The sequence below is a fragment of the Rhineura floridana genome, chromosome 12 (genome assembly GCF_030035675.1).
Source record: "Rhineura floridana isolate rRhiFlo1 chromosome 12, rRhiFlo1.hap2, whole genome shotgun sequence".
Classification (NCBI taxonomy): domain Eukaryota; kingdom Metazoa; phylum Chordata; class Lepidosauria; order Squamata; family Rhineuridae; genus Rhineura; species Rhineura floridana.
Genome location: NC_084491.1, coordinates 35,768,148 through 36,011,940, shown reverse-complemented (window position 1 = coordinate 36,011,940; position 243,793 = coordinate 35,768,148). Strand labels below are relative to the sequence as shown.

The 243,793-nt window shown below is 44.9% G+C and overlaps 1 protein-coding gene and 1 non-coding gene across 2 annotated transcripts; both read left to right on the top strand.

The window, feature by feature from the left end:
* The first annotated feature begins 5,909 nt into the window (after window positions 1-5,909).
* IGSF9B (immunoglobulin superfamily member 9B) lies at window positions 5,910-143,891 on the top strand. The gene is made up of 20 exons (XM_061592582.1): window positions 5,910-6,053; window positions 48,289-48,486; window positions 50,874-51,020; window positions 64,420-64,571; window positions 67,243-67,360; window positions 78,422-78,563; window positions 80,780-80,925; window positions 90,582-90,724; window positions 97,829-97,969; window positions 99,504-99,620; window positions 104,140-104,290; window positions 107,321-107,432; window positions 114,033-114,208; window positions 114,931-115,157; window positions 118,039-118,123; window positions 119,653-119,814; window positions 121,307-121,352; window positions 122,185-123,819; window positions 142,627-142,748; window positions 143,668-143,891. Exons 1-20 carry the CDS (start codon window positions 5,987-5,989, stop codon window positions 143,889-143,891), a joined length of 4,311 nt encoding a protein of 1,436 aa, XP_061448566.1. The 5' UTR covers window positions 5,910-5,986.
* A 28,429-nt stretch (window positions 143,892-172,320) lies between these two features.
* On the top strand, window positions 172,321-172,394 carry TRNAS-UGA (transfer RNA serine (anticodon UGA)). The gene has a single exon. It is a non-coding gene; the product is annotated as a tRNA-Ser (tRNA).
* The last annotated feature ends 71,399 nt before the right edge of the window (window positions 172,395-243,793 follow it).

The window sequence follows — 243,793 nt, the reverse complement described above, 5'->3', positions numbered from 1 at the left end:
AGTTGCTAAGGGTTTGGGACCCTAATCCTAGGAACTTTGTCGACAAGGTCTTGGCTGGCCTCAGGGTCCTTGCTGCAATGATTCATAAGAACATAAGAATTGCTGAATTAGACCACAGGACTATCAAGAGCCCCTCCAGACTGGTTTTTATTTATTTATTTATGTATTGTGGGTGTATTCTGCAACATGTCATTGATAGGGATGGGGAGACATTTGATTCAGGTTGCACTGAAAGGCAAAATGACCTAATTCACAGTTTCTGAAACAATATGCAAACTGAAACACAGAACATCCTTTGAAAATTGCATGTCTCTGACTTTTGCAGTGCAGTTTTCCAACTAAGTAATGTGTACAAAAATGCTAGGATGAAGTGTGGGCAAGAATGCAAATATTAGTGAAAACAGCATGCAAAAATGCATCTCATTAGGGAAAACTGCTTTGCAAAAATGATTATATTAGGCAAAATTGCATAGAAAAATATGTATATTAGAAGACATTCACACTAAAATGTTGATGAATTTTCATGAGGACTGAGAGAAACCAACATTGACAGAGTTGCCCCTTCCTGGTCCTTGACACAATAAGAGTGCATTGGTGATGGTTATATAGTGGACTCTTCAGACATCATTCTGCTTTATTAGTTGTTCTGTGATGCGTCCCCAGTGTTATTGCATTGTTGTCATCTGAAGGGGCACACTTGCCCTTTGTGGTACAATGAAAGCAGGACAAAAAAAACAACCCTGGAAGATTTGCGATATAAAAAGTTACAGGATTTCTGCAGGCAGTTACAGGACATGCACTGATTGGAAACGAAACAGTATGTCCACCCCAAAACTTTTGCAGGTGCAAACAGTATTGAAAGTGGATTGCTCATAACTGTCCCAATATCATCATGAGCACAAAATAATCATGCAGACACAATAAAATGGACATCTGGAGGCGCTCCTAGTCTTGCATTCTGTTTCCCACTGTGGCCAATCGGATGTCCAATGCCTGCAACGTTGGCTGTCTCTTACTGAACAGTTATTCAGAGGCATGGGGTCTCTGACCCTGGACGATGTATATAGCCATCAGGGCTAGTAGCCCTTAGTAGCCTGACCCTCGATCAAGTTGTCTAATCCTCTTACTGTCTCTTACTGAACAGTTATTCAGAGGCATGGGGTCTCTGACCCTGGACGATGTATATAGCCATCAGGGCTAGTAGCCCTTAGTAGCCTGACCCTCGATCAAGTTGTCTAATCCTCTTACTGTCTCTTACTGAACAGTTATTCAGAGGCATGGGGTCTCTGACCCTGGATGATGTATATAGCCATCAGGGCTAGTAGCCCTTAGTAGCCTGACCCTCGATCAAGTTGTCTAATCCTCTTACTGTCTCTTACTGAACAGTTATTCAGAGGCATGGGGTCTCTGACCCTGGACGATGTATATAGCCATCAGGGCTAGTAGCCCTTAGTAGCCTGACCCTCGATCAAGTTGTCTAATCCTCTTACTGTCTCTTACTGAACAGTTATTCAGAGGCATGGGGTCTCTGACCCTGGACGATGTATATAGCCATCAGGGCTAGTAGCCCTTAGTAGCCTGACCCTCGATCAAGTTGTCTAATCCTCTTACTGTCTCTTACTGAACAGTTATTCAGAGGCATGGGGTCTCTGACCCTGGACGATGTATATAGCCATCAGGGCTAGTAGCCCTTAGTAGCCTGACCCTCGATCAAGTTGTCTAATCCTCTTTTAAAGCCACCCAGGTTGGTGGCTGTCACTACCTATTTTCATTATGCGCTGTGTAAAGAAGTACTTCCTGCTATCTGTCCATTCAGCTTCATTGGGTATCCACAAGTTCTAGCATTATGAAAGAGAAAGAAAAACTTCTCTCTATCCCCTTTCTCCACACCATGCATAATTGTATAACTTTATCATGTCTCCCTTTACTCACCTTTTTTTTCTAAACTAAAAGAACTCCGAGCACTGCAACTTTTCCTTGATCATTGTAGTTGCCCTTTTCTTCATCTTTTGGCACAGTGAGAAACATGTAGAATTCTGATACTTTTGAACATGAGTCAAGCTCAACTCCTATCTGCAATGGCTGCCCACCATTTATGTAATTCCTCAGCCCATGTAGTGCTCTGGGTAGTGACAGTGGAGGCTGGGGGCTCCAGTGTCAGTGGGGCAGTGAACACTCCAGGTTTGAGGTTGGACATTCAAGGAGCTGTCCAAGGTGCTCTGATTTTCCCAGTCCTACCTGGAGATGACAGGGACTGAACCTGGGATCGTGTGCATGGAAGGCAGATGCTTTATCACATAGCTACAGTCCTTCTCCACCAATTTTAGCCCTGGGAGTCACATGCCAGTGGTGGGCAGAACCAGAACGGATGGTGGGTGGAGCCAGATAGAAAAGCATGCTGGATTAATTAATCCAGAATAAAGACTGACCTGCTTCAATTTTCATAAAGGTTACCTAAGTTTGGAATTCCCAGGCCTAATGAGGTCTACTTAGAAGTAAGCCCCACTAAGTTTGATGGGGCTGCTTTAATGTTTTTTTTAATTTGAACACACATATATATATTTAGTACAACAGACCTATACAGGTACAATTCTGTAAAGCAAGTTATTCCTTCCTTACTTTTGTGTCTCAGAGACAGAGCAGGAGTACCAATTTGTTCTTCATCAACTGGGGGAGAAACTTATTTTTCTCAAGCCCTACAAAAAGGGTGGGGAACCTCCCCCCACAGGGCAAACTTGGCATACCAGGGGGTAAAAAAAAGGGCTCTCAGGGCCATTTCTCAAAAAACATGGTCACCTGCTGATGAGCTGATGTCACTCTGATGAGGGGATGATGTCAGCTGATGGGTGGGGGGGTCAAGGTTTGATTCTACATTGAGTGTGCACCAGTTCCTCTGCTGGGAACAGGTGCACATAGCAAAAGCACAGCAGAGGGCTATTTCAAAGTCCATTCGCAAGCAGCCCTGAGCTGCTCTTTGAAACTCCAGTTCTGGGGCATGTAAAGAGCAGCTCCTAGCTGCTTGCAAAAGGGCTTTCGAACAGCCCATGCCTGACATCATAGTGATGTCAGGTGACTGACACGTGGGCAGCTCTGCCCACCTGTCAAATTTAGCCTGCTGGCATGGGGAGATAATCTTTTGGCTCACCGGCCAGAAAAGGTTCCCCACCCTGCCTTACAACAAGGAAAAAAGCATTTTTATTAAAAACCTTCAAATAAAATGCCACCTCTTCCAGTTGGTTATCAAACTACACAGAAAGAGAGAAAATAGTTTTAAAAGCCTGGAAAAACAACAATGAGCCAAACAGGAAGGAAGGAACCCAGGGGCCATATAAAATGAGGCATGTGGCCCCTGGACAACAGGTTTCCCACCTACGTTGACCCTAATATTATCTACTTTGGCTGGCAGAAGCTCTCTGGGACCTCATGCAGAGGTCTTTCCCACAGCCTGCTATCATTTAATGCCAGGGACTGAACCTGGAACCTCTTGTAAGTGTCGGGATGCAACTCAACTTTCATGGGTTTGCATGGTGATAAAGTGGATGGAGAAATGGATAGACTATCTTTCTAACCTAGCCTGTGTTGATCTTCCTTTTACGCGCAAACATGTGCTCTTCCACTGAGTTATGATCTCACTCCTGGCCCTTCTGTTGAGTCACTATGAAAGAGTCAGACTGCTTTCTAGGGCTACTCATGAATGTTTTTTCCCCCATGTTGCAAGTATTTGCATATAGGACATAGCATGAAGCCCACACATAGTTTGTGTGTGATGATTGCACACACGATCACATTTGACAGTGGTGAGTTTGTGTGTGTGGAGTAGCACATTTATGTTTAAGGCTGCAATCCTGTACATTTAGATTACAGAGTCCCATTTACAGAGTCCCATTTTACTGATTAGTACTTATTTCTGAGAAAATACAGTAGGCTAGGAATCATACTGCACAGCTGGTTTTTGTTGTTGCATGAACAGGATGTATAATAGCTCTGGTACCTCAATGAGACACTGAAAAGCTGGAATGTCTACAATGCTGCAGCCTCATTTGAAGGTGGAAATACCTTTCCAGCCCTAATATCTTCTCTCAATTGCAATTCCATTTCTTTGCCTATAAAAGCTGGCTGGAGAGGAATGTCATTGGCCATGTACAGAGTGCCATTAACTTGTCAGGTTCCATTCATCTTGACACTCCTTGAGTGGGGGGAGAGAAAAATATTGCACAAGTTTGCACCTTTCCTTTTAAAAATGAAGACCTATTAGGGTGTTCTCCATGGGTGATAAAAGATTATCCTGCAAAATTCTCTCTTCTCTGTTAACAGAGATGCTATGCTAGGTTTTTGTTTTTGTTTAAATGCACAGATAAATAAATACATATACAACAGACTGAGGATACTACTGCTGCATGGAATCTTCTGTATGCAAAACACATGCTGTTCCACAAGGCTACAGCCCTTCCCCTTCCTGGCACTGGTGCTAACCGGTGCAGCTAGTGGCTCATGTCAGCGGGGCAGTGGAATCAGGGTTTCTGTCTGAACTTTCAAAAAGCTGTTCAAGGTGCCCTTGGACAGCTCCTTGAAAGTTCAGACTGTCGGACAGCTCCTTGAAAGTTCAGACTGTCGGACAGCTCCTTGAAAGTTCAGATTAAAACCCAAAGCGGAGTCCACTGCCCCACTGACATGGAGCCACCAGCCCCATGAGAAGGCATGGTGGGAGGGTGTCTATGAGCGAGTACCACGCAAGGCTGCACCACACCCCCTACAAAGACTTTACCAGGTCTAAGACTCCATGGGCATTTTGCTCGGGGGGTGATGATCATCGCAGAGTCCGAAATCTCAGTGGAAAAGAGAACCCCATAAGATCAGCCCCTACAGCTTCACGATGCTGTCCTCCCCGCTCAAGTTAAAATATTATGGGATTCCAGCATGCATCGCAAGGGCTCTCTCCCCCTCCCCTCCGCCCAGTCTTGGTCGTTGGTGGCAAGAGAAGGAGGGAGACCAGCAGGAGCAGTTGTGGCGGAGGGGGGGGAGCAGAAAGAGGAGCTTCATCTGGAGCAGCAAAGCTCACTAAGCAGGGAGAGTGGGTGAAAGGCTGACCGTTCCGCCATCCCACTCGGCCGGGACCAGAGTCATCAGGAGGAGTGTGGGAAGCTCTGGCGAAGTCGAGGGAGAAAAGCGCTCTGGGAGCTTAGGAAAGGGGGCATCTCTCGCCCTCTCCCTCTCCCTGCCCTTCTCCTCTACACCAGCTGCATTGGGGGCTCTGCAGAGGTCTCCCTTCTGGCCAGCGCTCTGCAGCCAGCCAGCCCTCCTTCCCTCCCTCCCTTCACCCTGGTCCAGGAGCACCCTCCTCTTGGGGAACTGGCCATGCAGTGTGAGCAGAAAGGGAGGGAGAGGGGAAGAGGCAAAGGCGATGGGAGGTGGGAAAGGGGGGGAAATCAACGCCTTCTCCCTGGCATTGCGCATGATTCTGCGGCTCTGTGCATTGCACGCTCCAACCCACCTTGGCAGGCGGGAGGAGGAGGAGGAGGAGGGGGCCGCCTGCCCCCTCCCCCTCCTTCCCCTAACGCTGTCAGCGCCTGCAGCCAATCGGGACCGGCCTCCCTTCCCCGCCGTCCAATAGGTGGCCGGCGGGGGCGTCTCCGAGGAGGCTCAAATGGCCCAGGCTAGGCTGCGCGCCGGGAGAGGAGTTGGGCTGAGCTCTCTCTTTTCCGGCGGTGCTTTTCGCCAGTCGCGCAGGTGCCTGGCCAGGCTGCCGCTGCTGGCGCTGCTGCCTGTCTGGGAGAGGCGGAGGGAGGATGGCGCGAGCGGCGGGGAGGCAGGCCGAAGGAGGGTGGAGGAGGGCATGAGAAGGAAGCGGAGGCGAGGGGAGGCAGCGCACCTTGTGCACTCACCCCGGGCTGGGCTGGGCTGGCTGGGCTGGGCTGTCGAGAATGTCTCCGGCAGGAAGGGCGCTTCGCAGCTAGGATGATGCTCCTGGTCGTCGGTCGATAGTACTATGATTTGGTATGTGGCCACTTTGATAGCAAGTGTGATCAGCGCCAGAGGACTGGCGGCCGCTCAAGGTGAGTTGAAGTGCAACCGGGCGCCCTCCCCGCCCCCCGTCCCTTCGCTTCTCCCTCTCCTTTGCGCTCTTGGCGTGCCGCTTTAGGCACCGGGAGTCGCTTCCCTCTTTGGACGCTCTGTCTCGCTTATGGCCCTTCCATTTGGGAAAGGATGCCAGGCTTTGCCTCGTCCGTGCCATCTCTCCGGCGCCAAGGGGTTTCCCTTTCATGTAGCGAGGAAGCGCGTCCAGGGGAGATGGCAAAAACTTGCCCGTGGTTTTAAAAATACAGCCTACGCCCCTCGTCCCTGCCCTCCGGATCGGGGTTGGTTGGAGAAACGATTTGGGGCAAGCGATGTGGTCTGAACAGTAGTGAAACCATTCTTAAAAAAAAAAAAACAGCGAAGAATACGGAGAGCAAGAGCAGGACTCGAATAAGTCTCGCAGAGTTTCTAACACTCTTACGGTGGAGCACAGTTCGCTCTTGGCTTGGCTTTCTGTTATTTTGCCCGCCCGGTTTTCTGTAGCGGTTTCAGAGACATCTTTTGCAGCAAGTGTGCCCCTACACTTTGTAAAGAGATGCGTGAGATTGACCAATGCGTTTTGATGGTCCAGGCAAAGTGTGGGTCCGCATCGAGCAAGATTCCAATGCTGTGGTTGATGTTGAAGTTGCTTTACAAAGCAGTGCTGTTAGGGCTGCAATCCTATCGACGCTTCCCGATTGTGTAAAGTCCTACTGGACTCTGTAAGGCTGTGTAGGATGTGGTTGACTTCATGCCTAAGCTACTTCCAGCCTCTCTGTTCTGAAGACTAGGGGGAAAGGAAGAGGCAGTAGTGAAGTGATGTGTGTGCGTGTGACATCTGCTACTAGCTAGCGATCCACTGTATTTTTCTCGGGGAACAGAGGTGACTTTTGCAAGTAAGACTTCTAGCTTCCAAGGTTAATCAGAAACAAATCTCACAGGGCTTGTTTAAATCTGAGCCTAGCTCAGTCACAGATACCAAGTCACAGAGAGTGGGTTTGCTCGTTTTTCCTGTGGGCATGTATACGGCTGGTGAGCAAATGGCAGGTGCCAACTTTACTGAAGAAGTGCAAAACTGGATTTCCTGAGTGTCTCCGGAGGGGTGGGTGGGACGTTTGATAAAAGGCCACTCTTACTGCGTTGCGGTGCAGTCTCTGATCTGAAGATTGCCTCTTTCTATTGCAGTGCCAGAGGGCGGGGTGTCCCATTTGCCCATGAGGCTTCAAGGAAGGGCTGTAGCTCACTGGCAGGACATCTGCTGTGCCTGCAGAAGGACCCAGGTTCAATACTTGGCATCTCCAAGTAGGGCTGGGAGAGACTCCCCATCTGAACCCCAGAGAGCTGCTGCCAGTCAGTGTAGGCAATACTGAGCTAGATGGAGAAGTGGTCTGACTCGGTACAAGGTAGTTTCCTATGTTTCATGAATTCATGGCATACACATGTGTCTTCTGTCTTGCCCAGCACATCTGCAATGGCCATGTATGATAGTTAAGTGCTTAATTCTGAACAGCATCTGGCAGAGCAAGATATTTTCTTCTACAAAAAAAAATTGTTGTAAGGAATATACAGGGCAGGGAAAGCTACAACAGCCCTGAGCATTTTATGAAAATGCTATTTTTTTTTAAAAAAATATATCTCTTAGAAGACATTCAACTAAGATGCATGATGTTTATGAGATATTGGTATATATGTGGCAACTGTGTGCACTGTGATCTTGGAACTGCAGACACTTGAATGGTCCTGGCAATGCTTGTGTGTGTAGACTCTTCTTTCGAGAACTTAACCAGAGAGATCTGCTGCCAGGGAGCCCAGAGATTCTTGACTGGAGTTGGCAATACTGGGAAGAAAGCAGGGTTGTCTCACCACTTTCCTGAAGTCTGGCTGAGAACTGGCTGGGATGATATGTTCTCCTTATGGATTTTCTCTTGGTGAGAATCGGTGCTCAGTTTTGCAAACTGGCCCACATGTTACTAGTCCACACAAACTTGCCTGCACATGCATATCAACTGTGTGACCTATCCGTACCCTGCAACAAGGACACACAGCTTCTCCCAGTTTACAGAAGTTGTGCCGCCTGGTCACTTGGAAGTGATGTCCCTCACCACAGGTGGCCAGGTGTGTTCACCCGTCGAATATAACCTTGTGTTGCTTTGGGTGAAGGGCCTCCTGGCAGCTCGCCCTCCCTTTTTGGAAAAGACTTTCTGAAAATAATTTTAGGGAAGTTTGCCTGTTCTTAAGTGATGGTGCCAAGCGTAGATATCCAAGAATAGTATATATGGCTCTCTAAATAAATTTCCTGCAACGGTGTTCATAATCCATTAGTTTAATTGCATTTCACCAGTGTCATATTTTCTGGTTGCTAAGCACCTTATATTAGTGTATTTAGTGGGAATCTTCCATCAAAGGCTAGTGTCACTACATTACCTCTGCATTACGAGGTGTGGTCTACATGTGCAGCAGAATGAGTCAGGAACAAGGGGCTCCAGACTGCAGGAGAGTTCTTCTAGGAGGAAAAAACCCTGCAAGCAGAATGCTAGCACAATAGGGAGTGTGGGCTGGACTTTGTCCCTGAAGTGCTAGCACTAGCTTTTTTACTTGTACAATATACACATATGGGGACATTTTTTTTAAAAAAAAATGTCGTGGCAGAGACTCAACTCCCCACAATGTCATCTTATTTTGCCTGGGAGTGGGATTTTATTTTACACGAGTAGGCGCGAGGCTGGGGTGCTAATGCCTGCTAAATCTGAAGATGCTTTTCCTAAACAGTCGAGGATTTGCAGCCTGTATCCACATGGGTGACTGAAACCAGAGAATGGGGACATAGCTCAAATGGTGGAGCAAGTACTTTGGTTTGGTTCAATCCATGGGATGACCAGTTAAAAGGGTCAGGTGGATGGGAAAGACCTCTGCTGGAGAGCTGCTGCCAATCAAGCATAGTCAAGAGAGGCCTAGAGCAGCATTTCCTAGTCTGGTGCCTTCGGATGGGTTGGACTATAACTCCTATCATCCCTGGCCACTGGCCATGCCTGCTGAGGCCGATGGGAGCTGGAGGCCAAAACATCTGAAGGGGCACCAGATTGGGGAAGACCGGGCTAGAGAGATAAATAGTGCAGAGTCAGGCAAGGCAGGACCAAGTCAAGCATCCATTCTGAGCTGCTCAGTGCCTTGGATGTGTAGGATCCTGCCTTACACCAGCTCAGGCTGTTGGTTCACCTAGCCTGGCACTGTCTGCTCACACTGGTGGAGCAGTGGAGACTGGTGGCTCTGATGTCAGTGGGGCTGTGAATTTGCTCTGTCCAAGGAGCTGTCCAAGGAGCTGTCCAAGGTGCTGAATGTATTTTGGGAATATGTTTTGGCACCTTGGACAGCTCCGTGAAAGTTCAAATGAAAACCCAGTGCAGATTCACTGCCCCACTGACATCAGAGCCACCAGTCTCCATTGTCTCCAAGGTTAGGGGCTCAGGCATGGGTTTTTCCCCGACAGCTGATCCTTCTCAGTGGAGGTACCAGAGATTGCATTGGGGACATTTTTGCATGCAAAGCCCATGCTCTCTCCCTAATGAAGAGCTGATTAGCAATTTATGCTCTGGATTCTGTCATGTCTCAGTCCCATTACAGACCTATAGGACCATCTAGCAAAGGCTTTTAAAAGAGCCATACTGCCTTGTTCTTTTGTGATCAGTAAGAATCTGCTTGTAGGGACCAGACAGGGAAAAGTATATAAATGTTGTTCTCTTATTTTTTTACCTCTTAGGCTGCTGACAAACCATAAATACAAGTGTATGTGCGCTAGTATCAACATTTTATAGACCAGTAAATCATTTTATTGGCTTACTTACACAGCTGGTGCAGCACAGCCACTTGTAACCACATGTAAGTGGAAATATTTCTTTTCCCAGTGGATCAACCCACATTGTCCAGAGCAGGGCATTTCATCAACAACTGGTAGTCATGACAGTTCACTGCAGCCTTTGTCAGCCTAGTGCTCTCCCAATGTTGCTGGACTCCAACTCCCATCAGCCACAGTTAGCATGGCCAATGGCCAGGGATGATGGGATTTGTAGGCCAACAACAACAGGAGGGCCACAGATTCTCTACCTCTGGCTTAGAACATTGTCTATAGCAGGGATGGAGAACATGTGGTGTTCCAAGACGTTGTTAGCCTACAGTTCCCATAATCCATGGTGTCTGGGGCTTATGGGATTTGGAGTCCAGCAACATCAGGAGGGCCACAGGTTCACCATCCCTTCCTTAGGGGAAAGGTCATAGCTTGGTGGTGGAGGACACAGCATGCATGCAAAAATTCCCAGGTTCAATCTGTAGCATTTGCAGGTAGAGCTGGGAGAGATCCATGTCTGGAATCCTGGAGAGCTGCTGCTAGTTAGTGCAGGCAATATTGAGCTTGGTGACCCAAGGTCTGACTCCGTCCATATAGGGCAGCTTCCTATGTGTTTTTAGGGGAGCCTTCCCCAACATGGTGCCTTCCAGATGTTACTGGACTTCAACTCTCATCAGCCCCTGCCAGCATGACCAACGCTCAGGGATGAGGGGAGCTGCAGTCCAAAGCACCTGGAGGGCATCAAGGTGGGGAAGGCTCCTCTAGATTGCAAGCTCCTCAGGGCTGGGACTTAATATTGCACTGTCAACACTGTGGATGTTGATGGTGGTATGCAAAGATATGAAATTAAGGAGTTTATACTACGGCAGAGCAGATTTCGTAGTACAACAAGCCTTGAAAATCCACAGCTCATCTTTTTTTATTAGCCTACCTGCCTCTGTACACCTGTGTTAGTCACTTCATGCTGCACCGGCAGCTTGACAGATGGAGGGGAGGAGGTGGGATAGTATAGCCCTGATTTTTCAAGGGTTTTTTTGCTGTGTAACTTGGTTTTTGTTGTATGCGTGTGTGTTTCCCCCCTTTACTCTCCCTTTCCCCTACATCTCCCCTGACCCCAGGACCAAAATTCTCTGTCCTATATACAATTCTGTCATAGGATGGAAATGTGAAAGGTAGAAGGATGAAGGCGTATAACGAGAATTGACTGTGTGTGTGCATTCATACTAGGGGTAGTGCTGAGTTAATAGAGGCTGGGCAGAAATTCTCTCCACCAATGCAGCCACCTGGAGGAAGAGGCAGATGCTGTGATCAGCCAGGCGTTGAACCAGAAGCTTCCTCCTCGCAGCCATTGCCCTTGGAGGTGACACGCTTCACAAGAGGTGGGATCATAACTCATTCAGCACATGCTTTGCATGCAGAAGTCCCATGGTTAGCAAGAGACGGGAAAGATCTTTCTGCCAGAGACCATGGAGGGTTGCTGCCAGTCAGAGTAGACAACACGGAGCTAGGTGGGCAAAGGGTCCAATGATCTGGCAAAAAGCACCTTCCTATGTTCCTGTCACTACTGCTGCTGCTTTTGTGCCACTTCTTAATTTGAAGTGGCTTCTTCTCTGCCAGTCGGATGTGCAGAGTCGTGAACATGATGATGTCACAGTGCCATGCAGCCAATTGGGTTTGGCAACATGATGGTGTTGTGGAGGGAAAAGGAATCCCTCTGCTTTCTTTCGCTCTGAACGGGGGAGGGGGAGAAGCCATTGCTCAGGCAGCCGGGCTGATATTCCCTGCCTTACTGTGCTGGTGATTTCCCTGTCTAGTAGTTTTGCGTGGCGAGGCCTCTGCTCTGGCCCAGCAGCTAGCTGAAGGAGTAGCCAGTGCAGAATGTGGATGGGGGAATCCCCTTAGGGACACGCTTGAGTGTGCATTCTGTTGAAAGCAATGTGGTTGCGGAGAGATGACCTCCTCACCGGGGTGCCCCTTCTTCTCCATGTTTTAGTCAGCTGCCTGTGACTTGATTGGGATGAGGGAGGCTCAGTCTGGTTGCCTCAGCAATGGGGAGGTGACCCCTCTTCCCCCAGTGCCCATTTTCTTGTGAACATTTTTGCACAGGGGTGCAAATGTACCCCAAAGAGTTAGCAATGGTATGCTTTTTGGATGTGGTTAAAATGCTTGTGAAATGCACGCCTGTGCATTGGCTTGCTTGGCACTAAACCCACCACCCACCCTTTCCCACTCTGCAAAAGGTTCTCTGATAGTCGCCTTGAGGCAATTCGTATTTGCCACAGGTAACCCAGTGAATGGTTGTTCATGTGTCTGGATTAAGCTGCTTCTGCTTTGCATATGTGTACATGCACACCACTTCAGAGATTGCCATGAAAAGTAGACAACGCTCGCTGGGGATGATTTAAGCACACCTGTGTATGTTATTTTGCAATTCTGTCCCATTGCAGAAAAGCTGCTGCATCTGAAAGTGGCCTCAAAAACTTGGTATTATTAGTATGCTATTATGACCTGGGAGACCCAGGTTCGAATCCCCACACAGCCATGAAGCTCACTGGGCGACCTTGGGCCAGTCACTGCCTCTCAGCCTCAGAGGAAGACAATGGCAAACCCCCTCTGAATACCGCTTACCATGAAAACCCTATTCATAGGGTCGCCGTAAGTCGGGATCGACTTGAAGGCAGCCCATTGGTTCACAGGGCACTTTATAGCAGGGGTAATGGGGGCACATTCTCTTTTGGGCAACATTCCAGGGGTCATATGCCAGTGTTGGATGTGGCCAGAGGCAAAAGTGGGTGGAGGAAGGAATACAGATGTTGCCTTTGAACAGTAGCTTAATTTCTGCACATGCGATCACTATCTAGTCTCCATCTTGGCATTACCAAAGTTCAAGAACAAACTCCAGCCAGGTGCAAACACTCAAGGAGAATAAACGGCAGGGTCAGTGGGAGGTGTGGCCTGGGGCAGAGTCCTGAGGGCCAGATAGAGAGACCAAGAGGGGTGCCTCAGCCCCTGAGTTTGAGGTTCCTCACCCCTGCTTTATATTTATTATGTTATTTTGATTATACAGCCACAAGAGTAGCTGTATACTATAGCCAGCATGGCTTTTTCGCATTCTGCAATGTTCAATTGAAAATACTCCCCATGCCATTCTGATGTTTCCCATAAGCTCATCTTAAAATAAACCTTACAAAACTTATAGTCCTGAACTCAGAAATGATTGCTTAACAACCCTCTAAATTTTCATGGCTATACACAAAACAGTCAGAGAGAATTGAGAGTTCAGAGTGTAAAAAGAGGGGGAAAAAAATCCAGACCCCTTTTGGACTTTTTTCTGTCAGAGTTCTCATAATTTGTTGAAATTAATTAAAAATCAACCATGTTCATAGGGTACATGTAATCCTATTACTGATCTTGCCCCATACTCTGACCTTCATCTTCTGCAATTTAAAAGTTTAAAAAATGCCTGGCCAATTTTTAATTAAATTAAGAAACTGAAGTCAATGATAAGCCCGGGCATGCTCAGTAAGAACCAACGGTCAGTGTTCTAAAAGCCAGACTCACAGCTGCTTGGCTTGGCTAATCAGGGGGCCACACTCATGCCAGACCAGTCCTGGCTTCCCTGAAAGAATCCTGAGAAGTATAGTTTGTGAAGGAGTTTCACCTGTCCTAAGCATGATTGCACAGGAGTAAATCCCACTGAACTCAAAAAGCATGCAAATGATCAAACCAGCCCTCCCCTCCTCCTGTTCCCTCCCTCTTTCCCCTTCCTCTCCCTCCCCATCTCTTTCCAATCCCCTCCTCCCCCTCTCCTCTCCCCTCCCCATGTTCAGTTTTACCTATCTTAAGCATGATTGAAATGGAAATGGACTGGTTTCAAGTTGATTGCTACTTATGGCAACCCTATGAATACGGTTTTCATGGTAAGTGATATTCAGAAGTGGTTTACCATTGCCTTCCTCTGAAGCTGAGAAGGAGTGACTGGTCCAAGGTCACCCAGTGAGCTTCATGGCTGTGTGGGAATTTGAACCCTGGTCTCCCAGGTTGTAGGCCAACACTCGAACCACTACGCCACACTGGCTCACTGGCATGATTGCACGAGAGTAAATCCTGTTGAACTCAGTTAACATGAAAATGTTCAGACCTGGCTTTCCTCTCCTTCCTCTTTGCTCTCCCTTCCTCCTCCCCTCCCTTCTTCTTTCTCCTCTGCCCACTCTAGCCCTCCCTCTTCCTCCTCCTCCTCCTCCTCCCCCCATGGTTATTTTCACCTATCCTAAGGATGATTGCGGGGGAGTAAATCCCACTGAATAAGCATGCAATCAATAAGCATGCAAATGATCAATCCATTCTCAGCAAACTTGAACAGGATCCCTTTTCTTACCTCCTGGATTGAAAAGCAGAAAAAAACGGTAATCGGCAAAAAACCTTGCAGTTTAAGAATGTACCTATAGCCAACGGATATTTCTATCAAACTTTAAAAAGCGGGGAAATTGGACAGCGATAGTGAATGCACCAGGGGAGCAGGAGACCTGACCTCCTGTCTGAGATATTGCACTGCCCTACAAATCTGTCAAAATGCAAACACAATTTGGGTTGGTTTTTCACAGTCCACTTCCTGTGTAGCTGGAAGAATTTGGTAACATTTCTCCTCCATTCGTACTTTTAAGGCTTTAGAAAAGGAGTCGTTGCTCTCTGCTGTGTTACACCCCTTTTCTGTCATGCACATCTCCTCCTCCTCTTCCTTCACCAGACTTCTCCAGGCTAAACATCCCTCATTGTTTCCATTCTTCTTCATAGGATTTGTTTTCCAGGCTCCTGACCATTTTTGGTACCCTCCTTTGACCCCAATTTGTGTATTGCTCAGAACCAGACCTTGCATTGCTTAACATGTAAATGTACTGCCTTCAAGTCGATTCTGACTTATGGCGACCCTATGAGGCTGAGAGGCAGTGACTGGCCCAAGGTCACCCAGTGAGCTTCATGGCTATGTGGGGATTCAAACCCTGGTCTCCCAGGTCGTAGTCCAACACCTTAACACTACACCACACTGGCTCTGGTTATCTTTTAATATTATTGTATTTGCTTTGGTATGATAGTAGCCACTTTGGCGTCCATTTGGAGAAAAAGTGGGTATTGCAATTTTTATACATAAAAAGCCCTCATGTAAATGCTTCAGCATTTTAAGTGCTCACTTCTCTTCCTGATATGCACATTTTTGTATGCAGCTTTGCATAATTAGACACCTTTGCAAGTGGTTTTCTAAGATAGAACATTTTTGCATGTTTCCACTCACAGATATGCATTTTTATGCACATTCCCTCTGAACATAAGGATTTTGCACACACGATTTGGTTAGAAAACTGTATTGCAAAATACATTGGGGAAAAGAAAGCCCTAGCAAACTTCAAAATGATAGCTGTCCGTGGTTTCTAGAAGTGCAGATTAGATGGGTATGCATTAAACTGTGAACCAAACGGAATTTCTTCCATATCCCTCATGCTACACTGACTCCCTAAAAGAGCCGCTCTAGCCTTTTCTGTCCTTGGAGTACTTGGTGTGATGTGAAAGCATCATTTACAGGCCTCCCTGGTCCTGAAAGACCCACTGTAATGTGGAGGGCTATGGAAGGATAAGTTCGGAAGGGCTTCCTGCCTCCTTTTTCAGCCAAAAAGGGTTGCTTTAAGGGTGGGGTCAGTCCGTTAATGCTGGAGAAAGGAGAAGAGCTCCCCGCCCCATAAGTGTAATCCCAGCACTGATACAGTGTGAGAGAAATAAACTGGGTTTAAAAAGGGAAATGGTAGCTTGTCTGAGCGTAAAGGAAGGAGAGGAGGTGGGCGCTGAGTTATAAGATGAGTGTGTCTGCCTAGAGTGGTGTGTGCGAAGTGTAAACACTCATGCTCCACAAGTGTATGCATGAGGTGAAGAGTGATGGCTGTGTTCTCTGGGTGGTGCGTGGGTGTGGGTTGAGAGGACTCCATGAACATAGCAAAGAGTACTGTGAGCAGCACGCACAGAGTCGGTGACACTGCGCATGAGCATGCACCAGAAGGTTTGTGCAGGTGGGTGTGCCCTTGGGTAGCAGATCCTGTAACCGTAGGCGGAATGTGTAGCATGCTGAACACCAGCTGTCATGTGCAACATTTGCCATGCATCCCAGCATGCGTCTGTCTCTGTGCACGCTCAGTAAGTGCAGCGTGAGAGGTTCAGGAGGCAAAGTGCGGGGCGTTCTGGAAAGCTTTTCTTGCAGATCTGGGATGGGTCAGGCAAATTCATTTGCTGCCTGCAATGACAGAATTGAGATCTGCTTCATGGAAGGACATTGAAAACACTGGCATATGTACAACAGCAAACCAAATGAAGAGAGCCTCTACTTCAATATCTTGTTGCTGACAGGGACCTGCAAAGATGCTTCTGTGAAACCTTTGTGCAGGGCATGAAAACAATTCTGTGTGAGTAGTGTGATTCCAAATCTTCCATGCGTTGGCTTAATCCGGGGCTAGGAAACCTTTATCAGGTTAAGGTGTTGGACTACGACCTGGGAGACCAGGGCCACATTGCCTCATGGACAATGTCAGTGGTGGGTGGGGCCAGAGTCAAAGGTGGGCAGAGCAACAGCTGTGACTCTCACCTTTGTACAGTAAGCTGCATTCCCATCAGTGGCAAATTCATGATAATCATAGGCATGCTCCCTTTTTTGTTGCTGGGTTGGGAATGAGATCCTTGTTAATGCCTTCTCCCACAACAACAGTTTCCCTAGGAGCCAATCAGCATGAAAGGTATGTGTGTTAGCTACTGAGAAGAGTCTCCACAGTGACTGAATTGCAGTCAGAACTCTTCAGCTGTGGAACAGACTGCCTTGAGAGGTGGTGGGCTCTCCTTCACTTCTAAGCCAAGGCTGGGTGGCCATTGGTCAGGGATGCAGTGGCTGCACCCTTTAATTGGGCAGGAGAGGGAATTCTAAAGGGTCAGTGCCACAAGACTAAAGGTGACTAAAAGCCACAAGGGTCTCTTGAAGCAGGATGTTCTGAGGGTGAATTGTGGCTCTGTGTGCTTTTCCGTCTTATCCCTTTTAATCTTGGCTGAGTATTGGGGAACTTTCCCTGCCTTTCCTTGGTACTGTGAGGACCTACAGACCTAAGGCTCTTGGGAGGAGAGGGAGCTGCTGGAATCTTCTGGTCTCACTGGGTGGGCAACAATTACTCTGATGCCTTGGGATTGCTTTTCAGGCTCAGTCACAGGAGGTGGTGGTGGTGGTGGGGAAGAGTAATCACCCAGGGTTGTTGGCAAGGTTGCTGCATCACAGTGGCATTGCTGGCAATTGGTATGAGTCGATGCTTTCAACTGAAATCCAGGGTGGTGTAGTGGCAGTGACATCAGCTGACCCATTCCCTTTCCTGCAGACTTTTGAGATCCAACCATGCTGGCAAAAGGCACAGCTAGTGCTGGCAATCAGCTGACTGATGGTGCCTGCAAACCCTACTTTTGGCCAAGCCATGTCTTTACCTGTCCCACACATGGCATCATCAGGTGATCGACAGGTGGTTGGCCCTGCCCATCTATTAAACTTGGCCTTTGGGGTTGAGGGAGGCAAGGATATGGCCCACCAGCTGTATCTAGTTTGTGACTGATGCTCTGGATTCTTATTCATGGGGCACAGTCTGCTGGTCTGGTGAGGTGTATGGCATTTGTAGCCCCCCAGAGGGCTGGACAGAGCCCTTGAGGACCACATTAGTCCCTAAACCTGAGATTACTCACTCCTCTTCCAGTAGATATGGCTTCTGACAGCACAACAGGAATAATAATAACAATAATAGCAACAATAATTCCTCCCAGAAGGAGCCCAGGGAGGCAAACAAGCAACAAAACATCAGAAGCACTTTAAAACATCTTAAAAACAAAAATCTTAAAAACACTTTTAAAGCATTTAAAAAAAACAATTCCAACACTAATGCAGACTGGCATGAAGTCTCTACTTAAAAGGCTTGTTGAAAGAGGAAGGTCTTCAGTCGGCACTGAAAAGAAAACAGGAACGGCGCCTGTCTAATATTTGAGGATACAATGGGAAGGGGGCTGGTGAGCTTGTGGATGCAACTGGTCTTCTTTTGACAGCAATGTGTGTTTTGAAACTTCAGGAGGCCATTCTTTATTGAGCAGGCCCTAACATTGGGGGTTAGTAGGTTTGTGCCTTTGCCTACTGAGGGCTATCTTATTTCGTAGGCCTGAGACATTCCTATTCATGTTGATTGGCAACTTTCCGAACCGAATGAGGGCATTCTCTTCTTCCTGTCTCTGCTTTCAAAGTACTGTGAGTGTCCTAGTTACTAGATTTGGGACTGTATTTTTCTTTTCTTTTTCAAAAGCAAGGTTCTGAGCTGTTATAAATGAGCTGGCTTCATGTTTACCATTCTACAGGCTATGACAGGACTGTATCCAGTTACGGGCTTCCACCATAAGGCAGCTGGGCTTTTCTGGAGTGGTGATACATTTAATCACACTCTGTTTACCCTGCCAATGTCTACTTTGCAAGCTTGCTTTGCTCTCTCAAGGGTGTTGGGGGATCCTTGAGGAGCCCCCAGCATCCTGAGGGACCTAGTGGGGAGAACCTTTTTACTGAGCCTTGAGTTTTTGGGGTGACTTAAATTGACCCTTTGTCCTATGTGTGTTCCATTTGACTTTCTACCCTACAGCTGCCCACTGGTTAGTTAGGACTTGATGTGGGTAGAGAGTCTCTAAGGTTGCAAGCCTGTCCCTGCTTACCTGGGAGCAAATCCCCTTCAATTCAGTGGGACTTCCTTGTGCACAGACATGTATGCTGTGCGGGGGCTGGCTAGCTAAGAGTGGTGGCTTTGCCTGCCTTACTGAAAGAAAGAACTCCTCTCTGAGCCTTTTGGCTGAGGGGTGTTGGGTTCATCTGAACGGGATGATGCCTGAATCATTTTAAATTGCCTTTCCCGTCTGCTCTGTTCCCTGTTTTGTGGCTTCTTCCTCATTTTTCCTTGTGGTCTGCGTGACCTCGAGGCAAGCTGCTGGACCTAGATGTGCCTCAGTTATTCCACCTGGAAAATCTGGTTTAAAAAGCAGGAAATGTAGCTCCAAAGACCTGACTTAACCCTCTTCTTCAGAAGCTGCTCCATCATGGACACAGAGAAGCAAAATGAGAAGAACAGGTAATTGATCACAGGCTTGCAAAAAGATGGTGGTCGTAGGTGAAGGCTGTTGCCTGAGGTGGTCAAGGAGGTAAATTATCTGTGGTGTGAGGTGGATACACCCCCTTCCTTCAGCCATTTTACAGTCTGCTGTGTGTTTTGCAGTGGGGGGTAGGGGGAAAGGCTGGAATCAGAGCAGCTTTCTCAGAAGTTTCTTAGATGACTGAGCAGCTAATTGCAGCATTCTGTCATATGCAATTTGTAACTGGCTGAGCAGCCCACCCCCAAGCTCACGCGAGGGATGCTGGATCCAGTTGGGTTAGACTAGGGATGTGATGTGTGGCCCCGGAGAGTAGGAAGCCTCCAATTCACCAGCCCATTTCTGCTTCACCTTGGCAGTTCTCCCTTCCCTCCCTAAATGATGATAGAAAATATTTCACAACAAATTTGATTCACCCATGGAATTTGCTGCCATGGGATGTGGTGATGGGCGCTAGCTTTGATGGCTGTTTTGTTTCCTGAAAGCAGCAATCAGATTGTGTAGTTCTTTTCTGCTTTTTTGTGGTACAGTCTTGGTTCAAAAACATTTATTTTTATGGGAAAAACACATATTTTAAGGGGATATATAGAAAAGCATGCAAATACATATATTGTGGAGATAATGCATACAAATGTGTATTTTAGGGGGAATGTGTACAATTTAAATGCAACTTTTTCATGCAGCCTTTTTAAAAAACTACTGAAAATAGGTCTGAATGGACGTGGTTGAATGCAGGCAAACCTGACACAGAACAGACAAAGGCTGAATCATTTGTCTTTTGAGAGTTAATTGGAGCCTCCAGGTTCCAAGGGAGTCTACCAGTCTCTAGCTGACCACCATGGTTGGAAACTGTATGCTGCATTAGTTGGACCCTTGGCCTGTTTTTGCAAGGCAGCTCTGCACTTTCTGAGATGTGATGCAATCTGAAATATATTTGAAGTTCATCCGACTTGCATGCTGCCATTTTCTTTTTTCTCTTCCCTCGAGGATCAATGGAAGACCGCTGCCTAATTCTTCCTGCTCTTCTTAAGAGCTTTATAAGGGGCTCATTCATCCTATCACTTTGATAGATTTGTGTGTGTGCGCTACAGAGAGGCTCAGTGCATCATACTTGGTCACTGCGAGCTGTACATTCTTCTCCCTCTGGTTGCTAATAATTTGCACTGTGGTTTGGGGGGGGGACATCTGTGCCACCAATGGAGCCACATGGCAAAGGCAGTCAGGGATGGGAGGATGTGATTGGTGGGGATATGCAGCATTCCCAATAGCTCAACCCCTGATTAGTTCAGGATGTATATCTCCCAGGCCTGCTAGGAGTTCCAGATGGGTGCCTAAAGTGGCAGAGTGGTCCACTGAGCCCTTTAATTACCTGTTGATGGCAGAAAGCCCAGTGCTTCAGATAACACTGCTTGTAGTGAAATGGTTTTTAACATCCTCTAAGCTTTTTTTTCCACCCTGCGGCCTTGAGTGAACCCTCCAGATTACACAGAGAAGCACGGTTGCTTCTGCTTGAGAGGTGCTCCAGAGAAGCTGTTCCCTACATACCAGGGCAATGGAAAGGCAGGCTTGGATGCTGCTGCTAGTTCCAGCAGAACGGACTGATGCAGCCAACATCTCAGAGGGAAATCTTGGGGGGAGAACAGGCACCCCAAAGAGCAAATGGAGAAACAGCTTTCTTCTTGCATCCAAAGGCTGCATGAAATGGGTCGCACTCCTTTCCCCATTTTCCCCATGGGCCCTACTTACGTCTTGCATCTTCTGCCCTTCTCCTTAAATCCACTTCTGTTGCCATTCTCAGAGTTTTCAGATAAAACCCAGTTCTTGTTTTTAAGCAACCTTTGCCAACCCAGTGCCTTTCAGCTGTTTTGGACTACAACTCCCATCAGGCCCAGCCAACATGAAAAATGAATGAATGGACCCTCTTATTGAGCATAGCAAATTAAAGCCTGTATTATTAATTTCTCTGTAAAACAGAAAACCACGGGGGGAAATATTTGACTTCTGGGTCAAGCATTTTAAATGATATAATAGGTCACGTATTGCATTTTGTTGTAGTGGATTGTGAATATTTATGAGTCTTGTTGGCTGAACAGCATAGACATTTACTTTCTATCACATGGAGAAATTCAGCATTGGCCAGTAACTGTTAGCCTTGCTTCTTGAAAGTTTGGGGCATATAGCTCAAGGTTCAGTACACCTAACATTCTTTTTATTGGATTGTGGGGCTTGGAATTATTATCATAATTAAATAACTTTTCAACAAAGGTGATGTACATAATAAAAAATACAATTAAGACATTGTCAGGTACAGAACCATTTGAAACTATGTCAAATATAAAATTAAGCATTTTACAATAAAAAAACAAAAATATTACCCTCAACTTCCAAATGCTTGATGGAATATCTTAACCAGTTTGCCTAAACGGGGCATAGAAATAGACAGATGAATTCCCCCCATAGCTGTGGGGCCATAACAGTGAAGGCCCTGCTTTTAGTAGATAACCACAAGAGGTTGGGGCCCTGGAGTGGGCTCCTTTGGCAATTGAAAAGCTCTGGAGGGATCATTCTAGGAAAGACATTTCTTGATATTATCTTTGCCCAGACCATTTAGGGTTGTAGAAGGTAAATCTAGGACCTTGAATTTGACCTAGAAACTGTATTAGAACACTCGTGCTTTCACCAGCTCTCTGTCAATAGATGAGTGGCACCATCTTGTACCTGGTGCAATGCGCCAGTTAAAGTTTCTGAACCAACTTTGAGGATAACTTACATAGAGCACAGTGTAGTAATTTAACAGCGAAGTCATCAAGGCATGAATGACAATAACAAGGAAGTGATCCTACTCAGTGTCCTTGTATGTGTACAAAAATCCATGTACTCCAGAAATATCTACTTACGGAAAAGGAAAATCACAGTTATGTATGGAAAAGGTAGGTGGGGTGTGTAAGCAGTTGTTTTCAAGTGTGCTAATCCTAGGCATATTTAAAAGAAATATCTAGTGAACATAGTGAGACAGTTCTGAGTAAACATGCATAGGATTGCACTGTAGGTGATATGTAAAGAATTTGATTTGTTTTTGGGTTTTTTTTGAAAATCTGTAGGTTTAAATGCGTGAAACGATTCATGAAAGTTTTTTAAAAAATTCTGATGATGGATAAAAAAATGGACCTGTTAGGTCAAAATTGCGCAAGGCAGGCAAAAAGAAGGCAACTTTGTCACATGAAGCCCATTACCAAATTTACAATGAAACTGGAACAGCGTTACTACAATGGGCCAAGAAAACTGGTACAATTTTCACCTATTATTAACAGGTATTTGCTATTATGTCTCCCTTTCTTGCAGTGAAGAATAGGTTCAAAGTAATGCTGTTGGTAGCTGTTTCTACGTCTTTCTTATTAGATGAAAATAATAACCCACCTGTCTTTAGTCTCAGGAAGACGGAAACTTCTTATGATGGCTTCTATGAATTTGCCACATCAGAAGCTTCCTGAAAGACTTTTAACCCTAGAGATCTAGTGCGGTGGCTCCTTTTCTTTCCATGTCTAGTGTTTTCTTCCTCTTCGTTGGGACTGTGTCTATAAAAACTTGTGACAACGTAACAAAAACAAGAGACAGTGAGAGAGATACCAGCTTTAATCTCTTATCTCCTCTGAGTCAGGCTTTTCTATCCAATATATGGTTGAGAGAGTGGAAGTAAGAAAGGTAGCAGGATTAAGGAGTATAATGAGAATGGTGAGTGTGTCCGCTGGGAGAGTGATGGGTTGTTGGAGGACAGCAGGAAATTTCTGTACTAGTGCAGCCACTTGAAGGAGGATGTGGATGTCAGGGCTAGCTGGGCTTCAAACCAGAAGCTTCGTCTTTTCTGCCAGTGCCCCTTGTGGCGAGACATTGCGCAAGGGGAGGGAACCAGAACTCCTTGATCCAGTGTGTGTGTTTTGCTTGCAGAATCTCCCAGGTTCAGAGCCTTCTCTTGGCATTTCTAGTGAAAAAGTATCTTGGATTAGGTGATGGGAGATGCCATCTGGCTGAGACCTGGGAAAGCAGGTGGGAGGAACTTTTGGCCCTTCAGATGTTGCTGACTGCAATTTCCATCAACCCTAGCAAGAATGGTGAATGGCCGGGGATGATTGGAGTTGGAGGGCCAAAGGTATTCCCCATACCTGTGGGAGACCTACTGCTGATTGGAACAGACAATTCCTGGGCTAGATGGGGAAAGTTGACCTGGCATAAGACAATTTCCTCCATTGCTAGGACACTCATGGATGCAAAGGGGAGGGAGAAGGAACAGTATCAATCTCCCAGGCCCTTGCATGGATGGATCTCTCTCTCTCTCACTCACTCTCAGGACGGGCCGTTGGCTCTTCTTGGACAACTATAAATGCTTCCAGGTTAGCCTTGGTTTCCCAAGTTTCCTCCAGGTATCTCTGTGCAAGTGTTCATCTTATTCTTCCTCCTAGTTGTTTCCCTCCCGCCCTCCTAGCTTGCCAACTCCCTGTGCGTCTGCTACGGGTAGGGAAAAAAATTCACATCACATTTTAATGTGGAGCTCCCCAAGTCACACTTTCTGAAACAATGCGTGAACAGAAACACAGCTAACCTTTGAAATTCTCACTTTTCCACATTTTGTGATAGTTCTCCGATCCAATGATGTGTACAAAAATGTGGGTATTATGGGAAGATGGGCAAGAAAATGCATATGTTAGTGAAAACAACATGCAAAAATGTATTGTATTAGGGAAATTTGAAGAGCCTGGCTTCTGGATCAGGCCAGTGGCCCATCTAGTCCAGCCTCCTCTTTTCACAGTGGCCAACCAGATGCCTATGGGAAGCCTGCAACTAGAACCTGAGCGCAACAGCACTCGACATACTTGTGGTTCCCAGCAAGTAGTATTCGGAAGCATACTGTCTCTGACAGTGGAGGTAGAACATAGCCATCATGGCTAAAAGCCATTGAGAGCCTTACCAAGCATGAATTTGTCTACTCTTCCTTTAAAGCCACCCAAGTTGTTGGCCACAACTGCCTTTGTTGGACTGAATTCCATAGTTTAACTATGTGCCATGAGAAGAAGTATCTCCTTTTGTCTCTCCTGAATCTTTCAACATTCAGCTTCAGTTTGCACTAAGATTGTGATGAATTTTCTTGAGTGCTTCTAAAAGAAACGTGCAAAGGGATGCGGAATTGTGGGCGATCGAACTTAACACTGAAAAAAATAAAGAAGCTAACATGGTCACATTTGTCCATTCCTAACTATCTCTGAGCACAGATCATTGCTTTTAGAGCCTTTTCTTGATGACCACCTTGGCTCACACTCTGGACTTGCTCCTCACTTCTGCTTCTGCAGATTGATAAGGCTTCTGTGGATTGATCCCCGGTGACTCTGGTCCCAATCCTGCTAGGGCTTGGTGTTTTCAGCTCCCTGCTTCCTGAGCTGCCCAGTGCTGGGAGAGAAATCTATGTGGTGGCAGGTGGGAAGCTTCTGGCCCTACATAAAGTATGCTGGCATCCCCCTAAGAAATTGTCCTGGAGGTGACCTCTTCCACTCCCCATCTTTTCTGTAACTCATTTCCTTGCAAGGCATGCGTTCTGCACCTGGGGGAGTCTAGAGGGTGTCTTGCTAGGAATGAGAGTGGCGGGGAGGGCTGGGGGAGAAAAAGCAAAGGCAAAATCTATTTCTCTCTCTCTCTCTCTGGCATTACGTGACATGCATGTGCTCCGGTTGTGGCCTGTGCTTCCACCGATGAGCTTGCAGGATGCAAATAGATCAAGGGAAGGCCATCCCATCCTCTCTCTTTTTAATCCAATAGGCATGCGGCATGCAAATAAAGGGAGTGAGAGAAGGTGACTTCATATCTTTGCAAAGGAAAGCCATGAGCTATGATGAGGCTGACACGATAGGCAGGCAGCAAAGCAGGTTGAGGAGGAGAGGGCTTGCCTCCATTGCCTTGCCAGTGCTTAGGAGTCCCCTTACAGGGCTTCACTTCAAGCATTGCTACTGTGCTATGGCACAATCCAGACATTTAATTTCTAAGCAGAGGGGCTGGGGCTTCATGAATCCATGCAGTCTGCCCCCCTGCCCCCAGCCTTGCTCCTTCAGTTGGAAGTCTGCAGCACAGGCCCTTGCTGCTCAGTAAGTGAGAGATGTGCACTCATCTTTGTTATTACCTCTATTCTGGGACTTGGCCTGGTATTAAAAATAGCTTCCATGGATGAACCCTGCACAAATTAAGCCCTATGCTGCATCTATTCTCTCTCTACTCCCCCCATTTTAAACTAGATGCTGAGTACCATATGCAATCAGCCTTGCTTAGAAGGCTGTCTCATTTGTGTGAATGACCTCTGGGGGAAGCATCGCAAACATTGGTAGGGGGTTATAAATTGCAGTAAACAGGGGTGATGTCATGCATGCAGTGACAGACATCTGCCTAAATGGGAGGATTGCAGCAAAGGGTAAAACATCTGGGAGTTTTTAGCATCAAATCTACTCTGTGTGTGGCTCTCCACATTACAGAGGTTTTATAAAATGATGCACAGTGCAGAGAGAGTAGAGACTTTCCCCCCTCCCTTCACATGCCTGATCTAAGAATTCGGAATTAGTCATTCAGACTGATAGACGTTCCTTTCAGGACAGACAAAAGAAAGTGCTTCTTTGCACAGTGGGCACCGAATTTATGGAATGTGCTGTCGCAAAGTTGTGGCGAAGGTTACCAGCTTACCCCATATGAAAAAGGGGTTAGACAAATTGTGGGAAGGTTGGCCTCATCCATCAAAGGCTCATTGCCATGAGAGGGAATGTGGAAGGAAGGTGGGGAAAAGGATAGAGCATTTGGCACACAGAGAAATCTGCAGCTGCAAGGCATCTTGGAGATCATTTAGCCCAGACCCCCAGTATAATGCGGGATCTGCAGTGTAAGAGGCAACTATAGCAGCCCTGGAAAATTTGCATCAAGGCTATGCTTAAATACCTGTAGAAAAGGAGAAGTCCCTGTTGAACAGCTCTTGCCATTTGGACATTTCTCCTAAAGTGTCACTGAAATCCGCTTCCCTGCTATTTCCCCCTATTTAGTTCTAGTTCTGCTCCCTGGAACAACAGAGAATAAGCCATCTCCACCATCTGCATGACAGCGTCCCAGATACTTGCAGATCACTTTCATGTCTCCCCTTCCCCTCTCAACCATTCCTCATAAGACATAATTTCCAGACCCTTCACCATTTTGGTTCCTGTGCTCTGGAAGTGCTCCAGTTTGTTAGCGTTCTTCTTAAAATGTTGCTGTCATTGGTATTCTACTGTTCCTCCAAGAACCTCTGGATGTTGTCCTTACCTCCCTCCTATTATCCTCACAACAACCCTGGAAGGTAGGTTAGTCTGAGAGACAGTGAGTGGCCCAGGATTGCACAGTGAGGTTTATGGCTGAATGGGGATTTGAACCTGGGTCTCCCCAGTCATAGTCTGACACTCTAACCACTGCAGCCCACTGGCTTTTATGTTTGCTTTGGCAAGGATGGCACAAGCCATTTGGGGTTGGATACAGTGTGGCACTAAGCTGAAGTCACTTAGTGGCATGCTTGTTCCACTGGCAAAATGTTTTGCAGCAGTGGAACATTGTTGCATGAGGGAATGCATAAGCAGTTGCTTTGTTGCGCAGCTGTTGCGCTGGATCCCTCTGTCGCACAACATTATTTATTTCTTATATTTCTAATGCACCTTTTCCTTCCAGGAGCTCAAGGTGGTATGCATGGTTCCCCCTCCCCATTTATCCTCACAACGACCCTGTGAGGTAGGTTAGGCTGAGAGGCAGTGACTGGCCCAGTCATTGCCTCTCAGCCTAACCTATCTCACAGGTAACCATTACACCACGCTGGCTCTTCCCATCCACTAGCACAACAGCCCTTGCGCTAGCAGACAGAGGATATTGGCTGCAACTCTTTCTTACCTGAGGTGAAAGTAAATGTGGTGCCTCTCCAATTTCATGCGGAGAAACCAGTCAGACTTGCTGTTGAATCTTAGTTGACACTGGTCATGGGACAGTGTCCTCCAATGCATCCAAGGGCAGCAGGCCAGCCCTGGGCTTTGACGTGTGGCTCTTGCCCTGCGTTCATACTTCAGGAAAGTTTGTAAGCAACTGCTGGTATGGCCAGTGTGTTGGTGATGCAGAGTCAGCCCTCCTTAAGAACTGTAGAGTCTGCTATCTTGTTCCATGTGGTTCTTGGTTTTGAAGATTCTCAGTTCACCTTATAATGCCACTTGACATCCGTACACCTGTCTGAAAGCAAAAGCACTTCCAGAGTGTTGCTATTTTCAGGGGAGGTTTAATCACATAACTGTGAATTCAGGCTGTGCAATTACAGTTGATTGGGAGGTCTTCTGTAACAAACCCATTGCCACCAAAGATCAGACTTTTTTGCAATAAGGAAAATGAAAGCAAAATGTACTGCAAAGTGTGGGATAGCACTCGCTTTGACGCAACATCATTTCACCTCTCCACAAACAATCTGGAATGAGCGCTCATTAAATACCCAGCATTGTCTAATCTCCCTGCAAACAAATAAGGATGAATGCTCAATAAACAAGATGTCTGGAAACACCCAAATGCTTACGTATGTACCTTGCTCAGTAATTGCAGCCAATATCCTCTTGAGCAAGAAATGGAATAAGAGGAATTTAGGATCACTCTTAACACTAGCATGGATTCTTACCTGTGACTCTTCAGGAAGGAAACTGCTAGGCATATTCCCCTGCGACTACCTTGCCTAGCTGTCAAGCTTTATTGCCCATTTCCATGCAGACACGGAGCTGCTGTGGTTATGCTTTTTGTTTGTTTGTGCTGAGAAACCATTAAAGGATCATGCTGAGATTGAATTACCGGCTTCCTTCCTGTCAGCGAGGCTCATGAGGAAGGGTCTCGAAATACAATGTAGTCAAGAGCCATTTCTAAAAAAATTGCTAGTAGCGTTGAGGGATCTGGAAGCCGGCTCAGGAGAACTGAGGCAAGAGATCAATCAGGCATCTGAAATGCGGTTTCTGGTGTAATCTCCAGGTTTCTTCCTAGCATGGATCGAATTTGGGGAAGGGGCCTCCAGCACCTCCCCATCCTCTGTTCTTTTACCTTCAGTCTGCAGTTGTGCTGGGCTAGAGGGTGAACAGAAATTACCCCTTGTCAAATGGTAGCTTACCATGGTTTTATTTTTTAATTCATCCAAATATATTTATTCTACCTTCTTTTTAGCTGGAAAAGCTCCCAGAGCAAAAATCAATAACAGTAACACAGTCCCTGGCTCCAGGCTTACAGTCTAAGGGCACAGACACACTTACTGTTGTGCTGGTTCCAGTGCATCGCCACCTCCCTTTTCCAAAAGCTGGGCACATGACGGTAGTCAAACTTTGGCCCCATTACTCTAAAACCTGGCTGAATCAGCTCCAGTGCATTTCCTCCCCCCCAAAATCAACTTCAGACAGGTCCTGCAACTGATTGGTAGATCAACCTGTTGCCCCTCCATGTGTGGCCAATGGAAATGCTTTGCTGTAGGTTCAGACAGAGACAGTGATTGGCCCAATGCTTTGCTGTGGGCGGTTCGGAAGTCAGCAGTGGGACAGGGAGGTGTGTCCAGCTGAGGGCAGAGTTGCTTCAAAATGCAGCCATAAAAACCATTCTTGCTGCTTTTGAAGCAACCAGTGTGCCCACAGCCTAGAATGACATGACACAAAAGAAGGAAGGGATGAGGAGGGAAGAGGACAACAAGCACACCCAGACAAGCAACTTCTTCATGTGACTGCTTGGTAAATGCAGACCTGTATGTGTTGTACATCTCATCACAATTTGTGCTTGAGGAATGCCTTAAATCCAGCCTTACTCTGATGTAGTAAGGCCATCTATCTGGGCTTTCTGCATAGACCTGACAAATGGTGAGGAAGTGGCTGTGGGATCCCCTCAGCTTCAAGCGGGGCAATTCTTGGTCTACAAGAGTGTCTTTGGTGTTTTGGTCCATTCTCTGGATTGTGCAAATGAGCCACACAATGTGCAGAAAAGTGTATTTGAGGCAGAGAGAGCCCTGTTTGTGTGGAAGTCTGACTTTTATGGAGTTGCAGAGGTTTTGTATAGGATTGCCCCATCCATTTGACTGCCCGTTGCATATGGTCTCCTGTTGGGGTGGAGGAGAAATTCAGTTTTGTTTGCTTTTTAATGAGAAACGACCTAATTTGCACTTCTCAAACCAATGTGCAAACTGAATCACAGCCATCCTTTGAAATATGCACTTCTCTGGATTTCGCAATGAAGTTCTCAAACCAATGTGTACATAAATGCATATATTGAGGGGAAAGTGTGCATAAAATGCATACATCAGTGAAAATGATGTAAAATGCATTATATTAGGGAAAATCGCTTGCAAAAATGTATATATTGGAGGAGAAGTTCACATTAAAATGCTGGCCAATTTTCATGAGGGTTTTTTTTTTAAAAAAAATCACAAATTGCTGCAGAACTGAATTTAAGATTGGAAAAATGAGGAACATAGAGAAATAAAAATGGCCAGATTTGGTCATCCCTAGTCTCCTATCCTCATGTGTAGGGACAGTCTGGTGCCGAGGGTAGCCATACTTGAAATCTAGATCTGCAGGGAGTATCTTTTAGGTTTGCCAGCCTATGGCTGATGCCTGGACCTGGGAACTGAGTTGGCAAAGCTGAACTCTGAAGTGTATCTAGCAACGCCCTTGGCTGACCTGATCAGGCAAGGGTCAGGCCCATAGTATTTCTCTCATGCTTGGCTAAACCAGAGGCTTCATATTGACTAGCAAGTCACAGGGGCCCTAAAGCGGAATGTGAGCACCCCCCCCCACTGGGAGTGAGGTTCCAGGCTTGGCTTAGCTTTCAAATCAAGAGTTAGATGCAGTCTTCAAATATCTTGAAAAGCTGTTGTGCAGAAGACAGAACAGGGTTGTTCTCTGTTGCTCCAGAAGCCACAACTGGAACCAGTCAGTGGAAACTGCAAGGACATCAGCTGATCGGTGGATAGTGTTCGATTCTGCATTGGTTGCGGGCTCCTGTTCCCAGCAGGATTTAACCCCCACTTGTCAGCTGATGAGTGGGGGTTAAATTCTACTCAGGGAGCCGGGCTGCATAGCCAAAGAAAGCTTATTTCTTTGTTGCTCACCCACCTTGCTGCCTCTGCTGCCACTTTGAGAAACCCAAGAAAGAAGCCTGCATTTTACAGGGATTTTGACAGGTGGGTGGGAAAACCCACCTGTCAGTGTGTCATCATAATGACATCATGTGATTGACAGGTGCACAGGCCATCTGCCTGTTAAAGTTAGCCCACAAGGTTGACCCTCATAAGGATCTGGTTCGTGGGTCTAAAAAGTTCCCCACCCCTGCCATAATGGGTCTAGCATTACAGATCCTGCATTGAGGAGGGGTTTGACTAGATTATCTCCAAAATCCCTTCCATCCCCCAACTTTAGGTCTCTATGCCTCTTCTGCTACTTGTTGGTTGTTACCTTCTCTCATTGCTTTGTACTACTGTCAGCCTTGCCAGCTGAATTGAAACTGGGAAGCCCTACAGGTGAATGGGTTGCCGTGGAGCTGACCGGCAGATAAGAGAACTGGGGACTGTGCCAAGGAGCATCAAGTCCTCTGTGTCCTGGCTGGCCTCCAGCTGCGTGTTTGGGAGACTCTGCAGTTGCTTTGTACCACAGACTGCTTCCGCACTGCATAAAACAACTGGGCAGGGAGGGTAAAGGCATGCAGGGAGCTTGCTTTGTGAAGTGTCGCAAACGCAGCCTGGGGCACTGCTGTCCTTCCAAGCATGCAACTGACATCCTGTCCCTAAAATTGCAGTTGATGGAAGTTTCAGCAAGAGCTCCTCTGCTAGGCCCTAAAAGAGGAGGCTGGAAAGGGGCTATAGGAATGTAGGAAGCTGGCTTATACTGAGTCAGACCATTGGTCCATCTAAGTCAGCACCGGCAGCAGCTCCCTGGGGTTTCAGACAGGAGACATTGCTGGACTGAACCTGGGACCTTCTGCATGCCAGGCAGATGCTCTCCCACTGAGCTGTAGCCCTTCCCATATAATGCAGCAAATTTCTCTTTATTGCCTTGTCCTGGGTGCACCTTCCTCTGAGGAATTCATAACAAGGTATTTGGAATTTTATCTGTTATATTTTTAACTCTGCTGTTCCCTTTTTGAGGGGAAGTTCAGAGCTGTGTATGTGGAACTTCCCTACAGTTGCTCATCTGGGCAGATGATACTGGCTTAACTTTATTCATGTCAAGAAGCTTGATGAATATAATATAATCCCTGACTAATTACCAAATACAGGTGAATCTGCGGATTGTATTTTGGAATAGTTTTTAATCCCTGCATATATGTTTGGGAAATATACTGTGTCCAATTAGATCTTGAATTCATGTGTTCATCTGTATCTTAACTTTATTAATGTACCAGCAACTGGACTGAAGGCATTTCTCTCTCAGAGCACACCAAGGATAGGGTTTGCTGCCTAGTTCCGATCCACTTGTATTCTGATAGTCCGTTGTTAGATCCCGATTGTTCCTTTTTTTGCTTTAGCACTTGCCGATTCGATTTAACGTAAATGTCTATGTAAATGATTGCGGTGTTCCACGTGGTTTATTTTTTCATATTCATCACACCTACACACTGTTACGAATGCATCAACTTAGAGGAAATTACGAAGACAATTATGTAAAATTGGGCGGAAAAAGAAAGAAATACGTGCTGATTACAACTGTAGCCCGCTGCAAGAAATCAGTGCCGGCCCGAAAGTATAACAGACTGTCAAATTCAGTCCGATTTAGCAGATATTCTCCCCCATCCCTAAAGCGCACTTCAGTTTTAGCCTTGCACTTGTCTCTGTAGAGTGAGCTGGCCACGGGAGAAGCGACTTGTTCAAAGCCACATGTGCTGCATTGCTTTTAGTGATAGTACCCATCTAGGGGAGTCTTCCCTAGAGAGATTTGCCTGACACTGGTTTTGTTACTGCTTTGGCCCCAGGCCTTCTAGATGCCACTGTCGATATGTTTCTGTCCCACTGGCATTTGGTTTTAAATGGTGTTCAACACCTGCTGTTAAAGTTCTGTTGCTTGAATTGTTTCCATGTGCCGAACTCTTGTTTTTAATTTGATTTTAGTAGCCCCTCTGGAAACTCTTTTAAGTTTGAAGAGCGGGATATAAATCTGAAATGAAATGAAATGTACCTTAAGGGAACTCTTTTCACATTGACTTGTCTGCAAAGGCTAGTCCTCAGTCTTTTCAGACCTGGGACCTACCTTTAGTCCCAATTGAAATACGAGATCCAATTTTAACATTTAATGTATTTTTCTCTCTGCCTTTCTCAGAGTGTATCTATGCTGCAGGCATACTAATTTAACCCAGATCTTTGGGTGTAAAATTACACCACAGTAACAAGATAAGAAGAGCCTTGCTGGATCAGGCCAATGGTCCACCTAGTCCAACATCCTGTTCTCACAGTGGCCATCCAGATACCTTTGGGAAGCCCGCAAACAGAACACGAGTGCAGCCAGCTTTCTCCCCATCTGTGATTCCCAGCAACTGGCATTCAGAGCCATAACTGCCTCTAACAGTTGGTAGACTATAGCTAGCAGTTTACTTTCTTTATGGCAGAATTTGCACAGATGTAGACCTATAATGTACTCCTTCTAGGACATTGTCATCTACACAGTAGTAAACAGTCTCCTCAAATTTCAGCCATTTACAGTTTTCTTTCTGTTCATAAGAACCAATCAACAAACAAAAAAACTAAGAGGACCAGTTGCTTTTTCATCCTAGCCGATTTAACATGTTGGAATAACGGCTTTCCAAGAAAAAACTGATGCAGGTTTTAAGTGCTCAGACAGAGTTTTCTTTTGGGAAATGAAAGAGAACCTGGGACAAAAAACCGAAACCCAAGAAATTGTTGATTTTTGCCATTGGCTACTTTTTTTTGTCCCAGTCTCATGTTGTTTACCACTACAAGAAAATCACCCCAACGACCATTTTGGCTGAGTTTTTAATAGGTCTGTGTTAATGCTAACAAACGTGGAGGAAGGTGGCTTTATCTGACAGAGAACTCCCATCTCCCACACCAAACTACAGTTCCAAGGATTGCGTTGTGAATATAGCTTCATATGCTTGGATTTATATTTTATGTACTTAGCTCCGAGATGGCTAACCTGTGACTTCCCAGTGGTTGCTGAACTCCAACCCCCATCAGTCCCAGCCAGCATGGCCAATGGTCTGGGTTCATGTGCACTGAAATCCAGCAAAAGCTGGGGAGCCACAGCTTTCCTATCCCTGTTGTAGAGGATTTGGGGGCATATTCTGGGGTGTACAGTCAGTTCATACAGAGTGCTGGCCAGGTCTCTTGCTGTTGTCTCGAGTAAGCTGAAAGCACTCTAAAGCATATACAGTGGAGGCTAGTCCATTAGGCCAAATGGGGTGGCCTTCACTTGCCCTTCATTGTTACTTATATCCAGTCCATGGGGTGATCATGGCTGTCAGCTTCCTCTTCCTTAGTTTCAGTGTTGCTACTGGAGAACTCAGTAGGGAGGAGGATGGGAGCAAACTAGAAGCAGTTGGCTCTGCCTGCCATTGGCTCTGGCTCCACCTACTGTTGGCCTCTCTCCCTTCCACCCTGCCATTCCCAATGAGCACCAGCCACCACTGGTACCCAACATGTTCCTTGACGTACATGGCACAAGGGAGGGTGAGTAGTTGCTGGTAGGCTGTCATTCAGGGATGTTTGTGTGCCATTGCTAATGTTCTAATTGAGGAACTCCTTCCAATGAACTACATACAACACAATTTGAAAACCAGTGGTCTGCACCACAGTAGTGTTTTTGTGGTTCTCCTCTTTTCAGAGGTGAGGAACCTGTGGCTCTCCAAATGTTGCTGGATTACAACAACCATAAATCCTGACCTGTGACCAGTGGAGACTGGTAGCTCCAATGTCAGCGAGGCGGTGAATCCACTGTGGGTTTTAGTCTGAGTTTTCAAGGAGCTGTCCATGGTGTAAAAGCGGACTAAAATCCAGGATGGATTTACTGCCCTGCTGACATCAGGACCATGAGTCTTCACTGCCTTTGACCATGCTGGTTGGGGCTGATGGGAGCTGGTGTCCAACAAAATCTGGAGGGCCACAGGTTCCTCATCTCTGCCTAATGTCCTTCTGGGGTGTGCAGTTTTCTCATGTAGGTAATCTATTTGCATTTATATTGCATTTATATTGTGTCTTGCAGCAGAATACATGTCTATATGTCTGACAGCCGGTGTGGTGTAATGGTTAGAGTGTTGGACTACAACCTGGGAGACCACACAGCCATACATGTATGTCAGTATACATAGGATTTTCAGGCTGTTTCCCATCCAGGCACTGACCAGGCACTGACCAGCATAGCTTCAGCAAAGTTGTTGCATTATATTCCTTAGGGCCTGTACCCTTTGTATGTGCATGGTGCTTTTAAACATTCAGTGTACTTAATCCCTGCAGTCCTAACAGCCACCCTGAAAGGCAACAAAAACAACAAAGAGACTTCTAGCACCTTAAAGGCTTACAAATTTATTATGACATAAGCTTTCATCAGATTCATGAAGTGTTATCCTGAACAAATGGTATATATATTACACACACAAACACACACACACACACGGGGAGAGAGAGGGAGAGAAACTGTAAACAGTGAAGTCAGAAGGAAACAAAATGCAGAAAAATCTAGGCAAGGATAAGTATGTAATTGTTAATAGTGGTAAGTCACAAAACAGGTGTTGATAACACAGATATCATGACATTGGTAAGCCGATTAGTACAGACCTACCTATACGTTGGACAGGGGGCAGAGAAAACAGCAGCTTGCTACTTACTGAGTCCACAGATGGAGCAAGATATAAGCCATCAACCTCCCATCTTACCCATAAGCCTTGCTTTACATGAACTTTTGTGAATTCCAAATGTGTAAAAAGAATAATGTGAAGCTGGATTCTAAAGTCAGAAGTTTAAAAACATTTTGTGAAAATATCTCTGCTGTGCTCATGTCCCCCCTCCCCGCAACAGGGAGAGCTAGAATATTCCAACCCGTATTCCACCTAGGATGGTCCCTCCAGTTTTAAGCTTCCATAGTAGATGTTGCAGCTGCTTTAGTGGGGTGGACAAGTATTCTAAACCCTCCTTGTGCCCAGTTCAATCATATATATTCTTCAGCTGGGTAAATAAACGAGTTGGCAGCTGAAAAACCAACATCTGAAAGTGTTGTCTAGATGTCCTTTTTTACTGGGGATTCATGATTATCTGTGCTCATGGTAGTGTTGGGGTGATTACACACATTCCTGCTTTCAGTAATGCTCGTGCTTGCAAAGGTTTTGGGGTAGATATGCTGCTTTACAATAAGTGATGGGTGTTCCTGCTGAAATCCTGTAACTGTTTGTACCACAAATGTTCCCTGTGTGTGTGTGCCCTACTACTACTACGACTACTGCAACTACTACTACTACTACTACAACTACAATAATAATAATAATAGTAATAGTAATTGTAATAGTGATTATTATTATATATCCTGCCCTTCCTCCCAAACGGAGGCCAGGGTGACAAACAACAAAGCACTAATAGCACATTTAAAACAAAATATCTTAAAAAGACAATTCCAGTACAGATGCAGACTGGGACAAGTCTATAGTGCAAGAGTGCCCCTCTAGTTGACAACAATGTGGTAACGTTGGGGAACCATTGCAGAAAAGCTGATAAAGAGGAATGATGTGTGGACAGCCCTCTGTGAATCCACCACTAATGCACTATGACTGCGCCAGCGACACGTTGCAGAACGCATCTGCAACAACAAACAGATAGACAGCAGCCTGGAGGGGCTCACTGTACAAGGACTGGAAAAAAGCAGCAGGGCAAGTGCCAAGCTTTCACAAAACCTTTGGTGGAAGTCTGAAGAGAGTCGCTCTCTTTGCAGAGGTGTCACTGCCACGGGGCTTCAAATGTCTTGTCAAGTTCTGCAGTGGTGATGGGGAACTTGTGGCCTTCCAGATGTTGCCGGACTACACCTACCATCAGTCTTGACAGTTGGCCCCACTGCAGTGGAGACTGGTGGCTCTGACGTCAGTGGGGCAGTGACAAGTCAAGGACACATGCTAGCCAGGCTAAAATAGTTGAGGTCTGAACCAGGGCTAGCAGGGATTGTGGTCTGGGGAATGTTCTGAGGCCAGGTAGAAAGACCTGGAGGGCCGTATTTGGCCCCTGTGCCTGAGGTCCCCCCCCATCTATTGACTTGAATTCTTAAGCACACAATCTGCAATGAAGAACTGCAACTACAGGGGCTGCTAAGCTCCAGCTGGTTTCTGCACAAGGTTTACAGTTGCACTCCCCCCGCCCACTGAAAAGGAGAACTTGCTCCTTTAGGAAGCAAACCCCGGGCCTGCCCATTCCAGAGCTCCTTGCATGGTCCTTTGCAATATCAGGCATGCTGTGGGCAATACAAGTTCCGCCCTCCTCTCCTTCCTCAGCTCCCACCCCTCCCTTGGCTATCCGTGTGGGAAGTGGCAGGTTCCTGATCCAGCCGCTTTTACACATCCTGAAGGGTTCTTTAGATGGGAGAGGGGAAGGAGCAGAAGCCCTCTGCTCTGCCGACAGCTTGCGAAAGCCTCAGTCACATTTGAAATGCAGCGATAATGAGGCTCATCAAGGTGTGAACAAAGTGTGTGCAATTGGTGTGTGTATGCTTCTGCGTGGGCATGCGGGGGTGGTGGTCAGGCCTTGCATGGAGGGCCGGAGGGGAGATTGCAGCAGAGATTGCTTTCTGGAAGCTTTTGGGCATGGAGGGGCAGCACTGAGAGCTGTCAATCTCTGGTATTGACAGGGTGCTCTCCCTCCCTCCCTCTCTCTCTCTCTCTCTCTCACACACACACACACACTCTATTTTTAAGCATGGTGCTGTCTTAAAAAAAGGGGGACAGTCAATAGGTGAGTGATGCCACCACCTGCTGTGCAGCTTCATAGACCAGGGATTGGCAAGGAGGTATTTTGGTATTTTGGAGCGATTGGCACATTTAGGTGACTGTCCATAGATCAGCAAAGCTTTCTTGACTCCCACTTGTTTGACCATAGAAACAAATAAGGCTATACCCGTATACCCGCTTTACTTGGGAGTAAGTCCTGTTGGACTTGATGGGGCTTCCTTCTGAGTAGACGTGTATAGGATTGGATTGAGAAAAAAAAAAGTTCCCCCTCCTTTTTACAATAGGCTGCTGAAACAAAACTAGCTTGGGTGGGTGATGGGAACCAGGGGTTGTAGTCAACGAAACCCTACTCAGAATAGACCCACTGAAATGATCAAACCTAAGTGAGTCATGACTATAGACTCCAGTGGGTCAACTCTGAGTAGCAGTAGCATTTGAAAATCACCTCCGGAGTGGATTTGCAGGGGTGAAAAGACTGTTGGCTCCATTCTGGTACTAGGAACAAATTTCTGGGTTCAGTAGGGCACCCTCAAGTCTAAGGGTATGGCCACTGCTCTGGAGCTACTGTTTTGCACCTGGCTGTGGGTGGCTGACCTTGGGGGTTCTGGCAAAAAGCCCAGCGCACACAAGCCTAGAGCCTGCCAGCTCCTGCTGTCGACTCAGTTGCATGCAGTGCAATCTGCATATAAATGCAATGCAGATTGCTGTCTCTCTCTCCCCCCTTGCATCCTTGTTCCCTCCTGATACCATCCATATTTGCGTATCTCCATTATCTTCCCTAGCAGAGTATGTGCGTGAGAGAGAGTAGTGCTGTAGCTATCGCTTCTTGCCTGGGCATTTCCGCCTCGTCAGCTCCTGCAACCTGCAGCACCAAGGCCACCTGTCCCACCTCTGTCCCAGAGGGACTTTCACTGTCAGCCCATCTTGGGCCCCGCTGGGGCCACTTGCTGCTTAACGCCTCTGTCTCCTGGGTGCCAAAAATAGACCTGCCAGCGTACTAGATTCCTGTTGTGGAAAAAACAGTTATGTCATCCTGGGCCAATCAGCAACAGCCCTGCAGAGCAGAGCGCAGGAGCTGGCAGGAGGGAAAGCTTTTCTCTCTCTCTCTCTCCCTCCCCCCCAAGATGCTTCGCTAGAGGGGGCAGTGATCCCGGGCTGCTTGTGTGCTGCAAGAAAGGGGGCAAGGCAAGGCTGGGTTTATTTTGTGCTGAGGTTCAGCCCCGGACATTTCAATCTTCTATGTAGATAAAAGCCAGCTCCACACATTCAGGCATATCCCGCCTTGTGTGTGTGTGTGTGTGTGTGTGTGTGTGTGTGAGAGAGAGAGAGAGAGAGAGAGAGAGAGAGAGAGAGGACATGATGCTGGCTATGCAGAAAGACTCTGGCTTGATTTCTTTCAAAGCTGGGTCCACTGGGAGGGGCAGGTTGAGCACCCCACCATCACTGTAGTGCACCCCTTTAATTTAGAAATGAAAGGCTGTTGTTCATGCACGTGGGGCAGGGTGGAAAGGGGTTTTGGTTATACTGGTGGGATGGGGAGAAAGCCTGCCCCATCACCCTATCTTCACTGATAGGGACACCATCTCTCTGTCTCTGTCTGTGAAACATCGGGAATGAACGTTGAAATGAACAAACCTAAGCGAGTCATAACTATCGACACCAGGGGGGTCTGTATGGTGGAAGGGGCCATTATTATTATTATTATTATTATTATTATTATTATTATTGGCCAAAAGGCCCTCAAGGTGGCTTACAAAAAAACACCAATATAAAAATACATCAATAAAACAATACAATTTACAATTTATAATAGGCAATACATAAATAAATAAATGTGGGTGAGAAGAAGGATGGGGACAGGAGAACTACTTGTCTCATTCTCTTCTTCCCACCTGAATCCCATATGACTTCTGTGTTTAGCATGGAGGAAGCTTCTCATACGGCGTCAACTTGCCTTTCCATCTCCCTTATCTGGCCACCTTATAGGTAATTAAGAGCGTAACTGGACTTTCAAGCCAGAGGAGTGTAATGCCCTGGTACCTCTCTCTGTAGATATTAATCCCTGGACTGAGACCCCCTCTTCCTTCCTCTTTGCAGACAGTCAAGCTTCATTTGACAGTGCTGATGAGAAATGACATCACCAGCCTGCACCAGCTGCTCTCTAGGGTTCTCCTGTCCTCTGCGGGAAGCCAGGACTCGATTTAGTAACTCTCCCTCTCCTATCCTAAGTTGCCAAATAGCTGGTGGCTGGGGGGTGGGGGATAAAAAGAAGCTCAGATGGCCTTTATTTTAACAAAATACTCCCTCCCCGCAAAAGCATCTCATTGTCACAATACTCCTTACTTCTAATTGCTAAGGCTTTTTCTAATAGTTGCTGCAGTCGCTTGCCCTGTATCAGTGAATCTAGTGAATGAAAGCAAATCCACATTTTATTTTAAATCCAGGTGCAATGATGGAAGGACCACAGCTCAGAGGCAGAGCGCATGGTTTGCATGCAAAAGGTCCTTGGTTCGATTCCCTGGGAAAAGACTCTGAGAGAGAGCCCCTGCCAATTAATGAAGTAAATACTGAGCTAGATGGCCTCACTCTGCACAAGACACCTTACTATGATCCTTAAAAATAGAAAGAGTCCTTCTGGATCAGACCAGAAGTCCTTGTACATCAGTATGCTGCTTTTCACAGTGGCCAATTGGATGATTCTGGGAACCACCAAGGCATTTTAAAGTAATAGTTGTGTGTCCAAAAGGCCACCCAGTCCTCGCTTTTGGACACACAAATGGACACATAAAATTGAATCAATGAACCAAGAACACAAATTTAGATTGGAAGCCGCTGGAACACTGGTTAGAGGTGGAACAATAGGGGCACATTACACAATAATGTTTAGGGTTATTACAAGCCTCCTTTCCGAAAAGTTTATTAACAAAATCTCTCTCCTTGCTCATTGTGATGTCTGATTCTCTGTATCTTTGTTCTTTTTTTCTTTTTGATAAAGAATTCTGCCACAACAGGGTGTGGATCATAAGTAGCAGTTTTTAATTTTAATTTGCTTTTTAATTCATGTATTTACTGGTGGGTGGGCTGGCTAGTAAGATTTTTGGTTGGTTAGTAACTTGTATAAATGCATTTGCAAGGCTGTATTCACTCTCTGGTTTTTTTTTAAATTTTGATTTTGTTTGAACCACTTTTGCTCCAATACAAATGTCGGGGTTTGTGCATGGTAGAGAGGCTTCCATGTGTAAGCCATTTGAATGAAAAAAATGGACATCTGGTAACAATTCTGTAAAAAATGCCCTGGGAAGCACAGAAGCACGGCATGAAGGCAATACTTTTTCCTACTATCTGGGCCTCCCTCTGCCTCCAGTTGACATGTAGAGGTTATGAACCTGATCTATTTTACCACTGTGGATAATAGCTGACAATAGACATATCACCCATGAAAATGGAAATGGACTGCCTTCAAGTCAATTCTGACTTATGGCAACCCTACAAATAGGGTTTTCATGGTAAGTGGTATTCAGAGGAGGTTTACCATTACCTCCCTCTGAGGCTGAGAGGCAGTGACTGGCCCAAGGTCACCCAGTGAGCTTCAGGGCTGTGTGGGGATTCGAATCCTGGTCTCTCAGGTCACAGTCCAACACCTTAACCACTATGCCACACTGGCTCTCATATCACCCATATATCCATCTAATCTTTTTTTTTTTTTTTAGCCAGCAAGCAAAGGCACATAGGAACAGGAATACAGGAAGCTGCCTTAAGCACAGTCAGAGCTCAGTATTGCCTACACTGATTGGCAGTTACTCTCCATGGTTTTGGCCAGGAGTCTTTCCTTGTCTTATCTGGAGATGCTGGGGATTGCATCTTGGATCTTCTGCAAGCAAAGCAGTTGCTCTCTCACTGAGCTACAGCTGTGTGGTCCCTCTTTCCCTGGAGGTGGGGTTAGGCTGGGAATTGAAGCAAGGGCACGCAGATTGATAGTGCATGCTTGGTTGATTGATTGATTCAGACCCTGGAGGCCCGTAATATTGGGGAGATATAGTAGATTTCAAGGTTAGTACAGACTTGAGCAGGGTAGACTGTCCCTCCTGCCCATCTGCGTGCTGTGCTTTGAGGAAAAGCATGGAATTGTGGGTCCCCCCTCCAGAGAGTGCTGGCACTGCTGCAATGGCAGCAGATAACTCCTTTTATTTATTTATTATTTATTTATTTATTTATTTATTTCATTTTTAAACCGCCCATAGCGAATAGCTCTCTGGGCGGTGAACAAAACAAGATTAAAATACAATATTACAATAAAATTACAATAAAATCAGCAACAAGTTAAACGAAAAAAAAAAATTAAATGAAACACATTGAACATTAAAATGCCTGGGAGTATAGCCAGGTCTTAACCTGGCGCCTAAAAGAAAGTACCGAAGGCGCCAGGCGTATCTCCACAGGTAGGCTGTTCCACAGTTCGGGGGCCACCACAGAAAAGGCCCTGGATCTAATAACAATCCTCCGGGCAACCTGATGAGTTGGTCCCCGGAGGAGGGCCTTGGATATTGAACGAAGTGAACGGGTAGGTTCATAGCGGGAGAGGCGTTCCACAAGGTATTGTGGTCCCACACCGTGTAAGGCTTTATAGGTCAAAACCAGCACCTTGAATCTGGCTCGGAAACAAATAGGCAGCCAGTGCAGGCGGGCCAGGACAGGTGTTATATGCGCAGACCAGCGGGTCCTCGTTAACAACCTGGCTGCCGCATTTTGCACTAGCTGAAGTTTCCGAACGGTCTTCAAGGGCAGCCCTACGTAGAGCGCATTACAGTAGTCCAGTCTAGAGGTTACCAGAGCGTGAACAACTGAGGCGAGATCGTCACTGTCCAGATAGGGGCGTAGTTGGGCTACTAAGCGAAGATGGTAAAATGCATTCCGTGCCACCGAGGCCACTTGAGCCTCAAGCGACAAGGAAGGGTCAAAAAGGACCCCCAAGCTACGAACCTGTTCCTTCAAGGGGAGTGTAACCCCATCTAGAACAGGATGAACATCCACCATCTGGGCAGGTAAAGAGGTCACCAACAGTGTCTCAGTCTTGTCTGGATTAAGTTTCAGTTTATTAGCTCTCATCCAGTCCATTATCGCGGTCAGGAAACGGTTCAGCACATCAACAGCCTCACCTGAAGAAGGTGAAAAGGAGAAGTAGAGTTGCGTGCCATCAGCGTACTGATGGCAACGCACTCCAAAACTCCTGATGACCGCACCCAGAGGCTGCATGTAGATGTTAAAGAGCATGGGGGACAAGACCGACCCCTGAGGGACTCCACAATGGAGAGTCCAGGGTGTCGAGCAATGTTCCCCAAGCACTACCTTCTGGCGACGATCCGCTAAGTAGGAGCAGAGCCACTGCCAAGCAGTGCCCCCAACTCCCAACTCTGCGAGCCTCCCCAGAAGGATACCATGGTCGATGGTATCAAACGCCGCTGAGAGATCAAGGAGAATCAACAGGGTCACACTCCCCCTGTCCCTCTCCCGACAAAGGTCATCATACAGGGCGACCAAGGCTGTTTCAGTGCCAAAACCAGGCCTAAAACCGGATTGAAACGGATCCAGATAATCGGTTTCATCCAAGAGTGCCTGGAGCTGGCCGGCGACCACCCGCTCCAGGACCTTGCCCAAAAAAGGGACATTCGCCACCGGTCTATAGTTGTTCAAAATATCTGGGTCCAAAGAAGGTTTCTTTAGAAGAGGTCTCACTACTGCCTCCTTGAGACTACCAGGGACTACTCCCTCTCTCAAGGAGGCGTTTATCACCTCTTTGGCCCAGCCGGTGGTTACAGCACTGCTGGCCTTCACCAGCCAAGATGGGCAAGGATCAAGGGCAGACATGGTCGCCCGCACCATTCCAAGCACCTTGTCCACTTCCTCGAGCTGCACCAACTGAAACTCATCCAACAATGAAGGACAAGACCGTGCTCTGGACACTTCAATGGAGTCATCTGTCATAACATCAGAGTCTAAGTCCCGACGGATGCAAGCAATCTTATCCTGGAAGTGCTCCACAAATTCGTTGCAGCAAGCTTCCGATGTTTCCTTAGTATCAGGAGGGCCAGAATGTAAAAGCCCTCGTACCACCCTAAAAAGCTCCGCTGGGCGGCAAAGAGATGATCTAATGGTGGCAGCAAAATATGACTTTTTTGCCGCCCTAACCGCTTTTACATACAACTTAGTGGAAGCACTCACCAAAGAATGACTACATCCGTCAGGAGTTCGCCTCCACCTGCACTCTAGCCTCCTCTCTTGCTTCATCACTCTCAGCTCCGGGGTATACCACGGTGCTGTTTGAGTTCTGCACCGAAGGGGGCGCGTGGGAGCGATCATGTCAATGGCCCGGGTCATCTCCGCATTCCACAGATCGACCATGGCCTCGACAGGAGTGCCAGTGCTATCAGCCGGAAAAACTCCCAGAGCGCTCTGGAAAGCAACAGGATCCATAAGCCTCCGGGAGCGGACCAACTTAATAGGTCCCCCACCTCTGCAGAGGGAAAGGGTTGCCGTGAGTCTAAAGCTCAGCAAGCGGTGATCTGTCCATGACAATGGAGTAGATGAAAAATACCCCACCCTCAGATCACCATCTCCATGACCAGTGGCGAAGATCAAATCAAGAGTATGTCCTGATACATGCGTCGGGCCAGTAGCAACTTGAGACAGCCCCATGGTTGTCATGGAGGCCATGAAGTCCTGAGCTGCCCCGAACAAGACAGCCTCGGCATGAATGTTGACATCCCCCAGTACCACAAGTCTGGGGGATCTCAACAATACCTCCGAGACTATCTCCGTCAGCTCAGCTAGGGAAGCCATTGGGCAGCAAGGTGGGCGGTACACCAATAGTATTCCCAATCTGTCTCCTTGGCCCAGCACAAGATGAAGACACTCCAAACCAGTCGCCGTCTGGACAGGGTGCTTAGTGAGAGAGAAAGAACTCCGATAGACCACAGCAACCCCGCCTCCCCGGCCCTCAGATCTACCACAGTGCTGCACCGAATACCCAGGTGGGCAAAGCTGGGAAAGAGCAACTCTTCCCTGCTCACCCACCCAGGTTTCGGTAATACACACAAGGTCGGCACCCTTCTCCACAATCAAATCGTGGATAAGGGGGGTTTTATTAACGACCGACCTAGCATTTAAAAGCAGCACCTGGAGATCCGAGAGCTGGCTGACAGTACAACCAACAGTCCTGTGGATAGGAGGAGAACCGGAACAAGACACAGACACAACTTGTCTGGGACGAGTTCCCCTTACCTGGCACGTTCTCCTCCCAACGCCATACCTCCCATTACCCGTCACAACGTTAATTGGGGCCCCCGAAAATCTCCCTGCGAGGCCCAAGGCATGTTCTCCCAGGCACATCTTAAAATAAATCTAATACAGCAAAACACTTAAACAACATAAACACAAACACACATTCACACAATCTCATTCACACAACAACAGACAGACAAACAAACAAACAAATTAAAATACAGCCAAACTTATTGCAAGTTATAAAACGGAGGGGAGGCGTTCCTGATCCCAAAAATAACGCTAAAAGGTGATTAAAAGGTGTTAAAAGAAACATATGGTGGCGGAGCTCCAGCCGTAGCGAGCTCTTACGCCGCCATCTTCATTATGCCCAGCAGCAGATCTTCCCAGTACAAGCAGTTCAATGAGAAGCGCAGCAATGATGACAATCAAAAGAAGACAGGAGCAAACAGCAATAATAGCTCTCACTCCCTGGGCAGCTGGAACAAATGCTGTATGTAAGAACCAAAGTAGCAGCCACAGCTGCTCTCTTTCTCTAAGCAACAACAATGTTCCTCTTCCTGTAGGCAAAAAGGTCTCCACACGTCCCTCAGTCCGCAGTCAACATATCCCTCCAAAGGGTAGATGGAAAAAATAAACCACGGCTGGCTAAGGTTCCTGGGACCCAATCCTGCAGGATATAATGCAAATCAAACAACAGCAATCCAACAGGATTTTAAACTAACTTTTAAAGTGACATGTCAGGTCTTTTTTGCTGGCAGGTAGAAGTGAGGACCAACCAGCTGGGCGTGGGTGGTTGCCCAGTTGTATCCATGGCAGCTGCCAGTGGTGGTAGGTGGGCCAGCCCTGCAGGTGGTGGGTGGTGGTGGTACATATGATCCATCACCCCTTCCATTGTGCTTCCTGAGCCACATGGCTCTGCGCGGCTCATGATAGGTAGAACTGTGATTTTCCCATGGTGTGGAGTGCTCTGTTGTGTGAGGCACCGCCTTCCTATGCTTGTCGGGGGTCAGCACCCCCTTACCAAGAGGCCACCTTTAGGGGTCCATGTGGGGAACTGGTTGTTGGTCTAAAGCACGTGTGGGGAACCTTTGGCCTTCTGCATGCGGCTGAACTACAACTCCCATCAGCCCCAGCAAGCATGACCAATGGCCAGGGATGATGGGGATTGTAGTTCAGCAACATCTGGAGGGCCAAAGGTGCCCCACACTTGGCTTAAAGGGCCAAAAATGAGTTTTGCAGTCGCAGGTGGGCACAGGTTGAGTTCCAGAGGCAGCAATCCAGATATGTATTTGATTATGGCTGAGTCTTTAGTCAGATCATGGGAAGCTGCCTTATAGCTGGTCAGCCCATTGGCCCAGTATTGCCCACAGTCACTGGCAGCAGCCCTCTGGGATTTTAGACAGCAGTGTAGACTCCCAATGAATCTACTGTTTGCTGTTTAGGTGGCTGTCTCTCTGCGTTCACACACTTTGGGTGCCATGGACTTAGAATTTGGGTCTGTAAGGTGTGTGTATATGTGTGCATTTGGCTGTGGCTTTCATGTTGGATGGAGGTGAGATTCTCAGGCTCCAGTTAGGTGTGCATGGGGGAGGCACCAGGTGTGTGTGCCTGTAATGGATACCGGTCTCTCTCTCTCTCTCTCTCTCTCTCTCTCTCTCTCTCTCTCTCTCCCTGGGTGTAGCAGCAACTGTAATTTATTGTGTTACTATTTTAACAATGCTGTCACTGCAGCCCAGGCTGCGTCAGCGGTTTCCCCATCAAAGGCCTGTTCCAGGGATTTTTTGGAGCGCTTTGCTGGTGATTGGCTGGAAAAGCAAATTGGTTTATGAATGGATGCTCTCCTTGCTACAGGGAGGGGAGAGACGTTCCCTGCAGGTATTACTAGGCGATGCAGAGATGCTAAAAAAATAAAAATAGCCATATGGTTCTTCCCAGTTTACTCTTCCTCTTTCCATTCTCCAGAATCAGAGGTGGAGAGATTGGGGGTGGTAAGGGGCCCCTCCAGGAAGGTCACCTTGGAGTGATGCTGAGAGGCTGACTCTGCAGCTTCTTGACTCTTTCTTTGTAGACCTGGGCCAAATCCCTTTCTGGCAGGGGACCATTTGAGGATGCCTGCTCACGTGCCTTGAGGGAGTAGTCCAGAGCAGAATCCCTCATCTTGCTACCTTTATAAACTAGCCTTTTGCACAAGAAGGTGCATTTTCCTGTGAACACCCAAGTGTTTTGCTATTCTCATTTTCTCTCTCTCTCTTCTGTTCCTCAGCAGTGGGCTTCACCTTGGAGCCTTTTGCAGAGATGCCCAGTGTTTTTATTCCAAACCTTTGCTAGGCCCCTTTCCATATGCTTTGCTTGACCCACCCTTTCACCCTGGGAGCTTTGTCCTCTTTGCTGGGCTGCCCAGAGCAAAGTGGACTGTTTGAGATGATGCAGGAGACACGGAGCATTCTGCGTGCAAGTCTGGCACTGAATATGACGGTATTTCTCAAGTTTCTCTTTGCAACCAGTTGTGCACATGAGGGGATGATCCCCTCCCCGCCCCAGAGAGGCACTGGGGGAAGGACCATTGTTCCATGACAGTCGCAGAGCGCATGCTTGGCATGCAAAAGGTGTTAGGTTCAAGCTCTGGTGTCTGCAGGTAGGGCTGGGAATAACTCTGGCCTGAAACCCTGCTGCCAGTCAGTGTAGACAATATTGAGCTAGATGGATCAATGAGTTGACTTGCTACATAAGACAACCTCCCATCTTCTAACTAAAGGCTTGGCCATAATTCAGTGTTAAGTGCAACATTGGCTTTGCAACACAAAAGCTGTGAAGGGGAGAGACATGTCTGTACTTTTTACTGGTGTGAGGTGCTCTGTGTTATGTGAGAATTTTGGTTTTCTCACTTTTTCATTTTTCCAATCTTAAATTCCATTCTCTACATTTCTGCAGCAATTTGCAATTTTTTAAAAAAGACGTCGTTATGAAAATCCTCCAGCATTTTAGTGCAAGTTTCTTCTAATAAACACATTTTTGTAGACAGTTTTGACTAATGTACACATTTTTGCAAGCCATTTCTCATCATATAATGCTATTTTTGCATGTTATTTTCACTCATATATTCATTTTCACACACACTTTCCCCTAATATGGGCATTTTTGTAAACATTGGTTGGTGAACTGCATTGCAAAATTCAAATAAGTGCGATTTTTGAAGGATAGCTGTGTTTTGCATCTCACATTGTTTCAGAAAGTGGGAATTTGATAGATTTGGCTTGAAATGTGAACTAAATTTAAATTCCCACCCATCCCAACTTCTTATACTTGCCAGGAGTGAACACCCCATACGAGGCCACAGAAGTGGATCCTTTTTTAATGTCCGGGAGCCACTTCCCATTGTGGGGAATCTTCCAGGAGTTGCATATCCATGGTGGGCAGCATGATGGATGTGAGTTCTACAGTAGGCTAGATTTGAAAATTCATTCATGCAGAAGCCAGAGACTCCTGCAGATCCACCAATGTACATGCATAACTCTCCATCCAGGCAAACAAGAGTCATTATCACAGTTCAAGAACAACATTACTTGAGAAGGGTGTGGAGCTGGGCTGGTGAGGGGTTTGGCCTGGAAAGAAGGGATGTGGCCTCAGGAGATGAGGTAGTCTATGGAGAGTTCTGAGAGTTCTAATCCAGCATCCTGTTCTCTCAAGGGCCAAACAGATGCCTATGGGAATAAGCCCACAAGCAGGTCCTGAGTGCAACAGAAATCTCCTCACTTGTGATTCCTAGCAATGCTGTCTCTGCTGTTCCCACAATTCATTTCCCAATTCCCTGTCTATATGCATCTTGGTTATATGAAAGGTCTTTCCATCTTAACATGAAACCAACTGCAAGCATGTGTGGAACACAGTTCTCTATGTCCCCCCCCCCATGGTTTTCTTTGGTAAACTGAACCATTGATTTCTCCCCTACTCCTTTTTTCCAGGTGCCCACGGCTTAAGGGAGGAACCCGAGTTTGTGACAGCTCGTGCTGGTGAGAGTGTGATCCTGGGATGCGACGTAATCCACCCATTGACCGGCCAGCCCCCTCCATATGTGGTGGAATGGTTCAAGTTTGGAGTGCCTATCCCCATCTTCATCAAGTTTGGGTTCTACCCTCCCCATGTGGACCCAGAATATGCCGGTGAGTTTGTAGTGCTGTAGTGCAAGAGTGCCCTTCCAAATGGCAATAATGTGTAACATTGGGGAACCATTGCAGAACAACTGATAAAGTGGACTGATGTGTGGATGGTCCAGTATAAATCCACAACTAATACACTATTGTTGCATCAATGACATGTTCCAGTATACACCCACGAAAAACCACCAGTCTGGAGGAGCCCTTATAAAGACATCACAATTGCTAGCCAATTGGTGCTCATCCACTTGACTTCCCCCGTTCCCTAAGTTTCTAATGTTTAGGGCAGTGGTTCCCAATCTTTTCCTCCCATGGACCCCTTAAAATTGTTGATGGTCTTGGCAAACCACTTAATGGTTTTTCTGCTTATTCTAATGTGCTGTGCTAGATGCTATATGATTTTTAAAATTGTATTTTATTGCTTCTTTTATTTCTTATGTTGGATTTTATAGTATAACCATTTGCATTCCATAGAATTCAAACTGAAATACGATAAGAGAAATAAAAGAAGTAATAAATATACAATTAGAAATCAATAAAAATATTTAATGGCAACATGCCGTGGACCACCTGAATAAACCTCATGGACGACTGATAGGTCCACGGACCAGAGTCTGGGAATCCCTGCTGTAGGGTCTATAGATTAGAAACTTGCTGAACAGTTGCTAGTACCTTCCCCACCCAGAACCTGTTCTTGCACAGAAAAATGCATAACTCGATTTCAGGACCATGAAGGTTAGATGTTTTTCAAAATGACCACTGCCACAAACAGTCACATCTGTCTCTAGTCCAATTTGGACAGGTTGGTTGATACACAGATCAGGCCAACCTCGTTGTCCCTCCATCTCCCCTTCCTTTTCAGGAAGCTTGCAGTCTCTTTCCATCTCTTTCCTTTTTTTTTAATTCCATCCTTTCATCCTGGTTGGTTTTCATTAAGCAGTAGCAGAGAGAAGCCAGCTGGGCCAAGAGAAGCTGAGGCGGTGAACTGGAGGGCATCTGATGCTGCTTGCTCCTGTGCCTGTTGCCATTGCTTGTCAATAGCATCAGAAAGCCCTGAGCGATGCTTCTGGGGGGCCGCATGTTGGAAACCTTAATATGACATTCTGAGAAAGGGAAGCTGCTGTGACTCACGCGCACTCTTGTGTGCTAAACCTCTTTGGACAGATGTGTTGGGAGGGAACTTTGGGGAGAATGAAATGAGAGTTGACATGGTGGAGGACTGTGACCCACCCTGCCATGTCCTTGTCCCAAGTCCTCATGTTGGCCCAGAGTGCTTGAACCCAGAGCCATCTCCAAATAGATCCAAAGACCAGACTGTCTGGTAAATGCTGGGGGCCTCCTGTGCCTATTGGGCTGTCCCTTGAATTTCTGAGAGCTTGTGTCTTCTTGGAAGCTTTGGAAAGAGGATGTGGAAGAAGACAGACTAAGGAGTTGGAAGAGAGTGGCTTGGACGGTGTGGTCTGATGGAGATGTCAAGTAGCAATGTGACCTTCCAGTGTGTTTGTATTTTTAACTGTCCTTTCATAAGCTTGATCAGGCCTGAAGGCTGACCTACCTTACCATTTGTTCCGTGGTGAAATGGACTCGAAACAAATATTGGGGAAAAAATAGGATGGGGCTTTGGATTTGCAAAGATAAGAACATAAGGTGAGCCCTGCTGGATCAGGCCAAAGGTGCATCTAGTCCAGCATCCTGTTCTCACAGTGGCCAACCAGATGCCCATGGGAAGCCTGCAACCAGGACCTGAGCACAGCAGCCCTTTTCTCACTTATGATTCCTAGCAACTGGTATTCAGAGGCCTCTAGCAGTGAAGGAAGAACATAGCCATCGTGGCTAGTGGCCATTGTTAGGCTTATCCTCCATGAAGTTGTCTAATTCTCTTTTAAAGCAATCCAAGTTAGTGGCTGGAGAGTGGGACCAATGGTTTGACTCAGTATGAAGCAGCTTTCTGTATTCCAGCAACGTTTCCAGTCCTACCTGGAGATGCCAGGGATTGAACTTGGAAACTTCTGCATGCAAAGCAGATGCTCCACCACTGAGTTATGGCCCTTTTCTGCCCTCAGGCAAGTAAATAAATAAAACAAATAAAATAATAAATGGAGACACTTGGAGCTGATGTATGAGTCTATATTTTTGAATTGCCATTTTGAACATCTTGTCTGGACCCATTTTTAGATTCCTGTTGGAAAAAAAAAGTATTCAGTGCTCTACTCAGCCCCTGCAACCAATTCCATGTGTGAGCACCTGGGATTACTTCGGCTATAAATGTCCCACCCACTCTTCCCTGCTGGCAAAATGTGGAACTGCAGTCACTGTGAACATCCTGGGCCGCCCATGTTCTGTCGGGTTCAGTTGGCAATGTTGGCTGACCTCACCTTGGTGCTCTCTTCCAGGCCGTGCCAGCCTTCATGACAAGGCATCTCTGCGCATTGAGCAGGTTCGCTCCGAGGACCAGGGCTGGTACGAGTGCAAAGTCCTTATGCTGGATCAGCAGTACGACACGTTCCACAACGGCAGCTGGGTGCACCTTACTGTCAATGGTAAGCATGGTGACTCCTTTGCCTGGGCCAGCCCTGTATCATCATCCTCTCTTGCCAAACACACATCCATACACCACACTCTGGCCTGTAACCAGAGCTTGGAAAAGTTACTTTTTTGAACTACAACTCCCATCAGCCCCAGCCAGCATGGCCACTGGATTGGGCTGTTGGGAGTTGTAGTTCAAAAAAGTAACTTTTCCAAGCTCTGCTGTAACACATTCATTATCATGGTGTTCTGGCAGGTGCATTCTGGGCTTCTCCCTGTTCTTCAAAGCATCTGCTGTTGCCTATTCCTGAAACAGGCCCAACCATGTAACCAGCTTGGGTCAGCTGCTCTGTGACTTCTCAATCTTGGGTTTCATCCAATGCTAGTCTTACTCAGAACAAAACCATTCAAGTTAAGAGACATGGCTAACCCACCTTTATCACGTAGCATCTGTTTAACTCCTTCATTCTCAACTCTGCTTTCTCACACGCATTCCACCTTTGCAACCTCTCCTGCTCTCCTCCACTGCCAGGATTGAAAAATTGTAAGGTCCTTGCATTCAGAGACCTGCAAATCCACACTCATTGGGTGCCCCTTCCCCAAATTCAAAGGGTTATATTCATCGTAGACCTACTTATAGTAGACCCATTGAAATGAATGAGCCTAAGTAGGACTAACATTGAATGCCACCCTTCACTCCATTCATTTCTATGTGTCTATGAGTAGAAGTTAACTGGAACTTATTATTACTATTTCAATTTATTACCCACACTGTATCCTTTGTCTTGCTTTTTAAGAAAGTTATTAGAGGAAGGTATTTCATGAGATCTCTAGGATTACTCAACAGATGATAAAAACCAGACCTGAGTTTGGCATTACTGAATATATTCTCTGGGCAACGGAGGGTTTTGAAATCTAAAAATTTGATATCTTATTTGTTGTGTGCAGCTAGGACAGTAATAGTTCAACAGTGGAAGTGGGCAGACTTGATCCTGACTTGATCTTATTACCCCAATTCTTAAAAAAAAAATCCCAGGGAGATCTGATGTATTTTATATAGAATATTTACTTTTGGATTGGAACCCACAGGTCACACATTGTGTGGCAAGATACTGTGCATCAGCTGTTATTTGTAGGAGAGTGATGATGGAAAAGTAAAAATAACAGCTAATCTTTTGGGGGCTTTTGTGCTCACTGAGGTATTTACTTAACACAATTAGAGTCCTATTATTTTATGTTGCAGTTGTATGTTTTCCTCTCTGTATAATGTTGATATGTTTTTATAGTTTTAATATTTCATAGTGCTGGTCTTTGACCATAATAAATGATTGACTGATTGATTGATTGAGACTTAATCTTATGCTACTAAAGGGTTTGAAAGATTGGAAAAACGGTCAAAGTTAAAATAATGAGAGGACAGACAAAAAGGGATAGTTTTTCAAACAACATGGAGAGGAAGTTTATTGAATATGTTGAAGATCCACAAACAGAGTGGTTGCTCCTGCAGGGATATGCCTCAGTATGCGGTAACTGACATCTGCAAAAGAGGATTAGAATGTACATGTTACTGAAACTAATGAGATTTTTCCTGTATGGACTTGATAAATGAAATAGGTAATTTTGTATTCTCCTGAACCTATGGATGATTAATTTAAAAGTCTGTTTGTAATGATTGAGAATGTAGAAATTAATGAAAATATATTTATTAAGAATGTTATCACCTTAAAAGACAATCTTGATTCTAGTTCACAAACTCAGTAACTCCTTTGCACAAGTTGTACTTAGTTGCTAGGGGATTCCTTGATCTCTTCCCATACCCCCTGGTTACACACCCCAGAAACATCTGTTGAAAACATTGCCCAAGCCTCTCCCTGCCCTGTCTGTTTCTTTCTCAGAGACTCACATGGAGCAAACAACCAAAACTCATAGGGACCCAGGAATGGTCTAAATTACAGTCTTGTTGAAGTGGCAAGTGGGTGGGGAATAGCGGAATGAAGGGAGATGACAACAGAAGAAGGGGAATGGCATTTAGAAGAGCCAACTAAGTTGACACTGACTCTAGGAAGATGGTAGAGCACCAAAACCATAGAGTTGTACACACGGCTGGGGTTTTTGTGCTTCACCCTCCCCTTGTGGTGAAATGTTTGTTTGGTAACACTACATGGCTCCCTAAACACTGAATCAAGTTGACATTTATAAAGCATGGAAGGCTGTAATTTTCCCTGTAATCCTAGCTACTAAACCCCTGCTCTGTTGCTCAAGTGACCACAGCTGTGTGCACAAATGCAGTTATTCAGCATTTCCTTCCATGTAGCAACATGCTTTCCATGCACACATTTTGTCTTCTGTGTCCCATCCCATTGACTTTTTATTTTTTTCCTATGAGATCATTCTAGGACATAACCCCAGGTGGCTCTTCTCATGCATAGATGTTTAACACCAGTCTGAGCCTTGGATTGTTTCCAGTCAGTTAGCAGAGACTGTGACAGCAACCAAAGCATGTGGGCAACTTAGAAGCTAGAGCAGGTGTGGGGAACCTTTGGCACTCCAGATGTTACTGAACCATGACTCTTGTTAGCCCCAGCAGGGATGGCTAATGGCTAGGGATGATGGGAGCTGCGCCCACACCTGGGCTAGAGGTACAGAATGAGGGGTAGCAAGTTAGGACTGAAATCAGTATCTCCAGGACCATGGACAGCTCATCATCAGCAGACAAGTTTGTTCTGATGAAGGCCAGCCCTGCTTCTTGAGAGAAGTTGCAATGAAAAGGGGAGGAGGGTTTGCTATTAAGTGACATCCAATGGCTTTTGTTGCCTCCGATGAAGACTTTTGGATGAGCAAACTACCTGGGTATATGGTACGTTCATTGTGACTAGAAGGGCTGTGCATACCCCCCTTGATCTGATTTGCGGCCTAATCTGGCACGTTGGAGTGGCCTAATGCAATCCAAGATGATCCCTGGCTGACGCAGCATGATTCTGAGCGCTATACTGAATCAGGGCCCCTATGGTGTTTAAACTGATTAAAGCAATAGGGGCAGTTGGTGCTGCCTGTGTCTTCCCCCCCTTGTTGCCCGACTGCTCCCCATTTTGGCAGTCCCAGATTGTTCTGGGTAGATCTGATGTGACTTGGGACAGTCTGGGGCTCCCTCAACCCACTGTGGCTGAATCCCAGGTTGACCCAATTTGGTTTGGGGTTTGGGTGGAGCCACTGCACAGCTCTAGAGACAAGCCAGCCCTGAGTTCAGGGGCCTGGCAATGTATCCTCCTTGTCCCCCTCTTTGTCAGAAAGGTGTTCCTCCTCACACTCTGTGTGCCAGTAAATTCGGAGGCTGATGGCCCTTCATAGCAGCTATTTCTGATTCAAAGCCACTGCTGGAGTGGCCTGAGGTCTGGGTCAACTGCGGGCCAAGGTATCACAGCAGGGACAGATGGAAGGAACTTCAGCTTCCCCAAGCTGCCGGTTCCTGCTTCCAAGGAGGAAGAGTGTGTTAAGGAAGTGCAGATGGCCTGATGGTCTACAAAGACGAGGAATCCTACAGGAATATAGTGGGGAGCAAGAAGTCTTGGAGTTGGAAGCCGTGATGACTCTGGGTGGGTGAGTAGATGTAGAGCTGAAATGGGTCTGGCGAAAAAGCATTTGGCGTGGGAAGCTTCAGATAGTTTTTAGTTTAGTTTTAGTTTATAGTTTATTTATATCCCACTTTCTGGCCAAAAGACCCCCAAAGTGGTGAACAACATATTAAAAGATAGGTGGCAAGGACCTGTAAGATTCTGGGCCTCTGTGATCCAGTGAGAGGGAGAGGCATTCTAATGCTTTTATCTATCTATCTATCTATCTATCTATCTATCTATCTATCTATCTATCTATCTATCTATCTATCTATCTATCTATCTATCTATCTATCTATCTATCTATCTATCTATCTATCTATCTATCTATCTATCTATCATCTATCATCTATCATCTATCATCATCATCCTACGTTGACCTTGTCATATGTGGAGGTGAAACAACTCCCATGGGGCGCTTAGTACTGGGACAGAAGTGACGACCATCTGTGCTGCAGTGGCTTACAGCAGAAAAGGTGAGGGGAGTCTCCAGCCCATGGGCCAAATGCGGCCCTCCAGGCTGCTTTATCTGGTCCCCAGGACTCTCCTCAGTCCATGCCCCCTCTGTCTAGGCCATGCCCCCTCCCTGAGTGCTCTTGCCTGGCTGGAATGTATCCTTGAACTATGGTAATGCCTCTTGCTTGCCAGGATGATGGTGCATATGTGCACGCATATGTGTAGGTATGCAAGCTTCTGGCTTTTGCCTGGCTGAAATATAGCCTATTGAATAAAAGTAAGAGGCCCATCTGTTGCTCTGTGTACTTTTGCCACTGACCTCACCCACTATTGACATGTGGCCCCCGGAAGGTTGCCTAAGAGCAGTTGCGGCCCTTGGGCTGAAACAGGTTCCTTACCCCTGCAGTAGCAGAAAGTCATGGAATGACAGCAGCGGCATGGAATAACTCTTGATCATGGAATGATGAGGATAATGGAGTTAATTTTAGGGCTGTGTGTGCGCCCCTAGATCCAATTTGGGGACTGATAAAGCACTTCCCGTACTGATTTGGGAGCTTTGCACAGTTATGTTTAATCACTGCATGTTTAAATGGGCCTGGGGGGGAGAGAAGAAGGAGATACATGTAGGATGCCTGCACATCTACTTCTTCCCTTCTCTCCTCGCCACCAGATCCCCCCTCTTTGCCAGCCCTGGATCACTTGGCTGGACCCTGTCTAACCCAGGGTGATCCAAGGCTGTCTTACCCCAAGCTGGCTGAAACTCAGGTTGACCTGGACTGGCGCAATTGAGTTCTGGATCCAGGATACAGCCAGATCTGGTACACATCCCTAGTTAATATAGAGTAGAGATGAGGAAGCCACTGTTCCTGGACCTAATCCAACTCTCTGAGGAATGTTGTCCTCAAAATGGCCCTCTAGGACAGTGAGTTGTTGACCATGGAGGAAACAATTTGTGGATCTTGCTCTTGTTACATCTCCCTGCTATTTAGATCAGACTAATTTTTTAATACCTTTTCCAGACATTGGTTTCATCGTTTGGGATTCATCAGCTGGGACTTTAATAAGCTGTGCAAATGTTTGGGGTGACCAGCGATGCTACAAAAAAGGGAGGGGGAAAGTGTTATTTGAAGAGCAGAGAGGGTAAAGTGAATGACCTCGTTAAATGGCTCTACTCTGTGTCTCACTTAAAAGACACTGCCTGGGAGATGGGAGGAACAGACCTTCAGGAAAATGAGCAACTTGGCCTCGTTAACTTTTAATAAGAGCTTTGCAGTCAACTGAACATCCTTTGAATGCGCATTTCTTGAAGTGTGAGGCATGCTCACTGAGGCAGACTCTGGTCCTCATTCCAGCTGTACAATCTTTCAGCGGTGGCAAAGTTCAGGAGCACTATGCGGGTGAAACAGAGGGCTGGGATTTGCTTTAAAGTTTGACTCTCAAGGATATCAGAGGCTTCATTTTTTATTTTATTTTATTGCTCTGATTACCTGAACCTTGCAGTCTTGCAAACTGTAGCAGATTGTCGCATCTCAGTTCAGAAAAAAAAAAATGAAACAGGAGCTGTTTTTGTGAAAATGATGTCCCACCCCTTTTGGGTGCCTTTCTCCTCATGGTCAGGAAACTTCTTCACATTTTTAGCTGGCATCAAAAATATGGAAGCCACCTCTGGGGAAAAAAATAGGCCTCCAGGCTTTGTGGAAGATCTCCTAGTGAATCAGTGCTTGGAAAAAGATTTTCTCTGAATTTTCATTTTGACCACTGAACCATTTTATATCTCTTGTGCGTGTCTATAGACACCATTTTCCCAGTGAGTACGTCATTGCTATACTGTTCAAAGACTACGGTTTTTAGAATTCTTGTAGTTCACCAGAATTTGATTAGGCACTGATTTTCCTGAGTGTTTTCTTTCCCATTTTCCTTGATTGTGAACAGCTGTTCAGTACCCCTTAGAAAATCAAGCAAAGATACTTTGGGACAAAGGGACACTGTAGTTGCATCCTGGCTGGCTCAAAGGAGAGGGATTTTCTGACATCAAATCATCAACAGTGGCTCTGAAGTCCTAAAGTGCTTTAGGAAGGGCCTGGCCAGTGCTGAATTTTCCTATCAGTATTTAGGATGCTTTTTAAAAATTGGACATGAACAAATTTGTTAAGAGCTAAAGCATGTCCACTGTTAATGAGTAGCTTGCTGCCTTAGCCTGATTGCTTTCCCTGGTTTGTGATTCATATCTCTTCCCCCTATATCAAGAGTGAGATGTGGTCTCTATCTTTTTTTTTTTAAAAATGTGAAATTATTGAAAGTGTGAGTCACTGCTCTTGAATGGAATTTAATTGGGAGGCTAGCAAATTACTAATTCCCTGAATCCCAAGAGGAAATGATGAAGTATCATTTGCTAGTTAAGTGTTGCACTCAGCTGCTGCTTGTGGGCTTCCCATAGACATTTGGTTGGCCACAGTGATAACAGGATGCTGGACTAGGTGTGTCTTTGGCCTGATCCGGCAGGGCTGTTCTAAGGAGAGGCCTGCAAGGCATTCCCTGGCTCCACCAGCAAGCCAGTTGTGGTTACCCTCCCCCATTGCAAGGGTATGCTTGCTTCAAGGGGGTTGTGAGAACTGGCAGGAAAGCTTGGTCAACCCTATTATAATCCAGGCTGGAAGATGGAGGAGACTGGATCATTTAATGAATGAATGAATGAATGACATTTGTATGCCACCTTTCTTCCAAGGAGCTCAGAGTAGTGTACATGGCTCTCCCCCTCTCCATCTCATCCTCAGAATGACCCCGTGAGGTAGGTTAGGCTGAGAGGCAGTGACTGACCCAAGGTCATGCAGTAAGCTTCATGGCTGAGTGGGGATTTGAACTTTGGTCCCACAGGTCCTAGTCCAACATCCTAACCACTATACCACACTGCCTCTTAAAGGGATATGAATTTTTCAGCTGTGGCTGTTTGTAACTCTCCCAGTCCTGAATTTTCCTGTGTCCCCAGTTCTCTCTGGGAGCGCACTCATGGGGCTAGTTCCCATGCTGTCCTGTTGCAGGGGTGGTGAGGGCATATATATTTGTGGGGGAAAGATATATCTTAGTGGAGATTTCCTTCCTACCATCTCTGGTTGAACGAAGCTGCGTTGCAAGAAAATGCCATATCTGAATCCTTGGGGAGTCAGAAGAAGGGTAGATGAACTATTGGTCTGACTCAGTATAAGACAGATTTTTGTGTTTTATATGTCATAAATATGGCCTAGAAAGGAGCGCAGCAGCACAGTGTAAAACCAGCCCATAGCAGCTCAGACTGTGCCAAAATGCATTATATCCTTCATTATATCCAAGGGGTAAAATGGGTAATTGGACGTCTTTTTCGCATGTGGGGCTCATAGAGTGAAGGTGGTGAGGCTAGACTTGTGGTCCCTACGCAGGATGAATTATGAAGGGCCAGGGTCCATAGAAGGGCCTTTTGAGTGGTGGCTCCATATCTGTGGCACGCTCTTCCAACTGAGATGCGTCTAGCCACAATACTGTTTTCTTTTTTGGAAATGGGTGAAGCCACACCTCCACCAGCAGGCTTTTGGATGAGGGTCTCAGTGATGGAAATAACTGATGAATAATTTGATGCTGCTGCTTATTATGAATTGTACCTATAAAACTTTTGATTTTTTTTTTTTTGCATTTTATGGATATGCATGTATATTGTGTTGTTGGCTGTATTGTTATGTTGCACACTGCCCTGTGGCTTTTTGACGAAGGGCTGTATGTACATTTCTTAAATAAATAAATCTTACAGAACGTAACAGCACTCTCCTTCTCTCCCTCCTCGCCCCAAGCCTCAGAATGACACTTTGTCTCGACGGAACCTATTTCCAAAGGGGCTCCCTATTCCCCTCACAGAGCTACAATTTCCAAAGTGGTTTAACAGGCCAGTCTCTCTTTCCAAGGAACTCTGGGAATTGTAAATATAAATGAAATAGAATAGCTCTGTGAGGAGGGTGGGGCTTCTCCTAACAACTCTCAGCACCCTTCACAGACTACATTTCCCAGAATTTTGGGGGGCAGCCATGACTCTTTAAAGTGTTATAAAAGTGGAATAAAGGTATGGTGTGAATGTGGGTCTATTTCTGCTCCCTTTTGGGCCCCCAAAGAAAACCTTTAGCTCAGCCTTAATTGGAATATCATCGTTATTGTTCTTAGGGCTCTTTCTGTCTTCATTTCTTTCTGTTCACTGCTGTTAGCGGTGTGCAGAACTTGTATAAGAGCCAATCTTTCCGTCCATAAGCCATGACCTTGAGACATTCTCATCACTGCTTCCCCCCTCTCCCTTTGTGTGTGTGTTCAGAGAATGAAATGTTCAAACCATTTTCAGTGCAACCGGGATTTCAGTTTTGTTTAACTCTTCCTGGGCTGTGTAGTTGGCAGCTCACAACACTGCGACATTGTGGGCTGGAGAGAATGAAACCCACCAGTCTAGCTCCATTGTGGGAAGGTAAGGAAATGCAACCCTCCCCCCAAAAAAACCCAAGCTCACTTGTGTCCGCTTCAGTTGCCCAAAGGGATGGGGAGGCTGGAATTCTGTAGCCTTGTACTTAAGGACTAATGAGGTTTTTAATGGTTGCCTACAGTCCAAATGGAGGCTTTTGCCCCCACCCTTCCTTTTTTTTTTTTTTTTAAATTGCATTCAGATTAAAAAGCAGAGGCTCACATCTGAGGGTGGTTCTCGCCCATGAAGCTGTGTAATAGAAAACCTACAATTGCCAGAATGTTCATTGGCATTACAAATGCTTTCCCCCTGTTTGTTTGTTTTCTCCAGCATTGAATTGCTTTCAGACAGTTAACGTAAATTTTGCAAGAAAAGGCTGTGTGCCTCGGGTATGTAAAACACTTTAGGATGTTCATGTGGTAAAGTTACCTGCCTCTGATTCCAGTGTAGTGTTGCTGCAACTTCTATGTAACAATGTGCCGTTCAGGCTTGTAATACTGAATAGGTAGTACTTCCATGTGGAATGGGCAGATCTACTTGATTCCACTCTGTAATGCTTTGGACTTATTTTGCGGTGCCAAACTTGAGTGGACTGAAGAAACTGGAACAGATTCTTCACTCTGTGCAACCTCTGAGAGGTCTAGTGCGATTAGATCTCTTTGCGCATACTTGAAAGCTTAGGACAAAGAGGGCAGAATCTCCACTGCCTCCTCACCTCATCAGAGGCCTTAGAGCAGGGATGGGGAACCTTTTCCACTCAAGGGCCCCGCTCCCTACAGGGCAGTCTTCTGGGGCCCACATGCCAGTGGTGGGTGGAAGCAAGAGCCAAAAAAAGTGGATGCAGCAATGGATGCGACTCTCACCTTTGCACAGTTTGCTACATTCCAACAGCGCAAAAGGCAAACGCTTCTACACCCCCCTCCATCCATGCACCTCTGCAGCCTTCATCCAGGCAAACACAAAGCATTACCACAGTCCAAGGACAGTTTCCAGCCATGCAAAATCACTTAAGGACGGTGCAGGATCAGGGTCAATGGAGGATGGGACCTGGGAAGAGGCGGTACGACATGAGGAGGAAGAGTCCTGAGGGCCAGACAAAGGTGTCTGGAGGGCCGGATTCGGCTCCTGGGACTGACATTTCCCACTCCTGCCTCAGAGTGCCTGAGCCAAGGATTTAGGTTGGCTCTGGGCCACAGCAGATCTCCATCTTGCATGTTTTGCCATGGCAGAACGAGTGGCAAAATGTGCACAGGTCATTGCCTTGTAGTATCTGAGGCTGCTCTCAGGATGGCCCCACAGCACATTACCCCCCAATTTAGTGGGATCTCCTTCCATTCAGAAAATGCTTCCAGTCCAGCCAATACTGAAGGTTTTGCCCCCAGTGGCCACCTAAGGTAGAATTTGGCAGCATCCCTAATTCACATTGGAAACTGCAAATTGGACATGTATTGACAGCATCCTTGCATCACTGAGATAGCTCTGGTTCCATGGAATCTGCTGTTCCCTTACATATGACGATGAACTTTTTTTGTTTACACTGGCTTTTAAATAACCTTATTACAAGCGTAATCCTCTAGGTTCAACAGTGCAATCTATGCAGAATTTGCATTCCTAAGAATTCATAATTCATGTATTATGATCTCTGCTCCCTCGTCTCTCTCCGCCTCCCCCTCAAACACATTAGCCTACTTAATTTTTTCTTTTCAGGAAATAAATAATATTTTCTGAGGGCGGTTACCCAAAAATCAGTTCTTTTCAGAGTCAATTGAAATAGCTGAAATGTCTTTCTGGAAAATTGGACTTAACGGCTATTTATGATTAGACCTATATTATAATTCTCTAAGAGCCTATATTATAATTCTCTAAGAGCCTGTTAATCGAAAGGCAGATCAGTATCTACACTGCAGAGTGCATCTGTGCATTTTGATAGCTTTCCTGTAATGGTGGGGTGAATGTGGATGGGAGCAATGTCTGGAGATTTTCCTGTTTTTGGTGGGGAAGGAGTTTTCTTTACATCTTAAGTCAAATTAGCAAAAAAATTTCATGTTTTTCAAAACTGTTTTACCTTATTTTTCTTCACTGATGATGGCAATGACATCATCATTCTTCAACAAACATCTTCAAAGGGAGGCTCCATCATGAAACTGCTGCCCTAGAATTTAACAGAAAGTTTGATTCTATGCCTAAAGGAGTCAATCAAGAGCAAGCATTTGTCTCCCACTCTAGTTGTTAATATAGTATAGGAGAGCTAGGAGAAATGTATTCATGCAAATGGTCATTGTGTTTGCTTGGATAGATACATATGAGTTTTGCATAGAAATGTCACACACTGTACTTCCTGCATTTCATAGCCTCTCATTCTCTCTGTGTATATAAATATATATGCATATACAAATAATATATCTGCTAACTGAATATAACACTCCATGCATTTGAAGTGGCCTTAGATCCACAAAAGCTTATGGCATCTGCTAGTTTGGTGCCAGCAGGATCTTTTGTCTGTTTGTCTGTTTTGGGCAAATAGGTTTATGCTGCCCTGTTCCATGTAGCCTGCTAGCTTCTTGTATAGGGAACCCACATAGAGAGGACTGACCTTGAGTGAGTGGAGTCTAGCAGCAAGAAGCCGATGTCCAAGTTCCAGGTAGCTGAGATGGGCTCTTCAGGACCTCAGATACCTCCCTGTTAAGGGTTTGAGCTCAGCTGGATACCTAAAAATGGTAGAGTAGGGCTGCTGGTTGCCCAAGGCTTGTGTTTTATCTGAGAGCTAGTAGGTATTTTAAAGAAGGAGGAACGTGGCTTGGAATCATGCACTCCAGTCTCTTCAGGTGGTCTCTCTCTGTCTCCTCTGGCACAGGGGGGGAGGAAGGGAGAGGTCTTAGGCAGTTGGTGAAATGGTGTGGCTCCTGATTCTGGCTTCTTGTTTGAGGCGTATCTTCCCTAAAACTTGTCCTTAGCTGTCAAGGCTAGTTGCAGGGTTGGGGGGCCCCACCTTGCCAACTTCCCCCCAATCTACAGCTCAACATGTTTACTTGGTGGCAGGCAATGGAAGCAGTCTGCAGGGATCAATGTCTGGTGGCCGGGTCAGGGAGCCAGATGCCATTTTAACTTCCCACAATATCCTGGAACTACACTGCATTGAGGACTTTGTGGGAGGGTGACTGGTCAGAGCACTGAATGGTTGGAAGGGGTCCCTGGGCAGGTGCCAGTGGCGGGCTCTGCTGGGGGCCTGGAATCCAAGCAGGTACCTAAAGATGTCACATGCCCAGTTTGAGGTCTCTGGGGTCCTCAGGCAAATTCCTGCTGACCTATTTCTGTAGTTGCCCACATCGGAGTCACTGTTGGAAACTGGGCCATGAACTCGTATGGTTCAATGCACCTGACTGGATGCTGCAGAGGAAACAGGGTGCTGTGCAAAAAGTGATGCAGCTGTGATGTCATGGTATACATTATTGTATACTAGAGCCTGGGTCTAGTATTACTGTGTTTTTTTTTTAACAGGATAGTTTTATTGCATATTTTAATTATGGACATTTGCATTTAATGGGATTGCTTTATTGTGTATTTTAATTATGGATATTTAAATTTTAGGGCTTGTGTAATTACAAGTTTTATATGTGCAAACGGCTTAGAAGTCTATTTTGACATTAAGCACTTTGTAAATTAAAAAAATGTGTACACTAGGAGTGGTGCTATCGCTGAGCATGGATATGCTTGAGCTCATTCAAGATTTTGCTTTATATATAGATAGATAACTAGATAGCTAGACAGATATACACATACATACATACATACAGAAAGCGCTTTGAAAAGAGTCATTGTGGTGTAGTGGTTAGAGTGCTGGACTGGGGCTTGGGAGACCAGGGTTCAACTCCCCACTCGGCCATGAAGCTCACTGGGTAACTATGGGCCAGTCACTGTCTCTCAGCCTAACCTACTTCACAGGGTTGTTGTGAGGATAAATTTGGGAGGGAGAGAAGAACCATGAACTGCACAATAAATGTAATAATTAAATAAAATGCACTTTCCAGTAGTTCAGTCTTTAGCCATTTACTAGACAATTATGCCTTTCCTTTACAGAAGCCTGTGTAGGTAAGGAGGAAATCCATTTTTGGAGTTTTTGAGGAAGTCCAATTTTTGGGAAATCCTATACAAACTGACCTGATCCACACCTCCTAGATTAATGTGAAGATTAGAGTACAGGTGTCCTTTGGATTTCACACATTTTGGAAGTTCTTTGCTCAAAAGACGTAGCAGAATGCACTGAGCTTTTTGTGAGAAAACTTGTTCAAAAACACATATTTAAATGTGACTTTTCTTGCGGATTTTCCCGCCCCACCCCAAATTCTCAGATTCAAATGGAGACAGGGCAAACGTATGAAAGCCACATGAAGTGAAAATAGACTGATCCATCCATGCCTGTGTGTGGGTGAAGAGAACAATGTTCCACAGGAAAACAGTTTGCAGTCTAGCAGTGGTGAAGTTCAAGCAGATTCTAGCTGAACACATGCCTGTATCCAGTGGTGGTTGGTGCCCATTGGGACCAGAAGGGTGACCAAGAGTAGGTGGAGCCAGATCCAATGACTGGCAGAACTAATTCTGGATTTGTCCCCATCCTCCTCTTTCTCCTCCTCCCTGTTGAGTTCTTCAAGGGGCAATGAAGAAAGAGGAATCTGAGAGCTGGTCCTACCTTGTGGACTGGTTGTAAATAAGAAGGTAGATAGGTAGGGGCTGGTTGAGGGCAGACTGAGATTGGCAGGGCAACGCCCCATTCACTCTAATAGACCAGCCTTCCCCACCTATATTCTTTCACCATGTGCCATAGGACTGGCGTACCTGCCCCTTCTCATCTTGTCCTCTTTTTTTCCTTCTCTGGGGCAGCTCCCCCCACCTTCACAGAAACTCCCCCCCAATACGTAGAGGCGAAAGAAGGGGGCAGCATTACCCTCACCTGCATGGCTTTTGGGAACCCTAAACCCACCGTCACCTGGCTAAAAGAGGGGGACCTCTTAGGTGCCAACAACAAATACCAGGTAAGGTTGTGGTCCTATAGGTCCTACAGCTCAAGGGCAGGCACATGATTTGCACACATAGCGTAGCATGCTCAGTCCCCAGCATTCCATGGATTGTGGTAGGAAGGCAGGGAAAGAACTCAGCCAGAGACCTTGGAGAACTGCTAGTGATGACAACATGCCATTCTGGGCTAACATAAGAACATAAGAGGAGTCCCACTGGTTCAGGCCAAAGGCCCATCCAGTCCACCACCATCGTAGCCAACCAGATGCATTATAGGAAGCCTGCAAACATGATTTAAGTACAAAAGTGATCCGACAGTAGAGGTAGAATATAGCCATCATGGCTAGTAGCCACTGATAGCCTTTATTCTCCATGAATTTGTCCAGCTCTCTTTTAATTCCATCCAAGCTGGTGTCCGTTGCTACATTTTCTGGGAGCAAACTCCCATCATTTAACAATGTGCTGGATGAAGAAGTTCTTTCTTTGGTCTGTCCTGAATCTTCCAACATTTTTGCTTTGTTGGATGGCCCTGAATTCTACTATTGTGTGTGTGAGAGAAAAAACGTTCTCCCTGTCCACTTTCTAGACAGATGATTGGGATGAATGTATTGGACAGCTTCAAATTTTCTAAGTCAGGGGCTGCCAGGTGGTGCCACATGAGCCAGATTAAAGCCCACAAAGCATTTTATCTGGCTTCTAACAACTCTTCCAAATTATAATCAAGAAAAATGAGACCTGATCCAAAATGTTGCATGGTACCTCACCTCCTAACTGGAGTGCTCCTATTCAGAGTTCCAGGTAGCCTGGAGCTGGAACCTTGTAGACGTGTTTTGGGACTCTCAGGAAACACTTTTCTTTTCTACCCTGCTAAAACCTCCTCCTACTGTGTTAATGGGCTCAGGATTGAGGCTGGCTGATAGCTCTCAATTTGGTACCTTTATTTGTTATCTAGCTGGGCTGGGCTGGCTGGGAAATATAGCTGAGAGAGGAGCTTTTTTTAACAACCTTATGGCACATGCCTCTCTGATACTTTTTTACAGGCATGGGGAACCTTTGGCCCTCCAAATGTTGCTGAACTACCATCATCCTTGGCCATTGACTGCTTTCTGGGGCTGATGGGAGTTGTAGTTCAGCAACATCTGGAGGGCCAAAAGTTCCCCACCTCTGCCCCAATACCTATCTCTTGGGTTCTGTATACTATTAGAAGCTCAAACTTCTTTTTGTCCTCCTCCTTCTTTAAATGAACACCTTCAACATTCCATGGCTCAGCTGCTATCATCCACAGACTTAATTGCTAGACTCACACAGCCTGCTAAACTGCTAGTTCCTTTACACCCCCTCGGCACTCATAAATCCAGGATTTTAGTGTGCTTTCCCTTCAACGAAAGGTAACTGGAAAAAAAAAAGGTTCCTGCTTTCTGGCATACTGTGTGAACCTGAAAGTTCACTCTCTGGATAATGAGATGAGTTACTCTCTATGTTTTTACATCTTTATGCCCTAAACATGCCAAAGGTCCTGTAAGTTATCAGAACCTGAGATCTCAGAGGGCTTTTTAATTTTTTTTGGTTTATTTATTGACTTACAGACTCACACTCTTGATTAGCTAGAGTCCCCTGAGTATGTAGAACCCGCTACCATTGTTTTTGGGTGCTCCTGTTTTGCTTCCAGATCAGTAGGGACAGAACCATTGAAGCCCAATCTATTAGAGGAAATTGTAAGAGAGAGGGTTTGCTGACAGTTTCACTTGTAGGCAAATAAAGTTGCTAGCCCTATAGAGAAGTGTTCAGCAATCATCCTGCTCTTGTGATTCTAAGCATTGATCTCCTGGTGGACCACCATCTCTAGCTTTTGGGGTTGCAAGTATTGAGTTATAGTAGCTGGCAGTACATCCACATGGTAGGGAGCACTATCTTCAACATTGGGTTCCCAGATGTTGTTGGACTACAACTCCTGACTTCCCTGACCATTGGTTAAGCTGTCTGGGGATGATAGGATCTGTAGTCCAGCAGCAGCTGGGGGCCCAACGTTGAAGAACACTGGTAGAGAGGATATTAAATGCATTTAAGAATTTCACACATCAGTTAACAATGCCCTCAACCACTGAACACCCCACTTGGGAGTCATGTCACCGATTGATTTTTTTTTTGAAAATCCTACATTCTATATACGTACTTGGTCTACTGCCTTTAGCTGTGAAATTCACCCCATGCTGACACGCCCTCACCAAACACCTCATAGCTGCAACCACCCTGTTTGGCTGTTAAGCTCAAAAGCTCTTGCTCTCCGCCCCAGAGAAGCCTCTGCCTTCACTCAGCCAGGAATTCCATCCGTATGAACTGTAATTGGCAAATCAGGCATTGGAATTGGCACTGGTGCCAATGAGAATAATTAGGAGTCATTTGTTAATGAACTGAAATGGAAGGACAAAGTGCAATGAGCATTAATTTATTGGCAGCAGGGTGGGGTGGTGGTGAGAGAGGATGAATCAAGGGGGGGGAAGGATTCACTAATCATGTATATTATAACCCCATCCTGCTGCTGCCGCCTCTTGGGCAAAACATGCAGTTAATATCACATCTAAGTTAGATGGACTCAGTGTGTGTGTGTGTGCGTGTGAGTGTGCGTGTGCACATATGTTTGTAGCTGCAGTGATTGAACTTTCCTTCTCTTTTTCGCCTCCCGCTCAGGTTAGTGATGGGAGTCTGACTGTTGTGTCCATCAGTCGGGATGACCGAGGCGCTTACACCTGCCGGGCTTACAGTATCCAGGGAGAGGCTGTGCACACCACCCGCTTGCTTGTCCAAGGTAACCGGAGAGTCCTTGCGGATTCCCTAGAACAGGGGTGTCGAACCTGGGGCCTCCAGATATTGTTGAATTGCAGCTTCCATCAGCCCCAGCCAGCTTGGTGAAAAGTCAGGGATGGTGAGAGATGGAATCCAGCCCCATCCGGAGGGCCACACGTTCCCTATCTCTGCCCTAGAAACACAACTTCAGCAGTGTTTTCTTTTGAGTCAAAGGCATCACCTGCTAACTGGACAAAAAGCAGAGCATCCACCTGGTGTGGTGACTGATGACTGCTTCAGCGACACATTTTGTAATGTAATGGCTGTGTCTTGTATTTTTAGGAAGCAATTGAAAAGGGAGTTGTTCTGGAGTTGTTGACTACAAGATGATTGAAATGTGTTAGTTGCTGTGGATGGAGACTGTTCTGGGTTTGGTAAACATTCCAGTCTGGCTTTTCCATTTCACGACGTTGAGTGGCTACTTCTTCCTTTGCACTGATTCTCTTTAAGATTCAATATATGGTAGCAGCAGATGGCATGGTGGTGCGGCAGTGCTCATGTGACCTCCCAACAGTTGAGTTGTTGCTGCTTACTGGGAGAGATGGGGGGAGGGGCAGGCTGATGGAGAGATCAGCATGGTGGAAATGCACCAACAGGAGCCAATATAGTGCTCCTGCCAATGTGTTTGCACTGTGCCGACCCCCCTGCCACCTTGGCTCTCCTCCTCTCCTTCCCAGTAATCAGCAGTGACTGTTGTCGGAAGGTTAAGTGAGTGCTGCCACCCCACCATGAGGTTTGTTACTGATATGTGTGTTACATATAATATGAGAAATGAGGGAGGTGCAGAGTCGCACACAAAAATCTTCTTCCTCTGAAGTACAATAGCCTGAAAAACAAGTTCAGATTCTCCAAAAGGGTGTTTGTTTCGTTTATTATTTGATTTATATCCCGCCCTTCCAGTAGGAGCCCAGGGCGGCAAACAAAAGCACTAAAAACACTTTAAAACATCATAAAAAGAGACTTTAAAATATATTAAAACAAACAGCTTTAAAAACAGCTTTAAAAAAGATTTTAAAACATCTGTTGTTGTTTTTAAAAAAGGTTTAAAAACATATTAAAAAGCAATTCCAACACAGATGCAGACTGGGATAAAGTCTCTACTTAAAAGGCTTGAAGAAAGAGGAAGGGCTTCAGTAGGCGCCGAAAAGATAACAGAGATGGCGCCTGTCTAATATTTAAGGGGAGGGAATTCCAAAGGGTAGGTGCCACTACGCTAAAGGTCCATTTCCTATGTTGTACAGAATGGACCTCCTGATAAGATGGTATCTGCAGGAAACCCTCGCCTGCAGGGCGCAGTGATCGACGGGGTATAGAAAGGATAAGACGGTCTTTCAGATATCCTGGTCCCAAGCTGTACACCAAAACTAGAACCTTGAACTTAGCCCAGTGTTACATAGGAAAAACCTCCTGGATCAGCAGAGTGGTCATTCTAGTCCAGCATCCTGTTTTCACAGTGGCCAACCATATACCTATGGAAAGCCCGCAAGCAGGACCCGTGTGCAAGAGCAGTCTCCCCTCCTGTGATTTCCAGCAACTGGTATTCAGAAGAATACTACCTCTAACTGTGGGAGCCAAGCATAGCCACTGGTCCTAGTAGCCACTGATAGCCTTGGTAGACTTTGATAACTGATGGACCACCATTTTTTTTTAAAAAAAACCCTCATTCTGTAATTCTTTTGAATCTGTTTATCAAAATCCAGTAGCCAATTGTTCTCTCACACACTAGCACGACTGAGGAATAGAATCCAGGGTGGAGTTGTGTACATGAAGAGGCAGGGTCAAACAGGTCTCCAGTGGCAGAGACCAGGCAGAAATCCTCACCTCACTTGTATTTCCATGTCCATTCTTTTAATAATATAAGTGGGTGGATGTTATTTACTCCTGTCTAGGAAAGCACTGGTTTGGGATTGGGGTTAGGGTTGCAGTTGTTGGAAGTGTGGGCAAGAGCAACTCCTGTTTGGGTTCTTTGTTTGTATTCCAGAAGGAAGGTAGGATCCTCCAGCTGGCTAGGCTTGCCTACCTTCACCTGTGAGGTTCTCTACCTAACTTCCTTCCGTTGTAAACTGATATGCTCAGGGAAGATGACCTGCCCCTCCTTCCTTTGTCTTCTTCTTCGACTGTCCGAGGAGAGAGGAGACATCTTTGTCTTTGCTCTCTCTCCTGAGCCATGAGGGCAATACCCAAGTCTGGGCGTTGTGCCTCCAACTTAGTTCGTTAGTTAGAACTAGGAATGCCTTTCCTATCTACTATGTATTTCTATAAATAAAGTAGCTTTTCTTATTTTACTAAGTCTTAAGGATTCCGTTAATCACCTAAAAATATATGCACATAATTGTGATTAATAAAACAGAGGTTTTTATTGTAATGCCAAAACATTTTGGCTTCCGCCTTCAGCAGCTGCTAACATACAAATGCTGTTACCAAGGTGGCAGTTATAGAGCTTTGAGGATGGAATGCTCAGAGGGGCTTCATTTGCAGAAGCTAAGTGATGCTGGTACTGTCCTCCAGGTTCAGGCCATGTGGTGTCAATGTGTCCAGAGAGTATATCCAAAAGTTCTCCCTCTCAGTCAGTGCTGCTGGATCTGTTGGCATCTCTATAGCTGTGATAGAAAAGTCCAACAGGCTGTGACCCTCAATATATACATATATATCCATAACAGCAAGGGAATCTGCCTTTCACCCCTGGTTCTCTGTAGTCCTGGTGCTCTCAGACAGGGATCATAAGTGTGTGTGTGTTTGTGCAATGTGTGATTTTATATTTAGAGAGCATAGAAAGGCATGTTACATCCTCAAGGATCTTGGCAACAAACTCTTTTGCTAGCAGATTAACTCCGTCCGCCCTGAATTCCCATAGGTTTTATGGCAGGGCTGGGAAACCTGTGACCCTCCAACGTGTTGCTAGACTACAACTCCAATCATTCCCGACCATTGGCCATGCTGGCTAGGGGGTGATGGGAGTTGGAGTCCAACAACAACTGGAGGGCCACAGGTTCCCAACTTACATTTTATGAGGTTTACTTAGCTCCTCGTACTGAAATAATAGTTAATAGTGTGCATCTGTTGAAGGTGACCCTGAGCAAGTGACCATATAACCTTTAGCCCGTGAGAAGAGCTTCTTTCCAATGCTCCGTTAAATAAAAAAGAGACCTCCTCCACAATGCTATTGATAAATAAACAAGAGTATTAAGTGCAAAACTCAGAGTTTTGAATAGGGCTGAAGGCTGCTAGCTCAGCTGAACAGTCCAAGAAATGTAGGAAGACAGAAGGGAGGGGATTGAATGCGGAGAGGACCCTTTCCCCATGCTGGAGATGAAAGGTTTTGCAGAAGGAAAGCCGAGGAAAAACTGGGACAGTCCTGGCCTTGCCTTGAGGGGGGAGACATTTCGTATTGATCGGCAGTGTCTGAGTCCATATTATTTACTCCCCTTCCCTCTCCCTCCTGTCTGCTTAGCAGGTGTTCTGTGAGCTGGATTTATTTGCGTATTGATTTTTATAGTTGTGTCCCTCCTAATCCTTCAGAGTTGGGGCAATTCAAATTTGCAGTGTCACCATTTTTTAAAAAAGGAACTAAGAAAGGAAAGAAATAAAGAATGGAGAAAAAATCCACACTCAGGCTGAGCAACACGGAAAACAGATAGCAGTTCTGACGGGAGTTCCCCTGGGGAAGGGAGATGGCATATAAGTTCATCTCAGGGCAGCCACAGCCTTTGTTCTGCCTTTGCTGAAGGTGTCTGTCCTGGGAAGGGCCCAGGTTGCTTATGGTTTGCTGGCCAGCGGATGGGGCGGGACTGTCTTGTGACACATCCTGGCTAATGGTGACTAGCAGCAATTCTCCATCAATAGCCATTCCCAGCCAGAGACCCCAACCAGATGTGGGGAACTTTTGGCTCTCCAGATCTTGCTGAACTGCATTGTCTTTGCTCATTGGCTATGCTTTCTGAGACTGATGGGAGTTATAGTTCAGCAACACCTGGAAGGCCAACAGTTCCCCATACCTGCTTTAAAGGCTTAACCTTTCTGAATGCAAATCACTCACTGAACCACTGAGCGGTGGCCTTTTCCGTTATGTTGCCCCATTAGGAGGGTAACATTTGGAGCAGTATTAATACTTTGCATAATGCTCAAAGATCTGCATTATGCTGCTTACAAATAGGACCTGCAACCAAATGTGGTTGTGTGTCCTCATCTAGGAATATAGGAAACCGTCTTATGTGGAGTCAGACCGTGGCAGAGGCTTTCCAGAGTTTCACACAAGGGGCATTCCCTGTAATCCTTGGAGACGCCGGGGATTGAACCTGGCACCTTCTGCAAGCAGATGCTCTACCACTGAACCACAGCCCTTTTGTTACAGCCCTTCAGGAGTGCTCTTGATCAGGGTTCCTCCCAGCCACTTGTGCCCTCTCTTGCAGATACTAAGGAGCTCAAGCTGGGTAGATTTCTGGGCCATGAAGGGCATTCCAACTAACATTTAACGTTCTGTGGCTATTGAGCATGCTCATTCCTCACTGGACTGGTTTTTTTGGGGGGTTAACCCCCTAGATTTTTAAAAAAGATTCTTTTGAACCTCTGGAAAACCTTGGGGTCCCCCCAAATATGCTAGGTAGTTCCCCCCCCCTTGACACTACATCTGGACCATACAATTAAACCACTATTATACCAATATGAACAGTCAAGGCCACATCCAGGGTTATTAGGAGACAGAACTCCAGCGGTCAGGGTGGTTTAACAGTCAACCTCTCTTCCCAGAGAATTCTGGGAATTGGAGCTCTGTGAGGGGAATAACGGTCTCCTAACAACTCTCTGCCCTTCACAAACTACACTTCCCAGGGGGAAGCCATGACTGTTTAAAGTGTAATAAATGTCTGGTGTGGTGGGAACTCGGTCTGTGCACCAGATTTGGCCAAGGGCCGAGCCAAATAGGGCGCATTCGAACTTCCTTGGGGCTTGGCTGATTAGGGTTCTGACAGCCACAGATGGCTCTGGGTTGGACTGGATGACAGGGAGGGAGAAGAGGCAGCCATGGCTCTCCTTATTGCCTGAGTGCCACTGCTGCCCAACAGGATCTCTTCAAGCACTTGTTTGTCAAGATTTCCTGCAGGAAAGCGCCTTCCAAACCTGCATCACACAGGCTTGCTCCCTTGGCTCATCGGCTGTTGAGCCTGGGCAGTGATCCTGGGGGTACTGATGTGCCAGGTGCTTTCCCTAAGAAAGCATTTGCAGAGCATAACCCCCCCCCCCGAATCACCCCCTCTGCTGATCAGCTGTTCAGTGGAAGGGTCGATTCTGCAGGGTGCTGCAGTGCCTCCCCACCCAATCAATGTCTCCGCTAGTCCATTATTGGGGGGGGGGAAGGCATCACAGCACCCTGCAGAATTAACCACTGTGTTGGTTGTGGGTGGGGGTGGAGGAGATACAAGGTCTCCTTCTCCTATCCCTTTCCCAGCTATATGTTTGATTAGGGTTTTAAAACCCTAATTAAACATTAGCCCCACCCTGAAATTATTTGGGACCGGATGTGGGGAGGAGTGGGTTGGGTGGGTAAGTGGGTGGTCCCCAGGTCAACTTGCCCTGATGCTCCCCCTGGATTGGAGCCATGGGGTGGATAGGAGGGGCTGTGCACAGTCCTACTGGGAACTGTAGGTTGTTCAGGGTGCTAAGAGCTGTTAGGAGACATCTATTACTCTCACAGAGCTACAATTCCCAGAGTAGTTTAACAATCAACCCCTCTCAGGGAACTCGAGGAACTGTAGCTCTGTAAGGGGAATATGGGGTCTCCTAACAGCTCTCAGCACTCTGAACAAACTTAACCAGGCCCTCACCAGGGGTGGGGAAGGTGTTGACCCCTCACTATGTGACTCTCACTCCAAGGCTCTTTGGCAAAGTGAATAATGCGGGACACACAGCAAACCCCTCTCTCCCCCCCCTTTTTTTTGGAAGCGATGGGATTTGTTCCTCTAACAGAGACTATCCAATTTATGTCATGCAAAACGACATTTGCAAAAATGCCCTCTTCTGCACAGCTATTCAAACTACCGGGGCTCTGACCTCTTTTTCACCTGGGCACCTTAGAAGGACTCCCAGGCCCTCTCAGATGCTGTAAATGCATAAGCGGTAGATCTCTGTCACAAAGGCAGTTAATGGCATTGTGTCCCATTAGTACTAAAGGCAAATCCATTTAATTGGAACACTCTTGTAGATGGGCCTGTCATCCTGACTAAGCAGCCATCCTAGTTTAAAGGCAGGCTGTTTTGTTTTTTAATTGCATCCTCCCTCCAAAGTCTGGAGAGACTTAAAACGAAAAATAAAAGAAATGCTTTGTGGAGAGAAAATAGCCGGTTCTTTAACATTTTTTATAATGATGCACTTTCTTCATAAACAAAGCAAAACATATTTTTTTTGTCCATGTTTACTCCTGGAGTGGGGAACTTAGAATCCCTAAGAATGGAGATGCTGTTCCATGAAAATCACGTCCAGTTCTTTTCCCACAGTGTTTGCAATCTCTTAGGGCAGCCTTTGCCAACCTGGTATCCTCTAGATGTTTGGACAACACCCCCCATCATTCCTGACCATTGGCTATGCTGGCTGGGGCTGTTGGGAGTTGGAGGGCACCAGTTTGGTCAAGGTTGCCAACATTTCTTTCTTTCTGCTAGCCCAGGGATGAGGAACTGCAGGGGGAAGGGTCAAATGTGGCCCTCCGAGGCCTCTCTGCCTGGCCCTCAGGAGTTTCCCTAGGCCATGCTCTCCATCAGCCCTTCTTTGCACCCTCCTTGAGTGATTTGTGCCTGACTAAATTTTATTTTTATTTTATTTATTATTTGATTTATATTCCGCCCTTCCTCCCAGTAGGAGCCCAGGGCGACAAACAAAAGCACTAAAAACACTTTAAAACATCATAAAAACAGACTTTAAAATATATTAAAACATCTTTAAAAACATTTTAAAAAAAGCTTTAAAAACATCTTTTTTTAAAAAAAAAAGTTTAAAAACATATTAAAAAGCAATTCCGGCAGACGCAGACTGAAATGTGCTCTTGAACTCTGATAATGTTTCTTGGTTACCTGAATAGAGGATGGGGAGGGACGTTTTGAGTGTGTGTAGAAATAAGCCTACCATACAAAGATGAAGAAATAATATTTCTTGCTCTGCGCACTTTTGCTTCTGGCTCTACCCGCCACTGGTATGTGGCCTCCAGCAGGTTGCCTTGAAGGGAATGTGGCCCTCAGTCTGGAAAAAGTTCCCCACTCCTGTGCTAACCCTTCTGTGCCTTTAGCAGCTGTGCTAGAGAAGGAAGTTCCACTGGTGGTGTTTTCTTCTCAGCTGAAGGGTGTGAGGAAGCTCATCAGCTGCTGAATGGCTGGTCACACAGCTATTCAACAGTATTTGTTTATAAGCTTCTATACCATTCCCCACCCCACCCAAATATTGCTCAAAGCCGTGAGCATGCAAAAGACCAATTAAATCACAGCAAGGCAAAGTAAAAGTAGTGAAACAGTATTTTGGGGGGGGGGGAAACCCCAATGCAGTAGGAGGAGAGACTGTTAAAAAGGCACAGGAGCCCAGCCAGTTGGCAACCATTTTCTTTAAAAAAGGCCTGCACAAATGGTGACTTACCAAACTAAACGCAGCCCATTGTGACATGAACTGTGGCCTGCCAGATGCCTGGTGCTTTGCCCCTGCTAGTTTTGTAGTTCTGGGCAGGCAGCAAAAACAGGAGGTTTATTAAAACAACCAAGAGCCACTATACATGGCTGGTGGGCTCCGTTCAGATTGGTGGGTGGACCTGTGTGTGTGTGTAGGGGAGGTGGGAGGGAAGGAAGTCTGGGTCAGAAAGCTCTGATTTGTATATGTCAGCAACATCACTTAAATAGTGCAGACTAGAGAAAAGTCCTGATAACACTAGACTGAGTAAATGGAATAAAAGCAGGGCAGGCAGACATTCAACCAAAACATGCAGAGGTAAAACTTCTTCAGAACTACACAGCCAATCAGAGCATGTGCCACCTCAGCAAAGATCATGATACTCTGCCTGGTTGCTAAGCAACACCTCCCCTCCCTCTCTTGGTTAGTTGACTTTAACATTAACAGAATTTGCCCTTAAGTTATAAAACTGAATGATTCCTATTTCACTTCCAAAAGTATGTACATACTAGGGGCTGGGCCCCTGCTCACAATGCTTGCCAACTCTGCCTACAACCCCCCCACCAAGCCCCCCTCACCAATCCTTCTACCCTTAGACCTCACCAACTCCTCCACTATCTCATTAAACCAGGGGTGGGCAACTATTTTGGCTCCCACCCTGTGAGTCAACTTTGACAGGTGAGCAGGGCAACCCACATGTCAAGGGCATGACATAATTGTGATGTCACTTGATTGACAGGAGTGTTGCCCCACCCACCTGTTGAAGGTGGGAGCAAAAAAAGGCTGCCCACCACTGATCTAATGAACTAGTGTTGGGGGCTTTAGGCCTGGCTAAGCCTCCCTCCCTTCCACCCCTTTGACCTGGCTGAGCCTCCCTCCCTTTAGACCTGGCTGAGCCTCCCTCCCTTTAGACCTAGCTGAGCCTCCCTCCCTTCTCCCCTTTAGACCTAGTCCCCACCACTAGACAGGATTGCCCTCACCCCTCATGGGCTTAGCACTGAATTTGGGTGTTCATTCTGTCACATACATGAACCCATTGCTAAGCAGGGTTAACCCTTCTCCCACGAGGAAGAGGGAAGCAGGGGAAGGAGATGGAAGGAGAGGGTCCAGACAAATCATAAGGAAAACTCAGGACAGGCTGGGCCAGCTACTAGCAACCGTCCTGCCTGCTGCCTGCAGGTTCCCTCCTCATCCTCCACCACTGAGCATGTGAGGCAGGTGAGGCAGGCATCGGTGGAGCAGCAGAGCATGACACTTGCTGCAGAGTTGCCCTGGCCGTTCATGACTCTGCCTCTGCAGCTTGCCTGTGCTGCCCCCCCACCGCTGCTGCCTCCCTCCTCTGCTGCTGCAATGAGCTGAGGAAGGTTCCCTGGTGTGTGTCTGTGGGGAGGCGGACCTTTCATGAACTTGCCTGCTTGAGCCCAGTGCTGCTGTATCCTTGATCTCCACTCACCCTGCTTTATCCATTGCTGCTCCCTAATTGGCATGGGAGGCCATGGAGGCCCCCCACAGGGGGAGGCAGCTTCTCCTCACCCTGCCTTATTGTACTCAGAGGCCTTCCCCACCCTGCACAAGCCACATCATGGCTCCTTATGGTTGTCACACTGTAGTGCACAACACCACCTGTCTGTGGCCAAGCAAACTGCAGCATGCCACATACACATGACATATACATAGCCATCTTATTTGAATCCCCACAGAATTCAAGTTCTTAGATGCCGTTGGTAGGTGGATGACCACTTTTTAGCCAGCTAAAACATGCACTATTACAAATAGGAGAGGAAAATGGGACTTGATGCTTTGGGTTAAGAACTGACTGCCATGCAAACCCCCAGAGCCCTTTGCAGCTATTGCCTGTATCTGTCTCCACAGCCACAAGGACTAGAAACCTCATTGGCACGAGACTAGACTTTTTCTTTTTTCTTTTCTTTTAAAAGGAAAGTAGGAATTGAGCCTTTCAAGAATCCACAACGGAACTGCAACAGCCTTGCAGATAAATCCTGAATCTTAATATACACTGCGAGGTGACTAATAAATGTGATCAAAAGTTACACACATTCATTTCCTGATCTAGATCTGAGGGCAAAACCTGGCCATTATTTATTTATTTATTATTTGATTTATATCCTGCCCTTTCTCCCAGCAGATCCTCCCAGATTATCAGCATCCTAGTAATAATTCTTTTAAATTTCAAAACTGCCCTTTGCTGAATGCTGAGATTGGGCTGTAAATAATAACAGTAATAAGCATTTACATAGCACTTCGGGAAATTCAAAGCACTTTGCATGTAACATCTCTGTAATCATGAACACCAGCCTCTGTAGCAAGTCAGCAGGACCTGTGCGTTGTAGGTTTGGGGTTAGGAAGCTGCCTTATCCTGAGTCAGACCCATTGGTCCATTTGGCACAGTGTTGCTTCCATGCTGACTGGCAGAAGCTCGCCAGGGTTTCCCAGCCCTACCTGGAGATGCCAGGGACTGAACCTGGGACATTCTGCATGCCAAGCAGGTGCTCTGCCACTGAGCTACAGCCCTGCTTGTAGCCCACTGAGTGCAGCAGCACTCTCCCCACCTGCAGTTTCCAGCAACTGGGATTCAAGGGCATACTGTCTTCTGGGGGTAGAGCTAAAATAACCGTGTGAGGGAGGCCAGGTTAGAAGATGGTGACCGGCCCATGGACAGGTCACTCAGTGACAGTAGTATAGTTGTAAATTCAGAAGTGCAGGGTCCCTTCATGTTAGTCACAGCCATGCCCCCCCTTATTTTGCTGCTGGGTTGACAATGAGATCCTTGTTAACGACTTCTCCCACAACAACAGATATCCCTAAGAGCCAATAAGCATGAAAGGGGAGAGCATTAGCTGCTGAGAAGAGTCTTTTCAATGGCTGGCCCACCTCCTTTCACTGAGCTATGGTTTCTGGGGGTACAGATGAGCCTAGTGGTAGGGGTTGAACTCTGCTTATGGGCTTTCCATGGGCATCTGGTTGTCCACTGTGAGAACAGAGTGCTGGACTAGAAGGGCCTTTGTCCTGATCCAGCAGGGCTTTTCTTATATCCTTAGGAGGGAAGGAGGGAAGGCTCTTGCCTTCATGCCCTGCCTGTGGGCTTTCTGGAGGGATCTGATTGGCCACTGTGAGAACAGGATGTTGGATTAGATGGGCCTGTGGCTTAATCCAGCCGGATTCTTCTTACACTTGAAGGAGGAATTATGAGTGTGGTTGAACTGGGCTACGTGACCTGGGCAAAATGCCAAGAGCTTGTGTATGTTAGGCACAACAGCTCAGCTCATCCCTGTTCCCTTCACCATTGCCCAGACGCTCTTAGCAATGAGCTCATCTTCCCCTTTTCAGCTGCTGAGGTAACTGTTTGTCTCCCGCTCTCCCACAGGACCCCCTTTCATCGTTTCCCCTCCAGAGAACACCACAGTTAACATCTCCCAGGATGCAATGTTCACCTGTCAGGCCGAGGCATATCCAGGCAACCTGACCTACACTTGGTACTGGGAGGAGGAGAATGTCTACTTTAAGAAGTGAGTTCAGATCCAGTTCCCAGTTTCTGTCATGGAGGCCCCATCAGCACTAAACATTTAAAGCAATATCATACCACTTTAAACTGTCATGGCTTCCCTCAAACAATCTTGGGAACTGTACTGTATTAAGAGTGCTGAGAGTTGTTAGAAGACCCCTAGTCCCTTCACAGAGTTACGATTCCCAGAGTTCCCTGGGAAGACGTATTGACTGTTGAACCACCCTGGGAAGTGTAGCTCTGTGGGGGGCATAAAAGTCTTCTCTCAACACCCTTAACAAACTACAGTTCCCAGGATTCTTTGGGGGAAGCCATGACTGGTTAAAATGGCATGATACTGTTTAAAATGTCTAGTACAGGTGGGGCATTACTATAATGTCTATCTTATATCTCTATTTGTGTATATATATGCCTACCAATTTAGCAACACCAGTTAATGCATTTGGCAAAGTGAGATTATGTTACAGTAATAAAGTTGCTAATAGTTGAGACACCTCAGGATTCTTGTTCTTGCTACAGCAAAGTAACATGGCTACCCCTCTGGAGTAAAGTTTTTGATGTCCAGGGTATATTCTGCCTTTTCATTCTGGCTAGGATTATCAGCATTGTTTTTGATTTCCCCCAGCTGGGAGCATGAGCGCTGCTTCTCTGTCTTGTGATTAGGGAACAGGGCATTATCATAGGATGAGCAATGGGGACTAGTCAGGAAGCCCCCATCAGGAAACATCAGGATGAGCATGCTTTTCAAATTGGGGAAAACTCAAATAATTAAAGCACAGTGAGAGCCCCAATGCAGCTGAGCTCTCTACTGTTTGGAGTGCTTAGCATACTAGTTAATCTGGCCCCTTTGGGAGGACCTCTTTACCTGAAAAGACCCATAGTATTCCTGTTATAAAAAATCAGGCAGAAAAGTGGTGCTGTTCCCCCTGGAACTTCCATTTCAGTCCGGTTAAGACGTAACATTCTCCCTCCCATGGAAATACCCATGCAGGAACATGAATGAGAACTTAAGATATATTGCAAAATCCATACGTACTTTGCAGGAAAAGAAACGTGATCCACACCATGGACTTTTTTTTTTTTTAAAAAAAAGACATTTGTTCATGTGTATTTCTCCATGGGCGTTCTTCATTGGAATAAGAACTCTGATGTGATGTGAAATAGCTATGCTTCTGTAAATGGCCTTCTTTTTTGACGCAGGAAGCAGTAAATAAATCACTCTTTAAGACCGTAAGAAGAGCCCTGCTGGATTAGACCCAAGTCCATTAAGTCCAGAATCCTGCTTTCTACAGTGGCCAATCAGATGCCACCAGGAAGCTCACAAGCAGGGCTTGAATACAACAGCTCTCCCTATTTGTTGATTCCTAGCAACTGGTATTCAGTGAACCTGAATATCAGAGGTATCCAGCCACTGAATATGGAGGTTCTGTATGACCATCATGCCTAATAACTGTTAGGAACATAGGGAGCTGCCTTATACTGAGTCCAGGCCTGGAGCCATTGGATAGCCAGGTTGGGCACTGGCTTAGAGCCCCTGCTGCTGACGGAGTCCCTGCTGCCGGGGCTGGGGGGATGTAGGTCCTGCTCTGTGATCTGTGTTGGGATTGGGTCGTGGAGTGTGTGCCCTGTGACCCGATGCTGGTGCAGATCGTGGAACTGGAGGTACCCTCCCAGGGAACATCCCCTCTGCCGCTGGTATGGGCTGGCTGCACCGCTTCCTGCATTGCCACATTGCCTCATCAGAGTGCTGTGTGTGCATGGCTGCCATCACCCGAGATGGTGTTGGGAGTTTCAACATCCCCTCTGCACCATCTTGGGTGATGGCAGGCATGTGTGTGCAGCACCCTGATGGTGACAATGTGGCTGAACCTGTTTAAGCCCCCCCCCGGTGGCGCCGGCGGTGGTAAGGCCGCTGCGTCTCTACCGCTGCCTTTGAGGGCCCTCTGCAGTCTGGTGCCAGTCTTGACTGAGTCAGACCAATGGCTGTCGTAGCCCAATATTATCTCCACTGACTACCAGCAGCTTTCCAGGGTTTCAGGCAGGGGATCTCTCCCAGTCCCACCTGGAGATGGCGGGGATTGAAACTGGGAGCTTCTGCATGCAAAACAGGTGCTCTGCTGCTAAGCTATGACCCTTCCCCACACACTGGATACATACCTCCCTTCTCGCTGAACTCCTCTTTGCCCACTTGTCCTCTGCTTTGCTTCTTTTCTGTTGCAGCGACCTAAAACTGAGGGTTCGGATCCTGATCGACGGGACACTGATTATCTTCCGAGTCAAGCCTGATGACACTGGGAAATACACTTGCATTCCAAGCAACAGCCTTGGGCGCTCACCATCAGCCTTTGCCTTCCTGACTGTGCAATGTGAGTGCATTTGTCTAGGGTGAACGGAGACTGCTTAGCTGATGAGCTAACAAAAAGAGGATGATGGTTGACGGTAGATCTTATTGGCACCAAAAATGTATCCAGCGACATCCCTGCTCAGCCTCCCTGTCACTTTTTACAGGCATTGCGATAACTGGGTCGGCATAGCAGCAGCACAGAGAATGGAGAATAAATCATTCCTAAATTCCTGGGACTGATGAGATGTAGGCTGATTGGTACAGTTACAGGGTTAATTGTTTTGTTTAATGCAATGCTACCTAGCCCTGCCATATTGAATCAAGTGGCAGATGCTTCAGAGCTGGAGTATCATATGAGTATTAGATGTCTCTGGGGAGGGTTAATCTGCTACTCCTTGCCTAGGCAGGATGCACACCAATCAGCTTTTATTTTATTCTTTGTTTTTAAGCCAGTGCTTGCAATTTGCTAGGTGAACACTGCTTCGCACAGCCCCCAATGTGGCATGGTTTGACCTGTATCTTTTTTATGCAGAAGCCTTGCAAAAGCTGAACCAAGGACAAGAAACCCCATAAATGCTTGCAAATCAGCCAGTGCATCAGACTGGCTTTATATCTCTATCACTCCTTATTTCCTGTTTTAGTTCAAGGTGGCTAGTGGGAGCTATTCTGAGGGCTCCATGGTGCAGCCATACTAGCTGGATGTTATCCACAGGGCTGAGCTGGAAGGGACATAGTGGCTCTGGGTGTGCAGATGACCTGCTGACACACCTGCTATGGACATTGCTTCTGCAAGAAGGTAGACTGGCATGTTGGGGGTGAAGGGTGGACTGTTGGCTCCAAGGTGAAAGCCAAGACATATGGTAGTGGCTGGCAGTAGCCAGCAGGCCTAGAGGATGTAATCTCTGACCAGTGAATAGATATCAACGAATTAACTGAGTCAAGATCTAAATACACATAATATATTTCTATCACACGGGTATATAAAAATGTGAAAAAGCTCTTAAAAAATAGATCTTTGACGGATAGCCAACAAAATATGCAATATTGGCCAAATAATCTTTTGTGGCTTTACAACATAAGCAATGAAGCAGTGTGTGTAATATAGCCTTTCCCAACTAGTGGGCCACCAGATGTTGTTGGACCACAATTCCCATCTTTCCTGACCATTGGCAATGCTGGCTGAGGCTGATGGGAGTTGTGGTCCAACAACATCTGGTGGCCCACTAGTTGGGAAAGTCTGGTGTAATATGTTCTGAAATATCTGGCTGTGCTGCCTAAAAATGTCTTACAAATATTGGTTGCACCACAGCAAAAGAATCCAAAGAAGTGATGGTCCAAAATCTTGAAAACCAGAATATGGTTACAAGTAATCTGCAAAACGTTTTGACTTTAAAAAAGTTTTCATCGGTGGCGTCTGGGTGAAGGACATCTTGTGTGTGGGCTCAGATTGTGAATCCCTCATCTTGTATTATGCTGTTCCAGATTCAAAGTATTATTATTATTAATAATAATAATCTGAAGCTCTTCTGCAACACAGCAATATGCAAGTCCCAACAACTCCCAATCTTCAGTTTTGTCAAATATGTACACTCTGTGCTGATCACATAACATAGAGCAATGAAAATGAATTATTTAATTTATACCCCGCCTTTCTTTCACCCTGGAACCCAAGGCGGCATACATGTGGTTCCCTGGTAGTCTCCCATCCAGGCACTGACCAGACCCAGAGTTAATAGCTAAAGCAAGATGGTGGCCTCATGTGCCTTCAGATCATAGCCTGGGACCTTGGCTGTTGTTGGAGTTGCACAGCAGTGGAGCCAATCCAACACTCCTAGGGCTGTATTCCCCACTGCCTTGCCTCTCCCCCTCGTGGTAACCGGCAGCGATGTGCAGCGTTGGGAAGCGAGGTCAGCAATGCTGCCCTACCTTTGCTGTACTGCCGGCTGCTACTGACTCCAACAACATCTGTAGGGCACTAGGTTAGGGAGGACTGCCCCCCAACCCTAGGTGTACCTTGACTCAGCCACCTTAACTTATCTGTTACTGAGAGAACATAGAACAGGGCCTTGCAAGATGATCACAATAGTCAAATGTTTGTAGTTTAGATAAGCAAAGGTCCTCACATGTCACAAGGGTATGTCAAACATGGCTCTTAGATTTTTTTGGGGGGGGGGAAGATGTGTGAGTATGGGAGGAAATTCACTTTGGGCATTTCTACATGGACAAATTTGACTTTTTTTTCTATCACAAAACAAACATAGCAAATGTGTTTTTCATTCTATATCATTATGGCCCAGTGCAGATGTAATGGGACTGATCCTTTAACTGTGATTAGGTGATCAGGGGCATGGTGCAAGTTCATTCCTTTCTCTTCAGCATATATTTTCCCCTTCCCTTTCATGGTTTACTTTAACCATTGTTTAGTGTTGCATCTGCACTGAAGTTAGCGCTAGCCAGTTTCCTTGAAACCAGGTTTTAAAGCTAGCCACGGTCCATATTAACCTCAGTGCAAAACTAAACCGTGATTTAAAAATTTATTTATTTATTTATTATTTCAATTTATATACCGCCCTTAGCAGAATAGCTCTCAGGGCGGTGAACAAACAAGATAAAATACAATATATCATAGTAAAAAATCACAAAAACATGTACAAACAAACAACAGAAAGCACAACAAAAATGAAATACAACACAAATTAAGAAGGATACATGTTAAAAGTAGAAAGATTAAGAAAATTAAAAGATTAAAATGCCTGGGAGCATAAAAAGGTCTTTACCTGGCGCTGGAAAGATAGAAGTGTAGGCGCCAGGCGTACCTCTTCGGGGAGGCTGTTCCACAACTCAGGGGCCACCACAGAAAAGGCCCTAGATCTAGTAACCACCCTCCGGGCTTCCCGATGAGCTGGTACCCGGAGGAGGGCCTTAGATTCTGAACGAAGTGAACGGGTAGGTTCATAGCGAGAGAGGCGTTCCACAAGGTATTGAGGTCCCACGCCGTGTAAGGCTTTATAGGTCAAAACCAGCACCTTGAATCTCGCCCGGAAGCAAATAGGGAGCCAGTGCAGATGCGCCAGAATAGGTGTTATATGCGAAGACCGACTGGTCCTCGTCAATAGTCTGGCAGCCGCGTTCTGCACCAGCTGAAGCTTCCGAACTGTCTTCAAGGGCAGCCCTACGTAGAGCGCATTACAGTAATCCAATCTTGAAGTTACCAGAGCATGAACAACGGAGGCGAGGTCGTCCCTGTCCAGATAGGGGCGTAGTTGGCCTACCAGACGAAGATGGTAAAATGCATTCCGTGCCACCGAGGCCACTTGGGCCTCGAGAGACAAGGAAGAATCGAAAAGAACCCCCAAACTACGTACCTGTTCTTTCAGGGGGAGTGTAACCCCATCCAGAACAGGGTGAACATCCACCATCTGAGCAGGGAAGGCGTTCACCAGCAGTGTCTCGGTCTTGTCTGCATTGAGTCTCAGTTTATTAGCTCTCATCCAGTCCATTATCGCGGTCAGGCAACGGTTCAGCACATCAACAGACTCACCTGAGGAAGATGAAAAGGAGAAATAGAGCTGCGTGTCATCAGCATATTGATGACAACGCACTCCAAAACTCCTGATGACTGCACCCAGCGGCTGCATGTAGATGTTGAAAAGCATGGGGGACAAGACCGACCCCTGAGAGACTCCACAATGGAGAGTCCATGGTGTCGAGTGATGTTCCCCAAGCACTACCGATTTAAAAAGTAAACCATGGAAGAGAGGGGGATTCATGCCAGAGAGGTGAGGAGGAGGAGGAAGGGGAGGGCGCCTGCTCCTGTTACGAGATGAGGGATCTGCATCTTTGCCCAGAATTAGAACTCTGGGCTTGCCATGACTCTACATGCACCTCTGACTTGCGCTGTGAACCGAGGAGGAAAGGAGCATTATTTTTTGAGTTTTGTGGCTGCTTTTTCTCCAGCCCTATCTGGATAGAAAGCCATCTCATTCACCATTGCCCAAGTAGTTGTCAGATGGTGATGGCTTTTGGCCATCATTAATCAACTAAGTTGGATGCCATCCAGTGACCTAGAAGTGAAAAAGCTCAGTGTCCTGTTACCAATCCCCAGAGCACATGTTGATTACATTTCCTAAGACGCGGTACTAAACTACATTTATACAAATCAAGTTTCTTATTATGCCCTGGGTACGAATGTGGATTATGATGCTACTGTTGGCATCGGATAACCTTGATAAACATTTGGTCCTTGGTAGTTGTCAGCTGTTTGCAAAGTGTGATGGGCTGGTGGGGTGGGTGTGCGCGCACTGTGCAGTCAGGAAAAAACTGCAATTGAAAAAAAAATCCCTCTCCTTCTGCAGTATCCAACCATTATTTGCGTTCAGAATCCATGTGCAGAATGCCACTGGAACTCTGTTGTGTGGGAATATGCAAGGCTCTTTTATGTATGTTAATCATTCTATTTTTAATCTCTCTCTGTAGTATTGGTCTTTCTTTTAAAAAATTTTGTCCTTGGCAGGCCATCAAATTTGGAAACTGAAACAAAATGTAATACAAAACCCTCTAAAGGCAGAATAATAAGGATTAACACCCCCCTCCTTCTTTTGACTTGTTCACGTCAATCACAGAACACAGGGATCCAAAATCCCTGACAATGGTGGCATCATTTAGTCACTCTTGGTTTGACTCTAGGAATTACTGATGACTTTTTGCTCTCCACTCTGCCCCATAACCCCAGGGAAGGGAGGAGAGAAATGAAAGCAAATGAATCTGGGATTCCAAAATAGCCAGTGGACTAGAGAGGGGGAGATGTAGGGGAAGGTAATAGTCTCTGTTCTGTAATACTGCTAATTTGACAAGGCTTTGGCATTGCTAGGTAGCGCAAGCGGACAGATGGAGTGGTGGTGTAAAGGTTCCAATTTGTAGGGACTCTGATGTAGAATCTGAGTAGGATGTGTCCATCAGTTTGAACTGAGCACCCCCCTGGCCTAGTGCACTGAGGCCCCTTGTAAGGAACCCAGTCGATGCTGAGGAAAAAAGAGCATTATTGTACTCCTGGGCCTTGGTGTAGCTCCACCCCAGGCAGCCCATTGGTTCCTCCTGACCTGGTCTAGCTATAAATCCTTTCAAGTGAGGCTGTGGGTTTGCTTAGGTACCAGTCAGGCCCTGGCCTTTCTTGTGTGCCCTCCAGCCTTATTGTAAGTATTTCCATCAATCACTTTTCTCTTTCCTGGTCTCAGTGACTGCTGTCCAAGGTGCTGAAGCTCCTTGAAAGTCCACACTAAAACCTCTTTCCTGGTCTCAGTGACTGCTGTCCAAGGTGCTGAAGCTCCTTGAAAGTCCACACTAAAACCCAGGGTGGATTCCAGTGCCCCGCTGACATGGAGCCAGCAGCTGCCAGTGCCTGGTCTTGTATTCTCTGCCAATCTCTTTCCTTATTGACCTAGCCCTGTGCTAGACAGGTTTCTTGACTCAGATCCTGGCTTGGAATTGCCTCCATACTGACTTTGCCATGAGTTTGTCTCTGCTGTCCACCTCTGGTCCCCAGTGGTTTAGTGGAGCATGATCTCAGATGGATGGAAAACAGTGCTCCAGGACTTTTTCTTTCCAGAGCAGGAGTAATAACATCATGTGCCAGGGTAATATCCTGCTCTGGCAAGGAAATGAGGTGATATTGAGGATTTCAAGTATTGCTATTATTTGTGACAGATTAGCATACAGGAATGAGGAAAATAACACAGCAGAGGCTGGATGCTCCCCTTTTCTTTGGTGGGGTTCCTACTTCATGGTAACAGTTTACATGGTTAACATTTCTTTGCAAGATTGCTGGCATTCCCAATGGGTTGCATTTCAGCTGGCTGAAGATCTTTTGTTGATGCTCTCGTGTGTTTTAAAAGCTGAACTTACCAAGTCAGAAGTGAGCACCACTGAATCGAATGGAGCGTGCTCCCAGGATTACAGTCATGCCACGTGGGCTGATCAGAGAAGGTGAATCCAGCTCTCCCAAGCCAAATTCCAACCTACTAATCCCCTTTTCCACCCTGTGCCTGCTCACTATTCTGTCAGCTGATCCTGAGTTTTATGCTATGCATGAGGATGGTCCCAGGTTCCATCCCTGGTATCTCCCCATAAAACTGGGTAAGGCTAGAGAGCCACTGCCAGCCAGTGGAAACAGTTTTACACTTGATGGAATCAGCGGTCTGACTCCTGATAAGCCAGCTCCCCAAGTTCCTGACTATTTATCAGGTGTTTCCCCTCTTTTTTCCTTTATGTTTCCCCGACCACACCCCTAATTTGTCTTAAGGTAGCCTTCTTTGCATAGTGATCTGGCTAAAGAGGGAGGAATTCCATTATGTCCTCATTATCATTGCCACTATGCGTCCCCTGCCACTTCTCAAAGTGTCTTTGCCAGAGCAGAGAACTCTCTGCATCTTGTTTTAGGTTGGTTGCCACACTGCCTTTCTTTCCTTTATTATTTTAGAAGGAATGTCTAGTTAGCATAATCTATTTCCTTCCCTGTTGACTCACGGCGTATCCTGTCTATTGCAAGCAACTCCTTTCTCCTGAGCAACAGTGAGACCCCTCTGGGTTAACAGCAGCTGTAACTAAAAAGTAAATGTTTTTAAGTAATGTGGCTGAAAATGGATTCCTCTTTTTTTTATTGCGTTCACTTAGGAGTTCTCTCATTGTGATAGTCTTCATGTAGCTGAATATATTTTCTTCCTAAGTTGCTGAGATTCAGCCCCCCCCCCGGTAGATAAGCTGAGAAATCGTTCCCCTTTATCCATATAAGGGTTTTCTCCTCTGCATGTTTATGCTACAAATGCACATTCATTCGATAGCATTTTGACAGTCAGAGCATCATCAAGAATTCCTGGGAACTGTAGCCTGGTGATGGTCCTAGAGGGTCCTACTTCGCCCCACCTTTTATAGAATTACAATACCTAGAGTTCCCTGGGGAGAGGGAACAATGGCATTTAAGCAGTTTAAGGCTGTGTTGCAAATATGGTACCTTTTTAATAACTGAGGAAAAATAAGGCAACATCCAATGTCATGTGAAAGGAAGTCTCCTTGCACAATGGGGCTTCTCCTCCCCCTTGGCATCCCTCCACATGTCCTCCCCCCCCAAAAAAAATCTGTTCTGGGAGATTCCCCAACTGTCTTAAGCAGATTTGGGAGGTTTGTGGGGAGATGCAGAGGGAAGGAGAGGCAAGTCTCATGCTGCTCACTGAAATCTGTAGGCAGATCCAACCAGGGATATCACCCGTAGAGTTGGATTACAATCTTATACCCACTTACCTGGAAGTAGACCCCATGCAACTCAGTAGGACATACTGTGGAGTAGATGTATATAGAATTGTGCCATTGAGTAAGTGCTTAGTGAAACTCTTGTTGCTTCACTCAAACTTGGTGGGCTGTTCAACACTGGAGGCATTCGAGAGGCAGCTGGACAGCCACCTGTCGGGTATAATTTAAATTGCGATTCCTGCATTGAGCAGGGGGTTGGACTCAATGGCCTTGTAGGCCCCTTCCAACTCTACAATTCTATGATTCTATAATTCTATGAAATTCGTTTGGATGCTCCTGAGTTGGAGCCTCCAATTCCCTTGATATTTTTTTCATTTGAAGAGCAGCTTCATGGCAGTTTAATGATGTACAACCTATCTTCCTAACCTGAAGAACTTGCTAACTCAGTCAAAATCCTCCTTCTTTCTTTAATGTTTTCTCTGACCTGGAGCCTTCAGATTCACTCTAGGTAACTCCTAATAGAGTGTACCAAAAAGGATATCCTTTGCCCTAGTGTTAACTACATTCAACATTAGGGGGGGGATCACACCAATGGCTTTTGGGTGCATTTTCTACCCCAGTGAGATTTCCAATAATGGCAGGCCGATATCTTGGCCCCAGATAACATTTATATCTGTGTGTCAGAAGTGTGCTTGACTGTAGTCAAACACCCAGAGCCAGAAAACATATTCAGAGGAGGTAGACCGTTTGTATGCATTTGACTGGAGTGCTCTTAATTGACCTGTTCCTGACTATTCTTCTATGAAAAAAGATGGGGTGTTTTTACTACCCCAATCTGCTAACATTTGGTGGTGTAGTAAATACACCCCAATGCATTTCTGGGATATTTAATGCCGCAGGCATTTTTTGTTTGTTTCCAGAAGTTAAATGGTAGTGGTAACTGGCTGAAATTTGGGGATGTAGTATAGGTGACAATTTGTGACAATGTCCTAGAAAGGCTACCCTATAGGTCTGCTTATGTGTAAATTGCACAAGGAAAACTCTGCCAGGGATAAGTTCTTGCCCCACAAAATTGGATGCTTATGCTTCTATCCCTCAAGCTTTATGCAGAAGAGTTTGGAAAAGGTGTGGCTTGTACCTGCTAAATGTTGAATGGGAAGGATTTATTTTACTTTTAAAGTGAGATGTCAAATAATTTTAATGCTGATTAGAGGAGAAAAGATAGAGATGTTTGTGTATGTGCGCCTGTGTTTCCTTGACAGTTTCCTCCGCACTCTGCTGAAATATACTTCCATGTTCCTAGAGCTTAGCGTGGATAGATTGAGATAAAACAATTTTGGTGACGTAAAGCTCCATGTAAATGCTAAGTATCATTTTAATGGAACTGGTGGAGATAAAGGCACCAGGATAAAAGTCTTTGGAGGCCAGTGTTTTATGAATGTTACTGAATTAGCTTGTGGATTTTGGACTCCACTATTAAAAACGTTACAGCTGGTATAGCACAGTGGGGAGGAGAGCCTGGCTGGGAGTCCAGAGTCTGTGAGTTCGAATCCCCGCTTGTGTCTCCTGGGTGTCAAGGACCAGCTAAAGATCACCCCCACAGGGAGTGGCTCAGGGGTTACATGCCCTGCCACCTGTGCAGCTGTAGGCAAGCTGCATAGTCCTAAGGAGCCCACTTGCCCCCCAGCTGGCAGTTGCGGACAAGGAAGGGGCTGGCTTGTGCAGCTGTGGCAAGCCGAGCAGGCCCTGGCCAGCTGGGGAGGACTAGCCTCAGAGGGAGGCAATGGTAAACCCCCTCTGAATACCACTTACCATGAAATCCCTATTCATAGGGTTGCCATAAGTCGGGATCGACTTGAATGCAGTCCATTTCCATTTCCATTACAAACGTTATTGACCTCTGTTCAAATAGGTCACAATAGGCAGGCATTTGCTTAATGCTTAGCTGGAGATAAGGATGAGGAAAACATTTAATTCAGTTCACATTTCAAGCTGAATCTACCTAATTTGCACTTTCCAAAATAAAATGAGAACTGAAACATAGCCATCCTTCAAAAATCACACTTCTCTGAATTTTGCAATGCAATTGTCCAGCCAGGCACTTTGTTCAAAAATGCATATAGTGGGGTAAAGTGTATAAAAATGCATATATTAATGCAAATATACAAAAATGTGAATATTCAGAGAAATCGCATACAAACATGTATATTGGGAGAAATTTGCTGTAAAATCCTGACGAATTTTCATGAGGATATTTTTTAAAAAAAAAAAAATCTTCTCAAAGTGATAAGGAAATGTAGAGAACTGAATTTAAGATTGGAAAGTTGAGAAATGGAGAGAAACCAAAATGGACCGATTCACCCGTCCCTGGCTGGAGGCTATGACAAGTGTTCAGATTTTAAAACTCCTAATCTCTTCTGACTGCTCTCACCCCAGATCCCGCCCGTGTGGTGAACATGCCTCCCATCATATATGTTCCTGTGGGGATACATGGATACATCCGCTGCCCGGTTGAGGCAGAACCTCCAGTTACCCTGGTCAAGTGGAGCAAAGATGGGCGCCCTCTGCACATTGAAAAGGTAAACAGAGTTCTTAGTTGTGTGTGTATGCGGGGGTTGTCTGTTTGTTTTAGGACTTCATATGTCTACTTCTTGCATTTTTATTTGGCCCTTTCTTCAAGGAGCTCAGGTGGCCTACAAAACTTTTCCCTCCCCATTTTATCCTCACAAGAACCCTGTGAGGTAGGTTAGACTGAAAGATTGTTTTTTTTTTTACAATAATTTTTATTCAAATTTTCATAAAACAAACAAAACAAAGTCATAAAACATTCTAAGACAAAAAACAAAACAAAACAAAAATGATTAAACAAAAAAATAAAATGTTGACTTCCCATTTGTCGCAGATCAGTTATAGGTCTACAATATATAACAATCCTGTCTCTTAAATTATATTATAAAATCACTTTCCTCCAGTAGTTATCTTAATTAATCATCAAATCTCATAAACATTACTTTATTCTTTCCACAAAAAGTCAAAGAGAGGTTTCAATTCTTTAAGAAATATATCTATCAATTTTTCTCCAAATAAACATGTCGATTAATCCATCTCGTTAATAATAATAACAATCTTGTTGTCATAACCATAGTCCAAATAAACGTATTGATTAACCCATCTCATCAAATCTGTTAGGTCCAATAATTTCAATAGCCATTGTTCCATTATCAATATTAATTCCATCTTCCATCTTCAATAGTCCTGTTAAGTCCAGTAATTTCAGTGCCCAATCTTCCATTATCAGTATTCCATAATAATCTTGCTGTCATTGCCATAGTCATATAATAAGAGTCTGATGGGAATTTCCTCTATCCCAAATATTTTCTTGCCATCGATTCTGAATAAGTTGCTGAAATATTGTTGTAGAGTCATATCTGTGTTCTTCTTTTTTACAAAATGCACTGGCTCATCTCTTGAGAGTTTTTCCATTGTCACATGGCTGCAGTTAATTCCATAGATTTTCTCTATATCAAGCTCCATCACGTCATTCCAGTCCAGAAAATTATCCAAGCCATTGATAACTTTGTCTCTAATATCTTCATTAATTTCTTCAGAGACAACGTTAAATTCCAAACAGTAGATTTTATTTCTAATATCCATAAACTCCAGATCCTTTTCCAATTCCACATTTGTTCCAATCTCCAGGGCTTGTATCTTCCCTTTATTTTTTCTTTTCTCATCTCTGATCTCATTCTCCTCTCTCACAGGATCCCCTATTTCTTTAAGCTCCTGCGTCATTTTGCTCAGTTCAATTTTCAACTCCTTACTGCCCTGTCGCAGGGTTTGTTTCGTTATCTCAATCTCATCCATTATTTTCTGAAACATAATTACTTCCAGATTCTCAGCCACTTTCTTGATTGCCATTCTTAAAACCACGAAAACAAAACAAAACAAAAATAAAGAAGAACCACTTCTTATTTCAGCAACAATTGGGTTAATATTCCAGGCTTGATGACATCACAGTATAAACAGAGCAGCCTGCCTTATCTCTCTATGTTCAAGAATACAAAACAAATTTAGTTCCCAGCATCAAAACAGTTAGTGGCATCGTGAAGAAGCAGATTCGTCAAAATAAAATAGACCAAAAAGAGAATAGTCCCAGACAATATAATGTTCCAAAGTTCATATTTTTTATTTTTTTCTCCTCGGAATAGAAATCCCTCTTCTGTTTATATCTTTAGAATGCACTTCCAGGACAGCTTTTTGCAATAGAAACAGAGATAAGCTATTAATTTCGTGAATAACAGAGAAGAGTTATAGCTCACCCAGAAGTTCTTTAAAGCTGATTCATTTGACAAATCTCTTTTTGCTGCAACAATTTAAACCAAGTAAAAAAAAAATAGAAAGAAGGGTGCAGTACTAACAGGCAGTTAGTACGTTTTCTCTTTGAAGAAAAGATAAACGTGTCGCATTATCAGATAGAGCTTGTTCGGAAGTCCGTCCGGCATTGCTGGCTGAACCTTCTCTCATAAATTAATGAAATCCAGTCCTCCCAACAAAAACAGGCTTTTGAGGTTGATCTCTACGTTTCTCCCTGCCCGGGAGAAATTTTATCAGTCAAAAAGAATGTTCTGACTGATTTATATCTGAATAAGCTTCTTGTGAGGCGGGAGCCCGTCTCAAAAGCAGGCACAAGCGAAGTCACCCTTCCCGGAAGTCGCAAGAAAGCCTAGACTGAAAGATTGTGACTGGTCTTTGGTAAGCTTCATGGCTGAGCTGAGGGGAGATTTGAGCTTGAACCTCCCCAGGTCTAGCCTGAACTTTCAGCACACTATACCACATTGGTTTAATTATGATGGTTGAGGCTGCAACATTTAGGTTGGAATCCTATACTAATTTACCTGGGAATAAGCCCTGCTGGAACTCAATGGCACTTACTTCTGACTAGATACATATAGAATTGTGCTGTTAGTGGATTAATCAGTTAGATTCACTGATTAAAACTTATGGATAGACAAAAAAGAGCCCTCAATAAATTGGTTATCACATTTTAAAAAAAACAATACAAATATAAGGTGTGTGTGTGAAACTTTTATAGCCTGAGGACCATATCCCCTTCTAAGCAACCTTTTGAGAGGCACTTCACATGGTGGGTGCATCCAGAGGCAAAAATGGATGGAGCAACAAATGTAAATTTTACTTTTGTACAATAGGCTAGTTTCTACGCACCCCTCTCTGTCTTCCATCTAGACAAGCAAGAGGCATTATCAGAATTAAAGGGTGCATTCCATTGAGGCTGGGTGCAAGGCAGAGCCAGTAAGGGGTGAGGACCTGGGAGAGGGGATGTAGCCTGGGGAGAATTCAAAGGGCCCGACAGAGAGGCCTGGAAGGCCTGTGGATCCCCACCCCTGACCTATAAAAGCTCCTCTGTGTATGAGAGGGGAGAATCTTACTTCTAAGATGATACCTGTCCTGCCTTTCTGAAACTAAGGGTGGGATATTATTATTATTATTATTAGTATTAGTATTAGTAGTAGTAGTAGTAGTAGTAGTAGTAGTAACAACAACAACATAATGCTTTTCCTTCCTTCCATTTTTATCCTCACAACAACCCTGTGTGGTAGGGTTAGCCTGAGAGAAAGTGACTGGCTCAAGGTCACCCAGTGGGCTTCATACTCGAGTGGGGATTTGAACCCTGGCCTCCCACATCGTAGACCAACACTCTAACCACTACACCACAGTGTGGCCCTCACAGTGTGTGAAAAAATGTTCCCTACCCCGATGTACAGGATTGCCCTTTTAAGGTGTCTTTTGGCAATAACGCAATTAATGACACCTTGCCTCCTCCTTCCAAATGGCCTCTGCCAAGTTAGGCTGGGACACCCTTATTGCAGGCCACCCCCATACCCAGCCAGTCTCACCATGTGGAAGCCTCTTGGCTTTTGGAAGAGAAGAAAAATGTGTCCTATAATTTGGACTCTTCAATCTCATCAACAACAGTGTCTCCATCTAGGGTCTCAAAAGGAGTATATTCCTCCAGTCACTGGGCAAGACGAGCATCATTAATCTAATGCTAGTGGGACTATACAGGGTCATCCTGCAGATATTGCTATATATGGGAAATTGGTGTTTAAAAGATCCTCTTTAACAAGACTCCATCCTGCTTATTACCTTGGTTTAAAAATCCTATCAAGGACTTCATTATTTTAAATATTTAAGCAAAATACTCAATATTTAAAGTTTCCTTTAAATATTAACAGCGTAAAGATTATGTTCTGACTTTTTCAAATGGGGGAAGTCGTCTGCTAATGTGACTTTCGACTGCTGCGGCAGTGTTGCTGATCAGGGAAGGGCACAATCCAGCCAAAGATGAGCACTCTGAGGCCCCACCGTGGAGATCTTTGCCCATGCCTAGCTCACTCATGGAAATCAGTGAGAGTTTATGGTGCCTAACCAGGGCCAGCACCAGGCATGACTTGGCTCTTTGGCGCCAGCCTGCTCCAGGCCCCCTGGTCTCAGCCCCTCCCAGATTATGCGGGATTGCTCCACCTACCTCTTCTCTATTTCTGTGAATGCCCTGCGCTCTGGGCTGCCAGGTCAGTTCCATCAACCATGATGGTGGTGGAGGCTTCTTTAAGGGGCTGATACCCCCGCCGCAAGCTTTGTTGATGGCACGCATGCATGCTACGCTGCGTGTGTTCACATGCATGCCATCAATCAATATGGCAGTAGGGCAGCAGCGCCTTATAGAAGCCTCTGCTGCCATCTTCATTCACGGGGAAGGAGAGGTAGTTGGAGCAGGTGGGCGCCACAGGCCCACATGGTCTATGGGGGAGGGCCTCAGAGCTCCATCTCTGCAATCTGCGGCAGGGTCAGGAGTCAACCCTGCTGAGGATCACAGAAGGGGAGCGCTACCCCCACACCCTAAGGAGGGCCCTTCAGGGCCCCCTCTGAGCTACAGGGGCTCTCGGCCAGGGCCCGACCTGGCCACCCTTTGGTGCCGGCCCTGTGCCTAACGTTTAGCAAGATCGTGTCATCCTTTCACCCCTGTAAGGGTGCTGACATCAGCAGAATTATTTTCTGTTATGATACATCTAGGATTGTAATTTCTGTAATGAGAAATCTAGATGTACTTTCCAACCAACACGCTTGTAGCAATCCTGCCATGGATTCTTTCTACCAAGTCGTCTTTGGTAGCGAGGGATGCAGATTCATGAAGGAGAGGTCAGTTAATGGCTGTTATCATTAGGTGCCAGGGATGATGTCTCCCAGTAGAAGGGCTGTAGCTGAGTGGTACTGCATGCAGAAGGTCCCAGATGCAATCCCCAAAGCCATCTCCATGAAGGGCTGGAAGAGAACCCAGTCTGAAAGCATGGAGAGCCTCTGCCATCATACTGAGCTAGATGGACCAATGGCCTGACTTTGTTATGTTATGGTTTATTTCAAGGCCGCCTTTTGGCCAAAAAGGCCCCCAAGGCGGCTTACACACAAATAGAAAAACACAAATACAAAATGCGAACAAAAACAATGCAATTGACACAAATTCAAGCAAGCAAAATCCTAGCATTTCTACAAAGCAACAACAGCTAAAAACCAAAAGCACTCATCTTCCTGGTAAAGGACAGTCCCCAGAAAAATGGCATGGTGAGGGGGCAAAGCAGGTGGAAAAGCTTGCCCCTCAGTGGTCCCAGCGCAGTCTCACCCCTGCAACAGTACCTCCCAGTCTGCAGCTCCTCCTGATAAGGTCCAGGTAGAGGGGTGGGGCAAGGCAGGTGGAAAAGCTTGCACCTTGATAGTCCCAGCGCAGTCTCACCCCTGCAGACTTTGTATCGGGCCTCTTCCTCTGATCCTAACATGGCTTCAGCACCTTACCTCTCTGCTTCTGAGGGGGCTGTCTAGGCTTCAGTGCCAGCCTGTTGGAACACACCATCGGCTCATCCCCTCCAAAGCCAATCCCCCTTTACCCACCATTTTAATTTGCCCCGAGGAAAGTCTGTATGGACTGTACACTGATGCACATTTGTCTTGTGAGCCTGTACCCAAAGTCCTTTAAATGCCTAGTGATGCCCCCGCTGTGATCTGATCCAGCACAGATGGCTTCCCTGACGTGTGGTTGAATGTGGACCTTTGCTGGCTGGCTTGTGGAGGAGAGAGCATGTGTCCATGGCAGGTTACTCTGGAATAAGTTGCTGTATGTAGGAATTGGGGCTGATAGTTTGGGTTAGTGTAGGATGATTCTGCATCCTAGCCGTAACGATGATGGGAATACTTGTTGATCCTAGGGCATTTCCCCCTCCCCCAACATAAGCCCACAAGCAGCCATTAGATAGCTGTGGTTGTTGAGAGCTACTGACCTGAGCTATATTCAAGCTGATGCCAAGAGGAGAAATTGTCCACATCTCATTAGCGGGGCTCCGTGTCAACATGTTTCTCTGCAGTGATACATCTGTGCCATCCAAGTAGGTCAATTATGATACCTGACCATCTCCCAGCAGACAGAAATGAAAGGATTACAAATGCACTTCAAAATGTTGACAGGGGATTTTAGTTTAGGAATTCCGTCCCCCGCCCCCCTCATATCCAAGGCATTGCCATTCTGTTTGTACTTCTCTTCACTAAGTGTGATGCTTGATTTTTGTGGCTGTAACTTTGCATCTCCCTCCCCCTAAAAAAACCCCCAAAAGTTGAGAGCAGGGCTGATGAGTTTCTTAATCCACATGCGGGGCCAGTAATTCAGTCTCTCTGGCGTAGCACACTATGCAGTTCTTGGAATGAACTAGTTCATTTTAACAAAGTTCACTGAATTAGCTAAAAAATCTCTGGTCTACATCTGAAAGTGGTTCCCATAATTGCTAGGTGTACTGAGCATGAATTAAGTTCATTTTGGGATAGAACTCTGAACGATTTCTAGTTCATCTTCAAGTTCTTTCTCTTGTATGCATTTTTTTTTTTTACAATTTAGACTTTTTGGACCTTTAATTGTTGGGAAACATAAATCAAACAGTTCACATGCCACTGTGTATATTTTGATGCTTTTCTTAGTCTTAAGTGTATTTTATACTTCAGCACAGCAGCTTGAAACACTGTGAATGCAGTTCCCTCCTTTGGTCAGATCCGGGTCATGGCACGCTGCCTGGGTCTTCAGTTGAAATTCCCTTAGGTACCCATATATTTTGGCTTGCAGGGGTAAAAACCATTGTGTCTGCAGGGGTGGGGGTGGGGAGAACTTGCAGCAGAAAAATTGCACAAAGGGACAGGGTTAAGAATCTCCATTCCTCCACCCAGGACATTGGTCTTCCTCCTCAAATTGCAGCTTCAGCAATTCCATTATATTTAAGAAAAATGTATTTTAAAAAGAATCCTAGAGCAACGCGTAATCTAAGTTGAGTGTAGTTCTACCCTCAATCACTAGGGGGTGCAAACAGCACTATAGCGACATCTACTGACAAATGTAAAGCATTACATCAAAGCATATATTTAAAAGTCAGCTGAAGGGGAGGGGCCATTGCCTTCCAGTCTAGACAACATTCACATTTAAAGTGAACTGCACCTTCAACCAAGTAATTTAGCTGGAACGTGAACAACAGCCGCATATATATTGATCATACGAAATTCAAAATTTGCATACATATTAAACACATGAAACTCAAAATCTGCAACATATTTAATCTCCTCTCTTGCCTGTGCAGTATTCTGGCTGGAGTATGATGGATGATGGCTCAATTCGAATAGAAGAGGCAACGGAAGAAGCTCTCGGCACATACACCTGCGTGCCTTATAATGCCCTGGGTACAATGGGCCAGTCCCCCCCTGCCCGACTCGTACTGAAGGTATTTATTTATTAAGCATTTGTATCCTTTTCTTTAACTGACAAGGCTCCCAGAGCAGGTTACAAAAGAAGAAGAAGAAGAAGTAGCGAGACAGTCCCTGCCTTCAGGCTAATGATCTAAAAGGCATGGCACACAAGGAAAAAGGATCTGGGAGGGAGAAGGAAAAAAGCAAGCTCAGGTGCCAGTTCTTAAAGTTCTTATAACAACAAGCTGGGATGGGCATGTCCCATACAGCCTGCTGGAATGGCTTCTGCCAGTTGAGGGAAGGCCAAAGGTAGCTGGTCTTTCAGTGGAATAGGCAATAGAATAGCTCTGCTTCTCTCCCTCAGCTCAGCAGCCTGATGGAGTGCCTGCCTCTAAGGAACAGTTGAAAAAAGCCAGAGGCAGCTGGTATCTTGCCTCTTGATAAACTGCTGTTCTGAAAAGGATGTGAAGTATGTATATTATAACACATGCTATCGGAATGCCAGTTGTGATGGTAAGGCTTGTATGTTGCAAAGTTCTCCTGGCCAGGCATGGGTGGCTGAGTGCAGAGCATCTCTGTGCAGCCAAACTCAGTTCAACTCAACGAATGTGAAGAAACCAGAGACTGATTAAATGAGTTGTGGTTCCAACTGATGGAAACGTGACTGCCTTAACCATTAGGTCTGCTGCTAACATGATTGAGTACGGGTCCCCAACCTTTTTGGGCCCAGCGGCCTATTTGGAAATCTAAGAACTGTCATGGGCACCTCAACTATCAATTGCACAGAAAAAATAACCCCACCTGACAATGCTCAGAACTTTCCTCGAAAACAAGCAACATATCTTCACTCCCCCCCACAAAAGATACAACAAAAAAGCAGACAGTAACCCCCAAAAAGATACTATCCAACCTAACAAATACACACACACACACATGAACTAATTAAAAAATTTAAATGGGGAGGGGCAGAGGGTCTTAGCAGGCACCATGGCAGGGATCTGAGGGCACCATTGTGCCTACAGGCACCACGTTGGGAACCCTAGTGATAGGGAGGGCTTCTAACATTCCAGCTTCTCAGAAATACAGAAAGTCAGCACACAAATAAGTATTTGTATAGGGAGATGGTGCTGTCAGCTGGGGAGGCATTCAGCAGAGAAGACAATTTGCCACTCTGCCACACAGCAGATGTGTGAACGTGAGAGTGTGCATGCACGAGAGCAATGTGCAAATCAAGGCGAGTGAGCAGCACGCTCACACGAGTGTTACAAGAAGCTAAATGTGAGTGAGAGAGAGAGCGAAGGGAGGATGAACACCGGGAAGGTATTGCGCCTGCCTCATCCGTGAATTTACATGGGTCAGTGCTTGTATGAATGTCAGTGTCATCTCTTTAACCATCTTGCTTTGGGCAGATTCATTAATTGGCTAAAGGTTTTGTAATTGGTTGGCAGATTTTTTTTTTTTGGTGCACATTTTGGCTGTGTGCTCAATGAGAGTTGTTCAGTCTTATTTCTTCTCCCTTTCTATTTGCCCCTTCACCCCAAATCCCCTGCCTTCTGTTCCTGGCTACAGGACCCACCCTATTTTACGGTGCTACCAGGCTGGGAGTACAGACAAGAGGCAGGGAGGGAGCTGCTGATACCCTGTGCTGCTGCAGGAGACCCTTTTCCTGCCGTCGCCTGGAGAAAGGTACCCGGCCTGCCAGAAAAATCTGCAGTGCCTTTGGCTTTTGATGAATATTGCAGACAGAGAAGCCACACTCTGTCCCGGTAAGAGCAAAACTGCAGGTTCAGCTGCTTCGCTTTGGGCTGTACTACTGCTGCCCGGTCCCGCCGGTGGGTGGGGGAAAGCCAGCTCCTTGCAAGAAAGCGTTAGAAGCTGCAGAAACCGTAGCCACGACCAGCAGCAGCATCTGCAAAATGAGCCGCTCGATCCTCACCCCCTTTACTCGCTCCTCTGTACTGGTATCTACTGTAGGTCGTACTCCCCACTCAGGATCCAGTTCCCCAGTTGCTGTTATGCAGCATTTGCAGGACTGACTAGCCTCATACTGCCCTGAGATTTTGCTATCTGCTGCCATGTCCCAGGGTATGGTCTGAAGGCCCAGGAGGCCACCGCCTTGCTGAAGCTATGCAGGTCTGGGTCTGGTCAGTTCCTGGATGGGAGACAACCTGGGAACCACATTCGCCACACTTTGGGTTTCATGATGTAAAAAGGTGGGATATAATGCAAGAAAATAAATAAATAAATGTCAGACCCTGATGTGTTAGAGCAAGGGGTGGCCGCACCTGTCAGTTTCGGTTCTCTCTGTTTCTCATTTTCCCAGTCTTAATTCATTCTCCACATTTCTGCAGCTATTTGCATTTTTTTAAAAAAAATCCTCCTGAAAATTCGTCAGCATTTTAGTACAATTTTCTCCAAATTAATGTTTGTATGGTTTTGACTAATATACATGTTTTTACAAGCAGTTTCCCCTAATATAATGCATTTTTGTATGTTATCTTCACTAATACCTGCAGTTAATGGACATTTTTCCTTAAATATAATGCATTGTGGACACCTTGTTTGCTTGGACAACTGCATCACAAAATTCAGGGACGTGTGAATTTTGAAGGATAGCTACGTTTAGCTTCATGCATTGGTTTGAGCAGTGTGAATTAGGTAGTTTCCTCATTACAATGCAAACAAAATCAAATTTCTCCCCCATCTCTAGCTGGCACATAACCAGGTGGCCACTATTAACCACAGAGGGAAGTACATATTAGAAGTGTTACAATTTTAATGTTAGAAGGAACCTCAGAGGTCATCCAGTCTCACCCTCTGCTTGATGTTAGAATCTTGCATCCCTAGGAGGTAGTCATCCAGCCTTTGCTGAAATGCCTCTAGTGAAAGGGATTCTCTTCCAAGAAATGTAACAGCCCTGAACCAAACTTTTTCACTGCGCTCCAAAGCAACTAGTTCAGCTGCTGCCATTGCCATTCACCATTTAGATGTACACTAGCTGTGTATCTTTTGTTTTATTTGTAAATGTCCCGCTTTTCTTCCAAGGAGCTCAGGTTCTCTGCCTCACCACCATTTTATACAAACAACAACCCTGTGAAGTAGGTTAGGCAGAGAGAAAGAGAAACAGAGTGTGACAGGCCCAGCGTCACTCACTGAGCTTCATGGCTCAGTGGGGATATGAACCTGGATCTGTCCAGTCCTAGTCCAGTGCTCTAATCAATTCACCATACTGCTTCTCATGCCTTAGGCTGTGGATCTTATCAGCAGTGCACTATATATTTGTGTCTTGCTGTCCCTCTAAGGAGTTCAGGTGACATGCATAGGGTTTTCTCCGTTTTAACTCTGCCATGAGAGACATCCAGCTGAGAGACAGGCCCCACCAGACCAGAGTCACCAGATGAGCTTGATGGCTGAGCAGAGATTTGAACTCGAGGCTTCTGGGTGACATTAGCTTTCCTGTCCTTCTGCAGTCCTCAGTTTGCATTCTCCCCATTCTGCTTCTCCACGAAACCTCTCTCAGGCTACTACTGCTCGTTCCACATCTAGTCCTGGGCCTACTGAGCTTCAGGCGAGGGGCGCAGCTCAGTGGCAAAGCATCTGCTTTGCATAAAGAAGGTCCCTGGTTCAATTCCCTGGTATCTCCAGGCAGCGTGGTCTGAAAACCCGGAGAGCCGCTGCCACCAAGTATAGACAATACTGAGTTGGATGGACCCAACAATTTGACCTTGTATAAGGCAGTTTGCCATGGACTCCTCCTCATCAGCTCACATCCTACAGGTGCCCTTAGTTGCTGCTTTGCTTGTCCCTGTCTCCCTTTTGTTGCTGAGATGCAGTGGGAAGGGGGAAATCTGTTCTGCCCGCTGCAGCAAGCTGATTGTTGCCCATGGTCAAGGGCAGCCCTAGACATTACCCCAGGGCTGTCTTCTAGTGGGAAGAGCACTGCCTGAAACCCACGAGAAGCAGTATGATTGCCTCATCTTGCAATTGGAAGGATATTAGGATGGTGAACATGGGTGAAATGAACAGTATCGTAGCTCCTTCTAGCGGCCTCAAGCTTTAAACTAAACAACAGTTTCATGCAAAGGAATAACTACCAACAACCAGATCGGCTATCGTTGTCTTTTGCCCACTCCGCAAAGAATCCTGGTAACTGTAGTTTTGTGGGCTGGAGGAGAATTCTTTTTTAGAGACCATTCAAGAACAATTCCCAGGATTCCTTGGGTTGGAGGCCATGGAAATGAAACCAGTCTAGAACTGGTTTAAACTGACAGTGCAGATAAGCCTCTAATAATGTGTGCATTGGGTATTTCATGACCTCGAATCCATCCGCCCAAATATTATGGTACTTATATAAGTACATGCATTATGCTTTCATGTAGGTACCTATTTCTGTTCACATGTGTGCCCTTTACTCATCTTACTCATGTTGAGTCACCTTCGGTTGTTGAAGAAGTATGCAGGCATTCAGGTCACACAGAACACTTCACCTTACTGTTGCCTGGTGAGGGGTTAATTGGCATTTTGAGGGCTTATGCAACAGAATAAACTGGTTCAATAAAAGATCTTGCTGCATCTCTCTCTCCTCTCCTCTTGGGTTGAAACAGCAAGCGATGTTTATATCCACTTCTTTCCCCCCCCGTCGCATTTACTTGAAAACTCCCTAAAACCTGCTCTCCTAAAGATTGTTCTTAAAACTGTGTGTGCATGTTTGAGAGTCTAGCACCCTATGGCTCATGTGATGAGGAGAGAGTAGGGACGTCTTTACTCGCCCCTCATCACATGAAAGAACTTTGGACAGCTCCTTGAAAGTTTGGACTAAATCTGGAGCGGATTCACTGCCCCACTGACATCAGAGCCACCAGTCTCCACTACCTTGATCTATTCAGCAAGGTAATACTTCCGACATTCAGCTCTAGTGCGTATTTAAAATCACGAGAACACTGAATAGTTTTGCCATAACTCAGAGACCGGGAACCTGTGGCTCTCCAGATGTTGCTGGACTCTTATTCTCATCAGCTGTAGCCAGAACAGCTAATGGCCAGGGATGATGGGAAGTGCAGCCCATCAGCAGCTGGAGAGACACAGTTTCCCCACCCCGTCCTTAACTGTTAGGAGATCCTGAGTTGAACTCTTGTTTTATGTCTTAAATAAATTTACAGTGGTGGGTCCAATGGATTCTAATTTTTAATAATGACAATGATAGCAATGACAAGAACAGCCCATGCAAGGCTGGATACCAGGGAGTGGGAAGCCTGTGACCCTTCAGATGTTGTTGGACTCCAACTCCCATCACCCCCAGACAGCTTGGCCAATGGGCAAGGATGATTGGAGCTGGAGTCCATCAACATCCAGAGGGCCACAAGTTCCCCACCCCAGCTGAAGACAAGTCAGCTCACCACTCCCATCAACCTCTTTCAGCCTAGTAGAGTAATGGGCGCTTTGTTTTGTTCCTCCCTGCTAGGGTGGCCAATCACACATCGACAAAAAAGAAGAAGAAATGCATTGACCCCCCTCTCAGAAAGCAATGGGGATGCAGATTTGCCTATGCTAATTTATAGCTATACAAATGTAGAAATAGTTAAAATAGAAATCTGCTGTAACTCGCCCTAGCGGGGGAAACTTTGGCTAGGTGAGATGTGTGCCTGCCTGCTCAACCTGCTGTCCAGGTGCTGCCAACTGTGGATGGGCAACTTCCGGGTCTTTCTGGCTATCCCTTCTTAAGGTCCTTTTTCTTGAAACTGTCCTCAAGCCAGGCAACCTTCAAACAGAGGACTATAACGCAAGGGGCAAAGCCACCCCAGTCCCTGCCCAAGGTACTCTTGATCTGTGTAGCAAATGCACCCTCATGCTCACTCCTTGCTCTGGCCTTCCCGGTTCCCTTGGCTCTGCTGGTGCTCCGGCTCCGGCTCCAGCTCTGCCAGGCTCCCTTTGTGCAACTCTTTCCACATACCTGCCTTACCTGCCCGGACTGCCTTCTGGGACCTGACCTTGCCCTGCCTCTCTGGCCAGCAATTTCACCTCGCCCTTTGGACAGACGGCTCTGAGTGTCTGCAGGAAGGGCTTTGGACCTCTCCTCTCTTCACCCCCTGGTGTGCTGGCACTGTTGGCATAACGTTGCCCCACTCCTTTGCCCTTGCAACATGCCTCTGAGTTGTGTTTTTCTTTCTCCTTCCTTCCCTGGTGCTTTCTCTCTTGTTTGACCAAGGTAGGGAAACCCAGTAGAAGCAAGCACAACACCCTTCCCAGTGGCACCCTCCAGTTCCGATCTCTCAGTAAAGACGACCACGGAGAGTGGGAATGCGTCGCTACCAACATAGTCACAAGCATCACTGCTAGCACTCATCTGACAGTCATCGGTAGGTACGGGGAAGTCTGAAAGCTTTGTTGGCATGACCAAGGCATTGAACAGTGGGGATGCCATGAATCTTTGTGGTTTTTTCCTCCTTTTGGAGTGAAAATCTTCAGCTTGCTTTTGCAAACAAGTGTTCTGAATGAGCAGCTGTTTGCAGATAGTTCTCACCAAGCTCTCTCTCTCTCTCTGTGAAATCAGCACAAGGTGTTGTGATATTAAACCTATTGTGCAAGAGTGATGACCTGTGAGAAGTATTTGGGTCACAATGTGTAATAATCTGGCTTATACTTTTTAAATAGTGCTCGAAATACCTTTCATAGCAGTCCCTGAAACTAGTTTTTACAAGGTTTATGGGGAGGAGTCAGGAAGGAGGGCTTATGGATTTTATTAAGTGCTCCCCCCTACCCTTTCTACATAACTGGAGCACTGTTTTAAATGACTGCTGTGCAATAGTTTTCTCTGTGCGTTTTGAATGTTGGAACTATAACAGTTTGGAAACTCCACAAAGCCAACGGTGAGTCTGAAAACAGCACATCTGCTTGTGTGGATAAGTCTCTTGAGCATGTGACGATGGTGTTCGGGAAGATGGAAATGTCAACAATAAGGAATGGAGTTCTCTCTTGACCATTGCAGTTGAAAAGGAAAGGAAGAGAAATGCAAAACAAAATCCTAAGGAGAGGTGGAAACCTAACAGGACAGGATGACTGAGGGCACATCCACACCATATATTTAAAGCATATTTAACACACAAGACTTCCTCCAAAGAATCCTGGGGACTGTAATTTGTTAAGGGTGGTGGGAATTGTAGCTCTGTGAGGGGTAAATTACAGTTCCCAAGATTCTTTGGGGGAGGGAGGAGCTTGTTATTGCCAAAAAGTGTCTTGAATTAGCAGCCATTTGCAGATAGTTCTCACTGAGCTGTCTGAGGTTGTATTCAAACAAGTTCTCCTCAGAGTAAACCCACTGAAATTAATGAACTTAAGCTCGCCATAGTCATTTACTTCAGTGGGTCTGCTCTGAGTAGAACTAGTATTGGATACAATCCATGGTGTGGATGTGACCTGAATATGGAGTTTGGTGGCAAAGTCAAAGAGGGTGAAAGGAGAATTCAGGCACTGATGAGGAATGCAGCTGATGGCATGTAAAGATTTGTATTATATGATAATGATGGATATATGAGAGAACGGAAGTGCCCGTGGGAATAGTGATGATGCCTATCTCCAAGAGCAGCGAATCTGGCCTCTGGATTTCTGGGTGTGTAGGGAAGATATCCAGTTTTGGACCCTTATTGAGGGCCAGGTGAAACCCCCAGACATTGATATTGCCTTGAAAACAGCCAAAAAGCAAAGGTCTGGTGGCACCCTCGGGTTCATAAAGACTCCTAAGTGATTCATAATTGATCCAGGGAGGTGTGTGTGTGTATACATAAACAGGAAAGAATGATGTAAATTTTGGGGTGCTTCCAGATGACAGTTTATTGTGGGATTGGTGCTCCTCATACATGCAGGTTTGGGCTTTTTTGGGGGGGGGCAGCATTCACAAAACATTTTTGCCATCCAAATGCCACAATCCCCACCTCCAATTCAATCCACATGTATCCTTTCCAGGAAACATCCAATAAGTTAGAAAACAGACAGAACTGTTGCCGACGACCTGTTTACAATTTCTCTGTGGCCCTTTTGCAAATTAGGCCTCTGTCTGGAAGCACCCTTTGCTGAAACTAATAACAGAGAGAAAAGAACATGCTGCATCCTCACTTTGGACGAACCTTTCCCCTCCTGCCCCAGTCCATCACCCTGCCTTTTGGGTGGATGACTGGAGTGCTGTTTCCCCAATTTCTCTTTGCCTCTGTTTTCAAAGTTTCCTTAAATTTCAACATCTGGGCTTTCCGACTGCTCCATTTGATTCCTCTCAGTGTCGAAATACTTGTGCCTATATCCGGTAGAAGTGGCTAAGGGATAATTGGAGGGAGGCAATGTGCTACTCTGTGTCAAGGGAAGCTCATATTTCTTGGATGTTCTCTGTGGCAAATGCTACATCTGAAAAAGCACAAGTCGTAGATGGTTTCCGGGAGGAGATGAACAATGTTTCCCTTTAATTTCATGCTCCAATGAACCTGCTGCTAAAATCTGTCCCCCCCCCTTTTTTTTGGTCACATCTCTAGACGGATTGAAGGAAAGTGGGGGCAGGAAGTGAGCTGCTTTTCTTCTAGGCTGGAGCAAGTTTCTCCCTTGCAAAGGATGCAACTAGAGAGATATTTGTCAGGGCCCAGTAGAATTCAGGCCCCCAGCTGGTCAGGTTTGGGGGAAGGCTTAGCTCAGTATTCGAGCATTGGCTTTGTAGAAGGTCTTAAGTTCAATTCCCAAATATCACAAAATAGTGCTGGGAAATTCTCCCTGTCTGATACCCCAGAGAGTCATCAGCAGGGTAGATGATACTGAGCTGGATGGATCTAATGGTCTGATTCTGTTTTAGGCAGCTTTCATCAGCTCACATCCTCTGTCTTACCTTGACTGCTGCTTGGCCTTCTTTGCAACTCTCCATAGCACCGACCATGTCTTCCTTTTCTTGCTCAAGCAAAGGGTGGAGGAAAAATGCCCTTCTCAACAGATTTTAGTCCAAACTTTCGAGGAGCTGTCCAAGATGCTCAGAACCTTGGACAGCTCCTTGCAAGTTTGGACTAAAACCAAACCCAAAGCAGATTCACTGGTCCACTGACATCGGAGCCACCAGTCTGCACTGAAGTAAAGGTGTCCTTAAACTCTTTCTTGCCTGGGTGGATGATGGGCAGCAGTGTTTGACTGAGCACACCCGTTTTTGCCACGCCCAGCAGTGGTATGCAGCCCCTGGAAGATTGCCCACAAGATAATGTGGCCCTTGAGATGAAAAAGGTTCCCCACGCCTGTTTTTTTTTTAAAAAAAACCCTTTATTGGTAGAAATGCAACACTTTTCCTCACCCTTTCCTCTCAATAGCTTAAGCAATTTAATGTTCATGTTAACAGTCATGCTCTTTCTTTCCTTCTCTGCTTTCAGGCACAAGCCCCCATGCTCCGGGCAATGTGCGTGTCGCCGTTTCCATGACCTCTGCCAATGTTTCCTGGGAGCCTGGCTATGATGGCGGATATGAACAGACATTCTCAGTTTGGTACGGCCCTCTGTGAGTCATCCCAGCATGCTTTGCTCTCAGCTTCTTTTCTTTCCCACTTGGCCAGAGCCTGGAGCTGGAACAGGCATTGCCGTTCTCAGGCTGGAGTTGCCCTGAATGGCTCACTGTAGTCTGATGCGCTTGAATGCCAGGCACTCTTGGCGAGCAAGGAGGGGATCAGGTGTACTCAAGATACCTCTTCCAGTGCAGACTTTGCACAGAATAGGGTGTTCTCCATCCATTCCTACAGTGCCTCTCTCTGTCACAGGGAAGCTAATCACTTGTTCGGCTTTCTACATTTATATCTTGCCCTTCTTTCCATGATAGAGCTCAAGGTGCTATGTGTGGGGTTTGACCAGATCTAGACCTGCTTCAGTCCAGACTAGAGGTGACATTAAGCATGTGGTTGGCCTTTGCGTGCTTGGTTTTTGTTTACTAAATAGCAGCCAATGGGAGTATGAGGGCAATCTGGAACAAAATTGCAGTGCTGGGGGAAGAGGAGATTTGATGCTTTGCCCCTACAGCTGCTCTTTGACAAATTGTAGCCACGGAATGAGGGGGCAGTAATGAATTGAGGCCACAGTGGAGGCAAAGGGTTGAATCCCCTTCCCCATGCCATGGTCCTCATCCAGAGCATCTCCCACAGCTGTTTCTTTTTAGTGAATAAAAACCAAGCACAACACTTGTGTCTCATGAAGCCGAATGCAGCTTGCCAGCCATATATTTATGGTCTGATCCAGAGCTTGGAAAAGTTACTTTTTTGAACTACAACTCCCATCAGCCCCAGCCAGCATGGCTGGCTGGGGCTGATGGGAGTTTTAGTTTAGAAAAGTAACTTTTCCAAGCTCTGGTCTGATCTATCTTATCTGTCTCATCTATCATCTATCTACCTACCCATCTTTTAGATGCTTACAATTATTATTATTATTTATTAAATTTATATCCCACCCTTCCTCTCAGAAGGAGCCCAGGGTGGCAAACGAAAACACTCTAAAACATCATAAAAATAGGCACTAAAATATATTAAAACAAAACATATTTAAAAACATATTTACATGCCATCCCTTACATGCTGTTATCTGTGGCATATGGATCAATATTGGAATCAATATCAAACAGGCCAATCTGTTCTAATGGACAACAGATTGTCCTGTTTGATATAGCTTCTAATGCAAAAAGAATGATGTCCAGCTTTGTTGGAATACTTCTGTTGAGTGGATCTTTACCATTTCCATAGTTTTTTATATATCTTATGCTCCTACTGGGAGGAAGGGTGGGATATGAATCTAATAAATAAAATAATAAAGAAATAATATTCATGATAATCGTATCCCTAATCTTCCTTTTCCATTGGCCAATTTGGTGAGCTGTCTGTTCTCCTTGCCTTTGCTATCAAAGTGAACACTGCTATCAACATAGGGTGTGACCAAGTCTGTCAGGGAATTGACAGTCTCCTTGTTTTTGCAGTCTCAAGCAACCAAATCCCAGTGGGCCTGCACTAGACCCACTAGACTAGGCTGCACTAGACATCTTTGCCCTGGAATCTACTCTAGAGCCTTTCAGCTTGCGTGCAGATTGTAGTGTGGATGTGGCTTTCCCTGCTGTGGAAGTGTGTAGACTATGGTGCATGCTCCTGATGTCATCAATTTATGCCAGCGCTTACATGGACCTCCTGCCATCTCTCCTCGCTTAATTTAGATATCTGCAAGGCTCCAGTAACTTGGGAAAGCCCCTGCCAGTCTGGAAGCCCTGGAAAGCCCCTGCCAGTCAGTGCTGGGTCAGTGGACAAATAGTCTGATCTGGTATAAGGCAGCTGCCTACCTTCCCATTTCAAGCCCTTGCATAGATTAGGCAGACCATGAAATGCTGCAGCAACACGCTTCTTGCCCTGTGAAGTGGACTGTGTGGCAGAAAGGGGAAGGGTTGTAGCTCAGTGGTAAAGCATCTGCCTTGCATGCAGAAGGTCCCAAGTTCAATCCCCAGCATCTCCAGGTAGGGCTGGGAGAGACTCCTGCCTGAAACCCTGGAGAGCCACTGCCAGTCAGGGTAGGCAATACTGAGCTAGATGGACTATTGATGTGACTCAGTATAAGGCAGCATCGTATGTTGCTAAAGGGCCTCCAAGCTGATTGACATTCTGTCCTTCTGTTGACTCTGATGGAAAAGTAGAGGTGACCTTGGCCTATGTGTCAGCTGTGTTTCTCATCTCAAATCCTTGGGGGTCTTCTTTTTCCTCCTTTCTCCTCTCCTTATCTCCCCCCCTCAATTCCCCTCGATGGTCCAAATTAACCAGATGGAGTCTACTGATAAAGTAAAGATTGGACATGTGCTTCTCTATCATCAAATCTGCTTGGCTGCTGGAAGAGGATAATGATGGAGCATGAGAAGGGGAGGGCTTTGTGATTGTGTAGAAAGGCAAAAAGATAGGCGGAAGGAAGGAAGGAAGGAAGGAAGGAGATGAGAGAGAGACAGAGAGGGGGGAAGGGAAGGGGATAAACTCAGACTGATCAAGGGAATAGGCCTAGAGTACAAAATTCATGCAGCTGCCTTTGTGCTTAAAATGTCCTTGAAAAAGGAATGATTAACTCAGCTTCCTTCCATAAGCTGCGCCTCACCTTGGAGGAGGAACAGCAGGCTGCTTCTCTTGCCTGCTGTCAGCTTTCATGACAGTTTTTACCCCCATCGCACTGTTGAGAAACAGGGATATTTTCAGATATTGGGTTTTGGGGTTTTTTTGGCATGGGCTTGCACAAGAAATTCCCAGAGGTTTGGCAAAGGAGCACAAGAATCTGTGGCAGCTCCTTCTGCCTTAAACAGGCTTTGTGGTTTATAAGATACTTCCTGTTTGGATGGTCCAAGGCAGAGTGGCTTTCCACAAGAGCCAGTCAGGTGTAGTGGTTAGTGTGTTGGACTAGGGCCTGGGAGTTCAGGGTTCTATACCCGGTCAGCCATGAAACTTGCTGGTGGTGACCTTGGGAGCCAGTCACTGGTTTGTATCCAACATTCTGTATCCATTAGCTGAAGGGCTCTTGTGCTAGTGGACCAGTGAGTTTTAATGCTGCACAACAGAGGGATCCAATGCAACGTAAAGTTGTTGTGCAAGAGATTGCACAATCTGTTGTGCAACAAAGTTACCAGCAGCCTGTTTATGCATTCTCTTGCACAACACCATTCCACTGGTACAAAACATTTCACCAGTGGACCAAATATACCACTAAATGACTTTAATTTAACACTACGTTGGATACAACCGACTGTCTCTTAGAGTAGCCTACCTCACAGGGTTCTTGGGAGGATAACATCGGGAGTAGGGGAGAGCCATGTACATCACCTTCAGCTCTTTGGAGGAAAGGTGGGACAAAAACGTAATAAATAAATAATAAACATTTCTGTTCCATCTCCAGGGAACCTATTCCATGCCGACTCATCTGGTGAGGAAGTCCTGCATTTCTGTTACAGGACTCCAGTGCTTTGCAAAGGATTCTGGGGCCTGCTCTATGCTGCATGTTTCTTTCACACAGAACACTGGCTGGGCCTGTTGAGCCCCACCATGGCCCTGAATGAACTAAACACAACCTAGAACACTCCCAATGCTCTTACAAGATTGGGCATAGCATTGTAGGGGAACATTGGTAGTGCTAGACAAGCTGTCTTTAAGGGAAGCTGCTCCACCACTGTTGACTTTCTTATAGAGGAGTCACTAACTGAGCTTTGGGGAAGCCCAGTGTACACCAGGTCTTGGTTTCAAAGCCACTGCCCTAAGGGATTGTGTGCTTTGCTCCTTTGGCAAAGCGCTACATCTTGTTGCCTGTTGGTCCTGCTTATTGGTGCCACATTAAATTCTCCCTCCGCTTGTAATCAACATCCTGGGATTCTCTTGCCTGCTGAACTCTTATTTATTCATTTCCCCCAAGTGAATTACAGTTGGGCATTTTTATTTTCCAAGGTGTGTGATTGCATGCACAACTTGAATGTCCAGGGGCTGGCTCTTTTCTCTGTCTAGGGTTGTATTCCCACAGCAGTAATTTATCAGAGGGAGCCTGCCGACTGTGGACAGGGCTGAAGCCAGCAGTTGGAGGGGGGCTGAAAGCAAAAAGGAGATGGGCCAACCCCTTTTCTCTCTCCCCCCCTTCCCCCTTGCCCAGTAGGCTGCCAGAGCACAGACTGATCACTTTTGACAGACGTCTGAATTGCTTGCTTGCAGAGGACTTTTTTGAAATTAGGTTGGCAGCCACAGGTGGCCCGGAGAGCCACAGGTGGCCCGCCTGTGCAGTAGGGCCTTATCCGCCTCCACAGGCATTCTTGAAGGTTTCTCTTTCCAGCTGTTGTCAATGGGTTTTATCAATTCACTTAGCGGTATACATGTTCTGCTGGCGAAATGTTTTGCATCAGCAGAATGTTGTTGCCCAACAGAATGGATAATCTGGTTGATGGTAACTTTGTTCCACCATAGCCAGGACAATCTGTTGTGCAACAAGTTTCTGCTAGCCCAACTGTTGCGTTGGATTTTCCTATGTTGTGCAATGTTAAAACTCACCCAATGAGCTAGAGTCCTTGCACAAGTGAGCAGAGAACACTGGAATCAGCCCAATATATCCGGTGCCTTTGTATGCTGGAAGCATTCTAGGGCATCTAACCAAAGGGCAAGGCAAAGTCACTGGCCAGAGAGGCAGGCTGAGGTCAGTTTGCAGAAGGCAGACCAGAGGAGAGGAGCAGAGCAGGTATCAGGGTTGGCCGGAGAAGGTAGGCAAGGTAAGCAGTGGGGGCTGGTGGCTCCATGTCATTGGGACAGTGGATCTGCTCCAGGTTTTAGTCCAAACCTTTCAAGAAGCTGTCCAAGGTGCTTCAGCTCCCACTGAGGGTGAGGATCAGAGTTTGTGCATGCCATAGATGCTTTGGTCCATAGGCTGAGTTTGCCAACAGGAAGAGACGTTATACAGGAACAAGAAAGTTCAGGAAGCAAAAACGGTAAAGAGGGACGGAGCAAGACACACAAACCAGAAAGCTACTTGGGCCTAAAAGTGGACCCCATGGATTCCCAAATTGTGTTTTTTGAAGGGCTCCGATTCAAGTCCAGCTGTGGCTAAGGGACCTTGAAGGGGGTTGGTACCTTTGCCCTATATGCTGCTGCCAAAATTGCCCCATCCCTCCGGCTTCTGTTGTATCGCCTGGATACTCCGCTGGCTTCTTCTTAAGCACATGCACCTAGTGCTGCCAGCAGATGTTTTTGATTGAAGTATTATATAGGGTTAGTGGCTCAAAGGAGTGCTTTCAGGTAAACAGGCAGTCCCAGGGCTGGCCCAAGACATTTTGTTGCCTGAGACAAAGGACAAGATGATGCTCAGTTTCATGGACAAACGCCAGTCAGTTGGCAGCTGAATCTTATTTCAATATTGGCTACAGTACAGCATCCCCTACTGCTGCTAAGGGCAGCAGGCTGGCTTAGGGGGCCACAGATGAGGCTGTGTGGCACACACAGCTCCGTCCACGCCCCATCCCTCAGCATCAGCTCCCTGAGGTGGCTGCCTCACTGTGCCTTATGATAGGGCTGACAATCCTCCATTGCATTGTTTTGATACACTGCTTTCAGTTGCATTGGCATCAGTAGGGCCTGGAATGTGCCCAGAGCCAATGGAATCCTAATTTGGGCATAATCTTTGCTGGGTCTGCTGTGCAGGTGAGCCTAGCTGAAGGCAACATTTGGCTCTGTGGTTAGTTTGGCACTGATGATCTGTGAGTCAGCCTAGACTTCCACCTGCATGTCTGTTAGCAGAGACGGCACTATGCCATGGGGAGGGCCATCAGTAATAAATGTTCAGATTGCCATGACAAATAATGAGAGGCTGAGGCAGCGAAATACCCACAAGTGCAGGATGGCTTCTTGAAAACATATCATTTCTGATTATTGTTGTACTGTTGGGGGCTGTCATAATTTCATTAGTCATGTCTGTGTGAATGGAAACCCAGGTTTAGAGTGGCAAGCCGGAATTGTAACAGAACAAGCCTTTAGAATCTTGCACACAGACTTGGTGGTACAAAATAGCAGAACTCTGTGTGTGTGTGTGTGTGTGAGTGTGTGAGTGAGTGAGTGAGAGAGAGAGAGAGAAGAAATGCAATATCTAGACTTAAATATTGCTTTCAGAATTCAGTTTCCATGTTTCTCATTATTTCTAGCCCATTTTATTGTGAAAATATGTATATGGGCAACACCTGTCAAAATTACAGGAGCTGGAGGAGTTTCTATATAAGATCTGTGGAAGCCAGAGGGTGTGGGGTTCAGAGCTGTCTGTGTAACTAACAGGAGCAGAATAAATTTTGCAAATTTAGAGTGCTAATGCAAATGCGCCTGGTTGATTTTGGTCACAGAATCCAGTGTTGCTTGTCATGAAATCTGGGTCACATTGGTGCAGACTTCGTTATTTAGTAGAGTCCTGGGTGCCATTGGACTTATCCCTCAAGTAGCTCCACTGTTCTTTAAGGGATTGTCTTTCCCTCCTCTTCCTGCATTCTTCTCTCTCTCTGTCTCTCTTGTTCTCCTTTTTCCTTTTGATTTCTTCCAAAGAGCTCGTCCCTTGGATTGTCTTTCTTCTGTCTTGCCAGGATGAAGCGGGCACAATTTGGACCTCATGACTGGCTCTCTCTTCCAGTACCGACTGGCCCCAGTTGGTTGCTCATGGATAATCTAGAACCGGAGACTGCCTACCAGTTCAGTGTCTTGGCTCAAAACAAGCTAGGAACGAGCTCCTTCAGTGAGGTGGTCACTGTGAATACTTTAGGTGAGCCCCAGCGAACTCTGATGATCCAAGGTTCCATAAACTAATATGACATCTTAATTCAAAATGGCATCCGGTTGTATCCAAACATAGATGAAAACCTGTTTCTTGATCTCAGGAACCACCATGCAAAATTTGGTTAAAATCAGTGCAGCTTTGGAAAGTTCGGTCTGCCATTTTTATTCAAAATGGCATCCAACTGTATCCAAACATAGATGAAAACCCACTCCTTCACCACAGAAACCAAAGTTTGGTTAAGATCTCTTAAGAGGTGTCCAAGTGCATAGAGAACAACCAAACACCTTTCAAACTATGTAGAAGATTATTTTTATATACAAAGCAGATGGCATGTTTCAGAATAACTTAAGGTCCCTGCCCTGAGGAATTTACAATGTGAATTTTGACAGTGCAGGAGAAAAGAGAAAAGCCAACATGGAAATGTAATGACATGCTTTGTTTCAGTGGGGCATGCAGTGAAAGGTTGAGCCAAAAGTGTCATGGAAGAGATGCCTTTTGAGGAAACATTTGAGGGAAAAGAGGGGAGGTGGCTCAAATCAGGTATTCGGAGAGGACATTCCAGGCATAAGGAGCAGTAAGATCCAATGTGTTATGGTTCAAATGTAAAACAAGAGACCCGGCTCCACCCTTAGAGACTTCTACCTATATCTGTTTTTTAAATGTTTACTTTTCCTGCCCCCTTCCCATTCCTTTTTTTTTATCCTCAGCATTCCCTGTCACAACTCCAGAACCCCTGGTGCTGGTTACTCCACCGAGGTGCCTAACAGCCAATCGGACACAGCAAGGAGTCTTATTGTCATGGCTCCCTCCAGCCAATCATAGCTTTCCGATTGACCGTTATATCATGGAGTTTCGGGTAGGAGAAAGATGGGAGATTTTAGATGATGCCATCTTGGGCAGTGACAGTGACTTTTTTGCCAAGGATTTGACTCAGGTAAGTTGAGGACAAATTAAACATGCAATGTGGTGTTTTTTCCAGGAAATGAGAGTGAGCTACTGTTTGAACTTAATAGGGATTCCTCAGTGAGAATGCCAGTAATAATGGTCAAGCTTCCCTGACAGACATCTTGTCTGCCTGACTGCTGATCTTTGCCTGCAATGTGCAACCATAGGGGAGTGTTGGGTGTGTTTCAGACTGCTCTCTGAGGAAAGCAAGTTCGTTCTAATAAGCCTGCCCAGCACTCCGTATGAGCTGACTGTACATTCTAGAACTGTACATACATCCTTGGGTCTCCAGGTGTTGTTGAACTGCAACTCCCATCATCCCCAGTGAACTTAACCAATTGTCAGGGATGATGGGAGTTGAAGTCCAACAACATATTGGATTCAAAGCTGGAGAACTCTGTCCTAGGACATAGCCCCAAATCTTCTGTAGAAGTTGTTCCACAGAAGACGTCAAGGTGTTCCTTGGTAAACAAGCTTTCAGACCACCAGAAATGTTCCCGTAATGCTGGGAGAGTATAACACACTGTCCGTACTTTTATCCCCCTCTCAGAATCATCATCAACATCATCATCATCCTGCCCTTCCTCCCAGGAGGAGCCTAGGGTGGCAAACAAAACACTAACACTCTAAAACATCTTAAAAACAGACTTTAAAATATATTAAAACAAAAACTAGGGATGCTTCTGAAATTTTTCTCATCAAATTTCTTCCTTTTTAAAAACTATAAATATCCATATTTCACTAACTACACTAAAAATAAATTCACTAATAGGCAAAAAAATCTCTTGCAGTTTAAGAGCATACTTATAGCCAACAGATATTTCTATCAAACTTTAAAAAGCAGGGAAATTGGGCAGCGATAGTGAATGCACCAGGGGAGCAGGAGACCTGACCTCTCTGAGATATTGTACTGCCCTACAAATTTGTAAAAATGCAAACACAATTTGGGTTAGTCTTTTGATTTGGAGTAAGGAGGGGAGGAAGGGCAGAGGGGAGGAGGGGGATGGGAGAAGGCAGGAGGAGGAAGGGAGGAGGAGGGCAGGTTCGATCATCTGCATGCTTATTGAGTTCAGTGGGATTTACTCCTGAGCAATCATGCTTAGCATACTTATTTATTTATTTTGTTTATTATTTGATTTATATCCCACCCTTCCTCCCAGCAGGAGCCCAGGGCGGCAAACAAAAGCACTAAAAACACTGTAAAACATAAACACAAACTTTAAAATAAAACTGACCATGGGGGGGGAGGAGAAGAGGGAAGAGGGAAGAAGGGAGGAGCAAGGGAGATGAGGTGAAGAAAGGCATAATTTGACACAGATTTCTAGGGTGAATAATGGGAGAAATATAATTTTCTAGGTTAGATTCTCTGTAGAAGCAGTAGTAACACAGGAAAGAAGAAAGTAAGAACACCAACAAACATACAAAAATGTAATTCTCCATCTTTGGAGATGGCAGGTGTAGCCACCACTCACTGTATGTTCAGAGGCACATGTTACCAAATTCTTCCAAGCTACTCAGGAAGTGGATTGGACTGTGAAAGAGCAACTCAAATTGTGTTTGCATTTTGACAAATTTGTAGGGCAGTACAACATCTCAGAGAGGAGGTCACGTCTCTTGTTCCCTGGTGCATTCTCTATAGCTGCCCAATTTCCCTGCTTTTTAAAGTTTGATAGAAATATCTGTTGGCTATAGGTATGTTCTTAAACTGCAAGGTTTTTTTCCCCTATTAGTGAATATGTATCATTGTATCAAGTCTTTTTGTGTGGTGCCCTACCAATGTGTCTCGGTAAGCCCCTTACAGAACGAATTGTGGTGCAGATCACATCAGGATTGTTTTTTTCTTCAGTGTGTTATCGGTATGGAAATGCATTTCAGTAACATATTGGGGGCAGATATTGATGAACTGAAAAAATGGCAAACTGCATGCTCTAGTTCTAGAATTCATTTTAAAAATTCTCTTATTTCACCTGGAATTCAGGAGAAGCAGAGCACAGGGTTTGACAAACCCATGGGAAAAATCAAAGCATGGCAAAAGGGAAATCTGCTAATCCCAGCACAGAACTCCAACATGATGTCACTGAATGTTTTGATGTGGTTCTGCCTTATCTTCATAGTGAATCTTTTTAAGTGGTGCCTTGTATTCAGGGAGGAATCCTGAAACTCTGTGTGATGCCAAGGTTAACATTTTGCCATCCCTTCAGTCTACCATTTGGCTACCACCCAACAAGACTCAGCTTCTCTTCCTTTACAGACAGTCATTACTGCTAGAAAATCCAGTCATTTCTGAGTGGAATCTTCAAGTGTGAAAGGGAAGGCTGATTCACACATAGATATATGTCACATAATGACCATGAAAGGGGTTACTTGCATGTGTGAATGAGCCATTCCAGATGCAAAAGAGCTTTTATAACCAATGCTTTTCAGTGGAGGTTCTTCATCCATTTGGCTTTGAGCCATCAAGTGATGGGCAAATATGACTAATTTGTTCTCATTTTTTCCTCCCTGTTGAGTGGATATATTTTCATGTTCCCTGTTCTCTTTTAACAAGACTTTTAAGTAGAGACCTTATCTCAGTCTGTATCTGTGTTGGAATTGTTTTTAGATTTTTTGAAAAGACACTTTAAATAGACTTTTTAAGGATGTTCTAAAGATTTGTTTTTACAGACATCTTAAAGATGTTTTCAGATATGTTTTTGTTTTTAAGGTGTTTTTGTTTGCTGTCCTGGACTCCTTCTGGGAGGAAGGGTGGGATATAAATTTTATAAATAAACAAACAAACCATGATTCATGGTGGCATTAGTGTTTTATTGAGAACATCAACATTGGTGACAGCTGATTGTGATTGATGACCGACATCTTTCACCCTGTAGGACACGTGGTATGAGTTTCGAGTTCTGGCTGTCATGCAAGACCTCATCAGTGAACCCAGCAACATCGCTGGTGTATCCAGCACAGGTAAGAAAGTGCTTTCCTCCACCTCCCTTGAAGCTTTTTCACCAGTCAACTCTAATTTTTGTAAAGTCAAGATAATTATGAGGAGCAGGGCCTTCTTGATTATGGCCTCAGAACTGGTTCTTGAATCTCGGCTGTACTGTACATGCTTTTCTGTTGGCTCAGGATTTCTAGTGTTGCAGGCCACTGTACGGAATAGTTTCCCCTCTGTTGTCATTTTTATTATATTTATTTTGAAGCACTATGTTTACTGTTAATATTTTTGAGCTTGCACTACACCTCTATAGGAAGGCAACTGCTACATTTTAAACTTAATTCATTAAGTGAGTAACTTTATGCAGACTGAAATGTTGAATTCTGGACTCCACCATCATGGTGTGTTTTTGTATGCTACAAATTTGTTGCACCTAGATTCTAGTATTCCTGCACACCAGGGAGAGGGCTGCTCTAAATTTTTCTGTCCGGTGTGCTTACTTACTACACACAGGACATTTTTTGCATGGGGAAGCGTTCAAATATATGACACCACTAATTGCAGCCTGAAGTTGTATAGTCCAAAATTCTACATCTCAGTCTGCATAATATGCATGGTAGCTCTTGTCCTATCCAGTGCTGGCCTCTAGTGGTACTTCTAGGTGTGTGTGTAGACTGCTTACTGTGTGAAGCAGTAAAGTTCTTGCTTCATCACTTTCCAGCTGTTTATCACATGATTATTAAACAGCTCTTGTGTATAGTCACTGTACTTCTTTTGCATACATTTAAGCTCTTATGTAAATTGTGGGGTTTTTTGCATTTCATTTCTCATCTGACTTTACTGTTTACACTTTCTCCTATATGTGCATGTGTGTGCACATATGTGTACATGCACATATACAACCCTGCTGGAGATCACATTTCATGAATCTCAGTGGAGGCTTGTGGCTCCAATGCCACTGGGGCGGTGAATCTGCTGCAGGTTTTAGTCTGAACTTTCAAGGAACTGTCCAAGGCTCTGGAGTCAGTGGGATAGTGAATCCAGCACCTTTGACAGCTCCTTGAAAGTTTAGAATAAAACCTGGAGTGGATTCATTGCCCCACTGACATCAGAGCCACCAGCCTCCACTGATGAATCTGACGTCGACTTTGGTCCATGAAAGTTTATTCCTGGCGTAAGGAACTGAGGTCAGGCCCTCCAGATGTTGCTGGACTACAATTCCCATCTTCCTTGATCATTGGCCATGCTTGCTGGGGCTGATGGGAGATCTGGAGGGCCACAGGTTTCCTGCCCCTAGCTTATGCCACAATAAAACTGCTGTCTTTGTGGTGCCACAAGTCTTGTTTTTTTCACAAGTGTTTGAGATGGTGAATATTGTCCCAAGGCACAGAAACCCCTTCAAGAGTAGTGCAGCATGGCAACACCAACAATTTTCACATGGAATCTTCTGAAGGTACCATGAAAGGAATTCCACTCATTTATTCTTATTCTCACTGTGAAAAGCCCAAGTGCCCAGAGCAGTGTCCTAAGAGGTGCTCCTATTTTCGGTCTCTCCCAGACATATTTCCACAGCCAGACTTGACAGATGAAGGCTTGGCCCGGCCTGTGCTGGCAGGAATAGTTGCTACCATTTGCTTCCTCGCTGCTGCCATACTATTCAGCACTCTAGCCGCCTGCTTTGTCAACAAGCAACGCAAGCGGAAACTCAAGCGCAAAAAAGGTGAGCCTATGCGTGATGCTTCCTGGCAAACCTGCACGATATCCATCTCAGTGTGAATGTTTTTCAGGGGAGAGAATATGTGTTCAAACTATCCATCCCCCCTGCTACCCTACTTCAAATGTCTGTCTACACTCCCACTTGCCTGCTTTGGGTTCTGTCTGTCTAAGTTTTACACAAAGTGGACCCATTGGCCCTGAGTTAGTCATGTCCATTCATTTTTATGTGTTTACTCTGAGTGTGACTAAGATGAAACCCTTTCTCTCAAAAAGCATTCAAAGCCACAAGACCTAAGCCATGTAAAACTGGCTGGAATGAGGCCTTGGGTGGTATCCAGTGTAGGGATGGGATCTGTTGGCCAGTGTGGCTTCAAAAGCATTCCATTGACAGGCAGTATCGATTTGAGTTTGGTCTTCATCCGCTATACACTGCTTTTACTAGTCTGATTTTTTTCCTTTCCCAAAACGTTGATACTAATATCAATATTTTCTTTCAAAATGTTGATATTTTGCAAGGAAATATCCATAAATGAAAGAAAATATCAAAAATATTGATAAAGGAAAGGAAAGCAGCATTGCTGCCATTTCCTCCTCTGCTGTGACTGAGATTGGTCAGTTTTCACTTTAGGAGAAACTGGCTGTTTTCCTTTTGGAAAGGAAAGGAGAAGAGAAGCTTTCAGTGCCCTCCCACTCCCACCTCCTCCTTGTCAAGCCCTGAGTCCTTAACACGGACAAGACTTGGCTTGCTTCCTTCTGCTTGGAACTTGGATTATTTGAATGGAGGAGGGCTGGGGGGGGAGGGAGGGAGGGAGGGAGGGAGGTACTGCTGTGCTATGCTGTGAGTAAAATCAATGAAAGAACAATATATTTGAGGGAATATTCAAGGGGAAAAAATCCGGTGTTGGGGAAAAGCCACAGAAGTTCAGAGCAAACAGGATTGCTCCACAAAGATGTAGTTCCACAAAGTTCAAATGAAGCTCCCTAGGTGATCTTGGATCAATCACTATCTCTCAGCCTAGCCCTACCTCATAGGGGGTTGTATTGAACTATGTCTTACTCAGAGGAGATACACTGGAATTAACGAACCTAGGGTAGTCATATCTGTTAACTTCATTGGGTCTACTCTGCATAGGTCTAGCATTGGATACCTACTCAGAGTTGTTGTGAGGATTAAATGGGAAAGGGAATAGCCATGCACACCACCTTGAGCTCTTTGGAGGAACGGTGGGATATATACGTAATAATGAAAAATGATAATAAATAAATAGTGGTAATAATACCACCTCCACAAAACAACTGATATTGGAGAAAAAGAATTTGGCCTTGCCTTCTCCCTGAAATGTCAATTTTATATGTGCAAAGAGACCTGTACATTTAATTTTAAGAACTCTTCTTCTCTGCAAGTCCTGTAGGGAAGAAAACCAGCTTCCATTGCCTGTAAAGGTCAGTTTCTTATTGTGTGATATCTTTTCCTTCCCCTTTTTATTCTTTTCCAGACCCTCCTCTCTCAATAACCCACTGTAGGAAGAGTTTGGAGTCTCCGTAAGTATTGTGTCGCAGTTGACCTCCAAGTTGTGATTCTACTAGGCGATCCTTATATGAAACAAAATTGAGCAAGCAAGAGACCAATGTTTGTTTATTGGTTTGTTTGTTTAAGGCATTTATATTCCACTTCTCAGGCAGACCTTGCAAAGCAGTTTACATAAAATAGTTAAAACAATAAACATGAATACAACAAAAACAAGGACAACTTTTTTTTAAAGGAAACTATTTCTCTTTCTTCCTGTCCTCAGGGTGAGACAGAAGCCCCTGTGGCCACAGCTGAGAGAGGGAGAGGCCACTGCTTTTAGCTGGCTGGCAGCCATGCTCTATATCCCTATCCCACTTTTGTACCTGAAGAAGGGCTCTGAGGCCAGAGCAAGTGCACCGTCCACGATATCTCTCTAGGATAAACTCCAGCCTCAGCCCACAAGGCTCTTGGTTAGAAATATACAGTACTTCCCATTCCTCCTATACGTTGCTTTCTAACACATCCAGTGTTTTAGGCCAACCTGGTGCCCTGTAGAAGTTTGGACTACAATTCCCATCAGCTCTAACCGGCACAGCTGGGGCTGCTGGGAGTTGTAGTTCAAAACATCTGGAGGGCATCAAGTTGGGGAAAGGCCACTTTAGGCTGATTTGGCTTTGTAAAGAAGAAGTAATATTACTAACACCCTTCGCTAACCTCTTACAAGCGTTCCTTATTCATTTTACAAGCAGTGAAGGCTTTCATGTTCTTTTTTCCCAGCTGTGGTGCCAAGCAAATCGCAGACCCTGGCCTTCCTTCTCTGTGACCCATCCACCTTCCTTCCTTTCTTTCTTTCCTCTGGCCCAGGTTGTCCTCTGGGAAAGTAAGCCCCGAGAGCATCCGGACACTTCGGCCTCCTTCCGAGTCCTCCGACGATCAGGGCCCACCTGGCAAGCGAATGCTGAGCCCCGGCAAGGAGAAGGAGCTCTCTCTTTATAAGAAGACCAAGCGGGCCATCAGCAGCAAGAAATACAGTGTTTCCAAGGCTGAAGCGGAAGCCGAGGCGACCACCCCCATCGAACTCATCAGCCGTGGGCCGGATGGCCGCTTTGTCATGGATCCTTCTGAGATGGAGCCCTCGCTCAAGACCCGCCGAATAGAGGGCTTCCCCTTTGTGGAGGAGACGGACATGTACCCAGAGTTCCGCCAGTCCGACGAAGAAAACGATGACCCTGTGATGCCTGCTTCTGTGGCGGCCCTCAAGGCCCAACTGACACCTCTCTCTTCCAGTCAGGAGTCTTACCTTCAGCCACCAGCATACACTCCCAGATTTCATCGGGGCCTGGAGGGGACGGGTGCCCTGGAGAGCCGCCTCCAAGCTACCGGACAGGCCAGGCCTCCAGCCCCCAGGCCCTTCCACCACGGCCCCTACTATGGTTACCTCAGCAGCAGCAGCCCTGGGGAGATGGACCCTCCGCCTTTCTACATGCCCGAGGTCAGCCCTCTCAGTTCTGTTGTGTCCTCCCCTCCTCTGCATCCTGAAGGGCCCTTTGGCCACCCCACCATCCCTGAGGAGAATGGAGAGAATGCTTCCAATAGCACGCTGCCCCTGACCCAGACTCCGACAGGGGGCCGGTCCCCTGAACCATGGGGCAGGGCTGAGTTCCCTTTCAGTGGCCTAGAGTCTTCGCCCATCATGTTTCCTCACCAGCTGCACCAGTGTGAAATGAGTGAGAGCATGCAGCCAAAGGCCAGTCTTCCTAGAGGGCCACCACCTTCCTCCCTCCAGGTCCCTGCATCTTACCCTGGCATTCTGGCCCTGGAGGCACCAAAGAGTTGGACGGGCAAGTCACCGAGCAGGAGCCAACCTTCTGTGCCCACTGCCGCCACCAAGTGGCAGGACAAACCTATGCAACCGATGGCGAGTCAAGGGCAGCTAAGACATACCAGTCAAGGCATGGGCATACCTGTGTTGCCTTACCACGGGCCGTCCGAGTCAGTCAGCCACAGCGGCACAAGCACATTTGGCCTGGACACCAGGTGGTACGACCCCCAACCTAGACCTCGGCCCAGCCCTCGGCAAGTCAGGAGGGCTGAGCCCAGTTTACATCAGGTGGTGCTACAACCTTCGAGGCTTTCCCCCCTGACCCAAAGCCCCCTCAGCTCCCGCACCAGCTCACCAGAGCTGACAGCACGTGCCAGACCACGGCCAGGTCTCATCCATCAGGCAGAGATGTCCGAGATCACCCTTCAGCCTCCGGCGGCAGTCAGCTTCTCCCGCAAGTCTACTCCGTCAACGGGATCTCCCGCCCAGAGCAGCCGGGGAGGGAGCCCCAGCTTCCGACCGGCCATGGCCTTCACCTCTTTGGGCACTGGCTATCCCCCTTCTCAGTGCCCCTCCCTGCCCATGGAGCCCATAGACGTCTTTGGACAGATCCCCTCTCCGAGGAGGGGAGGGGAGGAGATTCTTAGGCCGGAGCCAACACCGACAACCAGTTCAGGGTAAGTGTCCGTGTCTGGAACTTGCCTGTTTCCCTTTAACCCAGCCCTCCTTTCCCTTCCCACCTCACCTGCTCCCATTCCTTCCCGCAAGCTCTTCCCCTGCCGCCATCACCTGAATCCATGTCGAGGCACACTGCAGCATCCTTTTTGGAGATGTCTTCCAGTTGGAATTTCTAGGATTCCCCCCCCCAATCAAGCTTGCAGTGTTGGGCTACTGCCTGCGAACGTTAGATTCACTGAGTGCCTTGCCTTTGGAATGGTTTGCAGTTGCTTCTTGTCCGTTATCTCAAGAGTCCACCTTTCCCCCACCCCCCGCTGCCCCTCAGAAGGAATAAAAATCCAGGCTTGCTTTTTATTTGGGAGTTATGTGCTGGGATGAAATGAAGAGGGTCCAAATGTCTAAAAATTGTACGTTCAGGTGATGGGTGTTTTTTGTGCTGAGCAAGTCAGCCCCAGATGTTACCAGTATTTTCCTCTTCTAGTTCCTGGCTGTTTACTTTCCTGGGACTTTAAGGCCTTGGGGCCGCTCTTTGCCTTCTTCACATCCTTCTTTCCCCCCTGAGAGAGTTTGTCATCCATCATGAATGAAACGTGGCCACACAAGCCGCCTTTTTCCACACCATCTCCAAAAGGGGTGCTGCACCCCCCCCAAAAAGACTTGGGCAAGGCGAGAGAGCATTAGCCACACGAACAGCTTGTAAAGAGAAGACCAAAAAACAAACAAACACCAAAATCTACCCCAAACACACAGAAGTCCAATCAGGAAGCTGCCAGCATTGTTGGATCCTGTCCATGAAAGGGACTGCAGCTGGTTTTCCAGGTACCAGGGTTGCACCAGGCAAAGCGTCTCTTTCTGTCTGTTTCTTCCCTCTCCTCCCACACACCTCTGTCTTTTGCGGCACCTGCAGGCGCTCTCTCTTTCCATCCTTTTGCCTTTGTTGAAACAATTGTTTTGTCCTCCATGTCGTGGAGCTTGAGCCCCCCTCCCTCTCTCTCGATCCCCGACCTTGTGGAAATGAGTGGGGTATTTTTTAATGGCTTGATGTAAACACGGGTAGATCAATTTGGACCAGGAAGGGAGAGAGAATCCAACAGCATCTGAGAAAGGAAAAAAAGAAAGAAAGCTTGGGGCAGTTAGAATGTGCGGTCGACCTGGTATGTGAGCTAAGTGTTGGTTGCTTTAAGTTCACTGTGAGGAAAAAAACCCAGTGAGATTTTAGTGTAGTGTGGGAGGCTGGCTTTTCACCCTCTTGCGATGCCCCCTTGTATTTCACCTACACTCTCTGGTGCCTGGAAGCTCTTAAGCCTTCAGAAGCCCAATTAGCATGGTTATTGGTTGCTGCTTTAAGAGATTAGACCCGTAGGACAAGAGAGATGTAGTTGCACTAAAGGGACTGTGAAGGACTAACTAAATGAAAGCAGCCTCCACTACTTTAAACATATGTATGAATGTACATATAGATAGTCTCAAACTTAATGGATCCAAGGCATACACTCAAAAGCCAGGGATGGGGAAATCTCAGGAGACTCTAGCGCTAGCGTGGGAACCTTTGGCCCTCTAGATGTTGCTGAACCACAATTCCATCCATCCTTGGCCATTGGCCATGCTCTGCTAAGGCTGATGGGAGTTGAAGTTCAGCTACATCTGCAGGCCAGAGGTTCCCCACTTCTGCTCTAGAGGACATTATGAACTATGAACGTCGTACTGGTTTTCATATCACTTTAGCTGTCATGGCTTCCCCCATAGAATCCTGGAAATAGTAATGTGTGTTTTTTAAGTGCCGAACACCTATCAGAAATCCCTAGCCTCCAGACATTTTAGTGCTGAAAACCCAACTGTGTCCTCCCCCAAATCATTGCCAGGTTGCTCCCCATTAACAGCACCCCAAACCATTTGTTGCCCAACTTAATGATGAGGCTGGCCCCTCCCTCTTCATGCAACTGCAATTCCCAGGATTCCCTGGGAGGAGGAAACAGCCAATGAGCTTCTTTTTAAGCCTGTAGTGTAGATATGCCCTTGGTGTGTTAGCACCCTCTTGTCTGTGCTTTGGAGCCATGCCTTCTATACACTTCAGTCATCCTGTCTCTTCTTTCTGTTTCTTTCCCCCTTTGTTTTTCCAGCATTGTTTGTTTTTTGTGTTCTGGTTTCTTTCCCCGCACTCTTCCTTTTGGATTTATTTACTTATTTTTTTCCTTTTGACTTGCTGATGTCTTGTGGAGCTTGGCTCCTTGCGGGTGTTGATAACTGCTTTGTTTTTGATTAATCTCAGCTATCTGGGCAGTGTTGTCGAGACAAGCTACTCCTCAGCTCAATAGGTAAGGGCGATCAATGTCTGAAAGGATGGTGCTTGGGCTATGGGGCTTGGTTGGGGTGAGGGGCATGGGAGGGGATTCCAAAGGGGCTTTTTCCCAGTAACATATATTTTTTTCCTTTAAAGGGGAATAAGGAATTGGAAAATCCAGGACAAACCTTTGCACACTTAGTCTCTGTGGCTTTTGGGTTCCCTCAATCTGTGGTGCATCTCTGTCTTAGGTTCACATGCAGGATAAACCTATCAGTGGCAACTAGTCATGGCTCCTATCTGCCACCTCCAGGCTCAGAGGTGCAGCATGGCTCTGAATGCCAGTTGCTGGGAATCACAAGCGGGGAAAGTGCTATTCTGCTTGCACGCTTCCCACTGGCATCTGGTAGACTGCTGTGAGAACAGGATGCTGGACTAGATGGGCCTTTGTCCTGATCCAGCAGACTCTTCTTACATTCTTCTGTTCTTGGATGCTGTTAAACAGGTGCACAGCACACAAATGTGAAGATATATTTGGCCATCTCACACACATTTTCTCATACGCTTCCAAGTTTGTGAAGGCTCATAAATCCTAACCCCTCTTGCCAACTTCCCTTGCTAATCTGTTTCACTTGAGGATTCTGGATCAATCTTTCTCTTTCTGTCACAAAGTGAAATTGGGGGGGGGAAGCAGATGGGAGCAACCATGCTGCTGGCAATAATGTTAGTGTCAGGCGGGGGGGAAGGAGAGGCCTCTTTCCTCTCCAGAGGCTAGGCCGCAATATGGCTGTCTTGACTTTTGTCACACTCCACCCCTTCTCCTCTTAAGAGGTACTCAGGAGAGGAGAGCCTGAGAGCTGCCCATCTTTCTTCGCTGCACTGCCACTGTGGAGGTAGTGAAGAGCAAAGTAGGGCAGGAGTCAACTTAATCCTGATAACTGTGGTAAGGTTTTAAAAAAGGCAAATAACAGCAGAAGCATTCCTGGCAACACCTGCATTGCTGTCTGTGTTTTGGATATCAACAAGATTGTGTGTGTCTGTGTGTGTGTCAAAATTTAAGTACCCAAACCATTTGCATAATAGAATCATAATACAGTCATATTACAGATCTTAAAACATATACTCAAATGCATATTCTCTCAGTTGTTTACACGACTGGGTCTTATAAAAGCAGATAATCCACACCAACACCTGATACTTCTAACGTTCTTGTCACATAAATTGTTAACAGACTACATTTATTGCATTCCTTCTTGACAGTTGATTTCTGTTCTTTAACATTGTTGTTGATTTAATCAGGCTTAGCTATTCCCAAATACCTGCAAGTCCACTAAACAAGATGTTGTTAGAAAGATTTTGCACCAAGATAGTATTTGCGGGTTTTAGTTGCTGTTGGGTGACATTTTGTGGCTGTTGTAGTGATGCAGATTCCGGGCCAACTAATTCCCTCCTCTTCAGCCAGTTATTGCCCAGGGCAGGACGCTGGAGAAGAAAGGAACCCCTTTTGGCTAATGGTGGTTGGTAGCTCCACGTTCCGTGGGGCAGTGGAATCTGCTCTGGGTTTCAGTCTAAACTTTCAAGGATCTGTCCAAGGTTCTGAACCCATTTTGGAGAGCTTCTTGAAAGTTTGGACTGAAACCCAGAACAGATTCCACTGCCACACTGACATGGAGCCCCCAGCTGCCTCTGCGTTCACTCATTTGTTCCATCATAGATTGGTGGCTAAGAGAGAAGAAAGCTGCCTTGGTCTTAGCTTGTGCTTCACCTTTTCCCACCACAACAGAAGCAGGACTGTGGCCAGTTTGTTCCTTTATTTATTAGATTTGTTTGTTGTTTGTTTCCCAAAGGGCTCCAAGCAACTTACAGCACTGTTAAAAAAAAAATAAATATACCATAAAAACAAAACAATAAACCAACAGCAACCCCCCATAATAGCCACAGGAAGCTTTGGCAGTACACTAATAACAAACAGTATCATCTTAGTCTGTCAAAAGCATGGGGAAAAAGAGAAGCCTTTACTTGGCACCAAAAAGATGCAGCAAAGGTGCCAGGCGCACCTCACTGGGGAGTGCGTGCCCAGAAATGTATTTAATTTATACGAAAGGAGCCCAGGGCAGCAAACAATGAAAACATCTGTAAAACAATTGCAATACAGATGCAGATAAAGGCCTGATCCTAAAAGGTTTGTTGAAAGTGGAAGGTTTTTAGTTGATGCCTAAAAGACAACAGAGATGGCACCTGTCTTTAAGGGGAGGGAATTCCAAAGGATAGGTGCCACAACACTAAAGTCCTGATTGCTGTGTTGTGCAGAATGGACCTCCTGATGAAATGGTATCTTGAGGAGGCCTCTACTTGCAGAGCACAGTGATCGACTAGGCGTATGAGGTGCGAGACGATCTTTCAGGTCATCTTTAATGGTGGCTTGCTTTAAAGGGACATGGTGAAAACCATTTTGGCACTTGGGATGCACCTCAGGAACATGCCTTCCCCTAGCTGTGTGGGGAGTAGAGTCTGAAGGACAGCCTGTGCCCCAACATGGGGGCAAGTAGCCCCCTGGGAACTCCCCCTCACCAGCCCAGTTGACAGCCCCCAGGGTTCAACCAACTTTGATCCAGCAGTACTATGGTGCCCTATGGGCTTCCTGTCTGATCCACTGTAACTCTTCAATCTTGACCCTTCCCCTTTGCGAGGTTCACATGGGAGAAAGCATAAGAGATGCAAAGACGCAGGATCTGTATTGTGACGTGGGAATGCAAATGTCAGTGTGAGCAGCAGCAAGGGGCTTTGACAGAGCTCTCTCTATACTTCTCTCAACTTCCAACACTTGTGTATGAGGCAAGAACATGCGTCAATGGGGGTCAGCAACTGAGTCTCATCTGGCCCAACCCTCTGTTGTTGCTCATTCTGGGATTAAAGAGTCATTTCCCCATATCACAGTTCATGCACCAGTTGGAAGTATGCAATAGTGGCCCATGTGATGCTAACCCTTCAACCCTTGCTCACACCCCAATATTAGTGCTCAATCTCAGAAGGGGTGCATGTGTGTGTGAGAATTCTTAGCCATGAAAGAGGCATAGGGTACTTTAAGGTGCCAGAAAGGAGTCCAGGGAAGCAAAAAGAAACAAGGAAGACTCAGGGGACCACTCCACTGGTCCTCAGTTAATTGCATCTGGAGGTGCACACCACATAGTCACTAGCAGGGGTAAACAATGGGCTGATACTTTAGCTGGGAGAGGGAGGGGGAAAATATGTGAAAGGCCTAGTTGAGGTGATAGCACTGGCCCTGGAATCTTCAGATTCAGACTCCATGTGACTTGTTCAGTCATGTGACTTTATCTTTTTAACTTGGAAAATCCTTCAGCCTCCTTGCATAAAAAAACCAGGTATCAGGGAGTTCCAATAACAATTTAAACAACCTAGTAGGATAATAACTATTAATAATAAAGATTATGATGACTCAGCAGCATAGTCAAGGCACTATTATAAGATACAATATTAAATTGGTTCACATGAACGCCCAAGCTCATCGGAGCAGGTTTTTTTTTTTTACTAACAGGGAGGGAGCCAGGCAAGTCTATTAGCTCATAGGTCTACTTTTGTTTCTTTCCTTCTTTAAAAATATTTTTTCTTACACACACACGCACATCAAAGTGTTAACAGTAGTTTATAAAGCCCTGAAAGATAGGGACATCCTGAGCTCTGGAGCAAGGGCAGTGTATAGAAAATTCTGAAATAAAGCAATACATGCATTATCATTATAAATTCTGCACCATTCAGCAAAGTTCAAAAAGAAGCAAAACAAACAAACTAACAATGGGGGTTTTATCCAATGTTAATCCTACTGAGAGCAGACCTGTTGAAATTAATGGGCATAACTAACTTAGTTCCGTTAATTGCAATGGGCTTAGCTTGAGTACAACATAGTTAAATACAACCCAAACCCCATTAAGAAGATCAGACAGGTATCATTTACCCACTAGGCCAAAAGATGGAAATAATTGCATCTTGGTTTGGCATCTGAAGGCTGGCAGTGGTGGGAATCGTTGGGGTGCTCCATAATGAGGAATTCCTCCACAGTTTATGATACAAAGCTGCCTTATATTGAGTCAGATCGCTGGCCCATCTAGCTCAGGCTTGTCTACACTGACTGGCAGAAGCTCTCCAGAGTGTCAGGCAGGATTCTCTCCCATTCCCACCTGGAGATGTCGAGGATTGAACCTGGGACCTTCTTCATGCAAGGCAGATCCATTGAACTATGGCAGCAAGCCCTCATGAGGAGGCTTATTAGACAAATACATGGAGGAAAAAGTTATCAGTAGCTATTAGCAATGATGGCTTTGCTCTTCCTCCGCGGTTGGAGGCAGAGCTTGGAAAAGTTACTTTTTTGAACTACAACTCCCACCAGCCCAATCCAGTGGCCATGCTGACTGGGGCTGATGGGAGTTGTAGTTCAAAAAAGTAACTTTTCCAAGCTCTGGTTGGAGGCAGCATGTTTCTGAATACCAGTTACTGGAAACTACAGGAGGGGAGAGTGCTCTTGCGCTCATGTCCTGATTTCAGGCTTCCCATAAGCATCAGGTTGGCCACTCTGAAAACAGGTTGCTGGATTAGATGGGCCATTGGCCTGATCCACTAAGCTTTCTTATGTTCTTATGTTCTTTGGCTTACAATAAATGCTTATCAATTAATACAGTAATACAGTTAAAGCAGTGAGCCCAGCCTGTATCTGAGCTGCTATGGTCTGCACCGGTTGTTATTTATATTAATATCCCATCTTTCCTCCAAGGAGCTCAAGGTGGTATACATCATGTTCTTTCTCCTAGTTTTTCTTCCCAACAAACCTTGTGAGGTAGGTTAGATTGAGAGACAGTGGCCCAAGGTCACTCAGTGAGCTTCATGGCTGATTAGAGCTCTGAACCCAAGTCCTAGTCCAACACTCTAACCATTATACCATACCAATGGAACTTTCCAAACACCCTCTTCAGAGGCCTTTCAGTAGAGAATGCTGTGTATGAGATTACATCACCGATGTGTATCCTTTGCCCTGCCTTTAAACAGAGTGAGGCAACCACCTCAGGCAGCTGATTTTGGGTGTCCTGAAACAGCAGCAAGCTGTTATTTTTTTATATTATCATTTATAGTGGCAGGGACTGGGAGTGGGGCTTGCCTCAAATAACTTGGCTGGCCTTGAAAACTATACACCTTGACTTTCTGGAGCAAGAGAAACCATTTGTTTCTCTGCCTCGAGGCAGCAAAATGTCTTGGATTGGTCCTGTTAATGACTGCAGCATCCATTGGTGACTTGCGTGTTTGAATAAGCCATTGTTACAGAGAGAGCTTCATATCCCTTCAGAGGCAGCGCCATTGAATACAGTTGTCTGCTTCATACACTCGGCTGCAATTAATCCAGCGCCATACTAATGCCTGAACCAGTCCTAGTCAGATTTAGAGCAGCCTTTCCTAACCTTTGGGTCCCCAGATGTTGCTGGACTACAACTCCCATCAGCCCCAGCCAGCTGGGCCAATGGTCAAGAATTATGGGAACTGTAGTCCACCAACATCTGGGGACCCAAAGGCTGGGAAAGGCTGATTTAGAGCATTTTGAAATGCTGCAAGTGCAGGGAGTGGGACAGGCCAGGATGAACTGTGACCCACTGACTAAACCTCAAACCACCAGCCTTGTATGGTAGCATGCCAAATGCTTGATGCAAAGTCTTTGTTGTCGCAGTTCTTCTCAGCAGACAACCAGACCAGGGGCTTTAATTGAACCCCTCATGGGCTACTATAAATGCCTGGTTGGCCCAAAAGGGCAACATGTTGTGCAGGCCCTGATTTATGGCTTGTGACATTGATTTGCTGGGAGGGGTCTCCTTAAGTGAGAGGGGTTGGGTTAGTTCTGCCAAGTGTGAAAACCAGCAGATGATAAGCAACGGTATACTCTGTTGTTATTGTTTAAAAAAGAAAAGGGAGAAACTCCATAAAGGGCAGTGCCAAGTGGTTGCTTTATGATTTGGGGTTATAAAGTTGTCAGCGGGTGAAGGGTTGTGGTCGCTTTACGATCAGACCAGTATAAATCCACCCACCCACTCAAGCATACACACACACACATAACACCCCTGTTTTATAGAGCCATAAAAACTGAAGAGGGGCATGGTTTATGAGATTTGTGCAGCCCTAGATCAACTCTCTTCCACAGGGATGCAAACAAATTTGGACGGGCATCTGGAACATTGCCAGCAATGTTTCTGGATGACTCTCTTATGATGGAAAATTATTTCAGTAGGAGGTTACGCTGAGTGAGCAGCAAGTTGGTTATGCTTAAGATCCTGGATGATTTATGCCAGGACTCCCCAACTTAAAACCCAATATGCCCCATGGCTGCTTATCGGAGGCCCCAAACACAGAGGGTTCTGAAATGCCTGGCAGGCTGCCCCACCAGACTTGTTAGCTGGGTTTGCTTTAGTGCAAGGATGGGGACCTGTGGCCCTCCAGGTGGTGTTAGACTCCATTTCACATCAGCCACAACCAACATGGCCAATGGTCAGGGAGGATGGGTATTGTAGTCACAGGTTCCCCATTCTTTGCCCTAGACAGGACCCAAACTTTGGAAGCTGCTTTAGGTCAGGTCTGAGTGTTTGTTAATCTAGCTCAGTATTGTCCTGCTCTGAACGGCAGCTGCTTTTCAGGATGTTAGGCAGAGGCAGTGGCGGCTGATGGCTTCATGTCAGTGAGGCAGTGGAATCTGCTTCAGGTATTAACCCAAACGTTCAAGGAGCTGTCCAGGGTGCTTGAAAGTTCAGACGATAACCTGGAGCAGATTCCACTGCACCACTGACATGGAGCCACAAGCCCCCACTGGGCAGAGGTCTTTCACATCACTTGCTACCTGATCCACATAATGGAGCCAAGGACCTTCTGCATGCAGAGCAAATGCTCTACCACAGAGCCATGGTCTGGTTTGTGTTGTTATGACACATTAACCCTAATTACCACCACCACCTCTACGCATACTTAATTTTTTTTTTACTCAGGGCTGTATGTACAACATACGTACACACACACACTTCTGCACTTTTGACAATTCATATTTTGCATCAGTAAAAGACAGATACCATGCCCTGACCAAATTATGCATAATTTGCAATAATTCTCTTATTTCATATAATTTATTCTAGTTTTGCTGGTTAAGGGAGAGCAAAAAACTATACAGGGTGCTAAAATCCTGCCTCCAACTACTGGAAGTTTTACCCCACACACACACACACATACTCTGTCTGGTTTCTGGGATCACAGCAGGCATTGCCTGCATACTTTCAAAATGTATCTTTGTATTCATAAGGGCTAGAAGCTTGTATTTTTCATAAAACTGGAAGCTCCGATTTTCAGAAAGTGAAATCATGTGTGCTGTACCACATTGTGTGCTTTTTCAGTGTTCCCCACAGCATCTTAGGATGCTCAAAGTTGTGCTTGTCCTCAGTTTGCTGTGAACGTCTGCTAACCAAAACAGGTCAATCTCATCCTTTCCATTTAATCTCATCACTGTCGCGAGTGGGAAACCCAAAAACCACAAGGCAAGTTGGTGTCCTGTGTGCTCTTCCCTCAAGTGGGACAGGGCCTTCTGCTCATAGCCTTAGATGAGCCTAGGTTGGGGTGGCAAGGACTTGTATGTGCCCTGCACAGTTGTCACTCCGGTGTATTTCTTTGGAGTACGAGGACTCTTGTCTGTCTGTCTTTTTTGGAAGAAAAGAGTTTTCCCCTTTAAAGGCTGTCCATGTGCCAGTCCTCTGCATGCATTTCACACTTGTTCTGGCTTGGAGAAGTTGTAAAGTCCTCTTGTCTAAGTGCTTTTCTCTATTACTATTATTGTTATTATCATGATTATTATTATCATCTTAAGTTTTGCTTTCTGTTTTCTCACTCCATTGTTACTCTTTCCCTCTCCTCTTTCCTTCCCTCCTTTCTGCTGTCTTCTCTCCCCACCCGTCTCCTCACTTCCCAACCTGTGTTTTCTCTCCCTGACTACCACCACCCGTTTCTCCATCCCTCTCCTGTCAGCATGGTGAAAAGATGTTGTGTAGACAAGTTGCGCTGTCCCTGCAGACCTGGTGAAGGGATGCCTTTATCTGGTGTGCGCCCTGCTCTTTATCAGCTTCCCTCTTATCTCACTGCACTGCTGCTGCTGCTGCTGCTACTGCTGCTGGTGCTGGCAGGGCGGTAGCAAAATGCTTGGGGCTGGGAAGAGCATAGGGCCCTTGCTGTTCCTCTAGCATCTTTCATTGACTCGGCTTGCACATTGCTCTACAACAGTATCACTCAAGCATAGGTGTTTTTTCCTAGAGTTTTGAGATGGCTGTCAGTCCCCTAAAATGGAGGGGGTGGTGGCCTCTGTATTTTATAAAAGCTTCAGAGTATGAGAGCCTGTAATCCAGTGCATTGGGAGAGCCCTCTTATTGAGGAGAGGGATGGAAGGATCTGTTAATTTCAGTTCTCTCCGTTTCTCCTTTCTCCAATTTTAAATTCAGTTCTGCAGCAATTTGTGATTTTTTAAAAACAAAAATCCTCATGAAAATTCTTCAGCATTTTACTGTGAATTTCTCCCAGTAAACACGTTTGTGTATGCAGTTTTGACTAACGAACATTCCAACAAGCAATTTCTCCTAATATTATTTATTTTGTATGTTAATTTCACCAATATATTCATTTTTATACACACTTTCCCCTAATATATGCTCTTTTGTAAACATTGTTTGGAGAACTGAATCGCAAAATTTGGATGAAGTGCAAATATCGAAGGACGGCTGTGTTTCGGTTCTCATATTGTTTCGGGAAGTGCAAATTTGATGGATTTGGCTTTAAATGCAAACTGAATTGAAGTTCTCTCCCATTCCTAATTGAGGTAATGCCATGCTTTTTGCAACCTTCCAACATGGTGTCTCATCCTGGAGGAAAGAGCCTGCGTCTCTCCTTTACATTTCTTCCTTCTCTGTTTCAACCTACAGCCAGGAAGGAAGATGCAAAGAAAGAATAAACTCTGGTTTCTGCCATTGCTCACCAGTAGAACCACTTTTTCCAGTTGTCCTTTGTTGTTGGCATTCAAAGATGCTGCACCGGATGGGCAAATCATGCATCTCATCTAGGTGTTTTCTCCTTTGGGTGTTGGACACACTGGTAGGGAGCCTCAGGAGCTGTGCGGTGCCCCGTTAGTCTTCTCTTGCTATAGAGTAGTTATCACTTGTTCTGAATGATTGTGAGCTGGACAGTTCAGAAAAAAACTTGGCAATTTGAAGCTCGGAGCCCAAATTCTACAGAGTCTGGTTCATAATTTGATATGTGGCCAATACATCATGCCATTCCATGGCATCATGTGTTGTATTGTTTTTGCAAAAAAGACAAATTAATGGAGGATAACATGATCAGTGTTTAATAGGAAAGAGTATGGTTTTGCATTCAGAGCATCCCCCTGAACAGTAATTTCCTTACATGCCGTAAGATGAAATACCAGATGAGATGCACTCTGAGTCTAACTTTGGCCTTAATTTAAAAGTTGTACTCATTTTTTAAAAAAATGTGTATATGACATTTAGCATTTCCAGAGCAAAGCATTTTCTCTGTCTCTAAATGTGCAATCTAGGCTATTTCATCAGAAAAAAGCATCCAAAATACCCAGATTAGGAAGCAGGGAGAATGAAATATTGACTACACACTGAATCTGATAATGTTTATGCCATTAGGAATGTGTTAGCCTGTAAGGGGCTACAGGACTATCTGTCGAATTTGCTATCACAGACTAGGAGGACTACCCCTCTGAATGTTATTGTACTTGATGAATTGTAGTTTATAGGAACATAGGAAGCCACCTTATACTGAGTCAGACCCTTGGTCTACCTAGCACAGTACTGTCAACTGACTGGCTGCGGCTCTCCAGGGTTTCAGGTAGGGATGATCCCCATCCCTTCCTGGAGATGCCAGGGACTGAACCCGGTACCTTCTGCATGCAAAGCAGACACCCTACCACTGAGCCACAGCTTTTCCCCTAAGAAACATGACTTATGCTGTGGATGATACTGTTGATGAGTGGCTGACATTTGCTCCATCAATATTAAATTAGACAAGTTCATAGAAGATGTTTCTATCAGTAGCTAGAAGTCCCAAAACCTGAACATGGAGCCTCGACCGCAGAGGTAGTCTAAATACCAAATGCAGGGTGTATACAACACTAACTACCATCACTTTCAAGTTCTGCCTGTGACTTTCTGGTGGCATCTGATAGAAAACATTTGGAAATAGATTGCTGGTCTAGAAAGGCCCTTGTCTTAGCAAGAAAGGCACTTCTTTTGCTCTGAATCTTAATCTTGATTGTACCACAGTAGTACTATTATTTTTTCCCTTGAAAATCCTGTTTGATTTGATACATTATCTTCATCCTTACGGACAGGGATTTTTAAATGTTATCATTCCCCTTTTCCTTCCAGGATGAGCTTATGGCTCAAAACTAGGAGTGAAAGTATCACACACAAAGGCTTATGTGATTTTAAGTAAGGGTGCAACAAATACCCACAATAAAAATATCTAGAATGTCAACCTTGAAACCTTATTATGAAAAGTGCTGTTGATTAGTGTCCTGGCTTCCTTTGTCATCCAGAATTTTGCTGTTGTTGTTACAATGCCTTCAAGTCGATTACAACTTATGGCGACCCTATGCATTTTTTTTAACTTGGGGAAAAACCGAGCTGAGCTTCTGCTGTATTAGTTAAAGTAAACTACATTTGTAGTTGCAGATAAATATATAAAAGTTGTGGGGGGGTGGGGTAGAAAGGATGATACTTCACAAGTGGGCCATTTGCACTGAATGGTGTCCAATAGCTTGGAACCCTTGACAGTAGCAAGCCAGCTAGTTAGTGCAGAGGCAAGCATAGCACCTATTCGGATGGGAAAGAGTGATGAACCGGAGGCTGGGATGCTGTACAGTAGCAAGCCAGACAGGCAATTCTGCATTATGTAGGATCCAAACAAGCATGTGAAATAACCATTTGGAAAATCCTGCCACTGCAAGATTGGCTTGTCTATTTTGTACATAAGCGGCCTGTGAACATGGGATATCTCATTTCAGTGCGGTAAAAGTATTCACAGAAATAATCAGAGAGGTTTCACAGCCTGTTATCCTCTCAGGACATTTATTCCAATGCAATTAGTGTAACTTACTTCAATATGTCACTATATCCATATAACTATAAGGTTGGTTTCCAAAGAGACGAGTTCATGCATGCATTTCCTGAGTGTAATGGGCTGAGGAAATGTAGGACGATAGAAAACAGGCATTGTAAATGCCAAAGATGGCACAAAAAGTTCATGGTAACTCTTCTTGCTCCTTATTTATTTAGTCGTACAAAAGAAATGATTGATATCAGCTCTTGTTTGGCTTTATGTATGGGTTGTATCCAACTGTTCTACTGGGAGCAGACCCATTAAAATTAATGAGCCTATGGCGACCCTACGAATAGGGTTTTCATGGTAAACAGTATTCAGAGGGGGTTTACCATTGCCTTCCTCTGAGGCTGAGAGGCAGTGACTGGCCCAAGGTCACCCAGTGAGCTTCATGGCTGTGTGGAGATTCGAACCCTGGTCTCCCAGGTTGTAGTCCAACACTCTAACCACTACACCACACTGGGTCTCAATGAGCCTATTAGTCATGTCTATTCACTTCAGTAGGGTCTACTCTGAGTAGGATTAGCATTGAACACTCAATAAATCAAAATTAGTCCTATCCATTTTCAGTGAGTCTACTCTGAATAGGACTAGCACTGCATACAGCACACACACTTCAGTGAAAAGGTTCATCTTTGAAACTTTATTATGAACGTGCTTTTAACTAGTGGCCTCATAATTGGTGGCGGCTCGTGGCTCCATGTCAGTGGGGCAGTGGAATCCACTCTGGGTTTTAGTACAAACTTTCAAAGTTTGAAAATTCAGACTAAAGTCCAGAGCCACCCATCGCTGCTCATAATGTAACATTAACAAGGAGAAAGTTTAATCTTTTTGCTGAGCTGGGCAAATGCAATTTTCTTGATTTAGTGTTTCTCAATGAGAGAAGCAGCCTCCTAATTTTCAACATAATTCCAAATGTTCTGTAGGAAAGAGGGATACAAAGTTGGTTGGATCTCCTTTCTGCTGTCATCTTCTACACCACTGACTGGATCTTGATAACTTGTTTGCCATCTACCTACATCTTCTCTTGGAAAACATCAAATGGGGATTACTAATCTCTGTCTGTCTGTCTCTCTGTCTCTGTCTGTCTGTCTGTCTGTCTGTCTGCCTGTCTGTCTGTCTGTCTCTCTCTCTCTCTCATCATGTTTTTCATATTCCTGCTGTTCATGTCCCAACTTGTTAAAAACATTTTTTTTAATCTAATGATGTGTTTCCATAATTGTCCGGAATGGTATGACACTCAGGCTGGATATTCAGAACATATGTTAAAGGAAGTCTCTCATTTTTAAACAGACATGGTTCCCTCTGCCATCTGTTTTTTTCTGTTGCATCTCAAGTTTGAAAATGGGGAGTTAATGTATTATGGGAGGCAGTGAAGAACCTGTGATGTGGTTGAGTGTCATCTGAAAAATATGAAGTCAAGGAGCTCGAAAGATGTACTATGTTCCTTTATTTATTCATTTATTTGCTTGTTTAAAGCTGGCCTTTCTGAAAGGACCAACTATTTGTCGTCATCTTTGTTCCTGGATCTTTTAAAAAGTAGTGACAACACAAGAGTCATTTTCTCTGCAGTGTAGCAGTACAGAAGATGGAGGCAGATGGGAATTTGAATAACATTTCAAGACCCCAGGAGAAACTGGACAGACGGATAACATTTTCACTATTATCTGTCCTACATTAGCATTCATTCAGACTTCCATCCTATCTCCATACCAGAAGTGTTAGGTTCAATAAATATCTGTTCCTACTGTATAAACCTGTCTTTTGTCACATTTTTTTTTTTAAAATAGAAAGCCTGATCACCTGTTTTAGTCACTACACTTACCTAGGGTTTTGGGGATCACTGCATTATGAACTGTTAGCATTGGGTATTTTGTTCCTGTCACAAAACCCTTTGCATATTCTGGTGTTTGCTCAAATTATAGAAGATTAGATAGGACCCTGGCCCCCTTCGCTAATGTTTTGAGAAAGCTGGAGGGAGCATTATGCTAGTCTTATTCGGAGTGGATCCATTGAAGTTAGTGGACATGACTAACTTCGGTTCATTAATTTCAGTGGGTCTTCTCTAGGGGTGGAAGGATCTGTTAATTTCTGTTTTTTCTGTTTCTCATTTTTCCAATCTTAAATTTGGTTCTCCACATTTCTGCAACATTTTTTTAAAATCCTCACAAAAATTCTTCTTTTAGTGTGAATGTATCCTAATAAACATATCTTTGTATGCAGTTTTAACTATTGCAAGCAATTTCTCCTAATTTAATGCATTTCTGTATGTTATTTTGACTAATATATTCATTTTTATGCACACTTTCCCCTAATATATGCCCTTTTGTAAATATTTATTGGAGAACTGCACCACAAAATCCAGATAAATGTGAATTTCAAAGGATGGCTGTGTTTCGGTTCTCGTATTGTTACGGAAAAGTGTGAATTTGATAGATCTGGCTTTAAATGCAAACTGAATCGAATTTCTCCCCCATCCCTAAGCGCTATAGGACTAAAATGGGCGGGGAGTCAGAGATGGGACTTATGAGTTTAATTACAGCCACCCTACTTCCCCTCACTCCAGCCCAATAATCCAAGTACTGTTCTGGGTTATAGTTGCTAGTGAGGATTGAGGCACAGAGCCCAGGACTTTATTAGAGCAGCACGAAACTAGGCAATGGTTTATGAGAACTGTGTAAGGTAACCTTCGCCAACCTGGTGCCCTCCAGATGTTTTGGACTACAACTCCCATCAGCACAATCATGCTGGCTGGGGCTGATAGGAGTTGTAGTCCAAATTATCTAAAGGGCACCAGGTTGGCAAAGGCTAGTGTATGGTCTGGCCATCGGTGGTGTGTGTGTATTAGAAATTTGCTTTGGAATGTTCCTCCTCCCCTAAACTGCATGGTTTTGTAAGAGAAGAAACAGGATACTAAAGCAAGGATGGAAAAAAGTCATGAGAAACAGAAGCAGGAATGTCAACCAAGAAATGAAAATAGGACACCATGGTCACACTACTGTGAACAAGGTACAATTCTGCATAGGTGTAACCTACCACTCCTCTGAGGTGGTTGGGGCCCTGTGCATGAGGGCATTTATTTGCTTTATTCGTCATCACATTGTAGCTTAACAACAACCCAGAAAAGCAGGTGAGGCTCAGAGAGCATGTGTAAGGAATTGGTGCATGATAATCCAGTGAGCTTCAAGGCTTAGAATGGATTTAACTCCTTAACTTTAGTTCCTTGGCCCTAAACCCGTATACCACATTTCCATTTTGGAAACGGAAAAGGAGCATGGGGAAGTTTGAAAGAAGTCTCCCCAAGATTAAAAAAAGAAGAGCCTTGCTGAATCAGACCAAAGACCCATATAGTCTAGTCCAGCATTCAGATCACAGTGGCCAACCAGATGTGCATGGGAAGCCCTGTGATGTGGACTTTGCCTGCTGCAAAGGAGGCTTGCCCCTTCTATGGGTACCAGGGAAGATTGCTGCAGTGTGATGCATAAGGAAGGGGGCACAGACAAGAATGGCAGTTGTTGGCACTGTTTGTCCAGCTCCTGGAATTTGACAGGGGTCCCTAAGCCAAAGAGCATTGTGGCAGCTTTTTCCTGTCCCTTGATGTGGATGATTATGCTGCTGTTGGTGCCTCCGTGGTACCAGCCACCCATTCCCAGTGCACTCCTTCCTCTTCTGATTACCAAAGCAGTCAAGACTTGTATAGCTCAACCTACCTGGTCTAATGGGCCAATTACCTCACTATGTATAAGATGTACTGAGAAATCAAAGACTATAGGAAATTCACAGCATCTTGGCAATGCTTCTTGGCCAAAAGAGGCATGAATGCAGTGATTCGCTGTTGTGGGAGGAGGTCATCTGCCCTAGTCCTTCACCTCATTCTTTTTGGGGTATGGGGACAAGGGCCCCTGATAGAGGAAGCCTGCCTGTGGCTTTCTAGAACCTGTGTCAGGTGTCTGGCCATCCATCTTGAAATAAAGAGAATACCTTTCAGCTCCCTCCAAATGCAATATTCAGGGAGAAATTTAGATATGATAAACTAAGCCCAACTAGAACTAGGCCTAGTGAGCCTCCTGAAGAAGAACCTTCTAGAAATGTGATGTCATTAAGGAGAAGGTCCTAGTACCAAAAACACTGAATTTAACCTTCCAGATGTTGTAACCCTGATGGCCATGCTGGGGTGGGCATGTGGAAGAAATCTCAAATTAAGATCCATTAATGTTGATGGAGTGAGTATGTTTTGAGTTGTAACTGTGGTCTCTAGACAGCCAAACCACATGGTGTGGTCTATGGCAAAACTAATCAGCTGGACTCTGGGCTGTGGTTGTCCAAAATCAGTTTAAAGTATGGCAATATAATGGTCGAGATGCATCCTTGTCCTGTAGTTGAGAAAGTCACCGGTGGTCTAGGAGGTCTTCTACTTCCTCTTGTACCTTCCAAGACAATTTGCAAGGCTTCCCTCCCTTTGAGTTGGGTGTTATGTTGTGTGCATGTGTGGTGAACAGGCAGAAATAATAGCTCAGCCTTCAGAAACATATGAAGAATGGAAATGTGTGCTGGAAATGGTTCAAAATGGAAGGGGCTCCCCCATTGCATCTGCCACCCTGTTTATCGCCTGTCCTTTACTGTTTGTGCTGCAGAGTTGGGATGCATCTCTTGCAGCAAGAGTTTAGTAATCTGCCCCACCACTGTGAACACCCCTTATGTGCCTTCTTCTGTTTTGGTTATCCCTCCCTTTTAATTCCGAAAAGTGCCTTATTGGACATAAGAACTGACACTTTAATGATTCTTTTTAAGATTGCAGATATTGTTAAGCCAAGAGCCTTGGTGCCAATTTTATTTCATCCCCCCCCGCATGATTTCTCTAGAGATCCAGCCATGTGCAGGAGTTTAATTCTGTTCACAGGAATGGCCAGGGGCCGGAGTCCTCATGTCTTTTTCTGTAACCTTTGCCTGGTTCGACCCCAAACATCCTTTACCGTGGGAATTCAAAAGTAAAAATCCCCAGAAAAAGAGATGTCTGGGTTGGTTGGGGATGCCATGGGGAGCGGGGAGTGGGATGTGTGCGTGCGGAGAGCTAACATTTTCATTTATTGATGAAGAGAGGAGGAAAAAAAGGCTTCCCCTCCAGCACCAGTGTGGTGGTGTGGACCCTTATTCTACCATCCTAGGACCCTCCTCATATTTTTCCCCCTTTTTCCATGGCAGACCTGGCGGAGGTTGAATGCTCTCTTCCCAGCACAGAGAAAGAGAGAGAGAGAGACCTCCCTTGAGACAGAATATGGCAGGGGGCCACTGATGGCGCTTGTCTGCTTTGTCTTTCTAGAAAACGTCAATCTCCAACCCGGAACGCTGCTGCACCTGAGAGGCTCGAAGCTCTGAAATACCAGCGGATAAAGAAGCCCAAAAAGTCATCCAAGGGCTCCTCGAAATCCAAAAAACAAATCAGTGAGTGCGAGGAACACAAGACTCCCGCTTAATCTCTCCCTGCCTGTCCCTTCCCACTCTGAGCCTGGCACAATGCTCATTGAAGTCAGCGGCTTGTAATGGGAATTGATTCTGGGCCCAGAGCATGCTACTCTGTCCTGGTTTGGGGCCTGTGTCCTGTTCACTGGATGTTCAGAGGTGAAAGATCTACCTGCTAGGTCCCCAACCCTCACCCGCCCCATGATATTTGCCTCCATCCATTACATCAGGTGTGGGGAACCTTTGTCCCTCCAGATATTGCTGAACTACAACTCCAATCAGCCCTAGCAAGCATGGCCAATGGCATGGGATGATGGGAGTTGTAGTTTGGCAACATCTGGAGGGGCCAAAGCTCCCTGCCCCTGCCGTAGGCCAAAGGTAGTCTATAGCCCTTCTAATCTCCACTTTCTATAGACCCTGACCTGGTGTTGCCCAAGGTTTTCCAGCAGATTTCTGCCAAGCCTCTCTATTTGTCTTTAAGCTCCTGGGTCTTTCTCATTTCCTCTTTCCTTCTACCCCAGTTCCTCAAAAATCTCTCCTAACTCCTCCTCCTCTTATTTTCCTCTTGGTTGTTATCTTTATTGAAATGAAACCTTGCCTCAAGGCTGATCCATCCTCTTGGCAATCCCATGAGCTCCATTTTCCTCTGCCATGTTCTCCTCTCTGCATACAGCAAATCTTCCCACTCCCAAACATTGCTTTTCTTTTCTCTGCTCCTACAAATCACACAAATGCTAAGATAATGCCTGTGCCTTCACTATATACTGAACTTTTTCTTTCTTTCTGTTTGCTGTCGGCTTCAAAGGCCAAACTGAACTGTCGGTCGCCCATGCATCCTGCCACAATACCCGTACAAAATGATTAACCGTCCTCTTCTGTCATTTTTCACCCTCCTCTTCAGATGGTTCTGCCTCCCAGGTTCAGCAACATCCTAACTCTCAGGTACTGTGGCCTGACGAAGCTGTCTGTCTCCGGAAGAAGAAGAGGCACCCTCGCCAGGACCCCTTTGCCCGCCTCTCAGCACTGAAGGATGACCTCTGCCACCGTCAAGTTCCTGAGGACCAGACAGCCATTCTCAACAGTGTGGACCATGATGATTCCAGTGGGCATGCAACCTTACTTTAGAGTAGCACCAGCCAGAGAAGGGACAAGGGGGAAGTGGGGTGGGGGTGGAGAAAGGGTGCAAATATCTTGAGATTTGGCAGGGATCCACAGTGGAATGGAAGGCAGAGAAGAAGCTGAAGCACAGAGGAGTGTGTATGTGTGTGTGTTAAACATTTGGTTGTGTGGGCTTCAGTCTTGTGCTTGGGTACCAGCACGGAGGGAATATGCCTAACAAGCAATTAATATCTTCAGTACGGTGCGCAATACCCTTATGCGGTGTTTGATCAAAGTAAACCCAGCATCAAGTCTTTGACCACTGCAAGGGGTGAGATTTGCACCTCCCTGCAGCACTTTCAGTTGCAATGCAATCCAATTAGGATAGGCAATATCCTAATAGAGAGAGAGGGAAGGGTGAATCTCAGCTTAAATTAATTAGCTTTGCTTTGATCTCATGCAGCGGGTCAGGCAAAGGAAGAGCTAGGTGCATGGAATTCTAAGGGAGAGGGAGACAGAGCTCTAAAGCGACCACCTTTTGTAAAAAAGAAAAATCTGGTGAACCTCAAACCTTCTTCTCTGTGCTGTGGCTTTCGTTTTCGTTTTATGTGTCCTGGAAGGGAGAATGAGACTTCACAACCTGGTTTCTAAAATTATATAAAGAGTGTTTTTTTAAAAAAAGAAAAGAAAAGGGGGGGAAATATACATACAGGATACAATGTATATTTATACAGTGTGTGTTTTAATTTAGGTAGAAAACCCTGCAGGGAGAGAACAAGCTACTCTAATTCAGGGAGCAGGTTGGGATTGCATAGGATGTAGTTAAGAAACAAAGATTTCAAGCTGAGATTTATGACCGAATGGGTTTTATTAAAGTATTGCAAAAATCATAATCAAAACACACACACACACACACACACACACACCTTGTTTCAACTGTCACAACGTTTTGATGTCTGAATATTCTAAAATACAAATTTTCAGTTTACCTTCTTATCTGTCCTATGAAGACTAGGATTAGAGTGTGTATTGTGTTTTGCACAGTTGAAATCAATGTACACGAGAACCTTCTTAATTTCTACTAAAAAGGTTGGAAGATTTCTATTTTTTTCCAGACCTGAAAAGAAGGTGACAGTTTGTTGAAAATGCTAGGTGTCTGCATCCCCCGACTATAAATTCTGGCAAATTGTAGGTTTAGTCTGGCTAATTTTAAGATGCAAATTCTGATATGCTCTTATCTGTTCCGTAGTACATTATGAAAAACAAAAAACTAGTATTTGTACTACAAAACCTCACTGCATCAGTGCCTCCATTCACTTGATCTCTGCTGAAGTGAGAAGTTGTTTTAACTCTTTGTGCAAGTGTAACTAGGCGAGGTTCTGCTGTGATTTCTGGTGCTTCCAGTCCCTGCCCAGACAGTAAATCAGGTGTGGCATTCCAGTGCAGCAGAATGAGCTGGCAGAGTCCTGTAGCACTCAGACGACAATTTGTGGGTTCACTGCTAGGGATGTCAGACAAATCTGATGAAAATGAGAGTGGAAACTGCCAGTGTTTGCCTATTTGTCACATATCCAGAATGGAAACCCATCCAGCAAATACTATCAGTATTCACTGTTGTTGCTTTCAATCAGCAAATGACACATAATTGCTTCTGCTTCCCTCTCTCCCATTTGCATTGTGTTTCCTTCCTACTGAAATTAATGGGTTGGAATAATGTAATGACAATGTGATTTATGCAATTAATTGCATCAATTATGTAGGTGATGCAATTTCACCACAGAGGACAGTGAGACGAATAACACAGTTCTTGGCAGAACATTAACTGCAGTTGAACAGAAGCAGCGTTGCATGTGACAAAAAAAAAAGTTGGAATGGAAATCAATGCCTTCTCTGATCCCTATTTGCAACCTACAAAATTAACTGCAAGTACAAAATGAGCTCAGTGCTACTCCCCCCCCCCACAAACACTTCTTAAAAACAAATAAATGTGGGCTACCATCTCACTCTGCTGCAGGTGTAGGCCAGACCTCAGTGTCAAGACGTGGCAACAAACACACAGCATTAATTGTAGGAAGCCGTTTTGGAAGATCATTTCTTACCTTGTGTTGCTGAGTAAAGAACTTATTTCAAGAAGCAACTAGTGAAACCAAATGCCATATGCCTCTCTGGCATTGTTTGTTCATGTACATCTTGGCATCTGACTTCACTTAGGATGTAAGATCTCATTCTTTGTTTGATTCTTCAGGGGTGTATCCAGGCCAGCAGTCCTGTCGTATTTTTTTTGTTTAATTTCAGTTTTGTTTCTTAGCACTCTAGAATTAATAATTCCACCCACGCATACAGGCTTACATGCACTTTCTCCTCTGGAATAGTGGGTCTGAGTTTATTCATTTGCTTCTTCACCGTGCACTGAAACCCATACACTGGCCGAACCAAGATGAATCAGTTTTTCTGGGGAGATAAAGGTATGTTTGGGGGCATTGAGATGGTGTTGTGAAATAGTTGGGCTCTAGGACTGCGAAAGAGCCACACTTTGATTTTGTTAAACCAAGCTTGCACAGCTTGTGGCCTACCAATCCAAGCTCAGATCTCAAGCCATGTACAGTAACACACTGAGGACTACTGGCCTGGTATAGTTTATGGTGGTGGACTTGGATCAGGTAGACCCAAATTCAAATTGGGCAGGGTGGGTGGATGAATCTGTCTGTATCGCTTTTGCATGTTTTTATCCATTATTCTGTTCAATTTTTGTATTAACAACCATCAGAGATCTGGTGGATTGCAAAGCACTGATCCGCACATGAATCTGAGAGGTACGGATCAGGTCATTTCTCCACTCATATCTCCACTCATAACACTCACTGGGTGACTTTGAGCCCCAGTCACACACTCTTAACCTAGCCCACCTCACAGGATTGTTGTGAGGATAAGCATGGGTGGTGTTAGGGAGAACCATCTGTACCACCCTGAGCTCATTGGAGGAAATGTAATAAATAAACCGACCAGGGGCTTAGTTAACCTCATGTTCTCACTGCCTACCTGGGACTGCAGAACCAGGAGGCTAGTTGAGCACATGGCAGGCCCACAGTGAGTGGCTGGCAGGCTATGTTTGGCTTGGTGGGACACAAATGACTGTGCAGGCTTCTCTTAAACAAAATTAACAGATGATATGAACAAGGTGTCTAGGTGAATGGGTAAATGGTTGTGTGGCTACACTTTATTATGTGTGTGTCTGGCCAGGATGCAAAGAGCAGCTTTTGGCATGCAAAATACAGGCTTGCAAACACCTGGTAGGGTTTTCTACTTTCCTAGTCAAATTGGTTATGAAACACCTCTTCCTTTTACCCGAACAGTTTTCAGAGCTGTTTGCCAGAGACAAAAACCAAAGGTCACTGAGTGTGCAGAAGTTATTGAAGTCCTTTGAATCCTGGCCTGACTGATAGAAGAAAAGCATGACAACGGCCTGGAAGGTGTGCCAGCCATCCTTAGGGTGGATCTATACTACAGATTTGTTTCAGTGTCATGCTCTCTTCCCAGGGAACTGTAGTGGTGTGACGGAGGCTAGGAGGTCTCAAACACCCTCCCCAGACTACCATTCCTATATAGTCCATGACAATTAGATGACATCCAGCAGAGATTGGTGGCCCTGATGTCAGTGGGACAGTGGATTTCACACCTTGGACAGCTCCTGAAGTTTAAACTGGAGCAGATTCACTGCCCGACTGACATCGGAGCCACCAGTCTTCACTAATTGCCTCAAACCTATATAAGTCTGTAACATAGATATATCCTTTGTCTTTTGTCCAGGCCATTGACAGAAAAGGTTGTACCTCTCTAATGAGGGGCAGGATGGACAAGAAGTATGGCAGAAGCCTTGATGGATGCTACGTTTTGATGTAGATCAGACTTCACCAACCTGGTGCCAGCTGTGGTGGTGGCTGATGACTTTCGAGACTGGTGGGGTGGAATGGAGGCAGTCCAAACAGTAGGTGGGATAGAGCCAGTGACAGGCAGAGCCAACTAATTCTAGTTTTGCCCCTGTCCTCCTCCAAGGGCAACATGAGACTAAGGAGAGGAAGCCAACAACCAGGGCCGCCACCCCCTGCACTGGTTGCATGGAAGAAGGCAGATAGGTGGGAGCTGGGTGAGGGCACATTGAAGTTGGTGGGGCAATGCCCCAGTTGCTCTAATGGAACACCCTCCACTGTCCAGCTTAGGGGAGGGAGGAGGCTGATAGGAGTTGTAAACAGCTGGAGAGCACTAGGTTGGCGAAGGCTGATGTAGACGTGTGTGTCAATCTGAAGGCACCCTTAGAGTATATTTGATAGATGCTGTAGCTTTTAATCGACCACTGAAATCCTCTGAAGCACTGCATTTGTCCTCTGTTTGATGATAGCATCTTGTTTCCTTTGCAAGAGTCTGTTGTTTCCAGCTTTGTACGGTCAGATTCAAGATGCCTTTGGTGTAGGCCGCACAGACCCTGTGAGAAAGGCAACTGTGACCTAATGAAGTGGGTGCAGGTTTGGGTGAGCAGAGCTGGGACACAGGTTCGCTTTCCTGGTTTTCCTTCATCCCTGAGGACACACAACAGGGCGTGCAGCTCAGCCCGCCATATGCCTCAGAGTCCCCCCACGTGTAAAGTAGGGGCAATAGTTCTTTAAAGCACTTTGTAAAATCCTTTCAGTTCTAGTGACTGAAGTTGCAAATGTCCAGTATTACGAATAGTACGATATCTTTATATTTAAAAGGAACAACTTTTTCCTAAGTGACAAGAGCAAATACTCCCTTCCAGGTTCTTCCCCATCTGACGGGACCCTTGCTACCCAATCCTGTGCATGCTTTACTCAGAAGTACCGCTACCTTCAGTGGAACTTTCTTCCAAGACAGTGTGCTCAGGATTTGCACCCTGAGACCTCAATCTGCCAGGTTTTCTTTTATTAAGGTGGAACTTTGTTTTATGACAAATTCAGGAAGTAAGAACAAAGTAAGCCCTAGTACAGCCTTTGTCAACCTTTGTGCCACGATGGATGGAGCTGATGGGAGTTGGAGCCCAAAACATCTAGAGAACATCCGGTTGTCGAAGGCTGCCCTAGAAGGACTTTATGCACTTTTTTATACAGGAGCTCCTCCTGCTGTGTTTCCTGAGACTCATTTGATTGGGAAGCATCCAGTGCTACTCATCCTCAGAGTAGAACCATTGAAATTAACTTAGCTAACTTAGGTCCATGAATCTCAATGGACTTCAACTTCTACCCCTCTGAGTACAAGTTAGATGGATACAACCCATTCATTTGAAGCAAAGATGCCTAGTCATTTTTTGCCCGTGTTGTTAACCTTACAGATATTTTGAACATAAGACACTAGACTGTTGGTCTATCTAGTGCAGTATTATGACAGCAGCTCATCGTGGCCTTGGGTAGAGGCCTTTCCAAGTCCTGCCATGTGAGATCCTTTTATTTGGGACTGGGGACACTGCGAGATCTTAAGGTGTTTGTAGAAACCAAGAAAAACAGGGTGTTTTCACACATGATATTTCAGTTGTTCTGTTGAACATTTTGGTGCCATCTATGTGAACATGTGCTCCTTGTTAATCGGGAGAGTGGCACTTGCAAACAAAAATTCTGGTCAATGGGAGTTTTACATTCATTTAAGCAAAAAGGGGTGGGTGGGGAAATGCTTTAAGCTGAATGGATTGCATCCAATGTAGTGCTATGTTAAAATCATTTAGCAGTATACTTATTCCCTTGGCAAAATATTTTCCACCGGCAGAATGTTGTGCAAGAGAATGCTTAAGCAGGTTGCAGGGCACTTTGTTGCACAATAGCTTGCATAATCTGTTGTGCAATCAGTTTCTACTAGTGCAGCTGTGGCATTGGATTCCTCTGCTGCACATCATTAAAACTTGCCCGCCTGCTTGCTCAAGGGCTCTTGTGCTAGTGGGCAGAGAACATTGCATACAGTCTTATACATGAAACTGCTCAGATCTTAAGATTAATTTCCCATGTATCTTCCAGTTTGAAATATATTGAGAATATTTATTGTGGGCTTGGCTCTTTTGCCATGTTAACCTGGTATTCAGAAGCACGCTTCTATCTTTAAAAAAATAATCCTGGAACACTTTCATTCTTCATTTCTTAGGAGTAAGCACAGCTGTGAACCTCTCTTGAGAGCCTCCTCTGTAGTAAATTCCATGGAAATGTAATGATGCATCATGTGCTCAAATGGGCTTTCCCTTGGCTAGCCCATTATGCTAAGGAAAAAAATATATATTGCGGCTATTGTTTCCTATGGGTTGCATCCAGTGTAATGCTAAGCTAAAGTCATTTAGTGGTATACTTGTTAGCCTGGCAAAAATGTTTTGCACCTGCAGAACATGGTTGCGTGAGAGAATGCATAAGCAAGTTGCTGGTAACTTTGTTGCACAGGAGATTGCACAATGTGTTGCACAACATGCTTTTGCTAGCACAACTGTTGCCCCAGGTTCCTCTGTCACACAATATTCAAACTCACCTGTCTGCTAGCGGAAGAGCCCTTGTGCTAGTGGACAGGGAAGGTTGCATTCCCTGTAAGAGGGGTGTGGGCAAGGTCACAAATGAAAGGGACACTCTTTCAGACTTCTTTGAGGCCTGTCCACAGGCACATGATGCAGTCAGCTTGGGAAACTGAAGCAGTTTTAGGTTTCATCAGTGTCTGGATGGGAGGCCTGGGATACCCATGGATGCTGCCTTAACTTCTTTTGAATGGAGGTGGACAATAGCCATAGTAAATAACTAAACTGTTTTGGCCAGGATCTATGTTGAGGGGAGGATGTGGAATTTTGTTTCTCAGTCAGCAGTCTCCTGTGCCATTTTTGAAATGGATATTTCACAGAGGGGTAGTTGTTATGGGGTGGGAGGAAGTAAGATCCCACTAGGCACATGCAATTCCGGAGTTTCCATATTGTAGGTTGCATTCAGTTAAGTTATTCTCAGAGCAGACCCACTGAAATTAATGAACCTAAGTTAGTCATGCCTATAAACTTCAGTGGGTCTATTCTGAGTAGGACTAGCACTGAATACCACCATCTCTCTTTCATTGTGAGCGTTGCCTTTTGGGTCTCATAGCAGGAACAAGCATTTAATACCCCCTGAAGTGCTACAGGGTATTTTTTTCCAATTATAATAATTCCAGAGGTAAATCAGCTGCCACCACCACCACCACCAATGTTTTAGTGTGTTTTAGACAGTAAAGTTCTGGACTGATTTTAACTATAAAGGACATGGGAGAAAACCGAGACTGTTACTTCAGCTGACATTGGTGCTAACAACTTTTTAATCAATCAATCATTCAATAGGGGATGGCCCTTTACTTGCTTCCACCCCTAGACTCAACAGTGAGGGAAGAGAAGTTGATTTTCAAGAAACTTTCCCTCATGTTCGTAGGGGCACTGAAACATGGAGCATTTTGTTCAGCAGGAGGGTTTGTTGCTTCCTTTCCCGATCATTTGCAACTGACCTTTTAAAAATATAAATATGCCCATTTGCCTAAAGCTGGGTTATGCTTGAGCAGGCAAAACTGCCTGGCCTGAAGGCACGGAGAAGAAATCCCCATTGATCCCAACAGACCTTGCCCCCAAGGAAGCGTGTATAGGGCTGCAACTGGGGTGCAGAAGGGTGAGAAAGGTTGCTTTGTCACTGTCCAGATCACGATTCCAGGACACCTTCAGGGGTGTATGTGTGTTTATTTCTAGTAAAAATAAACCCACCTACTTGTATGTACTTGATTACAAATACTTCTCCCCATTTTGTGGTCTTCTTAGAATGACCTTTCACAAACCTCTACAGGGAAGTCTCCTTGGTATCTCTAAGATGCCAGGATATTTATTCCCCGAGTACTGCCAGGTATTTCTCCTTTTATTCCATTCCCCCCCCCAAAAAAAGCAGTTTTCATTGTCAAGATCACGGTTAGTTAGTTTTGTTTTAATTTTGTAGATCTATGCTTGATAAAAAAAAGAGTTGTTTTATTGCGAGGAACTCTCAGAGAGATATCACACTGTTACTCCCATTGTAACAACTGTTATGGTATTTGTTTTCAACGTTTCCTGGAAATCCCAGGGGGTATAGCAAAAATATGTTATGAAAAAATATGAAACACCGGCAGCGAGAATGTCTTTCACTGTGGTATGCAAAGGCTTCTGTGCCCCTCTGTTTTTTGGAGAATGTAAATGGAAACACACTGATGTTGTCATTTCCACCTTGTTAGGTATTTGTACCATTAATATGTTTTATACAACTTGAGACTCTTCAATCCAAATACAGTTCACCGGTTCATGGTGACTCGTGAGAGGCTCAATAAACTCCTGAATCTGTTTCTGCCTGCCTGCCTGGAAATGCAAATGCCTGGATATGTGTGTGTGTGTATGTGTGTGTCCACTGGATTGCATTGGTCTTGGCGAATTACAAATTGCACAGATCTGGAGCAGGAGATTTCATGTGGACAATTTCTTGAAGCAATTGTGTGAAGGCTTTCTTTGTGTGTTCTGAACTCTGCTAGACTTTGATAAGCTGCCCATTCCTAGTGCAACTATGACGGGATGTCCAAAGTGATCTCATCATTGGAGGGGTGGAATGGTATATCACTATATTTCACCACAGATATGTGCAAGTTATATATCCAGAGAGGAAAATTGCTGAGGAAGGGAAATCTTATTTATCAATTTAACATGTGGAACATAAGAATGAAGGACTAATGACATGGTTTTCAAACTTCTTGACCTCGTGTGTGTTGCTGAGGATTCTGGGGAATGTTCTTAGGCAGCCTTCCTCCACCTGGTGCTGTCCACATGTGTTGGGGGGGGAGTGGTGACTGGGGCTCATTGTGATTGGTAGGGTGGAAGATAGGGAACTCAAATGGTAGGTGGAGACAGATCCAATGACCAGCAGAGGTGACTAGTTTGTCCCTGTTCTCTTTCCTGCTGAGTTTTACAAGGGTAATGCTGAGAGAAAGGAGGAGGAAGCTGATAGGCAGGGCCACCCCTGGAATGGTGGTAAGTAGGAAAGAAAGTAGGTTGAGGCTGATTAGGGATGTTCTAGAATTCTGCCCAATTCATATTTGGTACCGAATTTTCCATTAATGCACTTATGCTCTATAGTTGCAGATCAGATTTTTATGTAGCAATTTTCTGCAGCTATTTTCAAAAATGGTTTTTTTTAAAAAAAAACCCACCTCTAAAATATTGATATTAAGAACAATAATGTTATTGATATTTCTTTTCATTCATCAATATTTCCTTTTGTTTATCAATATTTCCTTTAGAAATATCAATATTAACATTAAAAAAAAAGAATTGGTAGATGCAGCAGCCAGCAGACAAAGAACAAACTTGAATCGATACCAGAAGTAGGAATTGCAAAAAAGCTAAGAAAACACCTTTTTAAAAACCCTGTCCGGTATGTAAAGCATGCCTTTTGCTAGTGGTTCTGTGATCCCAGAACAAAAAAGATTGGTGGCGTAGTATCCTTTGGTGCTATGAATATTAATCATGAAAATGAGATGATGATGATTTCTTCTCACCATCTTCCCTTGAAGTCACCCAGAATAGTTGCACTGATCAAAGGTTGCCCGGTAGTGCCGATTGCCTGCTTCCCTCATCATCCTGGTCATGAAAATGTAATTACAAAGAGTTCTGCTGGATCAGACCAAAATCTACCTGTTCCTGTATCCTGTTTCCCACAGAGGCCAAATCTATACCCCAGAGAGTCTACATGTAGGGTATAAAAGGCAGTAGCCTGTCCCCGCAGTTTATCCCCAGCACCTGGTATTCAGCGGTACACTGCCTGTGAATTGGGAGGTTCTTCTCAGCTTGTCCTCCCGGAAATTATCTGATCCCTTTTTGGTAACGCCGACTAAAGCACTGGCCATCGCCCTTTCCCAGGGAGCAAACAGCTCTGTAGTAAAATTGTGAGGTGGCGTGCACTGTTAGATACTGTGCTTGGAACATCCCTCCAAGCACCCTGTTTAGTATGTTTAAATACCAGGCATGGGGCAATAGCATTTCCTTACAGCCTCTTCAGAGGTCCTTGAGCACTAGGCTCCAACCCAGAAGATGGCAGTGTTGAACCTATTTTGTTGGATTTCTTTAAAAAATTGAAGAAAAAGGAATGTATATGAGAACTCTATAGATATATACAGAGGAAATATAGGAGAAGCAGTTAAGATGTATTTGCCGGAAATATATTTGCATGTAAAACTAATGTTTGCAACTCATAGGGAGGATGTTAAGGCCTTGGTAGGGGGTGGGGTGGGGAGACAGCAATGTAGGGATGGGAAGTGAGGGGATGGGTGGATGGATATAAGCAAAAAGAGTCCAGGCTGGGGGGGGCGCGGTGTGGCAGTTTTTCTTTCGCTTCTCTGCATTACAAGGATGCAGTCTCCATCTTCATAGAGAATCTTGTAAAGCGGGGAGGAAATCCGACTTAATCATTGTATGCCGTTGACACTACTGAATTATGGGATGGCTTTTTTTTTTTAAAGAAAGCTAGCTTTCTGTTGCACATGCTCTTAAGCAACAGTGCTGAAAATACTTCAAATGGTTGTTATGTACTTGAAGTTCCTCATGATTCAGAGAGTAGTAGGAGCTGTATTCGGAGGGATAGGTCCTTTTTGAAAGGTCCTGAGTCCATCATACTAGTGGAGCAATGGAGGAGAAATTTGATTCAGTTCGCATTTAAAGGCAAACCTCCTTCTCAGTTTCTGAAACGATGCCCGAACGGAAACACGGAGATCCTTTGAAATTTGCACTTTTCTGAATTTTGCAGTGCGGTTCTCCTGCCACATAATGCGTGCAGAAATGCATATCCTAGGGGAAAGTGTGCGCTGAAATGAATATATTAGTGAACATAATATACAAACTGCATTATATTAGGGAACATTGCTTTGCAAAAATGTGTACGTTAGGTAAAATTACATACAAAAGTGTGTATATTGGAAATTAACTGATGAATTTTCAGGAGGAGTTTTTTTTAAAAAAAAATGCAAATGGCTGTGGAAATGTGGAAAACTAGACAAGATTGGGAAAATGAGAAACAGGGAGAGAAACCAAAACTCACCCATCCTTATATTAAGTTATGGGAGGATCAGGATGGGGGGAAAGGTTTTTCAGAGAATTGGAGTGATAGGAGAGACATCAAAACTTATAGTGGATGCACTTACTCTGTTATCTTCTCTATTCAAGTTTTTCCAGTTTTCTGGAAGACTTCAAATATCTGCAAAACCTGTCTATCTGGTGTGTCAAATGAGATCTGTGTCTTCACCACCACTTGAGAAGAATGCCTCCTGCCATAACAGCTGTTATGCAAAACACTCCTGAGTAATTTTGCAGGTCACACTGAATCTTTTTTGGATGGCATTTCTCACAATTCCTCCAATGTTTTGCTTCATGTCATGCCTCCAGGCAGCTTCTTCCTTTAAAAAACAAGCAAATCAAAACTATTATTTGTCACCAACCTTAGTCTGTCTCCAGGCAGGGATGAATTGGTTTTCTTGAGCCAGTTGGATTTGTTTGTTTTTATTGGATATGTTGGCTGGACCTCAGAATGCTCAATCTTCTGGAAGGAGTTCATTGACCCAAGTGAGGAGTGTATTGACCTCACTTAGTGTCTTTTGACTATTTTTTTAAAGATGGTAGAAGGTTGTAACTGATGACCATCAATGCAAACTTCATCAGAGAAAGCCAGTGAACATGTAGGAGTCCATTAAGTGATAGTAACAGAACAGAGTCCCAATTAACTCACATTTCTTGATTTATCTGACATGGGAGTTGGGAATCCTGAGCTGAGTGATCGCAGCATTATCTTAGACTTAACAACGTGCTTAGGAAGCTGCCTTAATATTGAGTCAAATCATTGGTCCATTTTCTTCAGTATTGTCCATGCTGACTGGCAGTGGCTCTCTAGGGTTACAGGCAGAGTATCTTTCCCAGCTCTACCTGGAGATTGAACCTGGAACCCTCTGTATGAAAAGCAGATGCTCTACCACTGAATTATGGCCCATCCCGAAAAGTTTAGCATATGATCAAGGCCTGTAAATACATACAAATTTGCTTTTCCCTGGGTCAGTTGGGCAGTACAGTAGGGCCCAGCACCAGGAGGGCGGCCAGCTGTAGTGCAGGGAGCTTCAGGGGCCAAGCGCTGTCAGCTGGAGCGCGTTGGCTGGAGCTCCCCATACTACAGCTGCTTGCTCGCTACAGCTGATTGTAGACTGTTAACAACCATTTTCTTCCTTGGCAATGCAAAACTAATTGTGTTTTTGTTGCTGTGGAACCAAAGTCGCCCTCCCCCCCTTTCACACACTTGCTGTGTTTATTGCGATTGTGTACTCTGTGTGGAATGTGGTTGCACAATTGTCATGGGACTTGCTTGGATAGTCCCTGTGGGTCAGCAGTCATAAGAAGAACAACTCTTCTTCCCCCTGACCATAACATTTGTGACCTATTATGAACTTTTTGAAAAAGAGACTAAACATTTTCTCTATTCCCTGCTGTATTCAACAAATGCAGAAGTTAGCCTAATGCAGCCCCCCCTTTTGTTTTTTAAAAAAGAAAAGTAGCAAATACCAGCTAACCCCCCAGTCAGTGGTGACTGGGCCCATTGGGACTGGTAGGGTGGAAGACAAGGAGACCAACAGTAGCTGGAGGTAGAGCCAATGACAGGGAGAGCCACCTCCTGATTAGTTGTAAGAAGGCAGGCAGATGGGAGCTGGCTGAGGACAGACTGAGGTTGGTGGGGCAGTGACCCATTTGTCCAAATAGACCAGCTTCTACTGCTTCGAGTTCATGATACATCTGGTTTTTAGAATTTAGCTCTTTGAAGGTTGAATGCACTCCCCCCCCCCCCCGCCGCCGCCTCCGGCACTCAAATTCTGGATCACACCTACTTCCTTTTTTAAAATTTGCAATATTTTTATACATAAAGAAGAACAAGGAAGAACAATAATAAACAGATAGATCGGTCTGAGAGTAGACAAACCTCCACCCCAAAATTAAATAAAGCATATAAACTTCATAAAGTTCCAAGTAAAATATATGGATCTACATAATCTTGAACCTTATTACACCAATAAATTATAAAAATGCTCAATTTTTCCACAAAGAAGTTATCTGGCTGGCTCCCCTCCGTAACTCTTGCTGCTTAATTGTAAGCTTGACCATACATATAATGTCCCAAGCTTTAATAATCTATTCTTCTTACTTACCTTTTTTTAAAGCTGGAAGAGAAGTGAAGCTATTCCCTCTCTGCACACACAGAGACCTACCCAGTCCCCTTGCATTGCTGTGGGATGGGTGATTATGTCCTAGATAAGGGATAGCATCTGTATATTGTAGCTCCGTGTGACCCCTAATTTGAAGGTGGATTAGAATGCTCCAGGGTCACTCTGCCCAGTTTCAGCAGGCTTAGATCTTGGCATGCCTTCTGGAAATGCTACTGAATATCACGTATGTCACCTGTGATTTTATGGCTCCCTATGGGTAGGAAAACAGACGTATGTCAAAGTGGTATGCAGTTAAGAAAGCAAACAGGAATTATTCTCCTTGCTTTTATAGTACCTAAATAATTATTTTCATGAATTGAATCCTCTGTTTAATTGGTAATAAGGACAGGATCATTTTGTTTAGAAAACCAGAAAGCCCATTTGTATCTATATTATCTGGTTTTGAGAAGATTATTGCAACAAACGCCCTGCAAAATAAAGATACAACTGAAAACTCAATGTATTAGCCACAAAAAGGGTTAATAGCATGTCAGTCCATAAAATAACATTCACTTACATTTCAAGTGAATGTTTATTTTATGGATTGACATTCTGTTAACACTTTAAGGTCTTAAATCCAAATTAAATCTATCATCAATAGAAAAGCCCCAACTATCACAAGTCTTTTGAAACCATAATCTTCAGACCAAGCGGCCCCATGTTCATCCAGAGTTAGAAATTGTCTCAGTCTTTTTCCTGTGGCTGAAGAAGATATGGATGACTCTTCAGGAATATATATAGAGAAGACGATGAATTGAAGACAGGAGTCAAACTGCAGTTGGCCATTTTAATTGGACTGGGCTGATTTCTGCAACTGGATGAACTTGGCACTGTTCAATGTGATACAGATTGCTTTTTTTAAAAAAAGTTAGATTTCAGACTTCTCTGTGGTAAGCTGATGGCATTTCTTGAGCAGATCATTTCATCAAGGGATTGAAGTGGAGGTCAGGAGAAAACAGCCTCCATAGAGATCATTCTGAATATTCACTGCTGTGTGCAGCAAGAGGAGACGACTGTAGCCAGCTGTTACCATTATGATTATTAATAGTAATCTATTACAGGGTTGTTATCATCCTGCCATTTATCCATTTTCGTCCCATGTTCCACCACATGCATCCAATGCAAGGATGTGCTGTAGATTATTTCAGGATGTATGCAGGTGAGGCAATCCTGATGCCCCAAATCCTGAGGACTCGGGTAGTTTTCATAATGTGCATGGTATAGGAGGAATGTAAGCAGTGAGAGGGGAGGGGGCGGGGAGAAAAAAAGAATGGGGAAAGGGCGTGGGTTTGGGTTTTGAGGGGTGGGTTAGGGGAATCAGGTGTTGCAAGCATGCCTTTTGGAAATACCAAGGAAGGATTTTTTTTTTTTTAAAAAGGGAATCAAAATGGGGAATTGGAAAGGGGGGTTGGTTCTGGAAACTCCCTGACCCTTCCCCAAATTGAAAGCTTGTCCATTGGCAACCAAAACTGTCAGTTTGTACATTTTTTAGGGCAGACTTTTAAAGCTACCACATGTTTGAGTCTTTTGTGCCCCCACCTTGTGGCTACCACGGAGAGCTCCAGTTTGGCCAGTCTGGGTGGAAAGACTTGCCTTGAAGCATCTGATGGGCTCCTGGGGGAGGTTCACTCTAGTGAGACTGTCAGCTCCTGGTGCAGCAAGTGAGCATGCTCTGTCTGGACAAAAGTAATAAAACTACTTTCCAGTTTCATGCCAAAATAAGTCGATTAAAAAAAATCCTTTGGCCTACTTTCAGTTCTGAGACAGAGCTGGGTTTGAGGAAAACTTGGCCTTTCATGGAAACATAAGAAGGTGCCCTATAGAAAGTCTGACCATTTAGCCCAGTTTCTACACTTAACTGGCAGTGGCTCTTCAGGATTTCAGTCAGGATTCTTTCCCAACTTCCCCTGGAGACTCCAGAGGTTGATCTTGGGACCTTTTACAAGCAAAGTAGGTATCCTGGCCTTGAGCTACAGCCTTTTTTTTTTTTTTTACCAATGAACCAGACTTGTGGGCCTCCATGAGTATAACTAAGTGTATATCTGCAGTACAGCTTCAAGCTGCTGTCGGAGTTGCTGGGAACTGGAGTTCTATGGGTGGGGTGGGAGTACTGGAGAATTCTCTGCATCCTCACTAAAACTACAGTTCCCAGCATTCTTTGCAGGAAGCTACGATCAATAGTGGTATAAAATGGATACAAGGTTGTAGAGCAGATTGAATTTAAGAGAGCTGTGTCTTGCTGTAGTGACACCTGCATGCTTCCAGGGGTCCAAAGGAGAGGGTCCCACCTTGCTTCATACAAAAGTATATCCCCTTGTGCATCAGGAATGATATCCCAGAGGAACCGGCAAAGGTAACATCCCAGTTTCTTTACAAACTTTTTGAATATGTGCTCTCTGTGTATTCCAGAACTGCATTGTATATAAAAGTATATAAATACAAATGTGATTTCTATTTTAAGGGGTGGGGGAAATGGGGATAAATAGAAGAAGAAAACTATTTAAAAATTGCAAGTAAATAAAGTGTCTGAAAGTTCAGCAAAGCTATTAGAGGCAGTTAAGAGCAGGAGCAGAATAAGTATTTTTTAAAACAAAAAAATGTGTTTTGGTGCTTAGCATTCTCTGCTTCATCACTTATCTGCATATCCTAAACCGTTTGGGTTGCTTTATTTATCTTTTTGTCCCAAGACTCATCCTATAGAATATGTCATCTTAGGATACTTTGTGGAGGCTTTGAGAGAAAGGCATCTTTCTTACAGTCTGGGGTAGAGCTAAACCACAAGGTTCATCCTTTAGGGATCAATGGGTCCTATGAAGGATTTATGGAGATTCTTTCCCTCTTCCCTGCAATGCCAGGATGGGCTGGCTGCCTTTCCACCTGTCCTCTGCGACATTTCAGCCCAGTCTTATGGCCTGAGCTGTGTGTGCTGCCATTCTACAGATGTGCAAAGAAATCACAGAATGTAGCATCTGAGCTTCCTAAGAATTGCAGATGTGCATTTTAAGACACACACAGGTTTCTAGCCCTTATGGTTGCAAAGATATGTTTGCAAATGTGTGAGCAATGCCTGGTGAAACCTCAGAAGCCAGAGGGAATCCTGAGCCAAAGATTTTCAGAGGTCAGAGGGTAGGTCACTAGTGTTCTCTGCAGGTCCTTGCCTCTTCCCCATGACCAACAGAATAAATTATGCAAAACAAGAGGAATCTTGCAATTGTGCTTTAGTTTGCATAACATAGGTTCCAGAATTCTGCTTTCCTTTTGCAAAATGTTGGTTAATGAAGATATTTGAAGGAATTTTGGAAGTACACCCAGCTCTGCCTATAGTGCAGCTTACCTTTTCTGTGATGTGCATTTTAAGTTGTTGCTTTTGATTATTCTTTTTGAAATGCAGTCATGCTAGTGTAGAAAAATGCTGGGGGAGAAGGGAGGGAATGGGAAATATTTCTGATGGGGTGGATGGTGGGAAGAAATTTTGGTATATATGATGCAAAGATTCGCCATGCTTCTCTTGCTTGGACAAAAGTGTGTAATCGTCAGTCAGTGTTATAATGTGTGATCCTAACTGCGTGGTGTGCTGGTGTGAAGGTTGCTTCTAACCAGCAGCTCCTGCTCTGCTAAAGGATGGAATCTGGTGCTGCTCGTGTGGCTGAGAAACGGCTGCAGTTTGAAAAACAAAATCCCAAACCAAACAGGTGAATATCATTTAGAATATAATATTTCCGTGCAATGAATTGGTGTGTGCAGAGGGAGAGATAATTGGGCAGTGGCTGTTGGTAAACTTTCCTCTCTCTAGGAGTAGGTTCCTCAACACTCCAATGGCAGTGTGGGTATTTAAAAGGGTGAGCTCAGAATGCCCACAGGAATCAGTAGTTGTTGAAAGCAATGTGATTCCCTGAAGAGCCATCTAAAGGTTTTTCTAGGTGGGAAAGTCTACTAACTGCTGGTTTCAAACTGCAGCCCTAAACCAGAAATATGTTGGATGGGATATGGAAGGTTTCATGAGAGACAGAGAAAGAGGCCAGTGAGCAAAAGGTTTTCCTCCACTGTGCCGCAGTCAAGCTGATCCAGCTAGGTAGTATCTGGTCCACCTGTTTGGAGGGTAGGAAGGACTAGCACAAAATGGACATAGTCCCCAACTTTTTTTTTCTCGCTCCTTTTGTGGCTATTTATGGGTGTCAGGAGTGCTTCCTTGGGAACCCAGAAAAGCTTCAGCCTAGAGCAGCCTTTCCCAACCAGTGTGCCTCCAGATGTTGTTGGACCACAACTCCCATCTTTCCTGACCATTGGCAATGCTGGCTGAGGCTGATGGGAGTTGTGGTCCAACAACATCCGGAGGCACACTGGTTGGGAAAGGGTGGCCTAGAGGCACCATAGCTGCTACTGATTGAGCAGGATCTCTTAAGGAAGCCCTTCCTTCACTATACTTACGATTTCCTAAGTTTTGCTGTACATCTGTCCTTAAGGAACATGTGCATAGGTGGGGTGGGTGTGAGAAACAAAAGCTGGTTTAGGAATTGAAAAATAAAGTGTGATGAGTAGCTGTCTTCAATAATTTCTCTTCATTATTTACTAGGGTTCTCCAGGGCACTTAATTTTTCATATTGCTGCAGGTGGAAGGAAAGTTAGCTGTTCTGGGGTGTGCCCAAAGAGTCGTCCTCCAAATTTCCTAAAAGACCTTGATGTGGAAGGTATAAGCTGCAACTCTCCATAGGAGAGGGGAAGGGGAACCACCTGCCTAAGCACTATATAGCCTCCATGTGAAGTGGATCTCAAAATGTGATGCCTCTGATGGTGCTTCTAGACACTGCCTCCTTATGTACTGTAACCGGGCTGTCCAGAAGCTGGCATTCTGACAAGTAGCTCATTCCCACCTTGAATTCTGCCAAATAAGATGAATGCCATTAGCTAACTTAGATTTCAAGGTTGCAATCAAAACAACAATTGAGAACCTGGAGTGGGCTGCACCAGAGTTACAGATGCAAGACTGTTACATTATTTCTGGGATTCAAAGCAATATTAGCAGAGGTTTCTTGAGGTTGCAACTCTTTAGATTTTGGTAGACACCCAGGAGCTCTCATTCTTAGTTTTCTGTTTACTTTGGAAGGCAGGGGAGCATAAATTCTGTGCATCAGCCTATCCCACCCATTAAGGATATGAACCTTATTTTAGAGTCAAAGTGTAGGCAAAGTAGTGTAGCTTTTTACAATGCTGAATGGTGGTTCTTAGACTGAACAGTTCAGGAAGGTTGTCTAGGTATCCTGGCAAGGCCTCCCACACTAGACAGGTGTTTTGAGCAAATCCTGTGGATTCTACCAGGTTCTTATTTTCTGCTAGAAATACTTGGCATCTGAGGGAAGGCAGTGTCTGTATTTAATTACTTGTGCTATTTTTGTGTGCACACAAAGGGATTTCTACTACCACCCCCAAAGACCAGGCAGATCATCTATGAAACATGGCTTTGTATGTGAGCACTTTTAGGCAACACTTTATAAGCTAAAGCAAGTGTGTACTATGTTTATGAATACAGATGGGGGGGTCAGTTCAGTTTACACTGTAACACGAAATTCCCTGATTTGCACTTCCTGAAACAATATGCAAACTGAAACACATCTATCTTTCAAAATTTACATTTTTCCAAATTCTGTGATGCAGTTCTCCAACAGAATATTTATAAACCCCTTTGTATTCCAGGGAAAGAAGCCTAAAAAATGAACCGCCCAGAGAGCTTCGGCTATGGGGCGGTATATAAATGTAATAAATAAATAAATAGATAAATATATTACTAAAAATGCATTAGCGATCCCCCCCCCGCAAAAAATGTGTATATCTAGAGAAATTCCCACTGAAGTGTTGATGCATTTTTATGAGAAGTTTTTTTTTTAATTGCAAACTTGCAGAATCGTGGAGAACTGGATTGGAAAAAACAGAAAAAAATGAAATTGAGGGGTTCATCCATCCCTGTTCATGAGACATAACAGTGCTGCGAGCTTCACGTCTGTAAACACACTAGTGGCCAGATTCAAGTGTTTCCATTAGCCACACCTGGAGGGGGAACAGGTTGATCTGCTGATCAGTTACAAAATCTCTTTGAAGCTGAATTAAAACACACACACACACTTTTACAGTAAAAGGGGTGGGGTTTAACTAATGTGTGCCCCCATTTTTAGAAAAAAGAGTGGGAGCTGCACCAGACCCAGCAGAACAGTAAGTGTGTTTCTGCCCTAACATGCCTCATCAGTGCAGTGATGGTTTTCTTTAGTTTTCTGTTTTGTTTCTCCACATGTGTGAATATTGAATGGCAAGTGTTTTCCACTTTTAGCCAGCTGAGGTTGTTGCAGTGATGAAAGCTGTGTATGCCTCTCTCTCTCTCTCTCTCTCTCCCCCTCCCCCTCTCCCCCTCCCCCTCCCCCTCTCCCCTTCCCCCCTCCCCCTCTCCCCTCTCCCCCTCCCCTCTCCCTCTCTCCCTCTCTCCCTCTCCCTCTCCCTCTCCCTCTCTCTCTCTCTCTCTCTCTCTCTCTCTCTCTCTCTCTCTGTGTATGGGGGGATATTTGTCTCTTTTTAGAGGCCTTTTGGCTTCATTGGTAAGCAGCAAGCAAGAAGAACGTGCAAAAAGAAAGGAACATTTCCCCAACCACCTCTTTGGCCCCATCTACTCTATGCATTTAAATCAGTATCATACCACTTTAATAAGTCATGGCTTCCCCCAAAGAATCCTGGGCAGGGTAGTTTGTGAAGGGTGCTGAGAATTGTTAGGAGACCCCATTCCTCTCAAAGAGGTATAATTCCCAGAGTGGTTTATCAGTCAATCCCTCTTCCCAGGGAACTCTGGACATTGGAATAGGGCTAACAACTCTTCGCACCCTTAATGAACTGCAGTTCCCAGGATTCTTTGGGAGAAGCCATGACTCTAAAGTGGTATGATGCTGCTTTAAATGTATAGTGCCTTTATTGGGATTTTATTGGGGGCATTCGAACGGTGTAGCAGAATTAGATCAGGATGTGTGTATGCTGACTTCCCAGCTTGTCTATAAAACACATCTACAAAGCACACTTTCAATAGTAATACTGTTACTCCTTTGTAATGCCAAATAAAAGCCAGCATTGCATTTCCCAACTGACCTGGTATAGTGTTTGGGGTACAAAGTTGGAGATGCCCGATTTTCTGACATCCAGAATCCTGTTTTCCATCTGTTGTAGGGTCCTTCATCTCCTCCTGACACGTTTTGATTGCAAATTCTTTGGGGTGAACCATTTGAAAGGTGTGGATTTGCATGAGATTAAATGACAAATATAAACAAACTTTATAGTGATTGAACAAGAGCCAAGTTATTAGAACAGAACACTTTTTAAAAAGAAACATGTGGAAAACATCCCTTTTCTCACACAGAGTGTATTCGTAACATATCTGGAGCTCAAGTCAGGTATATTTCTAGGTTTCCCAAAATGTTCTCTTCGTCATTTCTGACAACTCTTCTTGTGCTGCAATAAAGCCAATGTACATCTCAAGGGCCTCCCACTAATGATGGAGAAAGGTTGGTGAACCTGTGGGTACACTTTCCTTTCCCATGGTCTCAGTGAGACCGCAGATAATTCCTGAGCCCCGCCTATATGATCAATAAACATGGAGACTTGTGTTCAGGATCAAGCTTGTTTTGCAGGAAGATGTGTTCCATTAGAGATCTCCATTCCAACTACTGAAACTTGGACCTTTCTGCCTGATCACATGGACTTGACCTTGGAAAATCCTATAGAATTGGCTTAGTAGATGAGAGATTTTTCTGCAAGTAATTTGCAGAAAAGTTCCAGGAATGGAAGAGAAGGAAAAAAATGAAGGAAGATACAAACAAAATCTCTTATAGCTATCTTATATCACTCTGTGGAGACTTGGTCTCTACCAATCTCTAATACATTTTACAAAACGTCCTTGGTTTCCTCTCTGCCAGATCCATGGGACTTTTCCATAAGGTGCTATGCTTTTTCTCCTTTATTTTTTTTACAATGTTTGAGAATTTATTTAAATCATTGAAATGTTTCTTTTCTTTATAGTCTCGCCTACTGAATTAAACTGACTTTAACCCTTGAAGACCATTCAACCTCGATTCCATTTCTTGAATGTTGAGTATTACAATGTATAACTCATGTTAAGGTGCTTTTTGGTGCTGTTTTAAAGGTAACCAGTGGGGGGGGGGAGCAAAGGGGGGTGACTTAAAAATAAATAAATATATAAAACCAGTAAGAGGGTACTACTGCCCCCACTTGTTCGTTATTGTGTTTTTGTTCTTGGGTTTTTAAAATACTGATTAGTAGTGACCACTACTGAAACAAAGAAAAAATCTGTGATGTTGATTCCTGATTGGCACACATCAACCTATTTAGCTCTTAGCTATGGGACTAGTATGTAAACAGTGTAATGGTAGGTTGATTTAATATTAGGATTTTAAAAATTGCACAGGTGTATACAGCAAAAATATTATTCAGTACAAGCCAAGGTGGCATCTAGAGGGTTAATTTTGAACTTCAGATAACTCAGAGGGATACAATTTTAAAAAGTAGAAAAAAAAACTATTTTTCAGTACATCTTTCTTTTCCTGTAAACAGTTTCAATATAAAATCCGAGATACAATGGTGCTGTACCAAAGCCTTATACGAGACTTATTCTACGTGATATATAATCTCTCGGTATCTGCAATTGTTGCTTTCTGTCTCCATTTTGTAAAGGCCTCTAAAATACCAGCAGAAAGGAATGGACCGGGAGCTGGCCTTGGGACTTTTGCCAGCATTTCTGCCCTGCCTCTGGGGAGCAAGGAGCCATTTCAGATGTTCAAAAGGAAGCTTAGAGATGGGTAGTACAAGTAACTCACACGCCCCTTCCCCAGATTTCTGAGACTCATCAGAAGTGGGGAGATGGATTTGTTGCCCCCTGAGTTTGGAGGGCCCATATCTCCTCACCTCATCAGACAGTGCCAGAAATGCAGGTGAATGGAAGCTCACACCCACTTCCTCTCTCATCTCTTCTTTTGACCATCTGAAGAGGCTGTAAGGATGAAATGGGATGCAGTCTCAGCTTTGCGACGTTTCTTTTTGAGGAATCTAAGCAGCCTGAGTTTTGAGGCCAAGGACCAGTCAGCATGCATGCTTCAGCCTCACCTCCCCATCTCTCTCTCTCTCTGTCTCTGAGTTTATAGTGAAGGGCGCAAAGGGATTTCCCCCCACAACTGGGTGCTAATTAATGTTTGGGCAGAGCAGGAACAGATAACCTCACAAGTTTTGGGCGAAACTTCCACTTTGTTTTCTCTCTTCCCAAGATGACCGAGCAGAATTTAGTTGCAGGGGCCACTGCTGGAAGCCTTGACAGCTTGGTTTCAAACTGCTTTAAATGCATAGTATAGAGACTACAAAGTTCAAAGGCTTCTCCTTCTCCAGGAGCATGTGGATTAATAGGTCTAACCTAAAGGATTTATTATTATTCTGCAAGTGTCAAAACTCTATGAAGATTTCCTAAAAATCCAGCAACTTTGGTGGTTTGGTCTAAAATCTTCTGGCATGGATGGAATAATAGTGTACCTCATGCGGGCAAAGCAAATGTAGCCTTCTACTGAGACTCTGTTGGTACTCTCTGCTGTTATTGTCCTTCCTTCTATAAAGAGCTACCCTACTTGGCTTGTATTGAAGACAACTCCTGGCCACGTCTGGTTTGGGGACTCTAAGCAATAAACCCACCCTTGTCTGCCAATGAGGTTGGCCCCCTTAGGCATTTGGAATGTTGTCAGTTAATTGAAACTGTAGCCCCTGCCTTAAATGTGAATTGTGATGCCCTTAATCCTTTGACCTGCTGGTATTTTAAAAGTCTACTAAACCAATCACCTCCAGTAACTTTGCATGTTCATAGATTTACTTTCTACTCCCCTCCTTATTTTTATTTTTAAAAATGTACCCAGTAAAGGAAATTATGGCAGTGTTACAATATTACGTAAGACTAGCCATTCTGTAGGAGAATGATGGATTTTGGAATTGATTTAAAAAATAACATTTAATTGCTCCACATATAACATTACTCTGCTTCAGAAATGTTTTGTATTTTGATATAAATAAACATTTGCAAAAAATATCCTGCTGCGTGACATTTTGGTATTTCTTTGAGTGTGTGTGTGTTTGTGTTTATTATTTCATTTGTGAATTGTTTCCCATGAAACATCTTGGAGTTATTCACAATACCATAAAAGCACATATAAAACAATTTAATATATAAAACAATTGTGTATAAAAAATAGTTAAAACAACTGCATGTGTAAAAACAATTTCAAATCCAATACAGATACCAATTGGGATTAACGCCCTCAAAAGCCCTCTACTTAGGTTTGTTTGTTTGTAGTGGTTAAGGTGCTGGACTACGACCTGGGAGACCAGGGTTCGATTCCCAGACAGCCATGAAGCTCACTGGATGAGCTTGGGCCAGTCACTGCCTCTCAGCCTGAGAGGAAGGCAATTATAAACTACCTTTGAATCTGCTTACCATGAAAACCCTATTCATAGGGTCGCCATAAGTTGGAATCAACTTGAAGGCAGTACACACAACACACGCATGAAAGAGGAAAATCTTCATCAGAAGCTAAAAAGATAGTAGCGGAGACACCTGGCTGATACGTAATGGGAAGGAGTTCCAAAGGGTAGGGGCCACCACACTAAAGGCTCAGTTCTGACATCATGAGGAGTGGACATGTATCTGCCATTGCCTGCAGAGCATAGTGATCGATTAGGTATACAAGAGGTGAGATTTATGTATTTAGTTATTAAATTTATATCCCACCCTTCCTCCCAGAAGCCCAGGATAGCAAACAAGCAATAAATCACTAAAAACATCTTCAAAACAAAACATCTTCAAAAATCTCTTTAAAAACATCTTCAAAACAATTCCAACACAGATGCACGCTGGGATAAGGTCTCTACTTAAAAGACTTGTGGAAGGAGGAGATGGTGCCTGGCTAATGAAATCCAATGTCTAATGAATGAGTGAATTCCAAAGGGTCGGTGCCACAACACTACAGGTCTGCTTCCTATGTTGTGTGGAACAGACGTCCTGATGATATTACATCTGTAAGGGGTTCTTATCTGCAGATACCATCTTGCCAGCAGAACCAGTGAGCTAGGTCGATAGTTGGCTCTCCAACACTGGAAGATTCATGAGGCAGCTGGACAGCCACCTGTTGGGTATACTTTAACTTGGGTTTTTGTATTGAGCAGGGGGTTAGACTCTATGGTCTTACAGGCCTCTTCCAACTCAACTGTTCTATGATTCTATGACTGGGTTAATAAAGGGTAAGATGATCTTTCAGGTACCCTGGTCCCAAGCTGTGTGGGGCTTTTTATATCAGCATCAGCACCCAGTGTGGTGTAGTGGTTAAGGTGTTGGACTATGACCTGGGAGACCAGGGTTCGAATCCCCACACAGCCATGAAGCGCACTGGGTGACCTTGGGCCAGTCACTGCCTCTCAGCCTCAGAGGAAGGCAATAGTAAACCCCCTCTGAATACCACTTACCCTGAAAACCCTATTCATAGGGTCGCCATAAGTCAGAATCGACTTGAAGGCAGTCCATTTCCATTTTCATCAGCACCAGGTAATGGATGGCAGTGTGACATAGTGGTGAGCATGTTGGTTTTGAATTGGAGAGACGGGTTAAAATCTGCACTCAGGTGCTATCTACTACTCATCGCACACATGCAAGAGAGCCTAATGTTGGCTTTAAAAAGAAAAGATAAGAGGAGCCACTGCAGGGAAGAGGCATTTCAAGCACTGCAATGGCAGGGATATTTAACCCCTTCCCTGCCCATCATATTTTCTCTCCCCCTCCCTCTAGGGTTCCCATGACTTATTTAAGAACATAAGAACATAAGAAGAGCCTGCTGGATCAGGCCAGTGGCCCATCTAGTCCAGCATCCTGTTCTCACAGTGGCCAACCAGGTGCCTGGGGGAAGCAAACACTTGCAAATACTTGCAAACATGAGATTGCAGTCCTATGGGCAAAATGGCAGACAACACAAGGATAAAGAAGTGTTTCTTCCATTTGTGAATTCATAACTAATATAATAATGAACAGTAGTAGTTATAGTCATGGTAGTAATATCCTGCCCTTCCAATGGGAGCCCAGGGCAGCAAGCAAATGATAAAGCTGTAGAAACATCTTAAAAACAAAGCATCTTTAAAAGCATCTTAAAATACAATTCCCACACAAATGTAGACTGGGATAAGGTCTCTACTTAGCCACTCGTTGAAAGAGAAAGGTCTTCAGTAGACACTGAAAAGACGACAGAAACTGTACCTGTCTAATATTGAAGGGGAGTGGATTCCAAAGTAGGTGCCACAACACTAAAGGCCGAATTCCTGCATGAATATTCATATTAAAATATGTTGTTATGCATTTTATCTATTTATTTATTATTTTATTTATATCCTGCCCTTCCTCCCAGCAGGAGCCCAGGGCGGCATCTAGAGTTTCCAGGTCTCCAGTTTTCACCTGGGGATTCTGGGTTTTTTTGGGAGGGGATACTCTCCAGATCTCTGGGTGAGTCACCCCAATCTCCAGACTCTTTCATTTTTTTTAAAAAAAGCTCCTAGGTGGTCTGTTGCAACAGATATACACCAAAATGTCAGCTCCCCCAACGTCTGTTAAATGAGCTAATAGCTGGCTGCTTGAATCCCCATCCTTTCAGGTTTTTAGCCGATAAGTGAAGTCAGGATTGTGATTGATGAAGGATTTGTTAACCTCCAGACAATAGCTAGAACACAGTGCAAGTCCTGAAAGTAGCTTCCATTTCCTGCTTATCTGCACTTCAGCAGCTGAAGACTCAAATAGATCTAAAATAGCCAAATAGATCTAAAAAGGGAAGAGAGGCACTCACAATTGACCTGGTCCTGACAGGAGCCTCCATAGGAAGAGGTGTGAGCAGTTGGTATGGAAGACATCATCCCCCCCCCCAAATCCAGCTTTACTATATGTTTGATTGGGGCAGGAACCTGCACGATATGCCAACCTGCACTATTTCCAGACCAATCCATGTAATGCAACAACGATGTGGAAGCCACTGCTCCATCTCTGTGATAAGACCCAGTTGCCCCACTGGCTCTGCAGCATGGCTGTCACCAAGAAGCCATTTCATCATGGTTGGTTTTCATGTCACAATGGTGCATCTCGGAAGGGTCACCCAGATCACATCATTCCTTCCAACACCACAAGCTTGAATGGAGGAGGGGTGCTGATGGAGGACATAGCCATGCAATCTGGGTGTCCCAGTGTTGATGGGTGCATGCTTAGTTACCACTGCAATATGGAATCTGATAACAAGGAAAAGGGATTTTGCCGGCAGCTACGTTCCAAAGATAACAAGCAATAACCCTAGGTTGGTACACACACACATGGGTGTATGGGAGAGATACACAAAATCATAAATTTGGATGTGCACATGCAAATGAAGACTTCATGACAAAAAACTAAGGCAGATGCAGGTGAGAAAATGAACATCAGGGCATCTTTGGAGATCTGACCAGTCATTTCATGTAATACCCGCTTGGAACAGGCACAATCAGTCATTAACCAATGCAGAAACATTGGTTCTAAAACAGCACTCCATGGATGCTCCAACACACATTCAGAGCTCCAATTCTACCATTTGGAGACAAAATCTATCAAATTTGCACTTTCTGAAATAATATGAGAACTGAGCCTTTGAAATTTGCACTTATTTGAATTTTGCAATGCAGTTTGCCAACCACACAGTGTTTACAAAAATGCTTAGGTTAGAGGAAAGTGTGCATAAAAATGAATATATGAGTGAAAACAATATACAAAATTGCAAACGATGAGAAATTGCTGGCGGCAACGTGTAGATTAGTCAAAACTGTCTACAAAAATGTGTTTAGTAGGAGAAATTTGCACTAAAATGCTGGAGAACTTTCATGAGGATTTGTTTATTTAGAAAAACCTGAAATTGCTACAGAAATGAGGAAAACTGAATTTAAGATGGGAAAAATGAGAAATGGGGAGAACTAAGACAGACAGCGCTTTCAGTCTCTATTCTACTGGCCTTTCCCATTTGATCTGATAGAGGGAGCGGCAGCTCTATGGCAGCCTTCATTTGTCTACATGGATTTGTCGTCCGCTGGAGTTAAAGTTGATGCTGCAGGATCTTCATGTATGCAAAAGTGAATTTTCCACTATGCATTGTTTAAACTTTGTTTTCTACCTCTGGAAGGATATGGCAGGCTATACATCTTTTAAAGAAAACATATCTTTACATATTGCTTTTCTTAACATTTAACTGTTTCACAAATATACCCAAGCAAACTTTGGAATACTGTGTCATTCTGCTCCCACCCTCCACTGACGTTATCGCATAACTGACATCCATTATTCTAGAAATCAAAGGGTATTTTTATCAAACTTGCAGGCGGAACCAGTTTTGGAGATCTTTTACCTATGTATAAAATTAAGTGCATCCAGATATTGGCAATTGATTTTTAGCTCCTTGCTAGGCTTGCAGTGCTGCTGAATAAGCTTTTCATTCCGGCAAGTTGCCAGACCTTTAGCAATCCAGCCCTTAATGAAAAGTCCACTGTTTTCCAGCTTCAAAGAATATGCACTGCTTTCTTCCATAGTGAATCTGGCCAATAGGTATCCACCCTTCCCTCATTGTGACATCATGGTTACCTAGGCAATGTTTTGTGCTTAGTTCCTCAATAATGTCTCCCTGCCACACACACACACACACTGTGCCAGAATTCTCACTTGCAGAACCTGCAGGTTTTCTGTGGCAGATGAGAATTGTGGCTGAGCTAGGGGAGATCCAGCTCTCTGTAAGAGTACCTCAGAATGATCATTACTACCTGGGGAGCATACATCTTCTTCCGTAGAGCTTCCAGAAATCCTTTCCCAGCTGACAAGACTCCAGTAAGATGTTACTTGGCTCACTGAGCTGCTGTTTGGGCCCAGAAGGGGCTGTGAGGGGATGGGGATGGGTGGGTGTTACTTACCATAAGACTCTCCCTGTTGAATTTCTCTCTACTTCTTTTTAAGGATGATAACATAGTTGAGACAGAGATAGAGTCTGTACTGGAGCATTGGCTGAGGAAGGTGAGTGTAATGAACAGGACCATGCTGAAATTTTCAGTGGGTGGGTTGATGTAGCTCAGTGGTTGAGCATCTGCTTTGAGTGCAGAAGGTCCCAGGTTCAATCCCTGGCATCTCCAGGTAAGGCTGGGAATGGTTGCATGCCTGAAACCCTGGACAGCTGCTGCCAATCAGTGTCAGCGGTGGCTGGTGGCTCCTTGTCAGTGGGACAGTGGAATCCACTCTGAGTCTTAGTCTGAACTTTCAAGGAGCTGTCCAAGGTGCTGGAACCTATTCCCACAATAGTCTCAACACCTTGGACAGTCAGACTAAAACCCAGAGCGGATTCCACTGTCCCACTGACATGGAGCCACCAGCCACCACTAGTTGGCAACACTGAGCAAGGTGGAGCAATGGTCTGAGTCAGTATAGGGCAGTGTCCTACATTCAGTTTGTTCAGACTGCTTGGAAAGAATTGTGACCCAACACAGCAATAGCATGGAGACTGGAGCCCTATACAGGTGTTCATTTATTTATTTATTATATATTATTGCATTTATATCCCACTATCCTCCAATGAGCTCAAGGTGGCATACATGGTTCTCCCACTGTCCATTTTATCCTCACACCGTCCCTGTGAGGTAGGTTAAGCTGAGAGGCAGTGACTGGCCCAAGATCACCCAGTGAACTTCATGGCCGAATGGTGATTAGAACCCTGGTCTCCCAGACCATAGACTCGCTCTAACCACTTCACTCCATTAGCTCTCATAATGGGGCTTAACTAAACACTCAAGGAGGGGACAGTGTATGCGAGCATGCCAGCTCTGCTGCCATTTCCCCATCCCAGTCTGCATCTGTGTTGGAATTGCTTTTTAATATGTTCTTAAACTTTCTTTTTAAAAATGTTTTTAATCTTACAAGATGTTTTGATAGCTTTTTAAAGTAATTTTTTTGAAGATGTTTTGTTTTAATGTGTGTTAAAGTTTGTTTTTATGATGTTTTAATGTTTTTAGTGCTTTTGTTTGCCACCCTGGGCTCCTGCTGGGAGGAAGGGTGGGATATAACAACAACAACAACAACCCTCAGTGTGATCAAGGATGACTGTCTGTAGTAGGGAAGACTTTTGTACTTATGGAGGTTTTCACATGTTTTTGGAACTCTTGTTAATCAGGGTTCTAAACTGCACAGGAGCCCACAAGGATACAGGATTCTTCTCTCCACTGCTAACAGCTACTCTTGAACACACAGAGAGTGATGGGTATGTGTGCAGGCTTTGCTGAACACACTTGTGCTCTCACCTCCACTCGTGTTGAGAGCTGCTGCCACATGCATTCATTTGTAAGTCTGTTCCATGCAGTTTTCGCATCAATCCATGTTTTGTTTTTGCTTTTGTAAAAACAAATCTGCACAAAAATATGTATTCTTGAACGCCTCTCAAAACTATGCATTTCTGTATGCATTCCCACGCAAAATTTGCATTTCTAAACATGTTTTATCATGCAACATTAATATGTGAATGAATTTTGGTATGTTTTTTGAGTTAAGAAAGATTCCTAATGTGATGGTGTTCTGCCTTAGAAGAGTCTAGTGTGTTGGCCCCATGTGTAGCAAAATCCCTTTTTTGATAGGTTGAAGGCCACAATCTGATGGGTATGCCCTGCAGAACAGTGAACTAAGATGTGCTGTTTTAAATAATGCAAGTCCCTACACTCCCCTTCCCTCCCTCCCTTCATAATTTGCCTTCCATTATATCAAAATTTAAATTGTAATCGCACTGGGGACAGGTGCCTGTCTCATTTTAACTCATTTCTCTTATGAAACCTATAAAGTCAAGTGCCATTCACATTCACGGCACTATACAAATCAGTAACAATCTTAATTGTGAGACCAGCTTGTCTAGCTGATTTTAACATTCCTTTGATTGGGGTCTCACTCGTTTGTTTGATAAGTAGCATGGCTGTTGGGGGAAGATCCTGGTATTTGCATGTGCGTGTGTGTGTGTTTGTCACCTCCCAGATTGAAGAAGAGGCTGCCAAGGTCTTTAGGCAGAAGTCAGAGAACAGGACAGACCACAAAGGGGAAGGCAAACCTGACATCAGAACTTTTCCTTCGGTTGGTCTAGATTTGGCTGCAGCAAGATCAAAACCAGAAACTTGGGAGAGGTTTGAAGACAGGAGGCCATCAAGGGTGAGTGAGATGAGCTGGTGTGGAGAGCTGTCAGACCCAGTTTCTGTGCAGTTGAGAAGAGAGGGGTGAGACAAAGGAAGCGGAGGAGCAAATGTAGGTGTCTTAGCCTGCAGCAGCAGATCTTCAACGAACAGATCAGCATATTTCTGTCTGTCAGTTGGATGCACCTTACACCATGAGTCCATTCTGTCCCATTTTCTGCATAGCCTTTTTTTAAAAAACCACACAAAAAGTTTGCATTTAAATTGCACACAGTTTTGTTTGTGCTTTTCCCCAAAATACATAATTAGTGTGCTTTTTGTATGCATTTTGCACTTATTCTCCCCTTTAAAATACACATTTTTGTATCTATTTTTATCCTATAAAAACCCATTGGTCAATGCACTGTTTGAACCAAAACTGCACTGCAAAAGTCAGAAAAGTGAGTGTGCAATTCCATGTATAGGTTTGGAAACGGTGAATGAGGTAAGATCATGCTAAAATACAGACTGAAATAAACTCCTCTCCATCCCTAATGGTGATGTCACAAAACTTGTAATGACCTGATTCAGAATGCACTTTGGTTGTGCTTGTAAAACATGCCATTATTCTAAATCAGACTACCTGGTCGTTCTTCTCCAGCTTGGGTTGTTATCTGAGCCAAAGAAGAACTTTTCTTCCTCCCATCTCTCTGGCACTTGGAACACCTGCTTTCACAGTTTCCCCGCTGTGCCTAGGAAAACCACATTTTTTAATATCCCCAGCACCCAGGAAATTGCTATAGCAACATTCCAACTTCCAACCATTAGAGGATAAGAGGTGAGGAGAGAAACCTCCCTCCTTATTGCTTCCATTTGCTATTGAACCAGCTACAACTACCAGTGCCACTGCTGAAGTCAACGTAGCGGAGACGGGTTCACAGAAGGCTAGGAAAGTTTTATTCATGCTCCATCAAACTCGCAGCAATGTCATCAGGGTTGGAATTGCATGCAGAATTAGCTGAGCTATTTTGAAAAATGGTTCAGTTTCCCAAGCCCAAACCCAAAATTAAATTGACCAATGCCAGCAGGCATTTTAAGCTAGTATCTGGTTTTTATGATGACTTTACTGTGTTATTGTTTCATTTGATCTGTGAATTGTCTTATGTACACTGCTTAGAAATGTGAACGATTAAGCAGTATGTAAATGCCTTAAATAAATAAATAATATAATAAAGGAGCCTTTATAGGGTCATTGGTTATCACCTGATCACTTCCTTAGCTGCTGTTGTTATTATTTGCAAAAAATGTCTATGCTGCCAACATTAAGAAAAAAAAATACTTGTGAACAGGATAAAATCAACAATAAAACTACTTTCATAAAACAAATATAAATATAAAATACATCACAAGTCACTAATACATCAGACACAGCTACAGCTGGGTCACCCCACAAGGAGCCTGTGTTTTCCGTAACTGTATTTCTCATATTTGGCCGAAGTGGATGGTCATGCATGGACTTAATCCATTCTTCTGGTCATCACCAAGATCCACTAAGGGCATACGTCCTGATAGGGGGAAAATAATCTGGAACACAGCTCAATCTAATTTGATTTTTTTTAAATCATCATCATCAAATATTCACACTGTGCATTTGACTTTTTTAATTGACCAAGATTCTCTAGCGCAAATAACCAGACATTTGCTATTATTGTTAAAGGAATATTCCAGCACAAGACTTACATCCAGTTCCAGTCAGGATCTCACAGACGACAGGACAAGGATCCAGTTTGTCCGATGGAGGCAAGCCTTTAAACATCTATGACTCCTCTTTCCTCTTGTTGTGGAAATGACAAGGAAGATTAAAGTCTGTTGGGCCTCAAGAGGTAGCCAGGGGTACTCAACTCCAGGCCAGGGACTTAGATCCTCCATTCATGTAAATTGCCAGAGCACCAGCCAGGCTGATAGATCCATGCTGATTTACAGCAATGTTGATTTACAGAAATCATGTTCTGGTCTAAGGAGCCCCAGAGTTTCTTAGAAGTTTCTTGGGGATTCTTCACAGAGGACATCAGTATGATATTTCCTTGAAATATATAGCCACAGAGTAATATTGGGTATGTTCTAAAGCACAGTCTCAATTCATATAGGCAGAGATTAGGCCCATTGAAGCAATGGGTTGGGTTGACCACCACTCTGTATGAACTGAGTGCAAATTCTTCAACAGGGGTGGGGCACCTGCAATCCTCCAGATGACCCTCAAGCACTCATCAGCCCCAGTAAGCACAGTCTCAGCCAGGAATGTTGCGAGTTGTAATATAGCAACTTCTGGAGAATCAGACATTCCCCATCCTTGGGTTAGAATTTGATCCAGATTCCTTTGCAACAGAGCTACAATTCCCAGCACCCTTAACAAACTATAGTTCCCATTAGTTAATTAGAAATCTAATAAATAAGTAATAATACTATCAGGGATGTTGTAGCTGAGGGTTTCCTGAGCAGAGGGTTGTACCAGATGACCTTTGAGGTCCCTTCCAACTCTATAATTCTATTTTGCAGTAACACCCGGGTGTATCGTGTCACAAGCGATATGAGAAAGGATGCCATGCAAGAGAGGCTGGACAAAGTGAGCAATAGGTGAGACCCAGCTGGAAGGGCCCTGCTGAACTAGAAGGGCAAATTGTTTTTTTAAGCACTATTTTTGTTGCTTACACATATGGGGTTATAGCTCAGTGGCAGAACATCTGCTTTGCATGCAGAAATCCTAGGTTCAATCCACAACATCTCCAGGTAGGGCTGAGAATGTCCTCTGTCTGAAATCCTGGAGACCTGCTGCCAATCAGTGTGGACAATACTGTGCTAGATGGCTCAATATAAGGTAGCTTTCTATACCATTTCTGTCCCTGTCAGTGCAATACAATGCTCCCCCTTAGCCCGTAAATTGGCCTTTCAAAATGAATTATCTAGAACTACTGCCTCATTAATATGAAAACAAATTCACTGAATCCTAAATATAATTCAGTGTGGAATTTCTTACAGTGCTGACATAAGTGCGTCTCTAACTCTAGAATTTGGAAAACAAAACATAACATCTCTACACACTATTTTTATCCTAGCAAATTCTATAGTCAGAGTTGATAGATATATGGTCATTTGAAATGGATCCAAAGAGGCCAAGAGATCTTCATTTAATTTTCATGGTGTTAACCGCACCCCAATAGTGGGCCACTTTGATGGGTAGGTGGGGCCCCATACACCTGTCAATCACCTGACATCACTAAGGCATCACTAGGCAAGCTGCACTACAAAGGAAAAGCCAAGTGAGGTTACATAAGAACATAAGAAAAGTCTGCTAGATCAGGCCAGTGGCCCATCTCATAGTGGCCAACCAGATGCCTATGGGAAGCCTGCAACCAGATCCTGAGCGCAACATCACTCCCACCACTTATGATTCCCAGCAACAGGTATTTAGCAGCAGGCCACTTCTGACAGTGGAAGCAGAGCACAGCCAACAGGGCAGGAGCCATTGATGGCCTTATCCTCAATGGATCTGTTGAATCCTCTTTTAAAATTGTCCAAGTTGGTGGCCATCACTGCCTCTTGTGGGAGCAAATTCGATTGTTTATCTATGTGCTGTGCGATGAAGGACTTTCTTCTGCCTGTCCTGAATCTTCCAACATACGGCTTCAGTGGAATGACACACGGTTTGAAGTTACTGCCCGTCAGCTGATTGGCGGAGACTTTATGTCCCATTGTGGGAAGGGGTCAGCTGTGCTACCAAGTTCACCGTAGGAAACTTTGCAGTGCAACTGATCGCAGCAGGCTTCTTCTGGCCACCAATCAGCTGATCGGTGGTGACAGCAAGCCTCCCTGGCCAGTGAACAATTGGGAGCACACTGTAAGGCTCCCCATAAGACACCAGATGTGGGGAAGGTGGGCATAGTTGGGAGGAAATGTCATTGCGGGCCAAATTGGTACCCATGTCAGGCCTAATTAGGCTCATGGGCTGGAGGTCCATCCACCCCGCCTTATGTCCTGAAGGGTGGGTCTGATGTCAGAGTAAGGGGAAAGCTGAAGAACTGCATTTGGGCCATGCATGGCCTTGGGTGTAGTGTGTGTGTGTATGTGTTGATCCAAGGAAGAGGGGGAGCTTCAGACATGCTCCCTAAGCCCACAGACCCATTGGCCTAAGAATAGGGGACAGGGTGGTTGAGCACCCCCTGTTACCAGCCTCATCCTTCTTTCTGTGAAGGATTTGCTTGCAGCATCCTAGACTGCCCATCACCTTTCCAAAGAGCTTTTCTGCCTGCTTCCCCAAGCACCCCTTCCATTGCCTCTCTGTTGGGGAGCATTTCATTGATGGCCTTATCACCTGGCATTGCAGTGTCTTGGGAATGGGTTGAAGCCCTGCCGAATGCTGGTGAGCTTGGGGAAACAAGGCAACTGGGGGGTTACTGGGGGGACGATATTGTCCAGGGTGTCTGGGTTTGCACCAACGCTAGGTCTTTGTGTCCTGATCGCTATACTTGACTCTTGTCCAGATTCTGCAGGACAGCAGTCAGGTCTGATCTCATTTCTCTTCCTCCTAGTGTTTCCAGGGTCATGTTCCAGGCAGTGACTGACATTGATAACAGCCAGTCTGACGCCAGTCTCCACACCTCAATGTCAACATAGACACGGACAGGTGAGGTGCTCATCTCCATTCGTTTGCCATGCTCTTCCTAGAGTCAGAGCTGCAAGGGACTTTGCACTCATCTACAACTCACTGCAGGAATCTGCAACCGTAGGATCCCTGATAGAAGGTTGCCCACCCTCTGCCAAAATACCTCCACGGATGGGCAACGCGCCAGCTCTGTTTCACTGTCAAATGGCTCTCACCTTTAGGGTGCTTCTCTTAACGTTTAGCTGAACTCTGTTTCCTTGCAGTTTCCACCTGTTGATTCTACTTCTGCCCTATGAGACAGATGCTTTTCCTTTCTCCCCCCTCCCCCAGTGCCTTTCATGGAGCTAATAGCAACTGGATGGTAAGCTGCATGATTTCTACTGGGGAAAGGGTTAAGCACTCTCTTGGAGAGCATCACGCTCCCAATCTTCAGAAGAGTTGCAACGGAGCAAAATAAAAATGGCAGGAAATCTTGGTGTCCCATGTCATGGCTACCTTGGCCCATGTGGAGCAAGTCCCTTGTCTATTTTTTTAAATCATCTCACTCTGTAAAGTGCTATATCGGGGATAGTCAACGTGGTGCCCTCCTGATGTTGCTGGACTACAGCTCCCATAGTCTCTGACTACTGTCCATGTTGGCTGGGGCTGATGGGAGTTGGGGTTCAATGGTATCTAGAAGGCCACAGGATCCCCATCCCTGCTTTTACCCACTCCTATAGCTAGGACAGGAATCTGGGGGAAGGAACGTGTAGAAGCCTCTGCAGTTTCCCTTAATCTCTGGGAGGAGTGCCACTCACAATTAGCAATAAGAAGTGTGTATTGGAAAAATGCTGGCTGGTTGGCAACTCTAGGGGTGGCATCTGATGTTTTTGCCAGGCAGGGATGGCATCCTTCCACCCTAACCTTCTTCCTGTGCTTTCCTTCTCTCAAAGTTCCTCTTTCCTTGTGGCTCTCAAGGGGAAACAGATACCCTTCCTGCTCCCCCCTCCAGTTCTTCTTCGCCTATGAAATTCCTGCCACCATGATATCGCCAGCAAAGCAGCATGAATCCTGCAAAAGTATTTATTTTGTTTTATTTTTGCTGTGGCTGTTGTAAACTCCTGGCTTTGTGAGCTGTGAAGGACTAATAAAATTCCTTGTTTAAAATGCTTTCTAAAACGCAGGTTGGGGGTTTCTTTTTTGTAGGGTGACATGTAATTCAAGGGTAAACATGCATTCAGGGCTGGTGCCAGGGGTCAGCGTAATAGGGCATCTGCCAGGGCCCACACACCCTAGCACAGGGATCACTACTGATCCCCAAAGCCCCCAGGGCCTATTCCTTCTCCTTGCTAATGCTGCCTGTTCACCTGCCTTCTCATTGTGTGTAAGCACTGGGAAGAGGAAGGAGGAGATGCAGTTTCCACTTAACTTGCTGCCTCATTCTGGGCAGTGTTGCAAAGTGGGCAGAAGGAGAGGACAATGGATGGGCAGTGGTGACAGTACACAAGAAATATGACCACACAAGGCATCTTGTCTTAGTCCCTCCCAAACAAATCTGGAGCCAGCACTGTGTGCGTGCGTGCGTGCGTGCATCCGTGGTTTTTTCCGGCATTCTTGAAGTTATAACTTGGCTGGCAGAACTTCCACAAACATTCCATCAGAGGGCAGTATATCCTTGCAATAGGAAACAACTGAAGCTATGGAAGAAGAGATAAAGATTTTGGAGACATGGAGCGGAAATGAAGTTGGCAGGTAGAGTTCATTTTAAGGGGCATCCTTTGTTCAAAATTATCTGTCCCCCCCTTCTCTTTCAGAACAGCATAGATTTATAATATTGACCTCAAAGGTTACTTCATAGACATTATGATTTTCCTAAGTCGAGGTAACTTCAGTGGCTTCATTTGTATGTAGGGATGGATATATGTGTGTGTGTATGCATATTCAATTCTGTTTGCATGTAAAGGTGGGCCTACCTAGTTAACACTTTCCAAAACAAAGTTCAAATGTAAACACAGCCATCCTTTTCTGAATTTTGCAATGTAGTTCTCCAGACAGGGTGGGTGCCAGAGAACAGCCAGGTTGGGTCCTGGCTGAGAGATTCTGTAGCCCAGAGGGGCCCCTAAAGGGCCCCTCCTTAGGGTGGTGCTCTTGTTCCATGATCCATGGCAACATTGGGGCCTGCAACCTGTCCCTGCTGCAGATTGCAGACAGGGATCTCCTAGGCACCCCACCAATACAGGCAACATGGGCTTCACCTAGCTCTCCCATCAGTGTGAATCCTGTGTACACTTCGCGCACATGCCTGCCATCACTGAAGATGGTAGCGGGGGCTTCTCTAAGGGGCTGGTGCTCCCGCTGCCATCTTGATTGATGGCAGGCATGTGCATGCATTCACATGACAAGAGAGGTAGGTGGGGCAAGCGTGCACATGAGCTTATTATCCTGCACCACCTGTATCGGGAGGGTGTTGGGCTATGACGCTGCAGGCCTAGGCAGGCCAGTGCCAGCCCTGTCTCCAGACATGTGTACAAAATGCATATTCAGAGGTAAAGTGTACATAACATGTCTATTTGAAAATAACATACAACAGTGCAGCATATGATTTGCTTGTTTGTTTGTTTGTTTATTACATTTATATACCGCCCCATAGCTGAAGCTCTCTGGGCGGTTTACAGCAATTAAAAACATTAAAAACAAATATACAAATTTTAAAACACAAAAAAAATTTAAAAACATAATAATTATTTTTAAAAAAAACAATTTAAAAACACATGCTAAAATGCCTGGGAGAAGAGGAAAGTCTTGACGTGACACCGAAAAGATAACAGTGTTGGCGCCAGGCGTACCTCGTCAAGTAGATCATTCCATAATTTGGGGGCCACCACTGAGAAGGCCCTCTCCCTTGTTGTCAGCCTCCCAGCTTCCCTTGGAGTAGGCACCCGGAGGAGGGCCTTAGATGTTGAGTGTAGTGTATGGGTGGGTTCATGTCGGGAGAGGCGGTCCATCAGGTATTGTGGTCCTAAGTCATGTAAGGCTTTATAGGTCAAAACCAGCATCTTGAATCGAGCTTGGAAACATACAGGCAGCCAATGCAAGCGGGCCAGAATCGGTTTTATATGTTCGAACCGTCTGGTCCCTGTTACCAATCTGGCCGCTGCATTTTGCACAAGCTGCAGTTTCCGAACCGTCTTCAAAGGCAGCCCCATGTAGAGCACATTACAGTAATCTAATCAGGGGAAATTGCTTTGTAAAAATGTATATGTTAGGCAAATTACATACAAAAATGTGTTTATCAGGAGAAATGTGCACTAAAAATTTGGTGTGGAAATGTGGAGAACAGAATTTAACATTGGAAAAATGAGAAACTAAGAGGAATGTATGCTGACACATTTGCCCATCCCTATTCACAAACAATGCTAAGCCAAACCATAGTGAACAAGCAAATGTGTGGGTTCCTAGACTGAAAATGGTAGTTGCAGTACTTCTCCCCTGATCCTGTTGCCGCCATACTGCTCAGAACAATATCATGGCGTTGTTAGCTTACTTTTACTCAGAATAGTCCCACTGAAGTTAATGGACAGAAGTTCCTCATGCACGCTAATTTTAATGGGTCTACTCTAAGTAAAAGTTAGTTGCTGACAACCCATGGTTTGGCTTAATGTTACGTGTGAACCCAGGCTTGCGGTTTGTCACTCCAGATAAAGCCACAAGTAGGAAACCAAGAGCAAACCTTGGTTACAGTTTATGGTAAGTCTGGAGCAAGAGAATCCATGAACCCAGGTTCATATGCAATGCTAAGTCAAACCATGGCTTTACCTCGGCTGATGAGACAACAGCAGGACCATGGACAGAACAACTTTGGTTACAGTCTTCACTCTGGGCACCTGCAGATTTACTTACACAAAGCGATGATTTTGGCTTAGTTCTGTCTGCAAATGGGTCACTGAATGTTGTTGTTATGTGCCTTCAAGTCAATTTCTACTTATGGCGACCCTATGAATCAGCAACCTCCAATAGTATCTGTTATAAACCACCCTGTTCAGCTCTTGTAAGTTCAGGTCTATGGCTTCCTTTATGGAATCAATCCATCCTTTGTTTGGTCTTCCTCTTCTTCTACTCTCTTCTGTTTTTCCCAGCATTATTTTCTAGTGAATCGTGTCTTCTCATTATGTGCCCAAAGTATGATAACCTCAGTTTCATCATTTTAGCTTCTAATGACAGTTCTGGTTTAATTTATTCTAATTTTATTAATAAATGTATACATCCCGCCTTACCCCCACAAACGGGAAATAGAACTATCCTGGGATCAGCTGGAAAATTACATAGTTGACTTAGAAATGCAATATCCCAAGGCACAATTAATAGTAATGGGAGACCTGAACGCTAGGATTGGTCCAAATAACGATGCCCTGGCTGAATCTCCATTATGGGGGGCGATGGAGGTTGAAAATGTTATCCCAGAGTATGGTCGACGCTCAAAAGACCAGAAGGTAAACTATGCGGGAATATGCTTGATCCAACTGGAGGCCTGCTTGAATTTGACAATTATAAACGGACACATGAAGGCAGATGCCTTAGCAGAGTATACTTACATTTCGGGACGTGGAAGTAGTGTAGTGGATTATGTGTTGACTTCCCCCCTTTGCTCAATCAGATCGCCAACTTTCTAGTAGGTGACAGGCTGGAAAGTGACCATCTCCCCTTGATCTGTACTTTGACAATAATAGGAGGGGGCAGAGCTTGGAAAAGTTACTTTTTTGAACTACAACTCCCATCAGCCCCAACCAGCATGGCCACTGGATTGGGCTGATGGGAGTTGTAGTTCAAAAACGTAACTTTTCCAAGCTCTGGGAGGGGGACATCCGGCCGCTATTCCTTTCTGTGAAGATACTACACCCAATCTTCGCTATAAAAGACTCCATGGGAACAAAAGGATCTCTTTAAAGATGACCAGTTTCTTAGACTCTTCCCAGGGTTTAAATTTGAGATCTCTTATAGTAAATGCTAATGAAATATCTGTCGCTTTACTTGATTACTCTACTTTGACTTCAGCTTTGGAAAATGTTGTTAAAACTACTATGTCACATCACTCCTGCCGCCCAACTAAACAGTCCCCTTCCAGTTGGTTTGACAAGGAATGCTGGGAGGTCAGGCAAAAGTTGAGAAGTCTCTATATTAATTATAGGAATGCTAAAGCAAGCCTTCTTCCACCTGAATATTATTTAGTCAAAAAGAAATACAAACAGCTAATTGTCTATAAAAAGAGACAAGCTATTCAAGAAGGATGGAAGACTTTAATTAATGCCTCCTTAAATAACAACTTGAAGCTATTCTGGTCACTAGTCACCAACGCCTTGGGTTCTTTCTCCACCTCGCGGTGTGCCATCTCTCCTGCCATGTGGGAGCACCACTTTACAGTATTGTTTGCGAATCTTGGGGATAATCCCTTCAGGGCTTCTACTTTGGTAGAGCTCAATTCATTACCAGCCTGGCCCCCTATAGAGCAGAAGGAAATAGCTACCCTGATCTCCAATTTAAAACCTGGTAAGGCGCTAGGGATAGATACTATACTACCTGAACTGCTAAAGTCAAACACTGAATGGTGGGCCCCATTGCTTGCTAATCTATTTACCAAGATTAATCTTACTGGCAAGCTCCCTTCAGCTTGGCTCGAGGCCGTGGTTATCCTGGTATTTAAGAAAGGAGATAGAGGTGATCCCACCAACTACCGGCCTATTAGCCTCCTCTCAGTTGTGAGTAAGATCTATGCTAGTGTCTTAAATATCAAATTACAAGCCTGGATTGAGGAGGAGGACATCCTAGGGCGGGAGCAGGCAGGTTTTCGAAAGAGTAGATCTACCATTGACCATTGCCTAATTTTACAACATCTGGTGGAGAAATACATGAGTGGCTCTAACAAGGGCCTTTCTGCCGCTTTTATGGACCTTAAGACTGCCTTCGACTCAGTCCCTAGAGATTTATTATGGGCCAAACTGTCACAGACCTCGATAGATAAGCGACTTTTATATCTGATAAATTGCCTCTATCAGTGCACCTCGATCCGTGTCCAATGTGGGGCACATGATGGTCTTACTAAATCTATTCCTGTTAATGTGGGGGTGTGCCAAGGTTGCGTCCTGGCCCCCACCCTTTTTAATCTTTTCCTTAACAACTTGAGCAGTTACTGCCTTGCAGATAATCTCCATTCCCCAAAATTGGCAGAGGTGAGATGCCCTATACTGCTTTATGCAGATGATGCGGTCCTATTATCTTACTCGAAAGTTGGCCTTAAACGTCTCTTACGTGTTTTCACATTATATTGTAAAAAAACCCTACTCACCATCAATTTTGCAAAATCAAAAATCATGATATTCTCACGTAGGTTTTCAAAAGAGCCATGGAGTATAGAAGGTCAGAAGATTGAGCAGGTCAGGCAATATAGATATCTTGGAATTATATTCTCTTCTTCACTTTCCTGGTCTGCTCATATACAGGCTGCACTCTCATCTGCCAATAATACTTCTAAAGCTACCACACGCTTCTATTACACCAGGGGTGGCCAATACATTCCAGCTGCCCTTCAAATATTTAAAGTAAAAATCCTCCCGCAGCTTTTATATGGCATCCCTATCTGGGTATCGAGTTTCAGCACTAAAGTTGAGGCAGTGCTTTTGCGCTTTTTGCGCTCCATATTTGGGCTGCCACACTGTGCATCTGCTGCGGGACTCCGACTCGAAGCGGGTTTTACATCAATTGAGTGTTCAGCCTGGCTCCTGGCCTTTAGATTTTGGACTAAAGTGGCCTATGCAGGACCCCTTCTAGGGTATTTACATCTAATATGGAGAGATTCCTTCATAAGTTCCTGGTCCAAAATTTTCAATGAGAAGATAAAGCGTCTTGGCCTCTCATTGGATCTTTTGGCTACTTGGGACCGGAAGGTAGCAAACTACATCATTGGCCAGCGGATTAGGGACATAGACCTACAGTACTCAATGTCCAGTTCACGAACATCATGTTCACCGCTTTATTTTGGTCTGAGCTTTCTCTTCCTAAATCCTGTGGCCTACCTCGAAAAATTGATTCTATCGCAATATAGATTCCTATTCACTAGAGCCAGATTTAACTGCAATCTGTGATTCTTGTAGGTCGTTTCCAGGGAATTCCCCAGGAAAGGCGTTTCTGTTTCTGTAAGCCGGGGGTGATTGAAACCATCTATTCAACTGTGAATTATACAGGGATGCTCGTATCAAACTGATCCTCCCAATTACTAAAACTTTCCCGGGTAGATCTATTGAATGGGTATTGCATTATCTGACAAGGATAAGGCCATTACTGAATCAGTCGCAAAGTTTCTTTGTATAGCCCAGATTTTACGAAAAAGGAAACTCGGTGCTAGTTCGAATTTTTAAATAAAGCATTATCGTTGATACTGTATTGAGTTTTAATTTGCTGGGGAAATTGTTTAAATCGCTTGTATTGTGGGTCATTGACTGCATAATAAAATTTGATTTGATTTAAAAAAAAAAAGAATGGAAAGGAAAATGATGCCTTCTTACATCCCTAGAATGGTTTAACAATTGATCCCTTGTTCCAGGGATCTATGGGCATTGTAGGTCTGTGAGGGGAATTGGGGTCTCCTAGCAGTTCTCAGCATCCTTAATGTAGCTAAATGGGCTGGAAAGAAGTGGTACAGTTCCCAGGAATCTTTGGGAGAAGCCATGACTGTTTAAAGTGTTATAACAGTGCTTTAAGTTGGGAGATTTGGGACAGGCAAAAGAAAGACATTTGCATAGTTATTATAATTAGCATTTATTGCCCGCCTTTCATCCAGAGGTCCTAGGCTGGGTTACAACAACTTTAAAATACAGTGTTAAAAACAATTAAAAACAACCAGAATCACAAAATCGGGTGGGTCTTAAAAATATATGTCTCAGGTGTCAACAGCCAGGGTTAAAATGTGTGTCTGCAGCATTTACCTAAGGCTGGATAGTGAGGTTGCCAGATGCACCTCAGTGGGGAGGGAGTTCCACAACTTAGGGGCTGCCACAGGGAATGCCCTCTCCCAGGCCAGCCCCTGAGCTTCTTAGGGTGGTGGAATTACCAAAAGGGCCTCCTCTGCTGATCTCAATACCCAAGAAGGTTTGTAGGGAAGGAGGCGGTCTTTCAGATATTTGGACCTAAGTCGTTTAGAGCTTTAAATACTAGCGTGAGCACCTTAAACTGGACCCGGAAACGAACTGGAAACCAATGCAACTGTTTCACAACAGGGGTTATATGAGATTTAAGAGGAATCCCAGCCAGTCATCTGGCTGCTGCATTTTTGACCAGTTGAGTCCTCTTCAAGAGGAGCCCCATGAAGAGTGCATTGCAACAATCCAATCCGGAAGCTGAACTATGGAATTTGCTCTCACAGGAGGCAGTGATGGCCACTAACCTGGATGGCTCTAAAAGAAGATTAGACAAATACATGGAGGATAAGGCTGTCAATGGCTGCCATGATGGCTATGCTCTGCTTCCACAGTCTAAGGCAGCCTTTCCCAACTAGTGGGCCACCAGATGTTGTTGGACCACAACTCCGATCAGCCTCAGCCAGCATTGCCAATGGTTAGGAAAGATGGGGATTGTGGTCCAACAACATCTGGTGGCCCACTAGTTGGGAAAGGCTGGTCTAAGGCAACAGGCTTCTCAGTGCCAGTTCCTGGAAGCCACAGGAGGTCTTGCGGTCAGGCCCTGCTTGCAGGCTTCTCAGAGGCATCTGGTTAGCCACTGGGAGAACAGGCTGCAGGACTAGACGGGCCACTGGCCTGATCCAGCAGGGTCTTCTTATGTTCTTAAATGTGTGGTGCAGATGTGGCCTACATCATACTCGGAGTAGACTCATTGGAATCAATGGGAATGACTAACAAGACCATTGATTTCAACAGGATTCAACATTGATTTCAACAGAGCCAGTGTGGTGTAGTGGTTAAAGTGTTGGACTGTGACCTGGGAGACCAGGGTTCGAATCCCCACACAGCCATGAAGCTCGCTGGATGACCTTGGGCCAGTCACTTGGGCCAATCACTGCCTCTCAGCCTCATGAAAGGGTCGCCATAAGTCGGAAAAGTCTTTTGTTTTTAAGATGTTTTAGAGTGTTGGCTTTTTTTTTTTAGAGCCAGTGTGGTATAGTGGTTAAGGTGTTGGACTACGACCTGGGACCAGAGTTCAAATCCCCACACAGCAGTGAAGTTCACTGGGTGACCTTGGGCCAGTCACTGCCTTTCAGCCTCAGAGGAAGGCAATGGTAAACCCCCTCTGAATACCACTTACCGTGAATACCCTATTCATAGGGTCGCCACAAGTCGGGATCGACTTGAAGGCAGTCCATTATTATTACTCTTGAGTATGACTTAGTTGTACACAACCCTCTCATACATACATTTTTTTACATAAAATCCAATATCAATTATATCTTACCCCACACAGACTGAACAGATATATGGAACAACCCACAACAATTGCTTGAGATGTGATGTGAAGATTTTCTGCATATTTTCTGGCAGTGTTAAAACAAATCCAGACCTTGCGGAGCTCTTCTTTGCAACATAATCAAAGAAAGAACAGGATTTACATTTTCCCTAGACCCCAGAACTTGCTGTTAGGATACTTAAAGAGTCAAGCCCTGGACTTAGACCTGGATGTCATAGGCAATTTATTAACATCTGCTAAGATCTGCATCGCTCAAAACTGGAAAAGAAGAAATGCATTCTGTCAGTGCCAGGATTTCTGCTTGCACAAAGGGATTTCCCACCCTTTCATCTCCTTGTACACGCCCTAAGTATGTTCTAGGGTCTCCTCTCCAGAGTAGGTTTGGGGAAGGTGCAGAGTGCCTGGGAAGGAGCACAGTGGGGCTGTTACACAAGTGGAAATCCTGGCACTGATGGGATGAGTTACTTGGATACTGCCCTTTGAGAGGATATTTTTTTGAAATGCAGAATACTGCAGAATGGAACAAAACTAGGGGTGACCGTCATAGTCACAGTCTAGCAGCAGCATGCAAAAGTGCCTCAGACCACAGACAGACATATTTACCCACCCCTAGGGACATATCTATGTATCTGTTTCTGATTGATTTCCAATCTTTGTAGACCACCTTTCCACAGGGTATATTGCAGCAGTTTTAGAATACAAATGCACAATAAAAAACAAAATTAAAATGTGCACCTGTGTCCAAATGTTGCAAGAATATTCACTAATCGACGAAAGCCCAACAGCATAAAGGAATTTCCACTTATTTGCAAAAGGAGATTCAAGAAGCAAACATTTTAAAAACAGTTTTGTTTAGACAAGCCTACCCAGACGCGTAGACGCGAATGTGTTTTGATTTGTATTTTAGCTTGCTGTTAATTTCTAACTATCTTTTAAATGTTTTTAATTACTTGTTCGTAACTTTTCCCCTCGCTGGATCGTCACCTTGCAGTGGTGAGTGGGCTTGTGTGTTCCAATGAATCCTGTGAGCGATGCTGTCGGGAGTCAGGTACTCCCAGCAGGGTCACCCATGGCGGTAAGGTCAAGGGAGAGGAACCAGACAAAGAACGATCCAAGAAAGTCCTCAATGGCAGAACAAGCGGAGGATAACAATGTGTACATTACAACGGCTGTGAAGGCGGATGAAGGCTGCAGCAGACTTCCAATCATCGTGGTATCCCATGCCATTGGATCAAAGCCTTTTTCTGTCAAGATTGTGTGTTGATCATCATGTGCCGATCTTCCCACATAAAACAAATTCACACACAGGCGTCTTCTAAGCAAATCCATCTGGAAACCTATGTCCTCACTGTGGGAGGCTGTGTGGATCCAGAATTGGCCTCCACAGTCACTTACAGACCCACTGTTAAAGACCTTATCTTGGAAGACAATCTTACTCGGCCACAAGTGATCACCAATGAACTGTTCTTCATGTATAATGTTAATGCTTTTTGAAAAATGCTTGGTGGTTTTATTACAATCAAGTGGTATATACATTTTGTTAAATAAATAAAGAATACAGATTTCCTTGCAGAGAACAATTGACAAGCCCAGAGTCAGCAGTTTCAGGGAATGCCTCTTTGCAGGGTGGAGAGGGGATAATGGACATGGGGGATGAAGTACGGAGAGAGTGAACAGAGAAATGGAACTGGGAGCTATATAAATCTCCGAAGCAGCCTTATGATGAGTCAGTCAATGGTTCCATCTACCTCAGTACAGTCTGCTCCAGCCTTCATAAAAAGAACCCTGCCAGATCAGGTCAAAGGCCCTTCTAGTCCAACATCCTGCTCTTGCAGTGGCCAGCCTCTGGGAAGCCTGCAAGCAAGACCTGAGTGCCACAATGATCTCTCCACTTCTGATTCCCAGCATCTCGCATTCAGGGTAGGGATGGGGGAACAATTCAATTAAGTTTCCATTTAAAGCTGAATCTATTTAATCTGCACTTTCCAAAACAATATGAGGATCAAAGCATAGCCATCCTTCAAAGTTCACACCTGTGCAGAGCTTGGAAAAGTTACTTTTTTGAACTACAACTCCCATATCCCAATCTAGTAGCCATGCTGGCTGGGGCTGATGGGAGTTGTAGTTCAAAAAAGTAACTTTCCCAAGCTCTGCACCTGTGGGAATTTTGCGATGCAGTTCTCCAGCCAATGTTTGCAAAAATGCATATATAAGGGGGAAACATGCATGAAAATGAATGTATTCTGTGATATGAGCCAAAGTTACCCCATATTTCTTAGACCATGTGATTGACAACTTAGGCTCCAAGCGAGCAAGAGATGTACACACAGTTAAATCTGCTTACCTAGTGGCTTCAGCAGTAGCAGAGCACCACATCCTGTTCTTTCAGCTTATTCGATGTAGCATCCTGTTATTAACCACAAACTTTGTTCCAGTAGCCTGCATTGTCCTAGACAATGTGCCTCTGTGGTTATGCAGAGTATATTTGCCATGCTTGTTTGAAGCATATAGCCTGTGTGGTTAGCAAAGTGCTAAGTTCTTATCTATGCAAAGAATACGTGTCTATGATGCAGGAACTGGTATGCAACGTATGTAACCGGAAATGTATACAAATAACTTGTACCTGGTGTTCGGGACTTCAGTTTTTTTGGTTTCAACTGAGGTCTTAGCTCTGAGCTAATACACTGCCGCTCCTCCAATAAATTGCTGCTATTTTATATTACTTTACATCTTGTCGAATGGCTGTTATTTGCAGTACCTAGAAAAGATCCCAGAAGGAATATTTTCTTTTACAACAATTCTCAAACAATAACATATAAAAATGGATTCTGAGAAATCGTTTGCAAAAATGTGTACATAAGTCAAAACTGCATACAAAAATGTGTCTATTAGGCAAAATTTGCACTAAAACATTGAAGACTTTTCATGGAGATTTTTTTTAAAAAAAACAAACCCTCAAATTTGTGCCAAAAACGTGGAGGACTGAATTTAAGGTTGGAATAATGAGAAAGTGAGAGAATGGAAATGGACAGACCCGTCCCTAATTCAGAGACATTTATTTTATTTATTTGTTATTTATTTGTTAAATGTCTATACCGCCCGACTAGCATAGCTCTCTGGGCAGTGTACAACAGAGAAATAATACAACAGAGAAATATAAATATACACAGTATATAAGTAGCCAAACAATAATAATAAACAACAAACTAATAAAAACATCTCAATAAATATACAATTAAGCAATCCCCACACACTTCACAACAGTGTCTAACAAAAATATGCTGTAGTCCAAATAACAGCAAAAATGGATCTCCAAAATTAAATCTTGACCCCCAAAACAACTAAAAAACAACTAACCCCAGTAGTCTATAGACATCCTGAGCAGCAGGTTCACGCGCACATACACACACACACGGTCTCTGGCCCCTTCAGCAGTTGCTGTTTTTGTAGCTGGAGAGAGACAGGGCCCCACCCCTCCAGGCCAGGTGGAAATTAGCCAGAAATGCAGGGAGCAGGTCTTGGAGAAACTCACACAGGTAGATGGTACATGTTGTCTTCACGAGAGGCCTACTCCTTCCCATCCATATGAATTCCATAGTTTGCTTTGCAATGAATTAAAATAGACCTGAACAGTCCCCCTGTTTGGTTCAAACTTTCCATGTGTTCCAAAACAAATGCTCACCCCAGCACTCTCAAGATGCTATTGATGGGGAAGTCAGACCTGCCAACTTGCAGAAAGGCTGATGGCAAAATCCCCCAGGCCAGCATGCCAGTGTTAGTCAGATCTGGCGTTCCTCCCCATCTGGGAGCAAAAAAGCTATGGAGGGTAATTAAGGCCTCCCTTTGAAGCGGTGCCTCTGCCACAAGGAGTCAACATGGCCTCTTTCTGAAGGAAACCACTGCCTGCCCAAGGCAGACATGATAGCTAAAGGCACAGTTGCAGCGTATCAGTGAATTATTGATTGGTGTTAACACTGCGGCTCTGACAACACCATTACCATCTTTGACTTCATGTTTAAATCATCCCCTCAAGTGTCTGCAATGTGCGATCTTTTATTTAATATGTGCCCAGGTGCTTTTTTCCACTTCTTCCCTAGCCCTTGTTTATTCTCTCGGGGAATGCTGGTGGAGAATTGAGGGCAGCAAACAAATGAATTGAAAGCCACAGAGCAGTAAGGAAAAAGACAGAGTCACAGTCGTTGAGGAATAGATAACAAAGAGGCGAAAATGGCCCAACTCTCTGCTTTCTGCAAGGCTTAGGGGGAAATGTGCTGAAAGGCCTGGTAGCGCAAAGTCAATACGGAACAACGGATGATGGCAATGATGATGATTTGCTTTTCAAATCAAAGTGAATGGTTCTGACCTCAAACCTGAGGGGTTGCCTGGCAAAAGCAAGCAGGTTCAGTGAACGGAAGAAGAGCTCTGCTCTATAGTTCAGGATCTTGCTCTCACAGTGGCCAACCAGATGCCTCTGGAAAACCTACAGGCAGGATCTGAGTGTAACAGCCCTCTCCCCACGAGTCGTTCCCAGCAACTGGTATTGAGAGGCATGCTGTCTCTGCTAGTTGAGGGAGAACATAAGAGATAAAATCTATGAGAGAAATCCCACCCCCAATTAAAAAAAAAGGCCAATGAGGACTGAGCATGCTCTGTGACCACAGGACACTGAAGAGTCCAAGATTTTTTTAAAAAGGGGGGTACAGTGGAGTATCCTGGAAGAGGGCAAAGCTGCCTGCCTGCCCAGATGGAAACCTGAACAGGAGCACTCCATGCTGCAACATTTTGTGGCAAGGTCCATGGCTTTCTCTCTCTTCACCCTCCCCCCACCAAGAAAAGCAGCCTTGAGTTGGAAGGGTCAGGATTCTTCTCCAGATTGTCCTAACCAGCTGTTCTACTGCTTGCAGTTGTGCATCTGGAAAAGCAGCTATGAGGGATTTAGCACAGGGAAAATGGCTAATGCAGAAAGGGTTAAATGTCCCCTTCCCTGCCTTTCCTCCTCTCCAAACTGCTTTTTCTCGGGTCTTCATTTGCTGGCTGTTGCCTGTTGGTCTGTCCATGTGTCTGTCTTTGTTCTATTATTGCATGTTTTATTGATCTTTTCTTTATTGTTTTTAATTATTATGGTAGGTTCTTCATAATGCTTTATTGTAAGTTGCTCTGAGCAGCTTTTATCTGGAACCTCAGGATAAAAAAAATCTAAATACTAAGCAACCAAATTAAATTAAATTAAATTAAATTAAATTAAATTAAATTAAATTAAAATGTATCTGATGTAACGTTAGCCACTCTGTTGTAAAAGACACGTTTGGTCAGGCTAAAACAATTGCCTGTTTTTGCCACCAGATGGTACCATTGCTTCAGTTTGCCATGCTTCTTAGCACATTAGTGGGCTGAGCATCATCTGCTAGCTGTTCATTGACTACTCAGATCTTGATTTTATTTATTTATAAATACATTCTCTCATGTATTTATTTATTTGTTGAATTTCTATCCCATTCCTCCTCCCAAAGGAGTCCAGGGTAGCAAACGTGAAAACCAAACAATTTAACGAAGGGGTGGGGAAGGCATTTTAAACATTCTAAAATCACAATTAAACATTTTAAATATAGTTACAATTAAAAATATCCTAAACATTCTAAAACACAGTTAAAACATTTAAAAAGTTTAAAATATTCTAAAAATACAGTTAAAACATTCTTCCATTAGTCCCCTTCAGCCATCAAATGCCTGGGTAAACAGGAATATTTTCTAATTCCTCCTGAAAATCAGAAGTGATGGAGACACAAACACCTCATTGGGAAGGGCTTTCCTTAACTGGGAGCCACCACTGAGAAGGCCCTGTCATGGGTCAGTACCAACAAGACCTCACCTGCCAATTCTAGGATCTAAGATGGTTGATATTGGAGGTGGGGGACACACTCTTTCAGCTGCTTGGGTCCCAAGCCATTTAGGGTTTTGTAATACTGAATAGGGCCCAATAGCTCATTGGCAGCTGGTGCAGTGTTTTTAGGACACCGATATATATGAACTCATTGGGCTGCCCCACTAAACAGACTAGCAGCCACATTCTACACTACCTGCAACCTCCGGACAGACTTCAAGAGCAGCCCCACATACAGCGCATTACAACAGTCCAGACAGGAAGTCACCAGAGTATGGACAACTGAGGCCAGACTATCCCAGTCCAGGAATGGCCATAGCTGGCAAATCAGCCTAAGCTGGGCATAAACTTTTCTAGTCGCTGAAGCCATTGGGGACTCTAGTGACAAGTTGGAATTCTGGAGTACTCCCAGACGATGAACTTGTTCCATTAGGGGGAATACAACCCTCCCAGAACAGGTTGTACACAGAATTCCCAGACATGGGAACTACCCACCTATAACACTTCTGTCTTATCAGGATTTAGCCTCAGTTTGTTGGCCCACATCTAGCCCAACACTGCTTCCAGACACTGGTCCAACACATCCACAGCATCCCCTGATTCAGATGGAATGGAGAGATAGAGTTGTGTGTCATCAGCATACTGATGGCACTGTGCTCCAAATTCCCAGTTGACAGCTCTGCTTTGTCACCCCCTTTGAGTTTGGCAGGGTGGTGTTGGCATATGTTCTTTTATGATGAGGTCAGATAAGCTATAAAGTTTGACACCAACTGTACTAATTAATGTGGCTTTATTCAGCTGAGTATACTTTAGCATTACAGATAAGATCCTTCATTGCAGAAAATACTTTACCAGTTTCAACTATGAGGGAGCCCTCATCTCCCATATTACAGGGAAGGGATCCACCAGTGAGTCTGTTCAGCAGTCCTCTGTAGGCCTCTACAGAGTCTGTACCATTGATGTACAATGGTTATTGTCTGCTGTCTCTGTCATTCCTCTGTGTCTGTGTGTTTCCTTTATAGGCAGAGAAATGACTTTCAGAAGCCATTTCTAGTATTGTAATTGGCCAATAGGTGGCACTGATACTCAAAGAATACTCTCTAGTTGTTTACTACACAGTCTCATGGTCCTTCCCTGTGTAGACATAACATTCTGATAAGGCAGCAGGTGCTGTTTATCATTTCCTGTCTACTTCAAAGGTTGGTCTCTGCATGATTCACCTCCTGCTAGCCTTCTGCAGATGATGTAATAGTGAAGCAATGTTTGACCTGCCATGACAGAGTTCACAGCCTGTTCTAAGCTGACTCACACCTCTACACAGAAATAACAAGCCTCTGTTTACAAGTAGTTTCCGGCCCCATCCAGGCTCAGATAGGGCATTTAAAGGAAGAATTGCTAGATTCCAAATATCAACAGACAAGGCAATGTCCTTTTACTGCATAAGCTCCTAATAGCTTCATATAGGATAGGAGACAGAATGGACCCTTGTGGGACCTCACAGCTCAAAATGCATGGGGCTGAGCAACAATCTCCTAGTACTACTTTCTGGTAGTGGCCCTGTAGGTAGGAGAACCACTGCAATACAGTGATTCCAACTCCCACCCTTTGAGGCGCTCCAGCAGGAGACCATGGTCAATAGTGTCAAAAGCCGCTGAGGATGACCAACAGGGTTGCATTTCCCCTCCTCTCTCTATAAAGGTCATCAAGCAGGGCCAAAATCAAGCAAGGTTGTTTCTGTGCCCAAAACAGCCTGGAAACCAGACTGGAATGGATCTAGATAATCTGCTTCCTTCAGGCATGCCTGTAGCCGGTCAGCCACGACTCTATTGATCACCTTGCCCAGGAAGGGAATATTAGAGACTGGAAGTAGTTTTCTAAAACCTCTGAATCCAGGGAGGATCTCTTCAAGAGTGTTCGCACCATGGCCTCTTTTAAGGCAGTGGACGTAACTCCTTCCCTTAAGGAGGCATTGACCACTCCCTGAACCCATCCAATCAATCCCCTCCTACTAGGTTTTACTAGCCATGATGGGCAGGGATAAATGTTATGTAAATATGTATATGCAGAGATACTCAGCGGTCTGAGCTGCGGGTGTGCCAGTATGTGTATTCACCTTATAAGCAGGCTTTTACCCTGCATTGAGATCACTGAGACTCAAGACTTAGTAAAATGAGAAAAGCTACTTTATTTATAGAAATACATAGTAGATAGGAAAGGCATTCCTAGTTCTAACTAACTAACTAAGTTGGAGGTCCAGTGCCCAGACATGGGTATTGCCCTCATGACTCAGGAGACGGAACAAAGACAGATGCCTCCTCTCTCCTCGGATAGTTGAAAAAGAAGACAAAGGAAGGAGAGGCAGGTCAGCTTCCCTGAGCATATCAGTTTACAACAAAAGGAAGTTTGGTAGAGAACCGCCCAGGTAAAGGAAGGCAAGCCTAGCCAGCTGGAGGACCTTAATTCTATCTTCCTTCTGGAATACAAACAAAAGAACCCAAACAGGAGTTGCTCTTGCCCCACTTTCAACAATCAAGAGGGCATGTAGTTGGCCTCACCACTGCAAATGTCCTGTCCATATCCATGGGCTGCTATAATTTGATGGGGCTCCAGGCACCTCCAACGAGCCAGAAGCAATTGTGGCATTGAGTTCAGCACGAATCTGAGTAATTCCCCCCTCAAAGTGATTTGCAAATCGCTCACAACAAGCCCTTGAGTGATCTGTTGTTGACGATGCCGCACTGGTCTGAACCAGCTGGTTTACCACTCTAAACAGCTCTGGTGGGAGATTCACTGGGGATGGAATCGAGGCTGAGAGATAAGTTCTCTTTGCGGCCGCCACTGCCATGTGCAAGGAATGGCTATGTACTCATCCCTCTCTTTCATCAGGTTTGCTCTGAGACTTGCACCACCTGTGCGCTAGCTGACATCCAGCCCACTTTATCTGCTGAAGCTCCTCAGTAAACCAGGGAGCTTCCCAGACTCCATGTGGCCAGAGAGGGCGCTTAGGAGCGACTGTGTCAGTGCCCCTTCCCAACTCACCATTCCACAGCAGAACTAGGGCCTCAACAGGAGCACCAGCCATGCTACCTGGAAAATCCCCCAGATTTCATCAGTCTCTGGGGGCCGGTGTCTTCCCTTCCCTAGCAAGCAACCCACTGCAATTCTCTAGCCAACCACTACTTTGATCAGGAAGCCTGGGCGTCTGTCTGCACTTGTGTAGCTGCAGGGACCAGTTAGCAGCTGTATTCACACCCCAGCTTGGAAGGCTTTTTCTATTAAGCCATTCCATTTTCTAGGCCTGGAGGAAATCACCCAGGATTTAAGACTGACTGTTGCTGCGTTTGCACGTTTGAAGGTTATCAGAGCATTTCCCAATGGGAGTTTGCAATCTTTTTGGTGCTGTATATTGGACTTTTTTTGACTGGTGGTCCACAGTAGCATGTACAGACATTGTTGGAGGCAGGACACTGTCGGACACATACCTTGTCTTTAAGGTTGCCAACTGATCTGAAAAAGACTGCCTTGGCCTGCTCGTGTGCGTGTAAGTGCAGCTTGATTTGCAGAAATCAGCAAGAGAGGCTTTTCACAGCATGGAGACAAGATGCTATTGTCTATCAATATTTGCACTTTGAGCTGCTGTTAAAGGCACAGCTGCAGTGGGCAGATGAAAAGTAGGTTGCCTTGATCAGGGGCACAGTATAGGTTGCAGAATCTCAGCGCATTTCTAGACTGTTGCTATTTTGGAGTGGGAATCAGCCACATACCACCAAATTCAGGTTGTACAATTAAAGTTTTCTTGTGCAACAAACCAACATTCCCCCGTTGATAAGGAAAGTGATGGGGAAATGGAAAGTGTGGGGTATCATTTCCTTGACTCAACATTGTATGAAGTACCTGCAAACAAATAAAAATGAATGCGGTAAATAGCAGGAAACCTCTACACAAACTTTGTGCAAACAAATCAGAATGAAAGCTCAATAAACAGGTTGTCTGAAAGCAGCCATAGTGGGTTTTTTTTTTTAAGTTCTTTTACCGTTTCACTTCATTCTTCATTGACTGAACAGGCCACACACATAAACACATGATTAAAAAAAAACCCAGTAAAACAACAGCACAGCAGATACATACTGAAGCCATTATCAAAATAAAATCTGATTGTAAGATATTCTGTTGCAAACCCTCAATAATGTATGTTAACATATATTATCATCTAAACAATAAGCGACTTCTGCTTCCACAGAGCCAACTTGACAAATTTGGCTGTCCTATGTGACATGCAATAATCTGTGCCAGCCAATAGGAAAAGAGTTATATTTAGGCTGCAAGCACACTAGTCACCTACAGCAAAGCGTTTCCATTGGCCACATCTGGAGGGGCAACGGGTTGATCTGCTGATCAGTTGTGAAATCTCTGTGAAGCTGAATTCTTTAAAAATGCACTCAAGCTGATCCCACCAGGTTTTAAGGGGCAAGGTTTGACTAGCATTGTGTGCCCCTGTTTTCAGAAGAGAGAGATGGAGACACACTGGAACCGGCAGAAACAGGAGAATTGTTACTGATCCTGACAAGGAAGGGGTCAAGGTATCGAGTCCTCAAATTTAGATATAAGGGGTATTCCATAAAGAAATGTACCAGCTCCTCTACCTTTAGGCATCTGGGCAATGTCCAGCCACAACACACTGAGCCCCATAGCATCCTTTCACTTCCATCAGTCGCTTTCAAGTTCTTTTTATTTCTCCAAAGAAGCTTTTTGGAAGCATCCCTCCCACCTACTGTCTCTCCTGTCTTTGCTTCCGACCTCCTTCCCCATCTTCACCTTGCTTCCTGTAGCAATTACCAGTTCTGAGGGAGGGAGGGAGGGAGGGAGGGAGGGAAGGGGGGGTCATTCCTCTCTGATAACTGTTTATTCATATTACCAGACGCAAAAACCCTTTTGAAGGGAGAAAAGAGATGCACAGAATAGAAGGCATGACGGGCCTTTTTTTTTTTGCAGACTCTCCTGTCCCTGGTCTTTCCATTGCCGCACATCTCCCTCCCTCCCTCCCGCACAGCAGTCTGCGTCTTTCTTTAATAAATCCTGTTATCCAAGCCCAAAGCACAAAGAAGGGCAGCTGAGCTCCTGACCTCTCTCTATTCTTGGGCTGGAAAGAACACCGGCAATCACAACAGAGCTGACAATGGGAAGGGTGGCCCAACTTGTAGGCCAGCATCTCACTTTCTCTCTCTTTCTCTCTCTCTGCTAGAAATCAAACATTTGCAAGCTCTTTCAAGAAAACAGATTGACCCCTGGGTAGGACCTGAAGGTGGAGCCAGCAGTTGGGGGCGGGACTAGGGGAGGAGCTTAGACACTTTGGTGGGTCTGGGGGTGGAGCTCATCACCAAAGCTGCCTTTTGTTCCCTCAAAGCAGAAGGGAAGAGGAATCCAAGTGGTGGGGGAGACAAATATATTATTAGGCTGTGTATACATGAGTGGCAGCTGGTGGCTCCAATGTCAGTGGGGGAGTGGAATCCATTCCAGGTTTTAATCTGACCTTTCAAGGAGCTGTCCAAGGTGAAGCACCTTGGACAACTCCTTGAAAGTTTGGGCTAAAACCCGGTGTGGATTCCACTGTCCAGGTTTTTGTCCGGGCTTAAGAGTGGATTCCATTGCCCCACTAATATGCAGAGCTTGGAAAAGTTACTTTTTTGAACTACAACTCCCATCAGCCCAATCCAGTGGCCATGCTGGCTGGGGCTGATGGGAGTTGTAGTTCAAAAAAGTAACTTTTCCAAGCTCTGCTAATATGGGGCCACTATCCACTACTGCCTACAATGGTTGGATTCCTATTTGCTTTTGCTCTGCGATGCTGCCCTCCTGGCAAGTTGGATTTATTCACCTAAATGACAGGGGAGCAAACCATGCCCTGTAGGTCACATGCAGCCCTTCCCCTTGACCTGTGTGTTGGAATTGTGGGAGTGCACCTCAAACTGGGCATTTGCATGCCAGAGGGGAGATGGAGAAGAGTTCTCCAGGATGCTGGGCCGCAAACCTCTCCTTTGCTCACCTGGTAACTTTCCTTCCTGTAAACTGATACTGTTAGGGAAGTTGACCACACATTCCAAACTCTTCTTCCTGCTTCTTCTCCAACTCTCGAAGAGAGGAGACATCTTCCCTTTTGTTTCTCTCACCTGCAGCAATGACCACTTCTCGTCATTGAGCCTCCAACTTAGCTAGTTAGTTAGAAGAGAACTAGAATCCCTTTCCTATCTACTGTGTATTTCTTACAATAAAGTAAGCCTCTCTCATTTTCCTAAAGTCGGAAGCCTCAGTGATTGCAGTTGAGTAAAAGTTGGCTTCCTTACAGGTAAAGTCTCTCTCTCTCCCTCTCTCTCTCTCTCTCTCTCCCCCCCCCATTGCACTCATGCTGATCCACAGCTTCTGCCAACACTGGGCAGTTCACCACTGCTGCCAAAATTGCTCCTAGTGGTCCTGCCACTGCCAAATGTGCAGCTAATGCCACTGCTGCAGTCAATTTGCAGTTCCATCTTCGTTGGAAGCATGCCTGAGGCTGTGCACACACCATGCGTTTAATGCACCCTCCCCTCCAAAGGATCCTGGGAGCTGTGGTTTGTTAAGAGTGTGGGGAACTGAAATTCTGTGGGGGTAAACTACAGTTCCCAGGTTTCTTGGGGGTGAAAATGTGCTTTAAATATATGGTGTGTAGTCAGCCACAGACTCTTTCAAGCATACTTTGCTGGTGTAGATCGGTAGAGATGCTTCCACCAGAAATGGATAGATATCCCTTGATTCATAGGCATTTGAATTTCTGAATTCAAGAACTTCCTTGTCGGATTCAACCTGTGCCACTGTATGTCATCCTGCAATCTATTTTCAACACTGAGCAACCAAATATTTGTAGAAGATCACAAGCAAGAGGATAGCCTTTGTTATTCTGCCCCTCCCAGCAACTGGTAGTTTAAGATATATACTGCCTCCACACATGGAGGTTCCAAGTGATCCCCTGCAGGCCAGAGCCTGCAATTCCTATAAGCTGGGATAAACCACTATGCATTGATTTCCTACCTGTAAAAATATGCTTGTGTGAACCGTGGCTTGAACAGTTTTAATTTAAACTTAGGATAGCTCATTGTGATCATGTACAGGTTGCCATCTGGAGTGGCAATTTTAAATTTGCATACATTTAATTGAACGTATGCAAATAAAAAAACCCTCCCCCAAAACACCCTTTAGAACTCCAAGCTTGTGGCAAGATTGATTTTCATCCACACACGTCTAAACAGAACACACACACACACATATATACACACAGTGGCAATTGGTGCACATTGGGACGGGTGGGGTGGAAGGCAGGGAGGCCAACGGCCAATGGAACCAGAGCCAATCACAAGCAGAGCCAACTCAGTCTAGTTTTGTCTCCATCTTCCTCCCCCTCCGATGAGTTCCACAAGGGCAACGATGAGACGGAGTAGGAGGAAGCTGGCAGCTAGTGCCCCACCCAGGAGTGGCTGATAAGAAGGCAGGCAGGTGGGGATTGGCTGAGGGCAGACTGCACTCAGTGCCCCATTCCCTCAATGGACCAGCCTCCACTGCACACACATATGACCCACCTGGAATACAGGTGCAGGGAAAGGAACTTGCCAGTTGGGCTATTGTGATTAGAATTGTTTGGACCCTCTATTAATGCGTCCAGAGCTCACTCAATGGGAAAGGGGTGGGGAACCTTTTTTCAGCCCGACGGCTGCATTCCCTTCTGAGCAACCTTGCAGGGGCCACATACTAGTGGTGGGAGGGGCCAGAGGCAAAAGTGGGAGGAGCAACCAATGTGAATGTTACCGTTTGTCCAGCAGGCTAGTTTCTACTCACACTCACCCACCCCTTGCTCTGGCCTCCATCCAGTCAAGCAAGAGGCATGATCAGAGTTTGAGGACACCCTGCAGTCAGGCAAAAGCACTCAAGGAGGATGGGTAGCCCAGGGAGAGTTCTGAGGGCCAGACAGAGAGACCCGGAGGGCCACATTTGCCCCTCAGGCTAGAGGTTCCTCATCCCTGCTAAAGGATGGCGGCTTTTTCCTGGAAAATAACCAGGGACAGCCCTGGCGGTGAGGAGGAGAGGTTTTGCTGTCGCCTGCTGTTCAAATGGCCCCTATTTCATTTTTATCAGCCCTGCTATCCAATATTCCCTGGATGCTTTGTCTTTGCTTTGCATTTTATCAATATTACCGGCTCATCCTGCCATCCCCTCTCCAAAGGGTTTATTAATATTGCCTTCTGATCTGTGGGTAGTCGCCGTGTTTTATATTCCAACGCCATTCACAGCCCTTGCCAAACTTGGGCCGCCATCTTTAATTAGATTTTTCTCGGTGACTCCGACAAACATAAACTGAGCTCTCTACCCCCCCTTCTCTCTCTCATCGATGGCCCAGGCAGACACTCCCCTGCTGCCTTTAGTATTCCATGGCCAGCATCAACTTAGGACTAAACAGAATCGGACCTCATGCTAGTTGTTCAAGCTGCTCTGTGGATGAACAACACAACACACTTCTTCTTACAACTCTGCCCAGCTGAGTATTTTTTGCAGAGTGGGGTGGGGAGGGATCTCGTGGAAATGATGGTGGAAATTATCACATCATGAAAACTCAGGTTCCCCATTGTGAGCCAAAATATCTGGGTATTTTGGGGAAGGACCATAGCTCAGTGCTAGAGCATCTACCTTGCATGTAGATAGTCTCAGGCTCAACCTCTGGCATCTCCAGGTAGGGCTGGGAATATCCCCAGTCTGAAACCCTGGGCAGCCACTGCCAGTCAGTGCAGACCATACTGAGCTAGATGAACCAATGTGTCTGACTCAGTATAAGACACGCTCCTATGTTCCTACGATAGGCTTGACTTTGTGATTAATATACAGTGGGGGCTGATGGCTCCATGTCAGTGGGGCAGTGGAACCCACTCTGGGTTTTAGTTGAGACTTTCAAGGAGCTGTGGAGTGGATTCCACTGCCCCACTGACATGGAGCCACCAGCCTGCACTGCTAATATATATAATGAATTTGTCCTGTTTGGAGCAACATCAATGAGAAGACATGATTCACTAGAAAAGACAATGCTGGGAAAAACAGAAGGGAGTAGAAAAAGAGGAAGCCAAACAAGAGATGGATTGATTCCATAAAGGAAGCCACAGACCTGAACTTACAACATCTGAACAGGGTGGTTTATAACAGATGCTATTGGAATTCGCTGATTCATAGGGTCTCCATAAGTCGTAGTTGACTTGAACCCATAGAACAACAACAGAGCAACAAAGCAACTGGCCGATGGGAGAGAAATCTTGGTTTGCCAACATAGTGCCCTCCAGATGTTGCTGGACCACAGCTCCCCTCATCCTGATCATTGGCCATGCTGCCCCGGGCTTATGGAAGTTAGAGTTCAAAATCTCTGGAGGTTACCAGGTTGGCAAAGGCTGCTCTAGCTTATGACAAAGTGACAAGGAATTTTGTGCTCTCTAATTCCTCGAGGACCCCTGCTCCAGTAACCCCAAATTCCCCATCAAAAGCTTAAAGATATACTTTAAAAATATTTAAAGAGATCCAGAATAATTGACATGAGCCTTAAGGTTTCTAGTCCTCATGAAGAAAATCTCAAGAAACATGGAGACAAAGTGCTTTAGGAGCATGGAACAGGAAAAGGGCCATAGACAACTCTCCCTGTTAGAGTGGACTTCGGGGCCAAAATAAACTTCAACAAACCTCTTGTCAACACAAGAAGTAGCTACTGGGAGCGAGTTAGCTACTGGGAAGGGCCTACTGTTGGCACCAAGCCTCCTTCGCTCATGGGACTCAAGGCAGCGTATGTGAGATTTCTTTGCAGATATTCATCCAGGCCTGACATACCCAGACCTGCTTAGTTCTGGCTAGGTAGTGGACTCATGGACTTATGTGCTTTTAGACACTACCTCGGAGCCAATTTCAGTGCTGCAAGTGTTAAATTGGAAATGTAGATTGTGATGGTTATTGTTATTTAACTCTTGTAACTCTTGTATATTGTGTTTTGTAAATTGTACTGCTTTATTGTTTTATTGATGTATTCTTTATTGTATTTTGTATTTTGATATTTGTGTCTTTTGTAAGGTGCCTTGGGCCAAAAGGCGGGGTATAACTAAATTATAATAATTATTATAAATAATAAAAGAAGTAATTGTTCATGACAAATAACACTTCTACTCCATTCTGTATCTGAAGTGCTGTGCTGAGTTCTGGGTGCCACATTTTAAGAATGACACTGACAAACTGGATCTTATACATGTTCTTTGTAAGCTACTCTGCGAACCTCGTTTGGCTCAAGATTTTAAATAAATTAATCTTCGGGAGCTTCAAAAGAAACTGCTCAGCTTGGCTTAAACTTTAAGTGTAAACTGCACTGCATCTTGTAAGCCAGCCTGCTGGCCACGTCAGAAGGGACCGTGAAGATGAGGATTTGGAGATTTTTCCCATTCAAGGGAAGGAAAATGTTGGGTCCTTCTCACGTTTGCAGCTTCCTTCAAGCATGAAAGAAGGGAATTATTATTCCCATATCCTTCAAACCTTTTGCCAATGTCAGAGACTAAAATTTTATGCATTGATTTATTTAAAGTGCTTGCAGACTTCTTTTCCTACACTCAAAGAGGTTTACATGAGAATAGAACAATATTTAAAATCTCATAAAATATAAAAGAATACTCAGTAATGATTTGGATTCAACAAACTCCATTAAAAAACACATCTACTAAAATCCCAGTAAGAACTGCATTGAAAAATATAGCTGGTTGCAGGGGAGGGGGAAAGGCACAACTGGGTGGCCGGAGCACAGATCCAGGAGCATTCCACACTGCAACATTTTGTTACAGATCCCACTTTTTCATGGCTTGCTCATAGTCATAGCAAAAAGCTGGTGCCAATGAGATTAGGATCAAACGCCATGCCTTGGACAAAATGTGTCCAAATTCTAACCCTTTTCAGGTGTTGTCCATGAACAAGAGGCGCCAGTTGTGGGGCAGCATGTCCCCAGCTCCACCTGTTACCAACACCAACACCCCTATCCCCGCCTGCTGTACCCATTCTGATCTTCCTGCATTGAGCAAGAAATGTTGATGGGGGCTTTTCAGCACGTTCAGCTAAATGCACTGAGAAGCCGCCTTCAGATCTCAGAAATGTAGGAAGCTGCCTTATACCAAATTACATCACTGGTCCATCTAACTTGGTGTTGTCTACTTTGATTTGTAGCAACTCTCCCGGGTTTCAAGCAGGGGCCTTTCTCCGCCTTATCCGCAGACGCCAGGGACTGAACCTGGGGACTTTTGCATGCAGAGCAGATGCCCTCCCTCTCAGCTATGGCCCTCCCCTCCAATATGGGAAGGTTGGGGCAGGACAGGCCGTGCTAGCATGTGGAGATGGGGACCTGGTACACACGCCTCCACAAGCCCTGCTGCTGTTGGCGTTTCCCAGTCCGGCAGAACTGGCTTGCAGGCTCCTCTGCTTTGTTCGTTTGTGCCCCATGACATGACAGGCAAGGAATGTAAAGAGGGTTGCTTCATTTGTGGATTGTATTCAGCTGAGTAGTAGAGCAGACTCATTGAAATTACTGAACCTTAGTGATGTCTATTAACCTTCATTTATTTTATTTTATTTATTACATATATACACTATAGGGTTGCCAGGCCCAGTCTCCAAGAGGTCTCTGTATCTTTAAAAGTTGTGCAGGGGGAAGGGAGAATTCCACCTTGTGCTTTTTCCCATTACAGTGTTGCAAGAACACCTGCACTTGGCTGACTTTCTCTTCTCCTAAAGATACAGGATCAGTCTCAGGCCATGAACCTGGCAACCCTAATACGCCACCTTTTTCTCCAAGGAACTCAAGGTAGTGCACATGTTTCTCCCCGTCCCCATTTTATCCTTACAACAACCCTGTGAGGTAGGTTAGGCCAAGAGGAAGTGATTGGCCCAAGGTCACCTAGTGAGCTTCATGGCTGAGTGGGGATTTGAACTCTGGCCTCCTAGGTCATAGCCCAATATTCTAACCATTACACCACCCTGGATCTCAATGGGTTTACTCTGAGTAAGACTAGCACTGACTACAATCATGTGTCTGGAAGACTTTCACCTGCTGAATTTCTGCCTCTGATCCAAATGTTAAAGATACAGCAAAAAAGGTGGCTACCCTGTCTATAGCACACAGCAGGGGTCACCAATGTGGTGCCCGTGGGCGCACATGTGCCCATAGGGACCTTCCGTGGCACGTTCAGGATCCCCTGCCCCTACTGGAATTAGGCATGGAAGACAGCTTCTAATGTAGCCAACAGACCAAGCTGCAGAGTGTGCTTTGCTGTGGGGTGTATATGTTTCAGTTTCTCTGGTTTGCACATAACAGTCTCTCTGATTTGCAAATGTACCCCCCCAAAAAGTTGACAACCCCTGGCACACACAGCATGGTAGGCTGATGTCCGTGCCCCCAACTGATCCACTTTTTACAGAGCATGCCCCTGTTCTTGACTTTCCTCATCTCTCTCTCAGAAGCCTCCCGGAGCAGGATGCAAAGAGCATGTTGTGAGCCATTTTGCACAGCTGCTCCAGCTTGCTGCTGATTCGCCACACCTCACCGTCTTTAAATTAGCCCCAGCTGGTCTGTTGAGAGACTAGTGCTCTGTAGGTCTCTGGATTGGAGGAAGAAAAACCTCTATTGCAGTTTTCCTTCACAGGCCTGAAAGGACAAAGCCTGCTGCTGGTTCCCATGTGCAGAATGGAATTAGTCCTTAAGCGAAAACAAGGGGTGCACAGAGAAGGAAATGGGCTTCATTCTGAGCAGGGCAGACTTCAGCAGTGATAGGAAGAAGACAAATTGTAGCAAAGGAAAGATGAAATGCCAGACCCAGTTCAAATCTGTTTAATGCAGGAGTTCCCAAACTGTGGTCCCTGGACCACCAGTGGTCTGTGAGCTTAATTCAGGTGGCCCATGGCAAGTCTGTGAATTTTTTTCATTAATGACATGTGGCACAATACACCCAGCACCACCACCAACACCAGTCTGGATTAGGGTTGCCAGGTTCAGGGCCTGAGACTGATCCTGTGTCTTTAGGAGAAGAGAAAGTCAGCCAAGTGCAGGTGTTCTTGCAACACTGTAATGGGAAAAACCACAAGGTGGAATTCTCCCTTTCCCCTGCACAACTTTTAAAGATACAGAAGACCTCTTGGAGGCTGGGCCTGGCAACCAGACTCAAGGCTGCTACAGATCCAGCCAATCCCATCTCCATGTACGATGCATGTTTTTGATTGAAGAGATCACAGGTGGATAGGAGGAGCGAGGAATGTGATCCAGCCAGAGTTGAGAACTTTTAATCCACTCTTCTCTCACAAGTGCAGACATTTATTTTGGTAAGAGAAGAAAATGCTTCTCTCACTTGCTTTAATTCACTTAGCTCGATTGCCTAATGAAGCCTAAATTCATTTTATTGGTTCATCTCAACTTTGGTTTATTTCATTAAACTTTGTTTTAAGAACCTCTCATTTGCTTTATCAGAGCGAGAGAAACAAAGCTAATCAAGAAGATTTCAGCTTGGTTAAACAAGCGGGCTGAACAAATTAAAGAGAGTGTTTACTTTAGCACAGGGGGAAAAAGGGTAACCCACCACCACTCCACCCAACATGAAAGAAATATCAGAGGCAACTTTTGAGTGTGTGAATGCACCAGGAACAAAGCCAAAAATGACATAAGAAAAGACTTGCTGGAGAAGGCCAAAGCCATCTACTTCTGTATCTTTAAAAGTTGTGCAGGGGGAAGGGAGAATTCCACCTTGTGGTTTTTCCCATTACAGAGTTGCAAGAACACCTGCACTTGGCTGACTTTCTCTTCTCCTAAAGATACAGGATCAGTCTCAGGCCAAGAACCTGGCAACCCTAATCTAGATACCTCTGGGAAGCCCACGAGCCGGACATGAGCGCAACAACGCTCTCCCCAATTGTGAATCCCAACAACTGGTGTGCAGAGGCATAAAACAGTGGGACAGAACATAGTCATCATGGCAAGCAGCCTTTGATAGCCTTCTCCTCCATTCATTTGTCTAATCCCATTTTCAAGCCATCCAAGTTTGTGGCCATCATTACCTCTTGTGGGGGCAAACCCCACTGTTTATTAATGAATATTATTTATTTATGGAATAGCCTCCCCAGACAGGTGTGCCAGCTCCACAACTTAACCCAGCCTGTGCACATTTAGACAGGTGCTGAAGAAAGCCGTTCCACTACCCAACCCAGCAGGCATCATGTGGAGACAGAAGTACAGCCTGGAAGCAGGCAGAGTCTGTATGACTTTGCCATGAGGCAAAGTCACATCATGTCACGCTGCCATCACATCAGCGCTGGAGAAAGGGTGGGGAACCTGTTGCCCTCCAGTTGTTGTTGGACCAGAAGTCCCTCATTCTGCCCATTAACCACACCATCTGGGACTGATGGGAGCTGGAGTTCAGCAACATCTGGAGGCTCATCCCTGTCATAAAATATTAGAGTACAGCAAGAATACAATTCAAAGTCACCAATCACTAATAAACCAGCAGTAACAGAACATGCCTTGTTCTGGCCCCTAAAATACTAGGTATTACTATAAACGCAAACCATCAACAGTGAAATAAAATGATGTCTGTAGGGTTGCCAGGTTCTTGGCCTGAGACTGATCCTGTATCTTTAGGAGAAGAGAAGGTCAGCCAAGTGCAGGTGTTCTTGCAACACTGTAATGGGAAAAACCACAAGGTGGAATCCTCCCTTCCCCCTGCACAACTTTTAAAGATACAGAAGACCTCTTGGTTGCCAGACCCGGCAACCAAGATAAACCCAGCCCTTTAATTTGTGCCATCCCTGCACTGCAAAAACTCACCATGAATTCCAAATTCTAGACATGGCTTTCAGAGAGATCTCGACACCCTGTAGCGCACTGTCTTTCAACCTTGGGTCCCCATAATCTGTTGGACTACATCTCCCATAATCTCTGACCTTTGGCTAAGTGAGCTAAGGATGACCAAAGATGTAGTCCAGCAACATTTGAGGAGGACTGAAGGTTGAAGAACACTCATGTAGATAATTTTTAAAATGTATTTTTGTTCTTGGTAATGTCTTGCAAGGTATTAGCCTTCTGTCTTTTGATGGTGATGATAGTATTGATGATGAATATATTTGTTCATAATATATGAACTTGGGCAGCATATCACCAACATGTCACCCCGCTGCTGAAGGAATTGCACTGGATGCCCACTTGGGGCTAAGTTCAAGTTTCTGGTTTGGTGCATAAAACCTTATACAGCTGGGGACCAGGATACCTGAAACATCATCTTACCCTTTATAAACCCAGTTAATTACTGAGCTCTGCAGGTGAGGGCCTCCTGCAGATACCATCTCATCAGGAGGTCTGTTCTACTCAACATAAGAAACGGACCTTTAGTGCTGTAGCTCCTACCTTTTGGAATTCACTCCCCTTAAATATTAGACAGGCACCATCTCTGTTGTCTTTTTGGCACCTATTGAAGACCTTCTTCTTTCAACAAGCCTTTTAAGTAGAGACCTTATCCCAGTCTGTGTCTGTGCGGGAATTGCTTTGTAGATTTTTAAAAAGATGTTTTTAATATGTTTTTAGTGTTTTTGTTTGCAGCCCTTTTGTTTTGTTTCTGGGAGGAACAGCAATATATTAAATAAATAAATAAATAAATAAATAAATAAATAAATCAACTGCTTGGCTCTGAAGTGGTAGATATCCATGTACCCGACAGGACCTTAAACTGTTTGCTCCACATTGAGCCCAGGAAGTTAAAAACCAAATCAGACCCAGCCTTTCTCTTTTGCCACCTCTTTCAACTTGAGCAAAACCTTGCCAACTCTTTAAGCAAAGCTTTATTCTGACTTTAAATTGACTTTTCTTTCCTAAGCCCTGGGAGGTTTTCTGAGGCTCACTGTCTTCGTTGCTACTTTTACGAGACTTTAGTGGCTTAAGATGAAACTAAGTTGGGCCTAATCTCTTATAAAACACATGAGGCATTTCCTACCCACCCTCTTGTGTTCCGTCAAGATTTTAGCCTGAGGTTTTCTTTTACCATTGTGTTTGTGTCAGGTTTATATATATAAATATATAAAGGAAATGCCTCAAAAATCTACCCTTTTAAAATACCCAAATCCTTGGCTAAGGAGCCTGTGTGTGGCAAGATGGAGAAAGGATTATAGTATTATGGGATTCAAGTGCCCTTTGCAGCAAAGACGGCAAAGAATCAATGGGCCAGTTTATACAGTTAGCAAAATCAGCAGGGAAACTTTTCTAGGGCTGGACCACTGTAAGCTTCAGCTGGAGGGCTGGCTCTTTGTTCCACAAAGGGGGAGGGGGGCACGAGAGGAGAAAGGTAACATGACAGAAAGAAACTTATCCTATGTGTGCTATTTTTCTAAGCACATATACACACCCCCTCCTGATCCGCAGGGAACAGCTTTATCACTTGATTCTACTGCCTGTATGAACTGGCTTACCTCCCAGTGCTATGCTTATTTTCTGAGAAGGGCCAGCCCTGCCACTGGGGAGAGCGAGGCAGGTGCCTTCAGTGGTGGATACTGAGGATGGGTGGTAGTGGTGGTAGTGATGAGATGTCGGAGGATGGAACTGCACATGTCATGTGGCCTGTGCGTGGTCTGCCCTCATCCCCTAAGCTACCTTGCTGCCTTTTGGTGCAATCATGCTGAAATAAGATTCAACTGCTGGTCCAGTTGGGTAATGCCTGTAGAGTTGAGGAGGTGCCATCTTGTCCTTTGCTTTACAGAACCACATGCCTTTTGCTTCCCCCGAGTCAGTTCCATGAGGTTCAGTGGGACTCTTTGGGTTTCATCCAATTAAGTCCTACCCAGAGCAGATCCACTGAAATTAATGGACCCAAGTTTGTCATGTCCATCAATTTCAATGGGTCTGCTCTGAGCAGGAGTAGCATTGGAAACAACCCCTTCTGCCCTACTAACCATGCAGCATGTTCTTATTTCTATGTGGTAGTAAAACACACATGAGGTACATTTGTTAAATGAAACACCACAGGGCAATTTTAATCCAAAATCCCATTTGCTCAGAAATCAAGGAATCTAAGCAGAACTTTCTTCCAAATAACTGACTAGTGATGGCCCTCAATTTACAAAAGTGAATGGACACATTCATGGAGGATAAAGCTATGAATGGCTACTGGTCATGAGGGCAATGTAGTACCTCCAGTACTGGCTGCACTATACCTCTGAAGTAGGGACAGAGGAGAAACTCAGTTTGTGTTTAAAGGGAAAGTTACCTAATTCACACTTTCCCAAACAATACGTGGGCTGAAACTCAGACATCCTTTGAAATGTGCGTTTCTCTGAATTTTGCAAGGCAGTTCTCCAGCCAAGTAATGTGTACAAAAAATGTGTCTATTCAGGTAAAGTGTGCATGGAAATGCATATATTGGTGAAAACAACAGACCAAAATGCATCCTATTACGGGAAACTGATTTACAAAGTATTTTAAGCAAAATTGCATAGAAAAATATGTATATTAAGATAAATTTGCATGGAAATGCTGATGAATTTTCAGGATGAATTTTTGGTTTGTTTGTTTCATCACAAAGTGGTGTGGAAATGTGGAGAGCTGTACTTAAGACTGGAAAAATGAGAAATTGAGAGAAACCAAAATTGACGTATTTATCCATTCCAACTCTGAATACCAGTTGATGGGGATCACCAGTGGGAAGAGTGCTGTTGCGCTCAGGCCCTACTTGTGGGCTTCCTATAGGCATTTGGTTGGCAAACATGAGAATCAGATGCTGGACAAGACAGGCCTCTGGTCTGATCCAGCAGGACTCTACTTACAATTACTTAGTGACTGACAGAGTTCTGGAACACTGATGTTATATGCCTGGATTGGCAGATTTCTTCAGTCATTACAGCTGTGAACTGGTCTGTGTCTTCAGACGTGCCTGCATAATTGCATGGTTTGTGCTGGCTTCCCCATATTTAGCTGTTAACTTCTGCAAGGGAAAGCCTTTGCTGTTAGTGTAGCCCTTAACACCTGTAAAGCCTAACTGAAGTGGCTTCTAGAGGGGAAATTAAGCAGTGAGTTCTGTGTCCTCTGAATGTGCAGGAATCCAGCCCAAGAAGGAAGGATCTGCAATCAGAATCTTGTAGGGCAGGGTTTTAATATTATTATTATTATTATTATTATTAATAATAATAATAATAATAAGAGACAGGGAGCTAGCAGAAGAGATGGTAATTGCAATGGATTAGGTCTCATCTGATTATGCTAATAGTTTGTTAGGCTTTAAAAGTGGAAACAATGGCCTCTCATAAGGGTGAAAAATGAATCTGGGAAACCTGGAAGGCATGCTTGTCCAGAAGCTAAAGCATCATCTTGTTCATTATGAATCACAATGAATAATTAACTAAATTCATTATCACTAGATGAGAAGATGGGCCATTAGCTGATCCTCATTTAAAAAAAGAAAAGAAAAAGAGGACAAGTCTATCAATTGGTCAATCATGACTGTTAAAAATAAAACTGTCAAGCTTGAAGAGAGGAGACCTATGATTAGCACAGAGACAGCACATGGATGGTATGGGACTCTGACTCCCATCAGCCCTGACCATTGGCCATGTTGTCAGGAGCTGATGGGATCTGGAGCCCAACAACATCTGGAGGGAACCATGTTGGCTACCTCTGGATTAGCAGATCCTGGGACAAATGCAGTAGGGCCCCGCTTTTCAGCAGCCCGCTTTTCAGCATTCCGCTAATACAGCGTCTAAAATTAGAGTAAGGCCCACTCATACTGTGCTTGTTCTGCTTTTACGGCATTTTTTGGGCGTCTGGCACCATTTTATTGATGGAGTTCTGCTTTTTGGCCGGTTTTGCTTTCTGGCAGGGGTCTGGAACGTAGCCCACTGTATGAGTGGGGCCCTACTGTATTTCCACTGCCAGAAAAGTTTCCCAGAGGTGCCCAGCTGAGTGTTGATGGCAACAAAATGCTGGACAGGAGGGAGTTTTTATCTGGTTCAGCAAGGCAGGCAGGGAGGCTCCCTGGATCACTCATTCCTCCTGACTAGATCCACACCATATATTTAAAGCACATCTGATGCAATTTTAAAGCACATAACTTTCCCCAAAGAATCCTGGGAACTGTGGTTTTCCCCTCACAGTGCTACAAATTCCCAGCACCCTTAATAAGCAACAGTTCCCATGATGCTTTGGGAGAAGTCATGTACAGGGCCGGCTCCAAAGGGTGGACAGGTGGGGCCGTGGCCGAGGGCCCCTGGGGCTGTAGGGGCCCCTGAGGGGCCCTTCCGCTCCCCTTCCATGATTTGCGGCAAGATTGCTGCCGCAGATCACATGCCGAGAGCTCTGGAGCGCCCACCATTCCCTTGCTGTTGTGCGGTTTCATGCGCAGCTTTGCCCTTAACCAAGATGGCAGCTGAGGTTTCCCTAAGGGGCTGAAGCCTCTGCCGCCATCTTGGCTCATGGCATGTATGCATGCTATGCATGCGCATCCCAGCCATGAGCCAATATGGCGGCAGAGGCTTCACCCCCCTTAGGGAAACCTCAGCCGCCATCTTGGTTAAGGGCAGTGCTGCGCACGCAACCACACACCAGCTGAGAAAGGTAGGTTGCAGCAAGGGAATGGTGGGGGCTCTGGAGCTCTCGGTGTGCAATCCATAGCAGCAATCCTGCCATGAATCACAGAAGGGGAGTGCCGGGGCTTGGGGCAGGCTTGTGCCCAAGGGCCCCGGCATGTCTGGGGCTGGCCCTGGTCATGTGCTTTAAATGTGCACTGGATGTGCTTTAAAATTATGGTAATTATATTATGAGCTTTAAAGGTTTTCCTTCATTTCCTGCAGCATGTCACAGATTCTAAAGGAGATAACTGGAAGGGCAGTGTTGGAGAATAGGGCACAAAACCCATGGGAAATTGGAAAAAGTGCCAAGGTCAATTTCAGGGACCATGGGCATGCAGGTCTTCATTTTGGGGGGGATTTACTCCTTCATTGGTGGGCTTTGGCAGGTTTATTTGGCAGCAGCGCACTGAACAGCCTGTACATGTCCCATTGGCTTAGAAGTATACATGATAACAAGATGGCCCCCGCCATCTGGCTTAAAATCTAAAAAAAAGACATGGCACAAAAGGAAAATGGGTTGAGAGAGGGAAGAGCAAATGTAGTGATTAGTTCTTACTTACAAAGTACCTGTGATGACCAGCGGGAATGCAAACACACCAAGCGGAGGAAGAGCCAAAAGCTGTTAGCGTCTCAGCAGCAGAGCCAGTGGAGAGGCACTGAAGTTCCACCTCTCTCTTATAGCCTGGTGTAACGGCTGCTGAGAGATGCTATCGTCCCAGTTGTGTGTTACATTGGGGCCATTGTGGGAAATGCCAATGGGGGCAAGTGGCTACCCATTGCTGCTCAGAGCATTTGGCCTGAAAGAAACCAAACAAGTTGGCAATTAGGCCCGGGACAGGCCCGAAAGATGGTACCTGCTAGGGTGTTGGGATCCTTGCAGAGGTCCAGGGGTGCTGTGTGCTGATATTGGTCCGGATGACCACCATGAAAGGCATATTAGTAGGGGAAGTCGTTTGCCAGCCTTCTTTTTATATATATGAAAAAGCTGGCTTTGCTTCTTTGCCTTTCAGACAAGAGCTTGGGGAGGGGATACCAGCTCTGGCCTGTGCACACACCATCCATTTAAAGCACATGACTTCCCCCAAAGAATCCTGGAAACTGCAGCTTATCCCTCACAGAGCTCAGTCCCCACACGATCGACATACTACAGCTATTAGAAATGTATTGTTGTTCTTTTACTGTATGTTGTTGAACTGTGTTTTGTTGAAATATGCATGTCTTTTAATATGTATTTTGTATTTTCCTTTTGCGTGTGTTTAATTGTGGTAGTCTATGGCTCCGAGCAATAAAGATTCATTTCATTTCAACTAAATAGTGACGCTTCCCTCCCTTTCCCCCATTCATGCTCTCTATGGCAAGAAAAACATGAGTTTCCCCCCAAAAACCCTGGGAGCTATAGTTATATTGATGGTGTGGGCACTGTAGTGCTGTGAGGGGTAAACTACTATTTAGTCACTATCTAGTTTAGGGTAGGGAAACTTCATTCCAAATATAGCCCTCCAGACCCCACTATCTGGCCCTTAGGACTCTATCCAGACCACACCCCTCTCTGGCCTTGCCTCAAGTGTTTCTGCCTGGCTAGAATTTGTCTTTCAACTGGTCCCAGGCTATGGTCTGAAGGCACATGAGGCCAGCTCCCTGCTGAAGCTAAGCAGGGTCACGTCTGGTCAGTGTCTGTATGGGAGACCGCCTGGGAACCATATGTAAGCCGCCTTGGGTTTCTATCATGAAAAGAAAGACGGGGTGGAAATGTAATTAATAATAAAATAATTACTGTTAGAATGCTGGATGACGCTTAGGGAAGGCTGTGTGAGAGGGTGTAAAAAGCAGCTGACTGTAGAAAGGTAATATTTACATTTATTGCTCCACCCACTTTTGCCTCTGGCCCCACCCACCCCTTGCATGTGGCCCTTGGAAGTTTGCCCGCAAGGAATGCGGCTCTCAGGCTGCAAATGGTTCCCCACCCCGATTTAGTTATTGCATGACAGGCTACCGTTAGTGCTGCAAGAGGGGTAAAACAATAATTTCTTTATGTATTTATGAACGAATGCTTGCATTTATACCCCACCTTTCCCCTAAGAAGCTCAAGGTGGTGTCCAAATATGCCTCATTTTATTCTCACAACAACCCTGTGAGGTAGGTTATGCTGCAAGACAGCAGCTGGCCCAAGGTCACTCAGTGAGCTTCATGGCCAAGCGGGGATTTGAACCCTCCCACTCTAACCAGGCTGGTCTCAGGCTATGGTCTGAAGGCACATGAGGCCACCACCTTGCAGAAGCTAAGCAGGTCTGGGTCTGGTCAGTGCCTGGATGAGAGACCGCCTTGGGTTCCATGGTGAAAGAAAGGTGGGGTATAAATGTAACAAATAAATAAATAAATAAATAAAATAACCACTATACCACACAGGCTCCAGGTTGCTGTGAAAACTCAGGCTTGCAATCAGGCTGGATTTACACATGCAACAGAATGAGGACGTCCAGCAATAACTGAGTAAGGAGATCTGATGTTTGAATGCTCCCATACACAAAATGCCCTATGCTTGTCTTTTTCGCAGTCCATGGAATGTGCAAAGCTCTCCACCAACACCACATTACAAATGAGTTGATTTTTCTCTTATCTGCTTCTTTCACTGTCCAACTTTCACATCCATACATAGACATCGGGAATACCACAGTCTGAATGATCCTGACTTTAGTGTTCAGTGATACATCTCTGCATTTGAAGACCTTTTCTAGTTCTCTCATAACTGCCCTCTCCAGTTCTAGCCTTCTGATTTCTTGACTATTGCCTCCATTTTGGTTAATGACTGTGCCAAGGCATTGATCATCTTTGACAAGTTCAGTGTCCTCGTCAACTTTAAAGTTACATAAATCTCCTGTTGTCATTACTTTAGTCTTTTTGACGTTTAGCTACAGTCCTCCTTTTGTGCTTTCCACTTTAACTTTCATCAGCATTCGTTTCAAATCATTACTGGTTTATGCTAGTAGTATGGTATTATCTGCATAACTTAAATTATTGATGTTTCTCTCTCCAATATTCACACCTCCTTCATCTTGGTCCAATCCCACTTTCCGTATGATATGTTCTGCATACAGATTAAACAAACAGGGTGATAAATACAAGTTTACAATATGAGAGTCAGTGTGGTGCAGAGGTCAGTGTTCGATTAGGACCTGGGAGGTCACAGCTGCCCACTCAGCCATGAAGCTGACTGGGTGACTTAGGGTCCAGCCTCCATCTCAGCCTCACCTACCTCAAAGGGTTGTTCTGGGGATAAAATGGGGAGGGAGAACAGAACCATGTACCCTACCCTGAGTTCCTTGGTGAAAAATGTGGGACATTAATGTAACAAGCAAGCAAGCGAACAAATGATTTCTGCCACCTGGGGACCCTCCTAGCTCATCCAGCAATATGTTTAGATAATGGTCACAAGAGAAGCAAAAGGAGTTCCCCCAAGCAATCACAGTATGTGCACAGCACCCACCTCTCTAACCCCGCCCCCAGCATTCTCAGCCTATGGACACACTTGCCGTTTTACTGGTTTCAGTGTGTGCCCACCTCTGTGTTGTGAATCCAGGGACACCTGACGTCAGTCAACCTCTGCTCCTTTAAACTCAAAATCTGGGATTTTTGAGATCAGATGGATTTTTCCTTCAAGCCAGATTCACACCGACTTTCAAAACTGATTGGTTGATCAACCTGTTGTGATTCCAAGGTGTGTCAAATGGAGACGCTTTGCTGTGGGTGGTCCTAAAAGGCCTGCTCAGCAGTGGGGCTTGGTGTATTCCAATCAAACAATAAAGATTTGTATAGCCAGGTGCAGATTCATTTCCAACCTTACCCAGACAAAACCGTCTGGCTGCTTTTTGAGGAACTAATGTGCACGTAGCCTCAGTCTGGGCTCTAATTGCCATCAAATATGACTCCTGTTGTGTCTAAACCCACAGGAGAAGAAGGTGTGTTAGTGTGTGTGTGAAGGAGAGAGAGAGAGAGAGAGAGATTTTGTGGAGGAAAAAATATTGGCAGAGATGGGAATATCTATTTTCTTTTCTTGCTCCAAAGAAAATGAGGATGTTACAGTTAAGCAGGGAGCTATAGTTCAAAGCCACCAGAGCAGAACATATAAACAAGTCCATTGCCTGAATGACATCCGTGTCTGTGCACATCGGGCCTCCTGTATAATTCATGAGCAGAGCGCTTTGCGTAATTCACAATTAAGGCTTGGCCAACGAGCTTTCATCTTTCCTGTTGCGCTCCCTCAACTTTTGTGGTTCCTAGTCAAGAGTTAAGACAAGCTTGCCTGGGATGGCCTGTGGGGAGAAGTAGTATTTGTATATTAGTAGGGAGCTTATGAATTATGCAGCCACTGTTGGGAAGCCAAAGGGATCGGCTGCCGCAGCCAGCCAGCTGGCTTCTGAAAATGAAGAGGGAGCCATATTTATCTTGGTGCATTATCGATTTTTTAATATCACACCCCACCCACCCCTGCATTTCAAAAGGATGGGGATTTGGAGGCAGGGGAAAATACCTTAAAGGGTTTTTATTATTATTATTTCAGTCCAAATTCCCTCAGCCTTTTCCCAGACCGTTTAATCCCTCTGGATTTGCTGCAGTTCTGCTGTTGTGCAGCCTTTCTGAGTAGGGAATTGCTTAAAAGTACAAACCCCTTCTGAATACTTTGACACTTATTTTGAGTGAACAGGATTCTCAGGGAGCTTTTTTTTGAAAGGCTGGTGGGGGTTAAAATTATCTTGAGAGCACCAATGTCCATGTCTCCTAGGATAGCTTGCAGGGGCGGGGGGAGTTACAGGTAGGATTAGGCCAGGCCCTCTTTGGAAATCAGCACAAGCAAAAGAGCTACAGTTGTAGCTGGGGAAACAGCTCACACATTTAGGCCACATCCACACCTTACATTTCAAGAGCTATTAAACAACTTTGAACAGTCATGGCTTCCCCCAAAGAATCCTGGGAACTGTAGTTCGTTAAGTGTGCTGAGAGTTAGGAGACTTCTATTCCCTTCCCAGAGCTACACTTCCCAGAATGGTTTTAACAATCAATCCCTCTTCCCAGGGAACTCTGGGAAATGGAGTTCTGTGAGGGGAATAGGCGTCTCCCAACAACGCTCAGCACCCAGGTTTCTTTGTGAACACCATGACTGTTTAAAGTGGTATAGTAGTGCTTCAAATATATGGTATGGATAGGCTGCAATCCAGTATACACTTACCTGGGAACAAGTCCCATTGAACCCAGTGGAGTTTACATCTCCGTAGACATGTATTGGATTGCAACCTTAAATTCCAGGTGGAACTATTCTGTTTAAGGATGCTGAGTCAAATCTTGCTGAAATGAATTCAAACTGATAGGATCTGCCCCTCCTGAATAATGTGTGGTTTAGTGGTGGCTGGTGTCTAGAGATGGAAAGATCTGTCAATTTCAGTTCTCGCAGTTTCTCATTTTCCCAATCTTAAATTCAGTTCTTCACGTTTCTGCAGCAATTTGTTATTTCTTTTTTTTTTAAAAAAAAGTCCTCATGAAAATTCACCAGTATTTTACTGCAAATCTATCCTAATAAACACATTCTCGTAGGCAGCTTTGACTAATGTACACATTTTTGTGAGCCGTTTCATGTAATGCATCTTTGCATCTTATTTTCACTCTTACACTCATTTTTATGCACACTGTCCCCTAACATATGCACTTTTGTCATTTCTGGTTGGTTGGTGAGCTGCACTGCAAAATTTGAATAAGTGCAATTTTGAAGGATGACTGTGTTTCGGTGTTTTGAAGGATTTTTTTTTTTTAAGTGATGTGGAAATGTGGAGATTGGAACTTAAGACTGGAAAAATAAGAAACTGAGAGAAACTGAAATTGACACATTCTCTCATCCCTAATTTTCAGCACATGCATTTTATGCCTGCTTCTACAACGGGAGATCTTTGGGTTAGACTTAGCTTTGCATACATATTGTATGTGTCTTGATAGCACCCTCCCCACCTTGCTTTATGCTTCCAATAAGCCACTGATCCTTGAAGCCTTGTATTCAAACATATGATGTTTTACCTCCACTGTCAGAGTCAGTATGCCTCTGAATACCAATTGCTAGGAATCACAAGTGGAGAGATAACTCCTGCTTTCAGGCTTCCCACAGGCATCTGGTTGGCCACTGTGAGAACAAGATACTGGACTAGAAGGCCATTGGTTTGATCCAGCAGGCTCGTCTTATGTTCTTATAGGAACCTGCCTTGTATAGAGTGGGACCATTGATTGCACTAGCCCAGTAATGTGTTCTCTGACCAGCAGTGGTTCTGTGAAGTAGTGGTCTCAAACAGTGATTTTTCCCAGCCCTCTTACCAGGTGTGGATCAGGCCAGTTCATATTGGAATTTGTAAGGCATGAATCCCTCAAACACTCTGGTCTCCAAGGTCCCTCCCATGATTCTAAATCCTTGCAACTGGACAGAGCCATACCTGTCATGCAGCCAAGATGCAAAACAGATGGAAGTGGTGCTGAATGATGCAGCAAGGCTTCTTAAAATGTTGGCACTAGCAGGGATGAGGATGCCAGTTGGGCTCCATTTCAGCCAACAAAATGCCTTGGGCTGATAATCTAATGGGAGATGTTGTCATGTGTAGCCCTGCCCTGGGACCAGGCACAGAGTCCTCAGAGGAGGAACTTGATACCCCACAGATCAAGGAGCTTGAGGACCAGGCAGTGTCCCCAAGAACTGGTGCTGAGGATCTTCTTGAGGACTGCTGAAGAACCCTGCTAGCTGTCAGAGGAGGAGCCACCCTCCAGTCCTTAAGAATGTTGACTTCAAAAGGTCCAGGTCTAGCTGAAGAGTAGCAACATAGCATTTGTCTATGGATCCGAAGTCATTGTGTAGCTTGTGAATAAGGGCTCTCCTTGTGAGTCAGCAATACCTGAAACTCCCTCACTACCAACAGCTATGATTAGGGTGTGGTCTAGGAAGCCACAGTACTTCTGTTTCTAGCCTTCCAGTTGCTAGAAACAACACAGGTTTCTGATTCCTTGGGCTAGTTTCCCTGCCTTGCTATGCTGTATTGTATGTTGGCTGAACTCCCTGTGAGATTGATGTTGCTGTCCCCTGACCTTGCCTCTGAATCACATTTTGGACCAAGACCAATCTACCATGCTTGATTTTGGCTTGTTTGGCTTGTGCGATGCACATAACCCTCTCCTTGTTTGTGAGTGGTTTGCTAAGAGGCTTGTACCTCCTGGGGTTGTGACCCTAGCCCCTGAGGGCACCACTACATTGTCATAGATAGCAGAGATTGAACTTTAGACTTATGTGTGGGTTATGGTCTGTGCTCTCTTGCCCAACTGCTGAAATCCACTAGCCCATCGCCATTGCCTTGTGTACCTACGTGGTTTGTGAGTGAGAGGTTGTGGAGCCAGCCTACCCCATCCTTCTCCGTTTGGTATGGGGAACCTGTGGCCCTCCAGATGTTGCTGGACTACAGCTCCCATTGTCCCTGAGCATTTGCCATGCTGGCTGGGGCTGATGGGAGTCTAACAACTTCTGGAGAGCCACAGGTTCCCCATCTCTGCTCTACCTCATGTAGCTTGAAAATGAATGTGAAGCTTTAACAAGACTTGAGAGGTTCTCTCTGTATCCTCAGCCCTGTAGCGATCCTGCTTAGCAGATCTGGTGGCAGATGGCTTTCCAAACTAGTCAGCTCTGGAAAGCCCTTTCTAGTATCGGGATGTCCAGCTGTGTGCCATCTGGTTTTGTTAACATCCTCATCTGTTATTGGGCACAGCTGGAGCTGTAAATTGACAACACTGAAAATGTTAGAACACAATTTACTGGCTCTACAGGCCAGGAAGGGTAGAAATAGGACTCGGATACTCAAGGAAGCAAAACTATTTGTGGTAGAGGAAGTAAGGAAGACTAACTGTGGACGTCCTAGGAAACGTGGAGGTACACATGCAGATATACAGTTGTGCAAGATGTCAAGAAAGTGAATAGAGAGTTTTCCCCCCTGTATCTTGCCTTATAATATAATATATATAATATAATTCATCCCAGGCTATGGTCTGAAGGCACGTAAGGCCAGCTCCCTGCTGAAGCTAAGCAGGGTCAGGTCTGGTCAGTGCCTGGATGGGAGACCGCCTGGGAACCATGTGTAAGCCGCCTTGGGTTTCATGAAAAGAAAGTCCGGGTATAGATGTAATAAATAAATAAAATAATAGTAGAATGTCGGCAGATTCAGGACAGACAGATGGAAGTACTTCATATATCACATAGTTAAACTATGGAATTTGCTCTCACAAGATGTAGTGACGGCCACCAGTCGGATTGCTGTAAAAGAAGGTTACACAAATTCATGGAGAAAAAGGCTATCAATAGCTACTAGCCATGATGGCTGTTTACTACCTCCAGTATTCAAGGCAGAAATGCCTCTGAATACTGGTTGCTGGGAATCGCAAGTGGAGAGAGTGCTGCTGTTGCACTCCGGCCTGCTGGTGGGCTTCCTGCAGGCATCCGGTTGGTCACTGTGAAAACAGGATGCTGGGCTAGAAGGGTCTTTGGCCTGATCCAGCAGGGATTTTAACATGTTCTTATGAGTGTCCCCTCCTCCTGAAATTCAGAGGGTGGCAACAAGAGAGAGAGTCTAAAACACAACTAATATTTAACTAATTTTAAACAGAGCGGAAAGCCAAAACTTTTTAATTTGGATTGTCTTGTTGGATGTTGTATCTGGCGCAAGCAGATGCCCAGGATAGTGACAGGCTAGATGCCAGTTGAAGCAATGAGCCGGACAAGCAATAAGTTTTAAGAGTCACTTTACTGACAATATATCACAAGCTCTCTCTGTACAAACTCCTCGACCCCCACACTCACAAGTGTCTGCTGGCCCTCTATATAGATAAGGCCAGCTGCCCGAGCCTAGGTTTCTTAGCAACGTGTCCTTGAAGATGGCTCGAGCTCTGCCAACTTTCGCTGCTAAGTCACGTAGCTCACTTGTGGAAATTTAACCTCTGCTTTCTCGGTTTAATAGCCAACAATCCCCCACCTTAAATTTCCACATTCAGCCAGTTACATTTCTCTTCCATTTACATGTGTTACATTTTACATGTCATTACATTTACATCATTTGGTTTTATTCTTCTGATACGTTTCCTTTTATTTCAGTTTACATCACTTTCATTTGCAATACAGTTACTCCATTGCAATCTCAGCATCATTTTCATTACATTTCATTACTCTTCATGATTTCCATCATCCCACTTTTTCCAGTTACTGAAGTCTATATGTTTAATGGAATTTATTTTAAATCTAACAGGTGGAATACCTTTTGTTGTTCTCTCTGATCTGCGTGGTTGTATTTCTGCCTTAGTGTCTGTGTCTGTGTCAGGCGATTCCTCTGTTTCTCTCTCAGAGCTAGAACTTGATTCACTACTGCTGCCTGTTTCTTCTTGTTTTATTGGTACTGTGTCTGCCTGTTCTTGTTCATTACTACCTTCAGTGTTTCCCAACTCCACATATGTTTTCTCTTCCCAATCCTGCTCTATTGCTTGCACGCTTCTGCTTAACACTACAGACCTTTGTTTTGGCAGCCATATTCTGTAATACGTGTTTTCAAATCCCAGCATATACCCTTTGTCTGCTCTCCTTTGCAGCTTCCCTGTCCTTTTATTTTTGGGAACATGTACCCAGCATTCTGCTCCAAACCTAATCAAATGGTTTAATCTGGGTTTTCTGTCATACAATTTCTGATAAGGAGACATTCCAGTGGCCTTATGGAATATTCTGTTTTGAATGTAAGCTGAATACAGAACACACTCTCCCCAGAAACCTTGTGTTAAAGAGGAGTCACATAGCATTGATCTTATTGAGTCCTGAAGCAACCTGTTCCAGCATTCAGCTAACCCGTTCTGATGAGGACTATCAGGGGCTGTTAACTCCTGTTTTATTCCTCTTTTATCCAAGTATTCAGTAAAAGAGTGTCCTAAGAACTCTCCTCCTTGATCTGATCTTATTCTCTGTATTTTGACACCAAACTGCACTTCAATTTTTGTAATAAATCTTTTCAGTTTCTCTGCAGCTTCACTTTTAGCTTTTAGTAAATAAACAGTGCAGAATTTTGAAAAATCATCAACTATTGTCAGGAAATATCTTGCACCCCCCTGAGTAGGTTGAAATGGCCCCACTAAGTCCACGTGTATTAATTGATAAGGTGCATTTGTACTGGGCATGGCTTCTTTGTTCTTTGCAGCCACAACTGCCCTAGTTTGTTTACACACGTGGCAGTCTACATATTTTTCACAGTTTCTCAATGTCACATCATTACTGTTCTCTGTTGTTTTCACCACATTTTCATATCCTATATGGCCTAGTTTTCTGTGCCATAAATGAACACAATTATTATGGGGTTTCTTATTAGCACACATGAGTACATGATTTGTTTGTTTCACGTGTAAGAAGAACAATGAGTTCCTCACTATTCCTTTCATGAATATTTTTTCTCCTCTCATTACATGCACTGAACCCCTTTTGAACATTACTGTGAACCCCATTTCATTGAGTTTCGACACAGCCATAATGTTACATTCGATATCAGGAACAAACAGCACATCTGTCATAATGGTATTGAAACCTGCTAATTTCACTGTACCCCTACTTTTGATCTGTTTCTTAGATCCATCAGCCATTATTACATGATCCTCTACGTCACAAAATGTATGAAACATAGATTTATCTTTGATTATACTATTTGTTGCCCCACTGTCAATTGCCCATAAATCTTTGCAGTTGTTTCCCTGCTCATTGTTAATACATTGCTTATTCTTACTAGCATAGATCACCTGTACACATGGTTTTCTTCCTCTTTCTCTTCTTCTTGCTTCACAATTCCTTTGAAGATGTTGCCTGGAACCACAAAAATAACACGCCTTTTGTCCATACAGTCTCTCTTGTGCAGCTTTGTTGTTCTGTTTTTCCACATTGTGTTTAGACTCATTCTTTTCCTGCTTTGCCATTTCCTGCCTCCTTTGGAATTCTTGTAAAAGTTTGCCTTCTATATAATCCATATTGAGATTTGCATCGTCCATTGCTTCCAAAGAGCTCACCAGACTATCATAACTTGAATCTAGTGAAGCTAATGTGATATACACTTTTTGCGTTTGAGAATGTTCAATTTCACGTTCTGACAACTCAGTAAACAGTCTGTTTATTTCCAACAAATGCTCTGACATGGTTGTATCTCCAGATAAGCGCATCTGATACAATCTTCTGGCAAGATATATTTTAGAACTGGCAGTCTTTTTCACATGAATATTTCTTAAAGTTTCCCAGGTTTCCTTTGCCGTTGTTGCATCACGCACGTGCAGTAATTGAGAATCATCAATAGCAAGAACAATTAACGCCTTTGCCCTCTCATCCAGCCTTCTCCAATCTGCTGGAATAGGCACCCCGGCGGGTGGGTCTTCTGCTATAGCTTTCCACAGGTCTTCTTTCACTAGAAAAGCCTGCATTCTCTGTTTCCAAGTGCCATAATTTTTCCCTGTCAGCCTTTCCAAGGGAATCCCGGCCGATAACGTAACAGACATACTTTCACTTTTCACAGTTCACCGCCTTTGTAATTAGAGCTTCTCACCTCTGTCCTTCAGTCAGGTTTTTTTTTTTCCCCGCGGCTCTCTCACAGCTTTTAGCTCAGCTTTCGGTTTCTCCGTCTCTCTGCTGTTTTACTCGCTGGTCTGCAGTTCTGGCTTTTCTCTGCCGCTTTTCTGCAATCCTCAGCACCAGGTAACCATCCTCTGCTACCACTTGTTGGATGTTGTATCTGGCGCAAGCAGATGCCCAGGATGCAGAACAGTATAGTGACAGGCTAGATGCCAGTTGAAGCAATGAGCCGGACAAGCAATAAGTTTTAAGAGTCACTTTACTGACAATATATCACAAGCTCTCTCTGTACAAACTCCTCGACCCCCACACTCACAAGTGTCTGCTGGCCCTCTATATAGATAAGGCCAGCTGCCCGAGCCTAGGTTTCTTAGCAACGTGTCCTTGAAGATGGCTCGAGCTCTGCCAACTTTCGCTGCTAAGTCACGTAGCTCACTTGTGGAAATTTAACCTCTGCTTTCTCGGTTTAATAGCCAACATGTCTTAAACCTTGCATTTATCATATATGCTGTCCTTTATAACCTAAAACTGATTCCTGCATGGAATTTAAGCTGGAAGCTTAGCCTACACAGCTAGGTTTGTACTGTGCGGGATTTAATCTAGGTTGCTGGTAGTAGTTTATTGCAGCCCCTCAAGACTAGGGTAGAGCTTCAAACTACGTTTCTATAGGCATATCAGCCTTAGGATTCCGCTCCGCAGCCAGTAGCTGCTGCAGCCCGTTAGATCAGGAGGACCTTTTTCCTCTCATGGCTGCCTAACTCACTTTTAACTTTGACACTTTGTCACCAGAATTGAGATGCTTCATCTGTTGGGGCTCCCCACCTGCTCACAGAGGAGGGTTTCTGTAGATTATCTTAAGGTCTTCATACCCTTGGGTAGGCTCATACTTCGGCATGGTCTATTTCATACCTTGATAATTTGAGAACTTCCAGAAGCCACTGATGCCTGAGACAGAATGCAGGGCTAGATGAGCCTTTGCCTTATCTAGCAAGGCAATGTCTTGTTGTGCTATACCAGTTTCTGCCTTGAGTGGCTTTTTTGTTTTACTACCCATCACCTCCTTCTGATAGCACAGTTGCAGACCTATAGGCAATTGAGACTTTTTTGAGGGGGCAATAGTATTTTTTAAACTGATATCAGTGAGGGTAGCCTACATGCATTATGCAGCTCATAATGCATTTGCCACTTGGAGCTACTGGGGAAAAAAAAGGATGACTTTATGGCTTTATTCTCAGTGCCTCCATCCAAGCACATATCTGCTTGGCTCTGTTAGACTGGAATTCCCTTTAATGCTACCTGGGGCACCATCATTGTCCTCTTCCAATTGCAGTCAGGGGATGGTGAGCAATCTTGTTGGCTTAGTGATCCCATCAGCTTGCTAGCCACAACCAGGTGTGAATGGCAGCTGAGCCCCTGGCTAATGAGAAATTGCTGTGCCCAATTCTTGAAATGGACTCTGGATGATGATCTGACAGTTTGTTAGACGTTTGATTCACCAAAGAATTTCACAGTGAAGAGCATCTCTAGAATGAAAGCAATTCCAGTGAAACTTTTTCCCCTTGAGAAGGGTGTTGCTCAAGGCAGGAAATTCTTTACCTTCACTGTGTGCACTCCTTCTGCTCTCTGAAGATGCTTTCAGCATCAGTCAAGCAATTGAACAATGGCATCGGGCAGCTTCAAAATCATCTATATGAATAGTGAAAGTTCTCTAATTAACTGGTGTGATGTAATCAGAATAGAATTCACACAAGGCTGAGAGGGATCAATAGGTTGGAGGAATCCTGAGGTTTTGTTGTTCTTATGTGCCTTCAGCCAATTGCGACTTATGGCGACCCTATGAAAAGGTGACCTCCAAGAGCATCTGTTATGAACCGCCCTGTTCAGATCTTGTAAGTTCAGATCTGTGGCTTCCTTTATGGAATCAATCCGTCTCTTGTTTGGCCTTCCACTTTTTCTACTCCCTTCTGTTTTTCCTACCATTATTTTCTTTTCTAGTGAATCATGTCTTCTTATTTGTGTCCAAAGTATGATAACCTCAGTTTCATCACTTTAGCTTCTAGTGTTAATTCTGGTTTAATTTGTTCTAACACCCAATTATTTGTCTTTTCATGGCCCATGACCTGCAAAACTCTCCTCCAACACTACATTTCAAATGAGTTGATTTTTCTCTTATCTGCTTTTTTCACTGTCCAACTTTCACATCCACACATAGAGACCGGGAATACCATGGTCTGTATGATCCTGATACATCATTGCATTTGAGGACCTTTTCTAGTTCTCTCACAGCTGCCCTACCCAGTCCTAGCCTTCTTCTGATTTCTTGACTATTATCTCCATTTTGGTTAATGACTGTGCCAAGGCATAATCCTTGACAAGTTCAATGTCCTCATTGTCAACTTTAGAGTCACATAAATCTTCTGTTGTCAATACTTTAGTATTCTTGATGTTCAGCTGTAGTCCTGCTTTTGTGCTTTCCTCTTTAACTTTGATCAGCATTCATTTCAATTCATTACAAGTTTCTGTTAGTAGTATGGTATCATCTGCATAACTTAAATTATTGATATTTTTTCCCTCCAGTTTTCTCACCTCCTTCGTCTTGGTCCAATCTCGCTTTCCATATATATTCTGCATATAGATTAAACAAATAGAGTGATAAAATAGACCCCTGTCTCACACCCTTTCCGATTGGGTTTCTCCATATTCTGTCCTTACAGTAGCCTCTTGTCTAGAATATAGGTTGCGCATCAGAACAATCAGATGCTGTGGCACCCCCATTTCTTTTAAAGCATTCCATAGTTTTTCATATTCTACATAATCAAAGGCTTTGCTGGAATCTATAAAGCACAGGGTGATTTTCTTCTGAAATTCCTTGGTCCATTCCATTATCCAACATAAGTTTGCAATATGATATTTTGTACCTAAACCAACTTGGACATCTGGCATTTCTCTCTCCATATATGGTATGAGCCTTCGTTGTAGAATCGTGAGCATTACTTTACTTGCATGGGATATTAAGGCAATAGTTCAATAATAATTACTGCATTCCCTGGGATCCCCTTTCTTTGCAATTGGGATGTATATTGAATGCTTCCAGTCTATGGGCATTGTTTTGTTTTCCATATTTGTTGACAAATTTTTATCAAAATTTGGACAGATTCAGTCTCAGTAACTTGTAGCAACTCTATTGGTATGCCATCTGTTCCTGATGATTTGTTTCTTCCAAGTATTTTAAGAGCAGCTTTCACCTCACATTCCAAAAATTTCTGGTTATTCATCACTCCATCACTCCTTTTCCAGTCCACTTGCTTTCTATGCTTGCTGCAGAGGAAGGAAAACGTCTTCCTCTGCAACCAGCATGTAGATGCATGAGGCTGATCTGGGGTGGGTGGATTGCTCTGTCCCATTCCCATGAGCCTGCTAAGATTTTGCCTCCACCCTGGTCAGCATCGAAGTGCAGGCTACTAGCCTCTTAGCAGCTAATAAAAAAGAAGTGCATTTCAGCACTAGTCTGGTAGCCATAGGTGATCAGAAATTCCACACAGGCAACAGGCTAGTAACTAAGGGGAATTTATTTACAAATCTGGTTCAGATATTTCTTGCATATGCTTCCAACCTTGCTGAGGAACCCGGAGAAGAATGTTAGAATATATTTGGATGTAGTTTCTGGGAGAGAGCTGTTAAATTAAAGAGCAACTTTTGCTTCCTGCCACCCCCACCTCCTGAAACCTTAAGTCACTGAGGGCCTTTCCCTCCTGGTTTTAACTTTCTCCCAGTAATAGAAAAGGTTAGCTGAGATCATACAGCCAGTTGGATGCCCAGATTCCAACTCCCTGGGGCTAATTATGAAACAACATTAGATAAAAGTCAACATATGTTGTAAAAGGCACTGAGCTTCACCGCCTGACAGTTCATAACAATGTGCTCTTGTAACAGCTGTCAGACTGCAATGCTAGAAAATGAGTAATATGCTGATTTATGGATATCAGTTCTGCCCTTGCATTCAGCTGCCACAAGAGAAAGACACCCTGTTCAGCTTTGCAGCAAGGAAGGAAAGAAGGTGCTTCTGAAAGATATCTCGGGTACAGTATCTGCTTTTATTTACATCGGCCCTTTTCACTGTCTCAATAACATATGAAATGCTGCACTCAAACATATCCTTCCTTGGAACAATCCCAAGCAACACTTCCTTAATTCCCCTTCCCTGTCTTATTGCCAGCTCACATCACCACCCACAGACTCAAACTAGCCCTGCCTGTGCAGTGAATTCAAGGTATATATTCACTTATTCAGTCCACAGTTGAACATCTTTAGAGCATGTATGGTCCACTATGAGGACTCCCTGCCCTAGGATGACTGCAACCTCAGATGGCCTCTGGGGCAGGGGCTTCCACAGTTGCAGAGAAGCTACCGAACATGCCTGTGTGTGCATCCTCAGAGAATCTCAAGAGGGTGCTCTTGGCCAGTCACAGAGATCGTGATCTATCTATTTATCTTCCAGGGGTGGGGCACCTTTTTCAGCCTGAGGGCCACATTCCCTTCTGGGGAACCTTCCAAGGACCACATGCCAGTGGTGGGTGGGGCCAGAGGCAAAAGTGGACAGAGCAATGAATCTAAATGCTATATTTGCACAGTAGGCTAGTCTCAATGCTAGGAATGGGGGAGAAATGCGATTTAGTCCACATTTCAAGACAAATCTATCTAATTTGCCCTTTCCAAAATAATACGAGAACCAAAACACATCCATCCTTTGAAATTCGCACTCATTTGTATTTTGCAATGTAGTTCGCAAACTAAACAGTATTTACAAAAATCAATATGTTAGGGGAAAGTGTGTATAAAAATGAACGTATGTGTGAAAATAACATATAAAACTGCAATCTATGATGAGAAATTGCTTGCAAAAATGTGTACATTAATCAAAACCACCTACAGAAATGTGTTTATTAGGATAAATTTGCACTAAAATGCAGGAGAATTACCTTGCCAGGGGAAAAGGAAAGGCACATATGAACTGAACACATTTTTGTCTTTGCCCTTTTGCTACCCTTCACCATTGACAGGTCACCTTGGTTATGCAGGTGGCCTCTGTTGTGCTCTCTGTGTCCCTTCTCTTCCTTTTGGTGTCTTCTTCAGCCTCTGGCCTCCAGGGCAAGTCAAGCCAGCCATTCTCTGCTGCTGCTGCTCAGTGGAGCTTCATTCATGCACTCCACTGTAACTTGACAGGTCTTTCAAAATATTTTGGAATCAAGCTTTTGCATTCAGCCAGGGTGGGTTGTGGCTAACTGTGCTTCCATTTGCTTATTTCCCACTGAATGAATGATCTTGCTCACTTTATTAAGCCCTTCAATGCTTAGCCTGGCCCCACCACAGAGCCCTAGCTGCTGACTCTAGAGGAGGGCTTTGCAAACATCAACATGGATGCTGTCCATTGAGCAGTTAGCACTACTTTGTTCCAACCACCTTTGTGGGGTGGCTGTTGTCATGGCCCAAGTGTGGGTGAGACAGGAGTAGTAATGATGGGACAATCTCCCTTCACTCTGGTTCAGGAAACCAAAATTTCTCCCCTGCCTATGACTCAGAAAATAGCCTGGCTTATTCAGAGTCAAACTGGATCTTATTGCACTCTTGTGATGCCACTGGAAGCGTGACAAGATCGGATTCCTCCCGGTTCCCGAATGTTTGTTGTCGTGGCAGTGGAATGGAGGGAGGTCTGTCTTGCCGCTCCTCTCGCAGCACTTAAGGCTCTGCTGTGGTAATGGGAAATGTAGGTTTCCTAGAGCTGACAGATGTCAGCAGTGCTGAGAAAAACTACACTCTCTAGGGCTCCTGGTGGCTCATAGTTGTAGCAGTGTGTCCAGTGTGGGAGAAGGGAGGAGAGACAGACGTTTCTCTTGGCAGCTGCTGGAATAGCAAGCAAAGGGGAAGGACTAGGGATGCAGGAGGAATCCACTTTAAATGGATTTATCTGCAGAATTTGGTGGTTCTCACCCAACTGAGCTTTGCTGCCATTGGACCATGTCTTGTATTGAGCACTTGCTCATGTCTGAGCCATTTGTGCATTGTTGTTGAATGAATGAAAGAAGTTTTTATTGTTCAGAGCCATAGGCTACCACAATTAAACAAATATAAAAGGACGATACAAAATACATATTTAAAAACAGATCATATTACAATAAAACACAGTTTGACAACATAGAGTGGAAGAGCAACATTGTTGCTGTTTCCTTGAAAAGCCCAGCCCATTAGATTTATCTTTTATTTATTAAATTTCTATCCCACCCTTCCTTCCAAAAGAGCCCTGGGTAGCAAACACATGAATGATAGAATAGAGTTTAAAACTTCTGAAACATTTAAAAACAACATTCAATTTGCAAAATGATAAACAAAGAAAATATGTATATTATATGTACAAAAGAACTGCCTCCTGCTGAACTAGAATTCTGCAGCATAATTTTATCTCTCTCTGTGTATATAGTTGTATGTGTTGTTGTATCTGTTTATGTGATGGTTACTGTAGGAAACCTGGAGTGTATATGCATATAATGATGTGCATAATATGAAAGAATTGTTCATATTTTTAACAGAACCAGGAGCATGAGGACTTGCTTCTTGTCAAGATTAAGGAGCAAGTTGGGACTTAGAAAAAGAAATCTCTGCAGAGAAGTTCAACATCAAGATTCTTTAGAAAATTCCGTCCCCAGAGGGCTTTGTCCCTAAGCATCTTTATGCATGGAAAACATTTGGGGCCATAATACTCAAATACCAGGAGAGGTGAGCATTATCAGCTGCTGAGATTTGCATTTCTGAACCAGGAAATATGAAATTTGCTGATATTTGTAGTGAAGAGGTGCAAAGCTGATGTCCCTTCAGAACAAAGCCTCAGGGCAGGGGTGGACAGAAGCTAGAGCTGAATCTACTGGTAGATTTCTGGGTGATTTACAGTAAGTTGGCAAGGATGTCTGACTCCCAACTGTTTAACAATAATAGCAATAAAATAACTCCTCCCCCACCCTAAATTATGCAGCTGAAATGGAGGAAGCTTAAAGTAACTAGGAGTTAATTTTTGTGTGGAAAAACTGTGAGCTCAGTTCAGTTCTGGTAAACATTTTTCCCATGGGCTCAGAATAGAAAACAGCAGATTTTGCAAGCCTGCAGTTTGCCCACCCCTGTCAAAAAGGAATTAGTTCTCAGAAACAGGGCAGAAATGGAAGCTTTATGAGAGGTCTAGGAACTGGTCTGGAGAGACCAGTTGCACCAGAAACTGTCGGCAACCAGCTGAGGGTTTAGTGCCATTGGGATCCATTCTATTCCATTCTGGGCTGAGGATGGCTAAAAAGGAGCCTCAACCCTGCTAAACCTTGATGGTTGGCAGGGCCATTGTCATGACCCTGGGATCCAACTCCCCACCCCTGTTTGGCGAATGAGGCCATGGATTCAGGGGAAGTATTGGGCTGGAGAAAAGGCATGGCCTTCAGAGCCAGCTCCAGATGTTCCCACTGCCCGAGAAGCTCTGGCGGAAGAGAAGCTCATTTTGCCAGCACCTCTCTGGCCTGAGGAGGTCATGTTGCCCTTCTCTTATTCTAAGGACTCCAGCCCAGCACCTCAGCAGAACTAGTCTCCCCTGTCCCATCAAAGCTTGTTGTAGTCTAGATCCTCTTGACTACAATGGGTTCAACAGAGGCAGAGCTAGCAAGCCAAACTGAGCTGCAGCTTTGCTTAAAGCATGGATAGGCTTCCTTTTCGCTGAAGCAATTTTTGAGCCTTTCTCCTATGAATCTCCAGCTTGTAGTCTCCATGGAGCTGTCCAAGGTGCTATTTAAGTCCTGAACTCCTGCCTTGTATCACTTTGCTTTGATATGCCTTCCTTTGCTTCATCAGAACCTGTGCTTTATTTTGCCTTGCCTTGCTTGTTCTTGCTCTCTCATTGAAACCTGGACTGCTTTGCTTTGCCTCGCCTGACTGTGGCCCTCATTCGGGAGAGAACTTTATTGCAGAGGGAAACCACTAGAGCAGGGTAGCCAATGTGGTGCCCTCCAGATGTTGCTGGACTGAAACTACGATCAAACCCAGCCACAATAGTAAGTGGTCATGGACGATTGGATCTGGAGTCCAAAATGTTTGGTGAGCACCATGCCAGCTACTCCTGCACTAAAGGAAGTTCCAGAGCCAACAAGGAGACCCCAACTGTAGACGTCGTGCCTGACTCCTGCTTATAATAATCAAGAGTCCCATCTCTTGGCTGATTTTTGGGAGAAAACACCTTCATCATTCCATATAGACTTGAGGGCCTACATTTGCTTCTGGAGTGGGTACTGTAGCACTTGGAGTCAACTTGCCAAATGAGGTGGAGAGATCCCAACTGTTATACAATGATGGGACTGTATATATATATATATATATATATATATATATATATATATATATATATATATATATATATATATATATGTCTTTCTCTCTTTTGCAGACTAGATTGATTTGAGATTTCAGCCTGGGTTGTGATATTTTGTGGTGTTATTTATTGATACTGTTGCAGATTATTATTATTATTATTATTATTATTAATGTTCTGAATTGTTTTTATTACATTGTTTTGTTCTTGCTATGGAAGCTGCTTTGAGGTCAACTGGTGATGAAAAGCGGCATACAAATATACTAAATAAACAAACAAACAAATAAATAAATAAATAATAAATGAATAAATGAATGAATAAATAAATAAATAATAAAATCAAATACTAGGTGGCAGATGTAGACATCAAGTTTGAATGCTACCCCATGGAGAAAAAGCTTCTTGAATGTAATAAACTAATTGGGAAGAGGACTACCCTAAACCTTTATATTGGATGTATTTTGTTTCAGAGGGTATAGAGGAAGGCCGCCCACAGTCTGAAGTGGTACAGTCCAGAATTGTCCCACCACAGTCTAGCCCTAGATTGTATGTAATGTGTAGACTCTTCTCATTTTCGACATTCATGTGATGGAATAGAGCAATGTCACATGCCTAAACATGGACCATGCTTTGCATTCTGCAAGTCCCAGGTTACGTTCTTGGTGATCAGAGTAGACCACAGTAGATAGATAAATGGTCTGACTAAGTATAGGACAACTTTATAAGTTCATACTGCTAATACCACCTGACCAAGTGTTTGGAGTGGTTACTGGGCTTGTACTCTTAGAGTAGGTGAAGAGGCACAAGGCACAATTGTTTTCTGAAACATGTTTCACAGTCAACTCATTTTGTCCTGTTTTCCAGACTGAAAGAGACACTGCCTTGCAATTATTTTTTAAAACCCTATTTTTAACCATCCTTCTCTCTGCTGCACAGACTGCTATAGGTTGCTGAACTAAAACAACATCAAATTTACCTAGCCCATATGTTGTTCTTCTTTTTTCTTTTTTCTTTTTCTTTTAAAAAAAAACACTTCACTGGAAGTTTGGGAAAAAATCCAAACGTCCTCTAAACTTTTTGCTATTTACTTCTTCTATTTTTGTTTTTGAGTCTTGCATTGCCATAGGCACCTTCTTTTTGAGCTGCAGTATCAATGAAGATCGTTCTAAGGCAGGCTTTAGCAACTGGAAGCCCTGAGTCAAATCTGGCATGAAGAAGGATGTTACTTGTTCCTCGCACACACACCTCCACACTTCCCAATTGCCAGCCTAGAGAGCAGAAAGGTGTAGAAAAGAGACGTGTTTCACAACACTATTTTTTAAAGGTACAGAGAAACATAGAAAGCTGCCTAATGATGAAGTTAGACCACTGGTCCATCTAGCTCAGTATTGTCTACACTGACTGGCAGTGGCTGTCCAGGGTTCCAAACAGGGGCTCTTTCCCAGACCTATATAGAGAAGCTGGGGATCGAACCTGGGACCTTCTGCATGCACAGCAAATACTCTACCACTGAGCTATGGTTCTTCCCAAAATTAGGGCATAGGAAAATGCCTTCTGCTGAGTCAGAACATTGGTCCATCTGGCTCAGTATTACCTACACTGACTGGCAGCATCTCTCCAGGGTTTCAAGCAGGATCTTTCCCAGCCCTACCTGAAAATGTGAGGGACTGAAGCTGGGAGCATTTGCATGTGAAGTATGCGGTCTACTACTGAGCATATGCTATACCACTCAGCTATAATAGGGGTTCAGCAGCTAGCCTGTGAGGCCTCTTTGCCAATTGGTTTATTTTACCCACTTTGTCACTATGGTTTAGTTTTCACTGAGGTTTCAGTCTTGTGCCTGGGCCTGTCCCACTTCATACTGGAAATGGAAGGCTCATAAGAGTGAAAGCACCACCATTTCCTAGGTGTATTCCAAGCTTTGGAGGATACGCCAGTTTCAATGCAGTGTTTATTCTTTTGCTCAAAGACATTATAACTTTTTTGCTATCAGATTTTTGTGCCCAGGACCATCACCTTAAGGCAGGGATGTGGACTATATTACAGACTTTCAGATTTTTCAGAAAAGGCCACATTTCATTCTGGGCAACCTTCTGGGGGCTTCATGCCTGTGGTGGGTGAAGCCAGAGGCAAAAGCTGGCAGAGCAATGAATGCAAATCTTTTGTACATACCCACACACCACTCTTTATCTTGCATTATAGCAAGCAACAGGCATTCTCAGAAGGGCACATTCCATTCAAGGAAAGAAATTGGAAGAGGGTACAAAGCAAGGCTGGTAAGGGGTGTGGCTGAGAGAGAAGGGTGCCGGAGAGAGGGGGTGTGGCTGAAGAGGGTATGTGGCTGGGACCACATGTATTGCCTTCAAGTCGATTCCAGCTTATGGCGACCCTATGAATAGGGTTTTTGTGAGGCTGAGAGGAAGCGACTGGCCCAAGGTCACCCAGTGAGCTTCATGGCTATGTGGGGATTCAAACCCTGATCTCCCAGGTCGTAGGTAACCACCTTAGAAAGGCCAAATCCCCAAGGGTCTCCACCCTGCCTTAAGAGGACCTTCCCAGTCTGGTGCTCTCCAGATACTTTGGAGTCCAATTCCCATTAACCCAGCCAGGATGGCCAGTGGTCAAGGATGATGGTAACTGTAGTCTAGTTACATCTGGAGGGTATCTGGTTGGGGATGATTGCCTTAAGGTGATAATTGTCCAGAGTCTTGGATTTGACAAAGGAGTGTCAATAGCACAGGATATTCAGAGTGATGTTTCTTCCTAGGATCTGATTGCTAATGAAGATTGCCTAAGTCTTCTGAATCAGGCAAAATAGCAGCCCAACTAAGAATCATGTAATTTAGGTATCAGTTTGTGTTGGACTACGACCTGGGATACCAGGGTTCAAATCCCTGCACAGCCATGAAGCTCACTGGGTGACCTAGGGCCAGTCACTGCCTCTCAGCCTCAGAGGGAGGCAATGGTAAACCACCTCTGAATACTGCATACCATGAAATCCCTATTCATAGGGTCACCATAAGTCAGGATCGACTTGAAGGCAGTCCATTTCCATTTTGTGAAAAGAACCATGAGAAAGTGATATTTGAGTCAGAAACACATAGGAGAGTGAGTTGCATCTTGGCTCTGCAAGCTAATAGCATTTTGTGGTGTTGCTTTTTTTCCCTGGAGATCTGGTCTGAGACCAGTGGACTTTGGCTATCTGTTGGAGTGACTAAGCTGTGAACCTCCACCAATACTCAACTTGTATATTTGTAAATGAACTGAAATATTGCCAAACACCCAAAGCCTCCACCAAACTCTTTCCAAAGGAAACCAATCCTGGCTATGTACTGTATCCCTAGAACTTGTCACAATTCAGAGAAGTGGGGCGAATGTAACAATATATTTGAAAAAGATAATAATCCTACAGTATGTTACCCACAGTTCTAAATACACCTTGGCAGTGGCAGGATGCAAAACGGCAGTTTGGGCACAGCATAGTGTTATCATGTATTGAGGCATTTAGCTAGATCTGCAGTCAAGAAAAAATGCATCCATTCTCCACTCAGAAACTGAGCTTCTGGAAACACTGGGTAGAGAGCTGAACACTGGAGGATGGCAAGTCTAGCAACCCATGGCTGAAAGGCAAAAATAGAGTCCGCTATTTACCAAGGACAGGGATCAGATAATCGGGCCTCTCCCTGATAGGGATGGAAGGACCTGCTAGTCTCAGTTCTCTCAATTTCTCTGTTTCCCCAATTTTAAATTCAGTTCTCTATCCACATTTCTGCAGCAATTCATGATTTAAAAAAAAAATCCTTATGAAAATCCTTCGGAACTTTAGTATAAATGTCTCCTAATAAACATATTTTGTATGTAGTTTTGACTAATGTACACATTTTTGCAAGCAATATATTATCATGTAATGAGTTTTGTACACTATTTTAACTCAAATATTCACTTTTATGCCCCAAAATGCATTTTTGTAAATGTTTGGTGAGAGAACTGCATCGCAAAATTCAAATAAGTGCCACTTTCAAAGGATGGCTGTGTTTTGCTTCTCATATTGTTTCAGGAAGTGCGGAATTTGGTAGATTGATCTTTAAATATGGACTGAATCACATTTCTCCCCCATCATTACTCTCTAGTAAGTAGAGTCAGTTGGGCACATGTCCATGGCATCTAGTGTCTAATGCAGGAGGGGAGGGGAATGTTCTGGAGGTGTTTTCAGTCATGTGACGCCTCCCCATTTGGCCCACGAGGCCATTTTGGCCAAGCTACACCCACTACCTGATGGTGCAGAGAGAAACCTGGCTCAGCCAAAGGGGGGGTTGCTAGGGGCTCTGCCTGAAAAGTCATAGGCAAAGCACTCTGCCATTTATAGTTCTTGACAGGGCTTTTGAAGACCTGACAATCAGCTGATTGTTGGGTCTTTCAAAGCCTCTTTCCAAGTACTATCTTGCCTGCCGTTCAGATCCAATTCCTTGTCCCTGTCCCTTGTACCTAGACACACATTCACTACCTTGGTGAAAACCACTCATGAGATTCTCTTTTGCAATAACTTCTGTCCCCTCTACAAACCAGTGCTCCACTTGCTAGTCCAACCTGTGGCTTTTTGAAATTGGCATATCCTCCACAGCTTGGAATAAACATAAGAAATTGATCATCCTGACCCATCAAAGTGCTTCACAGATGCTTGGCATGTGAGGAGCTTGGGTGGGGCCCAAGCTGGATACATCCTCTGCAGTTTGTTCCTTTTCATAAACTGATATTTACCAACCCTTGTGCTCCTTCCCTTTCCTAAGTGAATATATATAATAAAAATGTTCCTTATACATATTCATTATTTACTAGCTTGTTTCCCCCAACTCAGTTATCTTGCCTTCTTTGTTTGATTTCTCTTGGGGGTTCTTTTAATATGGAGATTTTGCGTAAATATTTAGCTGCATTACTTTATCTAGTTCTATTGTATTCATTTCTAAATATAACTTCTAAATTCCCCAAACCAGAAATCTATTCCAGGCTGACTTCTCCTTCTTTTTCCTTGTGGTTGATTGTATTCACTCTTAATGATTTTCCATTTGTACACAGAGGTCTTTTGCTGAAAACGTTTTTCAAGACATTGCATTAGCAGCCCTGTACTTGCTGATCAGTTTATGGACAGAGATTTCTCTGGGTTATGCCATCCTGTTTGCTGTGTTCTTCTGATGCATTTCGTCTTATGGCTTTGTTTATCTCAGTGATAACACGTCTAGAAGCTACAGCCATTTTAGTTGCAGCTAAGATCTTAGTGAGTTGCCAGCTAACCCTAATTTGTACCCAAACAGTGTTTTTAAGCTCTTTCAAATGATAAGGTGGAGAACAGAGAATTTCTGTGTACTGCTTTATGAAGCCTTCAGGATGGATTCCGTATCTATTCTGTTTTTGGAGTCCCAAATAGCTTTTTTTAATCCACCTGCCTACATTGGACAAATGGCATTTGCACTGCCTATTCCTCCAGTGTCAATTGCTTACTTTTATAAAAGGCTCTGTGTGTGTTCAGACCACTTGCTTCAAACAGTCTGGTTCCAAATGGTTTGAATCCAAGTCATTTGCTCCAAATAGAATCTAAGCCATTTGCTTTAAATAGACTTCAAATGAGCTCTCTGTAACTGCTGATCACCTGATCAGCATTTATGACAAGCCTGTTTGAATGCATGTTCCCAGTGCAAATCAGCTGATTGGTGCTGATAGTGTATCTTCAAAGGAGGCTGCTGTAACTGCCTATCAGCTGATCAGTGGTTACAGTAACTGCCTTTGATCTTTGTCAGATATCAAATTATTATGACATCAGGTGATTGAAAGGTAGACCTCCCACATGCGCACACACCTGTCAAAGTTGGCCCTTCGAGGGTAGGGGAAGTAGGGATCCACCCCACTGCCCATATCCAGTTCCCCACCCCTGACTTAGGGGCACAATTCATCTGGATTTGTTTCTTATTTTTGTGGCAAATTTTGGCAGAAAGTCTGCTTTGGCTGTCTCTAGATGCAATATAATGCAATCAGCTGATGCAGGGAACTTGGGATAAAAATCACTCAACACCTGTCTGTTCTTCCCTTTCTAAAAACTAGATTCTACACTAGCAATAGCTCACTCTCCACTCATATCACTTAGCCATGTTGATGGAACGTAGAGTTATACCCCTGTTCGAAGAGAAATGCAACTGTGTAAGAAGTGCCCTGTAATTTTCCTCCATATCAATCATCAACCTTCAGCTGAATGAGGAAATACATGCAAAATACTGAGAGGTGCATGGCTACCCAGTCTGAATGCAACAGGCATTGCAGTAGCAACTGGTATGTGTATCTCAGATTGGTTATCTTCATGCCATCCCTGCAAAGCACTTGCTCTGTCTGATCCCATGCAGATTTATTGGAGATGACATGAAAGCTTAAGGGAACAGGAGCCTTGGGATGGGTGGCAGATTCCATGTGGTGCAGATATGAAAAAACAAAACACAAACTCACTGCACAGACTGCCTTGTTTCTTGGTGGGGAGGGAGGGTTTGAGGAGGAAATACTGCTTTCCCCCCCAATGGTGTGCAAAGGCCTTATATCAGGAACTCAATGTGTGATGTGCCTCGTATGTGCAAAAGTATTCTGTGCATTAGGATGCCACAAATACCCACTACTATGTGTTCTCATCCAAAAGCCACATATTTACTTTGGTGGGTAAGTATCACAAACCAGCAACAGATTTTCAGATTGGGTCTGCCAGGTGCAAGGATTAGCACCAGCTTGTTGTGCAAACTCAGCTGTGTGTATGATGTGCAACAATGATATAGATCTGCATTATGCTGCTTAGAACTAATTGTGGTTTTGAGTGTGGAACATAATGCACCACTAAGGCAATTGCACCTATGATTGGCAACCATGATTTGGAAAGTGTAAAAATAATGTCATATCCCTCAGTGTGTGTGGGCTTGGACAAGACATGCTCAACGGGCCCCTCTGCCTCAATTAGTTTACCTTCTCACTCTCATCATCACCTGGTGTTGCTTCTTCTCCTTCTCCTCACCATTGCTACCACCTGTTTGCTTGCCAGGCAGACAGCCAATGTGCTAGCAGGCAGTGGCAGCTCTCCCTCCACCTTCTCACAAGCGCTGTTGATTGCTTGCTCATCCCCTCTGGATCAGAGCAAGAAGGTAGCAAACAAGGAGGTCATGATGAGGAAGAGGAGGAGCAGGTCCAGTGGTCATAAGAACATAAGAAGAGCCTGCTGGATCAGGCCAGTGGCCCATCTAGTCCAGCATCCTGTTCTCACAGAGGCCAACCAGGTGCCTGGGGGAAGCCCGCAAGCAGGACCTGAGTGCAAGAACACTCTCCCCTCCTGAGGCTTCCGGCAACTGGTTTTCAGAAGCATACTGCCTCTGAGTACGGTGGCAGAGCACAGCCATCATGGCTAGTAGTCTTTTGTCAATGGAACCCTTTGACAAGTTGTGGCCCCTCAGGAGATGCCTGACCATGCTGACCCTGATTGCCTTGCAACAACAGCCTGTTTGCTTGTAATAAAATGTGTCCTGAACTTGCCACTATTTTGGAAAAGAAGATTGGGGAAGGGCCATAGCTTAGTGGCAGAGCAACTGCTTTGCATGGAGAAGGTCCTTGGTTCATTCCCCGGCAGGGCTGGGAGAGATCCCCATCTAAGAGAGAGAGAGAGAGATGCTGTCAGTCCATGAACACGTAACTGAGAGCCAGACAGACCAATATTCATCTGACTCACTATAAGGCAGTTCCCTATGGTCCCTATTTGTAGGTGTAAATGGGAAAGGTTTTGCAGATTCCTGGCTGTGGACCCCGCTTGTTAGTTTCATGCGATGCACGTGTAGCCCTCGTCAAATGTCGGAGAGGTGGTGATTCTTCAGAATGAAAAAGGAATGTGGACCATCACTTCAGGCTGCACTTCATTGATAAGAATTGACCTGCCTTAGCAACGGGCTGGCCAAATGATTTCACTGCCCTGATTGAAGCCTTTATTACTGAAGTGTCTAGGAAAATGCTATTAGCTGGTGGCCAATGAAGTAGCAAAATGATCCACCCTCTGAGTACTTATAAAATATGGAAATGAGGCAAACAATAAAGGGTACTAAACACAAAGCTTGTGCTTCTCTGGGGCCAGACAAGAAATAAAAATAAAATAAACCCCTTGGTGTTTGCAATGCAAATCCCCCTTGCAGTGCCTTAATAACTACAATAGAGAGACAATTAGGGTTTAAATATAGCTTTCCACATAGGGAAGGGCACAAATGACAAAGAAATGACTAGGGCAAAGATCTGATTGGGCTCATTTAAGCCGCTGCACTGTTTAGATTTCTGACAGCAGCTTCAATTAAAAGAGGGGGGGGGGAAGGAGGCAAAGATTGAAGAATGAGATTTAATTTCTGCCACCTTTTGAGCCTCTGTTTAAATCTAGGAAGGGCTTTTGTTAGAAGAAATGGAATGGGGGAGATACGCCTCTTGGGGATTGTTGCGGGCTTGTACTGCACAGCTGATGGACATGGTATGTGAAAGAGGAACATAAGCAAACAGCATGGGCCCCCGCTCCCTAGGAGCATACAGTCAGAATTTCATCTGCAAGAGAAAAGGAAAGAGAAGGAAGTGGCAAGGGCACCCTGCTGAGCTTAGACTGAATCAGAAAGGAGCATAGTTATTTCCCCCAAAGTTGGAAATATCTTGGCTTATTTGCCAAGCCAATCTGACATTCAGAGGTCACACACTTCTATCTGCCTCCCTGCTCCCCAACACACCCAGAGCTTCAGCAAGGGAAGGGACAGACTTTCTTTTCTGCATGAGCTTCCCCACTTGTTGCTAAGTCTTTAATGCAGGGTGAGGGATGTTTTCCAACCTGAGGACCACATTCCTTTGTGGCCAACCTTCCAGGGCTGTTAGGCAAGCACTGGGTGGGACCAGAGCTGCAAGTGGACTGAGCTAAAGGGAGAAGTGGACAGGGTGCCCTCTGGTGGTTCATGACAGATGCTGTTGGAGGTCACTGATTCATAGGGTCGCCATAAGTCGTAATCGACTTGAAGGCACATAACAACAACAAAAATCTCCCTTCATCCTCCATTGAGGCAAAAGCAAGACATTGCTACAGTTCAAGGACACATCCAGCCAGGCACAAATACTCAAGGAAGGCCTAGGCCAGAGCTAGAGGAACATGACCCAGGGAGAGTCCTGACAGAGACGCCAAGAGGGCTGCATTGGGTCCACCGATGAGAGCTTCCCCCACCCTGCTTTAATAGGATTGGGAGGCTGGGGGGAGGGGGGGAAGGAAAACTGTGGATTTTCTCTTTTTCTCTGGCTTGGAGTTTTGAGGAATGACAATCAAATGACCAGGGGGGCAGAGCAACCCTCCTATTAGGAAAGGTTACAATGCTCGGAGCTATAATCTAGGAAAAAAGGCAAGGATATGAGAGATGTATAGAAGTATAGGTGGCATGGAGAAAGTGAACAGGGTTACATTTCTCTCTCTTAAAACACTAGGAATGTTGAGGAATTCTGTTGGAAACAGAAACTGCCACAATTTGCATGTTTACCTGAGGTTAGGAATGGAAATAGCGCAAGCGAATACTAGTGGTATTCACTATTAGGTTTTTTAGTCCATTGATTGTTACATAATTAGCGTAGTGACGGGTAATGGGAGGTACGGCGTTGTGAGGAGAACGTGCCAGAT

Bases quoted from the DNA above. Each gene is read 5' to 3' on its own strand.
- IGSF9B (XM_061592582.1), top strand. From the start codon at position 5,987: ATGATTTGGTATGTGGCCACTTTGATAGCAAGTGTGATCAGCGCCAGA. The intron at 48,487-50,873 runs GTGAGTTTGTAG...GCTCTCTTCCAG, and splicing joins TGTGGACCCAGAATATGCCG to GCCGTGCCAGCCTTCATGAC. The intron at 97,970-99,503 runs GTATTTATTTAT...TCCTGGCTACAG, and splicing joins CTGCCCGACTCGTACTGAAG to GACCCACCCTATTTTACGGT.